The sequence below is a fragment of the Trematomus bernacchii genome, unplaced genomic scaffold (assembly GCF_902827165.1).
Source record: "Trematomus bernacchii unplaced genomic scaffold, fTreBer1.1, whole genome shotgun sequence".
NCBI lineage: Eukaryota > Metazoa > Chordata > Actinopteri > Perciformes > Nototheniidae > Trematomus > Trematomus bernacchii.
Window position 1 is genome coordinate 504,448 of NW_022987905.1, and position 288,358 is coordinate 792,805.

At 40.7% G+C, this 288,358-nt stretch overlaps 12 protein-coding genes and 2 pseudogenes across 16 annotated transcripts; 8 read left to right on the plus strand and 6 right to left on the minus strand.

Moving 5' to 3' along the window:
- Positions 1 to 4,141: 4,141 nt before the first annotated feature.
- mmp13b (matrix metallopeptidase 13b) lies at positions 4,142 to 7,780 on the minus strand. The gene is made up of 11 exons (XM_034114838.1): positions 7,684 to 7,780; positions 7,419 to 7,529; positions 6,854 to 6,981; positions 6,616 to 6,764; positions 6,388 to 6,513; positions 6,151 to 6,306; positions 5,915 to 6,035; positions 5,145 to 5,278; positions 4,910 to 5,069; positions 4,686 to 4,789; positions 4,142 to 4,571 (listed from the first exon to the last, which is right to left on the minus strand). The coding sequence occupies exons 1-11, from the start codon at positions 7,771 to 7,773 to the stop codon at positions 4,471 to 4,473; spliced, it is 1,380 nt and encodes a 459-aa protein (XP_033970729.1). The 5' UTR covers positions 7,774 to 7,780; the 3' UTR covers positions 4,142 to 4,470.
- Positions 7,781 to 14,029: 6,249 nt separating this feature from the next.
- Positions 14,030 to 19,954, plus strand: mmp20b (matrix metallopeptidase 20b (enamelysin)). Its single transcript, XM_034114762.1, has 11 exons — positions 14,030 to 14,066; positions 14,167 to 14,309; positions 14,950 to 15,188; positions 15,792 to 15,940; positions 16,212 to 16,337; positions 16,423 to 16,581; positions 16,682 to 16,853; positions 17,030 to 17,163; positions 17,258 to 17,414; positions 19,145 to 19,248; positions 19,769 to 19,954. The coding sequence occupies exons 1-11, from the start codon at positions 14,030 to 14,032 to the stop codon at positions 19,867 to 19,869; spliced, it is 1,521 nt and encodes a 506-aa protein (XP_033970653.1). The 3' UTR covers positions 19,870 to 19,954.
- A 513-nt stretch (positions 19,955 to 20,467) lies between these two features.
- Positions 20,468 to 29,973, plus strand: LOC117470169. The gene is made up of 21 exons (XM_034114763.1): positions 20,468 to 20,587; positions 21,146 to 21,393; positions 21,537 to 21,685; positions 21,841 to 21,966; positions 22,641 to 22,802; positions 22,882 to 22,993; positions 23,075 to 23,222; positions 23,438 to 23,595; positions 23,853 to 23,956; positions 24,459 to 24,517; positions 26,257 to 26,397; positions 26,603 to 26,719; positions 26,879 to 27,006; positions 27,117 to 27,265; positions 27,378 to 27,503; positions 27,690 to 27,851; positions 28,266 to 28,461; positions 28,553 to 28,683; positions 28,786 to 28,951; positions 29,101 to 29,204; positions 29,543 to 29,973. Exons 1-21 carry the CDS (start codon positions 20,468 to 20,470, stop codon positions 29,644 to 29,646), a joined length of 2,910 nt encoding a protein of 969 aa, XP_033970654.1. The 3' UTR covers positions 29,647 to 29,973.
- On the plus strand, positions 23,397 to 24,847 carry LOC117470135 (matrix metalloproteinase-18-like). Its single transcript, XM_034114703.1, has 3 exons — positions 23,397 to 23,595; positions 23,853 to 23,956; positions 24,459 to 24,847. The coding sequence occupies exons 1-3, from the start codon at positions 23,471 to 23,473 to the stop codon at positions 24,557 to 24,559; spliced, it is 330 nt and encodes a 109-aa protein (XP_033970594.1). The 5' UTR covers positions 23,397 to 23,470; the 3' UTR covers positions 24,560 to 24,847.
- Positions 29,974 to 34,454: 4,481 nt separating the features above from the next.
- Positions 34,455 to 42,137, plus strand: tbrg1 (transforming growth factor beta regulator 1). Of its 4 annotated transcripts, none has more exons than XM_034114731.1 (15): positions 34,455 to 34,698; positions 35,307 to 35,439; positions 36,153 to 36,210; positions 36,322 to 36,404; positions 36,544 to 36,580; positions 36,945 to 37,007; positions 37,674 to 37,910; positions 38,104 to 38,174; positions 38,881 to 39,113; positions 39,215 to 39,351; positions 39,527 to 39,673; positions 40,169 to 40,266; positions 40,352 to 40,462; positions 40,888 to 41,033; positions 41,569 to 42,137. In XM_034114731.1, exons 2-15 carry the CDS (start codon positions 35,321 to 35,323, stop codon positions 41,661 to 41,663), a joined length of 1,635 nt encoding a protein of 544 aa, XP_033970622.1. In that variant the 5' UTR covers positions 34,455 to 34,698; positions 35,307 to 35,320; the 3' UTR covers positions 41,664 to 42,137. The 4 variants fall into 4 exon arrangements, with proteins under 4 accessions (XP_033970622.1, XP_033970624.1, XP_033970625.1 ...); XM_034114733.1 differs by having other exon boundaries at positions 35,307 to 35,404; XM_034114734.1 differs by having other exon boundaries at positions 34,681 to 34,698; positions 35,307 to 35,459.
- A 103-nt stretch (positions 42,138 to 42,240) lies between these two features.
- LOC117470153 (sialate O-acetylesterase-like) lies at positions 42,241 to 51,331 on the minus strand. The gene is made up of 10 exons (XM_034114737.1): positions 51,123 to 51,331; positions 50,772 to 50,933; positions 47,616 to 47,770; positions 47,281 to 47,419; positions 46,838 to 47,006; positions 46,594 to 46,676; positions 46,385 to 46,518; positions 45,475 to 45,629; positions 44,331 to 44,517; positions 42,241 to 43,107 (listed from the first exon to the last, which is right to left on the minus strand). Exons 1-10 carry the CDS (start codon positions 51,178 to 51,180, stop codon positions 42,868 to 42,870), a joined length of 1,482 nt encoding a protein of 493 aa, XP_033970628.1. The 5' UTR covers positions 51,181 to 51,331; the 3' UTR covers positions 42,241 to 42,867.
- A 2,591-nt stretch (positions 51,332 to 53,922) lies between these two features.
- On the minus strand, positions 53,923 to 58,899 carry LOC117470159 (annotated as a pseudogene).
- An 11,946-nt stretch (positions 58,900 to 70,845) lies between these two features.
- Positions 70,846 to 81,808, plus strand: LOC117470154 (sialate O-acetylesterase-like). Its single transcript, XM_034114738.1, has 10 exons — positions 70,846 to 71,035; positions 71,236 to 71,397; positions 74,945 to 75,099; positions 75,296 to 75,434; positions 75,699 to 75,867; positions 76,029 to 76,111; positions 76,191 to 76,324; positions 78,812 to 78,966; positions 79,547 to 79,733; positions 80,822 to 81,808. Exons 1-10 carry the CDS (start codon positions 70,978 to 70,980, stop codon positions 81,059 to 81,061), a joined length of 1,482 nt encoding a protein of 493 aa, XP_033970629.1. The 5' UTR covers positions 70,846 to 70,977; the 3' UTR covers positions 81,062 to 81,808.
- Positions 81,809 to 82,976: 1,168 nt separating this feature from the next.
- LOC117470156 lies at positions 82,977 to 86,774 on the plus strand (annotated as a pseudogene).
- A 509-nt stretch (positions 86,775 to 87,283) lies between these two features.
- Positions 87,284 to 97,869, plus strand: LOC117470170 (sialate O-acetylesterase-like). Its single transcript, XM_034114765.1, has 4 exons — positions 87,284 to 87,318; positions 88,670 to 88,856; positions 94,939 to 95,057; positions 97,418 to 97,869. The coding sequence occupies exons 1-4, from the start codon at positions 87,284 to 87,286 to the stop codon at positions 97,479 to 97,481; spliced, it is 405 nt and encodes a 134-aa protein (XP_033970656.1). The 3' UTR covers positions 97,482 to 97,869.
- A 300-nt stretch (positions 97,870 to 98,169) lies between these two features.
- On the plus strand, positions 98,170 to 133,678 carry LOC117470158 (coiled-coil domain-containing protein 106-like). Of its 2 annotated transcripts, XM_034114740.1 has the most exons (3): positions 98,170 to 98,687; positions 100,840 to 101,001; positions 133,269 to 133,678. In XM_034114740.1, the coding sequence occupies exons 1-3, from the start codon at positions 98,630 to 98,632 to the stop codon at positions 133,583 to 133,585; spliced, it is 537 nt and encodes a 178-aa protein (XP_033970631.1). In that variant the 5' UTR covers positions 98,170 to 98,629; the 3' UTR covers positions 133,586 to 133,678. The 2 variants fall into 2 exon arrangements, with proteins under 2 accessions (XP_033970631.1, XP_033970632.1); XM_034114741.1 differs by lacking the exons at positions 98,170 to 98,687; positions 100,840 to 101,001 and adding an exon at positions 130,246 to 130,553.
- Positions 133,679 to 143,564: 9,886 nt separating this feature from the next.
- Positions 143,565 to 159,281, minus strand: LOC117470152 (sialate O-acetylesterase-like). Its single transcript, XM_034114736.1, has 10 exons — positions 159,093 to 159,281; positions 158,742 to 158,903; positions 150,786 to 150,949; positions 150,471 to 150,609; positions 147,870 to 148,038; positions 147,141 to 147,238; positions 146,922 to 147,055; positions 145,596 to 145,750; positions 144,486 to 144,672; positions 143,565 to 144,339 (listed from the first exon to the last, which is right to left on the minus strand). Exons 1-10 carry the CDS (start codon positions 159,148 to 159,150, stop codon positions 144,082 to 144,084), a joined length of 1,524 nt encoding a protein of 507 aa, XP_033970627.1. The 5' UTR covers positions 159,151 to 159,281; the 3' UTR covers positions 143,565 to 144,081.
- Positions 159,282 to 161,305: 2,024 nt separating this feature from the next.
- LOC117470155 (sialate O-acetylesterase-like) lies at positions 161,306 to 185,894 on the minus strand. Its single transcript, XM_034114739.1, has 10 exons — positions 185,600 to 185,894; positions 185,244 to 185,405; positions 182,927 to 183,081; positions 182,591 to 182,729; positions 182,148 to 182,316; positions 181,904 to 181,986; positions 181,695 to 181,828; positions 163,515 to 163,669; positions 161,935 to 162,121; positions 161,306 to 161,776 (listed from the first exon to the last, which is right to left on the minus strand). The coding sequence occupies exons 1-10, from the start codon at positions 185,655 to 185,657 to the stop codon at positions 161,537 to 161,539; spliced, it is 1,482 nt and encodes a 493-aa protein (XP_033970630.1). The 5' UTR covers positions 185,658 to 185,894; the 3' UTR covers positions 161,306 to 161,536.
- Positions 185,895 to 188,278: 2,384 nt separating this feature from the next.
- LOC117470160 (sialate O-acetylesterase-like) lies at positions 188,279 to 202,513 on the minus strand. Its single transcript, XM_034114743.1, is given in 8 exon segments — positions 188,279 to 188,987; positions 189,128 to 189,314; positions 190,220 to 190,374; positions 192,266 to 192,399; positions 192,485 to 192,582; positions 194,721 to 194,889; positions 201,893 to 202,031; positions 202,224 to 202,513. Coding segments are annotated over 8 exon segments (1,335 nt in total). The 5' UTR covers positions 202,419 to 202,513; the 3' UTR covers positions 188,279 to 188,729.
- Positions 202,514 to 288,358: the final 85,845 nt, after the last annotated feature.

The window sequence follows — 288,358 nt, forward strand, 5'->3', positions numbered from 1 at the left end:
ATTAAACTGTGAATCCTCCTCAGCCAGACTAATACAAATGTTTCTTTATTTCTATTTAAACATCTAAATCTTTATTTAACATCTTGAATATCAGAGACAGTGTGACTCATACACAGTAACTCTGGAACAAGTTGCAAATAAAGGGTGGAGCATTGTTTTCCTTACACACAGCTCTATTATTGTCCTCTATTATTATTATGTATCTACGGCCTGTGACATGACGCATGTGAGAGAAAAGGAAACCTAACATGGATCATGTAAAAATAAATGGGTATGGTAACACAATGTTGTTTGGTAAAATTATTATTAGTTAGTTAGCAGCAAAAACATATTTTCGTATTATAAAATATTATTTTTCTTAAGGATTGTAGTTCAATTAAAAACATATACATTGGCTTTGAATGAACCAACAATGATTAATAAAAAAAAGGTTTTTTGAAACTTCATGAATATTTAACCATATCATCTATTTTCCTAACTGAATATATTGTTTATGTTATACTGCCTGAAAAGAGATATTATTTAGACAAGTGCAAAAACCTAGTCAAAAAATAAAACGTTTTCAAAAAGAAAGTACTGGTCACTTCAACAACACATATGTCTCTGACCCAGGGTCATATCTGGTCACATTCATAATCAAGGGTCAAGACGGAGCACAGCGTGACTTTCCACATCTATCGTTCTATAGGAGGAAGGAAACACAGACTGCGCCCTTTCAGCGAAGCTTTGGCTGTTTTGCAAAAAAAACGCTCATATTTTTATATTCTATTCAGGGAAAAAGGAAGAATAACAACTAGCAGACGAGACAAGAAAGCCAACCGAACACAGAAGGCAACGTAAAACACACAGATACACCCAGAAGGATAAGATTAGCTGCCGTCACACTAAACATACCAGACAAGCCACTTTCACCAGAAATATTCAAATGATGTTGAACAACAGCATTCTATAATCACTCTCACATAGGTATTGTAAAAATGTATACAAGCAGGTCAGTTTTGTTAATTAACTTGTTATAAGAAAGAGAGTTTCTTGCTTAGCGGCATTTCATACATTTAATTGCAATGCCTGCTCACACAAGAGTTACACAAGTCTTGTTTCACTTTTCTCCAGAGGTGGAAGAAGTACTCCGATCGTGTACTTAAGTAAAAGTAAGAGAATGTAGGAATACTCTGTAACAAGTAAAAGTCCTCCTGCATTCAAAAGGTTACTCAAGTAAAAGTACAGAAGTATTAGCATCAAAATATACTTGAAGTACCACAAGTAAAAGTACTCATTATGCAGATTGGTCCATTTCACAATAATATATATGATATGTTTTGATTATACTTATTGATGTATTAATGTGTTAATGAAAGCTGGTAAAGGTGCAGCTAGTTAATTACTTTGTAGGGTTGCTTGTGACTTTACTGCAATGTAACTGAAGGTATTAAATACATGTATGTAGTGAAAGTACACCATTTACCTCTGAATTTAAGTGGAGTAGAAGTACAAAGTAGCAACACATTTACATACTCAAGTAAAGTACAAGTCCCTCAAACTTGTACAGTACTTGAGTAAATGTACTTAGTTACTTTACACCACTGCTTTTCTCATATTGCTGCTCTCGGAGGGAGTTTCCCAGAGGAAAACAGATATCTCCTGACACCGCTGCCCGTCATTCTCCTCCATCTGGTTCCCATCAGGAGCCACTGGCCAGGACTGCGTGAACGTTTTCTCAAAGGATACCACCTTTTTTTTTAAATCCATTTTCAATTTTTCTCTTAACTTGTTTTAACAGTGTCTATCCCTGCTCTACATTTTGTATCACTCTACGCTATATTATGCTTGAACAGAGGCAACATTGAAGTGAAAAATGGGGCGGAACAAAAAGTGGATGAGTTTGTAGTTCATTTTTCAGGAAGCCGCACCCATCTTATCTTTCCGGCAGGGTCTTTCTCTTCCCCTCACAGGGCAGAAGATGCTGTGTCATGCTGACCTGGCTGTACTTTTAACATCATTAAACTAAGCATTACTTCACCATCTAACTTGTAACTAATGGAGAGACATTAAAATTCATGGTTTATGATCTTTCATTTGGCTCCAGTTCAGATCATCAACGCTGCATTTTAAACAAGTTGAAAGATATGGTAATGGCTTTTATCTGGGGCAAGGAAAAAGGTGCCGGACTACAAATGGAGATGAAAAGAAAAGAAGACTGACATGACCTCTAAATCCACATGGGGCTAAAACAACATCTTGATTTTTCTCAGTTGCACTGCTGTTTTAAAAGCCAAAAGTTAAGTCAATACTCAAAGTTGCACAATTTCTGCAAACTGCCAAGGAGCGAGGGCAGTAGTAAATATTAGAAACAAGAGACTGTCTTGTTCACTTTCCCAGAGGAGTGAAAACACGTCCAAGTATAGGAGACAAAGTGATCCTCTCACTGAAATAAACATAAATTAGAGAAAGCTTTAAATGGCACATCTGCTGTATTTTACTGTGAGTGTCTCTTCTTTTCATGCAAAACTGGATCTTCTTTCTCCCAGGCCACAAACATGCATCTCAAAACATCATAGATATAGTCAAAGTTGCAGTAAAAGGGAGGTTTTTAGCCCATTTTCAGCACAAGCCTGGAGACAGTTGAGCCTCTGACAGCCTGTTTTGTTTGACAAACACAATGTGCACTCTTGTTTAAATGTTTCCTTTGTCATGACTCCACTCTTTATTTTCTTTCCCTCCCACTGCAAAATAACAATCATATTCAAAGCACATGAGCTCTTGCTAAGCTGAAGGGGAAGTAACGTTTTCTGACACACGTAAATTAGAATCTTATATTGATTGAAAAATCCAAAAGAGGTATTACTGACAGATCTTGGACTCTCAAAGCCGACATGGTTAATGAACACACAGGATTTGTGAAGTGGTGACGCAGCCAACACCACACAATTCCTTTGAAATTAGCAAAGGTGACTGCTTCACTGCACTGTAATTATATTCACATGATTGCGTCTGTGGATTACGCTGCTTGGCTCAAACTTAACTGTTTACTCAATTTTAGCTACACTGACCTTTAAAAATTGAATTGCAAACTTTCTGTTTCTATAATTGACTTAATGCTGGAGGATGTAGATACTGTGGGTAATGGGCCTTTAGAATTACAACTAGTGCTTAGTCTGTTTGAAGGTATGTTCAGATGGCAACATTTGTTCCACTAATGATATCTTTAATTGGTCCAAACTCAGGAATGGACTAAGATACCTGACACCACAGCAGTGGAATATTGTCATGACTTTGCAAAACCCTCTTTTGTAACAGGAATTTTCTAGATCTTTCTTGACTTTTCCAAGAAATGTCAGGACATTGGTCATGTCAGAAATGTCAGGCACCTAAACTGTTGTCAGGAGCGCTCTCTAGTGGAAAGTAAGAGAACTACATGCACAGGATCCAGAGTGTCTGTCCAGAATGGCATTGTACCATTGGGTACGTATATGTGGTATTAAATCAATGATTTCAGCACAGCTTTATATTGCAATCTTCATTAAGAAGTTTGTTGAATTTGGATACAAAAATAATGTAATGATCATACGTCAAAATCTCAATGTGCTCAGTACTCTGGTATTCTGATACAACGCTCGACTACATTTTAAGGTAATTAAATGCCAATATATAACCAATACCCCCCTAAAAGAAGTGCTCCAGGAAGTCTTACCTTGTATTGGTTATCATTATCTATTTTGTAACTATGTAAGATAAATATTTAAAATGTTGAACAATCAATTCAATAATGAGGTTTGAGGCCCTACGCACTGGTTCTGCTTATAGGCAGGGGTGGTTCTGCCTGAAAATATAAGTGTAAAATATGTACACTTCACTTGTCCTGATCAAATACCACACTGATCACTTCAGTTTATTTACATTTTTTCAGAGACATTCATATCGATGTCAATTGTCTAAACTCATCTTTGGCATTAGCAATATGTTGAGGATTCTGAAAGTTGAGGATAATACTTTAAAATGAAATGTCACTAGGTGGGACAACATTACTTTTCTGCTTTTATTGTTATCCAAACAATTTACAAAAAATACAAAAACAAATACAGAACACATTTAGGTATTTTCCAAGTTCTTTCTTGAAATATAATATTTGTAAAACATTTTCAAATAATGAGCTTAAAAAAAAGCTGTTACTGACAAGAAACTTAACCTGCTAAGGATCATGCTGTCTATAGTAAAACTTGAAATACAAATATAGACATTGAAAATAAATAGCAATAATCTAAGGAAACATATTTCTGAGGAATTGTACAGCATTATGGGTCTGACAAATAATACTGTATGACCTACAGGTGTCCAGCACTAATAAAAATAAACTTTTCTTTCTTTACTTTAACTGTTAAAGGACATCCCGCATCCCACATTTTTTTTTTTAGTTGCATATTTTCTTTGCAGGGAAAATGATTTTGTGAGTCACATCTCTTCAACTCTCAATTAACAGTTGAGAAAAGAATTGGTCCTCATGATGCGCATGACCTTCCTGTGGGTGTAGCTGTACTCGTACTGCAGGTTTCCATGGTAGAAATACAGGTATCCTGCAAGACAACACAATGGAATACAAATACAAATTAAGGAAAGCAGTATAAAGGTAGAGTTTAGTTTGTATGCTTTATTATACTGAAAATGTGATATTTGAAGCTTCATAATACCATATTGAATAGCAGCTGCGTCGACCTCGTCACCCATCCCAGGGAAATCTTGCTCAATGGATCGTGGGTAGCCGCTGTCCATGGTGCCTGCTGCTTCATCATAGCTGTGAATGACGAATACAAGCAAAAAATATTCATTTGAAATAATGAAATACAGAATTAAATGTGGTTCGATTGACATAATAATGAATATAATCGACACAGTTATAGTCATCACCGCTTACCTCCAATAATGCTCATCAGTGAAGAGCAAAGTTTTCCCAGTGTTTGTGATGTGAACAGCCGCGTCTATTTTCCTTATGTCCTTGGGAAGACCAAGCTTGTGTATGTACTTTGGGTAACCATCCACAAGGGTATATCCATTCAAAGCCCACATTCGGATCCCTGTTGAAACAAAGATATTTAGTACTTACCTAATATGTAATGTATAATAGCATTAAACAAGTATGCAAAACCCACCACTAAATATGATAACTATATCCTTCTCTGGGTTCTCGTATGCTGCGTCCACCTTGTTGGGGATGGACGGCCATGTGGACTTTATCAGTGTCTGCTCAGGCTCCGGCATCTGAGGGTGGAGACGCCAGTAGAATCTGCAACAGTGCAGCAAATAGCAAATTGAAGTTATCTACAATTTGCAAATCTCGATATAGAGAAATTAATTGAATCACAGAATATTCAAATATTTTCTCACACACACTCTAGTGGCCATATAGGTTATGAGTCTAGTTCTCAAACACCCTCTAGTGGTCATATAGGTTATAAGTCTAGTTCTCAAACACCCTCTAGTGGCTATATAGGTTATGAGTCTAGTTCTCAAACACCCTCTAGTGGTCATATAGGTTATGAGTCTAGTTCTCACACACATTACATCATTGCATTACATGAGTCTAGTTCTCAAACACCCTCTAGTGGTCATATAGGTTATAAGTCTAGTTCTCAAACACCCTCTAGTGGCTATATAGGTTATGAGTATAGTTCTCAAACACCCTCTAGTGGTCATATAGGTTATGAGTCTAGTTCTCAAACACCCTCTAGTGGTCATATAGGTTATGAGTATAGTTCTCAAACACCCTCTAGTGGTCATATAGGTTAAAGGTCTAGTTCTCACACACATTACATCATTGCATTACATGAGTCTAGTTCTCACACACTCTAGTGGTCGGATAGGTAATGGGTCTAGGCCTATAGTTTACGTATCTTTGTATTCTTTGTGTGTCTTACTGTACCTGTCTTTGAAGATTATGGTTTCTCCTCTGAGCTCTGTTACAGCATCAAAACTTAACATGGGGTCACATTTGTTTGGTGCGTCAGGCTTTGGCTTCACTTTCCTTTGGTTTGGGTTTGGGCCTGTGTTTGAAAATCTTGCATTAATATACATACTATTTGCATTACATTTTAAGACAATGGAAACCATTATGGTTTAACTTTAACTGCATTAAAGTTAGCTAGAGTTTTATCCCACCGTAGAGAGCTTGAATGCCTTCAATGTCATCCTCAGACAGTGGGAAGCCTTCAGAGTAGGAGTAGTTGGGGTACATCAGGGCGCCTGGATCTGTGGAGTGGGACATCCCGAGGGCGTGTCCCAACTCATGGGCCGCCACTATAAACAGGTTGTATGCTGCAGAACAAATATGTTCAGTATGTTAATCACGAAGACACAGTTGGTGACTAGTGTTCATAATTGTTGTATAATTCCTACCTGATGAATCTTTGGTCCAATTTTCATCCTCATCAAAGTGAGTGTCTCCGCCCATGCCTTGGCCCGGTGGGAATGCATGAGCAAGCAATCCATTGGGCCCATCGAAAGGATAATAGTCTCCATGCTCTACAGAATAAAGCATAGACATTTTCAAGATATGTTAGGGAGAATGCACACTTTTATAATATTTGAGTATGAGTATGTATTCAAATTATATGTTATATTCACCTAATGACCCGAAACTGATCATAATGTCAGCGATGCCCTCGCGCAGCTTCTTGAAGGTCAGCGGGGTGACATCAGACCAAACGTTCAGCGCATTGCGGATGGCTCTGTCTACATCAGCCTTCGGCAGATCTGGTGTGTAATTCAATATCCTGTAACATCAGGGGATAGACCACAAGGGAGCTTAGTGAATAACTCTGGGAAAACATTTTCTGTATAGTTGTTGTCCTTTATAACATACCTGAATGTGACATTGTTAGTTGGCCATTTGGGGTTTCGAGGGAAGTGGTTGTACTCCCCAATGTCGGGTACGCCACATCTGGGCTGATTCATCAGCTCCAAAGTGTTGTCGTCCAGATTCCCTGTCACCTTCAAAGGCAAAAGAGGTGGAAAAAAATGTGTTAGATAAGTACATGTGCTGCCAAAGTACAGATAATTTGACACCTTAAAAATGTTTAAGGTACATTTAAATTCTACACAAAGCATATGACCATTAAACACTCATAGTTACTAGCAATGTAAACACATGATGTTATGCAATACACGTTAATATATACAGTATTTTAAAAGTATCTTAAATTGGCTCAACATTGACAAACTACAAAATTACAAACAAAGTGATTTGTATTTGCTACTGATATAAAAACAGAATAATATTACACAACATCATTTTTAAGACACCTTAATTCGACTTTTACTCAAGTAAAGGACCTGAGTACGTTTTCCATCACTGCCAAAATGTTGCTATTACTACTAATGTTGCTAAAACCACATATAATCTTTAACACACATCTAGATCTGGTTACCTCGAGTTGGAAGAATCTCTGCATCTCCTTGATCTTGTTCTGAAAGGTACCTGAAGACTTCTGTCTACCCCGGAGACCAGCTGGAAGGCCATAGAATCGACGGAGGTAGTTCTGTTTGTTTAAAGAGAACAGAAGCTGAATGACATTTATAATGGATAGATGTGGATTACTCCAATCTAACACTGTGAAGTCTTGAGAGAAAAATATCCACTTGAAGCCAGGCTACCAGACTAAAAACATTAGAATTAGAGGGCTCAGGTCTTACCTCTGCTAAAAGCAAGTTGTCATTGTCCTCAGATGGCAGAGGCAGAGCAAAGGAGTGTGCGACCAGCGCCAGCAGCAGCAGAGCTATCATTGTTGTTGTCTCTGTGTTGTCCAAAGTAGTCAATGGGTCCAAGAAACTCTGACAGGCATTTATAGGACTTTGGTCCACTGTTTTTCAAAGGGTCCCAGTGATTCATGAAAAAGCACCTAGCCACTTCCTCCTTTTTTAAGAATGTGCATGTACATGTAAAACTGCAGTCACTGTGGTTTGAGTGTACTCCTTTGAACCAGCCTGAAATGTTTTGATTAAGCATTTCCTATTTCTCAAATTACCATGACTTATGGAGTTTGCCAATAGATTTACTGACAATGTCTATGAGGCAACATTTTACACTTTGAAGTTTTTATTTGTAAGAGAAAAACTAAACAAAGCAACCCACACATGTCAATCTATATTTAGAAAGGATGCCACCTTAGTAAGGATGTGACGTCATTAGTTATTATCTGCAAAGCTTCTTCAGGCGAAAAATAAATAAATAACCTATGACTATTTTTTATATATATCTGTTGTAATTTATTGTCTTTTATTGTGATTGTAGTAATGTGTTTTTATTACATGTACAGCACTTTGGCTCGACCAAAAATCGCTTTTAAATGTGCTTTATAAATAAAACTTGATTTGATTTGATTTGATGACCAACAAATTGGGCATATGGGGAATTCTTGAATGCACCTGCTGGTCTCATGATAGTCATTCTGTGTCTCGTTATTTTAGGTGAAGACTTTTTAGGATATGTGACTAACAAACTTGTTAAAATAAAGAAAAATATTACGATCAAAGTATGACCTTTATAATATATTTAATATATTGTTTCAATTTATTTATTTAATATTATTATCATTATTATTATTATTATTATTATTATTATTATTATTATTATTATTATGAGGGCCTTCGGAATAAGGTGATCTCTCTCAATGAATGTTCTGCATGAGTTTTGTCTGGTAATCATTTGATCCAGCTTTAGGTTTTTCCACTGTTGCTCGTTACCGTTATATGTGACTCATATGTTACGCAGAGCAGAACTAACAAATCCAATATGGGAATGATCATAGTTCTCTCAGTTATGGCGAAGTCTGCAAGAGGTTTGATGTACAGCACAGAAACCTACGACAAAATAATAAAATACTTAATCTTTCACTTAGTCCAATTTGAATATCTCAATAACTATCAGATAGATCGCCATTCATTTTTTTTACAGACAGTCATTGTGCCCAATACTTTTTGATAATCAACTGGTTTTACCTTTTTACATTTACTGATATATCGCAAAAACTATTATATGTATTTCCATGGAAATTAGTACAGGTTAATGGAGCCTGCAGGATGAATCCAAATGAGTTTGGTGATCCCTTAGCTTTCCATTGTAGCCCCATCATCAGGGAAGAACTTAAATTAGGTAAATAACAATTTTTATGACCAAATACCGCAGCAGTGATGACGTTCAAAATGATATTGAGCTTTAAAATACCTTAAAGACTATTGTTCCAGACAGGTTTGCAGGTCTCTGGCAGGTAAATACATGCTACCTTTACTGTGTCTCCTCCATCAGTGTCTGTCTCAGACAACAAGGTATATAATTATTTGCTCCTACCACAATAATGAAATGCCTTAACTTGTACAAAGACGAAAAAGGGTGATAAAAAACAATTGTTTACACTTTTCTGATCATTCACATAATGACATTGCCTATGCGAGTAATTTAAAATGTAGATACAAAAGCACTCTTTTTTTGTTGTCACAAAAGGATTTTACTCTTTGTCTTTCACAATGCTAGTCACCACTGACATGCTTCCAGAACATGTCTTATAATTGCAATGTTTAGGTAGGTATGAAACTTATGGTCAAAACTTAAGGTAGAGATCAAGCTGCTGCGCTGCCAGCAAAAACCAAAGCATTGTATCATCTGCATATCATTAGTGATATCATGTGTAATGTCTAACAAGCGTTTTGTCTAAACATTTCAGCATACTGTTCAGACAAGTATTTTTGGAATAACATCATTGCTTAGACGGTGGTTAACAGAGTGCTCCTGACTCACACCAGGGGAAGTAAGCAGCGAGGGGGATTTTTGTTGTTATTTTAATATGCCACAGACAAACACAAACACACATAAATATGGAAAAATAGACTTTAGTGATCCGTGTTTGGGCCTACTGGTGGTTGAATGATTGTAGTGCGAGGTGTTAAGTTTCACACCTTTAAACCACAAATGACTGAGTTGACCACTAAATTACATTTGTGAATAAGAGCATTATGTCAGGTTATGTTTTTTTTTTAATATGAATAAGAGATGCTCTTACTTCAGTCTCAAAGGAACAATATACAGCAATGCTACCAGACAAATAAGGCTGTAATGCTCATTACACATTGCAGAAACCTAAATGTCTGATGTTGGATAAAAAATTGAATTTCCTGGCAGGGCAAAACATTTTAAATACTGCGTCTTAGTGACGCCATAGGTAATGCCATGGTATTTATCCTCTCTCTAACAAGTGTTTTTGAACATTGAACATTTCCAGGTTCCGCTTGTAAATCCTAGCCTCACGTTATCAGGCGTAGCTCAACATCTATATCAGATAAAATATAATAGAGTATATCACAAGATCCTACTTGGTGGTTAGTTCCTTCGTTCTCTTCTGAGCATTTAATTGCTTCTTATTAGGATAGATCAGCACTTTGTTAACATCCAATCACCATTCCAGGAATTAATTTGATGGGCCTGCTTTTACGACCAAGCAGAAATGTCCCGCATCATGTCGGTAAACTGTTTTTCTATTTGGTGGTCATTGTATTTTGGCAAGGAAGATGCAGTTGCAGATGCAGATGAGTTGTCCAGGGATGACAGGAATTCTGTTGAAATCAACCACTTCCCTGCTGGTTCAGAGGAACGCTGCATGCACTCCAGAGCACAGCTTGATAAACAAGGATGACTTGCATCTTTACTTGGAACAGATTAATTTCCCTTTCACATAAGATGCTGGTTTTTAGTTTTGACTGAGCCCTTACAACTTAATGAAATAAACTAACAAAATAACTATTAATGTGCAAATCTATGTACATGTCTGTAACGCTTCAAACATGCTTCACCATTAAAGCCCTACAAATTAGGTACTTTTAACATATGCAAATGTAGTTCTTTTTTTTTAATTTACTTTTAAGAGTGACACTTTGTGATTGGGCTTTTAATGCCACCCTTTTCCATGGCAAAAAAGTATGCTAAATAAAACACTTAACTGTTTTGTGGTCAAAGAGTTAGGAAATCGTTTTTTTACACTTTTTTTCTTTTGTAACCGTTATATGCGTTTTTCTCTTGAATGTGTGTGTAATGTTGTTTAAAATGCTCTGCTTTAACTGAGAATTTAAACTTGAAGACTCTAAATGACTCAATATTTCGCATGAAGAGGCAGGATAAGAATATACCTTCATTGAAACCACCCTTAAATACAGTTTGACATCAACACACCTACATGTATTATACAGACATGGTCATTTGAGCCTATCAACACATAACCCAGCCATGCTATCTTCATAGCTGGCAAAGGTTTGGAACATGTATTGCAATTGTTATTGTACTAAAGTGTATATATGCAATATAACACAAAAAATGACATGGGTGTTTGGTGAGGAGCAAAGCAGCTTACAGTAAAGAGAGCCTTTAGATTGCACAGATGCTACTACTGAAACTGAAATTGAACCTAAGCATATTGTAAATGACCACATAAAATGCCATAAAGACCTTGAAATAACATGCTGAGTTGCTTCATTTGCAAAGCATCCGCAAAGATACAAAAGAGTCACTGTGGTCTAAATTCACTCAGTAACATGAGGAGACTGCATGTGCCAAATAGATACCACAGGAGGGCAGCAAAGATGTTTAAGAGAGGGAGCCCAGAAAACTCTCATCTCTATGATCCCCTGCATGTCTCTCATCATGCCCCACAACACAACCTCATGCTGATGTGCAACATTGAAATAAATAGAGCACAAATAACTTTGATATCAGGATTCTTTTCACAAAAACAAGTTTCAGCATTTTTTTAATGCTGTCTTATGTATGCTGTTACTGTTTTGGACTGTTTTGCACTGATGTTAAGAAGAACATTTGTTTTTCCTTGCAACAAATTGTGCAACTTAGGAAGTCTTACATGCCCATTCATTGTTTGAGTTTAATCTTATACATTCATTTTATTTGCATAATAACATCCAAGTTTAAATGAGTACCGACTACAAAGAATTAGTTTGGATGTGTAAGACTAGGGAGGTTGCCCTTTCCCCATCCTGAAGCACATGTGTAATTGGCTATATAAATAACGTTTAAATGTAATAACTTATATGGCATACATTTATACCAAAGTCAGATTTTTATAATATGCTGAACAGTGTCCTTAAAAGGGGCCCTGCTGCTTATTTATCAGGTTTCATATTTGTATTCTGTGTCTCACTTCACATGTTGCCATGCTTTAATGTTAAAAATGTCTCATACTGCCTGTGCTGCAGCACCTCTTTTCACCCTCTGTCTGAAACCAGAGCCCAGTCTGCTCTGATTTGTTAGTTGACTGGCTTTGTTGTGATTGGCCAACCGCTTAGAGATGTCCTGCTCCTTAGCCTATCATGTACAATGTGTTGGAGCGCTAGCCAATAGTAGCGTGAGTGTTACGTAGTGATGTCACTATGTTACGGATGTAAACAAAGGAGTCCAATTAAGTAATTTCTTAGGCAGGTGTGTGGGAGAGAAACTCCCACCCTAAGGGAAAACCCCAAAAAGCATAATAGGGCCCCTTTAAAGATGACAACACTTGTTTTAGTTATTTTAATACATTGTTAGATTGTCTATTTTTCAGTTGCCATGCCACAATTAACCGCTATAGGTGAATCAATACATTACTGATGTTCATTTCTGGTAATATTGTTTAAATATATGCATTTATTGTTCATAAATAAACACATTTGTCAGGTATTAAAAGCTCCACTTTAGTTGCTTTTGTACTACATTGAGTGTATTGTAGCACTGCATGAAGTAGTTTTATCATTACAGAAAAATATGCTCTCCAGGACAAATATTACCCATATTTCTCAGGTAGTAGTCCTGGTGTGTAACAGCTTTGTTACTTTGTCAAAGTTCAAAGTTCAAAGGTTGTATTGTCATATGCACAAAGCTACAGTGTAGAAATGGCAATGACATTCTTCTGACCTGAGCTTCTCCAACAATGCAACATATATAATTAAATATAAAATTACAAAATACAAAATAAAAAGTAGTGCAAAAAGTCTATATATACACATGTTAATAGAATATGGGATATGGGATATGTACAAGTCAGTGTCAAATGTATGTTTAAGGCAAAACAGAAATGTTCCTACGGGTTTAATTACCCCAGTGGTCTCGCAGCTTGTAACCTTGCAGTTCCATTGTGTCTCAGCAATCAATCCTGCCTTAAACAACTTCATTACCTCGTATGTACTCTGACCATAAAACCAAAGCGACAGAAATTCTTCAAGTCTTTCTATGAAAAAACACTCTGGAAAAACTTGTTCTGCCGAGGAATGCTGTTGGTTCCATAAAGCTCCCCAATGACCAATCAACTGTAATTGTAGCCTGAATGTACCGCAGCTCCACCCTTGCCAGTCTGTGCGGCCTGGCTGGCGGCCATTTTCTTTTTCGAAATGCCTTAAATCCACCCCTGCAATTTCAGCTCCCCTCTCAGCGAACTCTCTCATTGAAAGGCCTTACATGCATTTGCTGCTAAAACGGGACAATAATGGGCTTTGATGGGGTTATTTCGGTAGCCCTTGCAGATTGCGTGGGACTGAGCTGTGCCACCCAGCTGATTGTGTTGAGTCAGTCTGGAGGGAGTTTAGTTGAGGTTCCCCTACGGTAGCTCTGCTGAGGAAATAATTTACTTAATATCCGAGCCGCTTGTTTTTTTATGGTGGAAATATCAACATGTTTGTGTCGAACATACTCAATGTTACAGCACATATTGCAGAAAGAGGGATTTTCTTGCCTCATGTTTTAGTTTCACCGCTTGTTTGGGTTTATGTGTGAGTCAGCACATTGCACTCGAAAACTCCTGTTGTAAATGTTGCGTTATTATCATCACTTTTATGATTCTCAGAACAATGTCAATCTTTAATTGGGTTTAATTTGAAACCACATACTGAATACCTTATCTGTTCAGATCATTATTGGCGCAAACATGTCACATGACCAAAATTGTTCACGTCATTTCTTTCTTTTCTCATTTTGCTGTCCTTGGCTGCCTGAAAACCCCTCCCTAATTCCATGGTACTGTATGAGGCTTCCCTTGGATTTGTAAGCGGTATGAGTCACAATGACCATTTAAAAGGCTTCTCATTAACCAGAACTTCCATCTCCATGTGTTTAAACTGGACCACATACAATTCACGTATAGGTTTAAGTCTGTGAACTGCATGTCATGTTGCTTTCTTGTTTTGTCTTGGTCCTACTCATGCCCGGTTCTTGTTTTACGGCACCCACATTTATGTCGAGGCAAGAGAGCTCTCCTTCTGCAGAACCACAGGTTGACTTGAAGCTGGCCACAGTAAGTGCATCATTGCATGAGTTGCATTACAGATGTTTGAGAATGGACTGCATGTGACTTGATCTCTTTTACAATGGCAATTTAAAGGCATTTCTATTGAAGGAAGAAAATTGCAACAATTCGTAGTCGTCTGTGTGTGGGGTGCTGAGATAGTGGTTGTATTTATTTCATTTTTGTGTGGGTGGGGGGCGGAGGTAAGTAACTGCCTTTCCCTCTGAGTTCTTCGCACTGTTAAATTGCATGTTTTAGCACATTGTTTCAGCATTTTTCTTTTCTCCCTCCCTAATTATCTCTGTAGAGGGAATCGTACGGAAAAACCATCGGCATGTGATTCAATTTCCAATATTGCTTGCAAACAAGTTATTCAGTTTATTATGGCAGAGGATATACATTTTTATGAGACAGATGAAATAAACTATGTTGCTGTAAATCTGATCACCGAAGGGTGCAGATTTAAACGTGTATGTAAAAATTATAAACGAACCTAATGTCAATTGGATGGATGCAAAGTATGACAATAAGGTTTAATCCTCTGTTATGCATGCTGCAAGTAAATAACCAACCAAGGGAATACAAACATATACCTTGGCATTCATTTAGATGTGCAGGATATGTGATTTCAAATGTTCTGATACTGTAGGAATACCTCGAGCACTACTACAATCTGCAAGAAGAGCCTATGGGGCGCACAAAGCGGAGCCGGCCCTTCTTCACCTCCAAGGTGAAAGACATGCAGATATTCTTTGGGCTAAATGCAACAGGCGTGCTGGACTCAGACACCCTAGAGATAATGAGGAGCCCTCGATGTGGGGTTCCAGATGTGGAGGAGTACAGCCACCTCCAGGGAACACGATGGAACAAGAACATCCTCACCTACAGGTATCTGTGCAGATTTGAATGATTGTTAACAATCAAGATGCTATCAACCCATTTACTTGTGCAGTTGAATTCCAGTCTGAAATATATCTCTGTTAATGAAATATGAAGGCATGTTTGACCTGGACTGAACTGGCCAAATATATAACAGTCTGGAGTGCAAATCCTGCCAATACGTGAGAAACATTTAGAGGCAACAGGCAATAAAAACCTTTGGCAGAAATAGGGAATCACAGCTGTCACAAATGTTTGTGGTTTAAAGATTGTATGGTTTGGGATTTCTTCTACTGAGAGTTATTATGGGCTTGTTACAATGCCAAGGTCACCAGACATACTTGCACTTATAGACACTGTCTGGAAAATGCCTGTTCATTTTTTGAGACACGCCTGTTGGAATATAAACACAATAGATGCATATTGAAAAAGAAACAAAAAAAGGATATATAGCACGTAAAGATTTTTTGAAACTTTTGTGGCTCAAAAAAGTATTAAAAGTTGTTGTAAGGTTGTGATATCATCTGATTTGTTAGATTGATTTACGTATGGAGACACTCATCCTTGTTCGTTATGTTCATAGAAAAATGAGATGACTTGTTGCTGTTGCAGAATTGGCAGGTACACCAGAGATTTGCATCGCAACACTGTGGACTCTCTGGTTGAGTCAGCTTTCAGCGTTTGGGCCAGAGCCAGCAGTCTGACGTTTGTCAGGTCGCACACCCGCAACGCTGACATCATGGTGGAGTTTGTGACCTATGGTGAGTTTGCTTTCTGCTTCACACAGTGCATTTAACAACTTGAGTCACAGAATGACATTGGGCAGTTTTCAGTGTGTAAAAGACAATCGCATGGATTTGAACAAGTCTGTGCTTCTGTAGTTTAACTTCTAACCAAGACAGCGTCATCCGACACCTGTCTGCTGAACTCTAGACTCATTTAGACGATGTAAACAGAGGCCTGTAATTTTCTTTTCTCATTGTGTTCTCTGTGGGTTTCTATTTCATGTCTGGCCTTGAACATCTCATGAAGAACATGGTGATTTCTATCCATTTGACGGACCAAGAGGCACACTGGCTCATGCTTTCGGGCCAGGGCCTGGCGTTGGAGGGGACACACACTTTGATGATGCTGAGTATTGGACAGCAGGAGAGACAGGTATTGAGCTCAATCACACTGGTACCCCTCTATGATACTTAAAGATTGAAATAAGTTAATAGCCTTTTTTGTTGTGTTGTTGCAGGTATTAATCTGTTGGTGGTAGCAGCTCATGAATTTGGCCATGCTTTGGGCCTGAAGCACTCCAGAAATCCTGAATCATTGATGTACCCGACCTACAGATCCTCCAGTTCAGCCAACCTGTTATCCATAGAGGATGTAGTAAATATCAACGCACTTTACAGTAAACAATTTATATGTCTGTAAAACAAATCATACTTGAGGTACAGTCAGGTTGTGAAGCCAGAGCATTTTTTAATCAAGTGGAATCTGATATGTGTTAGGTCCAGTCAGAGGGAACCCAAATTACTTTTCGAGGTTGGGTTGGAGTTCTCAGAATAACCCCTGGCTGTCGGGGTCGCTGCTCCCTCAACTCATGCAGAACAAATGTGCTTCAGACACGACATTTGACGCGGTGTCCACTGTTGGGGATGCCACCTTCTTTTTTAGAGATAGGTACTGTATGTTGATTGTTCTCTCTCATCTTGTATTTACAAGTATCTACAGTATATTTCCTCTTCATTAAAAGCATAAATGTCCGTCTCTGAATCTCATAGTGTTTATTTACAACCAACTAGATACTGAATTGTGTCTTCTTTTTTGTGATGTTTTCAAAAATGTTTTCCCTCAAGATACCTCTGGATCAAACACATTGAGCAAGATGACATCAAAGAAGGTCTCATCACCAACTTTATGCCAAAGATTGAAACCAGCATCGATGCAGCCTTCTGGGTGCCTCGCAGATCCGCTGCTTACCTTATTCATGGTAACCAACTTGAATAATTCAGTGCGTAGAGCTAAACAATTTAACCTTTCATTCATCCAAATAAAACATCTTTGTCTTTCTTTGTTTGGAACAGAGTCCATGTTCTGGACAGTGAAAGGCTCTCTTGTGAGGGGAAAGCCTCGGGCACTAAGCCACTTTGGGTTTCCAGCCTGGGTCCAGGACGTTGACGCAGCAGTCCACATACCGAAAACTGGACGCACCCTTTTCTTTATGCAGGATATTTATTGGAGGTAAGGCAACCAAAGAGTTTGGGTAAACTATCCTTATCTCATGTTCTGTTGTTGTGTTTCCTGTTTTATTTTAAAGGTCAACCAAGAGGACATGGTTGCTCCACTTTTTTACAAACACATGGTCATCATGAGTTTACCAGTGCTTGTGACTCAAGTTGGAACCAATGATAGTGTTTTGTTCACTTGAAGGACCATTTCTACCACTACTTTAATTTGCATGCAATTAAGAACATTTTACTTAGCAAACAGTAAAATCTCTGCACTGCAGGTATGGGAATGCTCACGTTTTGCACTGTCGGATATATTATTTATTTCCCATCATAAGGTACGGTGGCCCGGAAGTGCAAGACACCACAGCATTTCACAAAACACCACAGCATTTCAGAAAACACAACAGCATTTCAGAAAACACCACAGCATTTCACAAAACGCCGCAACATTTCACAAAACACAACAGCATTTCACAAAACGCCGCAGCATTTCACAAAACGCCGCAGCATTTCACAAAACGCCGCAGCATTTCAGAAAACACAACAGCATTTCAGAAAACACAACAGCATTTCAGAAAACACCACAGCATTTCACAAAACGCCGCAACATTTCACAAAACACAACAGCATTTCACAAAACGCCGCAGCATTTCACAAAACGCCGCAGCATTTCACAAAACGCCGCAGCATTTCACAAAACGCCGCAGCATTTCACAAAACGCCGCAGCATTTCAGAAAACACAACAGCATTTCAGAAAACACAACAGCATTTCAGAAAACACCACAGCATTTCACAAAACGCCGCAACATTTCACAAAACACAACAGCATTTCACAAAACGCCGCAGCATTTCACAAAACGCCGCAGCATTTCAGAAAACACAACAGCATTTCAGAAAACACAACAGCATTTCAGAAAACACCACATTATTTCACATTGGACGGAAAGGGTATTCCTTTAGGGAGAACACTTCTTGTTTGTGATTGGACAGAGCCAGCCAGAGAAGCACTGCTGTGATTGGTTGTTTTTGCTGCCAGTCAAGAAATGACGCTTCGTGATTGGTCAGCACCCGACAGCGCAACATGTCCCAACACATCAACCGTTAGCTGTTAGCACACACTCAGAGCTCACAGCTCCTCATATCTGTTCAGAAACTGGACAAAAGTTAAACATGTACAAACCACAGACTGTCTATGACGTAGACAGTCTGTGGTTTGTACTTGTTTAACTTTTTTTTGTGAAATGCTGTTGTGTTTTGTGAAATGCTGTTGTGTTTTGTGAAATGCTGTTGTGTTTTCTGAAATGCTGCGGCGTTTTGTGAAATGCTGTGGTGTTTTCTGAAATGCTGTGTTGTTTTGTGAAATGCTGTGGTGTCTTGCACTTCCGGGCCACCGTAATAAGGAGAGGAAATCATCTTATATCATACATTGGCTAAAACAACATAACAACATGCATGTAGGGAGGCTGTGGCTCACTGGGTTGGTGGGCAAGACACTTCACCCCAAATTGCTCCTATGGGGATTGCCCACAGTATTTAGTTTATGTAAGTTGCTTTGGATAAAAGTGTCTAACGAGTGACACAGACTCAGATCTGACTTTAAGATTTAGTTTGCCTCACACAGAGAACTAACGGCTCATTTTAGAGTCATGAACAAATGTTTTTTCTCAGCTTTGAAAGAGGAATATATGATCATGAGTCATGACTTCTGACGAACGTTGTTTATATCGTGTCTTTTTCAGTTACAATGAAAACCGAAGGGTTATGGATTTTGGTTACCCAAAGTACATCAGCGAGGACTTTCCTGGAGTCAACACAACAATAAACGCAGCTGTCTACAAAGAGGGTGAGCCATTATACATATTACTCATTGTATCATATGATGGAAATGTTACTTGTTTGTCAATTTGAATGAATTCAAATCTAAAAATAACAGGTCATGTAACAGTATATGACCACGAGGCAAACTGGGTGATGTTCTGATTGGAAAGTGGAGTAAACTTGTCTAGAGTTAGTGTATTTCTGTCTGTAGCCTGATGGGACTTTTGCATGGTGTAATGTTTTTGGCAGCGCAGGGATGCTAATTAACATGCAACATCAGCTGAGTGTAGTTAAGCTTTTACAGAGCATGTGGTTCCCCTCTGTGATTTAAACTGTATCATTTAACCACTTTACCACTTACGGCTTTCATTTCATCTACTATCATTTCAACTGTGAGCAAAAGTGGATATTTAAGTTCAGAAAGGTGCTCATCATCATTATTATCGACAACAAACAGCAACAACATTCCAGAAAATGCAAAATGATATAGGACAAATATGTGAATTACTAAGCAAGCATCCTAAAAAAACTTTTCCTCATCTCAGGTTTTGTCTACTTCTTTGACGGACCACAAGTCTACAAATACGACTACACCCAGAAACAAGTTGTCGGAGTTGAGAAAGCAAATTCCTGGCTTGGATGTTGAAATACTTTGAAACCATGAACACGCTTTACCTTAATTACCTGAAAAGACCTTGAGTAAATGAAAAATAGAGAATAAAAAAAACCCACTGTTTTTGGTCGTATTTTTTCAAAATAAAAGAAATAAAAACCAAACCTCATATAACCTGTGTGTGGTTTGTATGTATCCCACAGTAAAATGCCTCCAGCATCAGAATTTATGGTTTGTTTCTTTAAATCCTTTTTTATCAGATCTGCACATCACTGTGGTGGAGACTGATATTATAAGTGTAAATTAGGTATGCCTCACTAACGCCTGCAGGTTTTGACTTGACTGAAAAGAAGCTACAGAATTCACAAATAACATGTTCGGCTTCTGGTTTATATACGACAAAACACACTGTGCTCACACGTATTTCCCCATTATAGACAGAAAGCCTAGACACATTATGGAGACATTTCATTGGGAGGTTTTAACCACAAAACCTCCAGAAAATTGGGGCAGGTAGACCCAGCTGTATAACTAGCAGGATTGTGCGCTTTTGTGCCATGTGATTGCCCAACAACCCCAAGAATACACCCATATAAAAAAGTAAAGCCTTGTAGAAACGTGCATTTAAAACATGGACTTGTTCTGGATGTGGATACCTGTTTTGGGCTCTCTGATTTTTGCGGAAATCTTGTGGAGTCTACCCATCGATCGGGATCAGTGGCCGAGGCCTCAGGATGTGGAGCTGGCTGAGGTTTGTGGCAGACGACTGAGATTATACTCAACACATATCACCATTTCTGCCCCAATGAAATTGTATTTCCTAATTAAATGAAATGATGACATGTGAACATTGTTGTGCAGAATTGCTTAGGTTGAACTATTCAAACTGAAGCACTGTTTTGATACAATGCTGTATTTAAATGTGTTTAGTGTCCATTTGATTTGCCTGCTTCCATTAAAAAGCGGTTGCTTCAACTTTCTTACTGTTGATATTTTAATCTGGATCAAATAGTTTTCACATTATAAATGCTTGTTAGGGAACTGTAAATGTTGTTTAAAAAAGGCAAACTACTTTCATGACACAAGTCACTGAAACTAATTAGTTAACTGTCAATGCATGTTGAATCACTTCCTGGTTTTGTGCCTCTAAAGAAAAGGGCAACCTTTAAACTCACATCAAAAAGACATTGTTAATCGAACACAGTACCATACCAGAGAGAAAACTGCAGCGCAAACGTAATTTACAGATATATTTAATATATCTCGTCTGAGACCTAAGCCTCCAGATCTGAACTTTTTTCAACAACAGGGCTACCTCAGGCGGTTTTACAGCCTGAACCCCAGAGGCAGAGTTTCAAGAAGGAGTATCAGGTCCACGTATGCCATGGAGGAGAAGATCAGAGAAATGCAAAACTTTTTTGGTTTGAGAGAGACGGGTGGTCTGAATCCTCACACCCTGAATGTGATGAAGAAGCCCCGGTGTGGTGTTCCAGATGTGGAAAACTTCAGCTTTTACCCTAGAAAGTCTAAATGGAAGAATCACACCATCACATACATGTGAGATGTTTGTTTTTTTACTGGAATATTATACAATACACATTTTATTGTTGATTTGTTTTCAGATTACATTTTGCCAAGTAGTGACTATAAGCAGCTGCGGATTTAGTTTCATGTTTGTGCGTCTGTCTGTGGAACTGCAGGATATCCAAATACACTCCGGACATGAAGAGAGAGGATGTGGAAAAGTCCTTTCGCTCAGCGCTAAAGTTATGGAGTGATGCAGCACCGCTGAAGTTCATCAAAGTCAACTATGGCAAAGCTGATATAGTCTTCAGCTTCGCACGCAAAAGTAAAACTGAAAACCACTTCTGAAGAATACTTATGTTTATTACAACTGAGTTTAAATGATTGTAAATTAAAATACCGCAAAAGAAAGAGAGGAAAAAAGCACATTAGATTGAAGTCATGTTTAATTTGTGTGACAAAGTGTCTTTTCTGTTGCAGCTCATGGAGATTTCTTTCCCTTTGATGGACCCCGGGGTGTGCTGGCTCATGCATTTCAGCCAGGAGAGGGGATAGGAGGGGACGTGCACTTTGATGAGGACGAAACTTGGACGGCGGGGAGGCAAGGTTTGTCAATATGTAACGCAAAATATGTTTAGCTTCTCGTTGAGGATAATCAAAATTCTTTAAAAAGAAAATAAGAACAGAAGTATACTCAAGTACTGTATTTAAGTTCACAAGACAGGTACTTGATTATAGTATTTCCTTGTTATTCTATGTAAACTACAATTTTGGTTACTTTTTTTATAAAGATTGCATACAATAGCTTAAACATAAGGTTGGGTGTATATTTTTATTGCATCGTCTATTACTACAATTATAAATTAATCCATACATAAAAGTTATCCAATATATCATATGACACAACTATAGGGGCCATTTCCATCGTGATGATTACTTTTGGTGCTTTGAGTTCATTTTCCTAACAATACTTTTACTAACTGTAAGTACAATTATGACTGCAGGATATTTCCTTTTTTTAATTTTAGTATTTCTACTTTTCCATTCAATTCTAAACCACAGTTGGAAGCAAACAGCTGTTGTGCTGATTTTGTTGAAACTGTAAACACCTTACACTAAGGGTAACAGTAGGTGTTGCATGTGCCTTTGACAGTGAAAAACTACTGGGACGTAGCCAAACATGCAACATTCTTGAATGTTTCAAACCCGCGTAAAGCAATTTTCTGTGTGGATTTGCCAGCCAGATGAACTAACAGGACCTTTCTGTCCCTGGGTTTCAGGTTACAGCCTGTTTGCAGTTGCAGCTCATGAGCTCGGCCACTCGCTGGGTTTGACTCACTCAAAAGACCCCTCTGCTATCATGTACCCCAACTACAGAATTCACAGCAGTACGCAGTATTCTCTGTCCAAAGACGATGAGCTTGGGATCCAAGCGCTGTACGGTGAGGAGCAAATAAAATTGCGGAGTGATAATTTGCACAAAATACCATATTTAATGGATTATTTCTAAATGTTTCTTAGGAAAACCAAAAGGAAAAGTGGAAACAGAACCAGCCCCTGAAAAATGTGGCCCCAACTTTTCTTATGATGCAGCAGTTATGATTGGAAAAGAGATTGTTTTCTTTAAGGACAGGTACAAAATATACAATATATGTTCTATTATTTGCTTTACATGTTTAAACATCAATTAAGTCTGCTTATTGTTTCAACTTAGGTACATGTGGATGAGAACAACGCAGACAACTTATTGGAATCGCCTGAGAGAAAGCCACAGCAGCACATATTTACCCAGCATCAGTTCTCACGTGGATGCCGCTTATGACATCCCTGCCAAAGGCGTGGCGTACATATTCACTGGTACGGTAATGGACAGTCTGCAAATAATCACTTAGGCCTTGTCAGCATGACATGGCTATATTTCCAGAGGGGGGAAACACAGTTCGCTCAAATTACAACCTTGTGCAACTTAAGTGTTGCAGTTCATGCAAGAGGCTCATTGAGTTTGGCAGCGCTTTGTGGTATGTTGCTGTTTTTCATAGTGTCCTAAAAATGCAGTGACACGGCTGTGTTTTTCCAGGTCATAAGTATTGGGGTGGTTCGACAGCTTAAGATGAAAAGTCACGCCCGCTCCATCCATGAGTACGGCTTCTCCTCCAGAGTCAAGCAGGTTGACGCTGCCGTGCATATCAGCGAATATGGGAAAACTGTCTTCTTCATTGGAGAGTTTTATTACAGGTAATCCATTTTTTCTAATGGAAATTTGCTTCCTATTGCAAAATTATGTATCTATCCCCCTAGGACTGTACATATATTGCCAAATCAAAGGCAGTATATCCGTTTGTATTACTATTATTAACATACCAGCCAATTGATCAGATGGAAGTTTACATTAAAGCTTCCCTAACCCTAACCCTATCCGCTTAAATTGCATTCAGCTGTCACATGATTGATGATGAAGCAACAGTCAATGCATCTGTTTGATCAAACTTCAGGTATGATGAGCTCAAGAGAAGGATGGACCCCGGCTTCCCCCGACTGATCCAAAAAGACTGGCCTGGAATTCCTAAAAGGGTCGACGCTGCCTTTAAGTTAGATGGTAAACAAAAAGGAAACATGGGCAAGGTTTATGGTCATGAACTTTGTATAATGTGGACCTGAGCAACAAATAGAACACGGCTGAAATAGAACTTGTAATTTCTTGTTTACACCGTGTCTAGGTGGTGGGTGGGGTTCACCGCACTGGACACACTTTTTTACTGAAAGTACCATTCACCCCAGTTACAGAACAATACATTTCTCAACTAGAAAATCCTGTGTTCACCCCTGTTTTATTTTCTTATTACTCTTCATCCATCCTTTTTATTCCATTCCATTGCAATGTAAAACGTTTTTTATTTTTTTTAATATTTTTTCTAGTTCTCTATATGTGTTTTAATTGTTGTTTTACTTTGATGTATGCACCATGACACCTAGTCAAATTCCTCGTAAGTGTAAACCTACTTGGTAAAATGATTCTGATTAACTTTGTTAACGTTTAATTGAATTTATTTTGAAACATGAGAAAATAACACACTTCTTTTACAATGTTTTGTTCACAGGTAACATCTTCCTCTTCAGTGGGGCAAAATCCTACCAGTACGACTTCAGACAGACACGAGTGATGAATACAATTTCAGCAAACTCTTGGCTAGGATGTTAATACATTGGTAAATTACTAATAATTCATACTTTATATAGTTGAGAATGCTTATTAAAGTTAATAAAGCGATAAATAAGTATCTTGTATCATGTATTTGACTGAATTGTTTATTTTGTGGTGCATGTCTTTACCTGTGACATTTATATATATTATGTGCAAGGATGGACAGTGCTGATAACTTAAAATGTGAATATGAAATGCAAAGTGTATACTTTTATTAATGGATTATTGTCTTCAGATGAACATTCAAAATGTACCTTCAATACTGAACAACACTTAAAAACCTCATAACTACATGTTGTTAGTGTGAACGTGACTTTGTTGTAAATCTGAGTATATGGACAGGATGTGTATCTTATTAACTGAACTCATTCAAATATATATTTTTCAAAAATATCATATGCTTTGGCAAAACATAGTAATTTCATCGTTGCTCTTTCAGGCAAGTGTGAAAAAGCCAAGTCAGAAAAACTTGACACTTAAAAGATTTGCATTAGAATCTTAACTTTTCATATTTTGGAAAAAAGTTATATTATTAACAAAACCCGGTCGTGTTTCATCGTTTTGTATTATAAAATGTTTCTAAATGCATTAAAGGGTTTCAGCTGGTGGTGGTGAAGTTAATTGTTACTGCTACTATTTGGTAGTTGATTATGCTTTACAACAATAGGCTATCATTTGGTTGGTCATTATTGGTTTTGAAAAATATATTTTGCAAAAAAAAAACATGAAAACAATTACAGCTCTGAAAAAAAAGAATCAACTTCAGTTTTGAAGGTTAAGTATAGCTTAAGTTGCCTTGCACAGACTTCAGCAACAGATAAGGTGGACAGAAACATCATTTGCACCGACCTCTCTGCTTATGTCTGTTTGACTAAAAAATGCACACTTTCTTACCAACAAAGAGAGAAAATGACTGGAAAAGTAAAGGACAGGTGCTTAACCTAAGTACTGTACTCTTGATAATACAATGTGAGGTACTTGAGTATTTACATGTTATGGTATTAGCTTCCCCAAAATGCGGTCAGAGGTAGTTCCAGCCTCCATTAGTGGACTTTAGTCGAACATCACGCTCATGTTTACTCAGCAAACTGGACTGTGGTCCCTTAACATCACAGGTTTTCTAAAAGTACATACAAATACGGTAAACAACAAAATGTTTCACCCAAATGCATTTTTTTGTGTGTTATGGCGACAATTTTACATTTCAATGTATTCTTTGGATAAATAAGCGGCAGTTTAAATGTGTATATTCCTGCTAATTTTTGGCAGAATTTAAAATGAATAACTGGACAAATCAGTGTAATCTAACTGAGACCCTCAAATGTAAGTTAGGGTTTGATTGTGGCCAATAAACAAATGAATTTTCACTGTAATTTATTCAATACTCTTGTTTACTGCACTGTGCGCATGTAACAAATTAATCGAACGTAAGCTAAATCATATAAGGTGTGAAGAAACGGTGTCAGAGGAAAATGAAAGCATTTAATTAAAAGTAATACAATTGATAACAGAAGCATAAAAATATTTAAACCGCTTCAGTTAAATTGATCATATCATCTCCTCCCACTGTGTTATCACTGTGTACTCCCTCCCTCCTCTGGCAGAGGGGCTTGTCTTTCTAGTGGAATACACAAAGGGACACTTTGTACCCTAATTCAGCATACATCAGAAAACTACGAACCTCCGACTGAGAGTGGATGGAGAGAAGAAAACATTTCAACAATATGTCTGTAGTTGACTTTTTTTGGATAGTGCTACTGGGTTGTTTTGCCTTGTGTCATGCAGCACCTACAATTGCGCCAACAGTTTCACCAGTGGAGGAAAACCTGGCAGAGGTAATTTCGTAATAGTATCCTGCGTTAACAATCAGAACTAGGAACTGGCTGAAATAACCAGGGGATAACAGGGGAGCACTTTGCATTCAAATAAACTGTAGTGGTTGCATGTTGCATGTATTTACATTCAAATAGGCTCTGACATTTAAATGAAATGAAATATGAATGACTTGCAATAAAATCCTCTTCCTTCTCCTGGTATCAGGATTACATTTCTCGGTTCTACGCTGACGTTGGGATGACAAACTCCACACTACGAAGAGCTGTTAAGAGCAATTTCAGTCAGGATCTACAGGTCATGCAGGCTTTCTTTGGCCTGGAGGTAATTACAATGAATGAAAGCTATGACTTCCTGTAATCCAAAAAAATATTACTGCTCAAAATTGGCTAATGGTTTAATTTAGAAATCATATGGCAAATCATCACTCTGTATGAGATAATATATTTGTGTTTACTATTTCACACCACCATCCGTCTTTAGGTGACTGGAGTCATGAATAATGAGACTATGACTGTAATGAAGGAGCCCAGGTGTGGTGTGTCGGATATCAGCCGATATGGACACTTTAGTGGGAGACCCAAGTGGGAGAAGAGGCTGATTACATACAGGTAACTGGAAGTTATTTCGGAGGAGCTGCATGCTATTATTGTCAATACTTTTGTGAATGAATAGTTTTTGTGGTGGTTGACTATAATAATAAAGATTATGATTTGAACAGGATCACTCAATACACTCCAGAACTGACCCAGAGTCATGTGGATTCAACCATCGCTCAGGCCTTCCAGCTGTACAGCGATGTCATCCCACTCAACTTTAAGCAGGTCTACAGCGGTAATGCGGATATCATGATCCTTTTCAAGGGTGGATGTGAGTCTGAATTGAACAAGACATTCTTAAAACCTCAAGCTGATCAGTATGTGAATCCTTTTATTTAGACTCACTAACACTTGATTAAATTATCTTCATTGTCCTATTTCAGATCACGGGGACTTTTACCCTTTTGACGGGGCGGGTGGAGTCTTGGCTCATGCTAACTCTCCTGGACGGGGTCAGGGAGGGGACACACACTTTGATGATGATGAAACCTGGACTCTTAGCTCAAGAGGTAAATACAATACATGTTATTAAAGCTGAAGCTGAAAACAGTTTGGGGCTTGAGGATATCACCTTGCCAAACTGAATTTCTGGATTTATACTTACTTATAGAAGAGACATGATAAAATAAGTAAATCTACTGTATAGAAAATCGTCAAAATCTGATATGTCTGACATTGTATTTTTCTGTGTTTAGGTGTGAATCTTCTGCTGGTGGCAGCCCATGAGTTTGGCCATGCACTTGGCCTGGATCACTCCAGGAACAGAAGGGCACTTATGTACCCCACCTATCGATATGTCAACACTAATGGGTACAGGCTGCCCGATGATGACAGGCGTGGGGTTCAAGCCCTATATGGTGAGCAAGGAAACAACATTATTGTCAGATTAAAATAAGATGAGAACATCTTTATAGCCTCTATTTAAAGATCAGTATTGCAAAACAAAAGCCAAGATGGATTTTTTTACTTGGGTTTTATCTGAGCTACATGACAGAATGCTCTTTTTAACCAGTAACCAATGGACCTATTAATGAATGGCTTGTGGTTTTGTTTGCAATTTTTCTAATTCCCGTTTCCATGAAATGAGGTTCAACGGCATGGGAATTAAACTGAATCCATTTTATATTCATTGTGGTTTGTATGCTTGACAAGCAGGCTGAACATGAGCCCAAGCCTACATGTTCCTAAAAGTGCTTTTCACTCTTATTTTTTGAAAGTTGATTGCTTTAAGAGAACCCTAACCCTAACCCTAACCCTAATCCATCCCTCAGGCAGTCGTACACCAGTGCCAACAACAGCACCGAAACCTAAACCGCCTCCTGGTCCGGACCCTGGACCAGAGCCAGAGGAACCAACAGAGGATCCAGAAGACCCTCTCCCCAACCCCAGAGATGAGCAGTGCAGCCGAGAGCTGGTGTTTGACGCTGCTACCTCTATCAGGGGAGACCTCTTCTTCTTTAAAAATGGGTACATTTTTTACGATTTTATGATAATCCTTTTTATGTGGGAGTTACATTAATACATTTCTATTAACATTTCAATTTACAATCCTTGCTAGATACTATTGGAGGAAGAGTTCAACTCTCAGTGGAATCCGTTTAACGAAAGTGAGTACAAAATGGTCACAAATCAACTCTGTCGATGCTGCATTTGAAGTCCCAAACAAGGATGTGGTGTGTCTTTTTGAAGGTAATTCAAAGATTGTTAGGCCTGCATGTTAAATATACTCAATACTGTTCATTTAAGCTGTCTATGAAACGACATGAATAACCTACAACTGTTTCTCTACAGGTCGTCAATACTGGTGCATTAGGTCTTATGCAAAGACAATCATTTCAGGGTATCCAAAGCCTCTTACAAACCTTGGCCTGCCCTCTTCAGTCAGTAAGGTCGATGCAGCTGTCTATGTGCCAACTACTGGAAAAACACTCATATTTGTGAAAAACCTGTATTGGAGGTGAGTGTTGGTCATGACCAAATCCAAATGGTCTTTAGTAGCTGAGTACTGTATATAAATGACTATAAACACAGATAAGTGAGATATGTATTGCGTATGGGTACACACCTACACAGTTTTTGTTAAAGTCCCCCTGTTCTCCCTTGCAGTTATGATGAGAGAAGAAACCAAATGGACTTTGGATACCCACGATCAATAATTCTGGATTTCCCTGGCATAGGCTCTAAAGTTGATGCAGCCTTTGAGAATTATGGTGAGAAATTATATTCACTCAACCAATCACAATCTGTATTAATTTGACTGATTTGTTTGACTGTTTCACTTATTTACTTGTTGAGTGTGAGGAGAAGACTGTTATCACTCCACATTGTCCAGGGTTACTATTGGACTTACAGTTATTATAATATTGAAAAACATAGGAAGACATATGAAAACCCATTCACCATTACAGTTTGATAAAGTGACAGTAATTAGTATAACACAGACAATTTACACATTTTTGTTTACAGCTTTTATTGTTGGCCCAAACAAATTAGTTACCACTGCCTTAAGTGCAACACTTCCATATAAACTACATCTTCCTTTCCACAGGATATCTATATTTCTCAGATGGCCCCCGGCAGAGTGAATACAACCTGCCCTACAAGACAGTGATACGTGTACTGCTCAACTACGGCTGGCTCAACTGTTACTGAGAACTCACAGACAACAGATCAATGTCTAAGATGTGCTTGCTGCCAGCATATTATGAACAAATAAATGACCTGAATAACAATATTTTACATTTTTATGAAGTGGGGAATCAATTTTGCAGAAATGTAACTATTGCTTGGCTGATGCAAAGAGAAATGATCTTACTGAGTGGATATTAATAAGGAATGTAATGACGGGGAATTGTTAGACATGTTTATTTATTTCACTGATGCGTAATTGTGCCATTGTGGGTGTAAAATATGTGGTTTAAAGTTGTTCTATGAACACATCCCATGGTTAAAATAAACAATTGTACCCTCAAGTCATAACAGGGCTACACTGAGTATTCATTTTGGAATACACCAACCTTGGTTAAACAGAAACAGAATTAAGAAACATTGAACGCCATTACTTGTTTCATGTTGTGAAATACTCCAGTATTTTTGCCTGGATGCTGTCATTTCACAATGAGGACTGCAGGGCATGTTAAGTGCAACTTTGGCCACATGAGAGGAAGTCCAATATAGGAAAAGAGCTGAGTCACCACTGGTTTCATGAACACAGACACATTAAATATGTTATAGTTTAGTGTTAGGATCCCGGTTGAGGACAAAACGCAAACCAGTAGATGTTAAGGTGAATAAGATGCAATCAGCAATAATAGCAGAACTTAAAAGAGGTGGTTTACCTAAATTATGGCAAAATACATTTGTTCTATTACCTCATTGTCTGAAGATATTATTTTTAGGTTTGTTTTCTAGGGTTTCGAAATCTTTTCTGCTTTCAGCCCAAAACAATAAATAGCGTCTGTGTCATTTCACATAAATAAAAATAAGCAATATCTCTTTCCAGTCCAAGACCATTTTTAGGATTATGTTAGCACCACATAGTAAATAGCATTGAGCTACATGGTATGCTACTGTATGTGTATCAACCTCAGATTAGAGCTATCTCACAACCTCAGCAAATAATCCAGCACTATCTACGGCAAGGGGTATGTGGGAAAATGCTTCTTTATAATTTAGGTTAACTATTACTGTGAATCTTTGGTGATCGTAAGAAAAGACTGATATAAAGTAAATCAGATTCGGATTCAGATTGCTTCCAAACATGTCAGAATAACAGAAAAGCAATAACTCTACTGTAAATTATGATTTTAGATGTTGATTTCTCAGTAAACAGATGATGAACTCAGTTTATTCCTCATTTTCCACAGTATACCATGCAGTTATGTGCAGATAAAACAACCACACAAACATGTAAGTATGTACATCCTGTAAGTCATTAGGCAATGATAAGAGGAGATATTATTTAGAGACACTGAAGGTGCCAGAAAAAAGAAAAACAGAAAATGAAAATAAAGAGAGCTCCTTTTCAGGACATTTTCATATTCATATCTTATATAAACTGTCCATGCTTTTAATGTGGCACTTTGAATCAAACTGGAGGCTTTTGCTTCCTGTAATGATGTGATTGATTCATTATTTGCCATTGTAATTGTTTTATTTTACTATAGCTGAAAGCTGGATGTGAGGGTGGGACAGGGTGAGCGAGCTATCAATATGTATTTGTATGCTATGATATGTAACATTGGTATTATTATTTGTATTTGTGCCTATAGGACCGCCTTGCAAATAGGATACCTTGGGTTATATCCTTTTAATACATTTAAATATCTAAAATTCAAAATCTGTGAGTTGATATGTGTCTTAATTTCATCCTGCATGATGAGCCCCTTGATTCAGATAGTTCTTGCGGTAAGAGGTACGGTAGACTCCTTTAGATCACTCCAACAGCTGAATAGAAAGCTGGTCCAGTTCAAGACAGTGCTGTTAAACATGAGGTCAATAGCCTTTACACACTTCTTCTCTCTGGCTTTCTAGTTAGAGCGGAGCACGACTCCTGACTTTTCCGTGTGTTTTATTTTTATTTTGTTTTTAAGATATATCTGTTGTAATTTATTGTCGTTTATTGTGATTTGTAGTAATGTGTTTTTATTACATGTACAGCACTTTGGCTCGACCAAAAATCGCTTTTAAATGTGCTATATAAATAAAACCTGATTTGATTTGATTTGATTTGATTTGATTTGATTTACCAGGCAGGGGTGTCCAAACTACGGCCCGGGGGCCAAATGTGGCCCGCGGACCATGTTGAATCGGCCCTCAGCAAATTGAAAAAGTATAATGGAATATGGCCCACAAATTAAACTTGTGCTTGTCTTATATTGTACTTCTTAAATGTAAAAATATATTACACAGTAGTATTCATGTGTTATTTAAAGTTGGAAACATATCTTAGTTGATAAGAAAAAGCCCAATGACTTATTTACATAACAAGCTTGAAATAAACCCTTCCTATTTCTCCTTATTATAATCAATCTGAGGCTTCTGTTTTAAGGGATGAGCTGCCAACACTCACAAGCATCCTACATTTGATTCATTTTGCTAACTTATAACTGAACTTATGAAGCAATAGTGGAGCCTTGCAGCAGCGGCGAAACTGTGGCGCGCTTACACTGTAGGTGCGCCGCGTTTGTTGTTGCGGGTGCTAGTGGAGCCTCGCAGATGCGGGTGCTGCAGCCCCCTCAGCATCCCCCCCTTCCCGCATCCATTCGCGATGTCTCGCTGTCTCGCAGACCCCACGCAGCAAGCAGGAAATGAACCCAGCTCACACTGTCCGCTCCTCGCAGCAGCGAGCCGCGCAACGTCCCGCCAACACGGCACCCAGACCCCACGCAGCATTCTCATCTGTTTGTCATTACTGGTGTCATTTTCTGGTTGCTAACACCATTGTAACACATAATCACTGATGTTCCGCTGTAACGGTGGTAGACCATAGTGGTAGACTCATCAGAACAGAGTGGGCGAGCTGACCAATCAGAGCACAGTGGGCTCACAGGGGGGGGGCAGGAGCTCCAACAAGCCGTTTAGGACAGAGAGTGAATAGAGTGGCGAAGTCCCTCCCCTTCCGGTTGAGCCCCATGGGACCTTATTTCGGAAAAGTTATGCATTGAAGTCAATGGAGAGAGAAAGATTATCTTTCGATCCCGTTTGAATTGTGCCACGAATTACACATATGATGTTTGTCAATTTAAAAGATAATTTTGCAAGTCAAAAAAAATAAAATGTGTCGTAAAACTGTGAAGTAACACATTTTTTTGTGTGAACCGCTCAATGAACTACATCTCTGGTCTCACAGAACAACACACGTCACCAAGATGGCCGTCACTACTGTCAACAAACCGATTGGCTACCCTCACACTATCACCACAATGAAACACGTCCTGAAGAATGTCATGCAAAGCTGCCTGGCTGCCTTCCTTTGATTCTCTCTGAACTGCCCGGTCGTTTTAATGTTTAATGTCAACCATTTGTGCAGATAGCATGAAGTAGAGAAGATCGCTAGCGTTAGCGTTAGCATTTCTCCCCCGGGCTTAAATTGTGTGTTATAGAATGATCACACCGGTGACAGTACTATTCAAAGGGTTCACGAAATATGACTACTACTCTTACTGTTTAACATTTTGGGTTACTTAATGTTACTTCATGTTAAGGCTAATAAAAATGACAAGGCTGTAATGCTAACTAACGTGCTAGCTACTAGCTAGGTAGCTAACTTGATCTACACACTCCTCTTTCATCAGACGGGAAGCGAAAGAACAAGCAAGACCCATTGCTGGTATAATAACAACCTGGTACTAAGCACACAGGCATCTTGTGAAAGTTATCTTATCTTAGCCAGCGCCATATAGATAGATTCTATCTATATGGCGCTGATCGTATATATACGGTATTATACGTGTATCGTAGTGTCTCAATTGTGACATCACTTACGCGACTCTGGGATTTGTAGTCTTTCTAGTTTCGTATTTTTCAAAGTCTTATATTTCAACAGTTTTAAGACAAACTGTGACTTTTTTGACATGGAAATGATTTTTTAAGATTGACAAACATCATATGTGTAATTCATGGCACAATTCAAACGGGATCGAAAGATAAGTTTTCTCTCCCCATTGACTTCAATGCATAATTTTTCCGAAATAAGGTCCCATACCCCGGAAGTAAGTGGGAGGGACTTCGCCACTCTATACACATATACAGAGATGCTGTATGAGAAACCAATGTGAGTTTGGAAAATTGCACAATATAAATCTATTCTAGTAGACCTCAACAATGGAATTATGATCAGTAGAAATGGCCATGACATGGGACCTTTAAGTGTTGTGGTCCACGTTTTTCCTTAAGCTTCTAAAAAACATCAGTAGTATGAATTAACATTACCTATCCAGCTGAAAACAGGCTACTTCTGAGGACACTTGTCCATCATCAGTGATAACCATTTAGGAAAGTCCAAACCAATGTTTATACTTGTTTTCTGTCTACGAATGTCCCTTTTGCTTCCACTAGGATTCATGTACCCTCCTTGTTTTTCTATTGCAAAAAAAAGGTATGATATGAATATTAGATGTGTTATTGTTGACTAATGCTCATCAGTAAAAATACGTTGATAGATCCGATTAATTTCCCCATAACATCTTTCTAAATAAAGTAATATTTGTACTTCCTTCTTTAGTGCTAGGATATTTCTCCCCTCAATGCACTGGCCCTTTAATGAACTTATACATTTCAGTTATTTAAAAAATATTTATCAGAACATTATTTTAGGTAATTTTTCAATGCCAAGAAAAACATGGAGCAAATGAAAGAAAAAACGATATTTGTTTAAATTATTTTGTTATCCAAATTTAAACCGGATGTCCGGTTGAGAAAATGTTTCCCAGAATAATGTCCGGCAGCCACAGATTTATGTTCCTCTCACGTTGATAACGGCGTTTTAAAACCATACTTCAGATATTTTCATCTGTTTACATTTCCATAGGGTATTGCATTTCTACGGAAGCTGCTGCTAAGTGATAATGCTAGTATTTAGACAATATGGTTGTAAACAATACGATGAGGGCGCCTGAAGGTTCCGGTTGACACCCGGACACAAACAAACGTGAGCACAAACTGAAAGGAGTGGGTTTGCGGATTTGCTGCAGATTCACTGAGGTGTGTATTTAATTCTAAATAACCGCTTCTGTTGTAGTAACGTTATTAGCATCTATGAGCATCTATTAGCATGTCTTAGCTACACTATTTGCAGATGTGTGCGTGTATTCCCTTGTCGCTAATGTTATTCTGCCTGGCTTCATAGATGGGAGAAGTACTCAGATCTTGTACTTAAGTAAACGTAGAAGTACCAGAGTGTAGGAATACTCTGTTACAAGTAGCCTACAATTACACCAATATTAGCATCAAAATATACTTAAAGTACCAAAAGTACTAGTCCTAGATTTATTTACCTAACTAAAGGATAGCTTGTGATGTTATCCAGGTATAACTAAAGTCCTTTGTATGTGTTTTTTGTGTTTCACATTATTAATCAAAATCTGCAAAGCAACTAAAGGTATTAAATAAATGTAGTGGAGTTAAAGTACACAATTTACCTCTGAATTGTAGTGGAGTAGAAATAAGAAGTAGCAAAACATTCAGTAAATTACAGGTTTCTGAAAAGTGTGCTTAAGTACAGTACTTGAGTAAGTGCACCAAGTTCCTTCCCACCTCTGGCGAGTTTCCTGCAGACAGATGATATTTTGTTCATGTTTTTGTCTTCACAGTGTCCCCGTCTCCTATGGATTCACTCAACACGTTTGAATCTGAGATGGAGGCTGATGGGCAGGGGAGCTACTCTCTGTTTCCTGCGCTGGACAGCATTGCAAGTCTATCTGGGGCCGCTGAAACTCTGGAGAGGTTGTAGAAGAGAGAAAAGTGTATAATAACTGCTTTTGGATCCAGAACATACACCGTGAAATATATGATAAGATAATAAGATATAATAATCATTTAATATTGCATAGTGGTATTGCTACAGTATAGAATAGCATCCCTGGTGCTCGCACTAAATCAGAAATGGGAGTTCAGAAACAGGTTTTAATGCCAAGGAGGTTAACACATACGAGGAATTTGCCTTGTTGTATACATAAGCACAGTCAAAGAAGATTTTTTTTAAAGGACCATCAAATAAAACAATGATAAACTAAAACTATTATAACATAGAAATATAGCAATATTTACGTGCATTATAGATGAAATATAGATATGCCCGTACAAATAAAATAGAATAAAAGAAAAATATGTGCAGTTTTGATATGACAAGTGGAATACAAGAGGTATAATGAAATTATTATACAAATCAGAGGGGATTCCATTATTTAAAAGTGTTTTTAGATTCTTGACCTATATAATTTGAGTTGATTTATTTTCCTTTTTTAACATCATTTAATATAAAATAATCTATATCACACATGTTAAGTTCGAAATATATACATAGTAGTTCAGTAATGCGGTTTTATTGATATCCTGATATAATCATATTTCACATGTAATGATTTCCAAGTAGAAATAAATAATAATTACAAAATACAATATTGCACTGGATGATAATAAACCATGTCTGATTGCAGCGAACCGCCCAGTGACATTGCAGAGAAGCCAAACCTCACATGGCTCGACGCTGCACAGGTATTTACTATTTACTCAGTTTGGTGTTACTAAAACAATTTACCACAATCAACTGTTTTGAGATTATTTCTTGGTAAATGTTTTTGTTGGCTTCTCCTGTCTGTGATGTAGATTGTATTGGAAGAAGCGGGACGTCCTATGCACATAAAGGAGATAAAACAGAGAATCATCGACAGGGGACTCGTTCAATCCAAGTAATCCTCGCTATTTTTACAAAATGTTTGCCTAATTTGCTCATATGTTCATCCACATCGTGAATCATACATTTTTTGAGTAGACCATAACACTTGATACAATTAGACTCTGCTTAGCTTGTTGTTTTCTTCTCTGCAGCGCAAAGTCCAGTCTGGAGGCAGTCATGTACCGCGAGGTAAGAATGGTGTTTAAGAGGCAGTCTGACAGCAACCTCTGCTGTTGAGTGTGATGACATGCACCTCCATTTAACATTTGTGTCAGTTCAGTCGATACAGTACATGTGTCATCTGTTATTTCTGCCACTATCTTTTCTTTCTCCATGTTTTGCCATCTTGCTTCTTTAGGCTTATTTCACGACTTTCAAAAGAGACCGACATTTCTGAGCTGCAGTCGAAACAAACAATGCTCTGTGTTCAAATACAGAAGCCTTAAACCTGCTGTATCTAATAGTGGTGAAATTCATCTAAAAGGGCTTTTGGGAACAAAAATGTGGCTATTATAGCCCCGTGCATTGGCCTGAGTCTCACTATATGTTTCAGACACAAAAAGGCAGCAGGAGATTCAAGAGGATTGAGAACAGAAACGGAGTCTTTGCACTGCTGGTGAGTTAAATCGGACACTATCGCCAAATTCACACGAAACCCAAACAATAATTGGATCCTGAAATTGCATTAAATCTTTTATGCCAGACTATCGGTCGTGAGTAAATACTGACTGTCCACACCAGATCTGGGTCCAAAACTGTAGTTCGATTATATAGATTAACTGTATTAACTAACTTGGTAGTTGCGAATATTTAATGCTATCTGGCACTGATAAGCTGGTGTAATGTGCTAGGATATCTGCTATTTATTAGCTTACTTTAATAACATGCTTGTAAAGGACATAAGGGCTGACTTTAATTACTCTGCACTACTAATAAGCCTTCAATATTTGTTTAACTGCTATAGTAATAATACTTTCACCATAGAGGCTGAAGGTGAGCAGGGTTAAATGTTGATCAGCAGCAGGATCTGTGAGCCATATTAGAGATTAATTCAAAGTCAAACAATTTTATATTATCTTTTTCAGTTTTGAAGATGCACATTTTGGTTTAAGTTACTTTCACTGTTTGTCATACAGCAGTTTAAATGTAAGCTCCATCAGTGTTATTTTATCGTTTACATGTCAGTCTGTATTTTCATCCATCATCCTTAAGGCCACACAAGCATCAGCCTCAGGTTCACCTTGTGCACATGAACACATCTGGGTCCTGTGTTTCCCCACAGACGGACGAGGAGAGGCAGCAGGCTCTGCAGGCCTACACTGCACAGTCTTTCCTCGGCTCTCCGCAGCACAACACCCTCTCCAGTTCTGGATCAGGGGCCTCGGCACACGCCTTCCCATCCCCCACCAGTTCCCCAGAGCACAGGACCAATATGAAGAGGGGTCCACGGAAAAAACTAAATGAAAAGTACCGACTCAAGTACCTCAGACTACGTAAAGCAGCCCGCGCCATGATATTTGTGAGTGAACTGTGGACCCATGGAAAGCTATGAGTGTTTTTTGTGTTGTCTTTAACAGCATGCTTAAGGCTTTTGGTATGATATTGTAAACATTGTTAGAACCTTTCAATCGTTAATAGTCTGCAGTTTCATTTTTTTTATTTAGGTTATTCTCAGGATCAGTTTCATTGCTGTAATACAGTTTTTTCCACAGGAGAATGCAGCTCTCTGTGACGAAGTCGCCCATTTAGAAGAGAAGTTCCTAAGAGCTAAGGAGGAGCGGAGGTGAGCGGATATGTTTCAGCTATGCTTATGTTTTCCATGACGTTTAAAAATGTGTGTCTTCACAGGGTGTCCGCGGGGTCTTAAAAAGTTGATAAATCAATTTAGCGAAAATGAAGGCTATTAAAAAGTATTAAACGGCATTTTCAAGGTATTACATTTTGTAGCTTGTTTTCAAGAAGTATATAAATTGTCCAAAGAGGTTGTATTCTACAGTCTGCCTGAATGTAATCATTGCGTAGGTGTGTAGTGTGATTCTGTGTAGTTTATTTATGGCATCCCGTTGGATTTGACGTCATCTGAACAGGACATTGCGCGCTCACTGCTTGATAGCGCGCAAAGGTCCGTTTACGCCGGTTGTTAAACAACATCGTTATGGGGAAATGCAAGTTTGCGTCCAAATGGTTGGAAGATCAGGAGGAAGGACAATCAATACTGTATATAGTCAATGTGAGGTAAAGTGTGTCGCCAATGTAACCGGTTAAAACTCTAAGTATGCGATGAGGTCTTAAAATGTATGGAAAGGGTCTTAAAAGGTATTGCATTTGACTTCAGGATTCCTGCATATACCCTGCTTCAGCGAGGACTGTTTTTTCTTCTAATATTGAACACGATGAATGTGCTGTTGTGATTGTTAGAAGTAGGACTTGAAGTTAAGTGTCATCTTTTCATCTCTTTTAACAAAAAACGTATGAATTTTCATTTCAAGGTTCTTACTGAAGTCATTGCTGCAGTACCAGTCTTTGACAGAAGGAGATATGCTACCAACACCTAGCTCTAGTGCTCATCCACCTGTTCCTCCTGCAGCTTCAACCTCAGGGGCTTCAGGCCTGTCTGGGGGGCATAGCCTGGCCTCAGTGGTGTCAACAGGGGAAGAGGGATCTCTTAAAAAACCCAAGAAGGAAAGGAAAGAGCGAGGCAAGGAAAATGGAAAAGAGGAATGTGAGTGCTATGCATATTGAGAATAGATATCATTGAAATGGTCCACATTTATCTTTCAGACAGTTAGCCCATTATGTCATACGATCTATTTTTTTCTTCAGTTCCAAAGAAGATGACTAAGAAGAGAAAGCTAGCAGACGGGTCTCGCAAACTGGTGCAGCCCATCCATCTGGACTCATCTGGGCGTCCTGTCTTTCCCATCGTATTGGGAGGATTAACAGTCTACAGCCTGGGAGAGGTCAGTTTCTGGCTTCACTCACATGCAAGCTTTATTTTTATCCTACCATTTTCTTTTTAAATACCTACTTTTTTTTGTTTTAAATTAAGTAGATGTTACATTTTCAAGTAACCCTCTCAACAGCCTCTTTAATTCGACACTACTCACCAAATAGAAACATTTGACTGATTTCCAGATCATCACAGACAGAATGCTTTTCCATGATGAGTGTGCCATTTACCCGGTGGGCTTCTGCAGCACTCGAGTCTTTGCCAGCATGAAAAACCCCGACCAGCAGTGCCTCTACACCTGCCAAATCAAGGATAGTGGAGCAGGTCCACAGGTACACACTTTTTATTGAAGTCAGGTTTGCCAAGTGCAAATAACCATCTTTTTGACCCTCATTCACAAATGTAATGGTATTTAAAGGGGCCCTACTATGCTCATTTACAGGTTCATATTTGCATGTTGTGCCTCTACTGTGACATGTTTCCAGTCTGCTCTGAAAGATTGGCTGGCCGGCTCTGTTGTGATTGGTCACCTGCTTAGAGATGTCCCGCCTCTTAGCCTGTCATGTACAATGTGTTGGAGCGCTAGCCAATATAACCTGAGTGTTAGGGTTACAGATGCACAAAAACCTAAAGAACACACTACAAGAAAGGGAAAACCCCAAAAAGCATAAAGGAAAATGAATAGTCATTATTTAAGAATTGAATTATTTAGATCCAAGTCTCCACAAGAAAATTGCCACTTACTACGTTGTTGAGTTTCATTCAGTTTGAAATGGTATGAATACATTTGTTTACTGACACATGCAATCTGATATTGTCCTCCATAGTTTGAGATTGTGCCTGAAGAAGATCCTCAGAATGCCATCGTGGCCACCTCGGCCCTCACATGCCACTCCAATTTACTGAAGGTCATCGCGTCGGTCAGGTACCAACATTTACCACAAAGACTTGGATTTATTGGCATAACTTTTTTAATGAAATCATACTCTGTCAACGTGTCCTTTTCTTAGTTCCAAGTCTGTGGTGCCCATCATGCCCTCAGGAGCTGATTTCTTCGGCTTCTCACACCCAACCATCCAGAATCTCATCCAGAGTTGTCCTGGAGCACGCAAATGTAGCAAGTAAATATGAAACACACCATGCAGAACATGCAGAATGTCATTTAAGAATATGAATGACAGTTGTTTCATCACAACATTGTAGGCTTCAGCTGTAAAGCAGTAGGCTTGTTGACCTTAGTTTTTCATCACTATAACAAAGACCTACTGTAGTAAGTGTAGAAGAAGTAAGTTTAAAGAAGTGTTCACAAACAAAGACATACATTAAATATATTTCACATCCTATATTGATGATTTTTCTAGGTGACATGTAAACCTTGATATTACATGTTTTTTTTCCTAAGGATACATTAACAAGTGGTAAGTAAAATGTTCAGGTCGTATACATATACATTAATATATTTTACACAAGTATGTACAAAATACCTACTAAAAGTCTAAATGTCACCAAAAATATGTTTTTTTCTTTTTTAATCTTCTTTATTTAGCTACCGATGGATACGTTTTGAGGTGTGCCGCCCCGGTGATGGCCAGGTTCCTCACAGCCTCTCGGAGGACGATGCCTCCGTCAACTTCGAGGCCTACCAGAGACACCAGGGCTTTGAAGAGAGCATCAAGACTGAGCACATAACAGGTTTCTTAAATATCAGTTTGGCAATGTTTTTAGCTTGACTGTAGTTAAGAGGACCTTATGCTTTGTCATTTCTGTGTTACATTCATAAGGCTCTTGATTATTGCGTGTGCTGTACAATCAGTACAGCTTACTCTGGTTCCTATCTGTCCTTAAAACATCCTGAATATGAACCAGGTTTAACAGCTGGGTCAGTGGCTAGGAAGTCACACATAAGAATCCCTTGGTGGGAAAACAAATACAAGTCTTATTTATTGACAGCTGCTGTCAAAATGTATGAGCAATCAATTCTATGGTTATACTTTGTGTGTGAGTAACCCTCCTTTCCCCACCTAGCGCCCTTCTGATGTAAATAGCATAATAATAATAAAAAAGTATACCTTTACAGAAGTTACAGCAAGGTTTTAAATAGAAGTATGCCAAATGACGAATATTTCAAAGTACTTTTCTAATACCCTTGTATTTGTTTAATGCTTGATGATGATCCCTCTGCATTGATTGTGATGCTTGTACTTTTTATCCTTTTGTCTTTCCTCAGGACAGGCACCGCAGTCCCCTAGCTCCTCTCACCAGCACCACCTGACCTCCCCCACCATCAACATGAAGCCCTCTACCTCCTATTTCAGCTCCTGATCCTGGAGGGCAAGGTCATACATGGACGCAATCCTTGGAAAAAGTAGTTTTTATTTACAAAGCTAATATTGTTTTTTCCTCCCTTTTCCTTTATGGTTCAAACATGTAGGAAAGCGAGGCATTCAGGAACTCAAGCCTTTCTTATCTATTGTTTTTCATCTTCGAGCTAGTCCCAGATAGCTGGGAACTTTACTGGGGATGTGTGCTAGCATAGTTGATGCTTATTTACTAAGTGTGTCATGTCATTTTTTCAATAATTTCCAGAATGAACATTTAAGACAAGTTGTGTGCTTAAAGTGCTAATAGCCACATTAACCCACCATAGCTGTTATGACAATTTCATTTTTGTTTGTAAAGTCGTAGTCAAAATAAACCTCTTTTTTTTTTATTGGGAAATCTGCTGAATAAAAAAAGTATACAAGGTTTGGTAAATGGCACACTGTTGCATAAATATATAACTGTTGGTACCCTAAATGAAGTTGCAATTACACTTTTGTCTCCAGTTCAACAACAGTAGATTTTTACTACTGTAATATAAAAACAATGGCTTTGAATGCAACACACACACACAAACTTAGTTGTTTATTTAACATTTATTTGTTCAAACATAGTTATAACGACTGATTTGTGTTGTACACTTCAGAGTTTTGTTCAAATAAAACCTTTGTCATGTTTTTCTACATACATCCAGCAATTTATTTTTGTACTTAACATTCAGTATTTAAATTTGAGACGGACTGATTAAAAAACATCTTTAAAATAAAATAAAAGTAAACATATTTCCCAGCAGGCTGACAGGTACAACTGCCAAGCTTTCCAACCAAGACGTGATATAGCAGCAATAATCTTGTTGCATTATTCTCCATTATTCTCTTTTGATGAGATGACGCATTATAGTCAGAATAATCTAGTAAGACTAATCAATTAACTTATTGAATACCAAAAGTAATTGTCTAGTCATAAACCTTTAAAAAAAAAACTCCTTCCCTCTAAAATAATCCTTGATATCTGTAAAAAAAAAACAAGAATATAAGACAAGTTGAGCTTTTCTCAGTAACAATCCACTATCGTGTCAGCTCCTTACTTTCACAGTCTCAATCATCCTGTTTAAAGTCATTCATTTGCCTAATTCCACTTCATTGAGAGATCAGCTTATGTTGACTTGAACAAAGGCAGACTGTTCATTATTTGATCTTCTTACAGTTCATTGATTACTTTGGCTGGTAAAAGGAGGAGCAGGTAAAATCTTACTGGCGCTGTAGATTGGACAGGCTTTAAAGTCACAGGGCCAGTCTCTCCATGCATACCGCAGAGCAGCTACTTGTTCAGTGGGAGAACACAAGCTGGTAGATAACTGGACAGTGGTCGGACCCCACTGCATGATGGGAGCTGGAACCCAATGAGCCTTAGGATCCCATGGAGACTCACTCTCTGAGCAGCAGATCTTAATAGAAGAGAATTGTATTTATTTAGCAAGAAATTATCGGAGCAAACATAGGTTGCGGTCGAATAATCCAAAAATCAGCTCCTAACGTCTAACCCTATCGTCTATTCCTTGACCTCGGAGTGAAACGTCATGGGGTTAAGGGATAGTGGATAGGAGAATTCAAAGGATTTAGGAGAAGAGACTGCGGTACTTTAGAGAATCCGACTGCACTTTCACTATCCGACGTGTTTATGATGCGCCAGCGGACGTCATAAATGTGCGTCTGCTGCTGTGGGGAAACTATGGAAACTACAGTTTTCTATACAGCGGACTACAACATGGATGTATAATAAGAACGAGGGACTACTGTAAACTCATCTAGAGACTCTGCACCGTGCTCTGATGCTGTTGTTTTATGCTTTATGAACGGGGACAACAGAGAAACATATTCTTCATGACCAAAGTTGGAATTGAAATAAAAAAGGAAAGTGAAACTTATGCTCGTCACCCTCTCCCTCCGGTCCACATTAATACAAATGATCCCAATACGTATGATTGTATGAAAAGATCTTATAATAAATACAAATGTAGGCTATTTATTATAAACGTTAGTCCTTAACATCTATCACTGTGTATATCACCATTCAAACATCTTTTAAAAGTTGAACAAACCCCACACAGCTCAGTAAAGACTGTGAAATGTTGACTTTATTTGATAATTTCAGTAAAAACTAACGGTCATATTTCTCTTTTTGATTATAATACTGATGAACGTTCAAAACAAAGCACTTTGGCAACTTACCACATACGTTTTAAAATGCTTAATAAGCACCGTAACTTTCATGATATATTTTCACGGTCATAATCGGTTGTTTTCGTGAACGGCCGACTGTTGTGTGACGGCAAATGCTGCGGCTGCAAGGCATTGTGGGGCAGCATGTTCTCCTCTCCTTTCGGTGAGGGAGGTCCAGTGATTCCTAAGCTAAAGGAGTTTATAAAGGAAGTTTGAAACCTCCTTTCCTATCATCTAGAGAATTCGAACGGCACTTATCATGGCTGCCACTGAGGGACTTCCGGGTCATTTCACTCCGTTAGGAAGGTTCCTAAGCTAAATGGACTATTCGACTTCAGCCATAAACTCTGTCTTATGGTAAAGTTATTCTTTTTGTTAGCATATTTAATAAAGCCAGCAGGTAAATATGGGAAAGATGTCATACTGAATGTGCCGCTGCCAGCCTTACCTCAAAGATGTTTTTAGACGGAGTGACAGAGACTTTCTGGTCGTAGGTAATCTCGAGATACTTTGGAGTGGACAGGATTTGGCTGGGGAAAGGTCCACGAAAGGCCACGTCCTGCTCACCATACGCCACTGCCCTTGCTCCCAATGACAGTCTGAAGGCCACGTCCTGCTTGTCTCGAGGATGGATCCTGAAATAAAACAAAATCACACAAGATTCAGGTCAAGACATAAAAACAGCAGATAGCTGTTTCTGTGTTTGTAATTTAGTACAAACACAGTACTACTTCAGTACATAAGAAAGTCTGTTGTTGTGAGAGTTATGCCTAGGATTCACTTTGTGGCAGCAAATCGTTTTTTGGATTTGTTTCTAGGTATCTTAAAATTGTCCTAATGACTCGCTGGAAGGCAGATCAGAAACATATGGAAATGAGTGATTTGAGCTCCATTCTCCAGTTCAAACAATTGCAACATCAGCATTTTTTTATTTTAGCATTTAAAGGTGGGGTAGGTAAGTTTGAGAAACCGGCTCGAGATCGCTAGAATTAGAAAATACACAACCGGAGAAAATCTGACACTTCCTTACAGAGCCCCTCCTCCAACACACACAAACGCGCACATGACCAATGAGGGCACGAGATAAGTTTGTGCACAGATGGAAGGCTGACAGGCAGGTAGGCCATCCAGTTATTTTAGCCGGGCCGGCTAAAATGATTGGTCGTACTTTTTACAGTATTACGGCTTCCACAGATGACATTTTTTTTATGGATTTTTTGTCAAAGCACTTAAGATATTCATTGCTATATTAAGAGCATTCCATGGAATATAACAAAAAGTGTATCTCGAGCCGGTTTCTCAAACTTACCTACCCCACCTTTAAGTCTGATCTGATACGGTAGATTAAAAAAAACACTGACCTTCGGTACCACTTCTCTCAAAACAAGAGTTGGGTTACATTGAATTGTGACATGTAAGAATTGACCAAATCTACTGAAAGAGTTGTTGTTTATGTGTTTCCATTAGCTAATCACCTATCAACATTATATGCCAATCACACAAAGGTATCACCAAATACACCAAAGCAAGGTAATTGTCCCTGGTGTTGTACAGGGTCATATGCTATGAGTTCATGTTAATACAATCCTTACGAGCCAAAGGGAGATTTTTCATCTGGCAAATCCATAGCCACAGCCATGAAAGTTTTCTGCATTCGGGCATTTGGGACAAAGCCGGTATCTGCTGTCTGGTGCCAGCGGATATTCGGATAGGCGTCACTTTTGGAATTTTTTTCCCAGGTACTCAGCTGGAAGTGCAAATAAATCATGGATTAGTGTTACCCCTGAAACTATAAAACGCCAGGTTTTTTATTTTATTTATCAAAAACAAAGGCAAATAAACAATGTTTCCCTCAGTATTCATTCAGCAGTAAAGTACTCCTGCGAGTCCATGAACATGACAAGTGCCTGTGGTTACTTCACTTTTATGGGCGCCGCTACTCAAATGTCACAGTATCATAATATCCATTGAAAACAAATGCCGGTGCCGGACACAAACACACAAGCATACATACATCGGATAGGCGTCACTAGTTGAGTTTTTTTTTTAAGGTAGACAGCTGCAAGTACAAATAAATTATAGTTTGGATGTACAAAATAAAACAATTATAAAAATAAATCCTGACAGAGAGCTGAGAATGAGGCTTGATTTTCAAAATAGAAGCCCAAAGAAGCAACGAAACAGCTAATGCTTTGAATACTCACTTAGCATTTCACATTAGTGTTCTGTGACCAAGTTAAACCACAGTCATAATTTAGTTTGAACTCAATTCTGTCATTCTCCGTTTTGGAAAAGGCAATAAAGTAAAAGGCTAACAAACTTTAAAAGTGACATATTTTATGTTTAAATAAGTGCAGGGCTATGGATTTATGTACATTTTTCAGTGGTTCCTGTGGATTTTGAGAAATGAATAATACATATTTGGGGAAAAAAAAACATCTAAGGGACAATTTGCTGTGGTGTGATTTTGCTATTAAAACTAAAATCATTAATGGTACATACCTGGACAAATCCAAAAGGGAAATCGAGGGCCGTCTGCCCTCCTGAGCCCTGATGAAACGCCATCCTCCAGTCATCAATCATAGCAGGGAAGGAACAGTTGTACTTCTCTTGATGATAAATGGTGTTAGCCTCACCTAAAAACAACACAAGGCGTATACAGTACATGCAGGACATACATGAAAATCAGAAACCTTTGCAGCCCGTCCTACCTTGGTACCAGATGGCTCCTTTGATGGTCATGTTCAGCAGTGGGTGGATCATTGCATTCCACAACACTGAATTTACTTTGGGACTGAAAGAATTTAAGGTGCAATAAAGAGTCAACCTTGTAGTTAGTTAATATACAACATTAAAGCACTACTTAATGTGTGTTTGGAAATCGATCGGTATGACAAAACATAATATGATGATATAATACTGTATCTATATCTTTATTGAATCCCTGAAACGTACCCGTCATCAGGCTGCTGTAGTAGTCCACAGTGCTTTAGTGCTCTTGGAGAGCACCAGGGTTCGATAGGTGTGCCCCCCCAACAGGACTCCACCAGTCCTATGGGGTACTGCAGCTTATCATACAAATCACGCCCAAAGAGCCAGCACACTGCAGAGAAACCGGACAGATCTGGAAAAAATCATGCCTGTTAAGTAGTCAATCAGCAGAATGCAAAAAGGTGATAAAACGCACATAAACAAATACCAACATGGTTGATTACATCGCTGTGCTGCAACCAAACAAAACACTAGCTTGGACTCATGAACATGTGACTGAGTATGCATGTTTCTATTTCAAAGCATTTAAGACAGGTTCAGTTGCAGTTAAGTAACCCACCTGAACCTTTAATCTGCAAACACAGATTTAAACCATTTTATGAATAAAATAAATATCTTAAACCCACGTAATGGCGGCACAGACCAGGGAATTTGGACGTCAATCAAATCAGTTTGCTCAGTTTTGCTCTGGGCCAGGGATGCCATAAAAGTCCTCACATGAGGATAATGTGCTGCATTCTTCAGCTCCTTTGATGCATTGAAGACCTATTGGAGAATAAATACAAAATGAATAAATATATACATATCAAACAGAATGTCCCATACATCTGGAATGCTTCATGGCACCAATCTATTTGTGCAACGTTTTTTGTGTAGTTTAGGCTTTTCTGACTTGTACTGCATATTTTTGAGAGATGGTCAGATCAGAAAAACACACAGGTGTTCACCTGGTTCGGCCTACCTTAGATACTTCAAACAACATGTTGCTCTGTCCTCCACACAGCCAAATGTCTCCAAACAGCACGTCTGTCAGAACAGCTGTGATGTTCTGCACGGCTGCTGTCACATTGTAGGGACCTCCAGCTTCAACAGGGTCTAGAGTGACCCGCCAGGTACCTGTAAAGACAGTCAGTGACAATTAGGGCTCTTCTAATTTCCCAATGTTGTGCACGCTGGGCTCCTCATTCCTCTGGCCTTTCATTCTTTGTCGTTTTTACCAAGCATTCATTGAGAGCCTTATTTGTTTTTCTTTTATCTGCTGGTTCCATAGCCTTACACTGAAAGACAGGAACAGCCTGAACAGCATTGTTAAAACCTGCTCTAAGATCATCGGCGTGAAACAGAGAGACTTAAATTCCTTCTGTAACCAACAGATTCTGCAGAAAGCAGAGAGCATTCTGAACTCTCCAGGTCATGTACTTTCACATGAATTTCGTCTGTTGCCATCAGGGCGAAGATATGCTCTACCTGCTCTAAAGACTAATCGCTTTTCAAAATCATTCATCCCTTCTGCACTCAAACTTTTAAATTCTTGAAAGGCTTTTAACTTGATTATTTATTTATTTATTTATTTATTATTGTGATGCTCTGAACTATTTATAGTGTACATTGGAATGATCCACATCTGTGCTCCCGGGTGTGTCTGTGTGTTTTCTTCCTGTATGTTCCTGCCTGTGTACATGACATAAGCTGCTGCTCATAACCAATTGCGGGATTAATAAAGTTGTTGATTGATTGATTGACCCGGAAATCTATCTCAGCAATCCATCTTGGATGAACCTCAATTTGTAAAATGCATCTCAAGGAGAGGGGAGTGAGGAGCTATGAGCGAGGATACACCAGTGAATCATCTAAAACCATGGACTCTATGTAAATCAACTGCATTTATAAAGTGCTTTTCCAGTCAGCATTAACACTCACTTATACTGAGGAAGAGGCTAAGATACAAGGTGCCACCTGCTCAGGTGGCACTTGCATTTCCATTGCAGCGCGTAGCTCGCTTTAAGCGTGCCGTGTCGTGCCGTCCCCTTTTTTGGTTGTGCTTCCACTAGGCCTCGTTCCGGCGCGGCACGGCGCGGGGCCACTTTTTCCCCTCTTTTCTGGCCCTAGAAAATTGTGGTTCTATCGGGGCCAACAAACAGGGCTGAGTCGGGCTGAGTATGCTAAACTAGAGAGAGGAGCGCTGGCAAGAGGGCTAGAACTACAACAAGATGGACATATTTGACCGTGATTTAATTGTAATACACGTTTCAAAATGATGCCGAAGTAACAACATACTGATACCGGTTAGTAAAAACCATGAATTAATGCTTTGTCAAGTCTGCAGACAGACGGCAGGCGAAAAACCTTTTAAAATTCGTGTTTTTCTAGATGGAGATTGGCTAAGCTAACGCAGTATATGCCCCGACCGTCCACACTCACAACAACGGCCTATACAGACATAAATACAGCAGCGACTGTATTCACCATGACACAGGCAGTCTGTGGTGTGTACTTGTTTAACTTTTGTCGAGTTTCTGAACATATATAAGGAGCTGTGAGCTCTGAGTGCTCACAGCTAACGGCTGTGTTGTGTTTCTGGATTTCTCATTGAAGATGACGTCACGGCTCCGCCTACACTGCGTTACTATAGTAACTACCCCAGTTCCTAAACTGTAATGGAAGCGCAGCATGAAGTGAGTCGGCCCTGTTAAGGCCCAACGCGGCCAAGCCGTACCGAGCCGTACCGAGTGTGGCCGAGGCCGACCGTGTAGTGGAAATGCGCCATAACAATCACACACTGTTGGAGGACCCAATCAGGAGCAAAGTCCCACGGACACTTTGACATGTTGCCTAGAGAAGCTGGGGATCAAACCACATTATTTAAGATGACCAAATGCACATTCAAACTTTCTGAGCTTCAACGTTTGTTTAGCGCCTCACAAGGCTCTGTTATCGTTAAATGAAGGCCAAAGGTTACATCCAAGTCAAATGTTACAATCGAGACACATGATTTTAAAAGTGCAAATAGCAGAGAGAGAGAAGAGAGAGAGAGAGAGAGAGAGAGAGAGAGAGAGAGAGAGAGAGAGAGAGAGAGAGAGAGAGAGAGAGAGAGAGAGAGAGAGAGAGATAGAGGGAGATAGAGGGAGAGAGAGAGAGAGAGAGAGGGAGGGGGAACTGAAAGCTGTAAAAACTGGTTCTCCTGTCATGCTTCCCTCAGCTGACTTTGCTTTTTTTAGTACAGGTTAATGCTGACCAAACGATACTAACCACAGTCGTGAATATTGATTGATTGATTGAAAAGTTTATTAACAGCTTGTATATTGGGTACAGTACAGTACAGCTCAAAACATACAATTGTTAAGGGGATGCAGACCAGAGAAAGACTTTCGTCCTGTTTACATCAGGGTCCCCCTTTTCCAATCCATCATATCATTTAAGACATATAAGACATATTTGACATACAGATGGCTTATTTACAGTAGCGTGGTGTGGGGAAAAATTTAGGGGAAGCCCATTTGTTTGGGTTGGTTGGGGGGGGGGGGGGGGGGTGGTCAATAACATAACCAGATGAGTGATTACAGCGCCCGGTATCATTTTACACACATTTGAGAGAGATAGGGGGAGAAAGAGAGGGAGGGGGAACTGAAAGCTGTAAAAACTGGTTCTCCTGTCATGCTTCCCTCAGCTGACTTTGCTTTGGCCCCTTCAACACTACCCTTGATCACATTCATCTATCTACTCACCATATTGATAGTTTCAATTAACCTTAGTCTAATATGTGTATTATTGTTTGTACAGTAAGTAAATCCCTTACATGGACTCCCTCCTTGTCATGTAACCTGAGCCAGTTTTTGACAGAGACCAAATTATTATATGAAAGCTGTTACCTTTCGACTCTTATTATATTAGAGCAACATCCCCTCCTTTAAACACCTGTTATTATTACAACTACTTCAAAACTTCTAACTTCTATCTATATCAGGTCACAACCTAACTGTCTGAAAAGTGGTTACAGCTCTGAGCATGCAGTCTCTTTCACATCACTCCCCAACAGGATCAATCAGTTCAATCTGTTTGGTACCCTTTGGTTGTCAGCATAAAAACATCAGATCGGAAATAAAATGCTTTTACTCACCGTTTGTCACTGTGGCCTGTGAGATTTTCTGTTGGTGTTGTCCTAACAAGGTGAATTTCACCTGTGCCCCCTCGGATCCATAGCCCCAAACTACAGCTCTCTCTGGAGACTTCTGCAGCACCATGTGGTCTTGATAGTAGGAGGCGAAGCGCAGGACCCCATCTACACACATACACATTAATATGCGATTGTAGAAACATTAAAATAACAATACATAAAGAAGGGATTTTGGAGATAGTGTAAGTAAGTGCAAATATGCCTTTTTGTTTCTGTTTTAAAATAATAACGCAGTAACATTTTGACACGGCAAGAAGTTGTAATACAGGTTAATGCTGACCAAACGATACTCACCACAGTCGTGAATAGAAGCTGCAACCAGTATAAAAACACCACAAAGTCTTATCGCCATGACAAGTTGATTTCCAGGTTAACCAAAAGCTGCAAAGTCACGCAGACTGAGCTTACGTGATGAAGTATATCAAACAGTAAACTAACTCGTGACTTATCCAAACGAGTTTAGCGAGTTTTTTCAGTATGTCTGTTACATTCGTAAACAATATAGTGTTGCGCACTGCGGACCTTCAAAATAAAAGCACACAAGCTCAAAAGTGCCAACCTTTTAATCAATTTTAAAAGTCTGTCTCACAACATCACAAACAAGCCTATGAGTGATTCTACAATTTAGGGTACATTCCATGTCCATTGATGTCCATTGATGATAATTATAATTATTCTAAGTATTTTCTTCAAAAATATCATATTTTGCCTATTATTGGAAAGCATGTTATAATATCACACAAACATTATGTGCATCCTATGCTTTATTTAGCTTGAAATGTGTCATGATGTTCTTAAATTGTCAATTTTTTGCTCTGTCCGTTTTTCAGTTGAGGGTGTCTTGGTTTCAAAATAATGAATAAAAACCATTAAAGTAAATAAAAAAAAGTATTCATTTATTTCAAAAGTCTAAATACTAAAGAATAATAACATCTTTTTAATTGATTTCCTCCTTTAAATAATTTAAATATCTTAATATATGAATGTCCGCAAAAGTTCTGTCAACTATGTTACTAAGAGAACTCCCCTCTTTAACTCAAAAATGGTTTGTCCCAATACCATGTCACCAGCATCACATGATGCCATGTTCCTCTTTGGCAGACATTTTGAACACACTGTGGTGATTGTCCTCTAATTTTTTACAATATTTTATGTATAATAGCACATGGTCAATTAATATACTCATTGACAATCAACAATGTTACGTACATTGTTATGGTTTACAATTGTTTAATGATTTTAATTCAATTACATGTTCAAATGTGATGTTAACCTGTTCAAGAAAATGACATGTGGTCATCCAGGCAAGGCCTACCATTGAAATGATGGGTCAAAATAGGGAAATTGTCAACTAAGTTACCTGTCAACTGAGTTACCCAGTACTGTAATAACTGTAGTAACTTAGTTGACAGGTAACCTAGTTGACAATTTGTAGGACATGTAGACGTCATTACACATCATTATCAATGGAATTTTGCACTTCTGCCTTGAAATTAACATAGTGCTGATGGTTAATAATCTGTCCAGTCAACTATTTTATTTGCGTCAAATGTTTGACTTTCATTGTCAACTATGTTGCACCTCATTTTTTCAAATTTAAAATATCTAAAATAGTGCTTCTGATATCCTTTATAGTATAATGTATATCTACACAGGTTGGAGTTTTACATGACATCTCTTAAAACTATCAAAATGACCTGTATGGTAGTTTTATAATACAAAATATCCCTAAACTTAATGACAGTGCTGAACATATCACATGAAAAAACAAAACTTTAATACAATTATTTTTTAAACTTTAAAAAATCTTTGGATATATGGTAGAATAGACTCAAGAGCCTTTCAAATGTGATTTTACTTGAAGTGCAGGACTTAATCAAATGATTGTAATGACATCAAGTTTGTCCGTAACATAGTTGACAAACTGAGTAGTGAAAACATCCTTTCCCTTAAAATAAAATAAAATAAAAAAATGTTTAAGCTTTGCAACTAGTGGATATGTTACACTGAAGAATATACTAACTTGAACCACTGATTGTTCTATTGAGAAAGAACACTTTCTTTGTACTGTTTTCTTGATGTGAAACGCACCCTAAATTATAGAATCACTCCTATATTGACTGTTTGCAGTTGTTGTGTAGCCTGCCATATTTATAAAAGCAGCCGTTGGTCTGATTTAGGTTGCAGTGAGATAAGTAACCTTCATCCCTCTTCGCGTCGGGCTCCCAGACATTAAACGGCAAAACATATTCAGTTGCCAGTTACTTTGGCATTAGGGCAGGGATATCTAGATACTTTCCAAGGTTTGACATCATGCATTGTGCTACTATTTTTAAAGTACAAATTGTATTTGTTTAATGCTTAATGATGATCCCTCTGCATTGATTGTGATGCTTGTACTTTTTATCCTTTTGTCTTTCCTCAGGACAGGCACCGCAGCCCCCTAGCTCCTCTCACCAGCACCACCTGACCTCCCCCACATCAACATGAAGCCCTCTACCTCCTATTTCAGCTCCTGATCCTGGAGGGCAAGGTCATACATGGACGCAATCCTTGGAAAAAGTAGTTTTTATTTACAAAGCTAATATTGTTTTTTCCTCCCTTTTCCTTTATGGTTCAAACATGTAGGAAACTGAGGCATTCAGGAACTCAAGCCTTTCTTATCTATTGTTTTTCATCTTCGAGCTAGTCCCAGACAGCTGGGAACTTTACTGGGGATGTGTGCTAGCATAGTTGATGCTTATTTACTAAGTGTGTCATGTCATTTTTTCAATAATTTCCAGAATTAACATTTAAGACAAGTTGTGTGCTTAAAGTGCTAATAGCCACATTAACCCACCATAGCTGTTATGACAATTTCATTTTTGTTTGTAAAGTCGTAGTCAAAATAAACCTCTTTTTTTTTTTATTGGGAAATCTGCTGAATAAAAAAAGTATACAAGGTTTGGTAAATGGCACACTGTTGCATAAATATATAACTGTTGGTACCCTAAATGAAGTTGCAATTACACTTTTGTCTCCAGTTCAACAACAGTAGATTTTTACTACTGTAATATGAAAACAATGGCTTTGAATGCAACACACACACACAAACTTAGTTGTTTATTTAACATTTATTTGTTCAAACATAGTTATAACGACTGATTTGTGTTGTACACTTCAGAGTTTTGTTCAAATAAAACCTTTGTCATGTTTTTCTACATACATCCAGCAATTAATTTTTTTACTTAACATTCAGTATTTAAATTTGAGACGGACTGATTAAAAAACATCTTTAAAATAAAAGTAAACATATTTCCCAGCAGGCTGACAGGTACAACTGCCAAGCTTTCCAACCAAGACGTGATATAACAGCAATAATCTTGTTGCATTATTCTCCATTATTCTCTTTTGATGAGATTACGCATTATAGTCACTCCCCCTCTAAGACTAATCAATTAACTTATTGAATACCAAAAGTAATTGTCTAGTCATAAACCATTAAAAAAAACCCTCCTTCCCTCTAAAATAATCCTTGATATCTGTAAAAAAAAATAAGAATATAAGACAAGTTGAGCTTTTCTCAGTAACAATCCACTATCGTGTCAGCTCCTTACTTTCACAGTCTCAATCATCCTGTTTAAAGTCATTCATTTGCCTAATTCCACTTCATTGAGAGATCAGCTTATGTTGACTTGAACAAAGGCAGACTGTTCATTATTTGATCTTCTTACAGTTCATTGATTACTTTGGCTGGTAAAAGGAGGAGCAGGTAAAATCTTACTGGCGCTGTAGATTGGACAGGCTTTAAAGTCACAGGGCCAGTCTCTCCATGCATACCGCAGAGCAGCTATTTGTTCAGTGGGAGAACACAAGCTGGTAGATAACTGGACAGTGGTCGGACCCCACTGCATGATGGGAGCTGGAACCCAATGAGCCTTAGGATCCCATGGAGACTCACTCTCTGAGCAGCAGATCTTAATAGAAGAGAATTGTATTTATTTAGCAAGAAATTATCGGAGCAAACATAGGTTGCGGTCGGATAATCCAAAAATCAGCTCCTAACGTCTAACCCTATCGTCTATTCCTTGACCTCTGAGTGAAACGTCATGGGGTTAAGGGATAGTGGATAGGAGAATTCAAAAGGATTTAGGAGAAGAGACTGCGGTACTTTAGAGAATCCGACTGCACTTTCACTATCCGACGTGTTTATGATGCGCCAGCGGACGTCATAAATGTGTGTCTGCTGCTGTGGGGAAACTATGGAAACTACAGTTTTTTATACAGTGGACTACAACATGGATGTATAATAAGAACGAGGGACTACTCATCTAGAGACTCTGCACCGTGCTCTGATGCTGTTGTTTTATGCTTTATGAACGTGGACAACAGAGAAACATATTCTTCATGACCAAAGTTGGAATTGAAATAAAAAAGGAAAGTGAAACTTATGCTCGTCACCCTCTCCCTCCGGTCCACATTAATACAAATGATCCCAATACGTATGATTGTATGAAAAGATCTTATAATAAATACAAATGTAGGCTATTTATTATAAACGTTAGTCCTTAACATCTATCACTGTGTATATACACAGTGATAGATGTTCACCATTCAAACATCTTTTAAAAGTTGAACAAACCCCACACAGCTCAGTAAAGACTGAAATGTTGACTTTATTTGATAATTTCAGTAAAAACTAACGTTCATATTTCTCTTTTTGATTATAATACTGATGAACGTTCAAAACAAAGCACTTTGGCAAGTTACCACATACGTTTTAAAATGCTTAATAAGCACCGTAACTTTCATGATATAATTTCTCGGTCATAATCGGTTGTTTCCGTGAACGGCCGACTGTTGTGTGACGGCAAATGCTGCGGCTGCAAGGCATTGTGGGGCAGCATGTTCTCCTCTCCTTTCGGTGAGGGAGGTCCAGTGGTTCCTAAGCTAAAGGAGGTTATAAAGGAAGTTTGAAACCTCCTTTCCTTTCATTTAGATAATTCGAACGGCACTTATCATGGCTGCCACTGAGGGACTTCCGGGTCATTTCACTCCGTTAGGAAGGTTCCTAAGCTAAATGGACTATTCGACTTCAGCCATAAACTCTGTCTTATGGTAAAGCTATTGTTTTTGTTAGCATATTTAATAAAGCCAGCAGGTAAATATGGGAAAGATGTCATACTGAATGTGCCGCTGCCAGCCTTACCTCAAAGATGTTTTTAGACGGAGTGACAGAGACTTTCTGGTCGTAGGTAATCTCGAGATACTTTGGAGTGGACAGGATTTGGCTGGGGAAAGGTCCACGAAAGGCCACGTCCTGCTCACCATACGCCACTGCCCTTGCTCCCAATGACAGTCTGAAGGCCACGTCCTGCTTGTCTCTGGGATGGACCCTGAAATAAAACAAAATCACACAAGATTCAGGTCAAGACATAAAAACAGCAGATAGCTGTTTCTGTGTTTGTAATTTAGTATAAACACAGTACTACTTCAGTACATAAGAAAGTCTGTTGTTGTGAGAGTTATGCCTAGGATTCACTTTGTGGAGGCAAATCGTTTTTTGGATTTGTTTCTAGGTATCTTAAAATTGTCCTAATGACTCGCTGGAAGGCAGATCAGAAACATATGGAAATGAGTGATTTGAGCTCCATTCTCCAGTTCAAACAATTGCAACATCAGCATTTTTTTATTTTAGCATTTAAAGGTGGGGTAGGTAAGTTTGAGAAACCGGCTCGAGATCGCTAGAATTAGAAAATACACAACCGGAGAAAATCTGACACTTCCTTACAGAGCCCCTCCTCCAACACACACGAACGCGCACATGACCAATGAGGGCACGAGATAAGTTTGTGCACAGATGGAAGGCTGACAGGCAGGTAGGCCATCCAGTTATTTTAGCCGGGCCGGCTAAAATGATTGGTCGTACTTTTTACAGTATTACGGCTTCCACAGATGACATTTCTTTATGGATTTTTTGTCAAAGCACTTAAGATATTCATTGCTATATTAAGAGCATTCCATGGAATATAACAAAAAGTGTATCTCGAGCCGGTTTCTCAAACTTACCTACCCCACCTTTAAGTCTGATCTGATACGGTAGATTAAAAAAAACATTGACCTTCGGTACCACTTCTCTCAAAACAAGAGTTGGGTTACATTGAATTGTGACATGTAAGAATTGACCAAATCTACTGAAAGAGTTGTTGTTTATGTGTTTCCATTAGCTAATCACCTATCAACATTATATGCCAATCACACAAAGGTATCACCAAATACTTACACCAAATACACCAAAGCAAGGTAATTGTCCCTGGTGTTGTACAGGGTCATATGCTATAAGTTCATGTTAATACAATCCTTACGAGCCATAGGGAGATTTTTCATCTGGCAAATCCATAGCCACAGCCATGAAAGTTTTCTGCATCCGGGGATTTGGGACAAAGCCGGTATCTGCTGTCTGGTGCCAGCGGATATTCGGATAGGCGTCACTTTTGGATTTTTTTTCCCAGGTACTCAGCTGGAAGTGCAAATAAATCATGGATTAGTGTTACCCCTGAAACTATAAAACGCCAGGTTTTTAATTTAATTTAACAAAAACAAAGGCAAATAAACAATGTTTCCCTCAGTATTCATTCAGCAGTAAAGTACTCCTGCGAGTCCATGAACATGACAAGTGCCTGTGGTTACTTCACTTTTATGGGCGCCGCTACTCAAATGTCACAGTATCATAATATCCATTGAAACGCCATCCTCCAGTCATCAATCATAGCAGGGAAGTAACAGTTGTACTTCTCTTGATGATAAATGGTGTTAGCCTCACCTAAAAACAACACAAGGCGTATACAGTACATGCAGGACATACATGAAAATCAGAAACCTTTGCAGCCCGTCCTACCTTGGTACCAGATGGCTCCTTTGATGGTCATGTTCAGCAGTGGGTGGATCATTGCATTCCACAACACTGAATTTACTTTGGGACTGAAAGAATTTAAGGTGCAATAAAGAGTCAACCTTGTAGTTAGTTAATATACAACATTAAAGCACTACTTAATGTGTGTTTGGAAATCGATCGGTATGACAAAACATAATATGATGATATAATACTGTATCTTTATTGAATCCCTGAAACTTACCCGTCACCAGGCTGCTGTAGTAGTCCACAGTGCTTTAGTGCTCTTGGAGAGCACCAGAGTTCGATAGGTGTGCCCCCCCCAACAGGACTCCACCAGTCCTATGGGGTACTGCAGCTTATCATACAAATCACGCCCAAAGAGCCAGCACACTGCAGAGAAACCGGACAGATCTGGAAAAAATCATGCCTGTTAAGTAGTCAATCAGCAGAATGCAAAAAGGTGATAAAACGCACATAAACAAATACCAACATGGTTGATTACATCGCTGTGCTGCAACCAAACAAAACACTAGCTTGGACTCATGAACATGTGACTGAGTATGCATGTTTCTATTTCAAAGCATTTAAGACAGGTTCAGTTGCAGTTAAGTAACCCACCTGAACCTTTAATCTGCAAACACAGATTTAAACCATTTTATGAATAAAATAAATATCTTAAACCCACGTAATGGCGGCACAGACCAGGGAATTTGGACGTCAATCAAATCAGTTTGCTCAGTTTTGCTCTGGGCCAGGGATGCCATAAAAGTCCTCACATGAGGATAATGTGCTGCATTCTTCAGCTCCTTTGATGCATTGAAGACCTATTGGAGAATAAATACAAAATGAATAAATATATACATATCAAACAGAATGTCCCATACATCTGGAATGCTTCATGGCACCAATCTATTTGTGCAACGTTTTTTGTGTAGTTTAGGCTTTTCTGACTTGTACTGCATATTTTTGAGAGATGGTCAGATCAGAAAAACACACAGGTGTTCACCTGGTTCGGCCTACCTTAGATACTTCAAACAACATGTTGCTCTGTCCTCCACACAGCCAAATGTCTCCAAACAGCACGTCTGTCAGAACAGCTGTGATGTTCTGCACGGCTGCTGTCACATTGTAGGGACCTCCAGCTTCAACAGGGTCTAGAGTGACCCGCCAGGTACCTGTAAAGACAGTCAGTGACAATTAGGGCTCTTCTAATTTCCCAATGTTGTGCACGCTGGGCTCCTCATTCCTCTGGCCTTTCATTCTTTGTCGTTTTTACCAAGCATTCATTGAGAGCCTTATTTGTTTTTCTTTTATCTGCTGGTTCCATAGCCTTACACTGAAAGACAGGAACAGCCTGAACAGCATTGTTAAAACCTGCTCTAAGATCATCGGCGTGAAACAGAGAGACTTAAATTCCTTCTGTAACCAACAGATTCTGCAGAAAGCAGAGAGCATTCTGAACTCTCCAGGTCATGTACTTTCACATGAATTTCGTCTGTTGCCATCAGGGCGAAGATATGCTCTACCTGCTCTAAAGACTAATCGCTTTTCAAAATCATTCATCCCTTCTGCACTCAAACTTTTAAATTCTTGAAAGGCTTTTAACTTGATTATTTATTTATTTATTATTGTGATGCCATAGCATCACAATAATAGCATTTTCACTATAAATAGTTCATAAACTATTTATAGTGTAAATTGGAATGATCCACATCTGTGCTCCCGGGTGTATCTGTGTGTTTTCTTCCTGTATGTTCCTGCCTGTGTACATGACATAAGCTGCTGCTCATAACCAATTGCCCCTTGCGGGATTAATAAAGTTGTTGATTGATTGATTGACCCGGAAATCTAACTCAGCAATCCATCTTGGATGAACCTCAATTTGTAAAATGCATCTCAAGGAGAGGGGAGTGAGGAGCTATGAGCGAGGATACACCAGTGAATCATCTAAAACCATGGACTCTACAAATGTAAATCAACTGCATTTATAAAGTGCTTTTCCAGTCAGCATTAACACTCACTTATACTGAGGAAGAGGCTAAGAAACAAGGTGCCACCTGCTCAGGGAGACTAACAATCACACACTGTTGGAGGACCCAATCAGGAGCAAAGTCCCACGGACACTTTGACATGTTGCCTAGAGAAGCTGGGGATCAAACCACATTATTTAAGATGACCAAATGCACATTCAAACTTTCTGAGCTTCAACGTTTGTTTAGCGCCTCACAAGGCACTGTTATCGTTAAATGAAGGCCAAAGGTTACATCCAAGTCAAATGTTACAATCGAGACACATGATTTTAAAAGTGCAAATAGCAGAGAGAGAGAGAGAGAGAGAGAGAGAGAGAGAGAGAGAGAGAGAGAGAGAGAGAGAGAGAGAGAGAGAGAGAGAGGAGAGAGAGAGAGAGAGAGAGAGAGATGAGAGAGAGAGAGAGAGAGATAGAGATAGGGGGAGAGAGAGAGAGAGGGAGGGGGAACTGAAAGCTGTAAAAACTGGTTCTCCTGTCATGCTTCCCTCAGCTGACTTTGCTTTTTTTAGTACAGGTTAATGCTGACAAAACGATACTAACCACAGTCGTGAATATTGATTGATTGATTGAAAAGTTTATTAACAGCTTGTATATTGGGTACAGTACAGTACAGCTCAAAACATACAATTGTTAAGGGGATGCAGACCAGAGAAAGACTTTCGTCTTGTTTACATCAGGGTCCCCCTTTTCCAATTCATACATATAAGACATATTTGACATACAGATGGCTTATTTACAGTAGCGTGGCGTGGGGAAAAATTTAGGGGAAGCCCATTTTTTTGGCTTGGTTGGGGGGGGGGGGGGGGGGGGGGGGGGTGGTCAATATCGTAACTAGATGAGTGATTACAGCGCCCGGTATCATTTTACACACATTTGTATCACACAGATGCAGGACTTGCACACGCCTGTTATCTAACCGACAGGTCCGCACGCACTCTCCAGCCGAAACTCTCGTTTTATTAATTTAAGCATTTTCTTATTAATTTATGCAGACACACCCCCCCCCAAATGCAATACCAGCCGCTCAATGCGCAGTGCAGATTCGGTAATGAATAAAAAAGAAGCATTCATTCACAAAGTAAATCAGGAGACCTTTAAAGTTTTATGTACACATCAAAGTATCAGTAGGCGTGTATGAAACACATGAATTCAAAAACAATTATGTACAGAAACATTTGCATGCGATAGTCCACCTTCTCTTCCCTTCCCTTTCTAACACACGGCAAGTGCAGCAACAGTCCTCGTCTCTGTAATTAGCTCAGTCCGTAGTCCAAAAGTAACTAAAAAATATAAACAATCTCATCTATTCAGGTGAAATCGCCAGCCGCCTCTGAAGGGAAGCCAGAGGTAGCTGGCTTCCCTTGGCATGGCCCTGACCAATCACAGGTTGGCAGGGGCATCACATGGGCCTCATCTGATTGGTCAATCCCTCAATTTTTTTCACCAAGGGAAGCCCGATCCGACTGGCCTCCTCTCGCAACAGTGAATGCAATCTACTGTTTCACCATAACATCTAGAGGGGCGCTGTTTGTTTCACTCTTTGTAAAATACTCAATGAGAGTGGGGGAGAGACGGGCCGGTGTTACCGAACAAATTGTGGGCCGAACAACTGGTGATATTCTATTATTTTAGACAGATGTATCGGGGCGTGTACCTTGAGGACCCGTGTTGACTCACCGGGAAAGAACCATCTCGATCGCTTCGCCTGTCGTTCAAATTCATGTTTTGGTATATCTTACTGAATAGGAACACTTTGATGCACGTTCAGTACGCGTATGTGAGGTTGTGGGTGAGAGGCTGATATCGTGAAGCTCACAGTGAGGACTAGAAAATGACAAAGTAGGTGACTGTGGGGATGCCTGTGCAAAACATTGCGAACTTTAATAAATCATGTTAACAATATATTTTTGTCAGAGTTTCAGTTGTACATCGTTCTTAATGTGATGTATAGTAGCTTTGATAGCTGTACATACCTTCAGACCGCCTCTATGTGAAACACACGTTGTTTACTCACAGCCCGAAAGCAGACTGGAGATGACTGTCATCTGTGGCAAGCTGTGATCCGCTCCGAATAAATGGTGATACAACTTCTCCAGCCATTCTCAAGCGATCAATGTTTTTATTAAATACCTATGCCTGTATCCCTCTCATCACAACACAACTCTACACTGTGCAGAAAAAAATCAATATTGTTTTAACATATAACATACATCAAATAACATGTGTTATTTCATGTATGTTATATGTTAAAACAATATTCCATGGCTAAACCACAGAAAAGTAAGTCCAGAATGAATCCATACATACGGTACAATAGTTATTTTATATGTTATATATATATAAAAGTATATATATATATCAATAAACATACCCATACTTATTAATATATACATATTTATTTGTGGTTTACACTAACAAAATATAAAACCCTGAATTTTGTGTGTGTGTGTGCACAGACATGTTTCACTTCTTACATGTGAGCAGAAAGCAAGCTGCAATCAATTTAATTGGCAATCTAGTGTGGATCAAACCTGGCTTACACTGTACAAGTGCCAACAGGTGTACAACTCTGCACAGGTTTAACAACTAAATTATAATGACCTGGATTGTCTAGGCTATATAAACCAGTGGATTTGTGAAAACTTTGTGGGGTTGTGAGTAGAGAGAGGATAGAGACAGAGAGAGATTAGAGACAGAGAGACAGAGAGACAGAGACATTAGAGACAGTGAGACAGCGAGACAGCGAGACATTAGAGACAGCGAGAGAAAACAGTTAGTTAGAAATTAGATAGGAAAAGACCAGAACGTGCGTGAGTGAGTACTGAATGTGATAGTGTTGGTCCTTGTGAGTGAAATAGTATTGTGTGTTTAAGTGAGTGATTGTTGTTTGCCTGTGTGTGTGTTTGAGGGAGAGCTTAGTACTAGGGCTACATAGGAGTGAGTGGATCCAACAAAAATGGAGCCAAGACTCGTGAAAGAGGTGATGGATTTCAAACTCCTGAACGTTTTTCCTGAAGGTTTATCAAGCCATCAGAGGTTTGTGATCAAGAGAAGAGCTGAGACCTTCAGGATTAAAGGTAAGAGTGTGTGGACTTCCGAATATCGTGTGCTATGATAACACTGTCAATGAATATATAACTATAACATTTCAATACCAGATGGAGAACTGCATTATATATGCAGAAGAAAAAAGGACATGGCTGAGCACCTCGCCAAAGTGGTGTTATCCTCAGAAGAAGCTGACAAGCTCTTTATAGAGTTTCACTGCAGCCAACTGGGAGGACATTTTGCTGTGGAGAAAACACACGGTGCCATCATGAAACGGTTTTATTGGCCTGGCATGGTGGAAGACATCCGCAAGTGGGTGAGTTATAAAATAATGAGGTCAATTACACATTATGGTACAAAAGTGGAGCACAGAAAAGTGTATGGTGTGTTGTTTTGTCTTTTCCAGATTGCTGAGTGTCCCCAGTGCCAATCAAAGAGGGCAAGGATCAAGGAAAAGAGGGAGTACACTCCTATTGAGGTACAAGGAAACAATTCCAGCCAGTTTGAGCTTTGGAACATGTGAACTGTGGTTTACTGAAATGCACATTTTCTTTTTTTCTTCTCAGGTAACAGAGCCTCTGGAGCTCATTGGGATGGACCTAGTGGGTAAACTGACACTAACAGATGGTGGCAATCAATACATTTGTGTCATGGTTGATTATTTCACCAAATGGGCAGAGGCATACCCACTTAAAAGCAAAACAACAGATGAGGTGACCAATTGTATTCTTGATTTCTTTTACAAATTTGGTGCACCTAAAAGACTGCTAACAGATCAAGGCGGGGAGTTCTGTAATAAGGTATACCCTTGAAGCATCATGACTCCCTATTATGTAACATGTCTGTGCTAAGTTTTTAGTGTGAATGCAAAATTCATAAAAAATCACCAACACATTTCGCAGTTTACAGCATTCACAGGCATTTTCAGCAGGACATGCATTTTATTGTTTCACTTTTGTTTCAATGTTTCCTTCAAGGTGAACTATAACCTTTGTGAGAGGCTGGAAATCGACAGAAGCCTGTGTTCCCCATATCACCCACAGACAAATGGGCTTGTGGAAAAATTAAATGGAACAATACAGAGGTATGTTAATTAATATAAATAACATTATATTTCCTACATTAACAGTAATCACTAATTATACCTAAATAAAACAGCAAGAGTAAATAAATGGGTTGCTTTATCATATATTCGAAACCATTTTGTCTTCTACCTTCTTGTACTTCTTGTACTTTACCTGAATTTAGGTCCCTGAACAAACTGGTGGCGGGTGAGCCCAAGCGGTGGGACCAATTCCTGCAGTCCACCATGTTCAGTCTGAGAACCAAAACTCAGCTGACTACAAAGTTCAGTCCATATTTTCTCATGTTTGGGAGGGAGGCGAGGTACCCATCAGAGGTGCCCAAGGAGTACAAAGTAAGATCCGGTTATTCTCATCCTGTAGCATGATTTTTATTTCAAACATGTATGTTCTCTACATTCTAACTGTTTTCTGTGGCAGATAACAGAAGAGAAAGTCAATAGGATGGTGGAAAGGGAAGAGGTCTCGGAGGGACTCCAAAAACAGGAGGTCGTTTACACGCTTGTCAAGACAAATATAAAAAAAAGCCAAGAGAGGGTCCGCAAGAGGAAACTGGAGACAGGGCAAGCGGACAACTTCCAAGTGGGGGACTTGGTTTTAAAAAAAAACAAAAGGTTGGAGCAAAGAAAAGGTGGAAAACTAGACGTGGACATGCAGGGACCTTACCGGGTTGTGGACATTGAGGGGAAAGTTGCAGAACTAGTTTCAGAAAAGGGAAAGAATAAAATGAAAGTCAACATTGACCACCTCACACACTATGTCCAGCCAGAGGAGAGGATCCCTGCTAAATTGAAAAAATTGTTGGATCCTTCTCCTCTGGCTGGTCCACCCACCTCCACCTCCACCTCCACACCCACACCCACCTCCACACCCACACCCTCGACATCCTCCCAAACCCTGGCTCCATCAAGTCAGGCAGAAGGAGCATCTTCTGAGGTGGAGACTTGTAAGTAAACTGACACAAAGTACACCTCAAAGTATGCATTTCCTTAATAACTAACATGCGTTATCTTTTTTTTTTTTACAGTAATCCGAGACATATGGGCAGGGAGGAGGAAGGAGACGCTGTGGGCCAAGTATGGCCCATACAAGGTTTACAGCGAGAACCTCATGGTCTTGGCCCCAGGACAGCAGTTGGAGGGAGAGGTAAGCCTACTTTATAAGACAAAAGTACATATGCAAACTGATAATTCTTTATCAGATGGGATAAAAGCATCTGTTGTATTTATAGATTGTCAATGCCTATTTGTCATGGGTGGGTACAAAAGCTGGGGCTTTGATTTTGGACTCCTACCTCATGACTTCCCTCTGGCAGGGAACACATAAAGGCGGTTTAAGAAAGGTGAGTAGAGTAGGACTAGAAATAAGTGTATATATGTATGTACTTATGTACTTAAGTGTGTACAAATATTTTTCAGTTGGACCTGACAAAACACCATGTGGCAGCTGGAGCCGTCTGTTCCGGGGCACACTGGCTACTCATTGTAAGTAATCTAAAAATGTTAATGGGTCAAGATATTTCTTTTTATTCAACACTTGACACTTTGTTTAATTTGTTGCACTTCCATAGATCATGTATCTGAGGGAAAACAGGTCCCTGTTCTTGGACCCATTTGGGGCAACCAAAGAACAAATAAGCCGCTGCAAAGACCTGACACGGTAAATCAAATATCAGCTGTAATGTCTTTACTAGATATATTCATGCATTCAGGATGTGGGATTATATTAAGGGAGCAACACAAAGCCACATAAATAATGTTCCTGATTACTGCTGTTTAACTTGAAAAACATAAGATTGTCCTGTGTGAACATTCAGCTGTTCTTGACTTAGAAAGGATTGTATGTCCAAAACATTATCTGTGTTCCCTGTGTAGATCGCTGGTCCGCAAGTCAAACCCAGCTGTTGGGAGATGGGCATGCGACAGCATGGATCACCCAAAACAGCAGGACGCAACTTCATGCGGTGTATTCATTTGCAAGGTAACATTTATGAATGTGTATATATAACCATCTGTCATTAAACAATAATACGAAGATACTTATCTCAGACTTTGTTAGTTTGCAGAGCAAATACTATTGGACCAGAAGGTCCAGTACCTGTTGACCAGGCGGGTGTGGCCTCAATGAGGTTCGACATGGCAATGTCCCTGGTGAACAATTCCGGTATACAGGACTAAACCAGAGAAACCGAAATATCCTGTATTTTTTGGCATTTCACTACATTTATGCTGGTATTGTTTTTTTACAGATGACCTATCCCAGCTGTGTCGGGCCTGTGGGGAACTTAGTTCAGGGTTGACCAAGGGTGACCAATGGGTAAGACGTTGTATTAATTTCCTGACCAACATTTGGCTGGAAGAATGGGATACACCCTGGATAGGTTACCTCAACATCACCGGGTGAACACTATAACAGATATTGAACATTTTTACTTTAATTCACCAAACTTGCATGTCTTTGCACTATGGGAGAACACTGGTGCAGTGGAAGGAACTTGTGAGCACGGAATCTACACAGAAAGGACCACAGATAAGATCCCAACCTATACATTGCTTGTTTAGTTAAATGTTTGGTTAGTTGATTGTAAAGCGTACTCTGGATGAGTGATGTTAACCTAAAAAGTGTTTGTCCATATTCTAACATGTATTATTTCTGTTTCTTTTCAGATTGAGTGCACCGGCTGTACCAAATGGTACCACACAACATGTGTTGGGCAGCCCTCTATCGCACTGGACTATTACTGCAAAGCCTGCACTTTATAAACACACACACACACACAAACACACACACACAAACACACATACGCACAAACACACAAATTCCTTGTTTATGTTCACATGTGGTCCAGGCTGTTGTCATCGCACACTTAAAGCTAAAGTATTACGTTTTCAAAGGCAACTTTCATATATATTTAAAGAAATGTACATACACACCTGTACACCCACTGTTATATATCATTTGGAATGGAATCTAACATACTGACATGGCAAATGGTGGAATGAGCTCCCCATTGAAATCAGGACAGCAGAAAACCTACACATCTTCCGGTGCAGACTGAAAACTCATCTCTTTCGACTCCACTTCGAGCAATAGAATTACTAACAAAGCACTTATATACTAACAAAGGACTGGCTTATCTAAAGCCAGTTGAGTAGCACTTCAAATGGTTTGGCTCTATGAAACCTGATGTTCTTATATGATTCTGTTTTTTTCAAGTTTGTATCTTCCTGGTGGAATGCACTTATTGTAAGTCGCTTTGGATAAAAGCGTCAGCTAAATGCAATGTCATGTAATGACAATAACTGTTTGAATGTTGAAAACACTTTTCCAATAAAGTTGTTTCTGAAATATAACTTTCACTGTTGTTTTTCCTTCTATAACAGTAATGTAGGTTAAAATGTATGTAAACTAAACTGACATTTGGGAACCAAAAGTGAATGTTGCAACCTAGGCAGTTAAGCATTTGATATCATTGGGTGTTAATGCTGCAAGAGTGGGAAGGTAGACATAATTGCTTACACGTATAGGCTAGAAGTGATAGAACAACTGTATTCTATGGATTGAATTTGTTATTTTCACAGCAATAACATGTGAAGTCTGCAAACATCTTCGATGGAAAACAAAAGGCTTTCGACACTGTCAATCACCCCATTCTGATTGACAAGCTAAAAGCAATTGGTTTTGATAAACTATCGGTGAGCTGGATGCAATCCTACCTGGAGGGGAGAGAACAGATGGTGGAGGTAAACGGTACTCTGTCCCCCCCCCTCCCAGTGAGCTGTGGTGTTCCACAAGGAAGCATATTAGGTCCGTTACTGTTCCTAATTTATGCAAATGACATGTCATCAGCATGTGACTGCAACTTGTTCCTGTTCGCGGACGACTCAGCCCTGCTGGTCTCTGACAGGAGCAGATTGCAGGTTGAAAAAACCCTCAGCTCCGAGCTCGGCAGAATCTGCACCTGGCTCGCCGATAATAAATTATCATTACACCTGGGTAAAACAGAGTCCATTCTCTTCGGTTCGAAACATAATCTCAGCAAATCCGACGACTTCTCAGTTGCAGTGGGTGACATTATTGTCACAAGTAAGAAGGAAATTACATACCTAGGATCTATTCTTGAGGCAAACCTCTCCTGTGACAAAATGGCATCCAATGTAATAAAAAAAGTCAATCAAAGAACTAGATTCCTATACCGGATCTCCTCTCTGGTAAACAAAAACACCCTGAAAACTCTGGCAGGAGCACTCATTCAAGGGTACTATGACTATGCTTGCACGTCATGGTACCATAGCACCTCCAAGGCGCTAAAAATAAAACTTCAAACATCGCAAAATAAACTGGTCAGACTACTGCTTGACCTTTCATCTAGAACCCACCTCACCTCTGCCCACTTTGACAACCTAGGATGGCTTAGAGTAGACGACAGAGTACAGCTACTTGCAATGGGCCTGGTCTACAAGATCCACTACACCTCTATGGTACCCATGTACATGTCAAAATTCTTCCCAAAGGTCAAGGAATACCATGATCATAACACCAGAGGGAGCTCCACAAATCATGTAAAACCCAGATTTGGCACAAAAAAAGGGGAATACACGTTTCGCAATTATGCCACATCAAGGTGGAACGCTCTTCCCACAACTGTAAAGGAAAGTAAAACTATACTTACCTTCAAAACCTCTCTTAAAGAGCACCTTCGGGGGAAAGCATTGCAAAACTGGCCCCGGTAATGGTACAAATCTCAACCTGTCGTACAATGGACAGCTTCCCCCCCCCATCTATGTATATACTCGCATTTTAGACTCTGTTACTAACTGTATATCTGTAGACTTGGTATGTCTTAAATGTCCGGTTAGGATGTATTAGAACGAAATCTAAAATGAAAATTGTAAATAAGCCATCTGTATGTAAAAAACCACCTGTATGTAAATTGTAAATAAGCCATCTGTATGTCAAATATGTCTTATATGTCTTAAATGATATGATGAATTGGAAATGGGGGACCCTGATGTAAACAAGACGAAAGTCTTTCTCTGGTCTGCATCCCCTTAACAATTGTATGTTTTGAGCTGTACTGTACTGTACCCAATATACAAGCTGTTAATAAACTTTTCAATCAATCAATCAATGGTAGGCTACTGTTTCACAAACAACCCAGTGCATAGTTGTTAGTTTGATGTTGCTATATTTTCAAATTCACAATTTACATTCAATTGTAATACACATCTCTGATGCACAGTGTAGAGTTGTGTTGTGATGAGAGGGATACAGGCATAGGTATTTAATAAAAACATTGATCGCTTGAGAATGGCTGGAGAAGTTGTATCACCATTTATTCGGAGCGGATCACAGCTTGCCACAGATGACAGTCATCTCCAGTCTGCTTTCGGGCTGTGAGTAAACAACGTGTGTTTCACATAGAGGCGGTCTGAAGGTATGTACAGCTATCAAAGCTACTATACATCACATTAAGAACGATGTACAACTGAAACTCTGACAAAAATATATTGTTAACATGATTTATTAAAGTTCGCAATGTTTTGCACAGGCATCCCCACAGTCACCTACTTTGTCATTTTCTAGTCCTCACTGTGAGCTTCACGATATCAGCCTCTCACCCACAACCTCACATACGCGTACTGAACGTGCATCAAAGTGTTCCTATTCAGTAAGATATACCAAAACATGAATTTGAACGACAGGCGAAGCGATCGAGATGGTTCTTTCCCGGTGAGTCAACACGGGTCCTCAAGGTACACGCCCCGATACATCTGTCTAAAATAATAGAATATCACCAGTTGTTCGGCCCACAATTTGTTCGGTAACACCGGCAGCAACACACAGCAAAGGAGAATTATCGAAACAAAACAAAGTGTTTTTATTTATTTATTTAAATTATAACTACAATCCGAAAAAACAAGGGAAGCCTGGCTTCCCTTGGCCTCCGGGAGAAAACGCCACTGCTTATTTACAATTTACATACAGGTGGTTTTTTACATACAGATGGCTTATTTACAATTTTCATTTTAGATTTCATTCTAATACATCCTAACCGGACATTTAAGACATACCAAGTCTACAGATATACAGTTAGTAACAGAGTCTAAAATGCGAGTATATACATAGATGGGTTGAGATTTGTACCATTACCGGGGCCAGTTTTGCAATGCTCTCCCCCGAAGGTGCTCTTTAAGAGAGGTTTTGAAGGTAAGTAAATAGAAGCTGCAACCAGTATAAAAACACTACAAAGTCTTATCGCCATGACAACAAGATGATTTCCAGGTTAACCAAAAGCTGCAAAGTCACGCAGATTGAGTTTACGTGATGAAGTATCAAACGGTAAACTAACTCGTGATTTATCCAAACGAGTTGTTTTCAGTATGCCTGTTACATCCGTAAAAATATAGTCTAGCGCACTGCGGACCTTCAAAATAAAAGCACACAAGCTCAAAAGTGCCAACATTTTAATCCTCTTTAAAAATATTGAAGGGAATTTTAAAACTGTGTCACTCACAACAATACGAACAAGCCTATGCCTAATAATCCAATTGTAAACATCTCAACTCGTCAAGATGACTGTCACAAACATTGACACAAAAAAAGCAACAAAAACTTCTTCACTATGATTGTAAAATCCAATTTAAATTATTTGGGTAATGAAGCTCTTTTGGCACTTTTTTACTGATTCCTTTATTTAGTGTTGTGTTGGCCACTAGAAGGCAGCATGCATCATCTTTGGCGATTACATGTAATTATCTCACTGCAACCTAAATCAGACCAACGGCTGCTTTTACAAATATAGCAGGCTACACAACAACTGCAGACAGTCATTAGGCATAGGCTTGTTCGTATTGTTGTGACACAGATTTCAAATTCCCTTCAATATTTTTAAAGAGGATTAAAATGTTGGCACTTTTGAGCTTGTGTGCTTTTATTTTGAAGTTCCACAGTGCGCTACACTATATTGTTTACGGATGTAACAGGCATACGGAAACAACTCGCTAAACTCGTTTGGATAAATCACGAGTTAGTTTACCGTTTGATACTTCATCACGTAAACTCAATCTGCGTGACTTTGCAGCTATTGGTTAACCTGGAAATCATCTTGTTGTCATGGCGATAATACTTTGTAGTGTTTTTATACTGGTTGCAGCTTCTATTCACAACTGTGGTTAGTATCGTTTGGTCAGCATTAACCTGTCGGCTACTACAACTTCTGGCCGTGTCAAAATGTTACTGCGTTATTATTTTCAAACAGAAACAAAAAGGCATAGGCCTATTTGCACTTACTTACACTATCTCCAAAATCCCTTCTTTATGTATTGTTATTTTAATTATTCTGCACTCGCATATTGATGTATATGTGTGTAGATGGGGTCCTGCGCTTCGCCTCCTACTATCAAGACCACATGGTGCTGCAGAAGTCTCCAGAGAGAGCTGTAGTTTGGGGCTATGGATCCGAGGGGGCACAGGTGAAATTCACCTTGTCAGGACAACACCAACAGAAAATCTCACAGGCTACAGTGACAAACGGTTAGTAAAAGCATTTTATTTCCTATCTGATGTTTTTATGCTGACAACCAAAGGCTACCAAACAGGCTTAACTGATTGATCCTGTTGGGATGTGAAAGAGACTGCATGCTCAGAGCTGTAACCACTATTCAGACAGTTAGGTTGTGACCTGATATAGTAGAAGTTTTGAAGTAGTTGAAATAATAACAGACCTGTGTTTAAAGGAGGGGATGTTGCTTTAATATAATAAGTCAAAAGTCAAAGTAAACTTTAATGTCTATCTTACTCAGTTTGTGTTTACAGACGTTTCCAACAATCTCGAATATAAAATTATACAATATACAGATATGTATAAAAATATGTATAAAATATGTATATCCTATATACACAATCAACAGACACATTTACACATATGCACACATTAAGATAAAAAACACAACAATCAATATATACAAAATAATACAAAATAACAGTCACTTCAATAACAATATCGTTGGTGCAAAATTGTCCATAGAATGTGCATTTATTGCAGAGTGTCCATAGCAGCGTAATAAAAAGTGTCTTGTGCTGGATTTGAGTGTCTGAGTGTGTGTGGGGAGTTATAGTCCAGTGGGGGCAGGGGAGAGAGTGGAGGGAGGGGAGATAGTTCAGCCTCCTGACAGCCTGGTGTAAAAAAACTGTTCTTTAGTCTGGTTGTGCTCGACCTCAGGCTGCAGAACCTCCTCCCTGAAGGCAGGAGGGTGAAGTGTCAGTTGGAGGGATGGGTGGGGTCACCCACAATGCTGAGTCCTCTGCGGGTGAGGCGGGTGTTGTAGAGGTCCAGGAGTGATGGGAGTGAGGCACCGATGACCCTCTCAGCAGTGTTCACGACGCACTGCAGGGTCTTGCGGTTCGATGCTGTGCAGCTTCCGAACTACACCGTGATGCAGCTGCTAAGGATGCTCTCGATGGCGCCTCGGTAGAAGGAGAGCATGATTGGGGGGGGGGGGGGGGAAACTCCTGTTCTCTTCAGTTTGCGGACGAAGTAGAGAAGCTGCTGGGCTTTCTTGGTGATTGACGTGGTGTTGTTACTCCAGGAGAGGTCCTTGTTGATGTGCACCCCCAATCATTTGGTACAGCTCACCTGCTCCACAGCAGCACCACCAATCAATGGTGGTCAATGGTTGGGGGTGTTTGGTGTAGGTTCTCCTGAAGACGACAACAATCTCCTTTGCTTTCTCCACATTGAGAAAGAGATTGTTGTCTATGCACCACGTGGCCAGCTGGTTCACCTCTCTCGTCTCTCCTGTAGTGGGTTTCGTCGTTGTTGCTGATGAAACCCACGGTTGTGTCATCCGCAAACTTGATGAAGTGGTTGAAGCTGTGGGTGGGTGTGCACTGCAGTCGTGGGTCAGCAGGGTGAAGAGCAGGGGGCTGAGCACACATCCTTGGGGGAACCCCGTACTCAGTGTGATGGTGCCTGATGTGTTGTTGCCGACCCATACAGATTGGGGTCTGGCAGTGAGGAAGTCCAGCAGCCATTTGCAGAGAAAGGGGCTGAGGCCCAGGTTTATTAGCTTGCAAACCAGCTTCTGGGAGATGATAGTGTTGAACACTGAGCTAAAGTCTATGAACAGCATCCTAACATAAGAGTTTTTAGTGTCCAGGTGGGTGAGGGCTGGGTGGAGATCAGAGGAGATTGCATCCTCAGTGGACCGCTTTGCTCGCTATGCAAACTGAAACGGGTCCAGTGAGGGGGGAGGGTGGATTTGATTTGCTTCATGACTAGCCGCTCAAAGCACTTCATGATGGTGGAAGTCAGCGCTACTGGGCAGTAGTCATTGAAGCAGGAAGGTGATGACGTCTTCGGCACAGGTATGATGGTGGTTACCTTGAAGCACGAGGGAACAACAGCCTTGCTCAGGGAGATGTTGAAGATGTCTGTGAGGAAATCTGTGAGCTCAGCGGCGCAGTCCTTTAGCACACGACCAGGAATGTTGTCAGCGCGTTAATCCTTAACGCTCCTCACACTTCCTGGGGACAGACAGATAGCCTGGTCGTTGGGTGGAGGCGTTGTTTTCTGCGCAGGTATGCTGTTCTGTGCTTCAAAGCTTGCGAAGAAGCCATTGAGGTTGTTCAGCAGAGAGGTGTCACTGTCACAGGTCTGTGGTGGTTAATAAGAGTCAAAAGGTAACAGCTTTCATATAATAATTTGGTCTCTGTCAAAAACTGGCTCAGGTTACATGACAAGGAGGGAGTCCATGTAAGGGATTTACTTACAATACAATAATACACATATTAGACTAAGGTTAATTGAAACTATCAATATGGTGAGTAGATAGATGAATGTGATCAAGGGTAGTGTTGAAGGGGCCAAAGCAAAGTCAGCTGAGGGAAGCATGACAGGAGAACCAGTTTTTACAGCTTTCAGTTCCCCCTCCCTCTCTCTCTCCCCCTATCTCTCTCTCTCTCTCTCTCTCTCTCTCTGCTATTTGCACTTTTAAAATCATGTGTCTCGATTGTAACATTTGACTTGGATGTAACCCTTGGCCTTCATTTAACGATAACAGAGCCTTGTGAGGCGCTAAACAAACGTTAAAGCTCAGAAAGTTTGAATGTGCATTTGGTCATCTTAAATAATGTGGTTTGATCCCCAGCTTCTCTAGGCAACATGTCAAAGTGTCCGTGGGACTTTGCTCCTGATTGGGTCCTCCAACAGTGTGTGATTGTTAGTCTCCCTGAGCAGGTGGCACCTTGTATCTTAGCCTCTTCCTCAGTATAAGTGAGTGTTAATGCTGACTGGAAAAGCACTTTATAAATGCAGTTGATTTACATAGAGTCCATGGTTTTAGATGATTCACTGGTGTATCCTCGCTCATAGCTCCTCACTCCCCTCTCCTTGAGATGCATTTTACAAATTGAGGTTCATCCAAGATGGATTGCTGAGATAGATTTCCGGGTCAATCAATCAATCAATCAACAACTTTATTAATCCCGCAAGGGGCAATTGGTTATGAGCAGCAGCTTATGTTATGTACACAGGCAGGAACATACAGGAAGAAAACACACAGACACACCCGGGAGCACAGATGTGGATCATTCCAATTTACACTATAAATAGTTCATAGCATCACAATAATAAATAAATAAATAATCAAGTTAAAAGCCTTTCAAGAATTTAAAAGTTTGAGTGCAGAAGGGATGAATGATTTTGAAAAGCGATTAGTCTTTAGAGCAGGTAGAGCATATCTTCGCCCTGATGGCAACAGACGAAATTCATGTGAAAGTACATGACCTGGAGAGTTCAGAATGCTCTCTGCTTTCTGCAGAATCTGTTGGTTACAGAAGGAAATTATGTCTCTCTGTTTCACGCCGATGATCTTAGAGCAGGTTTTAACAATGCTGTTCAGGCTGTTCCTGTCTTTCAGTGTAAGGCTATGGAACCAGCAGATAAAAGAAAAACAAATAAGGCTCTCAATGAATGCTTGGTAAAAATGACAAAGAATGAAAGGCCAGAGGAATGAGGAGCCCAGCGTGCACAACATTGGGAAATTAGAAGAGCCCTTAGTGTCACTGACTGTCTTTACAGGTACCTGGCGGGTCACTCTAGACCCTGTTGAAGCTGGAGGTCCCTACAATGTGACGGCAGCCGTGCAGAACATCACAGCTGTTCTGACAGACGTGCTGTTTGGAGACATTTGGCTGTGTGGAGGACAGAGCAACATGTTGTTTGAAGTATTTAAGGTAGGCCGAACCAGGTGAACACCTGTGTGTTTTTCTGAGCTGACCATCTCTCAAAAATGTGCAGTACAAGTCAGAAAAGCCTAAACTACACAAAAAATGTTGCACAAATATATTGGTGCCATGAAGCATTCCAGATGTATGGGACATTCTGTTTGATATGTATATATTTATTCATTTTGTATTTATTCTCCAATAGGTCTTCAATGCATCAAAAGAGCTGAAGCGTGCAGCATATTATCCTCATGTGAGGACTTTTATGGCAACCCTGGCCCAGAACAAAACTGAGCAAACTGATTTGATTGACGTCCAAATTCCCTGGTCTGTGCCGCCATTATGTGGGTTTAAGATATTTATTTTATTCATAAAATGGTTTAAATCTGTGTTTGCAGATTAAAGGTTTAGGTGGGTTACTTAACTGCAACTGAACCTGTCTTAAATGCTTTGAAATAGAAACATGCATACTCAGTCACATGTTCATGAGTCCAAGCTAGTGTTTTGTTTGATTGCAGCACAGCGATGTAATCAACCATGTTGGTATTTGTTTATGTGTGTTTTATCACTCTGCTGATTGACTACTTAACAGGCAAGATTTTTTCCAGATCTGTCCGGTTTCTCTGCAGTGTGCTGGCTCTTTGGGCGTGATTTGTATGATAAGCTGCAGTACCCCATAGGACTGGTGGAGTCCTGTTGGGGGGGCACACCTATCGAACCCTGGTGTTCTCCAAGAGCACTACAGCACTGTGGACTACTACAGCAGCCTTTTGCCGGGTAAGTTTCAGGGTTTCAATAAAGATATAGATACAGTATTATATCATCATATTATGTTTTGTCATACCGATCGATTTCCAAACACACATTAAGTAGTGCTTTAATGTTGTATATTAACTAACTACAAGGTTGACTCTTTATTGCACCTTAAATTCTTTCAGTCCCAAAGTAAATTCAGTGTTGTGGAATGCAATGATCCACCCACTGCTGAACATGACCATCAAAGGAGCCATCTGGTACCAAGGTAGGACGGGCTGCAAAGGTTTCTGATTTTCATGTATGTCCTGCATGTACTGTATACGCCTTGTGTTGGTTGCTCTTAGGTGAGGCTAACACCATTTATCATCAAGAGAAGTACAACTGTTCCTTCCCTGCTATGATTGATGACTGGAGGATGGCGTTTCATCAGGGCTCAGGAGGGCAGACTGCTCTCGATTTCCCTTTTGGATTTGTCCAGGTATGTAACATTAATGATTTTAGTTTTAATAGCAAAATCACACTACAGCAAATTGTCCCTTAGATGCTTTTTTTCCCCCAAATATGTATTGTTCATTTCTCAAAATCCACAGGAACCACTGAAAAATGTACATAAATCCATAGCCCTGCACTTATTTAAACATAAAATAAGTCACTTTCTAAGTTTGTTAGCCTTTTACTTTATTGCCTTTTCCAAAACGGAGAATGACAGAATTGAGTTCAAACTAAATTAAAGCTGCAAGCAGCGTTGAGCGGGTCTTCGACGCTCCGCAGGCTGTCCGCACGTCGAGGTGTGTTTGTAGGTGTCTCGAGGACTCGGCCGTTGGCAAACGTGGGAAGTTTCAGGCCGATCGGACAACGTACATACATACGTACGAGTTGTAGCAGTATCATAAACATTGTGTTTGATGGCGAGTGATCTGTCGCCATGGCAACGGCATTTGATGACACCACATAATACGCCTAGATGTGTTGAGGGCTGCATCGTTATCAAACCTGTGAAGTTTTGGGCCGTTTAGAGCATGTTAACTGGAGTTATGAGAAAACCGTGTTTCACGGCGACCATTTTGTTACCATAGCAACGACATTTGACGGAATCTCAAAACTGACACATATGTGTCGAGGGCTTGACTGTTAGAACACATGTGAAATGTGAACACTTTTTTACCATTTACACAGGACTTATAGAAATATCGTGCTTAACCGCGAGGGATGCGTTGCCATGGTAACAGCTTTTGAGGAAAACTCACTATTGTCATATTGAGGTGTTGAGGGCCGGACCATTAACTGTCATCTGAAGTCTGGTGTAGTTTGGACCATTTTCCATTACTTAAGACAACATTGTGTTTTATGGCGAAGGATGCGTTGCCATGGCAACAGCTTTTGAGGAAAACTCACTATTGTCATATTGAGGTGTTGAGGGCCGGACCATTAACTGTCATCTGAAGTCTGGTGTAGTTTGGACCATTTTCCATTGACTTAAGACAATATTGTGTTTTATGGCGAGGGATGCGTTGCCATGGCAACGGCATATGATGACATCCCATAATTGGCGTAGAGTTGTTGAGGGCCGGACTAGTAGCCATCATATGAAGTGTGGTGCAGTTTGGACCATCTTTCATTGACTTAAGACAACATTGTGTTTTATGGCGAGGGATGCGTTGCCATGGAAACGGCATACGGTGAGATCTCAGATTTCACGTAGAGCTGTTGAGGCATGGACCGGTGATATAAAAGTGAAGATTGGGGGACGATGGGACCGTGTCCATTGGAGTTACAGCGACACCGTGTTTTATGGCGAGGGATTCGTTGCCATGGTAACGCCATATTAAGTAACATCAAATTTGACGTAGAGCTGTTCAGGGCCGCAGTGTTAACCATCATGTGAAGTTTGGTGGCGTTCTGAGTATGTCAGTTGGCGTTATGACATCATCGTGTTCCATGGCGAGGGATGGCCTAGCATCGAGCGAACACAAACTTTGGCGCCAAATCACGGCTACGCCGCGCGAAAGAAAAAAACTTCCGTGATAACTTTGAATTGCCGAGACGCTACCCGACGAATTTCGAGTCGTACGGATAAAGTCCCTGGGAGAAGATAGATTTCGTGCGGAGGACGAAAAACGCGATAAATCGCGTTTTCAAAATGGCCGGCTTCCTGTACGTTATTTTATACCCCTCCAAGAGGCTTTTTGGTTTGTGTCCGCACCCTAGATATGCGTAGCGAGTTTCGTTCGTTTACGTGAAAGTTAAAGTGGGGGGAGTTTACGTTAAAAATGGAAGTGGGCGTGGCCTACGCAATTTTTGATGCAAAGTTCCGGAACCAATTACACATCTCAAGTTGCACCACTTCTGACGCGCATGCAAAATTTGGTGAGTTTTCACATATGTTGCGGGGGTCAAAGGTTTATCGGTCGCTGCGCGACCGATTTCAATAGGGTCTTCGCCGACCTAGGTCTGAGACCCTAATTATGACTGTGGTTTAACTTGGTCACAGAACACTAATGTGAAATGCTAAGTATTGAAAGCATTAGCTGTTTCGTTGCTTCTTTGGGCTTCTATTTTGAAAATCAAGCCTCATTCTCAGCTCTCTATCAGGATTTATTTTTATAATTGTTTTATTTTGTACATCCAAACTATAATTTATTTGTACTTGCAGCTGTCTACCTTAAAAAAAAAACTCAACTAGTGACGCCTATCCGATGTATGTATGCTTGTGTGTTTGTGTCCGGCACCGGCATTTGTTTTCAATGGATATTATGATACTGTGACATTTGAGTAGCGGCGCCCATAAAAGTGAAGTAACCACAGGCACTTGTCATGTTCATGGACTCGCAGGAGTACTTTACTGCTGAATGAATACTGAGGGAAACATTGTTTATTTGCCTTTGTTTTTGTTAAATAAAATAAAAAACCTGGCGTTTTATAGTTTCAGGGGTAACACTAATCCATGATTTATTTGCACTTCCAGCTGAGTACCTGGGAAAAAAATTCCAAAAGTGACGCCTATCCGAATATCCGCTGGCACCAGACAGCAGATACCGGCTTTGTCCCAAATGCCCGAATGCAGAAAACTTTCATGGCTGTGGCTATGGATTTGCCAGATGAAAAATCTCCCTTTGGCTCGTAAGGATTGTATTAACATGAACTCATAGCATATGACCCTGTACAACACCAGGGACAATTACCTTGCTTTTTACAAGTATTTGGTGATACCTTTGTGTGATTGGCATATAATGTTGATAGGTGATTAGCTAATGGAAACACATAAACAACAACTCTTTCAGTAGATTTGGTCAATTCTTACATGTCACAATTCAATGTAACCCAACTCTTGTTTTGAGAGAAGTGGTACCGAAGGTCAGTGTTTTTTTTAATCTACGATATCAGATCAGACTTAAATGCTAAAATAAAAAAATGCTGATGTTGCAATTGTTTGAACTGGAGAATGGAGCTCAAATCACTCATTTCCATATGTTTCTGATCTGCCTTCCAGCGAGTCATTAGGACAATTTTAAGATACCTAGAAACAAATCCAAAAAACGATTTGCTGCCACAAAGTGAATCCTAGGCATAACTCTCACAACAACAGACTTTCTTATGTACTGAAGTAGTACTGTGTTTGTACTAAATTACAAACACAGAAACAGCTATCTGCTGTTTTTATGTCTTGACCTGAATCTTGTGTGATTTTGTTTTATTTCAGGATCCATCCCAGAGACAAGCAGGACGTGGCCTTCAGACTGTCATTGGGAGCAAGGGCAGTGGCGTATGGTGAGCAGGACGTGGCCTTTCGTGGACCTTTCCCCAGCCAAATCCTGTCCACTCCAAAGTATCTCGAGATTACCTACGACCAGAAAGTCTCTGTCACTCCGTCTGAAAACATATTTGAGGTAAGGCTGGCAGCGGCACATTCAGTATGACATCTTTCCCATATTTACCTGCTGGCTTTATTAAATATGCTAACAAAAAGAATAACTTTACCATAAGACAGAGTTTATGGCTGAAGTCGAATAGTCCATTTAGCTTAGGAACCTTCCTAACGGAGTGAAATGACCCGGAAGTCCCTCAGTGGCAGCCATGATAAGTGCCGTTCGAATTCTCTAGATGATAGGAAAGGAGGTTTCAAACTTCCTTTATAACCTCCTTTAGCTTAGGAACCACTGGACCTCCCTCACCGAAAGGAGAGGAGAACATGCTGCCCCACAATGCCTTGCAGCCGCAGCATTTGCCGTCACACAACAGTCGGCAGTTCACGGAAACAACCGATTATGACCGTGAAAATTATATCATGAAAGTTAACATTTTACAGTCTGAGCTGTGTGGGGTTTGTTCAACTTTTAAAAGATGTTTGAATGGTGATATACACAGTGATAGATGTTAAGGACTAACGTTTATAATAAATAGCCTACATTTGTATTTATTATAAGATCTTTTCATACAATCATACGTATTGTGATCATTTGTATTAATGTGGACCGGAGGGAGAGGGTGACGAGCATAAGTTTCACTTTCCTTTTTTATTTCAATTCCAACTTTGGTCATGAAGAATATGTTTCTCTGTTGTCCACGTTCATAAAGCATAAAACAACAGCATCAGAGCACGGTGCAGAGTCTCTAGATGAGTAGTCCCTCGTTCTTATTATACATCCATGTTGTAGTCCGCTGTATAGAAAACTGTAGTTTCCATAGTTTCCCCACAGCAGCAGCAGCAGACGCACATTTATGACGTCCGCTGGCGCATCATAAACACGTCGGATAGTGAAAGTGCAGTCGAATTCTCTAAAGTACCGCAGTCTCTTCTCCTAAATCCTTTTGAATTCTCCTATCCACTATCCCTTAACCCCATGACGTTTCACTCAGAGGTCAAGGAATAGACGATAGGGTTAGACGTTAGGAGCTGATTTTTGGATTATCCGACCGCAACCTATGTTTGCTCCGATAATTTCTTGCTAAATAAATACAATTCTCTTCTATTAAGATCTGCTGCTCAGAAAGTGAGTCTCCATGGGATCCTAAGGCTCATTGGGTTCCAGCTCCCATCATGGAGTGGGGTCCGACCACTGTCCAGTTATCTACCAGCTTGTGTTCTCCCACTGAACAAGTATCTGCTCTGCGGTATGCATGGAGAGACTGGCCCTGTGACTTTAAAGCCTGTCCAATCTACAGCGCCAGTAAGATTTTACCTGCTCCTCCTTTTACCAGCCAAAGTAATCAATGAACTGTAAGAAGATCAAATAATGAACAGTCTGCCTTTGTTCAAGTCAACATAAGCTGATCTCTCAATGAAGTGGAATTAGGCAAATGAATGACTTTAAACAGGATGATTGAGACTGTGAAAGTAAGAAGCTGAAAACAATATGACACGATAGTGGATTGTTACTGAGAAAAGCTCAACTTGTCTTATATTCTTAGTTTTTTTTACAGATATCAAGGATTATTTTAGAGGGAAGGAGGTTTTTTTTAATGGTTTATGACTAGACAATTACTTTTAGTATTCAATAAGTTAATTGATTAGTCTTAGAGGGGGAGTGACCGATCCAACACATTACTAAGTGAAAAATACTGTCTTCAATTGATGGCATCTGGATTCAAAGCTCATCCTCATTTATTGTACAAGTGTGGTCAGTTTTTCTGAAAGAGTCCAAACTATAATGCGTCATCTCATCAAAAGAGAATAATGGAGAATAATGCAACAAGATTATTGCTGTTATATCACGTCTTGGTTGGAAAGCTTGGCAGTTGTACCTGTCAGCCTGCTGGGAAATATGTTTACTTTATTTTAAAGATGTTTTTGAATCAGTCCGTCTCAAATTTAAATACTGAATGTTAAGTACAAAAATAAATTGCTGGATGTATGTAGAAAAACATGACAAAGGTTTTATTTGAACAAAACTCTGAAGTGTACAACACAAATCAGTCGTTATGACTAAATGTTTGAACAAATAAATGTTAAATAAACAACTAAGTTTGTGTGTGTGTGTGTTGCATTCAAAGCCATTGTTTGTTTTTTTTAGGATGACTTTCAACATCTGTCCAGGGACTACAGATGAAAAATAGCCTGTTGGCTAACTCTGGCGCATTTACAGAAATGTCAATCAATGTGCACTGTCCCTGTCAAATAAATAAATAAATTAAATTATAAATTAAATTAAATATGACAGTAAAACAGAGACGGTAGAAAAAAAATCTACTGTTGTTGAACTGGAGACAAAAGTGTAATTGCAACTTCATTTAGGGTACCAACAGTTATATATTTATGCAACAGTGTGCCATTTACCAAACCTTGTATACTTTTTTTATTCAGCAGATTTCCCAATAAAAAAAAAGAGGTTTATTTTGACTACGACTTTACAAACAAAAATGAAATTGTCATAACAGCTATGGTGGGTTAATGTGGCTATTAGCACTTTAAGCACACAACTTGTCTTAAATGTTCATTCTGGAAATTATTGAAAAAATGACATGACACACTTAGTAAATAAGCATCAACTATGCTAGCACACATCCCCAGTAAAGTTCCCAGCTGTCTGGGACTAGCTCGAAGATGAAAAACAATAGATAACAAAGGCTTGAGTTCCTGAATGCCTCGGTTTCCTACATGTTTGAACCATAAAGGAAAAGGGAGGAAAAAACAATATTAGCTTTGTAAATAAAAACTACTTTTTCCAAGGATTGCGTCCATGTATGACCTTGCCCTCCAGGATCAGGAGTTGAAATAGGAGGTAGAGGGCTTCATGTTGATGGTGGGGGAGGTCAGGTGGTGCTGGTGAGAGGAGCTAGGGGGCTGCGGTGCCTGTCCTGAGGAAAGACAAAAGGATAAAAAGTACAAGCATCACAATCAATGCAGAGGGATCATCATTAAGCATTAAACAAATACAATTTGTACTTTAAAAGTAGTAGCACAATACATGATGTCAAACCTTGGAAAGTATCTAGATATCCCTGCCCTAATGCCAAAGTAACTGGCAACTGAATATGTTTTGCCGTTTAATGTCTGGGAGCCCGACGCGAAGAGGGATCACCTTGAAGGTTACTTATCTCACTGCAACCTAAATCAGACCAACGGCTGCTTTTATAAATATAGCAGGCTACACAACAACTGCAGATAGTCATTATAGGCTTGTTTGTATTGTTGTGAGACAGACTTTTAAAATGGATTAAAAGGTTGGCACTTTTGAGCTTGTGTGCTTTTATTTTGAAGGGCCGCAGTGCGCTACACTATATTGTTTACGAATGTAACAGACATACTGAAAAGACTCGCTAAACTCGTTTGGATAAGTCACGAGTTAGTTTACTGTTTGATATACTTCATCACGTAAGCTCAGTCTGCGTGACTTTGCAGCTTTTGGTTAACCTGGATATCATCTTGTCATGGCGATAAGACTTTGTGGTGTTTTTATACTGGTTGCAGCTTCTATTCACGACTGTGGTGAGTATCGTTTGATCAGCATTAACCTGTACTACAACTTCTTGCCGTGTCAAAATGTTACTGCGTTATTATTTTCAAACAGAAACAAAAAGGCATATTTGCACTTACTTACACTATCTCCAAAATCCCTTCTTTATGTATTGTTATTTTAATGTTTCTACAATCGCATATTAATGTGTATGTGTGTAGATGGGGTCCTGCGCTTCGCTTCCTACTATAAAGACCACATGGTGCTGCAGAAGTCTCCAGAGAGAGCTGTAGTTTGGGGCACAGGTGAAATTCACCTTGTCAGGACAACACCAACAGAAAATCTCGCAGGCCACAGTGACAAACGGTGAGTAAAAGCATTTTATTTCCGATCTGATGTTTTTATGCTGACAACCAAAGGCTATACCAAACAGGCTTAACTGAATGATCCTGTTGGGGAGTGATATGAAAGAGACTGCATGCTCAGAGCTGTAACCACTATTCAGACAGTTAGGTTGTGACCTGATATAGATAGAAGTTAGAAGTTTTGAAGTAGTTGAAATAGTAACAGGTGTTTAAAGGAGGGGATGTTGCTCTAATATAATAAGAGTTGAAAGGTAACATCTTTCATATAATAATTTGGTCTCTGTCAAAAACTGGCTCAGGTTACATGACAAGGAGGGAGTCCATGTAAGGGATTTACTTACTGTACAAACAATAATACACATATTAGACTAAGGTTAATTGAAACTATCAATATGGTGAGTAGATAGATGAATGTGATCAAGGGTAGTGTTGAAGGGGCCAAAGCAAAGTCAGCTGAGGGAAGCATGACAGGAGAACCAGTTTTTACAGCTTTCAGTTCCCCCTCCCTCTCTCTCCCTCTCTCTCTCTCTCTCTCTCTCTCTCTCTCTCTCTCTCTCTCTCTCTCTCTCTCTCTCTCTCTCTCTCTCTCTCTCTCTCTCTCTCTCTCTCTCGGCTATTTGCACTTTTAAAATCATGTATCTCGATTGTGAAATTTGACTTGGATGTAACCCTTGGCCTTCATTTAACGATAACAGTGCCTTGTGAGGCGCTAAACAAACGTTGAGGCTCAGACAGTTTGAACGTGCATTTGGTCATCTTAAATAATGTGGTTTGATCCCCAGCTTCTCTAGGCAACATGTCAAAGTGTCCGTGGGACTTTGCTCCTGATTGGCTCCACCAACAGTGTGTGATTGTTAGTCTCCCTGAGCAGGTGGCACCTTGTATCTTAGCCTCTTCCTCAGTATAACGCAGCGTCCACACCGCGGCGTGCGTTGAAGCTTGCCGGTGGGCGTGTCTGAAACTCGACCAACAACTAATCACATGAATCTCCCGCCCCGGACACACAAGCACGCGGTTTGATTGGCTAGAGCTTGTACTGGCATATGATTTGATTGGCTGACGCTTCCGTTGAAGCTTCAAAAGTTGAACATTGCTCAACTTTTGAATCGAACAACGCAAGCAAAGCGAAGCGACGGAACCACAATGCAGTTCGGCAAAGCATGACTTCACCCCATTCAAAGTGAATGGGCAGAAGCGTTGAAGCTTAGACGCACGACGCCGTGTGGACGGGCCGTAAATGAGTGTTAATGCTGACTGGAAAAGCACTTTATAAATGCAGTTGATTTACCATTTACATTTTTAGAGTCCATGGTTTTAGATGATTCACTGGTGTATCCTCGCTCATAGCTCCTCACTCCCCTCTCCTTGAGATGCATTTTACAAATTGAGGTTCATCCATGATGGATTGCTGAGATAGATTTCCGGGTCAAGTGCCAGAGGAATGAGGAGCCCAGCGTACACAACATTGGGAAATTAGAAGAGCCCTAAGTGTCACTGACTGTCTTTACAGGTACCTGGCGGGTCACTCTAGACCCTGTTGAAGCTGGAGGGTCCCTACAATGTGACAGCAGCCGTGCAGAACATCACAGCTGTTCTGACAGACGTGCTGTTTGGAGACGTTTGGCTGTGTGGAGGGCAGAGCAACATGTTGTTGAAATTATCTCAGGTAGGCTGAACCAGGTGAACACCTGTGTGTCTTTCTGATCTGACCATCTCTCAAAAATGTGCAGTACAAGTCAGAAAAAACTAAACTACAACAAAAAAGGTTGCACAAATAGATAAGGGCCATGAAGCATTCCAGATATATGGGACTTTCTGATTGATATGTATATATTTATTCATTTTGTATTTATTCTCCAATAGATCTTCAATGCATCAAAGGAGCTCAAGAATGCAGCACATTATCCTCATGTGAGGACTTTTATGGCATCCCTGGCCCAGAGCAAAACTGAGCAAACTGATTTGATTCACATCCAAATTCCCTGGTCTGTGCCGCCATTATGTGGGTTTAAGATATTTATTTTATTCATAAAATGGTTTAAATCTGTGTTTGCAGATTAAAGGTTCAGGTGGGTTACTTAACTGCAACTGAACCTGTCTTAAATGCTTTGAAATAGAAACATGCATACTTAGTCACATGTTCATGAGTCCAAGCTAGTGTTTTGTTTGGTTGCAGCACAGTGATGTAATCAACCATGTTGGTATTTGTTTATGTGTGTTTTACCAGCTTTTTGCATTCTGCTGATTGACTACTTAACAGAAAGGATTTTTTCCAGATCTGTCAGGATTCTCTGCAGTGTGCTGGCTCTTTGGGCGTGATTTGTATGATAAGCTGCAGTACCCCATAGGACTGGTGGAGTCCTGTTATGGGGGCACAACTATCAAAGCCTGGTCCTCTCCAAGAGCACTAAAGCACTGTGGACTACTACAGCAGCCTGATGACGGGTACGTTTCAGGGATTCAATAAAGATATAGATACAGTATTATATCATCATATTATGTTTTGTCATACCGATCGATTTTCAAACACACATTAAGTAGTGCTTTAATGTTGTATATTAACTAACTACACGGTTGACTCTTTATTGCACCTTAAATTCTTTCAGTCCCAAAGTAAATTCAGTGTTGTGGAATGCAATGATCCACCCACTGCTGAACATGACCATCAAAGGAGCCATCTGGTACCAAGGTAGGACGGGCTGCAAAGGTTTCTGATTTTCATGTATGTCCTGCATGTACTGTATACACCTTGTGTTGCTCTTAGGTGAGGATAACACCATTTATCATCAAGAGAAGTACAACTGTTACTTCCCTGCTATGATTGATGACTGGAGGATGGCGTTTCATCAGGGCTCAGGAGGGCAGACGGCCCTCGATTTCCCTTTTGGATTTGTCCAGGTATGTACCATTAATGATTTTAGTTTTAATAGCAAAATCACACCACAGCAAATTGTCCCTTATACCCCTTTCACACCAACAGGGTTCCAGGACTGGTTCGGAGCTGGAGCTTGAAAAGCACCGGTTTTTCCTGTTCACACCGCAGCGGAGCCGCCTCTAAGCTCCGGAATCCAGTTTGTTTGGAGCACAAAAAAGTTCTCCGTCTAGAAAGCAAGCACCGCATACGTCACGCTTATGTCGGAGGGGTGTGAGATTAACCTGAGCTAACAGTTAAAGGCGAGTACGGCAAATAAAAGTTGTAACAAGCAGTAGTGCTGAGCAAAGTGACTAGAACGCAACCACACACTTGTAAAAAAAAAACACACTTTATAAAGTCAGGCAACACTAACCAGGCTTCTTGTGATTCTGTTTATTTGTGCCTTACTTTGACCATCCGTTCGCTGTTATTGATCATTGTGGAGAGCAGGCAGACGTTTTGTTTTGTATTATAGCAGCTATCGGATGGAATCAATACATGGGCTGCACAGGTTATCATGTCCGACTATCACAAGTAGAATCATAATGAAAAATACGCCGGTAAAATGTGCCTGTAGAAAACGGCTTATGCCACAATAGGATTAACAAGTAGTCAAGTTATAGTCAGTTTACCAGCAGCAGCTGATCAGCCGACCTCAAAGCCCTTGAGGGGGTGTACACCTTTAGGAGGTCGGAGATGTACTGAGGGGCCAGCCCATTAAGCGATTTAAAAACAAACAATAAAATCTTAAAATGAATTCTAAAATGGACAGGAAGCCAGTGGAGGGAAGCCAGAATTGGTGTGATGTGCTCATGCTTGCGTGTTCCTGTAAGCAGCCGAGCCGCAGCATTTTGTACCAGCTGCAGGCGTGCCAGCGAGGTCTTGTTTAGGCCGGCATAAAGTGCATTACAGTAATCTAGACGCGTAGAAACAAAGGCATGAATTACACGCTCAAAGTCTAAAAAGGATAAAACCGGTTTAATTTTGGACAGGAGCCTCAAGTGATAAAAACTGGACTGAACCACAGAGTTTATCTGTTTATCTCATTTAAAAGCACTGTCGATTTTGACGCCCAGATTAGTGACCATGGGTTTTGCATATGGTTTTACAAGTATTTGGTGATACCTTTGTGTGATTGTCATATAATGTTTATTGGTGATTAGCTAATGGAAACACATAAACAACAACTCTTTCAGTAGATTTGGTCAATTGTTACATGTCTGAATTCATTGTAACTCTTGTTTTGAGAGAAGTGGTACCGTTTTTTTTAATCTACCATATCAAGATTAGACTTAATGCTAAAATAAAAAAAATGCTGATGTTGCAATTGTTTGAACTGGAGAATGGAGCTCAAATCACTCATTTCCATATGTTTCTGATCTGCCTTCCAGCGAGTCATTGGGACAATTTTAAGATACCTAGAAACGTATTCAAAAAACGATTTGCTGCCACAAAGTGAATTTGAGGCATAACTCTCAGAACAACAGACTTTCTTATGTACTGAAGTAGTACTGTGTTTGTACTAAATTACAAACACAGAAACTACAAATAGAACTCCTGGCATCATATCACCCCGGTCCTCAAAGAACTCCACTGGCTCCCCGTTTCACACCGCATCCAATGCAAACTCCTGGTCCTCACCTCCAAAGCCCTCCACCACCTGGCCCCCCCGTACCTCACTGACCTCCTCATCCTCTACCAACCACCCCGGTCCCTCAGATCCAACTCAGCCGGTTTGCTTTCCATCCCCAAGGCCAAACTCCGGAGCTTTGGGGACAGAGCCTACTCTGTGGCGGCCCCGAAGCTCTTGAACTCCCTCCCCCAAGACCTCCGTGAGTCTGAGTCCCTCACCCTGTTCCAGTCCCGCCTCAAAACCCATCTCTTCAACTCTGTATATCCATAAGCCCCCCCCCCCCCCCCCCTCTCAACCAACTTCCTCCTGACTGCTTTTCTGTTTTGTTTTTTTGTTTTTGTTTTGTTTTTGTTTTATTGCCTGTCCTTGTTTGTCTACCCTTCCCCAAATGTAAAGCGTCTTTGGGTTAGAGAAAAGCGCTATAAAAATACAATTTATTATTAATTTATTATTAGAAACAGCTATCTGCTGTTTTTATGTCTTGAACTGAATCTAGTGTGATTTTGTTTTGTTTCAGGGTCCATCCTCGAGACAAGCAGGACGTGGCCTTCAGACTGTCATTGGGAGCAAGGGCAGTGGCGTATGGTGAGCAGGACGTGGCCTTTCGTGGACCTTTCCCCAGCCAAATCCTGTCCACTCCAAAGTATCTCGAGATTACCTACGACCAGAAAGTCTCTGTCACTCCGTCTGAAAACATCTTTGAGGTAAGGCACATTCAGTATGACATATTTTCCCATATTTACCTGCTGGCTTTATTAACCTGTTAAGCCCGAGAGACCCCGGTACCGGGGCACTGCCGCAACATCTTGCAGGAAACAGTGTCTGAGGGCATGTTCATTTAATAAAACTATGAATGTTTTATATCCATGTAACGGGAAGAAACTCATCTAACTGATCATTTTTTTTTTTTTTTTAAAAGAAAACCCACAATGCTAACACTGAGCCTCTGAATTAGCAACGAGCGAAAAATGCTAACACCTTACTGCACCGATAATCACTCACAAAACCTTATTATTTATCTTTTCACCACATCCAACACATAGATTCACATCGTGAGGTGACACAGAATCTATTGACACCGACATTACCACTGAATTATACGTATTTGCGATGTTATAAGCAAAAACGGACATCAAAACAGGTGACGCTAGGTAGCTAAAAATGCTAACATTTTTACCTTGGCTCTGTAGTCTCTCCAAAGTGTTCTTCAATGGCATTACAACGATAAAAAGGCTGCTGAAGTTAATCCATAGGTTAATCTAATGTGTCTGTGTCCCTTTGAAATGATTTCTGATAATCCATAAGCATTAAAACTGCTTTTCCGTTTCCAGATGTCAAAGCTAGGTTCACTCTGATTGAAAATTACATGCACGAAGCCCTCACCTTTTCTCTTCACAACGTGTGTGTGTGGGGGACTCCCATTGGCTCGGTCAGAAAGAGGTGTCAACCATCAAAATCGAGAAAGGGGGGCCAGAGATATGGAAAATCCACCCAAATGACCCCAGAAGTGGTTTCTTTTTGCTAAATCTCTCTAAAAAGGTCAAATGTCACTTGTTTTGCATCAATCTTGATACAGGGTACTTATTATATGTTGTACTTTGGATTCCTAAAGCTTTTAGTCTACTAACTCATCATCCAAGGGTGGTTTTCACTATAAGTAAAAAATAATTTTTGGACGGACACTATAATTTACAGTTTTTTACTATGTAAAATCTGAATTTTCTTTAAAATAAAAAACATCTATATTGATTCTGACTTTTCTACATCCAACTCACAGGTTTATCATTACTTTGAGAAAAAAGATTATTAATTTAACCCTTTTAGAAGGGAAGATATGGAATATTACAGTTATTATTAACTTTGTCTGTACAAAGTAGCCTGTCCAGGAAATATGCCCAAATCAACAAAAACTGCGAGCCGGCAGGCAAGACGCTCCGCTTCTGAAATGCTTCTGAAACGCGCCTGGTAGGGTATGACGCCGGAGGAGGCCGGACCAAAACCGCGGCGCAGCCGTAACGCGGCGCAGACGGACCTGGTGGAATCTAGGGGTAAGGCTCATTGGGTTCTAGCTCCCATCATGGAGTGGGGTCCGACCACTGTCCAGTTATCTACCAGCTTGTGTTCTCCCACTGAACAAGTAGCTGCTCTGCGGTATGCATGGAGAAACTGGCCCTGTGACTTTAAAGCCTGTCCAATCTACAGCGCCAGTAAGATTTTACCTGCTCCTCCTTTTACCAGCCAAAGTAATCAATGAACAAGAAGACCAAATAATGAACAGTCTGCCTTTGTTCAAGTCAACATAAGCTGATCTCTCAATGAAGTGGAATTAGGCAAATGAATGACTTTAAACAGGATGATTGAGACTGTGAAAGTAAGGAGCTGAAAACAATATGACACGATAGTGGATTGTGGACTTGTCTTATATTCTTAGTTTTTTTTACAGATATCAAGGATTATTTTAGAGGGAAGGAGGTTTTTTTTTTAATGGTTTATGACTAGACAATTACTTTTGGTATTCAATAAGTTAATTGATTAGTCTTAGAGGGGGAGTGACCGATCCAACACATTACTAATGTGCACAATGTAGTGACTGCTTTTTCGTCTTTTGTTTTCTTTGTTATGTTCTCTGTATTTTATATGTTTGTGTTATGTGTTATGTGTAACGTTGCTGCCTTCTTGGCCAGGTCAGCATTGAAAATGAGATTTTATCTCAATGTTTTTATCTGGTTAAATAAAGGTTAAAAAAAAAAAAAAAAAAAGAAAAACTAAGTGAAAAATACTGTCTTCAATTTATGGCATCTGGATTCAAAGCTCATCCTCATTTATTGTACAAGTGTGGTCAGTTTTTCTGAAAGAGTCCAAACTATAATGCGTCATCTCATCAAAAGAGAATAATGGAGAATAATGCAACAAAATTATTGCTGTTATATCTGGTCTTGGTTGGAAAGCTTGGCAGTTGTACCTGTCAGCCTGGTGGGAAATATGTTTACTTTTATTTTAAAGATGTTTTTGAATCAGTCCGTCTCAAATTGAAATACTGAATGTTAAGTACAAAAATAAATTGCTGGATGTATGTAGAAAAACATGACAAAGGTTTTATTTGAACAAAACTCTGAAGTGTCCAACACAAATCAGTCGTTATGACTAAATGTTTGAACAAATAAATGTCAAATAAACAACTAAGTTTGTATTGTAGTGTTGTATTCAAAGCCATTGACATTGATATGACAGTAAAACAGAGACAGTAGAAAAAAAATCTACTGTTGTTGAACTGGAAACAAAATTGTAATTGCAACTTCATTTAGGGTACCACTACCAACAGTTATATATTTATGCAACAGTGTGCCATTTACCAAATCTTGTATTCTTTTTTTATTCAGCAGATTTCCCAATAAGTAAAAAAAAGAGGTTTATTTTGAATGTAACTTTACAAACAAAAATAAAATTGTCATAACAGCTATGGTGGGTTAATTTGGCTATTAGCACTTTAAGCACACAACTTACTTGTCTTAAAAGTTCATTCTGGAAATTATTGAGAAAATGACATGCCACACTTAGTAAATAAGCATATAAATAGATGGGAATGGACGCTCACATTGCTCTTTGGGTCCGTAATACAATAAAGGGGACATCAAATAGGAATATAATTATCTTTTAAATAACGTTAACTAAAGGGAACAATCTATTTGACACAGCTGAAGCTCTGGCCTTCCTTAAAAACGTTTTATAGAATAAAAGCTCACTGCGGGACGTTGTAGAAATGCGTGTGTGCACCACGACAAAGGAGCCTCATTCACTTTACATTGGGGTTGTTTGCGTGGTGCAGACACGTAAATGTAGCAAAGTTTGTGACTCCACCACGCACTGCGGTGTTAAGGAGTCGTGGTGGAGTCACGCATTCTGGTGAGACCAGGTTGGCCTCATTAGGACTGGCTCACTTTATGCTGCGCTTCCATTAAGGTTTAGGAACTGGGGTAGTATCTATAGTAAATTAGTGTAGGCGGAGCCGTGACGTCATCTTCAATGAGAACCCCAGAAAAACAACACAGCCGTTAGCTGTTAGCACTCAAGCTCACAGCTCCTCATATCTGTTCAGAAACTAGACAAAAGTTAAACAAGTACAAACCACAGACTGTCTGTGTCATGGCGAATACAGTCGCTGGTTTATTTATGTCTGTGTAGGCCGTTGTTGTGAGTGTGGACGGTCGGAGCATATATTGCGTTAGCTTAGCCAATCTCCATTTAGAAAACACGCATTTTAAAAGGTGTTTCACCTGCCGTCTGTCTGCAGACTTGTCAAAGCATTAATTCATGGTTTTTACTAACCGGTATCAGTGTGTTGTTACTTCGGCATCATTTTGAAACGTGTATTACAATTAAAATCACGGTCAAATATGTTCATTTTGTTGTAGTTGTAGCCCCCTTGCCAGCGATTCTCTCTATAGTTTAGCAAACTCAGCCCGACTCAGCCCTGTTTGTTGGCCCCGATAGAACCACGATTTTGTCGGGCCAGAAAAGAGGTGAAAAAGTACCCCCGGGCCGGAACTAGGCATAGTGGATACGCAACCAAAAACGGCCCGGCACGACACGGTGGACATGGTGGAAATGCGCCAATAGACTACTCGCTCCAGGGCTTTAGATAAAAAAGGTAGTTGGGAGATGGGCCTAAAATCTGCGAGAATGGAGGGGTAGAGAATTTTATTTTTAAGTAGTGGCTGGACCACGGCATGTTTGAAGGCAGTTGGGACACATCCTGAGCTAAGAGAGGTGTTTATAAGCAGGGGTGCACATAACTGGTACGCAGGTACGCATGCGCGGCAACAATCTGAAATGCGTACCGTCACTTGTGTCACAAAGCGCATTTGCGTACCGACGTACTTGTGAAGCTTTTCCAGAAGGCGGTTAGATCACCGTCTCCGGTGTGCTGTGCACAGACAGGGCTGCCTGTTTAACGTCGGTCTGTACAGCAGCCCTGAGCTAAAACAGCTGATCACACGTTCACACGCTCCGCGGTCCACGAAGCTCTGTACTCCACCCCCCCCCCCCCCCCCCCGTTGACAATCGCCAGAAGTTGGAGTACCAAACACTGACTCCAGTCCCGCCTCAAAACTACAGTACCTCACTGAGAAAGTTGTGTGCACCCCTGTTTATAAGTAATGAAATACTTGCTCCAACTGATTCGAAAACATCTCTGAGAAGGCGAGAGGGAATGCTGTCTGAGGTGCAGTTTGTCGGCCGCAGGTGCTTGACTACATCCGAGAGAGAAGAGAGGGATATAGGCTCAAAGTGATCGAGGACAGCAGGGCACAGAAAAGGAGCAGGATCTGGGGTAGCACTAGTGTGAGCTAGCCTAAGTGCAGATACTTTTCCAATAAAAAAATTAAGAAAGTTATCACAGACAGTAGTCGATGGCACAATAGAAGAAACATCACAGGGATTAATAATAGAGTTGAGGACATTAAAAAGAACCTGAGGTTTATGGCTGTTTTTGGAGATTAACAGAGAAATGTGCTCTGTTTTGGCTGCTTTGACTGCCGTCTGGTAGTCAGAAAGGCAAGCACAAAGGATTTCTAGGGAGACATGGAGTTTATCCTTTTTCCATTTTCTCTCTGCACGCCTGCAGGTGCGTCTGAGAGCACGAGTACAGTCATTGAGCCACAGCTCTGAGAACTTTGGTGCGTCTAAGCGTAAAAGGAGCAACAGAATCCAATATTCGGGTACATGTCGAGTCAAACATGGAGATCAGCTCATCAGCACTAAAAGCACAGTTCACCTCTAATGTACAGATCAGGGAAGCATTAAAAACATCAGAAAACTGTAAATCAGAAGTCAGACTTGGAGACCGCTGACAGCTTTACAGTTACTGGAACAGAAATGCAGAGGTTACATACAACAAAGAGGTGGTTGTGCAACATTTGTGCAATGTGCTTTTTCCCTGCAATTTGCACATTGCATAAATGTTGCACATTGCACAAATGTTGCACAACCACCTCTTTGTTGTATGTAACCTCTGCATTTCTGATCAGTCTCTGCCTTTCAGAGCAAATTAATTAGTTTTAAAGTGATCAAAACTGCATTGTTTCACCGAAACAAGAAGTGGACACACTACCCCACTCGAACACACACACACACACACACACACACACACACACACACACACACGTTCTTAATTGCTGTTACAATAAAATACTTTCAATCCAAATCCTTATGACTCATGTGGCTTGATTCTAAGTGAACAGGTCAATTTGACCCTGAACAGAAGAGGTGTCTCGTCTCTATTTATCAACATCTACCAATTGGAAAAAAAGTTGGAACATTTTAAAAGTAATTTAAAAAATGTTATGTTATGCAAAACTAATGTATTTTATATCAAGGTTTTTCCAATGTAAAAAAGAAAATAGAAAAATGTGTTTGAATGTATATGTTTTGTGAAAAACGAGTGACTTCTAATGGAACCATGATCTGTGAGAGGTGAATAACACAATTGCACTAAATATTGATTTCATTGATAGTAATAAAAGGTACAAATATGTACAAAAAAAATCTGGATTTGGGGCTTCTGACCATTTTTGGATAATTAAACATGCACTGGGTCAAATTGACCTACGAATATTATTGCTGTTACAAAAACGAATATAACAGGAGGGTTAAATGCATTTGTGGATGGTGTTTTACATTTACAAATCACATATTTACACACAAATTATTTTTATGTTCACACAAATAATTATGAGACATATCTATGCCCATAGTAAGTTAACTTAACGTTATCTTTTTCTATTTCAGTTGTATTGGATAGTAGAGATCTACTGGAACCTAACACCAGAGAGAGAGAGGGAGGAGATGATATGCAGCAAAAGGCCCAGCCGGATGGTTGCTGCTCCGTGTGGAACGTGTTCTATCAGGTAAAGCACTTTGGTACCCAGTTATTTATGGTCTTGAGTTTGAATTTAGAGACTGAAAAAACAGGCTCAGGTTAAAGCTTGACATGATTTGGTCTTTGAAAATGTTTGTCCTCCTGTGTTGTCTTATTTCCTTATCTTTCTTTCAGGTGTAACATCTACCAATGGTTGTACATGACATGACCTTCTCCACCTCTTCGCTGTCCTACTAGTCAACCCTTCTGATCAGAGCCTTTCCTAAAAAGTTGTTTTACAGTTCAGTGTACGTTAATTTAGCACCATGGTGGAAATGCGCCAATCGCCAGAAGTTGGAGTACCAAACACTGACTCCAGGTACTCATCTGAGTACCTCACTGAGAAAGTTGTGTGCACCCCTGTTTATAAGTAATGAAATACTTGCTCCAACTGATTCAAAACATCTCTGAGAAGGCGAGAGGGAATGCTGTCTGAGGTGCAGTTTGTCGGCCGCAGGTGCTTGACTACATCCGAGAGAGAAGAGAGGGATATAGGCTCAAAGTGGTCGAGGACAGCAGGGCACAGAAAAGGAGCAGGATCTGGGGTAGCATTAGTGAGGGCTAGCCTAAGTGCAGATACTTTTCCAATAAAAAAATTAAGAAAGTTATCACAGACAGTAGTCGATGGCACAATAGAAGAAACATCACAGGGATTAATAATAGAGTTGAGGACATTAAAAAGAACCTGAGGTTTATGGCTGTTTTTGGAGATTAACAGATAAATGTGCTCTGTTTTGGCTGCTTTGACTGCCGTCTGGTAGTCAGAAAGGCAAGCACAAAGGATTTCTAGGGAGACATGGAGTTTATCCTTTTTCCATTTTCTCTCTGCACGCCTGCAGGTGCGTCTGAGAGCACGAGTACAGTCATTGAGCCACAGCTCTGAGAACTTTGCTGCGTCTAAGCGTAAAAGGAGCAACAGAATCCAATATTAGGGTACATGTCGAGTCAAACATGGAGATCAGCTCATCAGCACTAAAAGCACAGTTCACCTCTAATGTACAGATCAGGGAAGCATTAAAAACATCAGAAAACTGTAAATCAGAAGTCAGACTTGGAGACCGCTGACAGCTTTACAGTTACTGGAACAGAAATGCAGAGGTTACATACAACAAAGAGGTGGTTGTGCAACATTTGTGCAATGTGCTTTTTCCCTGCAACAATGCACATTGCATAAATGTTGCACATTGCACAAATGTTGCACAACCACCTCTTTGTTGTATGTAACCTCTGCATTTCTGATCAGTCTCTGCCTTTCAGAGCAAATTAATTAGTTTTAAAGTGATCAAAACTGCATTGTTTCACCGAAACAAGAAGGGGACACACTACCCCACTCGAACACACACACACACACACACACACACACACACACACACACACACACACACACACACACACACACACACACACACACACACACACACCACACACACACACACACACACACACACAACACGATCTTAATTGCTGTTACAATAAAATACTTTCAATCCAAATCCTTATGACTCATGTGGCTTGATTCTAAGTGAACAGGTCAATTTGACCCTGAACAGAAGAGGTGTCTCGTCTCTATTTATCAACATCTACCAATTGGAAAAAAAGTTGGAACATTTTAAAAGTAATTTAAAAAATGTTATGTTATGCAAAACTAATGTATTTTATATCAAGGTTTTTCCAATGTAAAAAAGAAAATAGAAAAATGTGTTTGAATGTATATGTTTTGTGAAAAACGAGTGACTTATTCTAATGGAACCATGATCTGTGAGAGGTGAATAACACAATTGCACTAAATATTGATTTCATTGATAGTAATAAAAGGTACAAACTATGTACCAAAAAAAATCTGGATTTTGGGGCTTCTGACCATTTTTGGATAATTAAACATGCACTGGGTCAAATTGACCTACGAATATTATTGCTGTTACAAAAAACGAATATAACAGGAGGGTTAAATGCATTTGTGGATGGTGTTTTACATTTACAAATCACATATTTACACACAAATTATTTTTATGTTCACACAAATAATTATGAGACATATCTATGCCCATAGTAAGTTAACTTAACGTTATCTTTTTCTATTTCAGTTGTATTGGATAGTAGAGATCTACTGGAACCTAACACCAGAGAGAGAGAGGGAGGAGATGATATGCAGCAAAAGGCCCAGCCGGATGGTTGCTGCTCCGTGTGGAACGTGTTCTATCAGGTAAAGCACTTTGGTACCCAGTTATTTATGGTCTTGAGTTTGAATTTAGAGACTGAAAAAACAGGCTCAGGTTAAAGCTTGACATGATTTGGTCTTTGAAAATGTTTGTCCTCCTGTGTTGTCTTATTTCCTTATCTTTCTTTCAGGTGTAACATCTACCAATGGTTGTACATGACAGAGACATTCTCCACCTCTTCGCTGTCCTACTAGTCAACCCTTCTGATCAGAGCCTTTCCTAAAAAGTTGTTTTACAGTTCAGTGTACGTTAATTTAGCAACTTAATGCTTTACTGCTGTTGAATAAACCCTATATTGCTAGTGATTTTATTAAAACTATGATTTGCTATCTTTTTGATTCCAATTACAATAATCTTTTTGTTATAATTGTAAAACACATCTTAACATCCATCAGCAATCAATAAAACAAATCATCCAACACAAAATAGATGAAATCTGGACCTATTTCTTTTTATACAACAGCATGTATTGGGACTGCTCAGTCTAGCTTTTGTAGTTGGCCTCTCAGAATGTTTAGCATTTCTTTGTCTCTTAACATTCCTATAATCATTTGTTTTTTTATTGTTGGTATTGTTTTGTTCTTTATTTTTGAGAGAATCACTTTGCAATTGTGTAGGTGCTATATAAATAGTTATACTAATATTATTGTTGTTACCATCATTACTATTATTAACAATGTTTTTTTCTCTTCAGGCCGTGATATATGCTCATTATATCACAGCTAAGGGGGTTGTCGATATAATGAGCATATACCACGGCCTGTCGTGAGCTATTGCTTAATTATTACATTTTAAATACTGTTATGAACACTATACAATGTCTTTATTTTGGTAGATACCAGAATACATGACACAATGAATCTTTGTTATATATTTATGTTCTCTAGTTTAAATAATCATACCAGTGTTTAAACAATGTAGCCTATGCTGTTCACCTGGAATCCTGGTAAGCTTCCAGCATGGTATATTTAATACTATTATTAAACATAAGCTGGTGATAGATGGATGCTGGTGACCAGCCCAGCATACCAGCATACTATGCTGGTCTTTGCTGTTTTTTTTAGCTGGCCAGGATGGCTGGTTTAGCTGGTTTAGCTGGTTTAGCTGGTGAGCTAAAGTGTCCAAAACCCCCTCTAAACCAGCCAGGCTGATCAACTTAGCTAAGTTAGTCAAAGCTGTTTTTTTCAGCAGGGACGCTGTGACGTAATAACTCTTTTTTTTTTCGAGGGAAGGGGTCTAGGTATAAAAGTCACTGCTCGCCACTGCGTTTGAGACTTCATCACGTAAGCTCAGTCTGCGTGACTTTGCAGCTTTTGGTTAACCTGGAAATCATCTTGTTGTCATGGCGATAACACTTTGTGGTGTTTTTATACTGGTTGCAGCTTCTATTCACGCCTGTGGTGAGTATTGTTTGGTCGGCAACCTGTAGGCCTACTTAGGCCTGTCGCGATAATCGATAAATTGACTTATCGTACGATAAATAAAAATGGACTCGATAACTTTTCTGAGCTCGATAAATTGCCTTTTACATAAGGATGTGACCAGCCTTTTAGCCAGGCGTGCTGTGAGGGGGGGGGGCTGACACACAGCCGGGTCAGGAGTCAGACACTCCGCGTGCACGTGCAGCAGTGTAGCATCCAAATTAATATCATAGTGACAAGCGGGAGACAACGTGTGACTTACTCTGGGGGAATTTAAAGTGAAATGGAATTGGTTACAAAACCTAACTACACATCTCCGGTGTGGCAGTATTTTGGATTCAAGCCAAATGAACGAGGCCAACCTACGGATTTGAACAGGGACGTGCACAGACAGACAGGCTATTGCTCTAAACTGGAAAAAGGGCCTCCCCCCGATAAAAAACACAAGACCTTTTGAAAATCGTAACTTGTTTTTAATGTAAAAGAAACCAAACGATTATTACATCAACTAAATTGAACAGTAATTCACATCTCATAACAAAATAAGCTAAGGCGACTACTTGCATTCGGTAACTTGATTTAAAAAATGAAAACCAGGGGCATTTTTTTTTTGCGGTCCATATCTCATCAAAAATATCTAATGTTAGTAACTATTAAAGACACAATGGGGACAATTCTGTTCTAATGTAGTTTGACCATTGTAACTGCTGTGCAGACATACATACTGATAAAATAGGGCCTCTAACTAATTACCTTAAATAAACTCACTAATTAATGAAACCAGTTCAATACGCATTATTCTTATTCTTATCATTCTTTATGAGCGCAGTAACGGTAAGGTATCTAATTACTTATTTATTTAGTATTCCATAACTTAATAACAGAGATGGTCAAACTAAAGTGGTAGAGATGGCAGAAATCCTACAATGAAGCGGGACAGTGAACTGTTCACCCGTGAAAGGGCGATCAAGAAAAGAGAGCGAGCGGCCCGTTGTGGGAGTTTAGTTTACAGATGAAAAGACACAGAAAGACAGAAGCACAATAACAACAAGTAGGCTATATTTAGGTGTTTTTTTGTAAATAACCGACGGTATCAAGAGGAAGTAAAGTCCCCTGGTTTGTCCCTTATACCCTAACTGCCATGATTCGACCACAACAGAAAAAATAAAAACAGGTCAGCCAAAAAGGCCAAACGGGCCGTTGCCCTGGCAACATTAGCCCCTACCTGTGCACGTCCCTGGATTTGAATGAGCCGGTGTGTCGCATTTGTTTAAAAAAGGTAGCGACAAAAGCAGGCAATACCACAAATATTAAACTACACCTAAAACATAACCATGTCCACCCCATTCCGTTTTTCCAGCTGGGAGCAAACCTTTATATACAGTCTATGGAGCAAATACGGCAGCTGGAGATGGAGATCCACCTTCCCGACAGTTTACAATCAAAGATGCATTTGCCCGACAATGCAAACATGTTGGTGTTCCTTGCTCGAAAACTTTGAAAAACAGATTTGAATATGGCCTGTTGAGGCATCTGGGTCTCTGTATGGACAGTGGACTGTACACTTGACTGTTTTAAGGAGGGTTTTTTTTGCTTGTGAGACAATGTGTGCTCATATTTATTTATTTATATATATGTATATAGATAGATAGATAGAGAGAGCTCTGTTTTCCAGCATGAGTCTATTTAATGTATTGTTTTGGTTGTGTGTGATTTAATTAATTTATTATAATTTAATTAATTTGTTTTATTTATTATATATAATTTATATATTTGAATATTATTTCACATTTCATTTGCAATGTTGAATGTTCAATACAAAGTTCTGTTTGAAAGGATGTACTTTGAATTATTATTATATATTATCATTATGTCAGTGGTCTAAAATGGTCTTACAACAGTGCCGACATCATTATCGTTTATCGCAATAATTTCCAGGAAAATGTATCGTCCAACAAAATTAATTATCGTGACAGGCCTACTTCTTGCCGTGTCGAAATGTTACTGCGTTATTATTTTCAAACAGAAACAAAAAGGCATATTTGCATACTTACACTATCTCCAAAATCCCTTCTTTATGTATTGTTGTTTTAATTATTCTGCACTCGCATATTAATGTTTATGTGTGTAGATGGGGTCCTGCGCTTCGCCTCCTACTATCAAGACCACATGGTGCTGCAGAAGTCTCCAGAGAGAGCTGTAATTTGGGGCTATGGACCTGAGGGGGCACAAGTGAAATTCACCTTGTCAGGACAACACCAACAGAAAATCTCACAGGCCACAGTGACAAACGGTGAGTAAAACCATTTTATTTCCGATCTGATGTTTTTATGCTGACAACCAAAGGGTACCAAACAGATTGAACTGATTGATCCTGTTGGGGAGTGATGTGAAAGAGACTGCATGCTCAGAGCTGTAACCACTATTCAGACAGTTAGGTAACTTGTGACCTGCTGGCTGATATAGTAGAAGTTGTTGAAATAGTAACAGGTGTTTAAAGGAGGGGATGTTGCTCTAATATAATAAGAGTCGAAAGGTAACATCTTTCACATAATAATTTGGTCTCTGTCTCAGGTTACATGACAAGGAGGGAGTCAAGGGTAAAGTAAGGGTTCTATTTCGTCCCTACTGACCGCCAGAGGCGGTGCTTTAGCACTGGATATGTCCATCGCACGCATGCGCAGTTCGAGTACCTAATAACAACAAAGTCACCTGTGACCCACGTGACGACGGCTACATAGGCCGGCGTCATTAGTGGATCGGCTCCTTTTCATCTTCTCGCTTCGCGAGAGTACCGCGGCTACATTCTTGTAGCCTACAGCGTTCAGGTTTGAACATTTGATCTGAGGGATTTCTCTGCATACAGCTGGCCGCGTGCTTCGCGACTGACAGTCGGAGCTACGGGTTGTTAACGCGTCCTCCAGGAGCTGTGGCCGGCTGTGCGCTGTGCAGCCTCGACGGACAGGTTTGTGTCAACTTGTTGCTGGTGATGGTTGTGTCCCCGCACCCTCTCCCAGCTAAGTTGTCCTGATTGCTGTATTATTTATTGTTTGGCTTAGACTTTCTGGTGACGACAGTGTTCCCGCTTCCTCTCCCATAAAGTTGCCCTTATTATGCTCTTTTGAAATTCTGCTTGTGGCGGTGTGCCCGAGCTATCATTAGCATTTGAGTTTCCAGCTTTAGCTGCGTCTCTCATTCAATTTAGTATGGAAAGCCCAGGGTGCCATATTTTGCCCGTTTTTTGTTTAGATGCAGAGAGTAAGGTAAGTACTGGCCCTAGTTACAGTAGCATAGTTACTACTGTAACTACGGTTCTATGCCGTGTAAGCACTGGCCATGGTTACTACTGTAACTACGGCTCTGTGCTGTTCTCTTCTTCAGAAGCTAGTTATCTGGTCTTAAACATTTCTGTTATTTGACTTGATCTCGCTTGATTGTTAGCAGCAGCCGCTTGGCTAACGTCTTGCGTGTACTGTTAAGCTTCATTATTTAACTCAGCTGGTGAAGGCAGTGCTCTCGCTAACGTATTGTTTTGATTGTTAGCAGCAGCCGCTTGGCTAACATCTTGCATGTTTTGTTAAAGCTTCTTTATTTAAACTCAGCTGGTGAAGGCAGTGCTCTCGCTCCCGCTCCCTGTAACGTATTGCTCTGATTGTTAGCAGCGGCCGCTTGGCTAACATCTGGCGTGTTCTGTTGAGCTTCATTGTTTAACTCGTCCAGTGAAGGCAGTGTTTTTCGCCCCCGCTCCTGGTAGACGTGCTGCTTGATTCTTAGCAGCAGCCGCCTGGCTAAACTGCCCCGTTAAGCTTCTTTATTTAATCCAGCTAGGTGAAGGCAGTGCTCTCGCTCCCGCTCCCTCTGCTAGTAACGTGGGTGTAGGTCATTCACATCCCTCTCTGTGTTCGGCGAGTAGGAGCATTGCTCTACTCTTTCCGTTCAGCAGGTAGCTGGGGAAGGCTGTTTTCTCGCACCCGCTCCCGGCTACACTGCATCTGGCTACCTACAGACTGGCTCATTCATGTAGCGCCTGTATGGCTTCTCTTGAGCCCGAGGACGGCCATGACCGCTGCCCCCCTCTGCTTTGGCCTCGAGCATTTGAGGGAGGGTCTCACGCAAAGCGCCTGCATGAGCTGTAGATTCATGCCTCGGGCGCTCAGAGTGGCTAGAGTCGCAGAGGTGGTACCTCTCCTCGTCACAACTTCCTCCAGCTCAGTCTGGCCGTTCCCGGCGACTTGATGGAGTGATGGCTATGGGTTCACCCCCCAGGTAGAGGGCTAGAAACAGGCTGTCCTCTAAGGTGGGTCGGTTAGCTGCCGTCATGGAGCAGACGAAGTCGCTCCTGTTGGCCCTTCAGCCAGGGGCCAGTGTGGGGGCTACTAGCTTGCCGCCTGGCCCTCCTTCGGTTGCCACACCTCTGCTTGAGGATGCCATGTCGCTAGCGGCTCCGGCTAAACCTCTTCTATGAAGGGGGGGGACAAGGCCCCGCTCACCCCCGAGGAGGCTTCCCACTCCTCTGCTCAGAGCTCTCTGCAGGGCACGGAGGACGCCTCCATGGCGGCCATTATTCGTGCGGCCCTGGTATGCTTGCAGCTTCAGGTTCCGCAGGCCGACTCGGCTCAGGCTAGCGCCTTCTTCAGGCATAACCCTGCCCCTTTTCACTCCCACTGTTCCTCCTTCAGAGGAGTACCTGAGGGAGCTCCATGCATGCTGGAGAGACACCAGGGCCCTCTCCCACTCTGCTGCCATGCAGGATCCGGCGAGTGTGGGGCTGGGTCGCTTGCCATCCATTGAGCCTGCCATCGCCTCCCCGATTCTGGCTCCTGATGCCAGGTGCCCTCGGCCTCAGTGCAGCGTCACAAACGAGCTGCTCTGTAGGGCCTACGACACAGCGGCACTGGAACTCCCTCTCCCATCTGATACTGGCTGTCTCTACCTCTCTGCAGCAGGCTCCGGCTGAGCCTTCTTTGCTGGGCCTCAGTGATGCATCACTGTAAGCCTTTGCCCTAATGTCTAGGGAATTGGGACGAGTTATGTCCTTATTGGTGCAGACTCGTCGCCAGGTTTGGCCTGCTCAGTCACCACTGTCGGAGACATGTCCTCCGTAGTGTGCCAGTCGAGCCAGGGTAGCTGTTTGGGGCAGCTACCCTGTAGGCACTGGAGCGTGCTGCCCAAGCTAGGCAGACCAGGCAGCAGCTCTCGGGTCTTTATAGGCCTGTGCCCACTCCCAGCCGGCCCAGGGGCCCCTCTAGCAGCCGCTCTCAGCCACCAGCTTACAGTGGTGGTCTGCACAGGTCCCAGCGGCCCACTCATCCACCTCCCGGGGGCTTTCGTGCTGCCGGCCTTCTCATGCCTCAGAGCCTTACCGGCGCCCCCCAGGGGGCTCCGGAGGACGGTGGGGTAGGTCCCGAGACTCTCGGGGCCGGTCGGCAGCTGCTTTCCCAGCAGCAGCTCAGTTACTGGGCTGTCTGTACTGTGAACCGGTCAATGTCATTGGGGCCCCCCAAAATATTAATAAAAAAAATATCCTTTTTTTTTTGTGCATGGGCCCCTGGCCGGCTCTGGGCGTTGCACCGTCAATAGTTACGACAGCCGTGCCCATGCAGCCGTGCCCATGCAAAAAACATTAAAAAAAATAATATTTGTTTTAATTTATTCATTTTTGGGGCCCGAATGGCATTGATCGGTTCACGCAATCTTCAAAGTAACCAAGCAACCTAAATTAATTTGTAATTTGTCTGTCCAATGACCTTGCTCCCTTTCATGTCATGTGATACCTTGCGTGACGAGCGAACCGTTTAATCAACCTGAACTGTACTGTAGCTAGCAGCAGCAAGTTCGACAGTATTATAAAAAATGTAATAGCTTGCATTTATAATGTACAGCAAACCAAAGCACAGGAGCGGCGCTCAAAAGAGAAAGGACAAGAGAGAACAAGGAGATGTAACAGCTAAACTGACGAAAACAGTTTATTTTTGTCATACATCGTCCTCGAAATCGAGCGCTAACGTTAGCAATGTTGACGTGCAGCGTCAGCCGGAGCCAGAGGCTAACGATAGCTCACCTGCCTCACCACCATCATTGCCATCTAGCTCCACAAGTGAAGCTGTATCCGTGGCTGTGCAACCTTCTTCTTCAGCCAGCCAGGAGGAGAGGCTAGATTTGGCTGTGCCCGCCGGTGGTCCAACAGTTCCCCCAAGGGCCCCAACCGATAGGGGACTCTATGGCGCTATTGAGACCCCCGACGCCAAGATCAAAAGCTATATTATAGCAACCGGTCCATGTAGGCCTACCGGCCCATTCCCCAGAGATAAACATCAAGGCAACAGGTGTAATCCTCTTCTTAGTTCGCTGTGCCGTTGTCAGGCTGTGGTGGTTTGACGCGAGGGCAGGCTGTTGTTGATAGCCTACATGTGGCGCTTCTGAGTGGTTGTGTATGTCCGTCATTGGCGGTGCTGAAGCTCCCCCTAGGATAGCCATAACACCCCCCAAGCACCCCCAAGAAATGTATGTGTCTTTTTTAATTTTTACGTGTGAAATTCATAATTTGAAAAATGATTGATTCGAAAATAATATGCCACAGTACAGAACAAGTTATTTTGGGTCTCTGTGTTTCATCCAAGCTCGGCTCTGTGTGTGTGTGTGGGGCGCGCATTTAGTGTGATTAAGCGAACGAGAGAGAGAGCACACCGGTGCCAGGGACTGTGTTGTTAGCATCTGTTTAGCTAGCTGCACTAACGGATATAAGGAGCTGTTTCTACAACAAGGTGAAGGGAATGTCCTCTCCTGTCAGACTGAGGGACTCAGGTGAGCTAAAGGACTCTGAGTGTTTAGATAGTTAACTTTGGTCTAAGTTATCTCAGTGGGTCTCAAACGGTTTGGTCCAGATTTATGTAAACAATTATTTCCGAGGCACACCTTCATATGATCATTATAGTTATAAAACAATAAGAGAATAAATGAAAAACAGTTATGAAATACTATATGACAGTAAAACAAGAAAACAGTTTGAAAGGGGAGTGATTTGTAAAATATATAAAGTAAATCTGTTTACAGTTCTGTTTCATATGGGTGTTGACTATTGAGAGATAGATCTCTTAATTTTGCTTTCAAAGTGCACCAGATTGATCCATTTAACTTCAATAGAGGATATTAGGTCCAACCCCCACTTATAAAAATAGCACTTTACCCCTGCTTACACCTATATGCCGTGAGCTGATTATCGAGCCTTCATTGTAACAAGTGTGTATAGATACTGTGTATGTGTGTGTGGGGAGTGTTGCAGTTGAACATTCCACTGTAGCGCCCGGAAATGTGTCATTATTACAGGGGCAGACGCACAGATCGTTTGATGCTTAACACTGGGGAAATAAAGAGGCCAACTGTTTTCAAAGATATAAGAGGACAGATGAATGGAAAATGAATATATGATTATATACATATCTGTCCAAGTTATCAGAGCTTATCTCACCCTCATTGTCATTCCACAAATCCCCACATACAACAGGTGCCCTAAATAAATACCATAAACACACCCATGTGACAATTACCAGAAATATTTGATTGATTTATTGATAAATGTATTTCGAACAAGTAAAATAAATAATTAAAAAACAAAAAAAAATTCAGTGCATAGTCATGTAAGAGAAAACAAAACAAAGTGACATTTACAACAACAGTATTAGCAACATAAACAGTCCCACATCTAGTGTTCGAAAAGGAGTGAGAAGAAGTATAACTTATTTAATCTCACCCCCTTGTCCCTAAATTATTTGATCAATTACCAATGTGTGTGGTGTTAACAAATAATGATAATAATAATAAAACAGTAACACAGGGTAACTTAGCATTGTGACTCCTACACTCAGAATTGATAGAATTGGAGGGATGAAACCCTCTTTAATGGTCACACATGCAGAGCACGCAACACACACAGTGAAATGTGTCCTCTGTTGATGGATGAGACCCGAGCCAGCATGAAGTTGAGCTGATCACCGTTTATTCACTGACTGACTGACAACAGATATACAACGAATCAGTATTACATTAGATATCCACTCACGTGGAACATTCACAAAAAAGGGAAGAGGAAACGTGAGGGACACAAAATTAAGGGGGAAGTCCCCACAAAAATAATCGCCTATACAGTGACTAAATTCTGGAGGTTCCGCCCACTGATTCTAGACCTAGTCAGGTATTGAACGTTTAATAAATAAAGAACACAGAATTATTAAATACAAAACACAGAATTTGTGTGATTATACTAAATGATTTATAAATAAATATTTAACACTAAACACCACTGCATATTGTAAACTCTTACACCAGTACCAGGAGTCTAGTACTAGGAGCAGTGGGCAGATATTGCACAGCGCCCGGGGACCAATGGGGAGTGGGGTGTTGTCCGGTGCCTTGCTCAAGGGCACCACATCAGGGCCCAGGAGGTGAACTGGTACCTCTCCAAGTAGCAGTCCACACTCCATATTATAGGTCAGTTCAGGGACTTGAACCGGCGACCCTACAGCTCCCAGTCCAAGCCTCTACTGACTGAGCCACTGCCGGACACTTCGAAAGTTTTGACGTTTCTTCCGGCTGGAAATTAGAAGAGCCCTAAGTGTCACTGACTATCTTTACAGGTATCTGGCGAGTTAATATAAGAGACAAAGTGTCACAGCTTTCATTTCATAATTTGGTCTCAAAAACTGGCTCAGGTTACATGACAATGAGGGAGTCCATGCTTAATATAAAATAAATATTGACAATTAACAATGCGGTGGGGAGATTGATCGATGTGCGTGACTGTGGTGCTGAAGGTGACTGTCTTTACAGGTACCTGGCGGGTCACTCTAGACTCTGTTGAAGCTGGAGGTCCCTACAATGTGACAGCAGCCGTGCAGAACATCACAGCTGTTCTGACAGACGTGCTGTTTGGAGACGTTTGGCTGTGTGGAGGGCAGAGCAACATGTTGTTTGAAGTATCTGGAGTATATAAAGTTAGTTAACTATTTATTTGAGATTCTGTGTGTGTGTGTGTGTGTTACATTAACTATTTCATTTTTTCTCCAAAAGATTTTCAATGCATCAGAGGAGCTGAAGCGTGCAGCACATTATCCTCATGTGAGGACTTTTATGGCATCCCAGAAAAAGAGTGAAACTGAGCAAACTGATTCGATTGACGTCCAAATGCCCTGGTCTGTGCAGCTGTGGGTTGAATTATTGTTTTATTTGTTTTATTATAAAATGGTTTAAATCTGTGTTTGACACGAAGGGCTCACAGGAACTCAGATGCACGATTCAGTTGACTTCAAAATATATTTTATTTATAAAAATACTTTTAAAGCTACAAACAAAAGATCACTAGGTTCTACTAGGATTCTCACAAGATCTCTAGGTTATACTAGGTTGCTCAACAGATCACTATTGTTTACAGACATGGACTCGACGTGGAGACAAGACAAACTGACACAAGACAAAGGGAGAGAAGGGCTATATATATATATATACACACACATTAGGTAATGGGGCACAGGTGGAAACAATCAGGAGCAGGAAACAACAATCAGGCTGACAGGTGACACACAAGGGCGGGAAGGGCAGATGTAACAGCCTAGTGAGGCCTGTTAACATCAAAATTATATTAAAAGATTTAGATTCCCGGGTTACTTTAAAACACTCCTTTGATAAATACTTAAATAGCGTAAGGTTAAAATAACGTTCAATGAATGTAAACCAGTTACTTAGACAATATAATTCAGGCAGGGGTTTATACAATACTGAAAGTCCTGTCCGCTTAGAACCGAACTCCACTCCAGTTTCCCTTTTAGCCGGCAGAAGGTGTATCTCAATGTTCAAGTTCCGTCCAGGAAATCCAGTGCCAGGATTTACACTTTGCCGGCCCGCCGCACTCTGTCCGTCAGCCTCTGGTCGCGGAGCCCTCGGTAAACAAACAAAAGGAGACTCAGGGTACAGCAATGTAACTTTCGTGACGTAAACCCACAAGCCCAAAGGCAGGAGAAATAGCCACTTCCCTTAATTTGGAGTTTGTTTGAGCGTCGAATCCCGATGGTTAGAGGAGGGTCTGGTCCAGCCGACAAGAAGAGGAACTGCAGGGGTCCGTTCTTGGCGAGGAGCAGGAAGGATCCGGTCAGGTCCGATCTGCGGCGAGGTGAGGAGGAGCAGAAAGGATCCGGTCCGGTCCGATCTGCGGCGAGGTGAGGAGGAGCAGGAGGGATCCGATCCGGTCCGATCTGCGGCGAGGTGAGGCAGCAACTGTCAAGAGAAGAATAGCTGTCGTCTAGCAGGTAGTCGGCTTATTTATGGGGGAGTGGATTTGGCAACTGGCGAATGAGATCGCTGATTTTCATTGGGTGCCGGTGTGTCAATCGGCAGTGTCTGTGTCTTTGTTGTGACAGTATGTTGAGGAGGTTAAACGAGCATGCAAATAAAAAGGAGGTTAAACGAGCATGCAAATAAAAAGAGTTCATCGCTATATAGCGCACAACATTAAAATCACAACACTATATGTAACATGCAACAATTATATAAAGGGTTTAACCATCCGTCCCACTGTCTAACATAATGACTTTATTCACTTTGTGACACAGACACCTGAAACGAGAGGGTGGAGTCAAGATTATGAACACAAGACAATAAACTAGAAGGATTTTAACGTCCCTGAAGCCTGAGACCGTTGTTTGTCAAAGTCTGTAATTAATGATTTGTCCACAATGAAGCTGCCTGGGATCCAACATCTCTCCTCTAGTCCATACCCTACCCAGTCGACTAGGAACTGTCTACCTCTAGCCCGCCTTCTTTTAGACAGTATTTTTTCCATTGTATAGACTTGACCTCCGTCGATGATCCGGGGAGGTGGAGGCGGGAACCAGTCTGCTCTCTTTGACCGGTTTCAGCTTGCTGACGTGAAACGCGGGGTGGACCTTGAGGGACTTTAGGAGACATAGGCGGACAGCAACAGGATTAATCACCTTTGATATGGGAAAAGGACCAACGAACCGGGGAGCCAGCTTCCTGGAGGTGACATGAAGAGGAAGATCCTTGGTGGACAACCACACTCGTTGTCCGGCCTTGTACTTGGGAGGCGGACGTCGTTTTCGGTCGGCCATTACCTCCATGCGTGTTGCATTCCTCTGCAGGATATGGGTCCAGCCGACACCTGTTTCGTCAGGGTCCTGCCAACTCCATGTCCTGTCTCGTTGGGGGTCCCGCCGACTACTGTTCTGCCGGGGGTCCAGTCAACCCCATGTCCTGTCTCGTTGGGGGTCCCGCCGACTACTGTTCTGCCGGGGGTCCTGCCAACCCCATGTTCTGTTTCGTCGGGGGTCCTGCCAACTCCATGTCCTGTTCCGTTGGGGGTCCAGCCGACAAATGTTTCGCTGGGGGTCCTGCCAACACCATGTCCTGACTCGTTGGGGGTCCCGCCGACTACTGTTCTGCCGGGGGTCCTGCCAACCCCTTGTCTTGTCCCTTTGGGCGTCCCGCCGACTACTGTTCTGCCGGGGGTCCTGCCAACTCCATGTTCTGTTCCGTTGGGGGTCCTGCCAACTCTGTGTCCTGACCCGTTGGGGGTCCCGCCGACACCTGTTCCATCGGAGGTCCAGCCAGCTCCGAATCCTGTGCAGTCAGAGGTCCCGCTGCCACCAGATCCTGACGCGCTGGGAGTCCCGCCTACACCATGTCCAGTTCTGTTGGGGGTCCCGCCCACACCTGTTCCGCCGACACCGTGTCCTGTTCCGCCGGCGGTCCCATCGACACCAGCCCTTGTTCCGTCTGGGGTCCAATGCTTTTTGATTCGATTTCTAGCGAGAAGTGTATATTGTACTCTTAGAATCCACGTCCAGTCGATGTGTAGGATCTATAGTTTGATAGATATTACGAAGATGATTTGAGGTCTCGCCAGGATAACGTGTATATGCGGCAGCTTCCATGTAAAGTTAGCATCAACCCTCACGGGGTGAAAACTGTTTTTCCGGATAAAACCGGATGTATTCCCCTCACTGTCAAAGGATTACACAGTGATATCTGCATTACTCATCCACTAAAAAACATCAGTTTATCCTTGTTAATTACACAATATTGATTGGTTTAAATTGTGTGCAATGCTTTTGTGTTTTTAACCTTCGATTCGGAGAAACAAATAGTTTTTCCGAGTTTAGACGCTACAGTTTCCGAAGACACTACACTACCCAGAATCCCCAGCTATCGTTTGGGACTACAACATCCGCCTTGCTTTACAAACCCCGTGATTAGTCCTCAAGCCCTGTGATTGGATGTTGGAGTGGCAGTGCGACAAGGTTACGCCGAGCGTCAAACAGCTCTTTGAAATGGAATGGAACCACGGCAGACTTCGACAAAACTGGAATTGGACGGGTCCAGCCCAGGTGCAAGTGTTTTAACACGTGATAATGGCGACTTACAGGGGGATAAAGTTGTACATGCGGTAATGGCGGCTGACAGAGGCATAAAGTTATACACAGCTCACCGCAATAGCACGAGACTGGACATATATGGCGATCGTACATACCAAATATAATTATATCAACAGTCACAGCGGACAAAAAGTGAAACTACTGAACATTTAACAGGCAGTCACACTTACGGCAAACAAGTACTGTAAACAATATATATACTACGCCGATTATTGTCTGTAAACTGTTATTTACATACAAAATGCAAACATATAGATTGCATAAACACCATATCCCAACGTGCATTACGGCTAAACAATCCAATCACCGAGCTGAGGATCTTTCCTACGTCTGTTTCCGGTATTGTTCCTGTAAAAATATTCCCATGCAAAAACAAAACGCTAAATAAAAAGATAAAACACTGGCATGTAATTTACGTTAGAATAAATAGAATGGTTTTGAATAATAGATGAGAGTAAAATCTACGTCACTTTACAGCCCCGCCCACTTTTGGGGAAACCAACGCTGTAATTTGAACGGCGATCAAGTTAAATGACTATTATTATTATTATAGGCAAGACAATAAATGGCAAAGATATGTAGAAAATAACCGTATTTAAGATACGTTCATAACAAACGTAACGTGGGAGGAAATTCTAATTAAACGTAATTGAGAATGCAGTTTAGTTCTGTGGGAAAGTAATTTTTAGGAGACAGGGTTGACAGGCTGACGCTCCCGTTGATTGAAATCGCTCCTGTGGGTCGTATTATGGGTCGGAACAATCGGCCTATTTGGTCGTATTAGTTGGAGGACTTGTTGCACTAAACACAATTCACAAAACCACACACCCAAAGTGCAAAACACCTCATTTCTCCTGCTAAGTGAAGAACTGCACACAAAACTATATAAACACTTACCAAATGCAAACTTTTGCACCAAATATAACACACTTCATTCATAATACTAGATGTTTTGACCACCCAACTACACACTGCTGAGCATAATCTAAAGCACTTTTATCTTTTATGGGCTATGCTCTGTACATAGAGGTTTCTTCACAGAAAGATGGCTTGATTATACAGAAATACAGTAAATGAAGAAATACAAATGAGTATACAAAATAAATCATATTTTATTCAAAAATAACATTGTGCAACATGCATCTCAGCACATAGTTACTATGCTTCGGATCTCTCTAAGTGTGTGTGATGCATTGTTTGCCAAAACCAAGTTTGTAACTGCTGCTTCCTGTGCCTAATTAGGCGCGTTCACACCAAGTACTTTGCCGTATTTAGTGCCGGCACTCAGTGCCCCGGCACTTATTACCCCAGGGCATTTAGTACAGATCGCGTTCACACCGGAGTACTTTTCCCTCAGGGAAGATTACGCAAATGAGCCGCTGACGTCACTTCGTCTTCTTCTGCTTTGGGTTTACTGGCAGGCCGCAAACAACTTCACGGCGTATACTGCCACCCGGAGTCCCCGGCCGGAAGTCCCCGGAGTTGGGGACTGGCTTCAGTAGAAGCCTTCCGAGTAAATCACCAGAACGCCGACACCTCCTCATCTCCACCGCTCCCATGTTTTCTTTTGTGTTGCCATAAGTTAGTCTCTCTGCGTTTGTGCACTGGGCGAATGCTAATGCTAATAATGCTAATGCAAGGATAATAAAATGGCGGCTCTACAAAACATTTCAGAGTTGTACGGGGCGTGGTTTGCAATTCGCCCAGCCAATCAGAACTGGGGCACTTTTTCCCCCCAGGAAAGTACCATCTCTCAGCAGCAAGCCCCCAGGAAGTGCGCCGGACTCAGATGAAAATATTCGTGGTGGCCAAACGGCGGTACTACACTTCCTTTTGGTTGCCAGGCCCGGAAACACTTTTTCCCATTGACTTACATGGGGAAAGAGTGGTCTGTAAATCGTTGGATAATTTTTTTTAAACTAAATAAACTACCCAGTATGAACACTTGTATAGCCCTTATTAAAAACATTCTTTCCTCAAGTTGTAAAAATGTGCTAATAACGTTATTCTGTGAGTTATTTCCCTCTGCATTATGAACGCGCATCTAACCCACGGGACCGTGCCGCCCGGCACGTTCATGTTACGTGTTCAGCACTACATGCGTTTATCTTTACCCATGGATGCACAATAAGAACGGACCCATATCGCCTTACTGCCAGCCCACGGAGCTGTAATAATGGATATATTGCACATGTTTGCTGTAATTCATCATTTGTAAAATATTATACTACATGGGCTGTATGATTAAATCTTGTACCGTAAATGTTGTATTAAATAAAGTTAATATTACCGACGTAGATTAACGTCCCTGTAGCTCCTTATTGCACTAAGAAGCTTATTGCACTGTATACATATATATATATATATACATATATATATACATATATACATATACATATGTATATATATACATATATAAACATATATATATGTATATGTATATATATGTATATGTATATATATGTATGTATATGTATATATATATATACATACATATACATATATATACGGTGCAATAATTCTTTCATGCTAAATGAAGCTCTGTTGCTTGGATATCACTAGATCCTGTGACAGCGTAATATAAAAGTACATAATGATTGATGTGTAAATTAGCATAATTACTAGCTAACCGCTAGCTGCTAACTGCCGCCTCGTTAATATCAAATCTATCATAATAACAATCCATGACCATGCTGTCATGAATGTGCGGTGCTGTTACGTATACGCAAATTGACGTGCTTGATGTGAACGAGCATTTTGGGGGGCATGGTTAAAGTTGCGCATGCGCTATGAGCGCACATACGGGTGCTTCTCAGGCATGCCGGGTAATCTGTGACGTTTCGCTCTCTCAAAAGTTGGGCCATTTTATCATCATGCGCGAATGAGCAACTCTCATAGGAATGAATGAGGCCCCGCCTCCCACGCTGTATCCAGTTCTTATTATACATCCATGCTCAGCAGGCACTAAAAATGGGGGTAAAAGTTCCCGAGATTAAGTGCTCTTTTTGTTGTGAACGCGACATAAGGGGTACTAATGGAACTAAACGCGAAAAGTACGGTGAAAAGTACCCCGGTGTGAACGCGGCTATTGAAAATCCTTAGCTTTCCACCTGCACCTCTTTTTTTCTCAGTCCTTCAGATAAACAACACAGATATAGTGGTTGGTCAGTGTCTGTGTTGCATAAAAGTAAGTTTATGACAGTAAATTGTGCCGGATTTTTGTACAGTTATAGTATGCAACATGCCAACAATTCAATTACAGTAATGAAGTAAATACGTTTCACACAACAGATATAAGCACTGATATATCATGAATTATGCTGAGCTAAAAAAACTGGTAACTAACCTGTTTTCAAGACTAAGTGTCCGGATTACAGAGGCAACAGTAAATCGGCTTAGATTAGGGTGAACCCTCTCTCCAGCCTCTCTCATCGTCAAACCATGGTTGATAACATTTAATTTCATTAGAGAGTACTCTTCCTCCTCCTCTCACTCTCAGCCCAGCTCTTCCTCTTCCTCTTCCTCTTCCTCTTGCTCATGCTTCCATGTTGGCTTCCATTGTTGCTGTAAGAAAGTACTCACCTGTGGTATTTTTATAGTGCTAACACCCTGATTGATGAGCCAACAATTATGCTATCAGGTGTTTGGTCAGGTGGAACGTGTTTCTTGATTATTGGTCCATGTGTGAGGCATTTTGAATATCAGTGTTATGTATGTGCTAACACGTGACTTTATGTCAGATTCCAGTATCTTACGTGGAGAAACGTGTGCAGTGGTTTGCAAAAAGTGCCATGTTGATTTGCAAATTGTGTGAAAAGCTACAGTACGTGTTAAGAGTTTTGGAGATTTGAGCCGATGTTTTGAGTGTCAGTTAAAATAATTGTGCTTTATGTATAATTTTAGTGTGTTAGCAATCGAGAAAAACTGTAACATACAATTGTATTTCCAGATCTGGCAGGATTCTCTGCAGTGTGCTGGCTCTTTGGGCGTAATTTGTTTGAGGAGCTGCAGTACCCCATAGGACTGGTGGAGACCAGTTGGGGAGGCACACCTATCGAAGCCTGGTCCTCTGCAAGACCTAGCTAGTTGAACAGCTGTATTTGCCATATTCAAGCCTAAACTCTCAACCTAACCTGGTCCGGGGCAGCGTAAGTTGCCATGGTTATTTAGCTAGGTTAAAAGACAGCCACCTCCGTAGTACGGAAAACCGGCTCGACATACATCACTAACCCTCTAATCTGGCTTCATATTATACCTCTCAAGGCAAACAATTTCTAAGGCAGGAAAAAATACAAAGACAGGAAATAAAACAAGACAAGCTACGGTGGCCCTGAAGTGCACACAAAACACTACAGCATTTCACAAAACACAACAGCATTTCACAAAACACCACAGCATTTCAGAAAACACAACAGCATTTCAGAAAACACAACAGCATTTCACAAAACACCACAGCATTTCAGAAAACACAACAGCATTTCAGAAAACACAACAGCATTTCAGAAAACACTACAGCATTTCAGCATTTACATGGAGATACGTGTAATCTCCAGCGCGTCTTGTTTGAATGACAGGAGTAAACACAGCTGACAGCCGGGGTGAAACTCGAGCGATTAGAGCGATGCGAAAAAAATTGTTTTTAAGGGGCTTATCTCCATGTAAATACTATGGTAGACTACCCAATATTTGCATCGCTCTAATCGCTCGAGTTTCACCGCAGCTGTCAGCTGTGTTTACTCCTGTCATTCAAACAAGACGCGCTGGAGAAGGGGCGGGGCGTATCTCCATGTAAATCCTATGGGAGATACCAACTACAACAAAATGAACATATTTTATTGTGATTTAATTGTAATACACGTTTCAAAATGATGCCGAAGTAACTACATACTGATACTGGTTAGGAAAAACCATTAATTAATGCTTTGACAAGTGTGCAGACAAGACGGCAGGCGAAAAGCTTTTAAAATGCGTGTTTTCTGAATGGAATCGGATCGATCAGGCTAAACTAACCTGTAGCTGCTCCGTCCATACTCACAACAACGTCATACAGACATAAATAAAGCAGCGACTGTATTCACCATGACATAGACAGTCTGTGGTTTGTACATGTTTAACTTTTGTCCAGTTTCTGAACAGATATGAGGAGCTGTGAGCTCTGAGTGTGTGCTAACATCTAACGGCTGATGTGTTGGGACATGTTGCGGTGCTGACCAATCACGAAGCGTAATTTCTTGACTGGCAGCAAAAACAACCAATCACAGCAGTGCTTCTCTGGCTGGCTCTGTCCAATCACAAACAAGAAGTATTCTCCCTAAAGGAATACCCTTTCTGTCCAATGTGAAATAATGTGGTGTTTTCTGAAATGCTGTGGCGTTTTCTGAAAGGATGTGGCGTTTTCTTAAATGCTGTAGTGTTTTCTGAAATGCTGTGGTGTTTTCTGAAATGCTGTGGTGTTTTCTGAAATGCTGTAGTGTTTTCTTAAATGCTGTAGTGTTTTCTGAAATGCTGTGGTGTTTTCTGAAATGCTGTGGTGTTTTCTGAAATGCTGTGGTGTTTTCTGAAATGCTGCGGCGTTTTGTGAAATGCTGCGGCGTTTTCTGAAATGCTGTAGTGTTTTGTGAAATGCTGTGGCGTTTTCTGAAATGCTGTAGTGTTTTGTGAAATGCTGTAGTGTTTTCTGAAATGCTGTAGTGTTTTCTGAAATGCTGTAGTGTTTTGTGAAATGCTGTAGTGTTTTCTGAAATGCTGCGGCGTTTTGTGAAATGCTGCGGCGTTTTCTGAAAGGATGTGGCGTTTTCTTAAATGCTGTAGTGTTTTCTGAAATGCTGTGGTGTTTTCTGAAATGCTGTAGTGTTTTCTTAAATGCTGTAGTGTTTTCTGAAATGCTGTGGTGTTTTCTGAAATGCTGTAGTGTTTTCTGAAATGCTGTAGCGTTTTCTGAAATGCTGCGGCGTTTTGTGAAATGCTGCGGCGTTTTGTGAAATGCTGCGGCGTTTTCTGAAATGCTGTAGTGTTTTGTGAAATGCTGTAGTGTTTTGTGAAATGCTGTAGTGTTTTCTGAAATGCTGTAGTGTTTTCTGAAATGCTGTAGTGTTTTGTGAAATGCTGTAGTGTTTTCTGAAATGCTGTAGTGTTTTGTGAAATGCTGTGGCGTTTTCTGAAATGCTGTAGTGTTTTGTGAAATGCTGTAGTGTTTTCTGAAATGCTGCGGTGTTTTGTGAAATGCTGTGGTGTTTTCTGAAATGCTGTAGTGTTTTGTGAAATGCTGTGGCGTTTTCTGAAATGCTGTAGTGTTTTGTGAAATGCTGTAGTGTTTTCTGAAATGCTGTAGTGTTTTGTGAAATGCTGTGGCGTTTTCTGAAATGCTGTAGTGTTTTGTGAAATGCTGTAGTGTTTTCTGAAATGCTGCGGTGTTTTGTGAAATGCTGTGGTGTTTTCTGAAATGCTGTGGCGTTTTCTGAAATGCTGTGGCGTTTTCTGAAATGCTGTGGCGTTTTCTGAAATGCTGTCGTGTTTTCTGAAATGCTGTGGCGTTTTGTGAAATGCTGTGGTGTTTTGTGAAATGCTGTGGTGTTTTGTGAAATGCTGTGGTGTCTTGCACTTCAGGGCCACCGTAACAAGCAAAAAGAGAAAATACTTTTGAAAATAAACAAGAAACATTAAACTCAAAAACTAACATCATTGCATTTTCTCATTTGAACATTTTACACAATCTTCTAATGCAAGTGGGTAACACTTTACAATAAGGTACACAAAATGTGCTTAGTTACTGCTTAGTTACTGAGGAACTACTAGATAGTTAATGGTTAGTTAATGAGTAGTTCCTCAGTGACTGCGATTGAGGAACTGATGGTTAGTTAGTTACTGGTAAACAGACTGGGGGGTACTGCATTAATGAATCATTCGTTAATGGTTAGTTAATGAGGAGTTCCTGAGTTAACTAATGGTTAGTTACTGGTAAACAGACTGGGGGTACTGTATTAATGAATCATTCGTTAATGGTTACTTAATGAGGAGTTCCTGAGTTAACTAATGGTTAGTTACTGGTAAACAGACTGGGGGTACTGTATTAATGAATCATTCGTTAATGGTTACTTAATGAGGAGTTCCTGGGAGACTTTGATTGAAGCAATGGTCCGCTGCAGCAGGGCACTTTTAAACCTGCCATCTTCGGCTGGCTTGGGTCCCACACTGGATCAACTGGTGGAGGTGGATCCGACTCACGTTTTACTGCTTAAGTCATCATTATTTACCTTACCATTTCTTAGGCCGTTTGGGTACGGTAAACTCAAGGAACGCAAACAAAAACAGTAGTTACCCATTACCTCATGATTACCTTACCGTTACTAAAACAGTAGTTACCCATTAACTAATGCTTACCTTACCATTCCTTAAGCAGTATGTGTCCCCTCAAGTAAAGTAATGCATCAAAAACAATAGTTACCCATTACCTAATGTTTACTTTACCATTCCTTAAGCAGTATGTGTCCCCTCAAGTAAAGTAATGCATCAAAAACAGTAGTTACCCATTACCTAATGCTTACTTTACCATTCCGTAAGCAGTATGTGTCCCCTCAAGTAAAGTAATGCATCAAACACAGTAGTTACCCATTACCTAATGTTTACTTTACCATTCCTTAAGCAGTATGTGTCCCCTCAAGTAAAGTAATGCATCGAAAACAGTAGTTACCCTTTACCTAATGCTTACTTCACCATTCCTTAAACAGTAGTTACCCATTAACTAATGATTACCTCACCATTATTTAAGCAGTTTAACAAACAAACAAACCCTGTGCACTCAAGTTTACATTTTTATTTAAACAACAATCCAAAGGACACTAATAACAAAAACGAGGTTGCTTTCAGAACTTGTGAAAGTGGCGTATGTCATACAGCAATCTGCCTAAGGGACCATATTTGTGTTTATTTGCCAGCCAATGTGTCCACTCGATCAAAGCAAGATGACTCTTCAGAGTCTTCACTGTGCGGTTTCCTCGCAGTCTCCAGACCTGTGACTTGTAAGTTGACCAAGCCCGCTCAATGTTTTGGGTGTGGGCTCCTGTGTCTGGGTTCACAAATGAACGGCTATGGTTCACAGAGAAATGGACAAAGCCACTTTCTGCGATTGCAGTGATGTATGCCCTCCACATGTCCGTTATCACCGTGGTCCCTTGGCGAACGTATTTTGTGACCAGAGGAATTAAGTGGCGCCTTGATCTTTGTTTCACCAGCCTCAGGATAGGTCTTCTCCTTGTTCCTCTGATGCCCAGCATACCAAAGACCCATTTTCTCCTCCTCCACGTAGGACCGAATCTTCCCCTACCATACTGTAATAAAGCAGTGAAAAAGGACAACACAATTATATAAAAATAAACATCAGGAATTTCAATTGATAAACAAAGTCAAATGTGTTTGTTATTTGCGTTCTTTTACAATTTAAAAATATTCACTTCCTTTCTCAAAAAAGAAGAGAAAAATATTAAAATGTAGTGGTACAAACAGAAAAGGCTGTTTAATTTTATTAAGTTAAAGTTTGCTTATGTTGCTGCAAGAAACATGAAAAGGTGAGATAGATATTGGAATTAGATGATATATAAATAGATTATGCACTTTTAAAATGTTAGTAATAAAAAGTAAGAATAAGGATTTATTTCCTTATTGATTAATGATCTGATTGGATGAGATACTTCTTAGCTTCTAAATTCTTTTTTTCTGTTATTTGACTGTGTATACACTGTGGAGCTGGCTCTCTCTAATGTATACTCTGTCTTGGAAGCCTAAGCACGCCAGTCATAAGGGTGTGAATGACACAATTATAAAATTACATTACTTTGCTCAGTCATTTGTTAATCTCTGACCTTAAAAGATATGTTGTTATTTCACCTTGAGGTTTTAGTTTTAGTGAGGCCAAAGGCTAAGGCTCTGTAGTTTATACACACCTTCCTTTTGTGGTAGAAGTTGCTTTCGTCCAGCATAACAAATTCGTTTGGTCCTCCAAGTCTCTGCTTTCCTCTCCTTTCTCTCCTCTTGATTGCACTCTTGCAGACCTTCCTCAACTTCTGGCTCATTTTTGACAGTGTGCGACTGCTTCCTGCCACGCCATCCTGCAGCATGTCAATTTGCCTTAGCTGCAGTCCCTGGGAAAATCTGTTAAAGATCAATATAAAATTACTAAATATGAACAAAAACATATGAAGACGAACGCATTCAGCACCAGTGGCTAATGTATTAATTATAAAACGGACAAGTAAAATCAAGCAATCTGATTGGTTCTTAGCCGTGGTATACTGAGCGTATACCACGGGTAGAATTGTAAGTTACTTTTCACAACAACTCAGTATCCCTCCGCGTCTGAGATAAACAGTATACAGTTGGGCTGAAAAGCAAACTGCCTGCAGTTTGCTTTTCAAACTGGAACAAGAAAGCAGCGGAGAAGTAACGGAGCAGAAACCCTCCTTTTTACGCAACGGTTCAGACATAGACATCAAACGGCAAAAACATATTCAGTGTGCAGTTCCTTTGGCATTAGGGCAGGGATATTTAGATACTTTCCAAGGTTTGACATAATGAATTGTGCTACTTTTAAAGCGAGCAACGATGTTTTCAAATCTGTAATCAAAAAGGTCCGCAAAAACATTTAAGATTAACTTCGACCTCCGGGGGGGGGGGGGGGGGTGTCTTACTATGGAGGAGTGGATTGAGGAGAGCCTATCTCCAGAACAAAAAGCACCTAAACGACGACATGTAGAGCGACGTGAAGAGCAGGTCGACCAACTGGAAAAGTATCACCATTCAAAAGCTTTCTGATGCGGGTCTTGAAACAAAGCAGAGAAATTATGACCGTTAGTGGCCACAGGTGCGAAAGCTCTCTCCAGAGCTACTGGAAGCCGAATCTCGGGGACCGGAGAAAGTGGAGCAATATTCTCGCCACGCCAAGCAACAGCCTAGAACAACCTCAGCCTATACAAGTAACCACGTAAGCCATGCTACTGATGCTGGACAGTTTTTCAGTGGGTGCACAATAAACGGCAACATACACATTAATGTAAATAAATAGCCAAATAATGGATCAACGCTCTCTGTCTAATATGTTCGCTAGCTGTTGTTAGTGTTGTTGCATAGCAACCACCTCGCACTATGTTTTGTGCAGAAGGCAACGGACGGACTATTTTATTTTGAACATCATTATTTAATAATAACAACTATTTAAATTAGAGTGTGTATTTTTCATTCATATTGCCACACTTGGTAACCGTTTTATAAAAGCAATAGCTCACTTCAGGCCGTGATATATGCTCATTATATCACAGCTAAGGGGGTTGTCGACCCTCCGCTTCACGTCGGGCCGAACCACGCCCCTTAGCTGTGATATAATGAGCATATACCACGGCCTGTCGTGAGCTATTGCTTAATTATATAATTCACATTAGACATTTGTTATTACTCAAAATGAAATGTTGCTAATTAATTTGATCTATCAAGTTTCCCTATATCAGAGCATCTACGCATGTATTTTTAAGCTATTAGAATAATCACACATTGAAACATTCTGAACCAATTTTTTTGTTGAGGAACATTTTGAATGCAGGAATTTTACTGTAAGGCAAGGCAAGGCAAGGCAAGTTTATTTATATAGCACCTTTCAACACAAGGTAATTCAAAGTGCTTTACAAAAATGGAAGACATTTTAAAAATGGCATTTAAAATCAGTCATTAAAAAGGAAAGATAATAAAATAAACATTAAAAGAAAAAATACATGGATAAAAGTTAAAAGTTACAGTGCAGTTTAAGATGTGAATAGTTCAATTAAAAGCAGCGGCAAAAAGAAAAGTCTTCAGCCTGGATTTAAAAGTAGTAAGAGTTGCAGCGGACCTGCAGGTTTCTGGGAGTTTGTTCCAGATATTCGGAGCATAATAACTGAATGCTGCTTTACCATGTTTAGTTCTGACTCTGGGGACAGAAAGTTGACCAGTCCCTGAAGACCTGAGGGTTCTGGATGGTTCATAATTTAGCAGTAGGTCAGACATGTATTTTGGGCCTAAACCATTCAAAGCTTTATAAACCAGCAACAATATTTTGAAATCTATTCTTTGACACACAGGAAGCCAGTGTAAAGACTTCAGAACAGGAGTGATGTGATCCACTTTCTTAGTGTTAGTGAGGACTCGAGCAGCGCCGTTCTGAATTAGCTGCAGCTTTCTAATAGATTTTTTAGTGAGGCCTGTAAAGACACCATTGCAGTAGTCGAGTCTACTGAAGATAAAAGCATGGACAAGTTTTTCCAAATCCTGCTGTGACATTAGTCCTTTAATCCTAGATATGTTCTTTAGGTGATAGTAGGCTGATTTAGTAACTGTTTTAATGTGACTGTTGAAACTCAGGTCAGAGTCCATGACTACACCTAGATTTCTGGCTTTATCTGTTGTGTTGAACATTGCAGACTGAAGCTCAGCGCTAACTTTTATACGTTCTGCCTTGGCTCCAAAAACCATTACCTCAGTTTTATCTTTGTTTAATTGGAGAAAGTTCTGACACATCCAGTCATTGATTTGTTCAATGCACTTACTCAGTGTTTGAATTGGAGCATAATCTCCTGGTGAAATTGTTACGTAAATTTGTGTGTCATCCGCATAGCTATGGTAACTTATTTTGTTGTTTTTCATTATCTGAGCCAGTGGTAGCATGTAGATGTTAAAGAGAAGAGGCCCCAAGATGGAGCCTTGAGGTACCCCACATGTCATATTTGTCAACTCAGATGTGTATTTACCTATATAAATAAAGTTTTTTCTGTCCTTTAAGTAGGACTCAAACCAATTTAGAACTGTTGCCGAAAGTCCCACCCAGTTTTCTAGTCGGTCTAGTAATATGTTGTGGTCAACAGTGTCAAATGCAGCACTGAGATCTAATAATACTAACACTGAAGTTCTGCCACTGTCTGTGTTTAAGTGGATGTCATTGAAGACCTTTACAAGAGCAGTCTCAGTGCTGTGGTTTGGACGAAATCCTGACTGGAACACATCCAAACAGTTATTTAAATGCAAGAAGTTACTCAACTGTTGAAATACTACTTTTTCAATGATTTTACCTAGAAATGGCAGGTTTGATATTGGCCTGTAATTGTTCATTACTGAGGCATCTAGATTATTCTTTTTTAAGAGCGGTTTAATGACTGCAGTTTTCAGGGCCTCTGGAAAAATACCTGAGTGAAGAGATGTGTTTACTATATGAAGTAGATCTGAGGCCATGCAAGGAAAAACATCTTTGAAAAATCCTGTTGGAATAATATCAAGGCAGCAGGAGGAGGATTTCAGAAGTTGAATAATGTCCTCTAAGTTTTTACCATTAATCTGATGGAATTGTGTCATGGTGTTTGAATTGATATTAGGTGGACATAGGGACAAAACATTTGCTGTACCTGATGTAGAGGCACTGACTGCTTGTCTAATTTTCTGAATTTTGTCAGTGAAGAAGGAGGCAAAATCATTGCACGCCCTGGTGGATAGAAATTCAGAGGCTACTGACACTGGGGGGTTAGTTAGTCTGTCGACGGTAGCAAACAAGGCACGTGCGTTGTTTTTGTTTTTGGTAATGATGTCAGAGAAGAAAGACTGTCGTGCGTTTTTCAATTCCAAATATAAAGGCCAAGTCTCTCTTTATAGATTTCAAAGTGAACCTGGAGATTTGTTTTTCGCCACCTACGTTCAGCTTTTCGACACTCTCTTTTTTCTGTTCTCACGGTCATGGCCTTTCTCCATGGAGATATTTTCTTGCTAATCACTTCCTTTACCTTAGTTGGAGCAATGGTATCTATAACATTTTTAATTTTTGAATTAAAATGATCTACTAGCTCATTTACTGAGATGTTAGCAGGGGCAAGTGTGGATGAGAAATTATGAGTAAACATTTCCCTAGTATTTTCAGTTAAATATCGCTTTGTGGTTACCTCTTTCTGAACATTTTTGTGAACAGAAATAGAGCTCTCAAAGAAAACACAGGAATGATCAGAGAGTGCAACATCAGTCACCACAACCAGAGTATTGTAACAGAGTATTCGTACACTCTGGTACTTCTACTTTTACTCTAGTACAAGATCTGAGTACTTCTACTCAAGTGCAATATCTGAGTACTTCTGTTTTACTCAAGTACAATATCTGAGTAGGCTACTTCTACTTTTACTCAAGTACAACATCTGAGTACTTCTACTTTTACTAAAGTACAATATCTGAGTACTTCTACTTTTACTCTAGTACAATATCTGAGTACTTCTACTTTTAATCAAGTACAAGATCTATACTTATACCACCTCTGTTTATAGCCTATGAAAAAAAACTATTAGAAAACGAAGGCTAAAGCTAATGTTAACAGATAGTGACAATAGCCGCGTTCACACCAAGTACTTTCCTGTACTTAGTTCCGGCACTCAGAGCCCCGGCGCTTTTTACCCCAGGGCACTTAGTACAGATCGCGTTCACACCGGAGTACTTTTCCCTCAGGGAAGATTACGCAAATGAGCCGCTGACGTCACTTCTTCTTCTTCTGCTTTGGCTTTACTGGCAGGCCACAAACCACTTCACGGCGAGTACAGTAGGTGGCGGTATGCACCTTAAAGTTGTTTGCAATCCGCTGCAAAACAAGAGAAGAAGAAGAAGAAAAACTTCCCGCGTATACTGCGACGCCCATCCACTCGCTCTACATTAGGCATCTGTTGTTTACCTTCCGACCTCAGACATGATGGAGATGGAGTCGACTGAAGTTGTGCTGCTGTGTCTGTTTTTTTGTGCTTATACAGCTTTGTAACTGAGTTAATGCAGCCTGAGCAACTTGCGTACAATAACAAAACAAGCCGAGCACGAGTGGTGGTGGAGAACGCTTTTGGCAGACTGAAGGGCAGGTGGCGGTGCTTGATGAAAAGAAACGACTGCAAGATGGACAAGATCAAAATCCAGGTGGCAGCATGTTGCATATTACATAACCTTTGTGAAAGTAATGATGAGTACAGGGACGAATGGACTGCCTTACCGGCGACCCAGCTTTATGAGGCATCTGAACAGCGTGTAAATTGTACATTGTAAACATTTTGACAATAAAGCTGATCTTTTGTACAGTGCTTTTGTTTCTCTCTTTTATTTTCCAGTCAAGACAGGCAACATTACAATAGTGTACAGCAGGGCTATTCAATTAGTTTGGAATGGGGGCCGGTTGATGAAAATGATCCAAAGCAAGGGGCCGGGAAAAAGATGGCTTGAAATACGAGCAATCATATTAAGAGCTTCAGATACAGCATAGTGGAGTGCATATATTGTGTTTAATTAAATCAAACAACATAGCCCCAAGGCCTTTCTAGATCTAAATGGCAAGTTCAGAACTCAGTAGGCCTACATGTGAAGCTAATTTAACCATCAACATTATTTAATTTGATTTCATTCATCATCTAATCATTCACGCAGAGATGCAATAAATGACAGGAGTTGTCACTACAGTAGCTAGTAGGTGGGTTCGAAACCTGAGCCCGCAGAAGTTTTCAGGCAATGTCTTCCCCTCTATCTCTCAATGTAACACCCTCTCTGGAATAAAAGGCACTCTGGCCAGAAAAGAATCCTTTAAAAAAAAATCTTTAAAAAAAAAAGTAGATTGAGTATAATGTTAAAAACTAAAGGGCCAGCAAATATCACCCCGGGGCCGGATTTGGCCCGCGGGCCGCCAATTGCAAAGCCCTAGTGTACAGTGTGGCAATGTAATAACAATAAACTGTGCCAGGTGTGTTGTATGCACAGTAAATAGGCTCAGCAGCAAACCCACCTTTTATTATTTATTATATATCTTCCTGAGACCCACTGCATCCGTCTGCCATAAACACTATGGAAACCTACATGTTAGTTTCGGCCCATAGTGGACTCCATTTTCTGTTGTGTAAAATGGGGGGGGGAATTAAAAGTTTGCAAATCCCCATGTCCTCCTCAGAGGACAATCATAAAAACATTTAGTTTTAGGTCAAATAATATTTAAAATGATATAAATTATCATATTTGTGTATGTGCCCCTGCCATTCCTCCACAAGGTTGCAACATTGATGATAAATGACAAATAAAGCTTTGCCAGTTTATAACCGATGAAACATGATGGTATCAGAATAATAACTTACATGTGATGTATAGGATGCTACACAGGTCACTAAAGATAAAGTGTCAGGAGAAATAAGCAAGATACAGGATCTGTTTAACAGTAAATAGAAGTTCACATTTTTTATGTAAATAAAATAGAAGTTGTACATGTAAATTAACATTATCAATATAAAATAAAGTGTCAGTTGTATCAAGACTATATAATAACAGTAATAACAATAATATAAAATGAACTGGTGAGCATCTTGTCCTCCGTTTCCTGGGCCTTGGTGAACAGCACCATCTGATCCCCGTGCATCGACTCTTTCACCACGGCACGCCGGTCCTCCAACGCCTGGACGGTGTCAAAGAAATTTGCATCCCGTGTCCGCTTTCCTAAGAGGGGAAAATAAGCAAGATACAAGATCTGTTTAGTCGCCATGTAGTTTTACAACATACTAGGAATGTTTTTTTTGTATTTTCACAAATAGAATTAAGGTTTCACAAATCTGAAACTGTGTTCTAAAGAATCTTTTGACTCTCTGGGATAATCCAGTCCAGATTTGATGAGTCTAGGTATAGTGGTTTTAGATCAGGACCTGGTCTAATGTGGTCTACATGTAAAAAAAGCACTGAAATCTCCCTTTTTTGTATTTTCACAAATAGAATTAAGGTTTCACAAATCTGAAACTGTGTTATAAAGAATATTTAGCCTCTCTGGGATAATCCAGTCCAAATAAATCGGCTATGCAGCGATTTAAGAGGTTCAAACACGGAGGATTGTTCCTTTTTGAAGAGTGCTTCATGTATGCTTGAACTTTGTTTAATGTTGTTGAGGCAAGTTTTCTTACCGGAAGTCATGTGACCTCTAGCCCGGATGTTTACAATGTTTGTGATAGAGTAAAAAGGCGCGAACATTTGTAAATGCCGGTCTAGGCGAATACGTTTTCACGCTGTTTCATAATTGTACCAAGAAGGAAATAAACATGATTGTGAACATCAGTTCGATGCGTAACGTTCTTTCAAGACAAAGTTACAGTGTGTGTACCTTTGCGTTTGGTTGCTGGTAAGGGGGACGACCGAGCGCTGTGATCTAGAATGCAAAGCTCGCTTGTTTCCAATCCCGAGAGTTGTCCATCCTCGCCTGAAACAGACGATTAGTGCCATGAGTTAGTGAAGCAAATTACAGAAACACTGCACAGTTATTCACAAGTCAAAACGTTTTCATAGCGGCCGAGAACATCTAGCTAGCTAGATGTAGCTAGCTCGGGGCCGGTGTTAGCCTATTCAGCCTAGCATGGCTAGCTTGATCTACTGAGCAAATAAAAGTACATCTGAGACCATTATTGTGCAGATTAAAACCCCAGTGCATGTAGTTGATTTTACCTTCGTCGTGGTCGTCATCGTTGGCCACTGAATCCGCCGTTTGTAGTCCTGCCTGAGTTTCTTTATTTTTAGCCGGTGTGCCGTGGGGCTGTGCACGATTCCCAGGTCGAGTGAAAGCTACTGAACTGGTTTCAGTAGCATTCCCTGGGTCGCGTCCTCGACGTAGATCTCCAGAAGCGCCGACACCTCCTCATCATTTCTTGATGCTTGCCATAACTGCTTTCAAAAACAAACTACTCTCCGTTGGTGCGCTGAGTTTTTGTAGCGAGGAAAAACAATGGCGGCTCTACACAACATTTTCACAGTTGTACGGGGCGTGGTTTGCAATTCGCCCAGCCAATCAGCACTGGGGCACTTTTTACCCACAGGAAAGTACGATCTCTCAGCGGGAACTAAAAATGGGGGTAAAAGTTCCCGAGATTAAGTACGATTTTTGGTGTGAACTAAACGCGAAAAGTACGGTGAAAAGTACTCCGGTGTGAACGCGGCTAATGTATGCTAGTTAGCTAGCTCAACGATTCCTTAAATAATATTGCGACAGAAACATTTTTCTGTTCACATCACGCTCTGCCGCTCCAACAGGGAGCTCTGCTCTGAACACCCGAACGGTAAGGCGATATGGGTCCGTTCTTATTGTGCATCCATGGGTAAAGGTAAAACCTTTATATATACAGTCTATGGGTAAAACGCATGTAGTACTGAACACGTAACATGAACGTGTCGGGCGCTGTAGTACATATGCCGGGACTGTAAGTGGCGCTGTAACTTCCGCCACAAAATACACCAAAAGCAGCGAAGAAGACTCCGGAGCAGCCCCGCAGCAATGTTGCCATGGCTACCCTTCTGTTTATGCCCCGCGGTGGATTTAGCAACATGTAGTAGTTAATGTAATTCTCCATGTCCACTTGTTGCTGATGGTTGTGGCAGAGGAGCTGTAGATTTTGCACTAATCTGTAACATCTGTAGCATGGTCAGTAGCAGTAGCACTAGCAGTAGCTACTGACAGGAGGAAGTGTGTGTGGCGATTGCTGGTATTCCGTGGGATATAGTACTTTCCTCAGCATGTAAATATATGGATAAATGCAACGGGGAAGTTAACTGAAAGAAACTGAATCTGTGGATATTGCATCGACCGACCAAGAAGCACGTCTCCGTGGAGAGGACGCGCTCAGAAAGAGAGATATTCTCTACAAACACCGGGTGAGATCGCTCCTCTGGGACGGGCGCAGGAGCAATGAACAATAATGGCCTGGATTAGGCAGTAAAGACCATTTTGGTGTATCGCAGAGCGGACTGTTTAATTTTGTTTGTGTTGTTTGGCTGGAAAATTGTCAATATAATGGATCAATGCATGAAATCTGACTCTGTTTATTTTGTTTAAGGAGTATATTGGGCGTTAACAATTCTGGTTTGCCTTTTATAATATTATTTCATTCAAGAACCCCTTGTGCGTTTAATTAACACAGCTATTTTTGATAGTTGATCGTTACAGATGGCTACTGGCCATGCTACAGCAGTGAGCAGGAGAGGTGGGGCTATCATTATTTTTTCAGGAAATATTCGTATAGAGGCGATTACACGGACTCGTTTGACCCCCCATAGAGTTTCGTTTGCAAATCTATCCACCTTGGGACCCGTTATCGTTTGTGGGGTCCATTTCTATCGGCCTCGTGTAAATAATAAGGCTATACGCACGCGAAACTATGCAGATACAAGCCGCTTTGTCCTCGTGTAAACGACGCCTAAGTTCATCAGAACTAAAAGAGCTCTCATGAACTAAAGTTCTCATGAACTACTGTGGGAAAAGTACTTGGTGTGAACGCCCCTATTGTGCCCCGCCACACCTCCAAGCAGCCTGCGCTGTGAATTGCCAAATAACTAGCGCTTCGTCAGCTAGCTCAATGCTAACATATAATGGATAACGGAATTGACGCGCTAACTGAAATTAGCATTTAGATATCGGCAATGTTAAACAACAGTCAACATGCTTAAAATAAACGTAATACTTACAGGCATTCATTTGCTGTGCTCTGAGGAAATGACTGATATTATTGATGAATTAATATTACCTGTAAATGTATTTCATCCAGCTGAACAAGGATAATTTGCTCCTCTCAAACAGGGACAAACACCTCACTGACTTCTTCGTCGTTTTCCCTCTGTGTTTTTTACGTCGGCACTTCCTACAAAAGACAAATCGTAAATTCCTAGTCCTCTTTTCCTGATAAAGAACTTATCTTTGTAACATTACATATCAGTAAACAGAGGAAGTCATCGTTAAAACCTGTGCTAAAAATGTAAGACTTACCACTGCAGTCCGTCGACGTTTGAGTGTTTCTCCAGTTTCCTCCTCTTTTTGCAGAGTTTGCATTTCATTTTTCCTTGAAGCAATTCCATTTTCATTAAAAGTCTGTTTGGTGTGCAGTGTCATGATAACCTAAAACCATAGACTACTGCGGCGTTACTACTGCGTTACTGCGGTCCGTCCACAAACCCTAACACCCAGCGTAGTTCAAGATGTGCTGCCGCTGCCGGGCCAGACCGGAAGTTGAAGCACAGCGAACTCCGCCGCGGAGAGCACTAGCGCCCGAGCACCCTGATCCTCATTTCTTGTTCACACGATTCAAACCAATAGTTTTGATGTTTTGAATCAGGTATTTCATCTTCCTTGTTAAATTGACAAAGCACAGCTTCTGTATCTTCACTGATATACAATTAAAATATTAAAACCGTAATAAAGTGTTAATGCGCTGCAAATCGGGATCCGGCTGGAGCACTACGCAAGACACGCCCCTTCATAGCATTCACGTGCTACGATTGGCCATGAGCCTGTCACGTGCATCTCGGCTGAAAATGGACATGAGGAGAAGCAAACGAAAGAAGATGGGGTCCCGCAAGCGTTTGTTGTCAGAATGTAAGTATGAATTGAAATTTCTTTTTTATTTGAAAAATTAGTAACACTGCTTCGCGAAATCATCTCAATTGACACATGTATTACACTTTTTGTTCTGTGCTATCTGATTTGAGGTTGCTAGCTAAACCACGAGGACCCACCGTGACACAGTTGTTACATAATAATAATAATAATAATAATAATAATAATAATAATAATAATAATAATAATAATAATAATAATAATAATAATAATAATAATAATAATAATAATAATAATAATAATAATAATAATAATAATACATTACATTTATAAAGCCCCTTCCTGGAGCTCAAAGCGCTTACATGACATTTAAATGTTCTGTAAAGTTCCTTATACAGCTTTAGACTTGTTTTTATCTCATAAAGTCCTTAAGTGACACACCCTGAACAGTCTGGTGGGTCATGTGCCGGGCTAACACATGTGACAGAACTAGCTACATTTCAGAGGCTTGTTTTTGGTTGCTAAAGGTACAAATCAAGCCATTTAAGAATTAAAATGCTTACATAACATGTCCTTTGTTACATTTAACCTGTTAACATTTCTTGATCAAATTGATATGAAACAAATTAGATAAAAATCGCTGTGACACTGATGTCACATCGGGACATTAACCTTAAACTTTCACAGTAAATCTGGAGTAACAAATATGTCACAATTAGAAATATGATTATGATCTGCTCAGTTAATTTAGCTGATCCAATTATATTTAGTTAATATATTCTTTATTCTTCAATTCAAAGAATGTTCAAACAAATTTAAATCAAAAAATCCTCCTCATTCATTAAGTTATAAATAAGAGTTACTTTACCATTAAAGTTCAATGTGACATTGTCAGAAATGTGGTCTATTTAGTCTAAATTATGTTCCCCTTAATTTCCCCAAAAGTAGAATGGGTCTGGGTTCTTATGGGTTAAATTAGTTAAATTGTTAAATAAGTAAATGACATTAGGGCGCTAGAAACGAGAGTATTTTATTTTAACACAGCATTGTTTTTTGCGTTCAAAATTAAAACAGGCTAACCTTTTAACGCTGATTTGGGTGACTTGTGTAATTCGTGGAGAACCGAAGAGTTTTCGTTTTGGGGGCGTGGGGGGTCCGACTCACAGACTGACGGACAACGGAACGCCGCTCCAGCACTTCAAATATTGCAGTACCCATAAGGATGCCTAAATACATGCCGCAGTTTTTGCGTGGCTGTGTCTTTAGTTGTAAGCCCATTGGCGATCTGTTGTTATTAGCATCTGGTTAGCTAGCTAGCTATAAAGAGCTGTTTCTACAACCAGGTGGAAGAGAGCTCTCTCCTGACAGACTGAGAGGCTCAAATAACCTCAGCTCAGTGAGGTTAAGGCACACCTTGATATGATCATTATAGTTATATAAAAAAAAGAGACTAAATTAAAAACAGGTATAAAATACTTTGACAGTAACAAAAACGTTTTTTAAATAACAAGAATACAGTTTAAAAGGGGAGTGATTTGTAAAATATCCATAAAGAAAAAGAGAAATCTGCTTACAGGTCTGTTTCATATGGGTGTTGGGAGATGTGTCCATAGATCTCTTAATTTTGCTCTCAAAGTGCACCAGATTGATGCATTTAACTTCAACATTTAAAAACAAATTTGCACACATCTTGTGTCCATATCTTTCTGTTTTGGTGGTCATGCCACAACCGTGTATGCATGCATGTGCGAGTCATGGTAAAATATCTGGATTAAGAGGTTGCTTTTTCTTTGCACAGCATGAAAGAAAGGCGAAATGAATGGGCTGTGATTTTAGTATTTTTAAGCAGAAATTGAGTTCAATCATTTGTACGGCCCTTGGAGAAAGTTGTAAAAATTGAAATGGCCCTTGAGAGAAAAAAGTTCCCCACCCCTGATCTAAATAATAATAAAAACCCTTGATTTGTAACTTAACATCTCTGTCTCCTATTGATCAGAGGATATTATAAAGAATAGCCAGTTAATTGAAGCATTATAGCGCAGGCCTTTGTCAGATGGTATATCACGCTGTTTTTTCTGTTTCGAATAGTTCTCTCTTTTTTCACCATACGTGTGTTTGCATCCCTGAATATAAGTAGGCCTATAATGTTAAACAGAACATGCTGTGATGTCGCTCTGTTCAGAGTGACACCAGTGTTTCCAAACAACTCCATCTCTGTTGGTCTCTGCACGCTTACATTAACCTGCAGTGTCAGATTTTTAAAAAAAAACAGGGAGAGCAGCTTCTCCAAACTGTTCCATTTAAAGGCTGCTGAGACATGAGGATGCCAGGCTAAAACTTGGCAATATTGATGCCTTATAAATTAGAAACGGAGCAATCTCGATATAGCGTTAAATCCACATTGTGGATCGTCTTATCAGTTATCTCTATTAAACATGATTGGATAAAAGTAGAGCTGATTGCCCAAACCTAACTTCTGTATATAAAGGTACACACACCAAACACAATAACTAACATTTAAACATTACTTTGAGCAAAGCTACACGACTAGTAATACCTTTACACTACACCAATTCATTACACAATTTTGTATGTAAGGATTACACTACCACTATATAACACTAGTACAAGAATATTATCAATACTAATAAACCCATATCCAAACTGATTTCTGCACTACAGACATCATTAGGATAGGCAACAACAAAGTACTGTTGTTAAATAGTTAAATATTTGTCTTTTTTTCTGTTTCAGTCCTGACCCCAGAAGACGCCATAACCCGCTACAAGCGTGTTCTTGAGGCGGTAAACAAGGGCAACAATAAAACGGCGGCTTACAGAGCGGTAGGAGTGGACCGCAAAACCATTGCCGACACTGCAGGAATTGCAGAACTGCATGCTGTGAACCCGGGCATCTTCCAAGATATCCGGGGAACACTGAAGAAGGGGGAAACCCTTCTCCGTTTCTCGGAGATGTGCAAGTCTGCCATAAAGGACCACAATTTAGAGGGGAAGGTCCAGGACTTAAAGACAAATGGAGGACTATTATCCATTAATCCAAAGGGGAAGTGAGGAAGGAATGGATGATTTTTTGCTTTGCACTTGTTTTTAGTTTTTTTTTATAAAAAGTGGTTTTTATTTTCATTTTTTTTATTTTTATGTTCATCCTTGTTTGAATAAAAATGTAAAACTTCAGTGGCTGTAGATCTGTCATTGTCATCAACAGTGTTTGTTTGTTTGTTTGTTTGTTTGTTTGTTTGTTTGTTAAACTGCTTAACTAATGGTAAGATAATGGTGAGGTAATCATTAGTTAATGGGTAACTACTGTTTTAGTAACGGTAAGGTAATCATTAGGTAATGGGTAACTACTGTTTTTGATGCATTACTTTACTTGAGGGGACACACACTGCTTAAGGAATGGTAAGGTAAGCATTAGTTAATGGGTAACTACTGTTTTAGTAACGGTAAGGTAATCATGAGGTAATGGGTAACTACTGTTTTTGTTTGCGTTCCTTGAGTTTACCGTACCCAAACGGCCTAAGTAATGGTAAGGTAAATAATGATGACTTAAGCAGTAAAACGTGAGTCGGATCCACCTCCACCAGTTGATCCAGTGTGGGACCCAAGCCAGCCGAAGATGGCAGGTTTAAAAGTGCCCTGCTGCAGCGGACCATTGCTTCAATCAAAGTCTCCCAGGAACTCCTCATTAAGTAACCATTAACGAATGATTCATTAATACAGTACCCCCCAGTCTGTTTACCAGTAACTAACCATTAGTTAACTCAGGAACTCCTCATTAAGTAACCATTAACGAATGATTCATTAATACAGTACCCCCAGTCTGTTTACCAGTAACTAACTAACCATCCATCACAGTCACTGAGGAACTACTCATTAAGTAACCATTAACTATCTAGTAGTTCCTCAGTAACTAAGCAGTAACTAAGCACATTTTGTGTACCTTATTGTAAAGTGTTACCAACGTCTCTCAGACGCTCTTCCGTTTACGTGTTTAATAAAGAAAAACAATTGGACGGTAGATACAAGGATTATTCTGACCAAGGTACGTTTTAACCGTTTGTTTTTTAGTTTTAATTGAAACTAATAATAAAACAGAAACGGGTCGTTATTTTGTTTTTCAATTTTGCCCCAAAACCAAAAAACGGAAATTCAGCTCGTTTTTCCGTTTTTCTGTTCTTACTGTTAAAACAAGTATACCACTCAATGTTTCGTTTCCATAGGTGGGTGGGTCTCCAGTGCCTCCTTGCTTCTGATTGGCTAGTTTGCCCTATGCTTGCGCTGTACTCTTCAAAATAAAGGTTCTAACTCTTTGCCTTTACACAGTGCAAAACTGACAAGCTTCTGCTATCTTTGATGAGCGATAACATTATTTTTGGCCATGATACGACTGATGAAGTTGGAATCAGTTGTACAACTATCCCAAATACTATGAAATACTTTTACTGTGTACTTCTTGATACTCTCCTGTCAAAGTCCCCTCCATGGTACAACAATGCCTGTCTTGCTGCTATATGTGACGAGCAATACAAATACTTTTAAGTTCGAAGACTGATCATTTTGGACTCAGTAGTTAGACTACTAGCGCAAAGACTATAAAATACTTTTATTTTGTACTTTCAGAGAAATCCTCTGTCAAATTGTCCACCCTGAATACCCCATGCAGATGCTCCTGTTGTCTGTCAAACACAAGCAGAAACATTACTTTCCAAAAATGGAAAGTTATCTTGGTCCCGCTCCCCACGTGAAAAACAGAGTAAGTTTAGTGCTGCTAATGTAATGAAAATGGCTAGTAGTGTTTTATTTAAATGGATATTTAGATAGTCAACTAAGAAACATAAAGTACTTGAAATGTACATTTTGGTAACAATTTTGAATATGATCATTTTCTTGAGCTTTAACTCCTGGGGTCAAAATGACCACCAAGGATAGAGGGTGTAAAGCAAATGTGAAGATAAAGGAGGGTTAAGAATACATTATATAGCAGTTTTTTGTTTTACAATATCCTAAAGTCTATTTTTAACACACTATTGAGTTGGCTTTTTCATTACATTTAAAATATAAATTGTACCTAAAATAATACGGAGTGAGCAGGGTATACATATTCACACCATATGCAATCATAGGATATTTTTAGTTCGAAAGATATTTGTCCAAATTGACTACAAAATAGTACAAATGCAAAACATAAAAAAAAAAAATGTTTGGTGAGTGAAGTCCAAAGCCGTATTATAGATTATTTGATTGTGTCATTACAAGGTGAGAGAAAAATAAATCCACATTGTCCTATTCAACTTGTATTTTTCAATTTGTTAGTACATTTTTCTCAGAAAAACCTTTTCTAAATTAAAGTAAATTATTTAATAAGGTTGAATAGTTGAAATTGAACGTAAACTATGTCAAACACCACTCCTGAAATTGACTTTGGTTGAAGTTTATTATAATATTGATATTATATAAAGATCTATATATAACATTGATTAAAGGTGGGGTAGGTAAGTTTGAGAAACCGGCTCGAGATCGCTAGAATTTGAAAATACACAACCGGAAAAAATCTGCCACTTCCTTACTAGGGATGGGTATCGTTAAGGTTTTAACGGTACTACTACTTTTATCGATACCGCTTATCGGTCCGGTCTTTTAACGGTACTCTTATCGGTTCTTTTGGAGAGAAAAATGAGGTAAACGAACTATATGTTGTATGTCAGGGACTACGAATGGAAATTAGCTCAAAGCTAAAATCCGGCATATTTACACTTGAAGCATTATTTGTCTAAAGTGTTCATTAATGTGCATTGTCCCTATTCAAATAAACGATTAAATGACAAATGAAAATAAACAAATTGTGAACAAAACTAACATTGCTTTTTATTTAAATTAAATACATAATATTTCACATCAAAAGAAACAACAACGTTTTAACAAATGGTATTAAATAATGTGATGACAGAACTGTGAACAGAATGGCTGAAACTTTAACAAACTAAATAACTCAGTTACCTCTAATCATCAACCCATGTTTTTGTATCATTGAGTTAGCTCCGTGTGTTGCTGCTAGCATACATAACACCTGACGTGGAAACGTTACTCGTGGATGGGGCAACAGAGCTACTAGAAAGACAGTCAAACCCGGTGCATTCCTCCGTCTGAATGTGGAGCACTTTTGCTAAATGTTTAGACCAATTTCTCGTGTTACCGCCCTGACATGCTAAACTCTTATTGCACTTTAGGCAACGAGCGAGACGGGTAAAGTTGAACCACACCTCGGAACGCGTTCTCTCCGCCATCTCCTCCGTGTGTGTGTGTTGCTGCATGTAGCAGCTGTGTGTGTGTAAACTGCCCCGCCCCCTCGCACACAGACGGGGGAGAGAGATCTCTCGTCTGGATTGGAGAGATCGAAAATACTAAAAATGACGCATTTTGCAGTCTTTTTGCGTGTTAGAAACGGAGTTGGCGACACTAAAACTGCAATATAATGTTTGTGTAGCAATAATACACATGACATATTTTTTAGATGTCTCCAGTACCGATAAAAAGACCGATAACGTCGGAGATTAACGGTACCACGGTCTTTAATAATTCAGCCCCGGGGCCCGTTTAATACCGGGGCTCGGTACCCATCCCTATTCCTTACAGAGCCCCTCCTCCAACACACACGAACGCGCACATGACCAATGAGGGCACGAGATAAGTTTGTGCACAGATGGAAGGCTGACAGGCAGGTAGGCCATCCAGTTATTTTAGCCGGGCCGGCTAAAATAATTGGTCGTGCTTTTTACAGTATTACGGCTTCCACAGATGACATTTTTTTATGGATTTTTTGTCAAAGCACTTAAGATATTCATTGCTATCGGGATGTTAAGAGCATTCCATGGAATATAACAAAAAGTGTATCTCGAGCCGGTTTCTCAAACTTACCTACCCCACCTTTAAGCCTTACGAGTCCCTTTTAAAATATATATATATATTTTGCATAATGTTCTGGGCTGACAGTGCCTTATTTTCTATTTGAAAACACATGGCAATTTTATTAATACAGCAGATGAAAAGATTTGCAATTTTCATGGGTGTCATTGGCTCTCTAGATAAAGGCAGTATCTGTTTGCTAACCTCAGATATTGAATTATTTAAATAAGTGACCTTTGAATACATATTGCAAACATAGCCTTAAAAAGGTGCAGGAAAAGGACTTAAAGGGGACCTATCATGCAAAATGCACTTTTGTACATCTTTTATACATGAATATGTGTCCCCGGTGTTCCAGGGAACTCACCAAGTGTCAGAAAACACAACCCTCTCTATTTTCCTCCATACCCAAATCTCTAAAAAAGGGGCTGCAACGGATCTGATAAAAACTGATCCAGATTTGAACACTGTCCTGACGTCAGGAGGAGACAGCCACGGCCATTGCCGTTCGAAAGCGCTGGAGATGCTGTAGTACATATGCCAGGCCAGTAGATGGTGCTGTTCTCACTGAATCTGCTCTGCAAGGGCAGATTCAGTTAAATGAACAGCTAACAGCTACTGTAACAGCTAAATGAGGCATGGCTAAAATGCATGATCTGTTTGGTATTTTGAAAAGAAAAAAGTATAAATATGCCTTATATAGGTATGGTCCTACACTATATTATTCAAATATAGCATGATAGGTCCACTTTAAAGACTGGACTTTTTAATTCAGTCAAGAGAAGAGAAAAGAGAAGAAAGGAAAGAAAATTGTTATAAGGGGTGATGTAACATTAATGACAGACATAATATGGCTAGGGAGGCTGTGGCTGATCGTGCGTTGATCTTCGGATGAGGGGGGACTGGTTCAATCCCCACTGCAGTCAACATGTCGTTGTGTCCCTGGGCTTCACCCCAAATAGCTCCTGTGAGGATTGTCCACAGTATTGAGTGTATGTAAGTCGCTTTAAGGTAAAAGCAACTAACAAGTGACATGGAGAGGTCAGTGGCACTCAGACTCTACAGGGGTCATTTTTTGATCATGGGGCATCACCCTTGTACAGCATCAGGACAATATCTCTATGGAGTCAGACACTGAAAGTGTGCTGGAGGCTGATTCGTTGACTGGGACAGATGGAAAGATGAGGCTGATGAGACTGAAGAATCTGCGAGGAACGAACTAGGGGCAGAGAAATAATCATATTTTAACCCTTTAATTGCCAGACCAAGAAGAAATCTATGGACAAATTATTTATTTGCATTTTTTTATCAAATAGGACAAATAACCACAAACCATTTTTACTGACCACACAGTTTTGTTTTTATGAGCCTCTACCAACTGGTCGAGCTGGCCTTGGCAAAAGTGCATTTTCAACAATCATCATATAGTACAGTATTTGTATGCATCAAACTCAAATAAAACACAAACTCAAATAAATGTTTTTCTTTTATGGAAGATGAGCAATATATACAACCAGATATATTCATAAAAAATAATAAATTATAATTGTAAAACAAAAAAGAAATGGAAAAAAGTAATGGAAAGTGTTTTTCATTATAAAACGTTTGGCCAAACAACAAACAACTGGCCTAACAGCAAATGTCTATATCCTGTGTTGGCCTAACTTGCTCATGTGTGTGCAACTTTGGGCTGCATTTCATGCATGAAAGGTGCTATATAAATTATTATTGCTCTTTCACTCTGAGACTCATAAGGTAGTACTAGATTTAGTAATATTACCATGAATCTAGCCATTTATTTACCATATTTTATTGGAAAACACCTCTGAAACTCTGAAAAAGTCGTATTGCTAGTTTACAATATGAAGGCCAATTCGACCGGTTGGTTGAGCATATTTAAAAAAAATAATTACACCCTTGTTACAAAAATGTTTTGTGCATCAAGTTATATAATTCTGTTCAGTAAGTGCTCTGACACTAAAATATGTCAAAAATGATATGGTTACCTTACAAAAGTTGACCAAAGAGTGATTTCTTCAGGAGTGATTTTTAGCATGCCAACTTCTTCAGTGGAAGCTAGCTGAAGGGCATTCTGTTCGAACCACAGTGACATCTAGAGGTTGTTTTGTGCATAACATGTCAACCAAACGATAGAGCTGGCTGAATCAGATGGAGTTACACTTTTTTATTTATTTTTCAACAAGATATCAAAACACAAAATGTGCTCTACCAAATGGTGGCGCTGGCTGTTAAAGGTTAAGACAGCATCATCATAAGAGGCCAACAAGAGTGACAGGGTGTGTCACTTTGCTGAAGGATTGACCAGCTATGCAGGATATTCTCTGAAGATTTCCCAAGGGGTAAAAGCTGCTGCTGGAGTGCTGACTGGAAGTAGTGCTGATATCATGTCTACCATATCCTCTTAAAATAGTCTGTCCAACAATATAAGTCGAATGACACATTTTTATTTAAGATGCATTCTTGTACTAAGGAGGGGAATTTGAAAAAGAATACCTGAAAAAGTACTTGGTGTAGTTAAATTAGTATACTGAGTCAAACAGTATCACTCTCATTAAGAATTTATGGCAAACATTTTATCTCTCATCAAAGATAGCAGAAAACATGCATTATTGTACTCAACAGGGGAGTTTGACAGAGTACACAGTAAAAGTACTCTAAATAGTATTTATCAATCCTCAACCTCCAAGCTATTTTAATATAGATTTGAAGAAAAAAACCTTGATGCTGACTTGATCACGCAAACGGGAAATACAGCCGCATCAATTCAGCAGTGTCAGTAACATCAAACAGAGAGATACTCATACTTTATAAGATAGGGATTCATGGCTGACAGTGCAAGACAGACAGCCAGATAGACAGATCGCGAGACAGACAGACAGACAGACAGACAGACCAACAGACCGACAGACGCGCACACACATACGCACCCACGGACAGACTGTCTTCTGTATGTTTTGCATGTAGCCATATATTCAATGTATATTCGTGCAAACACGCACTGTACTGTCTAGGCCAGGGGTGTCAAACTCAAATACACAGTGGGCCAACATTTTAAAATCGGTACTAGTCGAGGGCCGGACTGGTTCAATGTTTATTGCAAAACGTATTGAAATAACTTATTGCACATATTAAACCTGCACTAACAAAGCTTAAATTATTGCCTATAAAAACAACATTAAACATTAAATAATTAGTTGCATTCATTTCTTATGGCTCTATATGCAGATTTTCCGGAGTCATTTCTTACGATTACATTTTTCCACAGGCCAACAACAGCTTCAAAAAAACAATTTCCCTCGAAGAAAAAACCAAACATGCCCTGTTGTCGCAAGAAAAAAAGGGCAGAAGGAAACATCCATTGAAACCCAGTTTGCTGCTCTGTGATGCTAGTTCAAGCCAGATACTTGGCATCTCATCTTGGGTGCAAGTTCATCAATGTTTGGGGTCAGGCTCTGAGCTGAGGAAATCCTCAGGATTGGGTGAAGGTGTGCGTGCCATATACCGGCGGGCCAGATCTAATAGTAATTAAAAATTATCCTGCGGGCCGAAATTAAATCCACCACGGGCCTGATTTGGCCCCCGGGCCTTGAGTTTGACACGTGTGGTCTAGGCAAAGAGTATTAACCTTTATTTTGAAGAGTACAGCGCAAGCATATGGCAAACTAGCCAATCAGAAGCAAGGAGGCACTGGAGACCCACCCACCTATGGAAACGAAACATTGAGTGGTATACTTGTTTTAACAGTAATGGCGCATTTCCACTACAGCGCGGAGCACGGTTTAAGAGGGCTGTGACGTCAGCGGCCCGTTTTTGGTTGCGTTTCCACTTGGCCTAGTACCGGCCGGCGGGTCCTAATTCACAGTTTTTCTGGCCTCATAAAATCGTGGGTCTAGGGCCAGAGACAACGAGGCTGAGTCGGGCTGAGTATGCTAAACTAGAGAGAGAATCGCTGGCAAGGGGGCTACAACTACAACAAGATGGACATATTTGACCGTGATTTAATTGTAATACACGTTTCAAAATGATGCCGAAGTAACAACATACTGATACCGGTTAGTAAAAACCATGAATTAATGCTTTGACAAGTCTGCAGACAGACGGCAGGCGAAAAACCTTTTAAAATGCGTGTTTTCTAAATGGGGATTGGCTAAGCTAACGCAGTATATGCTCCGACCGTCCACACTCACAACAACGGCCTATACAGACATAAATAAAGCAGCGACTGTATTCGCCATGACACAGGCAGTCTGTGGTTTGTACTTGTTTAACTTTTGTCTAGTTTCTGAACATATATGAGGAGCTGTGAGCTCTGAGTGCTAACAGCTAACGGCTGTGTTGTTTTTCTGGGGTTCTCATTGAAGATGACGTCACGGCTCCGCCTACACTGCGTTACTATAGATACTACCCCAGTTCCTAAACTGTAATGGAAATGCGCCATAAAGTGAGCCAGTCCTAACGAGGCCTAGCCATACCGAGCGAGGCCGAGCGAGGCTGTGTAGTGGAAATGCGCCATTAGAAACAGAAAAACGAAAAAAACGAGCTGAATTTCCGTTTTTTCGTTTTGGGGCAAAATTGAAAAACAAAAAAACGACCCGTTTCTGCTTTTTTTTTTGTTTCAATTATAGAACTAAAAAACAAACGGTTAAAACGTACCTTGGTCCAATACGAACAAGCCTATGCCTAATGACTGCCTGCAGTTGTTGTGTAGCCTGCTATATTTGTAAAAGCAGCCGTTGGTCTGATTTAGGTTGCAGTGAGATAATTACATGTGGCCAACACAACACTAAATAAAGGAATCAGTAAAAAATGCCGAAAGAGCTTCATTACCCAAATAATTTAAATTGGATTTTACAATCATAGTGAAGAAGTTTTAGGTGTATCCCGAATGGATGTTGCTTTTTTTGTGTCAATGTTTGTATGTTTTTGGAATATTATAAAACTCATATAATATAGATTATTTGTCTCATCTTTATACAGCATACCACAACAGCATTGTGAACACATGTGAAATGTTACATGAAGAATCTCCCAAACAATGACATTTTATACATGGGTCATGTAGTTACAATGATTATTAGAGTCAACCCATTTTCCAAAATGTTTCCCAAATGCAAGATATTACAATTGTATTTTTTGGTAACGTGTAAACCATGACAATGAGTCAAGTTTTGCCTCTTGACAACTTATGCTGCGTTCACACCGGACGCGATGCGAATATTCGCTTCGCTCTAATCGCTCCTATCGCATCGCTCTAAACGCTCGAGTTTCACCGCGGCTGCCAGCTGTGTTTACTCGCATCATTCAAACAAGACGCGCTGGCTCGGGAGCTACAACTACAACAACATGAACATATTTTACCGTGATTAAATTGTAATACACGTTTATAAATTATGCCGAAGTAACAACATACTGATACCGGTTAGTAAAAACCATGAATTAATGCTTGACAAGTCTGCAGACAAGACGGCAGGCGAAAAATCTTTTAAAATGCTTGTTTTCTGAATGAAGATCGGGTCGACCAGGCTAAGCTAACGTTGTATATGCTCATTCCACACTCATAACAACGACCTACAGACATAAATAAACCAGCGACTGTATTCGCCATGACACAGACAGTCTGTGGTTTGTACTTGTTTAACTTTTGTCCAGTTTCTGAACAGATATGAGGAGCTGTGAGCTCTGTGTGCTAACTGCTAACAGCTAACGGCTGATGTTGTGTGGTTGAACGTCAGTGACGGCAGGCTGAGATCCTCACCGCTGATTGGCTTCCGCGAGAACGCGTCACGTGAATTTGAAGCTCGAGTTGAAAAAATTGAAGGCACCGTTCAATCGCCTCAATCGCGTGATTCGCGCCGCGTCCACCGCTTCATGCTCGCCGTCGGAGCGAATTTGCGTCTGTCCGCGTCTCTGCATTGACTTTACATGTAATCGCGCCGCCCCCAAACATCGCATCGCGTCCGCTGTGAACGGAGCATTACCATTGTATCCTATGTTTACAGTAAGTTATAGTTCACATTTTGTTTCCATTTGAAACACAGTAGAGTATTTCCATGTGTTTTACTTTGAGACAAAACGCCGGCATTGAATGAAGCACACCCAGACAAAGTAAGTTGTTGATTTGACATTTATTTGTGGAACATTCTTTTGTTCAAATAAAATGTGTCCCACCAGAATGACAGAACTTTAAAACTTTCCAACTAAATCATTGCATAGCATCATTAGTGTAATGGTTTTAATCTCTATTCTGATACGGAGTAAATACTGCCCTCTCTGAGAATAATCAATTCACTCATACCCACCCAAATGAAATATCTAATGTCTTATCAATCCAAACAAGAATCCGAAAAATCTAAAGAAACTGACAATCAAGTACAGCAACTTATTTCCTCTAAATGCTTTCACTGCCTTTATATATGTAGACAACAGACAATTATTAGCTACTTCCTACCCATATTTATTGTCTAGTGTTACATCAATCCAAACAAGGAAAACAATCAAAACAAAATGACCATTAAGTACAAATGAAAACATCTTTCTTTCATTCCCTTTAAATAGGTGAAAACAACATTAGCTGAGTTTGACTTAGTTACAATCACCTGGTACATTTTGTTGACAGCTCCTCCTTACATTCCATCATCCTTTGGCTGGAGGTTGGTGGAAATAAAAGGCGGAGCAGGTAAAATCTTACTGGCGCTGTAGATTGGACAGGCTTTAAAGTCACAGGGCCAGTCTCTCCATGCATACCGCAGAGCAGCTACTTGTTCAGTGGGAGAACACAAGCTGGTAGATAACTGGACAGTGGTCGGACCCCACTGCATGATGGGAGCTAGAACCCAATGAGCCTGAAGATCCCATGGAGACTCACTCTCTGAGCAGCAGATCTTAAAAAGTAAACATTTATTTATTTAGCAATTATCGGACCAAACATCAGCCTTATATAATGAGCTATTATTTGTTAGCATATTAAATAAAGCCAGCAGTGAATATCGGACATAACCTACACAGACTGTGCCGCTGCCAGCCTTACCTCAAAGATGTTTTCAGACGGAGTGACAGAGACTTCTTGGTCGTAGGTAACCTCGAGATACTTTGGAGTGGACAGGATTTGGCTTGGGAAAGGTCCACGAAAGGCCACGTCCTGCTCACCATACGCCACTGCCCTTGCTCCCAATGACAGTCTGAAGGCTACGTCCTGCTTGTCTCGGGGATGGATCCTAAAACAAAACAATAATAATTTCCTCAAAAATAGCCTTTTTACAAAACATCATGCGAAACCGTTATGAACACGTGTGACCTTATTCCTCATATTATTTAAATTGCCAAACGTATTATTATTATTATTATTTTGAATTATATCTAAAAGGTCAAACCCGATGATGTTTAAAAATAGCATTGAACTTTTTCACCTCTTTTCTTTAGAGATACATTTAAATGTAATTCTTGTCAATATATTCCTGAGGGAGATGCACAGGCCTTGATGAATAAAAGGGATTATTACATGGTTTAGTTGAACACTCGATTCTGATTGGTCAATTCAGAACACGTGACATGTTGTTAATCCAGTAGTACAGACCGCTGTCAAGGATTTATTGACCGTTGTTAAGGACGCTCACATTTGCCGAAAGAAGTCCGGTCGATTTAACTGTATACAGTTTGCATGTTTGCATGCAGTTTGCATGCAGTTTGCTTTTCAAACTGTTTGTTTGTCTTTAGTTTTCCGTTGTCTACCGTCTAAGAGAGACATGGAGGATTTTAATATTAATTTTTATATATTTGGAGAGCACAGTAGGGTTCTATGAATTCATGCTCTGAATTCATGCTGATCAAGGGTTCTCTGATTCATGCTGATCAAGTTCCCTCCGCTTCGCGTCAGGCTCCCGATCAGCCTGTCGGGTGTTCTTTTACCCATAATGACCGCCTCGCTGCACATTATCCCTTACATGTTTTACATATTGTAAAGCTTATGAGTGCAAAAAAACAGCTACATGAAAGAGTTGTTGTTTATGTGTTTCCATTAGCAAATCAACAATCTATGCAAATCATACAAAGGTATCTCCAAATACTTGTAAAGCAAAATAATGCTCCCTGGTGTTGTACAGGTTCATATTCTACAAGTTCATGTTAAGACATTTCTTACGGGTAATAGGGAGATGTTTCATCTGGTAAATCCATAGCCACAGCCATGAAAGTGTTCTGCATCCGGGAATTTGGGACAAAGCCGGTATCTGCTGTCTGGTGCCAGCGGATATTCGGATAGGCGTCACTTTTGGAATTCTTTTTCCAGGTACTCAGCTGGAAGTGCAAATAAATCATGGATTAGTGTTCCCCCTGAAACTATAAAACGCCAGGTTTTTTATTTTATTTAACAAAAACAAAGGCAAATAAACAATGTTTCCCTCAGTATTCATTCAGCAGTAAAGTACTCCTGCGAGTCCATGAACATGACAAGTGTCTGTGGTTACTTCACTTTTATGGGCGCCGCTACTCAAATGTCACAGTATCATAATATCCATTGAAAAAAAATGCCGGTGCCGGACACACACGTCATACACACAAAGTGGAGCTGAGCAGAAACAGACACCCATAATGCGCCATTGTGACCGGACACCTCCTCCTTAGAGCAAATAATTGGGCAGTTTGATGTTTGTAGAAGTGTATGTGGTTAAAGTGGTGGCAGCCTGCAGTCTCTCTTTAGCTGATCTAATGAAGGTAAACGTAGGTATGGCGGTGCATAAAAGGCACTGGGCGCTGGTGCTGTACTTCTCGGAGGCTGCTGTGTTATTAGTCCCGCTAGCTCCTGATGCTGCAGCGAGTTCATTGAGTGAATGAGGTTTTCTTTCTATAAAACTGCTGTGGGCAGCAGGCACTGTGAGAGTCACTGACATGAATTCGTAGATCAAGGCAGACTGGTTTACAGACTCTCCTAATTTGCCGATCCGATGCTTAAACAAATAGCTGCACACCCCCAGCCGAAATGTCCTTAAAATGAAGTCAAGAGTTCGAAATAAAATTCCAATAATGTACAGTATGTACTGCTGTCATTTCCAAACATAACATTCTGCAATTAAATGGCGGTCTCCTGTGTGCTATTTCCTTTTCACTGGAAACTTTCTCATGGTAACGAGAAAGTAAGTCTTGCTTACGAGAAACTTTCCTGTTATCCCGACTTTTTTTAATTTAATTTTTGTTTCAGGTCTCTTTAGGGGCTCCGTAGTTTTTTTCTATTTGGGGGGAGGAATGAATACAAAATTAAACCAACTTTAACACATTTCGTTTTTTCATGTTTAAATAAGTGCTGGGCAGTGGATATTATTTATGTAAATGTTATAATTTGTGTGTGGATTTTGAAAACTGATTGATAAATATTTTTGAAAGAATTATATTTTTTAAGTGATAAAGTAAAGACCAAAATATAGTGTGGTGTAATTGTGCTTTTTAAACTAAACTACTGAAACTAACATACCTGGACAAATCCAAAAGGGAAATCGGGAGCTGTCTGCCCGCCTGAGCCCTGATGAAATGCCATCCTCCAGTCATCAATCATAGCAGGGAAGGAACAGCTGTACTTCTTTTGATGATAGATATAATTTGACTCCCCTTAGAGACGCAACACGAAAACAACACTTTTAGATGCGTAACGTGTTGGTTATACTGAACACCTGATACATGCAGCCCGTCCTACCTTGGTACCAGATGGCTCCTTTGATGGTCATGTTGAGCAGCGGGTGGATCATTGCATTCCACAAGACTGAATTATCTTTAGGTGTGAGATAACGTTTTCTAAAAGTAACAACAATTCGGTTGAGAGCAGGAGAAAATGTATTACACTTGCATTAGAAGATTGTGTAAAATGTTCAAATGAGAAAATGAAATGATCTTTTTGAGTTGAATGTTTCTTGTTTATCTTCAAATGTATTTTCTCTTTGTGCTTGTCTGGTTTTATTTCCTGTCTTTATATTTTTTCCTGCCTTAGAAATTGTTTGCCTTGAGAGGTATAATACGAAGCCAGATTAGAGGGTTAGTGATGTATGTCGACCCTATTTTCCGTACTACGAAGGTGGCTGTCTTTTAACCTAGCTAAATAACCATGGAAACTTACGCTGCCCCGGACCAGGTTAGGTTCAGAGTTTAGGCTTGAATATGGCAAATACAGCTGTTCAACTAGCTGTTTTGGAAAACTGTAACATTTACCCATAAGGTTTAAGTTTTATGTAATCAGAATAGTGGGATCCGCATTTAAATATATACAAGTCTATCACCCAATATCATAGCAATACGTTGGAAGGGCACTAGCAAGAGGGCATATATCTTTGCAAAGGAAATAAAACATTGACTGGGTTAATCTATGCGTGTAAACATTGAATTAAATATCAATGTGATTTGAGAATCGATACAGTAAATGATTCTGTACCTGCTTTTTGACTCATGTAGCAGTCCACACTGCTGTAGTGCTCTTGCAGAGGACCAGGCTTCGATAGGTGTGGTCGCCCAACAGGACTCCACCAGTCCTATGGGGTACTGCAGCTTATCATACAAATTACGCCCAAAGAGCCAGCACACTGCAGAGAATCCTGCCAGATCTGGAAAATACAATTGTATGTTAATCATTGAGCAAAAAAACAAAACACTTCTGGGGTCATTTGGGTGGATTTTCCATATTTCTGGCCCCCCTTGGTCGATTTTGGTGATTGACATCTCTTTTTAACCGTCAGAGACAATGGAATCGAGTGAGAGTGACGCGTAGAAAAACCGGAAGCTGCGCTAACCTCTGGTGGCTACCATTAGCAGCTCATTTTTATTCTCCGATTTTTGCCTAAAAATGGAATTATGGATTATCAATAATTGTTCAAAGTGACAGACACATTGGATTTACCCAGTGGTTCTCAAACTTTTTCTGTCAGGCCGCCCCTATGGAGAAAAAAAAAAGTCAGGCCCCCCCAACATAAGTCAGGCTCAGTGGCGGCGCCAGAGATTTATGTTGGGGGTGCTGTGGGGTAGCTTGACGTTTCATAGAGGGTGCTCAAACATTTAGGGTTTCCCATTAATGTACCGGTCGCTACAGTGGAATTTTCTACTGCAACAATCCCCACGCATATACACAATATACCCGCGACTGTTACAATGAAGGCTCGATAATCAGCTCATGGCATATAGGTGTAAGCAGGGGTAAAGTGCTATTTTTATAGGTGGTGGTGTGTGGACCTCACATAGGAGGGTCCGGGGGCAAGCTCCCCCGGGAAGATTAATTTTTAAATATTGAAGTTAAATGCATCAATCTGGTGCACTTTGAGAGCAAAATGAAGAGATCTATGGATACCTCTCTCAACACCCATATGAAACAGAACTGTAAACAGATTTACTTTTTCTTTATGGATATTTTACAAATCACCCTTTTAAACTTTATTCTTTTTTTACTGTCATATAGTATTTCATACCTGTTTTTCATTTATTCTCTTATTTCTTTATAACTATAATGATCATATAAACGTGTGCCTCGGAAATAATTGTTTACATTAATGGTGACCAAAACGTTTGAGACCCACTGAGATAACACTGAGAGTCCTTTAGCTCACTGAGTCTCTCAGTCTGACAGGAGAGGACTCTCCTCCACTTTGTTGTTGAAAAAACTCCTTATATCCGTTAGCGTTGCTCGCTAGCACCAGAAGCTAACAACAACGATCTCCGGTACCGTTGCGCTCTCTCTCTCTCTCGCTCGCGCACGCACACAAAATGGCTCGTTCCACACACACACAGAGCCAAGCTTTAATGAAACACAGAAACACAGACGTAATAGTACCGTACTGTATCATATTATTTTCGAATCAATAATTTTTCAAATTATGATTTTTTATTTTCTTTATCTTTTTTTTATTTTTTTTAATAAACATTTTTCCTCCTGGTCTCTCGCGCCCCCCCCTGTCATGCCTCTGACACTTTGCCCCCCACTTTGGGAACCACTGGATTAACCTATGGATTAACCTTCAGCCGCGTTTTTTCTCGTTTTAATGCCATTGAACACGACTTTTGATCAGAAAACGACACAGGTAAGACATATTGCCGTGTTCGCTACCTAGCGCCACGTGTTTTGATGTCTTTTTTTGTTGCGAGTTCTTATCATGGAGTGATGATATAGACACCTGTCGATTCTGTGTCTTCTCACGATGCTAATCGAGGGGTTGGATGTGCAGTTACGATAAGTAATAAGGGTGTTATGAGTGAGTTTCTGTGCAGTCGCCGTTAGCATTCTTTCGCTCATGGCTAATTCAGAGGGTCAGCGTTAGCTTTGTGTTTTTTTTTGCAAAGTACAAATAAAATGATCAGTTAGCTGAGTTTCTTCCCGTTACATGGATATAAAACATTCATAGTTTATTAAATATTAAGAAGCCCTCAGACGCTGTTTCCTGCAGATGACGCGTTTTTCCGCCCAGGGGCGGGTCGATGGGGTTCAACAGGTTTTAACCTAACAATTCACTAGTTGGATAAATGTGTATGTGTATACATGTTTCTATTACAAAGCATTTAAATCAGGCTCAGTTCCAGATAAAGGTGGAGTAGGTAAGTTTGAGAAACCGGCTCGAGATACACTTTTTGTTATATTCCATGGAATGCTCTTAACATCCCGATAGCAATGAATATCTTAAGTGCTTTGACAAAAAATCCATTAAAAAATGTCATCTGTGGAAGCCGTAGTACTGTAAAAAGCACGACCAATCATTTTAGCCGGCCCGGCTAAAATAACTGGATGGCCTACCTGCCTGTCAGCCTTCCATCTGTGCACAAACTTATCTCGTGCCCTCATTGGTCATGTGCGCGTTCGTGTGTGTTGGAGGAGGGGCTCTGTAAGGAAGTGGCAGATTTTTTCCGGTTGTGTATTTTCAAATTCTAGCGCACTCGAGCTGGTTTCTCCAAAATTTCCTACCCCACCTTTAAGTAAACCACCTAAACAATTAAGATGCACACACACATTTAAACCATTTTATAATAAAACAAATAAAACACTAATTCAACCCACTTGCTGGCTGCACAGACCAGGGAATTTGGATGTCAATCAAATCAGTTTGCTCAGTTTCACTCTTTTTCTGGGATGCCATAAAAGTCCTCACATGAGGATAATGTGCTGCACGCTTCAGCTCCTCTGATGCATTGAAAATCTTTTGGAGAATAAATTAAATAGTTAATGTAACACACACACACACACACACACACACACACACACACACACACACACACACACACACACACACACACACACACACACACACACACACACACACACACACACACACACACACACACACACACAATCTCAAATAAATAGTTAACTAACTTTAAATACTCCAGATACTTCAAACAACATGTTGCTCTGCCCTCCGCACAGCCAAACGTCTCCAAACAGCACGTCTGTCAGAACAGCTGTGATGTTCTGCACGGCTGCTGTCACATTGTAGGGACCTCCAGCTTCAACAGGGTCTAGAGTGACCCGCCAGGTACCTGTAAAGACAGTCACCTTCAGCACCACAGTCACACACATCCATCAATCTCCCCACCGCATTGTTAATTGTCAATATTTATTTTATATTAAGCATGGACTCCCTCATTGTCATGTAACCTGAGCCAGTTTTTGAGACCAAATTATGAAATGAAAGCTGTGACACTTTGTCTCTTATTATATCAACTCGCCAGATACCTGTAAAGATAGTCAGTGACACTTAGGGCTCTTCTAATTTCCAGCCGGAAGAAACGTCAAAACTTTCGAAGTGTCTGGCAGTGGCTCAGTCAGTAGGGGCTTGGACTGCGAGCCTACGTGCGTGGTTGGTCCCGGAAGGAGAGAAGTGAATTGTTTGTTTGTGTGTGAATCTCGTTTGTTTCGTCCAACGTATAGTTTGTTTTTTTGTTCGTAGTTCCCCCCCCCCAAACAGCCTTGCTGTCTGGGGGTTTCCCCCGACCTGTGTGTTTTTCGTTTTGATGGATATACTGGCAACGAAAACTGGAATGGCTTTATCGACTGCGTCACGGATCACGGACATTGACACATTACAGCGGAGTGTGGAGAGGGATGGAAAAACTGTGAATGAACAAGGAAAGGACAATGACAACGAGAATACGAGCGGACAAAAAGGAAAAACAGGAGTAGGGGAACAAAAAGAGGTGAGAGAGGAGCTGGAGAGGGTGGTGGAAGAGGAGAAATATAAAAAAGAGCTTACTGTGGTGGTGGCGGTGGAAAGCGGAAAAGCAGTGGTATCTGTAATGGATCTGCTAAAAGGAGTTAAAAAAGAATGTGGAGTGGTGATGGGGTGCAGGGTGAAAGGAGATGGCCTATATGAAGTGACAATGGCTGATGAAAAAGGAAAAAATAAAATAATGGATGGGATAAGGATAAACGGAGCCATGGTGCGGGGCAGAGACTGTATGATAAAAGAACTTACAGTATCATTCCTTAACATACCGGCTTACATTTTGGATACCACAATTAAAGGCAGATTGGCAATGTGGGGGGTTCTGCCTGTCTCGGCAATCAAGAGAAGAGTGTGGCCAGGCACAGAGGTTGCAGATGGGACGAGGTTCCTGCGGGTGAAGTTCAACAAGGAAGTAACGTCACTCCCGTACTCAACCAGATTTGATACTCTCGAGGGTCCGGAGTACTTCAGGGTGATCCACGATAAACAAGTACCGGTCTGCAGGTTGTGCATAAGGCCAGGGCATTTATATAAAGAATGCCCTGAGTTCAGATGCTATAAATGTACACTATGCCCGGGACTGTGTGGCTCGGGAAGAGGGGGCGAGTGGAGCCAGGGGGAGAGGAAGTGCCCAGGCGGAAAAAACAGCTGAGAATGAAATTGAGGAAGAGGAGGGTGGAAGTCAGGAAGAGAGTGAAGAAGAGGGCAGAAGTGATGAGGCTGGGAGCAGGATAAACAAAGAAGCTGTGGCTGCTGTTGCGGCTATATTTGTTGCTGCTGCTGCAAAGAGAGCCGCTGATACGGCTGCCGCTGACGATGGAGGAGACGGAGGGAGGAAGAAGGGGAAAGCAGACGACGGAGGTGCGTGTAGTAGTGGAGCCAATGCTGCTGCTGTTCCAGCTGCTGATGTTCCTGCTGCTATGGATGCTGGACAGGCTGCGAGGAGTGGTGAGGGTTTGGCGGATACTGAGGCGGATGCTGATGTGGATGTTGATCCGGGTGCGGATGCTGATGCGGATGCTGATGCGGATGTGGAAGCTAAACCTGATGCTGGAGGAGGAGCTGTCGGTGGGAGGAGAGGAGGAGAGGGAGCAGGAGATGGAGGAGGTGATGGTGGAGACGGGGGACAGACTGCTGAGGAAATGCAGGTCATAGAATGAATGAATACAATTACAACTTTCATAACACTGGTAATGGTGACAATTTCCTCCTTCAATGGGAATGGGCTGAGGTCCAAGGACCGGAGAGAACAGGCCTTAATGATATGTGACTCAGACATTATATGCTTGCAGGAGACACATTGGGATGAGAGGTGTGTGGAGGATGTAAGGAAAGAGTGGATGGGAGAAATGTATGTAAATAATGGGAGTGTGGGTGATAGAGGGGTGGCAATATTAATTAAAGCAGGGGTGGTAATGAATATAAGGAAAGTTGAGGATGATGGTGTTGGGAGAATGGTTGGGATAATGTTCGAGTGTATGGGGGAAACTTTTAGATTAGTTAACGTATATGCACCGAATGAGGTAAGGAGGAGGAGGGAGTTTTTTGAAGGGTTGGAGGGTAAATGTGGGGGGAAATGTATGATTGTTGGTGACTTTAATGTGTGGTGTTCGAAACTGGATGTGTCTGTTAATATGGGTTTTAATAGTGATTCATCACGTGGTGCTCTCAAAACAATAATGGGGACAAATGGGCTGCTGGATGTGTGGAGGGAAAGGAACAGTAGGGAGCGGGTTTTTTCTAGGAATCAAGTGGTGGGAGGGATATTAAAACAGAGTAGAATAGATTTAGTGTGGAGTAATTTAGGGGAGAAAATTGGCAGAATTGGGTATAGGAATACTGCCATGAGTGATCATAACATCTTGAGTTTCTGCATTGGAACAGTGATGAAAGGAAGAGGAGGAGTGTGGTGCCTAAATGCCTGTCTGCTGAATGATGATGGATATAAAGTTAAAGTGAGAGAATGTATGGAAAAAAGGGGAGGTTTGAATGGTGAGGATGTGGGGGTGTGTTGGGAGGGATTTAAAAATGAAATTAAAGGGATAAGTATAGGATTTTGTAAAAATAGGAATAAAATAGAAAGAGAGAAAGAGAAAAAGGTTAGGGAAGAGTTACATTTAGAGGCTCAAAGGGTAGATATAGAAATAGGGAGAGATCTGGATGAGTATAGTCGTTTGAAGGATGAGCTGGGGGAGATAGAGAAGAGAACATGTAGAGGTGCTATAGTTAGAAGTAGGACTAGGTATGCGGTTGAAGGAGAGAAAAGTACAGGGTTCTTTTTGGCTTTAGAGAAAGAATAATATAGAGCAGGTTGAAGGAAAAGGAGGAGAAATAATATCAGATTTTGTAGGGATTGCCGAGAGAGTTGAGGAATTTTATAGGGAGTTATTTGAGGCTGAAGAGATTGATAGGGAGAGCTTAGAACAGGTGATAGATAGTATGGAAGCTAGGTTGAGTGATGAAGGTAGGGAAATGTGTGAGGGGGAGATAGGACTAGGGGAGATATAGTTAGCTATAGCAGGGTTAGGTAGGAATAAGAGTCCAGGGATAGATGGTCTGACATCCGAGTTCTATATAGAGTTTAGGGAGGGGCTGGCGCCAATACTCCTTAAACTGTACAGGAGCCTGGAGGAGAGGGATGAATTGCCGGCCGGTATATCTACAGGGATTATTAGTATATTGTTTAAGAAAGGAAATAGGAATAAATTAGAAAACTATAGACCACTTAGTATGTTAAATACGGATTATAAAGTGCTAGCACGGGTGTTAGCGAATAGAATTAAGAGGGTTATAAAATCAGTAGTGGGAAACACACAGGCGTATAGTATTCCAGGGAGAGATATTTGTGACACTATTAGTAGTATTAGGGACACAATTAGTCACATGAAGGAGGGTATAGGTGGGATAGTAGTTAGTTTAGATTTAAATAAAGCTTTTGATAGGGTTAGTCATGGATTTTTGTATAGAGTGTTAGAGAAGGCAGGATTTGGGAAAAGATTAATAGGGTGGGTAAGGAGGATTTATAGTAGTGCAGTCAGTTGCGTTAAAATTAATGGGGTGGTAACCAATGTGTTTAAGTTAGGGAGGTCGGTCCGGCAAGGATGCCCTCTCTCAGCAATGCTGTACGCGCTGTCAGCCGAGCCCCTCGCGACTCTGCTGCGGCAAAACAGGTTTATCAAAGGAGTGGAGGTGCCAGGAGGGGGGGTTAGTTTAGTTTATCAGTATGCAGACGACACCACCATTACAGTTAAAGATAGGGAAAGTGTTAGGGAAGTGTTGAAGACAGTCAGTTTGTATGGTAGGGCATCAGGAGCTAGGGTGAATTTAGATAAATCAGAGATTATGTACATAGGACAGGTGAGGGATAGGATTTGTGATATAGGGTTGAAGGAAAATAAGGATTATTTTAGGGTGTTGGGGATCAATTTGGGGATTAAAGATGTGGAGGGTAGGGACAGACAGTATGTAGAGTTAATTAATGGAATAGTGAAGACGTTGAGGTTTTGGAAGATGAGGGGGCTTAAGTTGAGGGGGAAGATAGCTGTAGTGAATGGGTTAATCATGAGTAGGGCACTTTATATAATGACGGTTTTAGATGTGCCGGATAGTGTAGTGAATGAAATAGATAAGATAGTTAGTGAGTTCATATGGGATGGGAGGGGGGTAAGGATAGCTAGAGAAGTGTTAGAAAATGAGTGTAGGGATGGAGGTTTACAGCTGATAAACTTAAGAAGGAAAATTAAAGCAATTAGGATTAAAATGATGGTTCGCTATTTGGGAAATAAGGAAGATCAGTTATGGAAAATATTCTTAAAGGAACAAATAAATAAATGTGGAGGATGTGGTGATAGTGCTATTTTTATGGTGCTAAGAAAGGGGATGTTGAAAGGTTTGAATGCTTATCAAATGGAAGTAATGAGTGCATGGGGTGAGTTTTTGAAGTATGTTAGGTATGAGTGTGTGAATGTGCAGCAGGTGTGGGAGCAGCCGATCTTCCTTAACCCAAGGATCACTCATGAGAAGTGTTCCCTATTCAATCTGCCGATGTGGAGAGCGGGGATGAGGAGGGTTAAGGATTTAGTTTTAGAGTATGTACCAGGCTTTATGAAGGCACAGGTGATAGTGGATGAGGTTAGGGAAATAGATGAAGTGATGTATCCAGGGACAGCTGAACGAATGATGGAAGAAATCAAAGATGGAATGCCGAGTGAATGGTTAACAATGATTGAGAGTGAGATCGTTATAGGAAAGGAGAGTGTGGTTGATTTATATGTGGGGAAAGAGGATGTCAATGTTAAAATAGAAGATGTTAAAACAAAAAATATGTATAAATGGTTAAAAGGGGATGTTATTAGGAGACCTGCATCAGAGAGAGTATGGACGAGTGTTGTGAAAGGTCTGACTGGTAGAAGAATGTGGGAGAATGTGAAAATTAAATGGAACAGTATTGAATGTGAACATTTTGATTTTTTGTTGAGACATAATAGGGTGTTTAACAATCTGATAATTAGTCATTTTGAGGAAACTGTTGAGAGAGAGTGTGATGTTTGTAGAGACCAGGTTGAAACATGTTTGCATGAGTTTGTTGAATGTAGAGAGCTTGGTGTTTTTTTTGGAAGGATGAAAGAGTTAATTGGTAGATGTTGGAATGAATGGTATGTGAGAGAAATGGATTGGAAGGAGCTGTGGCTGTTTGGTGTGATTGAGAAGAAGGATGAATGCAATGTGAATCTATTAAACTATGTTCTGAGCCACGCCAGGCGTGCGGTCCAGATAAGGAGGAACATTGCCCATTTCGAGGGTAAAATGTCTGACGTGTGGCACATAATGAAGAGGACAACAAAAAGGGACATAAACCTTGTTCTCATACATGTGAAAAAGGACATATTTTGTGAGGATTTTGTAAATGGCAGCAAATTAATTGAGATGGATGAGGAGGGAGCTTTGTGCTTCAACTTTGAAAAGTGACATAAGACACACTACTTTTCAGTTAAATAATGACAGTATATGTCATTTTTTGTATGCGTTTCATACAAATTATGAAGCTATATGACATATTAAATGTGTGTCTTTGTTATATGCAGTAAGTACTTTATGTAATAGTGATGAACTGTTAAATGTCTATTTTTGATAATAAAAGATAAAAAATAAAAATAAAAAAAAGTAAGAGGCTTGGACTGGGAGCCGTAGGGTCGCCGGTTCAAGTCCCTGAACTGACCTATAATATGGAGTGTGGAATGCTACTTGGAGAGGTACCAGTTCACATCCTGGGCCCTGATGTGGTGCCCTTGAGCAAGGCACCGGACAACACCCCACTCCCCATTGGTCCCCGGGCGCTGTGCAATATATGCCCACTGCTCCTAGTACTAGACTCCTGGTACTGGTGTAAGAGTTTACAATATGCAGTGGTGTTTAGTGTTAAATATTTCTTTATAAATCATTTAGTATAATCACACAAATTCTGTGTTTTGTATTTAATAATTCTGTGTTCTTTATTTATTAAACGTTCAATACCTGACTAGGTCTAGAATCAGTGAGCGGAACCTCCAGAATTTAGTCACTGTATAGGCGATTATTTTTGTGGGGACTTCCCCCTTAATTTTGTGTCCCTCACGTTTCCTCTTCCCTTTTTTGTGAATGTTCCACGTGAGTCACTGTAAGGGATATCTAATGTAATACTGATTCGTTGTATATCTGTTGTCAGTCAGTGAATAAACGGTGATCAGCTCAACTTCATGCTGGCTCGTGTCTCATCCATCAACAGAGGACACATTTCACTGTGTGTGTTGCGTGCTCTGCATGTGTGACCATTAAAGAGGGTTTCATCCCTCCAATTCTATCAATTCTGAGTGTAGGAGTCACAATGCTAAGTTACCCTGTGTTACTGTTTTATTATTATTATCATTATTTGTTAACACCACACACATTGGTAATTGATCAAATAATTTAGGGACAAGGGGGTGAGATTAAATAAGTTATACTTCTTCTCACTCCTTTTCGAACACTAGATGTGGGACTGTTTATGGTGCTAATGCTGTTGTTGTTGTTGTAAATGTCAGTTTGTTTTGTTTTCTCTTACATGACTATGCACTGAAAAATTGTTTGTTTTTTAATTATTTATTTTACTTGTTCGAAATACATTTATCAATCAATCAATCAAATATTTCTGGTAATTGTCACATGGGTGTGTTTATGGTATTTATTTAGGGCACCTGTTGTATGTGGGGATTTGTAGAATGACAATGAGGGTGAGATAAGATCTGATAACTTGGACAGATATGTATATAATCATATATTCATTTTCCATTCATCTGTTCTCTTATATCTTTGAAAACAGTTGGCCTCTTTTTTTCCCCAGTGTTAAGCATCAAACGATCTGTGCGTCTGCCCCTGTAATAATGACACATTTCCGGGCGCTACAGTGGAATGTTCAACTGCAACACTCCCCACACACACATACACAGTATCTATACACACTTGTTACAATGAAGGCTCGATAATCAGCTCACGGCATATAGGTGTAAGCAGGGGTAAAGTGCTATTTTTATAAGTGGGGGTTGGACCTAATATCCTCTATTGAAGTTAAATGGATCAATCTGGTGCACTTTGAAAGCAAAATTAAGAGATCTATCTCTCAACAGTCAACACCCATATGAAACAGAACTGTAAACAGATTTACTTTATATATTTTACAAATCACTCCCCTTTTAAACTGTTTTCTTGTTTTACTGTCATATAGTATTTCATAACTGTTTTTCATTTATTCTCTTATTGTTTTATAACTATAATGATCATATGAAGGTGTGCCTCGGAAATAATTGTTTACATAAATCTGGACCAAACCGTTTGAGACCCACTGAGATAACTTAGACCAAAGTTAACTATCTAAACACTCAGAGTCCTTTAGCTCACCTGAGTCCCTCAGTCTGACAGGAGAGGACATTCCCTTCACCTTGTTGTAGAAACAGCTCCTGATATGGTTACAGCTCTGAGCATGCAGTCTCTTTCACATCACTCCCCAACAGGATCAATCAGTTCAACCTGTTTGGTAGCCTTTGGTTGTCAGCATAAAAACATCAGATAGGAAATAAAATGCTTTTACTCACCGTTTGTCACTGTGGCCTGCGAGATTTTCTGTTGGTGTTGTCCTGACAAGGTGAATTTCACCTGTGCCCCCTCGGATCCATAGCCCCAAACTACAGCTCTCTCTGGAGACTTCTGCAGCACCATGTGGTCTTTATAGTAGGAAGCGAAGCGCAGGACCCCATCTACACACATACACATTAATATGCGAGTGTAGAAACATTAAAATAACAATACATAAAGAAGGGATTTTGGAGATAGTGTAAGTAAGTGCAAATATGCCTTTTTGTTTCTGTTTTAAAATAATAACGCAGTAACATTTTGACACGGCAAGAAGTTGTAGTACAGGTTAATGCTGACCAAACGATACTCACCACATTCGTGAATAGAAGCTGCAACCAGTATAAAAACACCACAAAGTCTTATCGCCATGACAACAAGATGATTTCCAGGTTAACCAAAAGCTGCAAAGTCACGCAGACTGAGCTTACGTGATGAAGTATCAAACAGTAAACTAACTCGTGACTTATCCAAACGAGTTTAGCGAGTTTTTTCAGTATGTCACATTCGTAAACAATAGTGTAGCACACTGCGGTCCTTCAAAATAAAAGCACACAAGCTCAAAAGTGCCAACCTTTTAATCCATTTTAAAAGTCTGTCTCACAACATCACAAACAAGCCTATAATGACTGTTTGCAGTTGTTGTGTAGCCTGCTATATTTATAAAAGCAGCCGTTGGTCTGATTTAGGTTGCAGTAAGATAAGTAACCTTCAAGGTGATCCCTCTTCGCGTCGGGCTCCCAGACATTAAACGGCAAAACATATTCAGTTGCCAGTTACTTTGGCATTAGGGCAGGGATATCTAGATACTTTCCAAGGTTTGACATCATGCATTGTGCTACTATTTTTAAAGTACAAATTGTATTTGTTTAATGCTTGATGATGATCCCTCTGCATTGATTGTGATGCTTGTACTTTTTATCCTTTTGTCTTTCCTCAGGACAGGCACCGCAGTCCCCTAGCTCCTCTCACCAGCACCACCTGACCTCCCCCACATCAACATGAAGCCCTCTACCTCCTATTTCAGCTCCTGATCCTGGAGGGCAAGGTCATACATGGACGCAATCCTTGGAAAAAGTAGTTTTTATTTACAAAGCTAATATTGTTTTTTCCTCCCTTTTCCTTTATGGTTCAAACATGTAGGAAAGCGAGGCATTCAGGAACTCAAGCCTTTCTTATCTATTGTTTTTCATCTTCGAGCTAGTCCCAGACAGCTGGGAACTTTACTGGGGATGTGTGCTAGCATAGTTGATGCTTATTTACTAAGTGTGTCATGTCATTTTTTCAATAATCTCCAGAATGAACATTTAAGACAAGTTGTGTGCTTAAAGTGCTAATAGCCACATTAACCCACCATAGCTGTTATGACAATTTCATTTTTGTTTGTAAAGTCGTAGTCAAAATAAACCTCTTTTTTTTATTTATTGGGAAATCTGCTGAATAAAAAAAGTATACAAGGTTTGGTAAATGGCACACTGTTGCATAAATATTAGGGCTGTCAGTCGATTAAAATATTTAATCGCGATTAATCGCATGATTGTCCATAGTTAATCGCGATTAATCGCAAATTAATCGCACATTTTTTATCTGTTCTAAATGTACCTTAGAGGGATATTTTTCACGTTTTTAATACTCTTATCAACATATGAGTGGACAAATATGCTTTATATGTTTGTTTATTATCATTGAACAATGACAAATATTCTCATGAATATTAAACACAACAACCTGAACATTACAAATATTCGCTTCAATTCAACCTGGAACCTCTCATACAATAATACTGTGTGTGTGTGTGTGTGTGTGTGTGTGTGTGTGTGTGTGTGTGTGTGTGTGTGTGTGTGTGAGAATGTTGAGACACTGTGATGGATCGTTGGAGCTAGCAAGGCATATATGCTCCAACGGGAGCTGCCTGGATGCTGCAATCATGTTCCTATCCGTGCTGAGTGTGCTGACTTTTCGTACAATGTCCCACTGTCTGGCTACCTGCATAAAGTCAAGTGCTCGGCGCAGTTGTCGGCGAAATGTCATTGAAACAGCTCCTTATATCCGTTAGCGCAGCTAGCTAGCACCAGATGCTAACAACAACAACACGTAAGGTGTGCCTCGCTCGCGCGAGTCGCGCCACACACACACACACCCTCCCCGTCCTCCCGATGGCCAGTCCGGTCCTGCCAGTGAGCGTGGAAGTGTGGTCTGCCACAAGCGGGCGGCAGGAGCTGGGCTGTCAGCATCAGCTTGTAGATGGTATTTTAAACTCGATGCGCTCTGAAACTACGGGGCGGCCGAGGACAAAAAATACACATGCGTTAATCGCGTTAAAATAATTAGTGGCGTTAATTTTTTTTTGCGTTAACGCGTTATTAACGCGTTAACTTGACAGCCCTAATAAATATATAACTGTTGGTACCCTAAATGAAGTTGCAATTACACTTTTGTCTCCAGTTCAACAACAGTAGATTTTTGTTCTACTGTCTCTGTTTTACTGTAATATAAAAACAATGGCTTTGAATGCAACACACACACACAAACTTAGTTTTTTATTTTACATTTATTTGTTCAAACATTTAGTCATAACGACTGATTTGTGTTGTACACTTCAGAGTTTTGTTCAAATAAAACCTTTGTCATGTTTTTCTACATACATCCAGCAATTTATTTTTGTACTTAACATTCATTATTTAAATTTGAGACGGACTGATTAAAAAACATCTTTAAAATGAAAGTAAACATATTTCCCAGCAGGTCTTCTTACAGTTCATTGATTACTTTGGCTGGTAAAAGGAGGAGCAGGTAAAATCTTACTGGCGCTGTAGATTGGACAGGCTTTAAAGTCACAGGGCCAGTTTCTCCATGCATACCGCAGAGCAGCTACTTGTTCAGTGGGAGAACACAAGCTGGTAGATAACCGGACAGTGGTCGGACCCCACTCCATGATGGGAGCTAGAACCCAATGAGCCTTAGGATCCCATGGAGACTCACTCTCTGAGCAGCAGATCTTAATAGGAGAGAATTGTATTTATTTAGCAAGAAACTATCGGAGCAAACATAAACTCTGTCTTATGGTAAAGCTATTATTTTTGTTTGCATATTTAATAAAGCCAGCAGGTAAATATGGGAAAGATGTCATACTGAATGTGCCGCTGCCAGCCTTACCTCAAAGATGTTTTCAGACGGAGTGACAGAGACTTTCTGGTCGTAGGTAATCTCGAGATACTTTGGAGTGGACAGGATTTGGCTGGGGAAAGGTCCACGAAAGGCCACGTCCTGCTCACCATACGCCACTGCCCTTGCTCCCAATGACAGTCTGAAGGCCACGTCCTGCTTGTCTCGGGGATGGACCCTGAAACAAAACAAAATCACACTAGATTCAGGTCAAGACATAAAAACAGCAGATAGCTGTTTCTGTGTTTGTAATTTAGTACAAACACAGTACTACTTCAGTACATAAGAAAGTCTGTTGTTCTGAGAGTTATGCCTAGGATTCACTTTGTGGCAGCAAATCGTTTTTTTAATAAGTTTCTAGGTATCTTAAAATTGTCCTAATGACTCGCTGGAAGGCAGATCAGAAACATATGGAAATTAGTGATTTGAGCTCCATTCTCCAGTTCAAACAATTGCAACATCAGCATTTTTTTATTTTAGCATTTAAGTCTAATCTTGATATGGTACCACTTCTCTCAAAACAAGAGTTACAATGAATTCTGACATGTAACAATTGACCAAATCTACTGAAAGAGTTGTTGTTTATGTGTTTCCATGAGCTAATCACCAATAAACATTATATGCCAATCACACAAAGGTATCACCAAATACTTGTAAAACCATATGCAAAACCCATGGTCACTAATCTGGGCGTCAAAATTGACAGTGCTTTTAAATGAGATAAACAGATAAACTCTGTGGTTCAGTCCAGTTTTTATCACTTGAGGCTCCTGTCCAAAATTAAACCGGTTTTATCCTTTTTAGACTTTGAGCGTGTAATTCATGCCTTTGTTTCTACGCGTCTAGATTACTGTAATGCACTTTATGCCGGCCTAAACAAGACCTCGCTGGCACGCCTGCAGCTGGTACAAAATGCTGCGGCTCGGCTGCTTACAGGAACACGCAAGCATGAGCACATCACACCAATTCTGGCTTCCCTCCACTGGCTTCCTGTCCATTTTAGAGTTCATTTTAAGATTTTATTGTTTGTTTTTAAATCGCTTAGTGGGCTGGCCCCTCAGTACATCTCCGACCTCCTAAAGGTGTACACCCCTCAAGGGCTTTGAGGTCGGCTGATCAGCTGCTGCTGGTAGTCCCTAAAACCAAAAAAGAGACCAGGGGAGACCAAGCCTTCTCAGCGGTAGCCCCCAGGCTCTGGAACGACCTGCCCCCTCATGTCAAATTGTCGCCCACCCTCCAAACTTTTAAGTCCCGCCTAAAGACCCACCTCTTTTCCCTCACTTTCGAGTCAGTCTGAGCTGTTTTAACGATTTTTATGCTTTTATTGTCTGTCCATAGATTTTAGTTACCTTGTATTAATTATTATGTGTGCCTTTTATCTATTATTGTAATATTATATTTTATTATAATGTTATGTTTGTTGTGAAGCACTTTGGTAAACCCTCTGTTTTTATTATGTGCTATACAAATAAAGTGGATTGGATTGGATTGGATAAAAGCAAGGTAATTGTCCCTGGTGTTGTACAGGTTCATACATGTATGCTATGAGTTCACGTTAATACAATCCTTACGGGCCATAGGGAGATTTTTCATCTGGCAAATCCATAGCCACAGCCATGAAAGTTTTCTGCATCCGGGGATTTGGGACAAAGCCGGTATCTGCTGTCTGGTGCCAGCGGATATTTGGAAAGGCGTCACTAGTTGAGTTTTTTTTGGAGGTAGACAGCTGCAAGTACAAATAAATTATAGTTTGGATGTACAAAATAAAACAATTATAAAAATAAATCCTGATAGAGAGCTGAGAATGAGGCTTGATTTTCCAAATAGAAGCCCAAAGAAGCAACAAAACAGCTAATGCTTTAGATACTTAGCATTTCACTTTAGTTTTCTGTGACCAAGTTAAACCACAGTCACAATTTAGTTTGAACTCAATTCTGTCATTCTCCGTTTTGGAAAAGGCAATAAATTAAAAGGCTAACAAACTTTAAAAGTGACTTATTTTATGTTTAAATAAGTGCAGGGCTGTGGATTGATGTACATTTTCGATGGTTCTTGTGGATTTTGAAAAATGACTAATAAATATTTGGGGGGAAAAAAAGCATCTAATACCCCTTTCACACCAAGGCTTTTCCCGTTCTAGCTCCGTGCTAGAGCTTTTCTGGTTCAGAACCGGTTCTTCGGTTCAGCTCCCGCTCTGTTCACACCGCTCAGAGCCCGACTGGTGCTGCCGCTGCTGCGTCATGACGTCACTGTTTACGTCGCTGATTTTCTCCCCAACGGCGCTAACTACAACAACAATGGGGGTCTGCGTCGGGTCGATGATCGTGTTGCTTTTAATCATATGAAGCCAGATTAAATTAAATAACGACTTCTCCAACCTTATACTTTTCTCCGGAGTGCCTTGGTTCATTGTTTATTAATGTGTTACAGCGGCATTTACCGACTGCTGCAGTGCTGGCTGCTCTTCCACAGGAGTTTATTCTCCCGTTAACTCACAGCAGCGGCCGCTGTAAAGTATTCACTGTCCGACTGTCACACAAGCAGCTGATACATATCCCCAATTCCCCATAAGTGAATGTGTGTCAGTCTGAATTGACACTGTTTGGCATCACAACGCTGTTATGAAAGTTTCTTTGGTAGCCTATAAAATGGGTGATGTTAGCATAGCAACCGAAGCTAAACTTACTATAACTTGACTACTTGTTGCCATCCTATTGTGGCATAAGCCGTTTTCTACAGGCACATTTTACCGGCGTATTTTTCATCATGATTCTACTTGTGATAGTCGGACATGACAACCTGTGCAGCCCATGTATTGATTCCATCCATGTATTGATTCCAACAGCTACCTGCCTAAGACCTGCCAAAGACCAGTATCTGGGAATGTTAAGCCCTCCCACTATTTTCCACGAGGGCGTTGCCAGATTTTCAATTTCAGGATTTAACCAGGAGATGGCGCTTCATTCACAAAAACAGGAAGACAACTTTCATGGACTTTCAGTTTTGTTTAGAAGAGCATTTGAACACATCAATATTTTAGATCAAATAAAGTATATCTAATCTTGTAATTCAATAATATATAGTCTTTATATATTAAATAACTATGGCCAAACTAAGACTTAGTTTTTCAAAAGAGAAAATGCAGATATTATATAAAAAACTAAAGTTAAAATCTTGTTTTTAATGCCCCAAGAGCAATAAAAACACTTGGTAAAAAAATCCTGAGTGGGGCTTTCATAAATTGCATTTAGCTGACGCTTTTATCCAAAGCGACTTACTATTTAATAAATGATAAATGATTATTCATAACAAATATGAGTGATGTGTGATTATTATTTATGCTATATACTGATATAGGGCTAAGTAAGCAATCAATCCTGCAAATTAACCCTTAGTTGTTCAATATATGTATTCAGACAATGTGAGTAGAAATACAGAAATTCTGCTCCCACCTAAGGCCAACGTTGCAATATTTCAACATTTCCCTAAAAACTTACCAAAACGTAAACATTTTTAAAACTCTTTCATTTCTGCTCTAGACAGCCATTTGTAGCATATGGGAGAATGGTGATGTGAACTCAACACGTAGTCACTCAGAGGGGGGTATTAATTATTTTCAAATGCGCATAGGCAATGCTATCCATTTACATGTACTGTAGGCTCTTTCAGTCAAGAATTTGAATTTGAATGGGATGTGGAGACGCTCTGCCAACACTGACCCAATCTTCTGCTCCTTACAACCCACTCACTGCCTGTGTTTTAACATTCGTACATTTCTGAATGAGGCCTAACATTCCGAGGTTATTCTGTATTTTCTGAGTTCTTGGTCATTTTCCACGGGGGCGTTGGGAGATGGCACATCTCTTTTTACAGTACTACGGCTTCCAGCTAACCTGACGTGATTCAAGATGGCGCCTGTGTCGGCTCGCCGCTCCCTCAGCTCTCTACCTTTAGCTATCCTGTTTTTGTTTTATGTTTCTCTGCTCTGCTCGTTTATGATCGCCAAGCTCTCCTCCACCTCAGACCCTCACGGGAGTTGATATTGCTGCCCAAACCTACATCTGGCAACCATAAATCGTCCCCCCCCCCCTCTCCTGTCGAATATTCCCACCTACCTGCGCCGGTTGCCCTGCATCCTGCCTCGCCGAAAGCGCTTTAGACGACGGGGAAAGCGTGGTGGTGCACTGGTCCATCTTAAGGCATACCTGACGGCTTCTTCAGCTCCCCCCGTGCCACCGGCCATGGTGGGGGCATAGCATCAGTGTTTAGAGCTAGCCTCCAATGCCGATTGCTTCACCCTGTAACTACCTATGCTAGCTTTGAGTTGCAGCTTTTTGAACTGAACCCGGCCTCGCCTATACTCTGCGCAGTCTTGTATCGTCCGCCAAAGTGCAATAAGGATTTCATATATGACTTTTCTGACTTTCTGTCCGGGATCATGGTGAAATATGATGTGTTTTGATCTCCGGAGACTTCAATGTCCATGTGTGTTGCGAGTCCAAACCTCTGGTTAGGGACTTTTTAAATCTCCTTGATTCCTTTGGTCTCATTCAGTCCGTGGCTGGCACAACACACGAAAAAGGACACACTTTGGAGTTAGTATTATCGTTTGGACTGTCTGTATCTGTGGATGAAATATGTGCAGCATCTCAGACCATTTACCGGTTCTGTTTACAACCTCCATCCCTTCCGCAGGAGTCGAATCACGTGCCCCTGCGCGTCGTCTGCGTTCGATTAACCCCTTGACTGCCTCACAGTTCTCTGATGTTTTTAATGCTTCTCCGATCTGTAAATTAGATGTGAACTGTGCTTTTAATGCTGATGAGCTTATCTCCATGTTTGACTCGACATGCACACTAATACTGGATTCTGTTGCTCCTTTTACGCTTACCCAAAGTTCTATCAGAGCCGTGGCTCAATGACTGTACTCGTGCTCTCAGACGCGCTTGCAGACGTGCAGAGAGAAAATGGAAAAAGGATAAACTCCATGTCTCCCTAGAAATCCTTCGTGCTTGCCTTTCTGACTACCAGACGGCAGTCAAAGCAGCCAAAACAGAGCACATTTCTCTGTTAATCTCCAAAAACAGCCATAAACCTCAGGTTCTTTTTAATGTCCTCAACTCTATCATTAATCCCTGTGATGTTTCTTCTATTGTCCCATCGACTACTCTCTGTGATAAGTTTCTTACATTTTTTATTGAAAAAGTATCTGCTCTTAGGCTAGCCCACACTAGTGCTACCCCAGATCCTGCTCCTTTTCTGTGCCCTGCTGTCCTCGACCACTTTGAGCCTGTATCCCTCTCTTCTCTCTCGGATGTAGTCAAGCACCTGCGGCCGACAAACTGCACCTCAGACAGCATTCCCTCTCGCCTTCTCAGAGATGTTTTTGATTCAGTTGGAGCAAGTATTTTATTACTTTTAAACACCTCTCTTAGCTCAGGATGTGTCCCAGCTGCCTTCAAACATGCCGTGGTTAAGCCACTACTTAAAAAGAAAAATCTCGACCCCTCCATTCTCGCAAATTTTAGGCCCATCTCCCAGCTACCTTTTTTATCAAAAGCCCTGGAGCGAGTAGTCTACGCCCAGCTGCAGTCTTTTTTAACCATGCATGGAATCCATGAAAAGTTTCAGTCTGGCTTCAAACCCATGCACAGCACTGAAACAGCCCTTTTAAGAGTTTTTAATGATCTGCTCCTAGCCGCCGACTCAGGTAGCTCCGCTCCGCTCTGGGGGAAGCTCGCGAGTGTGTGTATGTGTGTGTGTGTGTGTGTTTGTGTATTTTTGCGTTTGTGTATATTGTGTTTGTTTCCCGGGGAAAACACTCACGAGAAACACCGGCTGTTGTTATGCTTGCTGTGACGTTAAATGCCTCCGTTCTCCGCTTGTAAATATGCCGTTACAAGCTTCATAGTAGTATTTATCATCTAAATTTGCCGAAACAAGTTTAATATTCTGAAAGCCAAGACTTTGTTTAATTGAAATCAGATGAAAACAAACTGTAACAGACCCTGCCGTGTTATCTATGATTACTATATGCCTTACATTCATAATTTCAGCCGGAGGGAGGGGGAGCTGCGCTACGGAAGAGCAGATTGCGAGCGAGAGGTGCCTGTCATCTTCCCTTCACAAGCTTCACAAATGTATTTATCGTGTGATTTTGGAAATAAAAGTTTCATATTCTGAAAGCCAAGACTTTGTTTATTTAAAATCAAACAAAACACCCGAACCCCGAAAAAATAGTTTTTTATGCAAATCCACATTTATTTTTAAATGAGCCGTTGCGACTTCCGACTGATTTCGATATCATGTTTTAAATTGAAGTTGTCTGAATTCCTCACCACCAGCTGCTCTTGCAGTAACAGGTAATGTACTTTTCTTACTGTCCTAATGTGCACAATGTTGTTATATCAATCTTGGACCTAGTCATAGTAACTAGGTATGTTATTGAATTACAGTTTCCATAGAATCGTCTCTTTGCTAATTATTACGTTAAGTGAGCTGACGCCAAGCTCAGAGGAAATGCAAAGAGGCTACATTTAGATATAATACAGTTAAGTGTTAGTTAATGTAAGAAATGTATGTGCGCTCATGTGCAGACGTATATATAGTTTGTTAATTGGATAATTCATATCCTTTAGTAATGAAGATTACATTTTGTGAGGAAACCACCAATAATTCCTTTAAGTGTTCCAAAAATATATTCATTAACTGTAATCAGATTACTTCAAATATAGCGCGGATTGAATACAGTTACTTGATGTTTTGTATTCTGTTACAACTCAACCATGCTTGTAACACACAACTTAGATAAACAATTTGAAAATGAATAGAATAAGCAAGTAGATAAAAGATGAATCTGTAGTGGTTAAGGAGGGTTTCCTTGTTTTGCTCATTGACTTAGAACTGAAGTAAAGAAGAATAGTGTTTTATGAAAACTGTCATTCCTCATGTTTTTAAAGATAAATCATCAGTTTTGATGGACTTTGATGTTGAAATGGATCATGGTGGAGAATGAAGACCTTTTTGGTTTCGAATTTAAGAAGATTTTAAAGCTTATGTGTATGTTCTTTTCCTGACTAGAATTTAAAAGCAGGACCTCAACTAGACAAAAGAGATTTTACAATGTAGTTTTACTACTTTTGATGAAGTAAAGAATCTGGGTAAACTACCACCATTAGTTTGTTTTAACATTCACATGTTTCAGCATTCCTGACCATATGGACACTCAGCCATTGTATAACCCGTTGGGGGAGAGAGTTTTTCTCTAGTAGCTGATTGGCTGTGATTACAGCAGCACTGGATAGTTGTGCGCCACCTTTGGGTTGGACTCTGAATCAGTGTTTGCTGCTGTGATTACAGCAGCACTGGATAGTTGTGCGCCACCTTTGGGTTGGACTCTGAATCAGTGTGTTGGTGAAATGTTGCTCACTACAGAAACAGAAGAAGTGTGCAAAGAACGCATCTCTGAGGAGGTTTTGACATTTTGCTTGTGATGGACATGAACCCTTGTTGTCAAGGCAGCAGTGGTGTGAAGAGGAACTGCACGTTTTTGGGGATTTCTACTGTCCAGAGGACAACGTGTGTCTGCTGATTGTACCATATTGATCCAAGAGTTTCCATTCCTCCAGATGCCAGAGAGAGTTTCCTTGAGCCCACTGACCAAGGCCGTTTCTAGCTTTTTGGGGACCCTGCCACTGACTACAGCTGCAGAGGACAACGAATCACTGACTGTTCTCATTATGACAAGATCTTGAGACAGGCTTGTCTCAGACTGTTCAGGCCCTGAAGAAATTATGCAATGATTTTACAGCATAACTGTGCAAGAGTTTTCCAGAGGGTGGTGTAGAACATTATGCTTAGTGTTTAAGAAAAGAGGCTGCTTGTTTAACGATGGTCTGGAATACTGAAAAGATTAATACTATTAATATCTTTATTTTAGCATACAAGAAATCTGATTATTATATCACACAGAATCATCTTGAAATATAAACTAGCTATGGGTAAAACGTGTGGTTGTTATACCATTGTTATAATGAACTGAAAGTAAATAGGGAAATAGTGTCTGGTTAAAGATGAACTGATTTGATATCCTAGAGAGGGTTAGTTATAGTGTGAATAACTTTACAAAGTATTTACTAATGTATTTTGAAGTACAAATAACAAAAACACGAGTCCAGTTTTGTTTTTTAGAATTCAATTGTCTATTATAAAAAAAACCTGTTCACCTCAGGTCTAGCTTTAGACTTTGATAGTAAAGGAGTATTTAGGTTTATTTTTTATATATCTGACATTTTTAAATATGTTGGCTATTCACTAGATAGAGATTTATTGAGGACATTTCTGAAGATTGAATATTTGTTCCATTTCTAATATTCCTATTTAAAACGTAATTTTAGAGTAACGAAGGGTGATGCTGAACTTGGAAAAATGTGTTAGTGGTTTGCATGTCGTAAACAAAGAGGCTTTGGTTTGTTCAATCACCAGTTAAATGTGATACAGTAATAATGATCTACTTCAGTACCTGGTACTGTAAAATGGTTTGGTATGATTGATTTGGCTTACACTTTGTTTAACATCCTGATGTAACATTATGAGGTATGTTCACTTCTAAGGGTAAACAAATTAATAAAAAGGACTATTATTATTAGGGTCTGAGACCTAGGTCGGCGAAGACCCTATTGAAATCGGTCGCGCAGCGACCGATAAACCTTTGACCCCCGCAACACATGTGAAAACTCACCAAATGTTGCACGCGCGTCAGAAGTGGTGCAACTTGCGATATGTAATTGGTTCCGGAACTTTGTGTAAAAAATTGCGTAGGCCACGCCCACTTCCGTTTTTAACGTAAACTCCCCCCACTTTAACTTTCACGTAAACGAACGAAACTCGCTACGCATATCTAGGGTGCGGAGACGAACAAAAAAGCCTCTTGGAGGGGTAAAAAAATAACGTACAGGAAGTCGGCCATTTTGAATTTGGCGTCGGAAAAATGCGATTTATCGCGTTTCTCGTCCTCCGCGCAAAATCTATCTTCTCCCAGGGACTTTATCCGTACGACTCGAAATTCGTCGGGGAGCATCTCCAGACATGGGCAATTCAAAGTTATCACGGAAGTTTTTTTCTTTCGCACGGTGCAGCCGTGATTTGGCGCCAAAGTTCGCGTTCGCTCGATGCTAGGCCCATCAAACGCCATGGAACACGATGATGTCATAACTCAAACTGACATGCTCACAACGCCACCAAACTTCACATGATGGTTAACACTGCGGCCCTGAACAGCTCTACGTCAAATTTTATGTTACTTAATATGGCGTTACCATGGCAACGAATCCCTCGCCATAAAACACGGTGTCGCTGTAACTCCAAGGGACACGGTCCCATCGTCCACCAATCTTCACTTTTATATCACCGGTCCATGCCTCAACAGCTCTACGTGAAATCTGAGATCTCACCGTATGCCGTTTCCATGGCAACGCATCTTTCGCCGTAAAACACAATGTTGTCTTAAGTCAATGGAAAATGGTCCAAACTGCACCAGACTTCAGATGACAGTTAATGGTCCGGCCCTCAACAGCTCTACGCCGATTATGGGATGTCATCATATGCCGTTGCCATGGCGACAGATCCCTCGCCATAAAACACAATGTTGTCTTAAGTCAATGGAAAATGATCCAAACTGCACCAGACTTCAGATGATGGCTAATGATCCAGCCCTCAACAGCTCTACGCCAATTATGGGATGTCATAATATGCTGTTTCCATGGCAACGCATCCCTCGCCGTAAAACACAATGTTGTCTTAAGTCAATGGAAAATGGTCCAAACTGCACCAGACTTCAGATGACAGTTAATGGTCCACCCCTTAACACCTCAATATGACAAAAGTGAGTTTTCCTCAAAAGCTGTTGCCATGGCAACGTATCCCTCGCCATTAAAATACAATGTTGTCTTAAGTCAATGGAAAATAATCCAAACTGTACCAGACTTCAGATGATGGCTAATGGTCTGGCCCTCAACAGCTCTACGCCAATTATGGGATGTCATCATATGCCGTATCCATGGCAACGCATCCCTCGCCAAAAAACACAATGTTGTCTTAAGTCAATGGAAAAGGTTCCAAACTGCACCAGACTTCAGATGACAGTTAATGGTCCGGCCCTCAACAGCTCTACGCCAATTATGGGATGTCACCATATGCCGTTGCCATGGCAACGCATCCCTCACCAAAAAAACACAATGTTGTCTTAACTCAATGGAAAAGGTTCCAAACTGCACCAGACTTCAGATGACAGTTAATGGTCCGGCCCTCAACAGCTCTACGCCAATTATGGGATGTCACCATATGCCGTTGCCATGGCAACGCATCCCTCACCAAAAAACACAATGTTGTCTTAACTCAATGGAAAAGGTTCCAAACTGCACCAGACTTCAGATGACAGTTAATGGTCCGGCCCTCAACAGCTCGAGACACCTACACACACACCTCGACGTGCGGACAACAGCCTGCGGAGCGTCGAAGACCCGCTCAACGCTGCTTGCAGCTTTAATTATTATTATTATTATTATTAATTAATTTGAAATAATTAATTAAAAAGGCCGATGACTGCAGGTTCACTTAGGGATGCCTTGCAAGAACATTTGTCAGGCTTTGTGTTTCCTAGGGGCAGCACATTAATAAAGTGTATTGACAATTTGTTTGTTTAACATCTGAAGAAAATTGTGCTGCGAACACGGGGAAAACTTTGTTGCATTGTTTGACATCAACACAATGTTGTCACTAGTAAAAACTCCAGCTGGTAGAATATCAAAGTGCACTACTATAGGACATGAGATCTCGAGACTGACTTAGACTTTGCAAAGACTGAATGAATGTGAATTGATTTGTCAATTCCTGACTGTTACAGTAACACTGACCCACCGACAAAGTGATTTTATTTTGGGATGCACGCAATGCTTTTGGCAATGGATTTCTGACTATGCAATATTAGTTGAACCATTGTGAGACATGACGCATGAACTTTGTCTGACTATGCATGATCCCTGCATGACTTGATGACTATGTAACTCGATTTTTAACATTGATGATTCTTTTTGACAGGAGAAAGTTTTCCTGATGATGAGTCATAGGACTTTGAAATAACAATGTATGTGAAGATGGGTACTCTGAAGTATCTTACTTGGGGAAACATGGTCTCTATGGTTTTGAGGACAATATTTCCAGGAGGGGTATAATGGGTTTATTGTTCTTGTTCACGTGAATTTTTTAACCCTCACATGATCCAGAGGGCAAATGAAACAACTTTTTGCCTAAACAACTTTTTTCCTACATGGTCAAGTTTCGATTGGGTTTTCCTAAAGATAGGTATGATTAAATGTATTGTTCGAAGTTGAGATCTGATTGGCTTCAGCACCGTGGCTGAACAATTTTGCAGAATATGTTTGTTGTGTGCTTGGGAAATTGTGGGTAAGTAAAAACACAACACAAACAACATTTCATGGTTTCAAGAAGTTTAAAAATTATAGGTAAGACTCTAAGGCCTAGTGGTTGACTGTAGGCTGTTAACCCAGAATGCAAGTGCTATTTTCTACCCAGGTCAAAGCTGTTTTTCCCTTGCAATCTTGAGGAGAGAAGATGAATCATTCTGAGGCAGATGTTTAAGGAGCTGCGTCTGGAGGCAAACTGGAGTGTCAATGAAGGCAGCTGGATGACTACCTTCAGTTCCAGCTATTCTTCCACTGCTATTGTCTTATGGGTTTGGGTCAACACGAAGAACAAAACCCAAGATGTCTGAGATGATTTACAGCCAAATATATTAGTAATCTCAAACTCCAGAGAAGAAGATCTACCGTTAAACTGTTCTTTTAAAGAAGTCTCAGTTTTCTGACTACAGTTCCGTCCAATTCAAATGGTAATGATGTTGCTTCAGATGTCATCAAGGGATTTTGCTATGAGATGGGACATCACAGCATGAAGGCTAAGATAGATATTCCATCTAAAGGCTACGCATGGAGATCGGAACGTGCCCACCCTGAAGAAGTGTTCACTGGACAATATAACAGAAGCAGAACGAGTGGACGCCAGTTACATCTTGCTATAAGTGTTTTGGAGGATTTTTTATTATGTATGTATGTAAGTTTGTTAAACTTGAATGGGACAAATTGATTTTTTCCTCTTAAGCATACTGAGGTTTTTAATGATTTTCCATTTAAGTAGAGTAGGTTAGCGCAAATTGTCTTTTCTTCCACTTTTTGTGTTATAATCAAAAAGGTGTTTTTTTGGCTATTTGTAGCCAAAAAGAGAAAAAGAGAAAAGAGAGGTAACCCTGTGACTTCTGCCTTGAGTAAAATGATTATTCATTGATAAATATTTTTCAGAAAGTCATTTTGGACTTTCCAGGGCGGATCTCAAAAGGAGTATTTATTGGATGATCTGGAAACTTAAATTAATAAAAGGAGGGAATGTTATATCAATCTTGGACCTAGTCATAGTAACTAGGTATGTTATTGAATTACAGTTTCCATAGAATCGTCTCTTTGCTAATTATTACGTTAAGTGAGCTGACGCCAAGCTCAGAGGAAATGCAAAGAGGCTACATTTAGATATAATACAGTTAAGTGTTAGTTAATGTAAGAAATGTATGTGCGCTCATGTGCAGACGTATATATAGTTTGTTAATTGGATAATTCATATCCTGCAAGACTCCGAAATAAGTCATGAGATGATGACCTTTCGACATCTGGAACATGTCCAAGTTTAGGAGAACTGACAATGTGTGTGCGTTAAACATGTTTAGAAGAAGAAGAAGAATAGGGAGGGATGAAACCCTCTTTAATGGTCACACATGCAGAGCACACAGCACACACAGTGAAATTTGGCCTCTGCTTTTAACCCATCCTAGTACAAGGAGTCTAGTACTAGGAGCAGTGGGCAGCTATTGTACAGCGCCCGGGGAGCAATGGGAGTGGGGGGGGAAGGGGGGTGTCCGGTGCCTTGCTCAAGGGCACCACGGCAGGGCAGGAGGTGAACTGGGACCTCTCCAAGTAGAAGTCCACACTCCATATTTAGGTCTGGTCGGGGACTTGAACCAGCGACCCTACGGCTCCCAGTCCAAGCCCCTACTGACTGAGCCACTGCCGGACAGTTTAGGGAACATGTTCGTGTGTCATTTAGGAAACCTATATTTGCCCTGTGTTTTCTTGTGTTCGTGGGAGCATTTCTGCGATTGGTTGCTGTTGAAGCAAGGTAATGTTTCCCCATTGTTGTTTGGTGGTGCGCAACTAAATAATAATGATTAATCTCAACTATTTCTGTGTTTGTGTTTCATTGATTCCTCTCTGTTTCATTCTTTCCTGTTGTGAGTACTGGATCGCCACAACAATGTAGTGACTGCTTTTTCGTCTTTTGTTTTCTTAGTTATGTTCTCTGTATTTTATATGTTTGTGTTATGTGTTATGTGTAACGTTGCTGCCTTCTTGGCCAGGTCAGCATTGAAAATGAGATTTTATCTCAAAGTTTTTATCTGGTTAAATAAAGGTTAAATAAAAAATAAAAAGATACTGCAGATACAGATGGAGCAGCTTATTTCAGACTCCAGTTTACATACATTTCCCGCCTAAGGATAATATTCCCACAGTGCAGCATAATGTACCGTATCACACTGTATTACAAATTCAAAGTAAATGACTGTGGGTAATACAGCAATTTACTGCCTAGATTACAGATTTTGTTTACAGTGTATGTTGCATGTTTTAAATGTATTGTATTTACTTGTTTAAAATGAAATGTGTTTTAGATTGACTTTTAAGATCTAACTAACTACAGATGAAAAATAGCCTCTTGGCTAACTCTAAGAAGAAAGGGTAGACATATCTGTACTCTTAGTGCCAAGTAGCTAAGCTATTCATTCGCATAAATGTTAAGTGATCTAACTAAGTTCTATTCATATTCTTGACGGGAAGTGCAGTGTAAATGGGGGGCCTATATGCATTTGAAAAGCAATATAAATCACACAGTTAGTATACAATAGGCTTTAAAAGCACCATTGATAACCATTGCCTTCTCCAAATCAAACCAAGGTATCTTGGGTCAGTCTTGTCTTCCAAAAAGTTTGTGACAAGATGTGAAGTCAACAGGTATTCACTCATGCCCCTTTCACACCGGCGCTTTTCCAGCTCCGGCTCGGAGCTGGAGCTGGAAAAGCGCCGTTTTTTCCTGTTCACAGCGCAGCGGCACCGCGTCATAGCTCCGGAATGCGGTTCACTTCCAGCTCCAAAAAATGGTTGGCCTAGAGGCAAGAGCTTCGGAGCTATGACGCGGCGTCGCTTACGTCTCTCTTACGTCGAGGCGTGCAGGAAACTTTGACCATCCGTTCGCTGTTATTGATCATTGTGGAGAGCAGGCAGACGTTTTGTTTGTTATTATAGCAGCTATCGGATGGAATCAATACATGGGCTGCACAGGTTGTCATGTCCGACTATCACAAGTAGAATCATAATGAAAAATACGCCGGTAAAATGTGCCTGTCGAAAACGGCTTAGCAAGTAGTCAGTTTAGCTTCGGTTGCTATGCTAACATCACCCATGTTATACCAGAGAAACTTTCATAACAGCGTTGTGATGCCAAACAGCGTCAATTCAGACTGACACACATTCACTTAAGGGGAACTGGGGATATGTATCAGCTGCTTGTGTGACAGTCAGACTGTGAATACTTTAGAGCCGTGTGAGCTAACCCAGAGCTAACGGGAGAATAAACTCCCGTGGAAGAGCAGCCAGCACTGCAGCGGTCGGTAAATGCCGCTGAAACACATTAATAAACAATGAACCACGGCACTCTGGAGAAAAGTATAAGGTTGGAGAAGTCGTTATTTAATTTAATCTGGCTTCGTATGATTAAAAGCAACACGATCATCGACCCGACGCAGTCCCCCCCCCCCGTTGTTGTTGTGAGCTCCGTTGGGGAGAAAATCAGCGATGTAAACGGTGACGTCATGACGCAGCAGCGGCAGCTGGGCGGTGTGAACAGAGCGGGAGCTGAAAAGGGAAACCGGAGCTGAACCAGAAAAGCTCTAGCTAGGAGCTAGAAAGGGAAAAGCGCTGGTGTGAAAGCCGCATCAGAGGGGGTAGGTACTAAATGCCAGCCATTTACATGTAGGCAAACAAAGTCAAAAATCAACATACAGTAGGGGGGTGGGGGATGGTGAACGGTATGGTCAATGTTTGTAAACACAATCCCCAGGATGTGTCCTAATCGAACCAAAATAGAAAATGCAGATATTACACTCAGACATCTGAAAAGTCTATGTTAAAAAGCCTCAGTCACCTTAATTAATGTAATAAAAACATCTCAGGTCAGTAACACTGAAAGCTAAATGTGCAATACCATGTTCAGCTATGTTACTATTTATAATGTTATTGTTGTTACAACAGAAGATGTTTTTCTTTATATTGAAGTTAAATGCATCAATCTGGTGCACTTTGAGGTCAAAATTAAGAGATTTATGGATACCGCTGGAAAAAGCTGCAGTACATATGCCGGAGCCTGTACGTAGCGCTGTAACTTCCTCCACAAAAGCAGCCTTCTGTTTATTCAACGTGGTGGGGGCCGAGGGAACCGGGCAGAGTTTTTCGCCGGTCAACGTGTGTGAAAGTTTAAATCTTCCTTATTGAGCTTTAAAACAAATGAATAACAACTATATATAATAATAAAATAAACACCGGCTGTTGTTATGCCTGCTGTAACGTTAAATTACTCCGTTCTCCGCTTGTAATTATGCCGTTACAAGCTTCATAGTTGTATTTATCATCTAAATTTGCCGAAACAAGTTTAATATTCTGAAAGCCAAGACTTTGTTTATTTGAAATCAGATGAAAACAAACTGTAACGGACCCTGCCGTGTTATCTATGATTACTATATGCCTTACTGTACATTCATAATTTCAGCCGGAGGGAGGGGGGCGGCGCTGCGGAAGAGCAGATTGCGAGTGAGAGGTGCCTGTCATCTTCCCTTTACAAGCTTCACAAATGTATTTATCGTGTGATTTTGGAAATAAAAGTTTCATATTCTTTGTTTATTTAAAATCAAACAAAACACCCGAACCCCGAAAAAATAGTTTTTTACGCAAATCCACGTTTATTTTTAAATGAGCCGTTGCGACTTCCGACTGATTTCGATAGAGCGGGTCACATATATTATTACTGACTTAAATGAAGGTACAGTTGATCGTAAAGTGTTTTCACATACGTGGGTAGCTATGACGTCAGAAGGAGTTACCGTAAATGAGAACTGCCGTAAAAGTGTTTCTAGGATTTCTAAACGAACTATTACAGCTGTTATAAAGCATTAAATAAAAAGTCATGAAAGAGATAAGGAGGAGAAAAGGTTTAAGGAAGTAAGCAATGAATACAAAATGTCGAAATCCTCTGTTTCACGCAATGTCGAACATTGAAGACAGAGGACGGCGGTCCCCCAATCTACACAGCGGGAGAAAGAAGAGCATTTAAAGCAGATCGGAGGAGACATCACGATCTTCCCACATTAGGGCAATTCACCTATACTTAACCCCAAATAAAAGAACCCAATAAAAACAGTTGTTAAATAATAGTGAAGTCACGTTGTAATAACAATAACTCATCTCTCGGTTTGAGTGTTCTTTTTCTGCTTTGCCAAAAGCCACTGTGTCAAGCAGAGGTGGGACCAAGTCATTGTTTTGCAAGTCCGAGTCAAGTCTCAAGTCTTTGCGCTCAAGTCCGAGTCAAGTCTCAAGTCTTTGCGCTCAAGTCCAAGTCAAGTCTCAAGTCAGGATGGGCAAGTTCAAGTCAAGTCCAAGTCCTAAACTTTGACAAAACGAGTCTTAAACAAGTCCTTATGTGCTTTTCAACAAATGTAATGACATCGATCAACAGAATAATACTTAATAATCAAACTGCTCTTTATTAGTCACATTAATAATTTAATAATCCATTTTCTCTCTGCTGGTAAAGTAACATGTTTTTTTCTATTTTAAGAGGGATCAGTAAGGTTAGGCTACCGTGACTAGAGATGTCCCGATCCGATCACGTGATCGGGGATCGGAGCCGATCACGTGATTTTCAAAAGATCGGAATCAGGAGAAAAGAATCGGGGATCGGATTTCTTTTTTTTTTTTTTAATAATTTTTTTAAATTATTTGATTTAATGTTACAAAACAAAAATGACGATGTTCACATCTTAAAGTCATCCTGAGGCCTTAGTTTTGGTTTAAAATTACACAACATCATGTATGTGTTGCTTCTTTTGGGCTTGTTTTCATAGACCTGGTTGCTTATTTCTCTCAAATCTGGCAACAGAGTGGGCAAGGCGCAGTGTCTAATAGTAGCAGTAAGCTAACAAGAGGCTACGTTCAGCTGGTGCCTCGGGAGTCGGGACAGAGAAAATGTCAGGAGTTTGGAAGTATTATAAAATTGAAAGTGAAGGCAGTGTAACAGCCAGATGCAATGTTTGCAAGGCGGAGGTTCCGCGTGGTGGAAAGAACAGAGCTACGTTCAACACAACCAATCTAATACAAACACCAACAACAACACGACGAGTACACAGCGGCCACTCAGGTAACGGCACTGAAACAACCGACACTTTCAGAGACTTTTAAAAGGAAAGAGAAACTGCCCCAGAACAGTGAAAAGGCCAAAAAAATAACAGCCAAGATAGCTGAATTCATCGCGTTGGATGACCAGCCGTTATCTGTTACCTTTTTTTTTCGTCTCTATGGGGGAAAAGAACACCTGAATCTAGATCCCTCTGCAGGTGGTACTTTAACTATATTTTGATGATAATACTTTTCTACTTTTACTTGTAACATTTTGAATGCAGGACTTTTTATTGTAACCGAGTATTCCTACACTCTGGTACTCAAGTACAAGATCTGAACTTCTCCCACCTCTGACAATAAATCCTGAGTGGTTACCAAAAAAACTTTCTCCAATATCATTGAAAATGCAGCCAGATGCTGCTTCTTTTTTCGGTTTTCGCTCATTTCTTGAGTTTTTCCGACGCGCTTGCATTTAAATCCGGCTCCCCGTCTCCCCGTCGCTCTGTGTATCTGGCCTGTACCACTACACTTGCTGTCTTTGGAGCGTCTGCCCCCCACCCTTCTTTCACATAATGGTATGATCCTAGTGTGTCCTCGCATATGATTGGCCGCATGGTGGCTCAGCAAAATAAAGTCCCGCCCCTGCCTGCATGGATTCTCAGCAAGAGTTGGAGCGGCTGAAGATTCTGCTCTCCCCGATGCGAGTCTGCTCTTCTGAACGGCAGCTCGCGATCGGCGTGTTGGAGACCTCTGAATTAAATTATCAAGTCACCTCAAGTCAGAAGGCTCAAGTCCAAGTCAAGTCCCGAGTCATTAGTGTTCAAGTCCAAGTCGAGTCGCAAGTGTTTTGTGATTTTGTCAAGTCCAAGTCATCAAATTGGTGACTCGAGTCTGAATCGAGTCCAAGTCATGTGACTCGAGTCCACACCTCTGGTGTCAAGTGTCTAGTGACTATTTCTCTTAGCGGATGCATGTCAATTTAAATCAATACGATACAACTATTTTTTAAATCAATAAAAATAAAAGCATTTCAATTAAGATTGGGAGTCATGTCGTTACTTTGTTGAGAATGTGGCCATGTAATAAGCGGGATAATTTGCAGCGACTTGGTCATTGTGGGGAAAAATAACACCCAGGGATCCTGATCGTTTTAATGAAGTTGAATACAGAATATTCATATTTGTCAGTGATTTCATGTCAATTCGGCGAACATAAACATAAATGATCGTGGTGAAGATGATGATTAAATTAGGATTAAAAATCGAGAGCCGGCTGCATTTCCTCTCGTTCGTTTTTTTCGACTAAACAACATTATTTTGTTAAATAACAACATGGTGATGTTTTGTAAATGATTACATGTCTTATTTAGCACAGACTATGATCCTATCCGTGACATATGGATCTTAACAAAGATCCGTTATACAGTAGTACCAGACATACTGTACATCCAGCTTACTGTATCGAAGTTGATTTCACATGAGCTCCAGTGTGGAACCCCACTGCACCCCCTGGTGGATCAATGATCCATTGCAGCTGGCTTCACAATAATTACATTTGTTTATCACGGGGGCGGTATCAAGTCAGACTGGGGGCAGGCTCTTCATCACAGACCTTTCACGAGCCGTTCACGGACCGTGCACGGGCCAACCACGACCCTCGCGTTTCAAACTGTCCTAAATAAGACGCTACATCTGTATAATACAAAACAAAACGTCTGCCTGCTCTCCACAATGATCAATAACAGCGAACGGATGGTCAAAGTAAGGCACAAATAAACAGAATCACAAGAAGCCTGGTTAGTGTTGCCTGACTTTATAAAGTGTGTTTTTTTTTTACAAGTGTGTGGTTGCGTTCTAGTCACTTTGCTCAGCACTACTGCTTGTTACAACTTTTATTTGCCGTACTCGCCTTTAACTGTTAGCTCAGGTTAATCTCACACCCCTCCGACATAAGCGTGACGTATGCGGTGCTTGCTTTCTAGACGGAGAACTTTTTGGTGCTCCAAACGAACTGGATTCCGGAGCTTAGAGGCGGCTCCGCTGCGGTGTGAACAGGAAAAAACTGTGCTTTTCAAGCTCCAGCTCCGAACCAGTCCTGGAACCGCGTTGGTGTGAAAGGGGTATAAGGGACAATTTGCTGTGGTGTGATTTTGCTATTAAAACTAAAATCATTAATGGTACATACCTGGACAAATCCAAAAGGGAAATCGAGGGCCGTCTGCCCTCCTGAGCCCTGATGAAACGCCATCCTCCAGTCATCAATCATAGCAGGGAAGGAACAGTTGTACTTCTCTTGATGATAAATGGTGTTATCCTCACCTAAGAGCAACACAAGGAGTATACAGTACATGCAGGACATACATGAAAATCAGAAACCTTTGCAGCCCGTCCTACCTTGGTACCAGATGGCTCCTTTGATGGTCATGTTCAGCAGTGGGTGGATCATTGCATTCCACAACACTGAATTTACTTTGGGACTGAAATAATTGAAGGTGCAATAAAGAGTCAACCTTGTAGTTAGTTAATATACAACATTAAAGCACTACTTAATGTGTGTTTGGAAATCGATCGGTATGACAAAACATAATATGATGATATAATACTGTATCTATATCTTTATTGAATCCCTGAAACGTACCCATCATCAGGCTGCTGTAGTAGTCCACAGTGCTGTAGTGCTCTTGGAGAGGACCAGGCTTCGATAGGTGTGCCCCCCCAACAGGACTCCACCAGTCCTATGGGGTACTGCAGCTTATCATACAAATCACGCCCAAAGAGCCAGCACACTGCAGAGAATCCGGACAGATCTGGAAAAAATCATGCCTGTTAAGTAGTCAATCAGCAGAATGCAAAAAGGTGATAAAACGCACATAAACAAATACCAACATGGTTGATTACATCGCTGTGCTGCAACCAAACAAAACACTAGCTTGGACTCATGAACATGTGACTGAGTATGCATGTTTCTATTTCAAAGCATTTAAGACGGGTTCAGTTGCAGTTAAGTAACCCACCTGAACCTTTAATCTGCAAACACAGATTTAAACCATTTTATGAATAAAATAAATATCTTAAACCCACATAATGGCGGCACAGACCAGGGAATTTGGACGTGAATCCAATCAGTTTGCTCAGTTTTGCTCTGGGCCAGGGATGCCATAAAAGTCCTCACATGAGGATAATGTGCTGCATTCTTCAGCTCCTTTGATGCATTGAAGATCTATTGGAGAATAAATACAAAATGAATAAATATATACATATCAAACAGAATGTCCCATACATCTGGAATGCTTCATGGCCCTTATCTATTTGTGCAACCTTTTTTGTTGTAGTTTAGTTTTTTCTGACTTGTACTGCACATTTTTGAGAGATGGTCAGATCAGAAAGACACACAGGTGTTCACCTGGTTCGGCCTACCTGAGATAATTTCAACAACATGTTGCTCTGCCCTCCACACAGCCAAACGTCTCCAAACAGCACGTCTGTCAGAACAGCTGTGATGTTCTGCACGGCTGCTGTCACATTGTAGGGACCTCCAGCTTCAACAGGGTCTAGAGTGACCCGCCAGGTACCTGTAAAGACAGTCAGTGACACTTAGGGCTTTTCTAATGTCCCAATGTTGTGCATGCTGGGCTCCTCATTCCTCTGGCACTTGACCCGGAAATCTATCTCAGCAATCCATCTTGGATGAACCTCAATTTGTAAAATGCATCTCAAGGAGAGGGGAGTGAGGAGCTATGAGCGAGGATACACCAGTGAATCATCTAAAACCATGGACTCTAAAAATGTAAATCAACTGCATTTATAAAGTGCTTTTCCAGTCAGCATTAACACTCACTTATACTGAGGAAGAGGCTAAGATACAAGGTGCCACCTGCTCAGGGAGACTAACAATCACACACTGTTGGTGGACCCAATCAGGAGCAAAGTCCCACGGACACTTTGACATAGGGCTGTGCGATTATGGCAAAAATCATAATCACAATTATTTTGGTCAATAATTGATATCACGATTATTAAATACGATTATTCATTGACTTTGAAAACATCCATTTATTGAACTTTGAAATACAAATAATAATTTGAACAGTATCTTTTTAACTGTTTTCCCATAACGTATAATTAAACTGAAAAACCAATACAAAAATAAATGATACATTTATATCTACATTTAAATAAATAATATAAAAATAATAAATACCAATAAACAAGATCAACAAATATTTTGGAGAGCACTTCAACAAGCTACTAAACATGTATAAATATGATAAATACAAATAAATGTGATCAAATATGTTGCAGTGCAGTCACAACCTAGCAACGCAAAATAATCGTTTTTTTCGATTATGTTGTTTTCGTAATTGTGGCAGGCCAAAATCGTAATTGCGATTAAAATACGATTAATTGCACAGCCCTACTTTGACATGTTGCCTAGAGAAGCTGGGGATCAAACCACATTATTTAAAGTGGACCTATCATGCTATATTTGAATAATATAGTGTAGGACCATACCTATGTAAGGCATATTTATACTTTTTTTTTTTCAAAATACCAAACAGATCATGTATTTTAGCCATGCCTCATTTTGCTCAATTTGACATTTTTTAGCTCTGTTTTTGCAAGGGCAGATTCAGTGAGAACAGCACCATCTACAGGCCTGGCATATGTACTACAGCGAACGGCAATGGCCGTGGATGTCTCCTCCTGATTGGTGGAGTTGGCCCAATAGCCATAGCGCCACTGTCCTGACGTCAGGACAGTGTTCAAATCTGGATCAGTTTTTATCAGATCCGTTGCAGCCCCTTTTTTAGAGATTTGGGTATGGAGGAAAATAGAGAGGGTTGTGTTTTCTGACACTTGGTGAGTTCCCTGGAACACCGGGGACACATATTCATGTATAAAAGACGTACAAAAGTGCATTTTGCATGAAAGGTCCCCTTTAAGATGACCAAATGCACATTCAAACTTTCTGAGCTTCAACGTTTGTTTAGCGCCTCACAAGGCACTGTTATCGTTTAATGAAGACCAAGGGTTACATCCAAGTCAAAGGTTACAATCGAGACATCATTTTAAAAGTGCAAATAGCCGAGAGAGAGAGAGAGAGAGAGAGAGAGAGAGAGAGAGAGAGAGAGAGAGAGAGAGAGAGAGAGGGGGGGGAGAGAGAGAGATGAGTGATGGGTAGGCAGATAGAGAGTGAGAGAGACTATATAGATATGATATCCTAGATCTCTATCGATAGCTCTTTCTTTTTACACTGAAATCTTTCCAAACTGGTTCTCCTGTCATGCTTCCCTCAGCTGACTTTGCTTTGGCCCCTTCAACACTACCCTTGTCTGATCACATTCATCTATCTACTCACCATATTGATAGTTTCAATTAACCTTAGTCTAATACTTTTATTATTGTAAGTAAATCCCTTACATGGACTCCCTCCTTGTCATGTAACCTCAGCCAGTTTTTGACAGAGACCAAATTATTATATGAAAGATGTTACCTTTCGACTCTTATTATATTAGAGCAACATCCCCTCCTTTAAACACCTGTTATTATTTCAACTACTTCAAAACTTCTACTATATCAGGTCACAACCTAACTGTCTGAAAAGTGGTTACAGCTCTGAGCATGCAGTCTCTTTCACATCACTCCCCAACAGGATCAATCAGTTCAACCTGTTTGGTAGCCTTTGGTTGTCAGCATAAAAACATCAGATCGGAAATAAAATGCTTTTACTCACCGTTTGTCACTGTGGCCTGCGAGATTTTCTGTTGGTGTTGTCCTGACAAGGTGAATTTCACCTGTGCCCCCTCGGATCCATAGCCCCAAACTACAGCTCTCTCTGGAGACTTCTGCAGCACCATGTGGTCTTTATAGTAGGAAGCGAAGCGCAGGACCCCATCTACACACATACACATTAATATGCGAGTGTAGAAACATTAAAATAACAATACATAAAGAAGGGATTTTGGAGATAGTGTAAGTAAGTGCAAATATGCCTTTTTGTTTCTGTTTTAAAATAATAACGCAGTAACATTTTGACACGGCAAGAAGTTGTAGTAGGCTACAGGTTAATGCTGACCAAACGATACTCACCACAGTCGTGAATAGAAGCTGCAACCAGTATAAAAACACCACAAAGTCTTATCGCCATGACAAGATGATATCCAGGTTAACCAAAAGCTGCAAAGTCACGCAGACTGAGTTTACGTGATGAAGTATCAAACAGTAAACTAACTCGTGACTTATCCAAACGAGTTTAGCGAGTCTTTTCAGTATGTCTGTTACATTCGTAAACAATATAGTGTAGCGCACTGCGGCCCTTCAAAATAAAAGCACACAAGCTCAAAAGTGCCAACCTTTTAATCCATTTTAAAAGTCTGTCTCACAACATCACAAACAAGCCTATAATCAGGGGTGCACATAACTGGTACGCAGGTACGCATGCGCGGCAACAATCTGAAATGCGTAACGTCACTTGTGTCACAACGCGCCTTTGCGTACCTGATAGGTCATCAAAACAAAAACACATATTTCGTCTATACGTGTTTCTTGTCAACACTCAGTGGAGTAAATTATTAGACATGTCCAAAAAAAACAAAGACATTAAGCAGCCACTTTGCCGTTTCGCTCCCTGCAAAAATCTTCGGACTTTCTATGACTGATTGAACTGGGTGCTGGCTGTGCCGCGCAGGACATAACCGACGGACCTGTGAAGCTTCACAGGAGAAAGAGGCTTAGATCACTGGACGACAGAGTTGGTCGCCGTGTGCACAGACGGGGCTGCTGTTAACGTCAGTGTGTAGGCCTACAACAGAATTGTACCAAAACTACATCAACTGGCTGCAGTGGGAGACTCCCCTGTGCACATTCTGTGCCCCGCGCACACACTGGAGAACTGCGCAAAATCAGCTGATCACAACGGTCACGCTCTGTGGTCAAGCTGCTGCAGTTAAAACACACAGCTGCCTGCAAACTTACTCAGGCTGTTAATGGAAGAGTTTGAAATCAGACAGGGTTAGGTGGATGAAGTGTTACTCAAGTAAAATTAGAAAAGTATTATCATCAACACCTAGTTAAAGTAGCGACAGTAAAAGTAGTCATTTTGCAGATTGGTCCATTTCATAATAATGTATATGATATGTTTTATAATTATTGATCATTAAAGTGTTTAAAAATGAGTTTGAATGACTTTGTATACTGCAGGGTAGCTTGTGAATTTACTCCAGGTGGAACTAAAGTCTGATTTAAGACTTGATTATATTTCACATCATTCATCCAGATCTGTGAAGTAACTAAAATGTATTAACTACATGTAGTGGAGGAAAAGTACATGATTTACCTCTGAACTGTAGTGGAGTAGAAGTACAAAGTAGCATAAAGTGTACCTAAGTACAGTACTTGAATAAATGTACTTTGTTACTTCCCTCCTCTGAAATCAGATATGACTACAAGTCATGTGATAATTTCTTAATATTTGATCCTTCAACTTGGCCTCAGGAAATGCAAGGACTTCACAGTTTTGGCAACAAGTTTTGGAGAAAGCAAATCGGAGGCTTAAAAAGAGACAGGGAGGTGCATCTTCATCATCTAGCATGCAAGAAGTGTAAATAGAGGATAGTGAAGGAGACACTGAGGAGGACAGTGAGGAAGACTGCACTTATTAAAACCACGCTTCATGTGGGGTGAGTACCAAACGCTGTCTCCTGGTACTCATCTGAGTAACTCACTAAAAAAGTTATGTGCACCCCTGCCTATAATGACTGTTTGCAGTTGTTGTGTAGCCTGCTATATTTATAAAAGCAGCCGTTGGTCTGATTTAGGTTGCAGTGAGATAAGTAACCTTCAAGGTGATCCCTCCGCTTCGCGTCGGGCTCCCAGACATTAAACGGCAAAACATATTCAGTTGCCAGTTACTTTGGCATTATGGCAGGGATATCTACAGTACTATGGAGGGGACTCTGACAGAGGATTACTCACAAAGTACTCGGTAAAAGTACTTCATTTTATTTCTGGTAGCAGTCAAATTAGTACCGAGTCCAACAGTGTCAGTTTTATTAAGAACTTATGATAACAAATATTTGTATCGATCATCAAATATAGCAGGACAAAAAATGAAGAGCAGCTGAATTGAAAAAAGAGAGACGGCTGAGGTGACTGCAGTGCAGAATCGCTGTATAGTTTAAATCTCCTAACAATGTTGTCCATTTTAGACAAAGGCTTATTATATTTACAGCCCTTAATAACATTCATTTTCTGGGCTCAATATGTGTCTTGACCGTTTTCGTTGTGATCGCTAAATTCCCCTTGTTTATAATAATCACCGTTCCTTCAGCAGGATGTGAAGTGTGATTTTAGCAAACGAGTGCTTTTGTTTTGAAATCACTTCCGTGAGTTTCGCCCAAGGACCATTTTGACCATTTAGTAAGGTATAAAGCAAAAAGCAAAAACGCCTCTCAGACGCTCTTCCGTTTACTTGTTTAATAAAGAAAAACAATTGGACGGTAGATACACGGATTATGTAGTTACAATGATTATTAGAGTCAACCCATTTTCCAACATTTTTCCCTAATGCAAGATATTACTATTGTATTTCTTGGTAACGTGTAAACCATGACAATGAGTCAAGTGTTGCCTCTTGACAACTTACCTTATCCTATGTTTACAGTAAGTTATAGTTCACATTTTGTTTCCATTTGAAACACAATAGAGTATTTCCATGTGTTTTACTTTGAGACAAAACGCCGGCATTGAATGAAGCACACCCAGACAAAGTAAGTTGTTGATTTGACATTTATTAGTGGAACATTCTTTTGTTAAAATAAAATAAAATGTGACAGAATTTCCAAACTTTCCAACTAAATCATTGCATAGCATCATTAGTGTAATGGTTTTAATCTCTATTCTGATACGGAGTAAATACTGCCCTCTCTGAGAATAATCAATTTACTCATACCCACCCAAATGAAATATCTAATTGTATTATCAATCCAAACTAGAATCCAAACAATCAACAGAAACTGACAATGAAGTACAGCAACTTATTTCCTCTAAATGCTTTCACTGCCTTTAGTGTTACATCAATCCAAACAAGGAAAACACTAAAACAAAATGACCAAATGAAATGAAAACATCTTTCTTTCATTCCCTTTAAATAGGTGAAAACAACATTAGCTGAGTTTGACTTAGTTACAATCACCTGGTACATTTTGTTGACAGCTCCTCCTTACTTTCCATCATCCTTTGGCTGGAGGTTGGTGGAAATAAAAGGAGGAGCAGGTAAAATCTAACTGGCGCTGTAGATTGGACAGGCTTTAAAGTCACAGGGCCAGTCTCTCCATGCATACCGCAGAGCAGCTACTTGTTCAGTGGGAGAACACAAGCTGGTAGATAACTGGACAGTGGTCGGACCCCACTGCATGATGGGAGCTGGAACCCAATGAGCCTGAGGATCCCATGGAGACTCACTCTCTGAGCAACAGATCTTAAAAAGTGAACATTTATTTATTTAGCAATTATCGGACCAAACATCAGCCTTATATAATGAGCTATTATTTGTTAGCATATTAAATAAAGCCAGCAGTGAATATCGGACATAACAGACTGTGCCGCTGCCAGCCTTACCTCAAAGATGTTTTCAGACGGAGTGACAGAGACTTCTTGGTCGTAGGTAACCTCGAGATACTTTGGAGTGGACAGGATTTGGTTTGGGAAAGGTCCACGAAAGGCCACGTCCTGCTCACCATACGCCACTGCCCTTGCTCCCAATGACAGTCTGAAGGCTACGTCCTGCTTGTCTCGGGGATGGATCCTAAAACAAAAAAAATAACATCATGGGTGAAACCGCTATGAACACGTGTGACCTTATTCCTCATATTCAAACTCTTTAAATTGCCAAACGTATATTATTATTATTATTATTATTATTATTATTTTGAATTATATCTAAAAGGTCAAACCCGATGATGTTTAAAAATAGCATTGAACTTTTTCACCTCTTTTCTTTAGAGATACATTTAAATGTAATTCTTGTCAATATCTTCCTGAGGGAGATGCACAGGCCTTGATGAATAAAAGGGATTATTACATGGTTTAGTTGAACACTCGATTCTGATTGGTCAATTCAGAACACGTGACATGTTGTTAATCCAGTAGTACAGACCGCTGTCAAGGATTTATTGACCGTTGTTAAGGACGCTCACATCTGGCGAAAGAAGTCCGGTCGATTTAACTGTATACAGTTTGCATGTTTGCATGCAGTTTGCTTTTCAAACTGTTTGTTTGTCTTTAGTTTTCCGTTGGCTACCGTCTAAGAGAGACATGGAGGATTTTAATATTCATTTTTATATATTTGGAGAGCACAGTAGGGTTCTATGAATTCATGCTCTGAATTCATGCTGATCAAGGGTTCTCTGATTCATGCTGATCAAGTTCCCTCTGCTTCGCGTCAGGCTCCCGATCAGCCTGTCGGGTGTTCTTTTACCCATAATGACCGCCTCGCTGCACATTATCCCTTACATGTTTTACATATTGTAAAGCTTATCAGTGCAAAAAAACAGCTACATGAAAGAGTTGTTGTTTATGTGTTTCCATTAGCAAATCAACAATCTATGCAAATCATACAAAGGTATCTCCAAATACTTGTATAAGCAAAATAATGCTCCCTTGTGTTGTACAGGTTCATATTCTACAAGTTCATGTTAAGACATTTGTTACGGGTAATAGGGAGATCTTTCATCTGGTAAATCCATAGCCACAGCCATAAAAGTGTTCTGCATCCGGGGATTTGGGACAAAGCCGGTATCTGCTGTCTGGTGCCAGCGGATATTCGGAAAGGCGTCACTTTTGGATTTTTTGTTCCAGGTACTCAGCTGGAAGTGCAAATAAATCATGGATTAGTGTTACCCCTGAAACTATAAAACGCCAGGTTTTTTATTTTATTTAACAAAAACAAAGGCAAATAAACAATGTTTCCCTCAGTATTCATTCAGCAGTAAAGTACTCCTGCGAGTCCATGAACATGACAAGTGTCTGTGGTTACTTCACTTTTATGGGCGCCGCTACTCAAATGTCACAGTATCATAATATCCATTGAAAAAAAATGCCGGACACACGTCATACACACAAAGTGGAGCTGAGCAGAAACAGACACCCATAATGCGCCATTGTTACCGGACACCTCCTCCTTAGAGCAAATAATTGGGCAGTTTGATGTTTGTAGAGGTGTATGTGGTTAAAGTGGTGGCAGCCTGCAGTCTCTCTTTAGCTGATCTAATGAAGGTAAACGTAGGTATGGCGGTGCATAAAAGGCACTGGGCGCTGGTGCTGTACTTCTCGGAGGCTGCTGTGTTATTAGTCCCGCTAGCTCCTGTGTTATTAGTCCCGCTAGCTCCTGATGCTGCAGCGAGTTCATTAAGTGAATGAGGTTTTCTTTCTATAAAACTGCTGTGGGCAGCAGGCACTGAGAGTCACTGACATGAATTCATAGATCAAGGCAGACTGGTTTACAGACTCTCCTAATTTGCCGATCCGATGCTTAAACAAATAGCTGTACACCCCCAGCCGAAATGTCCTTAAAATGAAGTCAGAGTTCGGAATAAAATTCCAATAATGTACAGTATGTACTGCTGTCATTTCCAAACATAACATTTTGCAATTAAATGGCGATCTCCTGTGTGCTACTTCCTTTTCACCGGAAACGTTCTCATGGTAACGAGAAAGTAAGGCCCCGGCCACACGAGGACGATAACGGTCGTATCTGCTACAGTTCACTATCAGATAAACGAGGCCGACATGGAAACGCAGAAAACGATAACTATAACGATAACGGGTCCCAAGGTGGGTAGATCTGCAAACGAAACGCTCTGGGGGGGGCAAACAGCTCTGTGTTTATGCCTCTACGATCATTTCCTGATAACGTTGAAGCAATAGCCCCGCCTCTGCCCACCTCTCCTGCTCAGAGATCAGCTGCTGGGCTGTCAGAAGAGGGGGAGGAAAAGAGAGGCTCCGTTTTTTATTCTTATATTATTATATAGAGTCGTTATCAATTTGTTTAAAGCTCAATAAATAACAAAGAAGACCTTTGACCGGCACTTTTCAAATTTTGTCCGGAAGATTTAAACTTTAACGGACATGTTGACCGGCGAAAAAAAATCTAACTGAAACTCTGCCGCACGGTCCCCTCGTCCCTTGGAAGAGGCGAAGAGGTGGGTGTTTTTCATCTGCTGGTGGACTACCGGAGAGATTTACAGCAGGAGCAAACGCTTGCCTCGGGGAGGGAGAAAAAAAGCCAGAGCGTCCACAGCGGAGAATAAACAGAAGGGCAACAATGGCAACCAAGCGCGGGAAGTCTTCTTCGCTGCTTTTGTGGCAGGAGTACAGCGCCACTTACAGGCCTGGCATATGTACTACAGCGTCTCCAGCGCTTTCGAGCGGTCTCGTGTGAACAGACACGTTTCTGGTGCCTGTTGCGTGTGGATGGAAGACTTTTTTGATAATGATTGCGGTTATCTCCATAGTTTTTTTCTATTTGGGGGAAGGAATGAATACAAAATTAAACCAACTTTAACACATTTCGTTTTTCATTAAATAAGTGCTGGGCAGTGGATATTATGTATGTAAATGTTATAATTTGTGTGTGGATTTTGAAAACTGATTGATAAATATTTTGAAAGAATTATATTTTTTAAGTGATAAAGTAAAGACTAAAATATAGTGTGGTGTAATTGTGCTTTTTAAACTAAACTACTCAAACTAACATACCTGGACAAATCCAAAAGGGAAATCGGGAGCTGTCTGCCCGCCTGAGCCCTGATGAAACGCCATCCTCCAGTCATCAATCATAGCAGGGAAGGAACAGTTGTACTTCTTTTGATGATAGTTATAATTTGCCTCCCCTTAGAGACGCAACACGAACACAAAACTTTTAGATGCGTAACATATTGGTTATACTGAACTCCTGATACATGCAGCCCGTCCTACCTTGGTACCAGATGGCTCCTTTGATGGTCATGTTGAGCAGTGGGTGGATCATTGCATTCCACAAGACTGAATTCTCTTGAGGATTGCGATAATGTTTTCTAAAAGTAATAACAATTTGGTTGAGAGCAGGAGAAAAATGTATTACACTTGCATTAGAAGATTGTGTAAAATGTTCAAATGAGAAAATGCAATGATGTTAGTTTTTGAGTTTAATGTTTCTTGTTTATTTTCAAGTATTTTCTCTTTTTGCTTGTTACGGTGGCCCTGAAGTGCAAGACACCACAGCATTTCACAAAACACTACAGCATTTCAGAAAACGCCACAGCATTTCAGAAAACACTACAGCATTTCACAAAACACCACAGCATTTCACAAAACGCCGCAGCATTTCACAAAACGCCGCAGCATTTCACAAAACGCCACAGCATTTCAGAAAACACTACAGCATTTCAGAAAACGCCACAGCATTTCAGAAAACACTACAGCATTTCACAAAACGCCGCAGCATTTCACAAAACGCCACAGCATTTCACAAAACACTACAGCATTTCAGAAAAAACGCCACAGCATTTCACAAAACACTACAGCATTTCACAAAACGCTGCAGCATTTCACAAAACACTACAGCATTTCAGAAAACACCACAGCATTTCAGAAAACACTACAGCATTTAAGAAAACGCCACATCCTTTCAGAAAACGCCACATTATTTCACATTGGACGGAAAGGGTATTCCTTTAGGGAGAACACTTCTTGTTTGTGATTGGACAGAGCCAGCCAGAGAAGCACTGCTGTGATTGGTTGTTTTTGCTGCCAGTCAAGAAATGACGCTTCGTGATTGGTCAGCACCGCAACATGTCCCAACACATCAGCCGTTAGATGTTAGCACACACTCAGAGCTCACAGCTCCTCATATCTGTTCAGAAACTGGACAAAAGTTAAACATGTACAAACCACAGACTGTCTATGTCATGGTGAATACAGTCGCTGCTTTATTTATGTCTGTATGACGTTGTTGTGAGTATGGACGGAGCAGCTACAGGTTAGTTTAGCCTGATCGATCCGATTCCATTCAGAAAACATGCATTTTAAAAGCTTTTCGCCTGCCGTCTAGTCTGCACACTTGTCAAAGCATTAATTCATGGTTTTTACTAACCGGTATCAGTATGTAGTTACTTCAGGCATCATTTTGAAACGTGTATTACAATTAAATCACGATAAAATATGTTCATTTTGTTGTAGTTGGTATATCCCATAGGATTTACATGGAGATACGCCCCGCCCCTTCTCCAGCGCGTCTTGTTTGAATGACAGGAGTAAACACAGCTGACAGCCGCGGTGAAACTCGAGCGATTAGAGCGATGCAAATATTGGGTAGTCTACCATAGTATTTACATGGAGATAAGCCCCTTAAAAACAATTTTGTTCGCATCGCTCTAATCGCTCGAGTTTCACTCCGGCTGTCAGCTGTGTTTACTCCTGTCATTCAAACAACACGCGCTGGAGAGGGGACGGGGCGTATCTCCATGTAAATGCTGAAATGCTGCAGTGTTTTCTGAAATGCTGTGGCGTTTTCTGAAATGCTGTTGTGTTTTCTGAAATGCTGTGGTGTTTTGTGAAATGCTGTTGTGTTTTCTGAAATGCTGTTGTGTTTTCTGAAATGTTGTGGTGTTTTGTGAAATGCTGTTGTGTTTTGTGAAATGCTGTTGTGTTTTGTGAAATGCTGTAGTGTTTTGTGTGCACTTCAGGGCCACCGTAGCTTGTCTTGTTTTATTTCCTGTCTTTGTATTTTTTCCTGCCTTAGAAATTGTTTGCCTAGAGAGATATAATACGAAGCCAGATTAGAGGGTTAGTGATGTATGTCGAGCCGGTTTTCCGTACTACGGAGGTGGCTGTCTTTTAACCTAGCTAAATAACCATGGCAACTTACGCTGCCCCGGACCAGGTTAGGTTGAGAGTTTAGGCTTGAATATGGCAAACACAGCTGTCCAAGTAGCTGTTTTGGAAAACCGTAACATTTACCCATAAGTTTTTATGTAATCAGAATAGTGGGATCCGCATTTAAATATATAAAAGTATATGACCCAATATCATAGCACTACGTTGGAAGGGCACTAGCACAAGGGCATATATCTTTGCAAAGGAAATAAAACATTGACTGGGTTAATATATGCGTGTAAACATTTAATTAAATATCAATGTGATTTGAGAATCAATACAGTAAATTATTCTGTACCTGCTCTTTGACTCATGTAGTAGTCCACACTGCTGCAGTGCTCTTGCAGAGGACCAGGCTTCGATAGGTGTGCCTCCCCAACTGGTCTCCACCAGTCCTATGGGGTACTGCAGCTTCTCAAACAAATTACGCCCAAAGAGCCAGCACACTGCAGAGAATCCTGCCAGATCTGGAAATACAATTGTATGTTACAGTTTTTCTCGATTGCTAACACACTAAAATTATACATAAAGCACAATTATTTTAACTGACACTCAAAGAGCAAAACATCGGCTCAAATCTCCAAAACTCTTAACACGTAGCTTTTCACACAATTTGCAAAACAACATGGCACTTTTTGCAAACCACTGCACACGTTTCTCCACGTAAGACACTGGAATCTGACATAAAGTCACGTGTTAGCACATACATAATACTGATATTCAAAATGCCTCACACATGGACCAATAATCAAGAAACACGTTCCACCTGACCAAACACCTGATAGCATAATTGTTGGCTCATCAATCAGGGTGTTAGCACTATAAAAATACCACAGGTGAGTATTTTCTTACAGCAACAATGGAAGCCAACATGGAAGCATGAGCAAGAGGAAGAGGAAGAGGAAGAGCTGGGCTGAGAGTGAGAGGAGGAGGAAGAGTACTCTCTAATGAAATGAAATGTTATCAACCATGGTTTGACGATGAGAGAGGCTGGAGAGAGGGTTCAGCCTAATCTAAGCCGATTTACTGTTGCCTCTGTAATCTGGACACTTAGAGTTGAAAACAGGTTACCAGTTTTTAGCTCAGCATAATTCATGATATATCAGTGCTTATATCTGTTGTGTAAAACGTATTTACTTCATTACTGTAATTGAATTGTTGGCATGTTGCATACTATAACTGTACAAAAATCCTGCACAATTTACTGTGATAAACTTACTTTTATGCAACACAGACACTGACCAACCACTATATCTGTGTTGTTTATCTGAAGGACTGAGAAAAAAAGAGGTGCAGGTGGAAAGCTAAGGATTTTCAATAGCCGCGTTCACACCGGAGTACTTTTCACCGTACTTTTCGCGTTTAGTTCCGTTAGTACCCCTTATGTCGCGTTCACACCCAAAAAGAGCACTTAATCTCGGGAACTTTTACCCCCATTTTTAGTGCCTGCTGCTGGGAGTCCCAGCAGCTTCTACTGAAGCCAGTCCCCAACTCCGGGGACTTCCGGCCAGGGACTCCGGGTGGCAGTATACGCCGTGAAGTTGTTTGCGGCCTGCCAGTAAACCCAAAGCAGAAGAAGACGAAGTGACGTCAGCGGCTCATTTGCGTAATCTTCCCTCAGGGAAAAGTACTCCGGTGTGAACGCGATCTGTACTAAATGCCCTGGGGTAATAAGTGCCGGGGCACTGAGTGCCGGCACTAAATACGGCAAAGTACTTGGTGTGAACGCGCCTAATTAGGCACAGGAAGCAGCAGTTACAAACTTGGTTTTGGCAAACAATGCATCACACACTTATGGCGCGTCTCCACTACAGCGCGGAGCACGGTTTAAGAGGGCTGTGACGTCAGCGGCCCGTTTTTGGTTGCGTTTCCACTTGGCCTAGTACCGTCCGGCGGGTCCTAATTCACAGTTTTTCTGGCCTCATAAAATCGTGGTTCTAGGGCCAGAGACAACGAGGCTGAGTCGGGCTGAGTATGCTAAACTAGAGAGAGAATCGCTGGCAAGGGGGCTACAACTACAACAAGATGGACATATTTGACCGTGATTTAATTGTAATACACGTTTCAAAATGATGCCGAAGTAACAACATACTGATACCGGTTAGTAAAAACCATGAATTAATGCTTTGACAAGTCTGCAGACAGACGGCAGGCGAAAAACCTTTTAAAATGCGTGTTTTCTAAATGGAGATTGGCTAAGCTAACGCAGTATATGCTCCGACCGTCCACACTCACAACAACGGCCTATACAGACATAAATAAACCAGCGACTGTATTCGCCATGACACAGACAGTCTGTGGTTTGTACTTGTTTAACTTTTGTCTAGTTTCTGAACAGATATGAGGAGCTGTGAGCTGTGAGTGCTAACAGCTAACGGCTGTGTTGTTTTTCTGGGGTTCTCATTGAAGATGACGTCACGGCTCCTCCTACACTGCGTTACTATAGATACTACCCCAGTTCCTAAACTGTAATGGAAATGCGCCATAAAGTGAGCCAGTCCTAATGAGGCCTAGCCATACCGAGCGAGGCCGAGCGAGGCCGTGTAGTGGAAATGCGCCATTAGAGAGATCCGAAGCATAGTAACTATGTGCTGAGATGCATGTTGCACAATGTTATTTTTGAATAAAATATGATTTCTTTCATAACTCATTTGTATTTCTTCATTTACTGTATTTCTGTATAATCAAGCCATCTTTCTCTGCAGAAACCTCTATGTACAGAGCATAGCCCATAAAAGCATTTCACAAAACACTACAGCATTTCAGAAAACACCACAGCATTTCAGAAAACACTACAGCATTTAAGAAAACGCCACATCCTTTCAGAAAACGCCACATTATTTCACATTGGACGGAAAGGGTATTCCTTTAGGGAGAACACTTCTTGTTTGTGATTGGACAGAGCCAGCCAGAGAAGCACTGCTGTGATTGGTTGTTTTTGCTGCCAGTCATAAAAGATGAAAGTGCTTTAGATTATGCTCAGCAGTGTGTAGTTGGGTGGTCAAAACATCTAGTATTATGAATGAAGTGTGTTATATTTGGTGCAAAAGTTTGCATTTGGTAAGTGTTTATATAGTTTTGAGTGCAGTTCTTCACTTAGCAGGAGAAATGAGGTGTTTTGCACTTTGGGTGTGTGGTTTTGTGAATTGTGTTTAGTGCAACAAGTCCTCCAACTAATACGACCAAATAGGCCGATTGTTCCGACCCATAATACGACCCACAGGAGCGTTTTCAATCAACGGGAGCGTCAGCCTGTCAACCCTGTCTCCTAAAAATTACGTTCCCACAGAACTAAACTGCATTCTCAATTACGTTTAATTAGAATTTTCTGCCACGTTACGTTTGTTATGAACGTATCTTAAATACGGTTATTTTCTACATATCTTTGCCATTTATTGTCTTGCTTATAATAATGATAATAGTAATTTAACAAATATCATTTTAGAGCACACATTTGAAATCGACAATCGGGCTCGATATATGGTTAAATTAAAATCAGTAGGCGAGGCTGTAATTTCGCCAGCTGTTACTCTCATGAGCGAGGCAGAAAATAATAGTTGTATCATGCCAAAAACCTGCTGTGTCGTTTATTGTACCTCAAACATTAAAACAAATCCAGAGTTACGTTTTTTTTTTAAGGACAGTAAAAGAAGAGTTCTGTGGCTTCAGGCTTGATCGCCGTTCAAATTACAGCGTTGGTTTCCCCAAAAGTGGGCGGGGCTGTAAAGTGACGTAGATTTTACTCTCATCTATTATTCAAAACCATTCTATTTATTCTAACGGAAATTACATGCCAGTGTTTTATCTTTTTATTTAGCGTTTTGTTTTTGCATGTTTAACTGGGAATATTATTACAGGAACAATAACGGAAACAGACGTAGGAAAGATCCTCTGCTCGGTGATTGGATTGTTTAGCCGCAATGCACGTTGGGATATGGTGTTTATGCAATCTATATGTTTGCATTTTGTATGTAAATAACAGTTTACAGACAATAATCGGCGTAGTATATATATTGTTTACAGTACTTGTTTGCCGTAAGTGTGACTGCCTGTTAAATGTTCAGTAGTTTCACTTTCTGTCCGCTGTGACTGTTGATATAATTATATTTGGTATGTACGATCGCCATATATGTCCAGTCTCGTGCTATTGCGGTGAGCTGTGTATAACTTTATGCCTCTGTCAGCCGCCATTACCGCATGTACAACTTTATCCCCCTGTAAGCCGCCATTATCACGTGTTAAAACACTTGCACCTGGGCTGGACCCGTCCAATTCCAGTTTTGTCATAGTCTGCCGTGGTTCCATTCCATTTCAAAGAGCTGTTTGACGCTCGGCGTAACCTTGTCGCACTGCCACTCCAACATCCAATCACAGGGCTTGAGGACTAATCACGGGGTTTGTAAAGCAAGGCAGATGTTGTAGTCCCAAACGATAGCTGGGGATTCTGGGTAGTGTAGTGTCTTCGGAAACTGTAGTGTCTAAACTCAGAAAAAACTATTTGTTTCTCCGAATCGAAGGTTAAAAACACAAAAGCATTGCACACAATTTAAACCAATCAATATTGTGTAATTAACAAGGATAAACTGATGTTTTTTAGTGGATGAGTAATGCAGATATCACTGTTTAATCATTTGACAGTGAGGGGAATACATCCGGTTTTATCCGGAAAAACAGTTTTCACCCCGTGAGGGTTGATGCTAACTTTACATGGAAGCTGCCGCATATACACGTTATCCTGGCGAGACCTCAAATCATCTTCGTAATATCTATCAAACTATAGATCCTACACATCGACTGGACGTGGATTCTAAGAGTACAATATACACTTCTCGCTAGAAATCGAATCAAAAAGCATTGGACCCCAGACGGAACAAGGGCTGGTGTCGATGGGACCGCCGGCGGAACATGACACGGTGTCGGCGGAACAGGTGTCGGCGGGACCCCCAACAGAACTGGACATGGTGTAGGCGGGACTCCCGGTGGGTCAGGATCTGGTGGCAGCGGGACCTCTGACTGCACAGGATTCAGAGCTGGCTGGACCTCCGACGGAACAGGTGTCGGCGGGACCCCCAACGGGTCAGGATACAGAGTTGGCAGGACCCCCAACGGAACAGAACATGGAGTTGGCAGGACCCCCGGCAGAACAGTAGTCGGCGGGACCCTCAAAGGGACAAGACAAGGGGTTGGCAGGACCCCCGGCAGAACAATAGTCGGCGGGACCCCCAACGAGTCAGGACATGGTGTTGGCAGGACCCCCAGCGAAACAGTTGTCGGCTGGACCCGCAACGGAACAGGACATGGGGTTGGCAGGACCCCCGGCAGAACAGTAGTCGGCCGGACCCCCAACGAGACAGGACATGGGGTTGACTGGACCCCCGGCAGAACAGTAGTCGGCGGGACCCCCAACGAGACAGGACATGGAGTTGGCAGGACCCCCGACGAAACAGGTGTCGGCTGGACCCATATCCTGCAGAGGAATGCAACACGCATGAAGGTAATGGCCGACCGAAACGACGTCCGTCTCCCAAGTACAAGGCTGGACAACGAGTGTGGTTGTCCACCAAGGATCTTCCTCTTCATGTCGCCTCCAGGAAGCTGGCTCCGCGGTTCGTTGGTCCTTTTCCCATATCAAAGGTGATTAATCCTGTTGCTGTCCGCCTATGTCTCCTAAAGTCCCTCAAGGTCCACCCCGCGTTTCACGTCAGCAAGCTGAAACCGGTCAAAGAGAGCAGACTGGTTCCCGCCTCCACACCCCCTCCACCTCCCCGGATCATCGACGGAGGTCAAGTCTATACAATGGAAAAAATACTGTCTAAAAGAAGGAGGGCTAGAGGTAGACAGTTCCTGGTCGACTGGTTAGGGTATGGACTAGAGGAGAGATGTTGGATCCCAGGCAGCTTCATTGTGGACAAATCATTAATTACAGACTTTGACAAACAACGGTCTCAGGCTTCAGGGACGTTAGAATCCTTCTAGTTTATTGTCTTGTGTTCATAATCTTGACTCTACCCTCTCGTTTCAGGTGTCTGTGTCACAAAGTGAATAAAGTCATTATGTTAGACAGTGGGACGGATGGTTAAACCCTTTATATAATTGTTGCATGTTACATATAGTGTTGTGATTTTAATGTTGTGCGCTATATAGCGATGAACTCTTTTTATTTGCATGCTCGTTTAACCTCCTTTTTATTTGCATGCTCGTTTAACCTCCGCAACAAACTGTCACAACAAAGACACAGACACTGCCGATTGACACACCGGCACCCAATGAAAATCAGCGATCTCATTCGCCAGTTGCCAAATCCACTCCCCCATAAATAAGCTAAATAACTACCTGCTAGACAACAGCTATTCTTCTCTTGACAGTTGCTGCCTCACCTCGCCGCAGATCGGACGGAATGGATTCCTCCTGCTCCTCCTCACCTCGCCGCAGATCGGACCGGATCGGATCCCTCCTGCTCCTCCTCACCTCGCCGCAGATCGGACCGGACCTGATCCTTTCTGCTCCTCCTCACCTCACCGCAGATCGGACCGGACCGGATCCTTCCTGCTCCTCGCCAAGAATGGACCCCTGCAGTTCCTCTTCCTGTCGGCTGGACCAGACCCTCCTCTAACCATCGGGATTCGACGCTCAAACAAACTCCAAATTAAGGGAAGTGGCTATTTCTCCTGCCTTTGGGCTTGTGGGTTTACGTCACGAAAGTTACATTGCTGTACCCTGAGTCTCCTTTTGTTTGTTTACCGAGGGCTCCGCGACCAGAGGCTGACTGACAGAGTGCGGCGGGCCGGCAAAGTGTAAATCCTGGCACTGGATTTCCTGGACGGGACTTGAACATTGAGATACACCTTCTGCCGGCTAAAAGGGAAACTGGAGTGGAGTTCGGTTCTAAGCGGACAGGACTTTCAGTATTGTATAAACCCCTGAATTATATTGTCTAAGTAACTGGTTTACATTCATTGAACGTTATTTTAACCTTACGCTATTTAAGTATTTATCAAAGGAGTGTTTTAAAGTAACCCGGGAATCTAAATCTTTTAATATAATTTTGATGTTAACAGGCCTCACTAGGCTGTTACAGCTGCACTTCCCGCCCTTGTGTGTCACCTGTCAGCCTGATTGTTGTTTCCTGCTCCTGATTGTTTCCACCTGTGCCCCATTACCTAATGTGTGTGTGTGTGTATATATAGCCCTTCTCTCCCTTTGTCTTGTGTCAGTTTGTCTTGTCTCCCTGTCGAGTCCATGTCTGTAAACAATAGTGATCTGTTGAGCAACCTAGTATAACCTAGAGATCTTGTGAGAATCCTAGTAGAACCTAGTGATCTTTTGTTTGTAGCTTTAAAAGTATTTTTATAAATAAAAGATATTTTGAAGTCAACTGAATCGTGCATCTGAGTTCCTGTGAGCCCTTCGTGTCAAACACAGATTTAAACCATTTTATAATAAAACAAATAAAACAATAATTCAACCCACTTGCTGGCTGCACAGACCAGGGCATTTGGACGTCAATCAAATCAGTTTGCTCAGTTTCACTCTTTTTCTGGGATGCCATAAAAGTCCTCACATGAGGATAATGTGCTGCACGCTTCAGCTCCTCTGATGCATTGAAAATCTTTTGGAGAAAAAATGAAATAGTTAATGTAACACACACACACACAATCTCAAATAAATAGTTAACTAACTTTATATACTCCAGATACTTCAAACTTTTTTTTGTAGTTTAGTTTTTTCTGACTTGTACTGCACATTTTTGAGAGATAGTCAGATCAGAGAGACACACAGGTGTTCACCTGGTTCGGCCTACCTGAGATAATTTCAAGAACATGTTGCTCTGCCCTCCACACAGCCAAACATTTCCAAACAGCACGTCTGTCAGAACAGCTGTGATGTTCTGCACAGCTGCTGTCACATTGTAGGGACCTCCAGCTTCAACAGGGTCTAGAGTGACCCGCCAGGTACCTGTAAAGACAGTCACCTTCAGCACCACAGTCACACACATCCATCAATCTCCCCACCGCATTGTTAATTGTCAATATTTATTTTATATTAAGCATGGACTCCCTCATTGTCATGTAACCTGAGCCAGTTTTTGAGACCAAATCATGAAATTAAATCTGTGACACTTTGTCTCTTATATTAACTCACCAGATACCTGTAAAGACAGTCAGTGACACTTAGGGCACTTCTAATTTCCAGACGGAAGAAACGTCAAAACTTTCTAAGTGTCCGGCAGTGGCTCAGTCAGTAGGGCCTTGGACTGGGAGCCGGTTCAAGTCTCTGAACTGACCTATAATATGGAGTGTGGACTAGCACTTGGAGAGGTCCCAGTTCACCTCCTGGGCCCTGCCGTGGTGCCCTTGAGCAAGGCACCGGACAACTCCCCATTTGTCCCCGGGCTCTTTGCAATATCTGCCCACTGCTCCTAGTAGACTCCTGGTACTAGTGTAACAGTTATAAATATGCAGTGGTATTTAGCATTAAATATTTCTTTCTAAACCATTTAGTATAATCACACAAATTCTGTGTTTTGTATTTAATAATTCTGTGTTCTTTATTAAACGTTCCATACCTGACTAGGTCTAGAATCAGTGGGCGGAATCTCCAGAATTTAGTCACTGTACTCAGGCGATTATTTTTGTGTGGACTTCCCCCTTCATATTGTGTCCCTCACGTTTCCTCTTCCCTTTTTTGTGTATGTTCTACGTGAGAGGAGTCACTGTGAGGGATATCTCCGCCTGTCCTCCTCCGAAAAACAACCAAATAGGTCGATTGTTCAGCAGCTTATTACGACCTATAGTCACGTTTTAAAGTTTAGCACCTCTAGTGGTCGTGTAAGAAACAACAATTTGCGGCATATGCTCCCGTTGATTGCAAACGCTCCGGAGGGTCGTATATTCACAAATAACCCTCTCTGGAAAATCCTAAATTGCAAGATAGTTTGGCCATTAAAATGCTTTTTGATTTGATTTCTAGCGAGAAGTGTATATTGTACTTTTAGAAGGGTTAGGGTTATGAATGAATGAATCCACGGCAGACTATCCAAAACTGGACTCGAACGGGTCCAGCCCAGCCCCCCCCCCCCCCAGAACTACACATGTTTGCTATTAGGCTTGATTGAGACAAGCGAGACCTGCGCAGACCTGCGCAATTGCGATCAACGTCTTGCTAGTGCGTTGCATGATGGTTAGTCATTTTGTCCGACTTGCTCAGGAGGCTCGCCTACATGAGACGTTGAAATCTCGCGGGACAAAGACGCCCGCAGACTTGACAGCGAGGCGCGGCGAGGCGGCGCAGTTTCTCTCCACGGGCTGCGGAAGCGAAATGCTTGATGGGAAACGACTCGCTGGTATCTCGAGCTGAGCGCTCATTGGTGGTTTTTACCCCGTACTGGTGATGAAACTCTCCATTGGCTCGGCAAAAGTGTGTTGTTGTTTTGTGTCAGTTTTACGTCGCCACTTCCATTCACATTTTTCATCATTGTTCCACAATGTTTATCATCATTAAATTAAAATCTTGTAGTGCCGAGAGAAGGGAGTCGGAGGCGGTGCAATGAAGGTACAAATCTGGCTTTATTGAGCAGCAGAAATGCACATGCTGTCGGGTCGCAGCCCGAGAAGAGAAGAGAAAGCGAAAGGGACACACACACAGTAGGTACCCCGGAGGTACCGTCAACATATATGTCCGTGCGGAAACAATACCCCCAATCTGTAGTTCCTGGATTGAATTATGTAACCCCGTTAATTAGTGATCACTACACAAGCCCCCCCAGAATTCAACCATGGACACAATCCTCGCGTCCGGGAGGAAGCACCACAGGGGCCGAGGAGGGCGGGGCCGCCGGCGAGGGCCGGGCCATGGAACGGGCCGTCGGAAGGGGGCCGCAGGAGAGGGTAGGGGCCCCAACGAGGGCGAGGGCATCCCCACCGGAGGGTGGGCGACGTCCGAAACCGCCGAGGCGAGGGAAGAGGCGAGACGGGGTCCAGAAGCGCGCCACCCACGGGCCGAAGCAGGCATGGGTGACGTCCGAAGCCGCCGTCGAGGTGGCGAAAAAGCGAGAGGGTCCACACGAGGCCGACCAGACACGGTCGAACCTCCTCTCAGGCACCAGAAAAAAACTCAAAGAGTCGTCCTGTCCACGAAGAAAAACAGGTGGGCGAAATAGCGAGAGGATCCACACGAGGCCGACCAGACATGATCGAACCCCCTCTCCGGCACCACAAAAAAAACAGTCGGATGTGGCTAGCTGTCGTTAGCCGCTGGTAGCTGCTAGCCGTCAGCTGCCGTGGCTAGTGAAGTAAAAAGATATGATTCTAAACTGTATTGAAGTGAACATGTATTGTTTGAACTGTTTTAAGTAATCCCATATATAATGTCTTCTCACTTACAACTCACTGACCCAGAGATCCTGTTACACACACACACAGCTCCTTTTCACCAGAGCGCACACACATGTTCTTTTCAAGGTTCTTTCTGGGTATCAGTATGTTCTTTCTTGGCTCATTATATCTGTATACAATGTTTAATTGTCTGAGAGTAACAGTTTATGTGAAAGATGCCATGGGAAAATAAGGGAGTGAATACCGGTGCAGAGATAAGATTGACTTTGACCTTGTGGAACTTTAGAATCTCACGTTCTGGTCAGAACTCTGATTCGCTGTATTGAACCCGGCCAGAGGTGGATCCAACCAGTAAGGACACCTGGGGGAGTGAGCAGCTCACACAGCTCCTCCCCACGGACTCTCTGATTCGCTTCGGAGTAAAATGGGAAGGAAGAGTCGACACTTCTCCGCCCCAAAACATGGATATAAATTCTGTTGTTTTTGTATGTAAAAATACTTCTTGTTTGATGAGTTGGCTGGTCCCGATACTTGTATCCGCATCGCATCACAAACCTGAAGTCCGGAGTACTCTGTAAAACTAGTATACGTGTTTTGTTTCCTACCAGTAAACTCAGATAATTGTTATAACTTTTGATTCCGGTGTTTTCAATTCCTTTCTTTATTAAATAGAGATCAGCCTCATCCAACGAACGGTGCGCAGCAGAGGGGGGGCTCTCAGCCACCCTAATAGGTGTTCTGCTCCAACACTAGCTGTCGTTAGCCGTTGGTAGCGGCCAGCTGTGAGCAGTCGTGGCTAGCCGTTCTCGACGGCCGGTAGCCGCTGTCGTCGTCGTCGGGGGCATCGTCGTGTATCGGCCCCTCGGAAGGCTCGCTGTCCCCCAGTGCCGAAAAGCCGTGGAAATGGCGAGTGTCGTCCGCGGCCATTCCGGAGGGCGCACCGAGCCACAGTCTGCGCACACGTGGCAGCCACGGACGTCTCCAAAAATCTCCAGCATTTCGAGAAAAACAGTATGTTTTTTGCCGTGTTCGATTCAGTCTCGGAACCTTCGCAAGACTTATGTCAGGGTCACCAATGTAGTGCCGAGAGAAGGGAGTCGGAGCCGGTGCAATGAAGGTACAAATCTGGCTTTATTGAGCAGCAGAAATGCACATGCTGTCGGGTCGCAGCCCGAGAAGAGAAGAGAAAGCGAAAGGGACACACACAGGGTGTTTCTCAATCGCGAGTACGCTTGCTTGGTAGCACATGTCTGCCGAGCATCTTGCTTCAGAAGCGAGTCAAGAATACTTCCTGGCATTCGGAAAACGAAGTGTGGAACACGCTAGCAAGTGTGCAGGTGTGCGTCATATGAGAGGCCCCGCCTTACATCTTCCGCCACAGATTTGGGGAAATTGGTCCGTGCGCAAAGCATTGTGGGGATTTTAAGACCGCGAAGTCTACTCATGTGCAGACTCGATATTTCTCCAAACGGAGTACGCCGGGCTCGGTAGATTTCCAAGTATACTGGAGATTGGAACAGTACTTCGGCAGCACTCGATGACGTAGTATGCTTGAAATAGTGGCTCTGAAGCAGCTTTACTCGCGATTGAGAAACACCCACACAGTAGGTACCCCGGAGGTACCGTCAACATATATGCCCGTGCGGAAACAATACCCCCAACCTGTAGTTCCTGGATTGAATTATGTAACCCCGTTAATTAGTGATCACTACAATCTATATATTTTATACTATACTTGCACTGCTTACCGTTGTCATACTTTATATATCTTAGCATATTCATACAACACACTGTTCATACTAGGCTAGGCTACTGTGCATATCTACTGTATTCATACCCCTCACTGTTTTTTCATCATTCAATTCATTCTATATTTTATTCTGTAGATTGTGTACATTACTTTTCACTTTACTGCTTTATGCACTCCTGGTTAGAAGCTAAACTGCATTTCGTTGTCTCAGTACCTGTAATCTGTGCAATAACAATAAAGTTGAATCTAATCTCGAGCAGGAACAAATGTATTTACTTAGTACATATCTGACATTAACGATTAAACACATTTGTGCATTCTTTATAAATGCAAACCGAGTCAAGCCGACTCCGGAGGTGGCGGTATGCACCTTAAAGTTGTTTGCAATCCGCCAAAAAAACGAGAGAAGAAGAAGAAGAGGAAGAAGCCGACTCCGAGCTGTCCGACTTCAGGCGAGCTTTTTGAGACCTCCCCCGGCTGCGATCGGCTATTCTCGTCTACTTTCGAGGCGAGCCGCAGCTCGTCTCAAACAAGCCTAATGTGTTTCGCAACATCTTCTATGGCACGTCTCTACTGGGAATTGTAGTTTTAAAAGATGTTTTCGTATTTCCCATAATTAGAAGTTGCCAGTATTAAACTGTGTACATCCCTGGAGGTTTAGGGGATACGAAACACATTGGTGTTATCAAATTTAAAACATATAATTAATAAATGGGTGAAAATCGCTTGTGTCCATAATGGGCAGCATTAATATATACCCACATGACAGCTAAGGTCAGAAGAGCTTTATTTAATAGCTGGTCTTATGTCTGTGACCCCTCCTGTTGTTAATTGATAAGCCTGAAACATGCGCTTGTCAAGGTTCAGAGGCAAATTTTGCAAATATGGCAGTAGCCATCGATCATCTTAAGATAAGATAAGATAATATATACTTTATTGATCCCAAGTTGGGAAATGTTTTTGTTACAGCAGCATGTACAACATGCAATTTATTGTTACTTTGTAATTCTACTCCACTACAATTCAGAGGTTAACCTGATATCTTTACTCCACTACATTTATTTTAGTTACTTTGCAGATTCTGATTGATGAACATATATACAACCCTTAAAGCAGACTTTAGTTACACCTGAGTAAAATTCAGGGAAGGTGATTGTCAAGTGCCAAAATGAACTATGCAATATATTAGACGTTAAGTACTTTGTCAGACTTAATATTTATCTGTTGATACCCCCAACGTTTTTTTCTTATTCAAAAGGAGACCTTAACTTAAAGTATTCTTTAATGTTTAAATAAAGCCTTATTAGTTTGTCTGTTTTGCACATCCTCCTATCTTTGGACGTCCTCCACGTCCTCCACTAGCTAACCCTATAATTTCCTATAATTCATTTTGTTATCCACACATATATTGTTTTGATATTTGTAACACCAAACATGACCCAGTGGTCTAGTTAAGAAAACATAATAATATCAAACATAATATTACTATTAAAGGTAGGGTAGGTAAGAATGGAGAAACCAGCTCGAGTGTGCTAGAATTTGAAAGTACACAACCGGAAAAAATCTGCCTCTTCCTTCAGACTTCCGGTAACACTGTTACGACTGGGGCACACACAAAAATGATAGGACCCAAATGCACGACTCCAGACAAAAGATGATTCCAAAAAAAGGATTTACTTGTGGTGTTTTACAAGGCAATACAAAAACTCTCAAATGACTTCTCAAACGCTAACCTAAATACACTGTAGCACAGAACACAACTGGCTGACAGGCAACACAAGAGTCGAAACGATCTGGCACTTGGAACAGAGAAAACACGGAATAAATACACACACAAGGGACTGTTGGACTTTTTTCCTGGAAGAGGGTGTGGGCCAATCAGCCACAGCGCTCACTTTAGCAAGATCCATCATTATCTGGTCAGGACCCAGGATGAAACCCAGAAATGAAGTGGAACTGACGTGGAACTCACATTTTTCAGCCTTTACATAAAGTTGATTGTCCAACAACTTTCTTAATACTTGGCGAACATGCGGAACGTGTGAATCCTCATCACGGGAAAAAATCTAAATATCATCAAGATAGACAAAAACAAAATGATTCAAAAACTCCCTCAACACATAATTTATGAGAGCCTGAAAAACTGCAGGTGCGTTTGTTAGACCAAAAGGCATTACCAAATATTCATAATGTCCGCTTGGAGTGTTAAAACCAGTCTTCCACTCGTCCCCCTCCCGTATCCTTACCAAGTGGTAAGCGTTACGCAGCTCTAGTTTTGAAAAAACTCTAGCACCTTTTAAAAGTTCAAACGCTGAGGCCATAAGCGGGAGGGGGTACCTGTTTTTGATGGTTATGTCGTTTAGGGGGCTGTAGTCGATGCAGGGTCTCAGGGATCCATATTTCTTCTCGACGAAGAAAAAAACAGCTCCGGCGGGAGATGACGAGGGACGGATGAGGCCCGTTTTGAGAAAGCCGTCTATGTACTCCCTCATAGACTCTCTCTCTGGAGCAGAGAGAGAGTACAGTCTTCCCTTGGGCAAGGGGGACCCAGGCAGGAGATCGATGGCGCAGTCATAGGTGCGATGAGGAGGAAGGGATGTCGCTTTAGTCTTATTGAACACCTCCTTGAGATCTCGGTAGCAGCTGGGCACGTTCGAAAGGTCGGGGAAGTCTGAGTCTCGGTTACTTTCATCTTCCATGTCAGTGTCTATAATGGGCTCTCTAACAGTTTCAGCAGTTTTACTCCTGAAACACGAATGAGAACAGTCACTTCCCCACCCCAAAACTTTACCAGTCCGCCAATCAATGTGAGGGTTATGTCTACACAACCAGGGGTAGCCCAGAATTACTGCATGCTGTGCAGAATCAAACAGATGAAAAGTCATATGCTCTGTGTGTTCATGATCAATAGTTACTTTAAGAGGCATGGTTCTATGAGTCACTTTGCACATGAGAGTACCGTCAAGAGCGCTAGCCTCAAGTGTCTGAGTCAAAGGCACGGAGGCAATTTTCAAACGTTTAGCTAACCCCCTGTCCATTAAATTAGCGTCAGCCCCTGAATCTACAAGTACTTTCAAACATATGCTGTGCTCATTATTACTAACCTCTACTTGGGTCATGGAACGTGAAGGAAAATCTGCGGTTGTCAGTCGGCTCACCAGCACCCTCCGTCTTACTGGTGAGCCCCGTCTTTTAACGGGCAGGCTCCCAGGAAATGTCCCTGCTTCCCACAGTAGAAACATAAACAGTCCTGGAGACGCCGCTGCTTTTCCTCGGGAGACAGCCTAGCCCTTCCGAGCTGCATGGGTTCCTCTTCTGTGGTCCACGAAGCAGGTTTCACGGTAGAGGAGGGATAGTGGGTACGAAATCCGGGTCGTCGTGGAGATCGTGCAAGAGGTGAGCTTCCTCGTTTAGCTAGCGGAGGTGACGCTTTCCTGGCTTTCTCCCTCCGTCGCACTTGCAGCCGAGTGTCGGTGCGTATAGCCAAGGCGATCATACTGTCCAAATCCGGCGGAAGATCAAGAGGAGCAAGAAGATCCCGCACACAGTCACTGAGTCCGCTGAGAAACATATCATATAGTGCGTCTTCATTCCATCCACTGTCCGTGGCCAAAGTGCGAAAATCAATGGTGTAATCAGACACACTCTGATTCTGCTGGGAGATCTGTGTCAGGGCTCTGGCAGCTTCTCTCCCCGGTGTGGTTCAGTCAAAGATTTTTTTTATAGTCTCAGTGAACAGTTGTAAGGATTTACACACCGGAGAGTTCCGTGCCCACTCCGCCGTAGCCTAGGCTTCCGCTCTTCCCGTGAGGTGGGACACAATGAACGCCACCTTGGCTGGATCGCTGGGGAAAGCAGCAGGCTGGCAGGTAAAATGCAGGTCACACTGAGTTAGGAGAGGACTGCAATTACCAGACTCGCCTGAAAACTTCCCAGGAGGAGCAAGACGAATCATGGAAGTTGCCACGGGAAAATCAGCTGTAGTCTCTGGGGCTGGGGCAGCCACGTCGGAAGGAGCGGCTGGCACACTATCCAAACGAGTGAGTATATTATGGATCTGTTCAGCCAGATGATTGATCTGCATCGTAACCGCACCACGAAACTCACTCGGGCTGTCAGTCAGGGCCTTCACTCCCTGGTTTATGCCCGTCTTGTCCTCCTCCTGCTGCCGCAGGCGTTGAGCCTGAGAGCAGAGCGCTGCTCTCAGGGTTTGAAAGTCGGCTGAGTCCATTTGTTGGCCAGATCGTAATGTTACGACTGGGGCACACACAAAAATGATAGGACCCAAATGCACGACTCCAGACAAAAGATGATTCCAAAAAAAGGATTTACTTGTGGTGTTTTACAAGGTAATACAAAAACTCTCAAATGACTTCTCAAAAGCTAACCTAAATACACTGTAGCACAGAACACAACTGGCTGACAGGCAACACAAGAGTCGAAACGATCTGGCACTTGGCACTGAGAAAACACGGAATAAATACACACACAAGGGACTCTACAGGTGCAAACAATAAGGGCGGGGCAGGTAATCAGGTCAATTAACACACCGACAAGGTAGGAGTCGAACTACCTGAAGAGAGAAGAGATTCACAAAGTAAAACAGGAAATGACAGACAACAAAAAAGGGTTAGCAGACGCGGACTTGACAATATAAACTAAACAGAGAAATAATACTAACAAATCTGACGAGACACAACAAACACTTATATTAAGGTACACAAATAAACCATCAACTAGTTGTTAATTAACATGCATATTAGCAGTATATTGGCTCTTTATTAGTCATTATAAAACACTTATTAATGCCTTATTCTACATGACCATATTCTACAAGTAATAAGCCATTAGTTGAGAGTTTTTCGTCAATAACCCTCTAATTAGTGCTTATTTATTACAAGTAAGGAAGTTGTTGTTCATGAGTTTTGGTCTTAATATGCTCTGCTCAATATGGGCCTAATAAGGCAGTAGTACCACAAGAATAGTAATTCTCCCATAATAACACTTAACCTGTTCCACCCTGAGCCTGTTTTTCAGGTCTCAGGCTCGAAAATGACATTCCCAGAACAAATGACCATATCTTCTCTTCTAAAAGGGTTAAATTAATAATCTTTTTTCTCAAAGTAATGATAAACCTGTGAGTTGGATGTAGAAAAGTCAGAATCAATATAGATGTTTTTTATTTTAAAGATTGAACATAGTAAATAACTGTAAATTATAGTGTCCGTCCAAAAATTATTTTTTACTTATAGTGAAAACTACCCTTGGTTGATGGGTTAGTAGACTAACAGCTTTAGGAATCCAAAGTACAACATATAATAAGTACGCTGTATCAAGATCGATGCAAAACAAGTGATATTTGACCTTTATATAGAGATTTAGCACAAAAAAAAACACTTCTGGGGTCATTTGGGTGGATTTTCCATATCTCTGGCCCCCCTTGGTCGATTTTGATTAATGAAATCTCTTTATAACCGCTAGAGCCAATGGAATCGAGGGGAAGTTCAACACACACCAACACATTAACAAATAAGGAGTGAGAGTGACGCATGGCCAAAACCGGAAGCTGCACTCTGTTGGCTACCATTAGCAGCTAACTTTTTTGCTCCGATTTTTACATAAAAATTTAATTATGGATTATAAATAATTTTTTCAAAGCCACAGATACATTATTAACCTATGGATCAACCGATTCAGCCGCGTTTTTTCTCGTTTTAATGCCATTGAACACGTCTTTTGATCAGATTGACAGCTACGGTGAGACGATCTCCCGTAAAAGCTCCGTAAAGGTACGTGTTGTGATGTCTGTGTTTGCTTCCCCTGTCGCGAGTTCGGATCGCTCAGTGATGATACTATACCCAGGGGTGCACACAACTTTCTCAGTGAGGTACTCAGATGAGTACCTGGAGTCAGTACCAGTTATGTGCACCCCTGACTATACCTATATAATCTGTGGAGTCTCAGCTTTAATCGGATATATTGTATGTGCAGCTACGATAAGTAATAAGGGTATCTTTATCTTGAGTTCTGTGCTAAAGTGCGTTAGCATTTTTTCGCTTAGTGCTAATTCAGTTGCTTGGTATTACCATTGTGTTTTGTTTTGGTAAAAATGGTTCATATCTTCAGTTAGCTGAGATTCTTCCCGTTAATCTGGTGCTACACATTAATAGTTTCATAAATGTTAAGAAGCCCTGAGACAGTCTCGAAAAAAAAGGGTGGGGGGGGTCCACTGGGGGGACCGTCGTCCTTAAGAGGTTAACAAATATGATCTATTCTTATGTAACAAGACATGAAACTATAAGTATTAATTGTGTCTAAATATGGTAAGGTAAGGTAAGGTACGTTTATTTATATAGCACATTTGAGACGCAGAGGCCATTCAAAGTTCTTTCCATGATCATTAAGACATAATAGTAAGACAACAGAGAGGAACACAATAAATAAACATAATGGAATAACAGATTCATAAAAACAATGCATTAATGAGATACAAAATAGTCTAAAAACGACATTTTAAATACGGTAAGTGCTAAAACAAGTTAAAAGGCTTCTGGGTAAGCAGCTCTAAAAAGTAGTGTTTTTAGCCTCGACTTAAAAGAACTCAGCGTTGGTGAAGACCTCAGCTTTTCTGTTTTTGTGGGGAGCATGAAAACTAAAAGCAGCTTCGGCGTGTTTGGTTCTGAGCCGGGGAACAATCAGTAAGCCCGCCCCCGATGATCTCAGAGCTCTGGGGGGCTCGTAACAGGGCAGCATGTCAGACATATATTGGGGTCCCAAACCATTTAATGCTTTATAAGTTAACAATATAATTTTAAAATCGATTCTGTAAGCTACTGGTAGCCAGTGCAGAGATCTGAGTACTGGGGTGATGTGTTCTACTCTTTTTGTTTTGGTCAGGACTCTGGCAGCGGCGTTCTGGATTAGTTGTAGTTTTTTAACCGATTTTTTACAGAGACCTGTAAATACACTATTACAGTAATCAAGCCTGCTAAAAACAAATGCGTGAACTGGTTTTTCAAGGTCTTGTTGAGACATCAAATCAGGTTTTATTTATAAAGCACATTTTAAAACGATTTTTGGTCGAGCCAAAGTGCTGAACATGCAAATAATAAATAACACATTACTACAATCGCAAAAACAGAAGACAATAAATTACAACAGCAAATATAAAAATCAAACAGAGGGAAATGTCAGGAGTCGTGCTCCGCTCTGACTAGAAGGCCAGGGAGAAGAAGTGTGTCTTTAATGTTGATTAAAAAACCCCTAGGGTCTGGGCCGACCTCACATGGAGGGGCAGAGTGTTCCAGAGCCTAGGGCCAGCTGCTGCGAAGGCTCGGTGCCCTCGGGTTTTGAGCCTGGTCTTGGGCACTACCAGCAGCAGCTGGTCAGCCGACCTTAATGCTCTGGCTGGGGTGTAGCGATGGAGGAGTTCTGAAATATAGGCCGGAGCCAGCCCATTTAGTGCTCTAAAAACAAATAAAAGGATTTTAAAATCAATTCTGAACCGAATTGGAAGCCAGTGCAGTGAGGCCAGAATTGGGGTAATGTGGTCACGCTTTTTGTGGCCAGTAAGAAGACGTGCAGCTGCGTTCTGCACTAGCTGCAGGCGTCTAATTGACGCCTGGTCCATACCCACGTAAAGAGCGTTGCAGTAATCCAACCTTATGGTTACAAAGGCGTTGATAACCCTTTCCAGGTCTTTAAAAGATAAAAACGACTTGGTCTTGGCCAATAGTCGTATTTTAAAAAAGCAGGTTTTGACTACGCTGCTGACCTGCTTATCAAATGTAAAAGTGCTATTGAAGGTCACTCCAAGGTTCATGACAGATGGGAGGTTGTTTTATTTTTTTTTAAATGAATGTTCTAAGTCTGGCTATGTTTTTCAGGTGATAGTATGCTGATTTAGTAATTGTGTTGATATGGGATTTGAAATTGAGGTCGGGGTCCAGAACTAATTCTAGATTTCTCACCTTTTCCGATGTATTTAGCAGTAGGTCTTCTAAAAATTAGGTATTTATATCTAAGAACATGTTCCCTATTTTAAAGTGAAGTCTTGTTCATAATCAATACGCTAGTAGTTTGACTCTAATTGACCTGAACAGGTTCCCTATTCTAAGGTTGCCTCCTCTTCACACTTTGTAAATACATTATAGCACACAACTACTGAAATGAACCTCAACAGTACATGAACAAAGTAGGCACACGTTGAAATATCTGTTTTATTAATGAACCACTAAAGAGAGGTTCAGACACATACGAAAACATGTCAAGTTTCTCCAAGGCTGAGAACACATATGCAGCTTGTACTTTTTTAATAAAAACAGATTTTTAACAGATTGTATGTATTTGTGATCATACTGTGTGACCTGCTTGTATGTACAAACACAATAGGTGTACTCTTCTCTCTATGTGTTGTACTGTCTCAGTGTGAACATAGATTAAACAGCCAGCCAAACAATTTTGAGAGCCAGGGAATGAGCAGCCATGCTCCTTTATTGACTTATTTGCAGTCCACTGACATTCAAACGGAGTGAAACTATAAAAAAAGAAGTTACAAGGCACTTAATGATCTCATACATGCAAGTGTAACATACACAGATTAACACATGGGACCGCTAAGTGTAAACAAGGTAAATATAGCTAATGCTAGCTGTGCAATAAGCATGTATACAGGCTAGTATGGCTAACGCTAGCATGTATGCTAACGCTACCGTGTATGCTAACGCTAGCGCGAATGCTAACGCAAATGCTAGCGCGAATGCTAACTCATTTTCTCATTGAGTTTAAACATCTCCAAATGTCATCAGATAAATACAATACATGTTACTAATCCTTACAGTGTAAGTGTAAGGCTTACTCGTACACTTACAGTCATTGCTTTCTGACGGACTTGACCCTTTTACTCTTCAGGTTGCATAGGGGAAATTAGTAGCAGTCTACTGCCATGCTATTCAGTTAACTTTCTCCTACTTCCTGTACCCGGTTTCCTGTCTAACCTTCAGTACACATTTTACAAAAATATAAATGTGCAAATATGAAACATACAGGTCAATATCACCTTGCTATTGGTAGCTGAACTGTCAATACCCCAAAACATATTCTTAAAACTAGAACCGCCAACGGGTACATTTTACCCGCAGCTGTTTTTTGATTGTATGTAACTTTTTTTCAATAAAATATTAAAGTCTCCCAGTCCGTGACTTTTCCTGAAAGTGTGTTATGTAGCACCCTCTGTTGTTAAAAATTGTCAATATGAAGTCAGATTGAAAAAATCGCCCAAAAAATTGCCATTTATACCTATATCCGCCAGCGGGTAATATTTACCTCATAGAAAATGCAGCGTAAACATGACGTGTTGCGATAGCAACGCCTTTTGTCTACTGCGGTTCCTTATAGATAGAGAGATAGATTGAGAGAGAGAGAGATAGATAGATGGATATTGATAGATAGATAGAGAGAGAGAGAGGAGAGAGAGAGAGAGAGAGAGAGAGAGAGAGAGAGAGAGAGAGAGAGAGAGAGAGAGAGAGAGAGAGAGAGAGAGAGAGAGAGAGAGAGAGAGATAGACAGATAGATAGTTATAGATAGTGTAACATCTTGGCGAATACAAGATCTTGGATGACTGAGCTCACGTTGAGGACGTAATGCATGTGTGCAGGTTACGTGCCAGCTGAATAAAGATGGACACTCGGAATGAGAGAAGTAGTCCGCGTCTGTTTATGTAGACAATTATATGTCCATAGAACAGAACATTACAGATAGATCGATAGATAGTTATAGATAGATAGAGAGATTTGTACCTAAACAAAACACAAGTCTAACACCAAGTGTTTAAATCAGCACTGGTAGCAATATTTTATACTTCATTTCAAAATACTGCTGCTGGTTTATAAAGCATTGAATGGTTTGGGCCCAAAATACATTTCTGACCTCCTGCTAAATTATGAACCATCCAGAACTCTCAGGTCTTCAGGGACTGGTCAGCTTTCTGTCCTCAGAGTCAGAACTAAACATGGTAAAGCAGCGTTCATTTATTATGCTCCGAATATCTGGAACAAACTCCCAGAAACCTGCAGGTCCACTGCAACTCTTACTACTTTTAAATCCAGGCTGAAGACTTTTCTTTTTGCTGCTGCTTTTAATTGATATATTCATATCTTAAACTGCACTGTAACTTTGATTATCTTTGCTTTTTATCTTTGCTTTTAAATTAGTGTTTTTAAATGTCATTTTATATCATTGCTTTTAAATGAGTGTTTCTAGATATCATTTTATAATATGTTTCTTAATGCTCTTAATGTCTTTCATTTTTGTGAAGCACTTTGAATTGCCTGGTGTTGAAAGGTGCTATATAAATAAACTTGCCTTGCCTTACGGCCCGTCCACACAGCGGCGTGCGTTGAAAGCTTCACCATTCACTTGAATGGGGTGACGTCACTTTTCGCCGAACTGCATTGTGGGAAGCGAAGCGGAGCTTTGCTGGTGTGGCACGCTGCAAAAGTTGAGAAATGTTCAACTTTTGAAGCTTCTGAAGCTTCGGTGGAAGCGTCAGCAAATCAAATCCCGTTTATACAAATCTGCCAGTACAAGCGCTAGCCAATCAAACCGCGTGTATGCTGGGAGAGACACACCGCAGGTCATTTCCTCATATTCCCAAAAAATTGAGCAAGCTTCAACGCACGCCGCTGTGTGGACGGGCCGTTACTTTCAGCTGATATTATCTCCTTTATGCAAAGCAACATTTGCATGTGGGTTTTGGCAAAACTTTTTTGCTCGTCACAGCCCCTATCACTCACACCTGTACCGGTGAGGTCACTTAAATACCCTGTGCCCAAAATACCCAAAAGGAAAACAAAAACATATAAATGGGTACAACAAAAATGGTTGAGAAAACTAGACTTGCCTTGTGTGGAAAGGGGCTAAATAAAAGTGCCTTGCCTTACCTGACAGAAACTTATGGGCTCAGAACAGTCTCATAATACACACATGCACACAGAAGGATTCACACTTGTATTTCATGATCCGCAAAAGGATTCACACTTGTATTTCCGGATCCACACTTGTGTTTGTCAATGCACACACAAATGTGTTCCGTTTCATATACATGTAAATAAAATGCAAATACAGAAAAAAGTTTTACATATGTATTTTTGATCCTCACATATTTGTTTTCCTTTTAAAACCTCTGCACCTACAAACACAAACCGCTTTCTGTGCATGGATCGCTGTGCATTCGTGTGTGGGTTTTTTGAGACTCCCCTGACGGTCACCCGATTCGTACTTGTCATTTTTTCTATCTATAGCCAATCAGATGTCTCCTCAATTCTAAGCCAATCACATGAGCGCGCCCCCACGAGGGTAGATTTCTTGCGTTCATGACGTAGCGCTTCATGTACGCATTTTGCGCTGTCCGGAGCTGACAGGTCCATGGAGCCTGCCTGCAGGCGCTAATCTCAGGACACCTCCACTCTCAGTACATTGCCACTTTCCGAGCAGGAAATGCACGCAAATACAAGCCTTTATATTATTAAGGTACAGTGCCACTTTCCGAACCATTAATGAATGCTTGTGTACATAAAAACGGCAGGCAAAACCGTTTTAAATGTATGTTTCCTGTATGGCGAATACAGCTGCTTTATTTAAGTCTGTATGAAGTTGTTGTGAGTGTGGAGGGAGCAGCTACAGGTTAGCTTGTAGCCTAATCGATCAGTGCACTACGAAGCCAGTGCTAGACAGTGAACTGTCAACGGGGGGAGCCCCGCCGGTCATTATCGGCCGATATTCATTCTTAATAGTTTGATCGGTGCTCTCTATAAAGGCCGATCAGGAGAGCTGGATCTGATCGATATGGACATAAACGCGAGTGAAGTTTTAGCGAGCTGCATGAGAAACTGACCAGCTGTCAGGAGAGAGGGAGGGAGAGAGGAAAATAGATGATCCTTACTCCCGTGTTATTAGCCATATCCGGTCATAGTCCGGTAATTACCTGCTAACGGAAACTCTGCTACACAATTCTTCTTCTTATTATTATTATTATTGAAACATGACCGGTAAGTTTCAAATTTGTCCGGTAAAATAAATTCTGTCGGCGGAAACCCTGCTCCGGACAGCGCAAAATGCGTACATGAAGCGCTACGTCATGAACGCAAGAAATCTACCCTCGTGGGGGCGCGCTCATGTGATTGGCTTAGAATTGAGGAGACATCTGATTGGCTATAGATAGAAAAAATTACAAGTACGAATCGGGTGACCGTCAGGGGAGTCTCAAAAAACCCACACACGAATGCACAGCGATCCATGCACAGAAAGCGGTTTGTGTTTGTAGGTGCAGCGGTTTTAAATGGAAAACAAATATGTGAGGATCAAAAATACATATGTAAAACTTTTTCTGTGTTTGGATGTATATGAAACGGAACACATATTTGTGTGTGCATTGACAAACACAAGTGTGAATCCGGAAATACAAGTGTGAATCCTTTTGCGGATCATGAAATACAAGTGTAAATCCTTCTGTGTGCATGTGTGTATTATGAGACTGTTCTGAGCCCATAGAAACTGGCTTTACTCACCGTTTGTCACAGTGGCTTGTGAGATTTTCTGTTGGTTTTGTCCTATATTTCCTATTGGATGTTCTCACACCCTCCCAATCTGACAGTTGGGAGTGAACTCAATATTCAGGTATTTTCACAGCTGAAAGATACATCTATTGGGCTAGATTTGTCTCAATACTATTTATGTGAACAGAACAATTATCAGACTCACAAAAACATTTTGCAAATGTAAAATAGATCTGCAAATACGCAAAAATAATTCCACAAATAAAAAAATTATTAGTGAAAGTCTCTCTAACCTTTATGACTTTCCATCAGGCATTTTTTAATCCATTTTCTATTTGTGGATCAAAAATGTGTTTGTGGATGGTCTTTTTACACAAAGAGAGTTTTGAGACAAACTTTCTGCCGGTAAAAAGGAAAATCTCCAGCAACAATAGTCTGTAGCCTGGCACTGTAAATCCTGTGTCTACAGTTGTTGCTGACAAATAAAGAAAATAGTTCGTACAAAAAAAGTGTGGTGTGCAACAAAAATCGCAAAAATACACACTCTTTACTTAAAGGGGACCAATCATGCAAAATGCACTTTTGTACGTCTTTTATACATGAATATGTTTCCCCGGTGTGTCAGGGAACTCACAAAGTGTCAGAAAACAAAACCCTCTCTCTTTTCCTCCATACCCAAATCTCTAAAAATGGGGGTACAAGGGAGCTGATCCAGATGTGAGTCCGATATGACTTAATATCGGAAATGCGGATCCACGGCACTATCAGAAATGTTGCTACCAGAAACAATGCCAGACTGTTTTGGAGGTAATATGGTCTTTGTTTACATTAGCAAGCATCGCTAACACTCAGAGGTAGCTGCTGCAGTTTCTCTTTTCTTCTCTGTTCCAGGATGTCGGCATGTGACCACTACTACTAGTTTACCTATTTAGTGTTAGTTTCTTTTGAATTGGCTAGTAAGCCCTCGTTATCTTTTGTTTCGTCAGATTCGTATTTTTCTACATCTGAAATAAGAATAGAACACATTTGTTACTTTAATCTTGTCATGGTTATGGGTTTATGTTGCTATTTTTCACTTTTATTTTGAAAAGTGTTCACCCCCCCATGTTATGTCTGTTACTTCCTGTCTTGTCTAGTTTTACGTCCTGTCTTTAGTTTCCCTCCTGTGCCTGATTGTCTTATTGTGCCCACCTGCTGCCCCTGTGTTTCACATCCCCTCCCCAGCTGTGTCTTGTCTTGAGATTACCCTTGTGTGGTTTTAGTCCTGTCTTCCCTTGAGCTTGTTGTGTGATCGTCGTCGATGTTACCTGCCTGTTCATGATTTTGTTCCTGTTCCTTGTGCCCCTGGTTAGTGATTGTTCATTTTTCTTTGTTTTGTATCAGCTTTTGAATAAAGCACACTTTTAGTTTGAACTTTGGTATCCGCCTTCCCTATCTCTGTACTGCGCTTGGGTCCTACTTACCTCAACACTGACAGTTCTGGAGCCTATTTTACAATGCTTTTGCAATACTGTACGTCATTATGGTGATGCTAATACAGCTATTTGAATTCAGAATTCAAGTATGCCATCAATTGTCTGATGTTTCGTGCCGTGGTGTGTTTGTGTGTGTGTCCCTCCCTCTCTACTGTTGATTGTCTCCCTCCAGGTGCAGCCTCTCCCTCAGGCTTATCGGGGCCTGCACAAAAGAGAAATGCTGCTGACTGATTCTATAATTTAGGGTGCATTTCACATCAACAAAACAGTACAAAGAAAGTGTTCTTTCTCAATAGAACAATCAGTGGTTCAAGTTAGTATATTCCTCAGTGTAACATATCCACTAGTTGCAAAGCTTAAACATTTTTATTTATTTTTTTATTTTAAGGGAAAGGATGTTTTCACTACTCAGTTTGTCAACTATGTTACGGACAAACTTGATGTCATTACAATCATTTGATTAAGTCCTGCACTTCAAGTAAAATCAAATGTGAAAGGCTCTTGAGTCTATTCTACCATATATCCAAAGATTTTTTAAAGTTTAAAAAATAATTGTATTAAAGTTTTGTTTTTTCATGTGATATGTTCAGCACTGTCATTAAGTTTAGGGATATTTTGTATTATAAAACTACCATACAGGTCATTTTGATAGTTTTAAGAGATGTCATGTAAAACTCCAACCTGTGTAGATATACATTATACTATAAAGGATATCAGAAGCACTATTTTAGATATTTTAAATTTGAAAAAATGAGGTGCAACATAGTTGACAATGAAAGTCAAACATTTGACGCAAATAACATAGTTGACTGGACACATTATTAACCATCAGCACTATGTTAATTTCAAGGCAGAAGTGCAAAATTCCATTGATAATGATGTGTAATGACGTCTACATGTCATACAAATTGTCAACTAGGTTACCTGTCAACTAAGTTACTACAGTTATTACAGTACTGGGTAACTCAGTTGACAGGTAACCTAGTTGACAATTTCCCTATTTTGACCCATCATTTCAATGGTAGGCCTTGCCTGGATGACCACATGTCATTTTCTTGAACAGGTTAACATCACATTTGAACATATAATTGAATTAAAATCATTAAACAATTGTAAACCATAACAATGTACGTAACATTGTTGATTGTCAATGAGTATATTAATTGACCATGTGCTATTATACATAAAATATTGTAAAAATGTAGAGGACAATCACCACAGTGTGTTCAAAATGTCTGCCAAAGAGGAACATGGCATCATGTGATGCTGGTGACATGGTATTGGGACAAACAATTTTTGAGTTAAAGGGGGAAGTTCTGTTAGTAACATAGTTGACAGAACTTTTGCGGACATTCATATATTAAGATATTTAAATTATTTAAAGGGGGAAATCAATTAAAAATATGTTATTATTCTTTAGTATTTAGACTTTTGAAATAAATGAATCATTTTTTAAATTTACTTTAATGGTTTTTATTCATTATTTTGAATCCAAGACACCCTCAACTGAAAAACGGACATAGCAAAAACTGACAATTTAAGAACATCATGACACATTTCAAGCTAAATAAAGCATAGGATGCACATAATGTTTGTGTGATATTATAACATGCTTTCCAATAATAGGCAAAATATGATATTTTTGAAGAAAATAGTTAGAATAATTATAATTATCATCAATGGACATCAATGGACATGGAATGTACCCTAAATTGTAGAATCACTCTGCTGCGGTTTCGCTTTTCTTCATTATTATTAGTTTTGTATCAGCTTTTGAATAAAGCGCGCTTTTAGTTTGAACTTTGGTACCCGCCTTCCCTAGCTCTGTACTGCCCTTGGGTCCTACTTACCTCAACACTGACAGTTCTGGAGCCTATTTTACAATGCTTTTGCAATACTGTATGTCATTATGGTCATGCTAATACAGCTATTTGAATTCAGAATTCAAGTATGCCATCAATTGTCTGATGTTTCGTGCCGTGGTGTGTTTGTGTGTGTGTCTACTGTTGATTGTCTCCCTCCAGGTGCAGCCTCTCCCTCAGACTTATTGGGGCCTGCACAATAGAGAAAAGCTGCTGCGGTTTCTCTTTTCTTCATTTTTCTTTGTTTTATTAACAGGTTGTGTGGGGGAAACTTCTGTGTAGCAATGCATTGGGAGTCACCGACTCAGGAAGGAGACACGGTGAGAGTTGGAGCTTTTGATGTCAAACACTGATGGATTTATTCAGAGTATCGGCCGGAGGATTCACATCACAAGTCAAAGAGTCAGAGGTTCTGACTTCACGGTAGAGTTGCCATGTCAATTCTGAAGAGCCTCTCTCTATGCTAGACCTTTTAACTGGTTCACAGAGAGTAATCAACATCTCTGAAGGAGTAGACTAAATAGCTGGGAACACTGAACCACCTGCGTCCGACACTCATGGCCTCAAAGATTTCACATCTTAGAGTCCACAAACACCGATAAAGAAGTGCCTCAGCGTTCTCACAACAAGTACCATTCGTGCCAGACAAGTTGACCGGTCACAAACTGGTGACAACAACACATATGGCACCAAGGCCTTTCCTTAAAGGAGATAACAGACGTCAGAGTAGATCATAAAACGTCACAGAGCAAAAGGTTAGATATCTAGAAGAGTTATTCCTTAACAGTTCCTCTCTTTTTATCATTTTTGATAAACTTAAAACATTAGTCTAAGAATAATTTTGGTCAATACTTAAATCAATAGGCGTCTTCAGATTTGAGTGTGGTCTCACCTTACATTCAATTACATCACAAAGTAGAATAAGATTGAAACATTCAATCACAATGATTGATACAGCCAATCATAATAGGAAAAACTATCTCTCATCAGTGTTTGGAGCATCTTTTGTCAATAAGCACAATAATGAACACACATAAAACACAGATACATAATAGCAAAATATTTGTTTTAAACTAATATCTTTTATCATTTAAACCATTAGTTAATGTCATTTATCAAACTATAAAATCAAAACCAGCTTGCAGCTTAAAGATTTGCTTTAAGGCAATCACTAGTCAAAAGCATTTAAAACTTAGGATCATAAGAGATCCAGCTAAGGCATAAAATTCACAGTGGTGATTTGATCAATCTGTAATCTGCAAAGTTGCAGTGTCCTCAATTTTAGGATTATTTTACGTTTACTTCATTACGCTTTAGCCAAGAGTAAGGCACTTAGTCTTCGTAAAATCAATACATTCATTTTAGTCAAGTACATTGTTCAAAATCTGAAAAGGAAAAGTTAGGCAAATATTCAAAGACTTTTGTAAAAATCTAGAAAGGAAAGATTAAACATTCTTAAAACTTGAATTCATACATTTGTAAATGCTACAACTGATCTGTACCAAATTAAGTCTATCAATTATTCTTATTAGCCATACTTACCTGAACATCTACTTATGGTACTTGGAAAGGGTTCTTCTGTGTTTATCTAATGTTGAATATAGAATATCAATTTCTTTAAATTATACTTCTCTAATTTGAGGATCAAATATGCTACATAATTGTTATATGAATTATTATAAATATTTGTTTTGGGCCAAAACTGAAATTAATCCAGTACTTGAAACGTCATTTTATGTCTGACCTGTGCATGGGTAATACATTAAAGAGTAGTGTTGTTAAGCCTGATTGCTGGATGATTAAGGATATTAACATTATCTGTTATAATATTAGAAATATCTTATTATTCAATACCTTATAATCTGAAAATATTTATTTATTAATTTTGTTTAATGTGAAAGTGTAATCTGATCTGACTAAATATATTTATCACCACTATTTAACACATGTCTGGTCATTGGAAATATAAAGACCAATCATTAATTGTACATCTTTAAACATCTGGTCATTCAATTCAAAGTTCATCTTTGTACGAGAGCTTGGAGAACATGTCCGTCAGTCTTCCTGACTCGTTCTCCTCCTCCCTTTATGACACCGAGTGTCTGGTGTGTAAAGGCATCCTGATACTGTAGATTAGCACTGAGGTGCTGATTGGCTCAAACTCTTCTTCATCAGAGCGCCATATTTCAACCCCTCAATTGCTCTGCTTTTGTGTGGCTCATTCAGTGAGCACTGTCGTTAATCCCCCCCAGTGAAACGGAGGCTCATCTGCCGGTATTCCTTCTGCTATCTGCTTGAGAGCAGTGCAACTGCGTATTCCTATAGTGATGCATCCAGGTGTCCCCCCCGTGATGGGAGAGGTTAGGAAGACATCAAACTCCTCCAAGAAACATGGAACCTTGTATTATAGAAACCTCTGAAACCCTCGCTCGTCCTGCAGGGTTGTCTGCTAGAGCCTACCGAGCAGAAAGGTGAAGAGAAGAACCCCCTCTTATCAGAAAGGTGAAGAGAAGCATCCCATCTCGAACGACCTCGTGCTTCCTTGCACGTGGCTGGGGGTGCTCTCTGCACCCGGAGAGTGTGACCCTCTCTCTCTGACCCTTGGCCTTGAGAGCTGTCCTAGTTATTGGGTTAACACTTGATAGGGATGGTTTTCTGAGTGAAGACAACTCAAAGTAATGGATTAGCACATTATCATTTAATTACAAAAATAGGCCCCTCAGAATTATTTGGGAGCCTTCCTGACACATGCACATTATCCTTTTGAAGGTTTGTGTTAGTCATTTAACATGCAAGAATCATATACTCATCAGTCCATAGCAGAGAAATGTTAAGTTAAAGGTGAGCTTGTCCCTGTGGATATAACCCCTTCTCAATGATTCTAAATGTATATTAATTCACCATTTACCTTTTGATAAAATATTAGTTTATCAGAAATATTTTGTCTCTTCCATAAAACATAGGTTTGAGAAATAAATTACCCAATATAAAATAAATTACTCAATATAATTGACTCTTCCCTCCCTTTTCTTACATATGTTACATATGAAATAATAACTTAGGAGTCTATTTAAGCATGGTATAGTTTATAATCTATTAATCGAGAAGACTCAGTATCACCTGTGTGCAGCTTACAAAAAACCATTGTGAGAAACATATATTATGCAGGAAATTGATACATTTGTTGAAAAACAAAGCATATCTGATTTGGGAGGAAAAGTTTCATCCCTTTAACATCTGAGTTATTACTGAAGGCATAGCATGAATGATATTGGGTGTCTGAGGGTGTCATTACTGAGAAATGTCAAACAAAATCAAAACCTTACATTTGAAAACAGGTTTGCATTCCTCCACTTAAGGTGACGTTATCATTGGAAACAATAAAAGCTAATTGTTTTGATGTAGAATCTATAAATTGAATCGTTAGAGCAGAACAGAATGGTTGTATTGTAGCCTGAGTTTCGTGCAGCCTTTAGTTTTACTAGGTGGAAACATTGTCTATATAATGTGAATACATGTAGAACTAGACATTAAGCGGCCCCTGACATTAGGCCTATTTGAAACAATAGTAGGGGCTTTTACCAGCTCGCCAACTTACAGGCATCCTCTGCATAGCAGTATGAATAGCCTTCAAAACAACCCACTCTGCGGTAACGAGAGTCATGTATCTGAACCAAATGCCCTAAGTGAAGCCGTTAGTCTCATCTGACTGACCCAAGGGTTGGTGCTGGTGTGACAGGGAGGCTTCCAAGTGTTTATAGCAGATGTCATGCTTTCAGTTCATGGCTCAGTGGGGGGGAGCAGACCCATGTGAGACATTATCAACGGCTGTAATGTTCAGTTTGAGGAGTGTCATTCTCTCTGGGAGCAGGAAATGGTGTCCATTCAGACCAGACCTTTAATGTCATGTAGAGCAGCCATAGCATCTCTGTGACTGCACTCAGCCGGACTTTAGCAGGGCAGAACTGGGTGACTTTTAGTGAAGCCGTCCAAGGCCATAGACAAAATGGAACCACGTACTAACAAAAGGGACACAAGGTCATCAATGTCTCTCTTTACCTTTGGCCTAATTGTAAAACAAATTAGTGGAAGAAATGTGGAACACTAATCCATCATCATGTGAAATTTAGAGTTAATTTAAATAATGACTTATGGGTTGAAGTCAAATTAACATTAGAACTAAAGTCAGTCAAAATTGGACGTGCACGGATCAGAATCTAATCAATACACCATTTCCCCAGCTCTGTAATGAAAAGGATATCAAGATTAGGTACATTACAGGAGTGTTAAAACATCCAAACATGCACACTTATCTTATTCTAGTAGAGATTAGAGGACAGGTATAATGTTGTGAACAAAATGATCAAGTCAAGTTATTTTATTTATTTTATCTTATGTACCACATTTAATTTAATAATTAATCTTAAATGACTAATAACTTTTTTGACATGGAGGAATGCGAGGGCACTTTCCAGGTGACTCTACCCGATTATGAGACACTATTTTGGGGCGTATTTTTTACATTTTCCTGGTTCTCAAAATAGTTTTAAGTTCGACATTTTGAGCCATGGAGGAATGCGAGGGCACTTTCCAGGTGACTCTACCCGATTATGAGGCACTATTTTGGGGCGTATTTTTTACATTTTCCTGGTTCTCAAAATAGTTTAAGTTCGACATTTTGAGCCATGGAGGAATGCGAGGGCACTTTCCAGGTGACTCTACCCGATTTTGAGGCACTATTTTGGGGTATAATTTTTACATTTTGACCCCTTTGCCCGGTTATCACCAAAGTTGAGTTGGGTGATTTCGACCATGGAGGAATGTCAGGGGAGTCCGCGGGGGACTCCTGCGGGGTCATGAGGCACTGTTTTGGGGTATAATTTTTACATTTTGACCCCTTTCCCCGGTTATCACCAAAGTTGAGTTGGGTGATTTCGACCATGGAGGAATGTCAGGGGAGTCCGCGGGGGACTCCTGCGGGGTCATGAGGCACTGTTTTGGGGTATAATTTTTACATTTTGACCCCTTTCCCCGGTTATCACCAAAGTTGAGTTGGGTGATTTCGACCATGGAGGAATGTCAGGGGAGTTCGCGGGGGACTCCTGCGGGGTCATGAGGCACTGTTTTGGGGTACAATTTTTCCATTTTGACCCCTTTTCCCCGGTTATCACCAAAGTTAAGTGTGATGATTGCTGAGTCATGATGCACTTTTTTGGGGTACTTTTTCCTCATTATCAACACGGACTAGAGATGTCTCGGAGATGGCTCGGACCCCACACCCTGGTTCTATGTAACCCTGGAGGAATGTCACATGAGTCGACAGGGGACTGCTGCTGGCTAATGAAGGACTATTTTGGGGTACATTTCCCCCATTATCAACACGGACTAGAGATGTCTCGGAGATGGCTCGGACCCCACACCCTGGTTCTATGTAACCCTGGAGGAATGTCACATGAGTCGACAGGGGACTGCTGCTGGCTAATGAAGCACTATTTCCGGGTACTTTTTTTTCATTTTCACCCAAATTTCCCTGGATGAAATATTTTTTAGTTTTTTTAGTTTTTAGCCCAGTTTTGGCCACAGCGTTGCCTGGAGGATAGGACCGAGATATGACAGACTCTCTGGCCGCCTCACAAGTCACTATTGTCGGACACTTTCTTTGCTTTACCCCAGTTCTATCACTCTTTCCTCCTTTGACCATACAACCCGTTTCCTGCTGGGGTGGTGCCTGGTTCCGGGGTACCCCAAACCCTCTCATGGTCGGGGCACCATGTATTGATGCTGATACAGCATTCCAACTACTTGTTATGCTACGTACAAAATTCTTTATTATTCCGCCGGGTTATTTTGCACCTCTTTTTCTCCCACATTCCACATCACAGAAACTCCGTTCAAACATCAACACGTTCAGCTCGGTCGGGAATCAATGGCTATTACTTTTCTTATTCATAACTTTCATAATTCCAGAGATACATCCCATAATTCATCATATTATTTACATGGAAGTCAATGGAGAAACTCTTCAGACTTGAACAATCTTCATGCAACTTCAACTGCTAACTGCTCCTTCATACTTTCACTCAGAAACCTCATTCCAACTTTAAAATGTTACAAATCTTTCTGACATTATTCGTATAACACAACTTTTAAATCTGATTCGTACTTTTAGAGATATTAAACATTGTTCAGACCTTGGTAAAGAGGCCTTCTTCAGATTTTAGAGTGCGTGATGTCACAGCTAGAGTGGAGGACAGATTTAATTTTGCCTTCATATTTTCTTTTAAACCTGCCATAATTCCCAAACCCTACATTCCTGAGACATAATTTTTCATGAGAAACGTAGGAAAACATCTCGTAGCTTGAAAAATAAAAAAGATTAAGCAAAATAATTAAACAAAATGCCTCTTGAGGGCATGAAGTGACAAAAACTTTCAACATGTCTCCATTAAACCCCATTGTAAGTTCAGCCTCATCTTTCCCCACCACAGCAGCCGCACACCTTTAGTTAATCTGCCAAAAAGGCCCCATTATTAACCAGAAAGTACACAAAAAGTACACTTCAGATGCTCAAGTTCCTTGACATGCTTCACATTTGAAATGATCTGTTACGGTTCTTCAACAAAACGTTCACATGTAAGAGGTTTATCTCTCATTCAGAACAATGAAAATGCTCTCCTCTCACTGATTACTGCACATCACCATGGAAACCTTTGATCTCTGGACAAGTCGTTAGCTCAAATATAAACGCCTGTGTCATGGAACACGATGATGTCATAACTCCAACTGACATGCTCAGAGCAGCAGACTTCAGATAATGGTTAATGGTCCTGCCCTCAACAGCTCTACGTCAATTATGGGTTGTCATCATATGCCGTTTCCATGGAAACGCATCCCTCGCCACAAAACACGATGTCGCTGTAACTCCAATGGACACGGTCCGATCGTCCCACAATCTTCACCTGTATATCACCTCTCCATGCCTCAACAGCTCTACGTCAAATCTGACATCTCACCATATGCCGTTTCCATGGAAACGCATCCCTCGCCATAAAACACGATGTTGTTGTAACGCCTATGAAAAGGGTCAAAACAGCACCACACTTCAGATAATGGTTAACGGTCCAGCCCTCAACATCTCTAAGTCAATTATGGGGCCATAAAAGATGATGAAAATGTTCAAAAAGTGCTTTAACTTCACATGTGTGCTAACAGTCCAGCCGTAAAGACATCTACGGGACAGTTTTAAGATTTTTTCAAATGCCGTTGCCATGGCAACACAATGCTCGCCATGAAACACGGTTTTCTCATAACTTCAGTGAAAATGCTCCAAACGGCCCAAAACTTCACAGGTTTGGTAACGATGCAGCCATCAACGCATCTAAGCGTATTATGGGATGTCATCAAATGCCGTTGGCATGGCGACAGATCATTCGCCATCAAGTTAGTTCAAAAGTTTGCAGTTCAAATATTCTGCTGCTTTTCCAAGCCTTTTTACTTTATTTTCTTCTCTCATCACACATTCAAGCTCCCAGTGTTCATGTCTCATTTCAATCTAAATTCTTCACTTTCTTCTTACATTACATTTCAGCATAGCAGTTTAGCGTCAGCTTTTCAGCATAAAGCATTCCCACTAGCAATTTCTTCAGGAATTGCATTCTCTAGTTTACTTATGTTCCAGTACATGCAGACCAAGACAGCATCAGACTGATGTGACAGTGCATCTCCGTATGACTAATGCTTCAATATTACTTCTCCACTTCAGAGTCCAAGCCAGTGCTGAAATTAAATTGCAGAAATTGGGTTTGAAAATTGCCATCCTTCCTCTAGTGATCCGTGGAATGGGCTCTGGTCCGTTCCATCACATTTTACAGCTAATTTCATGTGGTGAAATGAGAGATGCAATGAAAATATGTTTGTGGTTTCATGCATGAACCAAGATTTATGATTGCTGTCTAGGTCTCTCATAGGTCTCTTAAAACATCAGCTCCCATTCAGCAGGTGATAAATCCCTCAAATTAGTGCTTCCCTTTAAGTCACTCGGCAGCTATAGGTGCATGAGAGGAGTCTGAACATCATCTCCTGCAGCCTACATTGCATCCCGCTTTTACACTTTCACACTTGGAGCCATCAAAATCAGTTTACACGTGAGACTGCCTTGCCCAATTTATACCAAAACAAGCTGCTGAAGAATAGATGTTTAGCGTACTGTACATTCACACCAATCCTATCAGTAAATAGGCAGGAATTGAAGGATTTCAGGTTCCATAAACTTTTTAAATGAAGGAAATATAGTTGTTCTCAATTTGCACAAAATTGTTTTTTTCTTTATCGAAGAGAATTAGGTCATGTTAAAATGTTGTACGTAATGGAGGTTTGGTTAACTAAGGATATTAGCATAATGACTGGAAACAATGGTAAACAGCTAGCTTGGCTCACTTATCACCATATGTTATCTTTGTATTTTTAATCCAGACATACTTTATAGGGGTAAATGCATGCAATGTTTGCTGTTACTTTGAGAAAACCAAAAGCAAGCCTTCTAGACTTTTTGACAGTAGGGGAGAGTGGGGTAAGATGATTCCCACTGGCTCATATTACCCCACTCTCCCCTACTGACAGTTGAAAACAGATATCACACATATTCCAAAACTGCAATGTATTGTTTCAAAAAATGAAATGGCTCGTACAAATGTCACATAATTGATATATTGCGTCTCAAATATCCCAGTCACATCCAGCCTCACATGTTGTTCAAACTCTCACCCTCCCAGGTGGAGGTTTTGCAGCATCACAGGAAATGATTATTCAAACTGGTCATTATGTAAGTTGACGGGTATGTTTCTCACAAAGTGTTGAGTGTTGGTTTCGTATAAGCTGCTTTCTTACACTCAATAAAGCTTTATTAGAGACAGCTGGAGGTAGATGGAGAAGAACAGGTTTTGTCTCGTGAAATATGACAGTCTTGTTATGCTCAAGTTTAATGATCACTTTACACCCTCCCATTGCGTCCCCGACAGCCCCACCCCTGATTGTTCGCACCTGTATTTGTTCGCACCTGTATCAGTTACTTCATGTTTAAGGCTGGTGCCCCACGGGAACGCAAATGGCAAAACGCATAGGATTAAAGCAATCGCAATCGCAAAAAAGCTTCCGTCCACACGCAATATACACCGGATAGTGTCTGTTCACACAAGACAGCTCCGTTTAGCTCCAACCACTGGAAAAAGCTGCAGTACATATGCCGAGCCTGTATGTGGCGCTGTAACTTCCTCCAGAAAAAGCAGCGAAGAAGCACGGTCAATGTGTGTAAAAGTTTAAATCTTCCGGACAAAATTATAAAAGTGTATATCAAAGGTCTTCTTTGTTATTTATTAAGCTTTAAAACAAATGAATAACGACTCTATATAATGATATATAATAATAAAATACACGGAGCCTGTCCTCTCTTTTTCCTCTCTTCTGACAGCGTCAATGTCTGTCTCATGCAGCAGCTGATCCAGTAATGAGTGACCCGGCCGACAGTAACAAATAAACATATTTATAACTAGTTTAGGTAGTTTGAGAGGTAGGCTAATTACAATAGCTAAGGGTGATGATCTGACTTGAAGTGTGTGTTTTGCTCCTCCCGCAGCGGGAGGAGCTGCGTGTCTCCGTCCAGTCAGATTAGACTTCACTCGCGTTTATGTCCATATCGAGATAAAGATAAATAATCTGAATTCAGTGTGCAGTGTACTTTTGCGGGGGTGAGCAGCAGAGGTGGGGGGAGGCAGGGCTATTGCGTCATCATTATCACAAAATGATCGTATAGAGGCGATCACACAGAGCCGTATGACCCCCCAGAGCGCTCCGTTCCCAGATCTATCCACCTTTGGACCCGTTATCTTTTGCGGGGTCCGTTTCTATCGTTTAGTTACGGCCTTGTGTGGCAAAAAGGGCTATACGCAAGAGAAATATGCGGATACAACCCATTTTCGTCCTCGTGGGGCACCAGCCTAAGTAATACATTCTCCCCTTGTCGTGCCAGTTCGTCTTGTCCTGTCCTCGTGTCTGTAATGTGCATACCAGCAATTGTTTTTGTGCATCAAGCCTCTTCCTTGTTCCTGAGTTTTTGTCTTAACTAACTTTTGCTTCTCATACTGAGACATTTTTGTTGATACAGTAGATAATGTTTTTATTGTAATTTCTCACCTCATTAAGAGTGTTGCTATTTGTTGGTATTCTTATCAATCAATCAATGTTTATTTATATAGCCCAATATCACAAATGTGACATTTGTCTCAGTGGACTTCACAGTTTGTACAGAATATCAGTATGACAATACGACACCCTCTGTTCTTAGACCCTCACATTGTACAAGGAAAAACTTCCAAAGAAACCCCACAGTTTAAATGGAAAATGGGAGAAACGTCAGGGAGAGCAATAGAGGAGGGATCCCTCTCCCAGGACGGACAGACGTGCAATAGATGCCGTGTGTAAATCGAAGAGATAATACATTTACAACATAGGTAGACCAAATCTTTGGAAATGCATGTGTCTATAATAAGAAGATGAATCCATGAGGATGTCAACAATCCTGTGGGAGCCATCAGGGAAGTAGTATGATGAGAGTCAGGCAGGACCACAGTGACAGGTTCAGCCACGACTCGAAGTCCAGGGCTCAGATCCAGGACTCAGGATTGTTGCCACTTAACATGGCCTGGCCTGTTAAGTGGCCTGCCTCACACAGGGTGACTGGCTCTCTACATGATTTGGCCTGCCGACATGGCCACTGTCATACAGATCATAAATCAAAGCCCTTGATTGGTCTCTGTGTGTCATTCAAGCTCGGGATAACCTCAGCTCAGGTGAGGTAAAGGACTCTCTGAGTGTTTAGATAGTTAACTTAGTCTAAGTTCTCAGTGGGTCTCTAACGGTTTGGTCACCATTTATGTAAACACATATTTCCATTTGAGGGGGTAGTGATTAGTAAAATATGCATGAATAAAAAAATAAAAAGTTAACTAGGTGAAAAAAGGTAACTTTTAAAACTTGTTGAGAGCTAAAACTAGTCTTTGCTGCTGCCTCAAAGAGGAGCAGGGGTGGAGATGGGGAGAGGAGGGAGACAGGAGAGGCTGATTCAGGAGCACAGACACACTCACAACTATAAATGAACCAAAAATAAATAAATAAACAAGTTTCAGTGTTTTTCATATTGGATATGGTATGTTATTGGCAGTGGCGTTTTTATATGTACAAAAGTGGTGGGGCACAAAAAACTTAGATGTCTATATATAAGCTTCTGCAGTGACGTGCAGTGAGGTTCATGGCTGGTGAGGCACTGGTACTGACTCTTCAGGTTTACAAATATTATATTTTGACCTAAACCAAAATATAATATTATTTTCAAAAGCTTTTTTTGTCTGATGCTTCGATTAATTTTAAACAGACAGTTCAACAAAAGGATACCCAACAAATTTAATTTTATCATTTAAATATTGAATTGTTCTCTCTTAGTAAGATCCCATTTTCCCAAAATTGCGGTCTTACCTTGACTTGAAGATGAAGTCCATTTGCCTATCCTTCTGGACAAAAATGTCTATAACTTTTTTGTAAAAGTCCTCCTTATCTTCTTGTAGTTTCAAAAGTCTATCATAAATCTAATCGTTACATTTATGATAAAAAAAATTATAAAAGTATGGTAGACATGTGGATGTTATCCGGCTGAACAAAACGTGCATTTATCTAACAGGTACGTTTCCCACAGATCTTATTTCGAGCTATTTTCTAAAATCCTATGGAGAAACCTCATTGCTTTTTTGCAGCTTACTTCCTGGTTTTAGGACGCGTCACTGCAGCTCTCTCGTCTCCTCTTCACACACCACACTTTTCGCGGCACACGTACTTACAGCCAATCAGCTCTGAATGATGTGAGATGACGTATGGTGGGGATGGCAGCTCTGTGCCCCTATGGTCTTTTTTTTTTTGCCACACACATTACATTGAAAAATACTCTGAGCATGCGCAGTGTAGTTTTTACAGTCACCGTTCACTTTGACAGTGAGAGGGTGGGGCATGATCAGGTTTTGTCCCACATGGCTCAAAACGGCACTGTAGACACTAATTAGAAGAACACAGACTAAAACAGCAATGTACAGACGAATCAGATGATTAAACATGACCTTAACATATATTTTATATTTTTTTTTATTTCTTTTTTTGCATCTCTTTGCATTTTTTGTAATCATTATGTGTAATACTTTCTGCTGACACTAGGTGGGGCTGTGGACCTTAGGATAGGTTGAGGGAAAGGGGTAGCAAGTAAGCAGTAAGGAACAGAGGTGGAGAGGCATAACGTGTCTATGTAAATGCACTCCCTTAGGATAGGGTGAGGGAAAAGAGTAAGAACTAAGATGTATAGGTGAAGAGGCACAACTTGTCTACGTCAATGCACTCTTATTAGATTCTCTTATCAATAAGCTTCATCAAAAAGGAAGGTCTTAAGCGTACTCTTAAAAACGGATAGGCTGTCTGCCGTCTGAACACAAACTGGAAGCTGATTCCACAAAAGTGGAGCTTGATAAGAAAAGGCTCTGGCTCCCATTGTACTTTTAGAGACTCTAGGAACAACCAACAACCCTGCATTCTTGGAACGCAATGCCCTAGTAGGACAGTAGGGTATAATGAGTTATTTAAAGGGGACCTATCATGCAAAATGCACTTTTGTACGTCTTTTATACATGAATATGTGTCCCCGGTGTTCCAGGGAACTCACCAAGTGTCAGAAAACACAACCCTCTCTATTTTCCTCCATACCCAAATCTCTAAAAAAGGGGCTGCAACGGATCTGATAAAAACTGATCCAGATTTGAACACTGTCCTGACGTCAGGACGGTGGCGCTACGGCTATTGGGCCAACTCTCCACCTATCAGGGGAATGTGGGGTTGGGCCAGAGCCGGCCATTGCCGCTCGAAAGCGCTGGAGACGCTGTAGTACATATGCCAGGCCTGTAAGTGGCGCTGTAGTCTGCCACAAAAGCAGCTTGTGACTTCCCGCCCATAGTTACCATGGTTACCCTTCTGTTTATTCTCCGCTGTGGCTTTTTGCTCAATGCAATCGCTCCCCGTCGAGGCAAGCACTGTAATTCTCTCCGGTTAGTCCACCAGCAGATGACAAACACCCACCTCTCCGCCTCTTCCAAGGAACGAGGGGACCGTGCGGCAGAGTTTCAGTTTCAGTTACTTTCGCCGGTCAAGATGTCCGTTAAAGTTGAAATCTTCCGGACAAAATTAGAAAAGAGCCGGTCAAAGGTCTTCTTTGTTATTTATTGAGCTTTAAAACAAATGAATAACGACTCTATATAATAAAACACGGAGGACGGAGATCTCTTTTTCTCCCCCTCTTCTGACAGCCCAGCAGCTGATCAGAGCACGGCTCACCTCTCCTGCAGGGGGGCGTGGTCAGCAGAATCAGACCCGTAGACAGCAAACAGCACATAGTGTCACGCTCACAGATACAGATCAGAACCCAATAGCACGACACAGATACCGGCAGTGTTTCAGAAATGTTCCGTTTATTCAGGTCAGGGACAGGCGGGGTCAGAACCAGGAAATCCAGCAGAAAGGCAAACAATCCGAGAAGGGGCAGGCAGAACAGGGCTCAGAACCAGGCGATCCGTCAGAGAGGCAAACTAATCCGAGCAGGGAGCAGGCAGAGAACTCGAGGTCCGAATACAGGCAGGTAGGAGTCAAAACCGGGCAGGACAGGAATATAGGCTAGCGAATAGCAACCACTGGAGAGCTTGGCAGAACTGACAAGACAATCTGGCAAAGGGCAGGTGAGAGTGAGGTGATATAAATACTGTGGAGTAATGAGGGAATGAGTAACAGGTGAGGAGAAGGGCTGGGGAGACCAGGTGAGGGAAGTGAGCTGATTGCAAGAGCCTGGATGAAGGCGGGATCTGAAATGACAGGAGAGTTAAAGGTGTGCCAAACCAAAACAACAACAATATAAGTGTCTAACTTGTGACAGAACCCCCCCCTCTATGGACGGCTCCTGACGTCCCACGTGGTTGATCGGGATGAGCCTGGTGAAAGTCAGTAATGAGGGATGGGTCAAAGATACTGTGAGCGGGCACCCATGAACGCTCTTCAGGACCATAACCCTCCCAGTGTACCAGGTACTGCAAACCTCTTCCACGTCGCCGGGATTTGATGAGGCGACGGACAGTGTAAACAATCTCCCCGTCAATAATCCGGGGTGGTGGTGGGGGTCTAGAGGGGGGCTGAAGAGGGCTCACATTAACTGGTTTGATCTTGGACACATGGAAGGTAGGATGAATCCTCATAGAAGGGGGCAGACGCAGGCGGACAGCTGCAGGATTGATGACTCTTGATATGGGAAATGGGCCTACAAAACGGGGAGACAACGTCTTCGACTCAACTCTGAGAGGAAGATCCCGTGTGGAGAGCCAGACACGTTGCCCAGGGGAGTAATGTGGAGCTGGCTTGCAACGACGATTGGCGGACCGTTGATAACGGTCAGAAGAGCGCAGTAGCGCAGAGCGGGCCTTTAACCACATGCGTTGACACCGGTTTACAAACGCCTGGGCAGATGGGACGCTGGCCTCACGTTCCTGTGCAGAAAAAAGGGGTGGGTGATATCCACGGGAGCATTGGAATCGGGAAAGACCAGTAGCAGAACTAGGGAGGGTGTTGTGGGCATACTCAACCCATATAAGCTGCTTCGCCCAGGCGGAGGGAGTGGCTGAGACAAGACAGCGTAAGGCAGTCTCCATCTCCTGGTTCATTCGCTCTGCTTGACCATTGGATTGGGGATGGAATCCGGACGAGAGACTGACACTGGCACCCAGTAATCTGCAAAACTCGGTCCAAAAACGAGAAGTAAATTGTGGACCACGATCAGACACCACGTCACAGGGAAGACCATGCAGCCTGAACACATGTTTTAGCATGATTTCAGCCGTTTCCTTGGCAGTAGGTAACTTGATTAATGGAATAAGCAGAGCAGACTTGGAAAACCGATCTATTACTGTGAGTATGACTGTGTTACCGTCTGAGGGTGGTAGACCAGTGACGAAATCCAAAGAGATGTGGGACCAGGGACGATGAGGGATAGGCAAGGGATGAAGAAGACCGGAGGGAGCTTGGCGTGAGGTCTTATTTTGGGAGCAGACTAGGCAAGCAGCAATGAATTCCTTGGTATCCTCCTCCCTCTTAGGTGCCTTACAAACAATGGACGTCCGCTCTCGGGAGCGTCGGAGTGGTGCGGTCACCCTAAGTGACAGACCTAAAGTATCCGGGATTCAGGCACCTTCCCTGGCTTGTACATTTTTGGTGATGCGCCCTGGAGATATCAGACTATTTTAAACAACTTTTCCCCGCCTTTCAAACACTTATTCCGGGGTTTTAGTCAGTCATTTTGCACGATATCATGTAACATTGACGCTCTCCTGAAAATGCACATATTCTGTGCATTTTCAGGAGAGCGTCAATGTTAAATGATTTCGTGCAAAATGACTGACTAAAACTCTCTTCCAGACATTTAAAAATACTTTCCCCGACCATTTAAACATTATTTCTGGCTTGTAAAGTGCAGTTATGCGCCCTGGAGGTATTATACTATTTCAAACAACTTTTCCCCGCCTTTCAAACACTTATTCCTGGGTACAAGTGTTATCTTTCCCCCCCTGGGTGTGTGTGAGACAAGTGAACTGAGTCAGCCTGCCAACAAGCAGCAGTGTGCTGTCATTTGAAACATGTACTCCCACTTTTCAACACACTTTTACCCACGTTTTGAGCACTTTCTCCTGGGTCAATGTGTCCTCTTTCCCCCCCTGGGTGTGTGTGAGACAAGTGAACTGAGCCAGCCTGCTAACAACCACCAGTCTGCTGTCATTTGAAACATGTTCCCCGACCTTTTAACACACTTTTTACCCATGTTATGCGCCCTGGAGGTATCAGCCTATTTTAAACAACTTTTCCCCGCCTTTCAAACACTTATTCCGGGGTTTTAGTCAGTCATTTTGCAGGATATCATTTAACATTGACGCTCTCCTGCAAATGCACATATTCTGTGCATTTTCAGGAGAGCTTCAATGTTAAATGATATCCTGCAAAATGACTGGCTAAAACTCTCTTCCAGACATTTAAAAATACTTTCCCCGACCATTTAAACATTATTTCTGGCTTGTAAAGTGCAGTTATGCGCCCTGGAGGTATTATACTATTTCAAACAACTTTTCCCCGCCTTTCAAACACTTATTCCTTGGTACAAGTGTTATCTTTCCCCCCCTGGGTGTGTGTGAGACAAGTGAACTGAGTCAGCCTGCCAACAAGCAGCACCGTGCTGTCATTTGAAACATGTTACCCCACTGTTTAACACACCTTTACCCACGTTTTGAGCACCTACTGCTGGGTCAATGTGTCCTCCAACGCCCCCCCCTGGGTGTGTGTGAGACAAGTGAACTGAGTCAGCCTGCTAACAAGCAGCAGTGTGCTGTCATTTGAAACATGTTACCCCACTTTTTGACACACCTTTACCCACGTTTTGATCACTTACTGCTGGGTCAATGTGTCCTCTTTCGCCCCCCTGAGTCAGCCTGCCAACAAGCAGCAGTGTGCTGTCATTTGAAACATGTTACCCCACTGTTTAACACACCTTTACCCACGTTTTGAGCACCTACTGCTGGGTCAATGTGTCCTCTTTCGCCCCCCCTGGGTGTGTGTGAGACAAGTGAACTGAGTCAGCCTGCCAACAAGCAGCACCATGCTGTCATTTGAAACATGTTACCCCACTGTTTAACACACCTTTACCCACATTTTGAGCACTCTTTCCTGGGTTGAAAAGACATGTGCTGTAGCCTGGTTCTCTCCCAGTACTGGATACTAGTTAAAGCCACTATCACCACCACATTTAAACCAGATGAACTGGTAGTTATCCGGGGTGCTGCAGAGTCATTTTCAGGCTCCTCTCCACAATTGTCCCCCTAAAATGATTTTAAATCATTATTTTTGCATTTAAATGCATTTATTCTATCATTTATATGGTTCCCCAACACAATGCACATAGTCTGGAGCTCACTGGGGTCCTGCATATAATTTAATCAGGCGTTTTAACACTTTTTCCCATGAAAATGATTTTTAATCACTATCATGGGGCTATGAAAATAAAATTCCGGGTAATGCAGAGCACAAGTGCACCTTTTACTATTTAAATGTATTTGTATTATATATATTTGGGCTAGAAAGGTGACCTCTCTGGGTGATTTAGTCAGTTTATGGAGCTTAGCCCAAATATCCTGGATGATCCAGGCCGAATTTGGGTGCTCATAGGCGGCCTGCCAGGCGCCCCCACCCGTGGAAAGCAAATAAAAGTGAAGAAAACGCTTAATTATATCTTAAAATAATCAAAAATGAAGTTTTGAAAAATTGTCAAAAAATGTATAAGTGCTAACAGGAGAAGTGGCCAGGTGTTTGGCGCTTCGGGCCGATTTTTCCCCTTCTCCATGGAAGACCACCAAAATCGCTGTCGAATCAGGGCTAGAGACCGTCTCACTCCTGAATGACAAGCCAGACGAGAATTATGACCCCACTGGAGAACCTGGGTACGGAGGGTAGCAGGAACAAACAGAAGGTTATCAGGACAAGCACTTGGGGCTGGATGTTCGGCATGGGAGCGCTTGACCTTATCCTCCACCTCCCAGGTCACCAGACCAATGACACATGTGGGAGCAATGATATTCTCAGGATGAGATGGAGAGCTCTCTGGCTGGAACTGGCGAGACAGGGCATCAGGTTTGATGTTCTTAGAACCAGGTCTGTATGAAAGAGAGAAATCAAAGCGCGTGAAAATGAGAGCCCACCCGGCTTGACGAGAGTTCAGCCGCTTTGCTGAACGGATGTACTCTAAATTGTTGTGGTCAGTCCAGACCACAAAAGGCTGCTCTGTTCCCTCCAACCAGTGTCTCCATTCTTCCAGGGCAAGCTTCACCGCCAACAGTTCTCGATTTCCAATGTCATAATTTCTTTCTGCTGGGGACAGCTTCCGAGAGAAGAAGGCACACGGGTGAACTTTCTGATCCTCGGCCGACCGTTGAGAAAGAACTGCCCCAACTCCAGTGTCCGACGCATCCACCTCTACAATAAACTGCCGAGTAGGATCTGGAAAAATCTAAATAGGAGCAGAGGTGAAGCGTGATTTTAACTCACCAAAAGCCCCTTCTGCTACGGAGGACCACCGGAAGGGAATGTTCTGAGAGGTGAGGGCTGTGAGGGGGGCTGCCACCAAACTGTAGTTTCGAATGAACCTCCGGTAGAAGTTTGCAAAACCCAGAAAGCGTTGGAGCTCCTTGCGCGTGGAAGGGCGTGGCCAGTCAGTCACCGCCTTGGTCTTGTCAGGATCCATCTTGATGTTTCCGGTGGTGACCACAAATCCCAGGAAAGGGACCTCTGTGGTGTGGAACACACACTTCTCTGCCTTGACGAACAGGTGGTTCTCCAGAAGCCTCTGGAGGACTAGGCGAACATGGACCACATGTTCCTGTTTTGACTTGGAAAAAATCAAAATGTCATCCAGGTACACGAAAACACAGACATTGAGTAGATCCCGCAGAACATCATTCACCAACCCCTGGAAGACTGCAGGAGCATTGGTGAGTCCAAAAGGCATGACTAAATACTCATAATGTCCACTGGGAGTATTAAATCCCGTCTTCCACTCGTCCCCCTCTCTGATTCTCACTAAATGGTACGCGTTACGTAAATCCAGCTTAGTAAAAATAGTAGCGCCTTGTAACAGTTCAAAAGCAGAGGAAACAAGTGGAAGGGGATACCTGTTCTTGACAGTGATGTTATTGAGTCCTCTGTAGTCAATGCATGGACGCAGAGTTTTATCCTTCTTACCCACGAAGAAAAACCCTGCACCAGGCCGGATAAGTCCTGCATCCAGAGAGTCATTGATATATTTCTCCATTGACTTAGTTTCAGGAGCCGATAGGGAAAAAAGTCGACCTCTAGGAGGAGACATACCAGGTAACAGGTCAATAGGACAGTCATAAGCACGATGAGGCGGGAGTGAGGTGGCCCGAACCTTGTTAAAGGCCTCTTTAAGGTCCCAGTAATCCTTGGGAACACCGGAAATGTCTTGACACTCAGAGGTAATCGGCTGACTGGAATCAATAGAGGAACTAGATTTTAAGCAGACAGCATGACAATGAGCACTGACACTCTCTAATTGTCCCTGAAGCCCAATCTATATGAGGATTATGCCTCCTTAACCATGGAAACCCCAAAATAACAGGCTGATGTGGTGCATGGATAAGGTGAAAAGAGAGTGTTTCGCTGTGATTACCTGACATGCTCATTTGAACAAGAGTTGAACGGTGTGTGACTCTGCAGAGAAGACGGCCATCTAGAGCAGTAGCATTGATGGGCTTTTCCAAAACTTCCCGACCAAGTCCCATCTGGAAGGCCAGTGTTATGTCCAAAAGGCTGGCATCAGCACCAGAGTCAATAAGAACTGCCACAGTGTGTGTTGAGAACACGGCGTGCAAAATATACGGGTCGTGCTGCAGCTAGATTTTCCTGTCCTCTGTTAGAAGGTGTCGGCGACAGACGTGTGAGGAAGAACGGCTTTCCACAGGCTGTTCCAATTTAAGTACTTTATTAATTGTCCAGGGTAGTGAATGGTACATGCAATGGTAATTGGATGGGTGTGGTATCTGTAATATAAAGATAAACAGGTATGAATAAACATGTATCATAAAGGGATAATGACCAGTGACATTGTTCCACAGTAAATTAGGTGGATAAAGAAATGGCACAATTAGCTGGCCTATGCTGCCCTCTATTGGCCAAAGGCCGCAACAGAATGGCGATTGGAATGACACGTTATTACATAAAGTAATTAACTATTATAAACAATCACGCATGAACAACATACAGGAATGCACACAATGAAGTCTCTATAATGACTACAATATAAAGAACACTGCATACATTGGCCTCTGCATCAACTTGGCGTAACATTGTTCATTATGCAGTGTGAGGGAGCGTGCCTGGTGCGGCCGCACCTCGTGCTGTCCCATAGTCAGCATGGCAAAGTTAGCGGCTATTGCTAACTGCCTTCTATTACAGAGTACGCTCTGTATTATGAACATTAACCCACAAATAACAGAACTAGGCAAGAATATATGCACTTACATTTTCATGCACGCACACGCATGTGCACACGCATGTCCACAACACACAAAGTTAACAACACTCTCAATTGTCCGATGCTACTATTGTCCGTGCAGTCCTGTTACGTCAACAAGTGCACGTTAGTACTGCAACATGGTTGAAACCATTCGGGCCTATGTTAGGGGGTGCAAGGAATAGTCCAAGTAATGGGGGAGTTTTATACAGTGTGCATTTTCCCAAAGCAGCTCAACTGAGCATGGATTAGGGGTCGAGAGGGCATTTCTAAATTCATAATTCGGCTCACCAGCGCCCTCTGGATGACTGGTGAGCCCTGCCTTTTACAGGACAAGAGGAGGCAAAATGACCATCCTGGCCACAGTACAAACAGCTGTTTTCCCGCAGGCGGCGCTGTCGTTCTGCCTCCGAGAGCCGGGTCCGCCCCAGCTGCATTGGTTCAGGAGAGTTAGAAAATCCTCCTCTCACCTGTTCAGGAACATGCGCAGACGGAAGAGGCGGAGCTTGAGGAGCGGCGGAGAAAACCCTCTCTTTCCTCAGCTCCCGAAGACGGCTGTCAATGCGAATGGAGAGAGCCACCAGCTCATCTAAGTCAGCAGGAAGATCCCGAGCTGCCAGCTCGTCTTTAATGCGATCCGACAGACCGTTGTAGAAGGCATCGAGGAGTGAAGAAGCATTCCAGTTACTCTCGGCGGCTATGGTACGAAACTCGATGGAATAATCTGACACGGATCTGCCTCCTTGCGCCAGGTTAAACAGTCCCCGAGCTATCTCTCTTCCGGGCGTAGCGTGATCAAAGACTTTCCGCAGGTCATCGGTGAATAAGCTTACAGATGAGCAGGCAAGGGATTGTCTCTCCCATTCGGCGGTACCCCAGTCTTTAGCTTTGCCCGTGAGAAGAGAGACAATATACGCCACACGAGACCTTTCTGTTGGGAAGGCGGAAGGCTGGAGCTCGAAGGCGAGGGAACATTGGACCAGGAATGGTCTGCACGAACCTGGGGCTCCGGAGTAGCGTTCCGGAGGAGGCAAGCGTGCATCCGACACCGGAGGAGTCTGGACTCGAGTAGCGGAAGCTGGAGTTAGATCCGAACTTAGGACCGTAGGAGGACGGTTCAGAAGATGATCACGGAGATTCTCAAAGGTCCGTTCGTGACGAGCTGCCATCGCCTGCATAGCTTCAGCCATGAAGGTAAGCTGCTGCTCGTGGCGTTGTAACATGACATCTTGCGTTGGCGGTTTTGTCGTTGAGTCGGCTGGGTTCATGTTGGCCAGATTGTACTGTCACGCTCACAGATACAGATCAGAACCCAATAGCATGACACAGATACAGGCAGTGTTTCAGAAATGTTCCGTTTATTCAGGTCAGGGACAGGCAGGGTCAGAACCAGGAAATCCAGCAGAAAGGCAAACAATCCGAGAAGGGGCAGGCAGAACAGGGCTCAGAACCAGGCGATCCGTCAGAGAGGCAAACTAATCCGAGCAGGGAGCAGGCAGAGAACTCGAGGTCCGAATACAGGCAGGTAGGAGTCAAAACCGGGCAGGACAGGAATATAGGCTAGCGAATAGCAACCACTGGAGAGCTTGGCAGAACTGACAAGACAATCTGGCAAAGGGCAGGTGAGAGTGAGGTGATATAAATACTGTGGAGTAATGAGGGAATGAGTAACAGGTGAGGAGAAGGGCTGGGGAGACCAGGTGAGGGAAGTGAGCTGATTGCAAGAGCCTGGAGGAAGGCGGGATCTGAAATGACAGGAGAGTTAAAGGTGTGCCAAACCAAAACAACAACAATATAAGTGTCTAACTTGTGACACATAGAGCGAAATGAGGCATGGCTAAAATGCATGATCTGTTTGGTATTTTGAATACAGAAACGTATAAATATACCTTATATGGGTATGGCCCTACAATATATCATTTAAATATAGCATGATAGGTCCACTTTAAGGTAAGATGGCGCCTGCCCATTAAGGGCTTTGTAGGCGAGAAGAAGAATTTTAAATTCTATAGGGAGCCAGTGTAAGGCAGCCAAAACAGGAGTAATGTGGTCCCTTTTCCAAACTCTGGTTAGTACACTATGGGATTAGTTTTGTATCATAAAGACAAAGCAACACTTTCTCAGAATAAAGCAAAACTATGAGTTTAAAAGGAAAAAAAACTGAGTCAAGCAAAATAAAATAAATTTCAAAAATAAAACTTTAAGTTGCAAACAAATCATTTGTGTAATCATGTAAACTATAAGTATTTTTTCTTTGTTTTAACATAGGTTTTTGTTTGCAGTTCTTCTTTCTCAATTATCAGACTTTTGCTCTCGCTGCAGTACTCTCTTCTGCGCTCCTTCACTTTTTGTTTGAGATTCTGACACAAACCTCCCAGGTGGGCGGGACTTTCAGGGGTGCGTCCCCATTGGCTACTCAGTTTTTGAGTGACAGCCCAGTCCTCCAGCGATTGTACAGTGCAGGCAGCTGTGGTGCGGTTGATGAGCATGGATAGAACACCTCCAGAAGAACCAGCATTTCAATTATTATAATACTACAAGTGAAAATATATGTAAGTATTGATCATTTGTGTTGTTTGTGCCGTACTATACGGTCTGTTTCTTTATTGTGTTAAGTGAGAAGTAAAGCTGTGCTATGAAAGTTAGCTTTTGCTACCTTTAAGGCCCTGACACACCAAGCAGTCACCAGAGAACTCGCTGACGCCGACTGTTGAGTCGCCGTGTTCTCCTGCGTCTTGGCCATGTGTCGCACTGGAACACACTGCAAAGACTTCAGCCGAGCACGTACGAACTGCGCATGTGTGACCCACACAAAGTGTAATCACAATTGTATGTTTATATTTAATATGATTTTATATGACCTGTTTAGCAATGGACAGCAGGGGGCAGTAGATGGCAGGGTATCACTGCCGCAAAGGGGTTGGTTATTATTTACGCGTCTGCCGTAAAATGTCTGACGTGATGACGGAGCTGTCGTTAGCTTGCCATTCTGGCAAGACCCGCCAAACGAGCAGCAAAAGGCATTCTCTGCTCATAATTTCTCCTGTTCTACAGGTCAGTAATGTGTACAGATTGTCACAAATGTTATAAATCGCAATGTCTTAAGTTTGAAGTGATGTTTAGATGTTGTTTATTATGTTTAATGCCGCGTAGAAGACCACCTTGTGGTGGCTGTGTGTGTATGTGTAATGGCGGTCGCTATTTAGATGTAAGACCACCTCGTGGTGGCTGTGTGTATGTATAATGGCGGTCGCTATTTAGATGTAGTAGACTCACGCTCCCTGATGAAAGTGAATGCAAGTTAATTGTTTATAGCTCCTGTGCACTTTATTAGCTACCTATTTTCAGTGTTTATATTCCAAATGACAATGTGTGTTCTGTATTATCTATAGCCTATGTGTACTATGGTCAGTCGTTCTTTAATTATTGTAAATGCTTGTTAGATGCTAATGCTAGCACATTTTAGACTAATGCTAATAGTTATCCTGAAAAGGTACTTAACAGTACATTCTTATTTTTAGTCATGAAGTTAATGACACTTGGTTATAGACAAATGTGTTTATTTTGAATACTTCAAGCATGTTAAAAGTATATTTTGAAGACATGAACATATAAACATGTGTTTATATTGAGAGTAGGAAAAGGGCAAGAACAATTGTGTTTTGTTTTGTGCCAATTGTGAATAAATTCTGGCAAGACCCGCCAAACGAGCAGCAAAAGGCATTCTCTGCTCATAATTTCTCCTGTTCTACAGGAATATAATCTGTCATTGCGCCCTGCATAGCGGGGTCTGCTACAGATTCTTGGGGGCTCGTCCGGGATTAGCATCGTTTGAGACGACCATATGCTGATCCAGAGATATTGGACCTAAAGGACCGGATTGACGACGTGTTGCCGGAGTGAAGGTGCTTCCAGTTAGCGACTCAAGAGGTAGAGAGACCAGGTTAAAGGGGATCTACGCCTAGGAGTGCAGAACTGTTTGCCACAGTTGCCCACAACACACAGGATGGCTGACAACGAGAGGAAGAGACTAAGCTGGTCCATCAAGAAAAGACTTCATCAGTTAACAGCAGATGAAGCGTATGAAGTTGCCACACACCTTGATCCAGTGGAAGGACTTGACTCATCAGAGCTAAACAGGGACGACGAGGAGGGCTGTGTTGAGTATATTGCTGCAAATATGAACAGTATGACTCTACTAAACCTAGAAGATGAGGGAATGTCAATGTTGTTGTGTCTACAAGATACTGTTGATTTGATTATTGCAAACCGTAGCAGGGATACAGTGTGTTCCAAAGAGGGTGAAATTGATACTTCTGTTAAGTCACCTCTGATGTTATCTGCTACTGTTAACGCTAACCAACCACTTGAGCCATTAGACAATCCAACTGAGACTGGCATTCATGACACGGACATACAGAAACTGTTAAGGGGCTTAGAGGAGGTGCAAAACAAACTTCAACACGGTGTCACCACACCTAGTTCAGATACACCGCAACCTCACTCTAGCCAACCCAGTAAGCAGCATATACCTAACTCACCACATACATCTACAGAAGGACTCTCTAATACCACCCGAGAGAGCATGATTTCCCTTAAAGATCTTTCACTTCTGCATAGAAGGGAGTTTAAGATTCATGGAGGGCAGATAACTGACACTTCATCAGACATTAGCTTTAACAGCTTATGTAAACAGATTGAGGAAGGCTGCAGAGAGCAACACACTGACGACGAGATGTTTAGAGGGGTGTTACGCATAATAAAGGGTGGAAACTTTAAAGACATGCTGACAAACAAGGAAGATCTTACAGTCACGGAGCTGAAGAGTTTCCTGCAGTCCCACCTTGGCGAGAAGAGCAGCACAGAGCTCTTCCAGGAATTGATGTGTGCTAGACAGCATGAAAATGAAGCTCCACAGCAATTCCTATACCGCATGATAGGACTGAAACAAAAAATAATGTTCACCTCCAGGCAGGCAAATGCACTTATCAAGTATGATGCGTCTACACTGCAGGGTGTGTTTTTGAATGCAGTCTATCAAGGCATGGGAGAGAGACATGAGGATGTCAGACGGGAGCTGAAACCACTGCTTGCTGACCCCACTGTGTCTGATGAAGCTCTGTTAAGGCAGGTTATCAAGACTACAATGGAAGAAAGTGAAAGAAAGCGCAGACTGGGACGCAGTTCCAACCGCAAGTTGACTCAAGCACACAGCATACTCGCTGAACCTGAAGAAATACTCAGCAGTGTGGGAGAGACTCAAATCAAAAGTAAGGATAATGTCATCCAGAGATTGAGTGCTCAGGTTGAGGCTTTAACACAGGCAATGGAAACACTGAAACAGCTATCAACAACGACCCAGGTGCCTGAGGGGCTACATCAAACCACCCACCAGTGTTGCTCTGACAAAACCAGACCAGAGAAGAAGACCAGGAGACCGTATGGGTGCCCACAATGCATAGCTCAGGCTCAACCAAACTGTAGCCACTGCTTTTTCTGTGGGGAGGAGGGTCATCGTGCTATAGGCTGCTTGAAAAGACAGAAGCAGGCGGGAAACGGGCGCCGGTCAGGGCAACGGGACGACCACTGACCGACCCAAAGGACAAGTCCCACCCCCAGGAGGTTACAGCAGCAAGACAAAGCACTGGTCATACACCTATCAACACGCAGAAAAATAACGAACAACACCCAATCAAAAAGATAGCTCCGCTAATTGGCCGAAAGTCGCTATTGAGATGTAGCATGAACGGTTACGCCATAACCGCGCTTTTAGACTCTGGGGCCAATGTGAGCATAATAGACAGTGCTTGGAAAGACAGATACTTATCTGGACAAGATATTAGACCCCTCAGTGAACTCATGGAGGATGATCTCTACGTGACGGCTGTCACAGGAGATGCAGTACCTTATGAAGGATGGATTGAAGTGGTAGTAAACCTGCAGGGAAACGATGATCCAGACTTATCTATTCGAGTGCCTTTCCTAGTGAGTCGAATAAAAATAGACAGACCGATAGTTGGTTTTAATGTGATCCAGGAACTCTTTAGGAGTCATGAAAGTAGACCCAAAATGATATCTATCCTTGTCAACTTGCTTACTGGTGCTTTGGAGACTGACAGTGCTATGGCAGAAGCTATGGTGAGTTTCATAAAGACTGAGCAAAAACAGGAACAACAGAGTGCTGCAGTAAAGATAGGCAGGAAAGAAGTCACTATTTATCCTGGCCAGGTAGCTTATATTAAGTGCAGGGTACCAGTAGATATTAGTGAATCCGACTCACTTGTGCTTTTCGAACCCAATCTAGAAGCTACACCACTGGCACAGCTGAGTGTTGGAGAAGGACTAATGGCGATCCAACAGACAGAGAGACCTTTCGTAAAGGTGCCTGTGTCAAACCATTCCAGAAGTGCTGTGACTCTGCCCAGCTGTACTGTTCTAGGCAACATCGAAACCATTGATAGAGTGATAGAGACAGACAACCCAAGCAGCAAGAACAATCAAGCCCAGGCAAATATAGCCAGTTCTTCCACATCACCACACTCTAACAGTGACAAACCCACTTCTGCACTGTGGCACCCACCTGTGGATGTCAGCCACCTGAGCGATGAGCAACAGATGAAGGTGGAACAGATGTTACACGAGGAATTGGCAGCCTTTGCTAAAGATGATGGGGACATAGGTTGCATTCCCAGCCTGCAAATGTCCATCAACTTAAAGGACAACATCCCAGTTCAGCGCACATACAGTGCAGTGCCCAAGCCCCTTTATAAAGAGGTTAAAGAGTACATCCAAGACCTGCTTGTAAAAGGGTGGATAGTTAAGTCCAAATCTCCGTACTCAGCTCCTGTAGTCTGCGTCAGGAAAAAGGATGGGTCCCTAAGGTTATGCATCGATTATAGAATGTTAAACCAGAAAACAGTACCAGACCGTCACCCATTGCCTCGTATCCAGGAACTCATCGACAGCCTAAAAGGCCAAAGCTGGTTCAGCATTTTAGACCAAGGCAAGGCCTACCACCAGGGCTACATTGCTGAAGGATCCAGACACATGACGGCGTTCATCACCCCCTGGGGGCTGTATGAGTGGGTGAGGATACCTTTTGGACTCTCCAACGCCCCTGCTGCTTTTCAGCGCAGCATGGAGGAAATGTTGGACTCTCTGCGTGACAACTGCTGTATCCCTTACCTCGATGACATCCTCTGCTACTCCGACTCCTTCACTAGCCATGTTGAGGGAGTACGTCAAGTCCTGAGAGCCTTGCACCACCTTGTGGTGGCTGTGTGTGTATGTGTAATGGCGGTCGCTATTTAGATGTAAGACCACCTCGTGGTGGCTGTGTGTGTATGTATAATGGCGGTCGCTATTTAGATGTAGTAGACTCACGCTCCCTGATGAAAGTGAATGCAAGTTAATTGTTTATAGCTCCTGTGCACTTTATTAGCTACCTATTTTCAGTGTTTATATTCCAAATGACAATGTGTGTTCTGTATTATCTATAGCTTATGTGTACTATGGTCAGTCGTTCTTTAATTATTGTAAATGCTTGTTAGATGCTAATGCTAGCATATTTTAGACTAATGCTAATAGTTATCCTGAAAAGGTACTTAACAGTACATTCTTATTTTTAGTCATGAAGTTAATGACACTTGGTTATAGACAAATGTGTTTATTTTGAATACTTCAAGCATGTTAAAAGTATATTTTGAAGACATGTACATATAAACATGTGTTTATATTGAGAGTAGGAAAAGGGCAAGAACAATTGTGTTTTGTTTTGTGCCAATTGTGAATAAATTCTGGCAAGACCCGCCAAACGAGCAGCAAAAGGCATTCTCTGCTCATAATTTCTCCTGTTCTACAGGAATATAATCTGTCATCGTGCCCTGCATAGCGGGGCCCGCTACACATGCGTGAGTGGCAATAACTCTCCTTACCAGCAGGCGGCGGTAGTGTGTATTCGTCATTCAAAAGAGGCAACAACCGGAAGAGAAGAAGAATAGACTGCATGATCTAAACAAACAACAAATAGCGTGTGCGTTCCATTTTCACTCTCGTCCATCGAAAACATGTTTTGTGCGGTACTGGAGCTATCAGCTCAAGTGTTGCTTGTGGAAGACATTCTCAAGCAACCGTTTCGCTTCTCATGCACTGATTCGCTAGCTGAACAGCCAATCAGAGTGATTTATTTGTCCGACTGCCTGTGGCCGACGCGTCGGCCATGAAAGGCCAAATAAGGCGTGTCACGGCCGACGGTGCGGGACACACCAAATTGAGTTTTGGCGACAGGGCACGCTTCGTCGTCCGACTAACGAAAACGGACGATTTTGGCCTGGTGTGTCAGGGCCTTAACAATGCAAGCTAAGTAGCCTAACAGTTAGCTACATAGCTAGTGAGTGAGCGTTCAGACACCGGCGCACAAACTCAAACGGACTCGTGTGTCTGACTCTACCAACAGGCTTTCATGATTCTGTTTAGATATGCAAGTATAAGCCATGATAGCTTATTTTATTAACACGCTAATATGATATGGAAATCAATGGAGGCTGAGTTAACTTTACCGTCCATGACTGCCCCTGAGCTGTGTTTTATTTGTTAACTTCATATTTTTCATTTCCTAAAACATTTATTTTCCTCTCATATTAACAGTGTGGATCATTGAGACAGCGTGGTGTCCAGAGTCTTATCCCGTTTTCCCACTTCCTCTGAGGGGACAGCACGGAGATGAAGAAAAGACCTGCACCAGCTTCATCCACGCTGGGCGTTGCTCTTATCACTGGCTCAGTGTCATTTAATTTGACCAAATGCCTTTACATATACATTTAATAAATTTTATTATTATCCACCTTTTTGTTTTATGTCCTTTTATTTAAAACATTCTTTGAGACTTCTTCTTCTGGTTCAAATTTCAATAAATGTAATTTGCAGTGGCGACTGGTCATTAGGGGCAGGTGGGGCACAGCCCCACCTAGTGTCAGCAGAAAGTATTACAAATAATGATTACAAAAATGCAAAAAAAAAAAAAAAAAAAAATATAAAATATATTTTAAGATCATGTTTAATCATCTGATTCGTCTGTACATTGCTGTTTTAGTCTGTGTTCTTCTAATTAGTGTGTCTACAGTCACAGTGTGTGCCTATTGAGCTGTTTAGAGCCATGTGGGACAAAACCTGATTATGCCCCTTCCTCTCGCTGTGAAGTGAACGATGACTGTAAAAACTACACTGCGCATGCTCAGAGTATCTTGTAATGTAATGTGTGTGGCAAAAAAATAATGACCAGAGGGGCATGGAGCTACCATCCCCACCATACGTCATCTCAAATCATTCAGAGCTGATTGGCTGTAAGTACGTGTGCCGCGAAAAGTGTGGTGTGTGAAGAGGAGACGAGAGAGCTGCAGTGACGCGTCCTAAAACCAGGAAGTAAGCACAAAAAAGCAATGAGATTTCTCCAGAGGATTTTAGAAAATAGCTCGAAATAAGATCTGTGGGAAACGTACCTGTTAGATAAATGCACGTTTTGATTAGCCGGATAATATCCACATGTCTACCCTACTTTTATAATTTTTTTATCATAAATCTATGGATTAGATTTATGATAGACTTTTGAAACTACAAGAAGATAAGGAGGACTTTTACAAAAAAGTTATAGAAATTTTTGTCCAGAAGGATAGGCAAATGGACTTCATCTTCAAGTCAAGGTAAGACCGCAATTTTATTGAAAATGGGATCTTACTAAGAGAGAACAATTCAATATTTAAATGATAAAATTACATTTTTTGGGTATCCTTTTGTTGAACTGTCTGTTTAAAATTAATCGAAGCATCAGACAAAAAAAGCTTTTGAAAATAATATTATATTTTGGTTTAGGTCAAAATATAATATTTGTAAACCTGAAGAGTCAGTGCCTCACCAGCCATGAACCTCACTGCACGTCACTGCAGAAGCTTATATATAGACATCTAAGTTTTTTGTGCCCCACCACTTTTGTACATATAAAAACGCCACTGGTAATTTGTATAATCACTCTTTTGTCTTTATTCTACATGAAAATGTTAGAGATTCCATTCAAATCTGTTGATTATTCATATCTTCCTCAGGCTAGGAATAGTATGTCGAATTTGTAATGCTAAATGTATATCATTTTCTCACAGGATATAGAATGAGACAACACAGTTTTTATCCATTGTGTATGAATGCTTCAGCTCTTCAGAACAACATAGTAAGATGTGAGCATGTTCCTAATTGTGTTGGTATGCAGCCTAGGTCTGGTCTGTTTAATAAAGCAAATCTGCCACTTTTATATTGTAGAGTTTGTTCAATTAAAGCAGTCTTTAATTGTTTGTCCTAAACATAGCAATATATGCGTTTGAAATGTAATGTCTTTGAAAAAATAATAGTATACAGTTTATATTGTGTATCACCTTTAGCTTGAAAATACATAGATGTGTTTTTTTATCTATAAAATAAATAAATAGACAGACACTTTATCAATCCCAAATTGGGAAATTATTTAACAGCAGCAGTGTGTTCAGGTATTACAATATTTGAAGTTGGAATAAAGTATAAACTACACAACACAAGTATAATGCACAGCAATCCATAAGATAAGTCCGATATGTTCATGAAAACTCCCCAGGAGGCACCGACACTAACGTGGCCGAGTGGACTCCGGAGTTTGCTGCATGAGTTGCACTGTATGATCTGTGGTGTAGTGGGCTGTCACTCAAAAACTAAGTAGCCAATGGGAACACACCCCTGAAAGTCCCGCCCACCTGGGATGTTTGTGTCAAAATCGAAAACAAAAAATGAGGGAGCGCAAACGAGAAGAGCTGCAGCGAGAGCAAAAGTCTGATCATTGAGAAAGAAGAAACAAGAACTGCAAACAAAAAGATATGTTAAAACAAAGAAAAAATACTTATAGTTTACATGATTACACAAATGAAAGAAGGCGGTCCTAGAGATTGTTTTTATGTCGGCGTTAAAGGATAAATCCTGATCAAATATAACACCAAGATTCCTTACAGTCTCACTGGAGGCCAAATGAATGCCATCCATAGTTAGTATATCTTTAGATAGTTTGTTTCGTAGATTCTTTGGGCCGAGTATAATAACTTCAGTTTTGGCCGTGTTTAACATCAAAAAATGTAAGGTCATCCACCTTTTTAAGTCCTTGAGGCAATCTTGAATTGTATTTAGATGATTGGTTTCATCAGGCTTGATGGATAAGTATAATTATCCTACTTTGGCATTATTAATGACCTTTTCTATTTCCGTGGCAAGCCATTAGATCATAAGACAAACCCACACTGATACAAGTGTGGGAGGAACGATCGAGTGCTAGAGCTTGTGAATTTACTCCAGGTGTAACTAAAGTTTTATTTAAGTGTTATATTTCAAATCATTAAACAAAGTAACTAAAGGTGACTGCTTTACTGTCATACCTTTTCATGGCGACACTAAAAAGCAACATTATTTCTAAAATATGCTTAGCTTTCAAAATGACTTTTTTGCATGATGGCACATTTTATGATGCTAAAGTCATTGAATTAAATTGAAATGATGATAAAAAAAGTAAATTGGTTTGTATTATTTGTTTGTTTACTTTGTTAACTTTCTCTGCATGCTGTGTTTCCAGGCAACCAGCAGTCCTTTTTCTATCAGAAGAAAAGAGAGTATCTCTTTTATTTGTAATACCAGCAGGAGACAACAATAACATGAACAGGGCCTGCCAAGATTAAAGTATGTGTCTGGGAGTGTCTCTCAAGGAGGAAACAGACATTAATAAAGCTTATTATTTTCAAGATTATTCACACATCCTGGGGTTTGTTTCAAATTCAGGTTCTACAGTATCTACACATCTGAATGGGAAACTTTCTATTGTTTCACTGTCTGAAAGCAAGGCCATTGTGTCCTGGTGTCTTTCTTTTTCAGTTGTGTTTCCTAAATGCAATAATGGCTGATGCTAGACCTATTCATGTTTATTGGACCACCTTTTCCTCAGCTCCTTATCATTATCAGGCTTCACGAGCTACACACTTGCTGCATTTAATGACTTTAGCCTCTTATATGACTTTTCCAGTCGCAGTTGATTAAAGAACTTTAAATTAAACATTTAGCATTAGCATGATACATCATAGTAAAACCAGATGAAGCTGATGACTTGAAGACTGGTTTCATTTTTATACCCAGGGTCTGTTATGGTATAGATGTTGGATGGATGCTGTGTATGCTTTAGATCAGCAGATGGCACTCTCGTGTCAGTAAAATGGACAGAGCTTTGTGTATTTCGACAGGACGTGACAGAGCTGATGTGCTCGCCTTTCAGTTTATCTTAAACCTTTCAGAGAGGACAACTTCAGTCATCGGGATTATAAGAACTCGGTTTCAAAGATAAGCCACATAAATGTATTTGATGGACAAATGACACATTCATTTTCTTTGACACTTAGACAATATGAATAACAAGGGTTCATTTAATGCAATATTCCAATTGTATTTACTTGGACAAGTTGCCAGGCATTACAGTGTGAAATCACTTTCACATGTCTGTCAGATATTGCTGATAGATCTGAGATATTGATGCATTGTTCCATAAACACCTTTTATCTTTTATTTCCTCTCGGCTTGAACTCTTATATGAAAAGATGTATTAATAATAAAAAATGAACGGCACAAGGAATAAAATGTTCTCAATATAATATGATATATAATGAAGGATGATTGTGAAACATACACAAATAAGGCTTAACATAATTGTTTGATCTAATATTATTTTCTAAAACATAATGATGCACTCTGGGATGTATACTGGGATTTTAGTTTTTTTTTGGCAACTTTGCATGTAAACGCTCACTGTTTATTCTTCTATGATAATGAAACAACAGAGTCATCACACGTCCTGGTTTATGAGAATACTTTGCAAATAAAAGTGATTTTTCTCCACGTTTCCAAGAATATTAAGGATAACACAATCCGCTTTGGCACACTTGAAAATATCACAAAATCATGGCAGCTTCATAGCAGAATAATAAACCGACTCTATCCCACAATGTTCTCTCTGTGTAGCTCTGGTGAGGTTGGGAAGCGGATGCAGCTTATAAGCAGTTATAATGTGTCTATCTGTGCTTGTAGGGGCTTATTGACCTGTCAGGTGATCATAGTTTGCAGCCAACAGTAACAAATACAATTCTGCTACAATTCCCAACATGCCTCTGAATGCCAGCAGAGAACTCAGATCAGCAGGAATAATGGCCTCCAAATCAAACCCTTGATGAATTAGAGGCAATAAAGTCCCAGAATGGCAGAGGTCATGCACTGGATGAAATTAGCTGAGTATTTTCAATTTTACCTTGGACCTAAACTCCCTCTATTAAGAGTTAGGGTCATATATACTTCTGCCCCCGTTACATTTTCCACTTGGTTGAATGCTCAAGAGGCTAGTGCAGCAATTTCCTTCATATTCAATCAAACGAGACTGAGGTGTTAACAGTGGTGCAGAAAAAGAAAACACACTCTGACTGTCTCACCCAGAAACCTCTCAAGATTAATAGTCTGTGAAAATGCAGTTCTTTTATGAGCAAAATGCACTTAAATTCTGGTCAAACTCTGCCAACCTTGCATGCTATCAATAAGACAATGTGCAAAAATACCTCTAGGAATAAATGCTTTCTAAAGTCATTGAAATGTAATATGCAGCTTGGATAGATGCTCATTTTTAAAGCAGCGCAGAGAAAGCCTGTCTCCTTTAATTTACAAAGTGAAAGATTCGCTCCCTGCACTCACAAATTTCTTACTGCATACACATTTCTGGTGAGATGAGATGGGAATGTGATGCAGAGCAAGACAGGAAGTAGGGATGCTAATAGCTTTATCCAAAAGACTGACTTTGAACTGCATCTTCTGTGAAAAGGCATCTTAGCCTTAAAAAACTGTAAGGTTTTTTGATTTAAATGCAGCTCCCAGCAAACTCTGATTTAAACAAACTTGTCGTAGATGAGAGGACACCAACATTTATAAATGAAACACCACATTTGTGGATAAATGGCTGTGAGCTTTGTATCTATTTGGCTGACGAAACGTACAGCTTGTGAGTTGATTGATGATTATTTACTGTTGCCATTCAGCTTAAATACCACACAGGAAAGGTGCTTTGGAGCCTATAATTATTGAAAATAAATAACCTGAGTGTAACTTAAATTCAGAATCCTATCCGTATAGTATGTGTATTCACTCTCTGTCCTACACGCCTTGTTGGAGCTCCTGCCCCCCCCTCCCTATGAGCCTACTGTGCTCTGATTGGTCAGCTCGCCCACTCTTTTCTGATTAGTCAACCACCGCTGGACATCATCATTTATGTGTTACAATGGCGTTTGTTAGCAACCAGAAAATGACACCAGTAATGACAAACAGATGATAATGCTGCGTGGGGTCTGGGTGCCGTGTTGGCGGGACGTTGTGGGGCTCGCTGCTCCGCCCTTTGAGGCTCGAGGAGCGGACAGTGTGAGCTGGTGTCGTTTCCTGGTTGCTGCGTGGGGTCTGCGAGACAGCGAGACACCGCGGAGCTCAGCCTGAGCACACACACACAGGCCGTTTCTCAATGTCGAGTATACCTGCTGCAGAGCCACTATTTCAAGTATACTACGTCATCGAGCGGCACCGAATGCTGGGCATTTAACATGCATTTAAAACAGTCCTTCGGCGCCACTTGATGACGTAGTATACTTGAAATAATGGCTCTGCAGCAGGTTTACTCGACATTGAGAAACGGCCACACTCACAGCCTGAGCTCCGAGTGTGTGTGTGTACGGAGCTCCGCGCAGCACCGCGGCTGAGAAAAGATAAGGCTGAGTGAGTGTGTTACGTCACTATGACCAGGAAGAAAAAAATGGAAAAAGAGAAATCTCCAACGAGGCGTTCTGGGGCAGCATAGACAGGTCTTTTCTGTGTTAGAGTTTTACTCGCTACAGGGTGTACTTTGAGGGTTTGTGACTTTGCAGACCGTTTACATGCAGAAAAAGCTACATACTGTAACATACAAGGGGACGGGTAATAACCGGAAAAGCATGTCATGGGACCTTCAAGGAATTAAAGGATTTTTTTTTTATCCAGAAAACATAATGTGTGTAGAGCTTCTGTCTGCTGTCTTGACTGAATGTGAAATGGCGAAATGTTTAAATCCATCAACTTTAATTCATTGTGGACTTCTGATTGACTTCCCCAGCCTGCCTGTGAAACCCATCTACTGAAGACATACATCTTAAATTCAGGTCAAAAACACAAAGTTACATTTTTGAAAAGGCTTAGTCTCTCCGGAAAGAGCGGCACTGAAAACTTAACTCAAACAGCAGTAAACACCTTATTTATGCAATCTATTTTAGCAGCGGACTAACACTTGTGTAAAATGTAAAATTGATGTTTACTAAATCATTAATCACACAACAATTGGGATCTATGGCACATACTAATTGTATGTATAATTAATTAATGTAGGGTTTGAACTTTTAATATGAAAAACTTAGAATATAACTGCACATCTTAAGCATTTACTTTTCATTTATTTGATTCAAGAGATTTGACAAGTCTCTGTGTGGTTTAAACTTAACACTTACTGACAGCTTGCTTCTAGTTTGCTGCTTGGCTGTCATGTTTGCCATATGTTGTACTGTGGCTGGCAGCAGCGACATTTTATTATTAGCTCAAATACAATCAGAGGCATGAGACTTGCAACTTACTACCAGCACATAAAGGGAACTGTTGGGATCAAATCTTCCTTAGCTCTTTTATGTTTTTCCGCAACTAGGATCATTAAACCACCATGCTATCACTAACAACGTTGTCCTACTGCTACAGTGTGTCTGCTGTGATGATTCTAACAATCAGCATAGTGAGTGAGGTCTGTGTTGTATTACTGTATCATGTTATATTCCTAGCTGCTGGTCCAGTAGCTGTAAAGAAAGCATTGATATATCTGAGTGACACCCACATATTGATATTTGCGATTCTGTACCTTTGCCTCACTGATCAAAAGAATACAAATACAAGGTTTTTTATACTGGCCCAATGCTCACAACACAGTCAACATTATCACATACACCAATTAAATCCACAACAATTGTTATTATTTTTTATAATCTGATTCCTTAAAGGGGCCTTTTTATGCATTTTTTGGGGTTTTCCTTTTCCTGTAGTGTGTTCTATAGGTTTTTTGTTTAATTCCACAACATAGTGACATCACTATGTAACACTCGCGCTTCTATTGGCTAGTGTTCTACTAACACATTGTACGTGGTAGGCAACAGGGCGGGAACACTCTAAGCAGTTAACCAATCACAACAGAGCCGGCCAGCCAACCAATCAGAGCAGACTCTGCTCTGGTTTCAGACAGAGGGTGAAAAGAGGTGATGCAGCACAGGCAATATGAGAAAAATAAAGACCTTTTTAAACATTAAAGCATGGAGACATGTCACAGTAGAAGCACAAAATACAAATATGAATCTGCAAATGAGCAGAACAGGGCCATTTAAGGCAGATGCATATACATTTTGTGTCTCATTTAGTGCAACATGTATCTGAATAATGTTTTTGAAAAATACCATCATTTGAGTACTTGCCATTAATGGAGCCCATTTAAGCTCATTCTGTCACTGGTTGATAAGCAGATCAGAGGAGGGGTGGCTGAGATGTTGAGAGTGGATGCTATCTTTAGATAATTTTCCAGCTTCTCTTAGAAGTGGTAAAATGAAAAGCAGCTACTAACCAAAAGGTTCAAAGCAATTTACAGATTTGGGGCCCATTTAGGAGAGGGCAGTGAAAATGCAAATGAAAAGACAAATTACTGTGGCTGTCTGAGCAGATGAGAGCAGGAGGTGAGAAATCTCTACCTGACAGTTCCCTGACATTCAAGGAAAAGACATGTCTCCACTTAGCTGCCCTTTCACATCTTTCCAAAAAAACAAAACATAATGTATATAATGTTCTCACAGGCACAATGCCGTGCTATTTTCAAAATCGCACCATTGTGGACTTTCAATGGTTTTGAGTTTGATTATATTGAATTGAAATGAATTGTGGAATGCTGTTTTTGTTCACTTATACATGCTTGACATTGACGAGGAGTCTCCTCAATTGAGTGCTTCGCCTGGATAATCACTACTGACAACAGTTTTTCTTGACCTAATGTTTACTTGCTTAATATTTGCTGATCACGCACGCTAAGCTGTCCATCAGACAGTAAATTAAGCGGCACAGTCAATCAAACAACCCCCGTGTCCTTCACTTTACTTCTGTCGTTTGTAGAATATATTTATTTTGGCTTGGTTTGTGGTTTTTTGGTTCTCATTTTCATTGTCCTTAAATATACATACAATTTTCACAGACACAATATCCCAACAACATGTGCTCAAACATTTGTACAGAATACAGTGACAATATAACAATGAAGGGCATAGTTGTTTTAATTTAACGACCCGTCAGGGTTCTCTAATAACCAAATGGAGCAATAACAGACATGCTGATTGGATTTCAGTAAAACACGTAGAGGACATAGGAAGAGCATTTGGTTCATTTTCAGCCATCTGGAGTCACCTTGAAAGGTTTGGATGACAACAGCAACACATATACATAAACAGGCTAGTGTATTCACGTTTGAGGTTTGTTATCAGTGGAAACGTCCAAATTAAATTTAAACCATGATGCAATGTTTGAATAAAATATAGATGATAGTCATTTTGAGACATTTTTCACACATTGCATTACGCTTATCATTTTTGACACGTATAAATTAATGTATACATAATTAACTATTTAGTTTGATACACATGTATTAGGTACAATTTTGAATGCAGGGTTTATAATTGTAGAAGAACATGTCTACAATTTGGTATTGCTACTTCTACTTAAGCATACAATTTGACTACTTTTTCCACTCACTAGCATTGTTTGCATATTTAATTACAACCTAGAAACCCAAACACATGCGTTGTTTGACCTCCATGTTAACAACACAACATTTTATCTACATGTGTGCAGATCTGTGTTGTAATGTCTGAATCAATGGGCTCTTGCACACAGAGCATGACAAGGTAAAGGGTCATCTGAAGCGCTTTCATTAGCATCTTATCTCTAGGTTGTTAGCAGCAATTACGAGCTTCGACAGCGGCTTTTTAAAGGTCATGCACTCTGCAGCAGAATTGATCACACAGTCGTCCATCCGTTTGTTAACCAACTGATGTTTCACACACAATGTTGAGCTTTGTGTTTTGTAATCTCTTGCAGCCATGCAGTCTAATTTTGTATATTTACTCTGAAGGTTATATTTGACATTCTGACAGTTTGATGTATGTATACTTATTACGTTTATTTATAAATTATATTAGTAAGCCAAGAGGATATTTTTCATCTGTATAGTCCCCGGACAGATGTTGCAATGCCACGCTAAAAACAAATAATAATATTCAAAAAAGAACATGTGAATAGGCTCACAATAACGGAAATGCTAATTTAGAAAAACCAGAACATATTACATATCAATCGGACAATAGGAATTATCCTGACACTGTGTATCCTATAGCACTGTGACCACATCATCAAAATGTATAGCATTTCCTTGAGACAAAATGTAAACTGTCAACCACACAGCATGCACATGTTTTGCAACAGGGCTCGTCTTGAATTAAAGAAAGGATTGAAATGTTCCTTTTAGCTGTGAAGCGGCAAGCGTCGGACGGCTGAGGCCTCAGCTGGAGCCTGCTGAAGCCTAAAGAGTCGAGCTCACTTTCCTCCTTTTGCTGTAATAACCAGCTGTTGTTGATTGAACCACAGTGCCTGGAGGAGTGCACAGGCAGATGCTCTGGTGACATGGAGAATGACGAACACCGTCTGCCAGCATCTGTGTCAACACAAATGTATGCACTGACACACTGCTTCTCACACACACAGAGCTTTTATATGGGGCAGTAATTGTCCAGCAGATCAAATGAATGTGGACAATTACTACAGAGGCCCATCACGATAACCTCTTGTCTTCCACATTGAAAGACCCGGGCTGCTGTGCGTCCCTGACTGACACCGTAATGAGTGAGGGATCTGGAGAGGCTTGTTCTGATTGGAAGATGTGTGGAACATCTGCACTTTTTAGTATTTAAATGTTTTTAAACCTGACTGTAGAACCCAACTGGAAATTAGCTGAGTTCTAATGTTGATGATGAAATCTTGCATCGGTGTAAACACTCATAATTTTCTGAATTGAGTTCTGATTAGGTCAGAGTGTTAATATTACATTAAATCATGGCTACAGATGTTTAGAGATTACTTTCCTTTTTCTTTAAAAAAAAAAGAAGCTTATAGGCTGGCTCAGGCTTGCCTTGGACATCATCCTGGGTCTTATATTTTATTGTATATTATTTTATTTTTACGTTTGTTTTTGCATTCACATTACCGTTTTACCAATCGATATTTCTTGTCATATTACTAGGTTTTCTTACACTGTCATTCATGTTGTTTATACTGTATACAAGGGTTATCTGTTTATCTTAAAAGCAGGCTGAAGACTTTACTTTTTAATAAAGCTTATAGTAAGGGAAGGGCTGGCTAAGGCTTACCTTAAATATCCTCCTGAGTGTTTAATTGTATTTTCTTTTGTATTTTATTTGATTGTAAATGTATTTTTTTTACACTGTCATTTATGTTTATAGAACTTCAAACTGTAAAACTACGAGGCAAATGTGTTATGTGATATTGTGTTTTATAAATAACATTTGGTTTTAATTATCTGCTAGGACAAAAGAAACTGAGGACAGACACTGTGACCCTTTTGCATTTATATACAAGGGTTTCTTGGGTATTTTTCTTTTAAGTCCAAAGGAAGGTTCACACTTACAAGCTTTGATCATAAGTGATCCCACAGGTCAGACCATGATCAGATAAAACCTGGAGCTTCACAGCGGGGGGGCTTCTGAGCTGTGCTGCATGGCACATAACAAGTATGTTTCCTTTTGAACCACAGCAGCCGTTATTGGGCAAAAGTTGGGGATTGCTATGAGACTTCTCTTTGATATTGGGGTAATTCTTTAGGACTGTAACATCAAAGATCACTATACAGATACAGCATTGTAATTACTACCCCACATTTAAATTAAACCAGCAGGGTACTTCAAAATTAGACGGACATGCAACACTAACGTAATAGTGTAATAGTGTCTCCAGGGGATTTAGTTCCCACAGCGTAAAAGTGAATAATTGCTGGAGTGTGTATAAACGCTGCATTATATGCTGCTGACGATTAGATTGAGAAAGACTAAACTAAATCCAAGCAATTCATCATTAACATTTGTCAATTTATCAAGTGTTACAAATAAAAGCCCACTTACTCATCATAGAGACATCATGGACATCATATCAATAAAACGGGGACCCTATAGTGGTCATAAACTCCACATGGTACCTTTAAATATATGTGGTGTCAGCCAGAGCATGTACAATATCAATGACTTGTCATTCATTCAACATGGGAAAAATTGGTTTGCTACATACAATTATCTGAATGCTTCTTAGAGCCTCAGCGTTGGATGATGATGATGATGATGATGATGATGATGATGATGATTATAACTGGGATTGACATGCTATGACAAAATGTCTACATTAAAGGGAGTCGGGGTGTTTATTGTTAATTTCACTTAGCAGTATCACTTAGTGGAAATATCCGAGGCAGCTTACAGCTTTAAGTTGTAAATGAAATGGAAATGGCAGACACTGTTCCTGTTAACCCTTATGTTGTGTTCGGGTCTCCCGTGACCCGTTTCAAGTTAAATTATATAATAACTACGCTCTAGTTTTTTTTATCGGAACAAGGCTTCATGATATCCTCCACAACAGCTGTATAAACACTACAAAACTGATTTTGACCTGTCTGAAGGTCTCTAAAAAAAAAAGTGTATAATTTGGTTTTCGGGTCTGGGGAGACCCAGCAGAATTGTTGTGGGTGACTCGGGGTCAAATTTGGCCCAATCAAGATTCATCTTTGACTTTAGACACCCCACCCCCACCCCCTTCATCCACTGTAACAATAATTTTTCGCAACATGCACCTGGTCTCCCATCCCTCTGGCCCCCCTCCCCCCACGGGAACTCCACCTTTCTCAAAGAATATGTACACTAATACTTGAACCTGAACACACCCATGCACGTGTGCAATATGTGGTGTAATGTGTTTTGGGGTCATAGAATAAAATTACAACAGGATTGTATGGTTATGAATGCATTATAAGTTAATTATGATGTAGTTAAAACAATATTGGATGATAGTCATTATTTTTGAGTGTTTTGGACTGAGATAAATCATGGGTCAAAATTGACCCGCGAACACCATGACCGTTAACAGCTTTCGAACACAACACAAGGGTTTAAAGGCAGTAAACAAATGATAGTGTTGATGATTAGACAGTCCGAATGTAACATTTATTAAAATCCTTCTACTGTTTGCTGTAAATAGCTATAAAAGCCTTGCTGAGATAACTATGTTAAACCACATATGTGTGTCTTACTGAGTCACAATTGTAAAAATGTTGTACACTGCTTTTAATGACTGGGTTGAAAGCGGAAAATAAGGTATTTAAAATGAATCGTCCTGAATTCTCCTGAAGACATAGCAACACAATCAAACAAAAAAAGATAAGTCTTCAAAGGCACACATAAATCAATTAACTTATATAAACCAGAGATCAATTTCCTGATTGATAGCACAGTAGAGTTAGCGTCAATATGTTGATTACAGGTAAACAATTAGATAACAAACCACTGATCATTGGACAGTCTGATTTTTAATGTTTAGTTTAATGATTTTAAAGGATTAAATGTCTTCCTTCTGATGTTTGATAATGACAGATCCACCCCATGTATTGTAACACTTACACACATTTAGGGAAGGACACTTTAAAATAAACATCAAATGATTGAATGCTTAAAATCCTAGCAAAGTTAAGTGCAGGACTGTCAAATATATGTTTGCCATGTATTTTGTCACAAAGCTAACCCTGGTCAGGTGAAAGGGGCGTGGCCTGGGGGGCAAGGGAAGAGAAATGTTTGGGGTGGAGAGAAAGGAAATGTTTGTCGGGGCACCATAGACTGTATATATAAATGGACGTAGGGTCCGTGACGTCACCCATAGGATTCTGCAGAGTTGCCGAGAAGCCCTTATGCTGCGTTCACACCGGACGCGATGCGCTGTTTGGGGGCGGCGCGATTACATGTAAAGTCAATGCAGAGACGTGGACAGACGCGAATTCGCTCCGACGGCGCGCATGAAGCGGTGGACGCGGCGCGAATCACACGATTGAGGCGATTGAACGGTGCCGCGTTAAACGCGAGAGTTCAATTTTTTCAACTCGAGCGTCAAATTCACGTGACGCGTTCTCGCGGAAGCCAATCAGCGGTGAGAATCTCAGCCGCCGTCACTGACGTTCAACCACACAACATCAGCCGTTAGCTGTTAGCAGTTAGCACACAGAGCTCACAGCTCCTCATATCTGTTCAGAAACTGGACAAAAGTTAAACAAGTACAAACCAGACTGTCTGTGTCATGGTGAATACAGTCGCTGCTTTATTTATGTCTGTAGGCCGTTGTTATGAGTGTGGAATGAGCATAGACAACGTTAGCTTAGCCTGGTCGACCCGATCTTCATTCAGAAAACAAGCATTTTAAAAGGTTTTTCGCCTGCCGTCTGTCTGCAGACTTGTCAAAGCCTTAATTCATGGTTGTTACTAACCGGTATCAGTATGTTGTTACTTCGGCATCATTTAGAAACGTGTATTACAATTTAATCACGGTAAAATATGTTCATTTGTTGTAGTTGTAGCTCCCGAGCCAGCGCGTCTTGTTTGAATGATGCGAGTAAACACAGCTGGCAGCCGCGGTGAACCTCCAGCGTTTAGAGCGAAGCGATAGGAGCGATTAGAGCGAAGCGAATAGTCGCATCGCGTCCGGTGTGAACGCAGCATTAGTAGGCGGAGTCGGCCACTAACGGCTCGACAGTGGCGTCAGAGTTCCACTCCTGCCTGCTCCAAATAAGGGCAAAGAGGCGGAGCCGAGGCGGGACCTGCTGCCACCGGGCTGGAAGTTCCAGAGCTAGCTGAAGCTACCAAGCTAAGCTAACATGCTCCCCATCTGCACACTGCCGTCGCATTTTACGTTTCTAAGGTAAGCGGACATGAGACTATTCAGCAAAACTATAAATAATAATCTAAGTTGAGTTTTTAGCATAATACTTCAGAATCTTAAAATCCCTTAACGTTTGTATGCAATTGTGCTAAATTAAACACTGGAACATTTTGCCATCACTTAATTATACGTTTAATACATTTAAGTTAAGCTACAGTAAGGTACATGTGATGATAGCTAGTTAGTGCTCTTACCTGTGAGGCCTCCTCCAAACAGCATTATAACCAGACGGTATCATTAAAACTACAAGTACCAGTTCTAGATCCTTGACTTTAGACAAACAATTCAAAAGACAAAATGTATTTAAAGACCAATCTTTATTTGAAGGTGCCTCTTAACCTGAGATATTAGTTATACAGTAATAGTATTGACAATCTAAAAAAACTGAGCAACTCAACAGTCAACTTTATATTTCTTATTGTCTAAAGCATTTATTATTTTCATTTTTCCCCTCTCATATTCAGTGTGGATGGATTGACAGAGCGTGGTGTCCAGAGAGCTGCAGAGACTTCAGAGAGAAACCTCCATGTGATGGACGTCCTGTCTGTTGGTTTGGCCGGAGAGGACTGAGGGTCTTTCCTCTGCGAGGAGGACCAGACCTGATGGAGGAGCCCATGCATAGCTGATACCACCTGATCAGGCCTAGTCTGTCACTTTATTTGACTAAATGTGTTTACTTATACATTTAATAGGTTTACACCTTCTGTCCATATGTGCTTTTTATTTAAAACATGTTTGATTAACTTTTGGTTCACATTTCAATAAATTGAATTTGTATTTGCACTCCTTTTGTCCATTATTCTTACTGAAAATGTTAGATTACAAATTCACATGCGACTGAAGATTGGCCCCATTTATTTGCGTTGCAAACTCTGCGGTACAAGGTACATGTTGTGAAGCTCATGAAGTGAGGCAAATAGAAATAATCAGCTGATGGAGTGTAGATGTGGAAATAGGTGCATTCGATCAGCTGACTAGGGGCTGTAGATATAATTATTTTGTAATTGTAATGTTTTTTTTTATTTCAACAGTGAGCTACTAAGACAATCAGATTATGAATGAACAGTATGAAATTCATCAACATTGAAATGTATTTTATTATCAAAATAATATTTAACTGTTATTAAAACTTGCTCTGTTGTCTCACTGAAAGAATAACTTTTACCACGTTTTTACAGACAATATTGAGAGATAAATAGCAGTTCTCACTATGCGTTAAATATCTTTGCCTTCAATACATTAAATTAGAAAGCTGACAGTCATATTGCTTGTTAACATCTAAATGTAACCCTTTGCATGGAAAAACCCCTCAACTTCACTGATGTGTAGGTGATCTAGTATTTAGTATTGTTTAATGGAATGTATAGCAGTGTATTCAAGTCAATACTTCATTTATTTAAACCAATATCTTTCTTGATTCTTTGTACAGTATGAAAAAAGAGTATTTGTACCTGTGCTGAAGTTCACTGCTGTGCAGTGCTGTCTCTCACTCTCTGGTCCAGCCTGTCTGCATCACCTGGACACTTTAAACAAACAGATATATATGTAAAGAACCATGTGTACAAACAATATAACTTATTATCTTCTGTTGAACATGTTGGATTGTGTATTGTCCGAGTCAGGGTCCTTTTTATTTTTACTGTAACTTTGGAAGTTGTGTTACCAATGCTTACTGTTTATTTGATACCAATTTGGTAATGCAATTAATAAAAACAACAAGGTTTGGGTTCGTTCTTCAGATGACTGTGACGTTAACGTGTAAGCTCAATAATGAACTCCAGCTCAACCAACCATATAGTAATATCTAAGTAATCATCTTGAAATATGACATTAATAATAGTGATATACACACATCTTATTGTGAGGTTGATTTCACATACACTACTTCGACGTTAGCTTGTCTACATACTTGAGCATAGCCAATTTAAATTAACCTTAGCGATGCATACAGTTCCTACCTACATAATAAAATATCTCTCTAAGTTACAAGGATGACCTTATTTTATCAACCTCAAACAGAAGCCTTTTGTTCTACAGTATTATCCCACTTAACGCTTAACACTTGTCTATTTCGTTTTAACCTTTATATATACAGTCTATGGTTTTAAGTTAACTTGGAGGCTAAGATTAGCATCGTTAGCACCGATGTAGCTACCACTCGCTTACACGTTAACCCAAGCCTTAACATTCATTACGTAGCTGATTGAAATCATAAACACATAAATAAAGTACTCGAATTTCACTTACCGCAAAACGGCATTCATGCACCGTCTGTTTTAACCGCAGAGTGAGTCACAATAGTCCGATATATAAGCATGAAGAACAAACAAACACGGCCGGGGTCAAGTTGTGTTCCCTGGATGAACTGAGCAGGCAGAGTCCCTGTAGCTTCACGGAGATGGAGCAGCTAGCAGAGAGACAAGAAGCTAACAGCAGCAGTCACTTGACAGAGCTGTCACTCAATGTGACCACGCCCTAATTTATGCAAAAACTTTAAGACCTAATATAAATAAAAGGGTCATGTTAGAAAACAATTCACTCACAGATTCATAATCATGAAGGTGGAATCTAACTATATACACAATAATATGTATTGCATCCAGGGCTAGAAACGTTTTTTTTCTGCTGTGAAATTGGGCATTTTAACATGGGGGTCTATGGAAATTGCTCCTTTCTGCAGTCATCGCCTATCGGCCAATATATGAACTGCAGTTTGTGGCACTTCCGTATTGGCGTCCCGGCTCTTCCCCAGAGTTTGCCGCTTGGGGGGCACATGGAGGAGTAATGGAGAAGCCATGCAGCCTCCACTTGTACACAAACATTAAGCTCCTTATTCATGTTTTACATCGTCCGCCTTAAATTAATCTCTTGATATGAGAACCATAAGTATTGAAAAAAGGACTCGAAATCAAGGGCAAGGCCGGACTACCATTTCGGGATTCTTCATCCGGTGAGTTTTATTCTTTCAGTGTTTTGTTTCATGCGTTGCATTGCTTTTTGTGATTTGTATTTGTACATTTCGAAGTAGGAAATATTTAACACTTTAGTGCATTTTTGTTGGATTATGCCATATTTATTAGGGAGGAGTTCTTTGGACAAACTTTGTGGACATTACAATTATTTTCTTACAAATCATTTGAAAAAAGGGGTTGTTTTGTTAATTCATTGTGTTTAAGCATATATTTATGCTTTCTTAATGTGAATGTCCTTGTTGTTGTCAGGCTTTAAAGGCAACCTGAATCCTTAAATGTCTTCTTTAAGCAGATTTTAGCATCAGGGTAGTTCTTGAATTATACATGTAAAGAGGCTTGAAACTTGAAGATGATTATTTGAATATAAGCCCCTAATTCCTGTTTTACTGACTGCACAAATATGTGACAATAAACCTTAAAGAGTCTGGAGAGTCAAGCAACCACAACCTATACAGTAAATAAAACAATTGAAAATGTATTAAGGTGTTCAAATATGTTTATCAACCTTAAAATCATCCATTCAGACAATCGATTTAAAGTGTTACCTTGAATTTCATGTGCAGGTTGTTTTTCACATCCACATGCAGTGTGTTTTATTCAAGTCAGACATATTGTGTGTCATTACATATTTGCCTGATTTGGTCCTGGATGTGACCTAGATGTTCCCAACAGGCTGAGTCTGCCTTTTTGCCCTTGGTATAAATCCATTATCATTTCACTCTGGCAGGTTCAGAGTATCAGATGCTGCCATCTAACAGTCTTTAAGCCCTGCCAGGAAACATCCCAAAATTATATTTCCCATTTTGATTTATTCAGTCACTCACAGAAACCACCCTGGCAGTATTTTGACACAGGCGCAATGAGTATTTAAAAAGACTGTCTTTTCTGCATTTAATTCTCTTTTTTTTATCATCATGCATTAGGAAAAATGTGGCTGCAGTCTATTTTGCAATTATTCATTTCTTTATAATTGTGATTTGCATTTATTTCCCACATTTCTCGCGATGTTAAAAATGTATAGTGTTTCTCACAAAGCTTAGTGGAGGAAATTAAGACCATTATCAGATCTAATATCAGAGATTGTGCACAATGTCGGAGCAAAGATGGAATCACTTTACCTTAAAGACGACCTATTATGCAACATCCACTTTTTCATGTCTTTTTATACATAGATATGTGTCCCCTCTGTGAAAAGAGATTAGGAAAGTTTCAGGAAAAAAAGATTCTCTCTCTTTTTGTCATGATCCATTTATATAAAAAAGTGTCTGAAAATGAGCTGATCAGATTTTGGCCACTTTGTTCTTTGGGTTGTGCAACCATTAGCCAATAACCAACCAAGGTAACAACCGTCCACTTTATCACCTGAATCCCCTCCTAGAGCACCATTGGAGTTCAGAGACATGTTTTGTATATATCTGAGACCTATAATATATTGATGAAAAAGAGAATAATAGGGGACCTTTAAGGAAACTCCAGAATGTGCATTTTCTGGGATTAAGATATTCCATCTATTTATACATCTTGTGCAGTCTCTCTGGGAAAAACCTCTGCCAAATCCAGGACAGTTTCACCTAGACGAGCAGTCACAGCATGTGTTAAGCCACTTTACCAGGAGGACAGGGAATATGATGCAGCAGATTCTATTTTCGGCCTCGACACATGAGATCCGATTGCTGGGAGGAAGGAGGAAATGGAGAGCTGGCTGAAGGTAGAACAGCTTGGTTACACACCTGGCTAGTATCCATTGACTAAGTTTAACTGATCAGTGTGCCGTTTAATGAAGACAGATCACATTGTGTCCCCTAATACAACAGTATGATTTAATTCCTGTTTTCCTCACTGGAATGGATAATGCAGCTCATTAACCAAATGTGTTAAAGCTTCACATATTCACAATGAAAAACCATTGTCTATTTCGAAGTATAACCTTGAATTAAAGTAAAGTGTTTTCATTATGGAGCATTTAGGATATTAGGTTGATTTGTTTTTTTTAAATCCACATGTTCATTAAGTCAAAAAACTATATCCGACAGCTATGGGAGGTTGTGTCAGCAATGTGAGGATGTGAATAACCGCAGGAACATTCTCCTGGGAGAAGGAGAGGAGTGGTCAATGGATGACAGAGCAGTCTAAGAATAGGAGACGACAGGACAAGGTGATAAAGGACAGGACAGTGAAAGGAGAGACAGGAGAGGAGGGAAGGAGAGGCCATGAAAGCAGAGGACTCAGACAGGATTGGACAGGACAGAGGTAGAGAACAGGACTGAGTCATCATTATGGTAATGGAGAGTGGTAGTGAGTGCAGGACAGTCGAACCAAGCTGACTCACTCAAATGCACTTTCAGTAAAACACGGAATGTCATAGCGCACCCCAGGGACATGATTATCAGTCCAAGGTTAGAAAATGCATGCAGCACTTTATTTGTCTGTGGTTTCAGGCCATTCCCCTTGTTAGTCCAGAGACCCTGTCCACCTTCACATAATAACACTTCAGTGTTGATTTTTGTATGGCATACTCAACTTTCAGTCATAGCTGATCCCTTGCAAAGCCCAACAGTTGCTGCTACTGCCCTGTTAGCTTACAAAACTGAATGTAAATGATCTTGAAATGTATAGTTCGTTAAACAATATATTATTGTTTTAAGAAAGAGCCAGGCAAATGCAGGCTTTGTGTGTTGCAGATTGTATTACCTGGCTAATAAGGCTAAGGATAGCATCATTAATTGGTTGAAAACATTGTTTTATGTTGAGACGTTTTGATTTTAAAGCCTTGAATATGAAGCATAATTTGTGTGCAGTTATTCGGAGAAGGATTGGATGTTTTCATATCCAATATTTCTTCTGCAAGCTCAGTTGTACCATCGCCACTAATGAGCTGCTAATGATGTGAAACAGAGAGTGGAGTGCCAGATGTCGTAGTCCTTTAACCTGATAACTCATAAGCGTAGTTCATTCTGTGGGTTACTGCATTAAACTGATGATAGGTACAATTACGATGCCATAAGGACTTTTATACTCCACCCTGTCAGTTAAAGTCGCTGATTTCCGCACAGGATTTGTTTTAAGAAATCAATTTGGTATAAGTATGTTGATTTCATGGGAATATTGTTAAAATAGACTCCCAGAGATGACATTTACGCAGCTGTATTGAGAATTCCTTGATCCATGATGTGTCCATACTTCAATTGAATTTAACACCATCCACATTAATTTGATGTTTTCTTCATTTTAATTGCTTTTACAGGTTATTCTGTTTTGGTAAAATCAACTTATGTATTCTCACAGGTAAAAGTAAACCATGGGAGACTGCAAGGTGTAACTCCATCAATGGTGTTGTCAGTCTGTCGGTCTGTTGGTTCACAAGTGTCTGTAACCATTGGATGGATTGCCATGACTTTTGTTTTAAACATTCATGTTCCCCTGAGGATACATTTTAATAACGTTGGTGATTTAAATCCATTCAATAATTTGGGTTAAATACTTGCAAAAATGATGTACTGTACTTTGACTTTAGTGCTTGTTAGAAAATGCTAGGATGCTAATATGCTAAAATTAGAATGTGAACATAACAATAGACCTAATGAACATTGTCATTGTGAGAATGTGAGCATGGGGATGTAAGCATTTATCTTAAAGCCCCACTCTGCCTATAGAGAGCCGAAGTCCCTCCCTTTCCGGGTGACCTCCATGGGACCTTATTTCGGAAAAAGTATGTATTGAAGTCAATGGCGAGAGAAAGATTATCTTTCGATCCCGTTTGAATTGTGCCACGAATTACACATATGATGTTTGTCAATTTAAAAGATAATTTTGCAAGTCAAAAAAATAAAAATGTGTCGTAAAACTGTGAAGTAACACATTTTTTGTGTGAAACCGCTCAATGAACTACATCTCCCGTCTCGCACCACACACCAAGACGGCCGTCACGTTGGCACATTTCACTTCTTTCTTTCAGAATGAGGCAAAAAGTATTAAAAGAGGTGAAAATCACTACAAGTCTGGGCATGTTGAGAGCTGTACATACACAAAAGGGGAGTTAGTCGGTTCCGTAAGAGCCAGCATGCAGGACCGGGATTCTGGGATTTGTAGTCTTTCTAGTTGCGTATTTTTCATAGTCTTATATTTCAACAGTTTTACGACAAACTGTGACTTTTTTGACATGGAAATTATTATTTAAGATTGACAAACATGATATGTGTAATTCATGGCACAATTCAAACGGGATCGAAAGATACGTTTTCTCTCTCCATTGACTTCAATACATACATTTTCCGAAATAAGGTCCCATGGAGGTCCCCGGAAGGGGAGGGACTTCACCTCTCTATAGAGCCAGAGCACCTAGCGAATATGTGTGAAAGTCATTTGTTTAACAAGATGTGTGACAGCAGCTTAAAATCTTGTTTTTGCTGATGTCCAATAGTTTATTTTAAATGCTACTGGGATGTAGAAGTGTAGGCTGCAACAGGGATTGTCACTTCACTTTTTAACATTACTGTTGGACGTGGGTACAGGTTCAACAAGGAACATTTCTGAGCACATCCAATTTTGATACTTGTTTTGTTAAGAGGTGAAACAGACTCGAACACTAAACCAGAGAGGGCAGAGAAACACTGCTTTCAGCCTGGTGTTAAATACAATCCGGTATCACGGCAAGATGTGAACATGTGACGATCTACCATGCTGGGAGACGTGAATATGTCACGGTTTCGTCCCTTCAAACGTGACAGTTACACGGTATTGTTAACATGGCCCAACCAGTGGAGAAATACCCGGAAGTGCCAAGCAAATGGTCTACCGCGCCTATTGGTCGGTTTTTATTGTCAAAATTAGATGTTTTTAATTTATTTTTTAATCGTCACACTCGATTTTGCCGATTTTCTTGTTGCCCTAGCTGGTCGACACCTCTTTTAGCAGAAACAAAGGCTACATTAATGTATTAAATCGATGTTAATCCATGTGTGTGGAGGTGAGGATGTGGAATTAACGGACGTGACGTTATGCGATTGCGTTGCCAGGCAACGCAATTTACAAACTCTTCAACTACAACCCTAATTATATTTAAAAACATTTTCGACGGCCTCACGAAATACTTTAATGTAAATTAAAATGTAAATGTGAAGGAATGTGTGTACTGTGGTGATTGACATTATTCACCCACGGATCTATGGGTTGGGGGTATTGTTCCGCACGGACATTTTAGTTAACCGGACTCCTGTTGATGTGAAATCCGAAAACATTTAACAAAAATAAAATAATGCTTTATTCCGAGTTTGCTTGCTTTTCTCTTTGGAGGTCATCACATAACGGCATTGTAATACACGGTTTGGCTGTATTAAATATTACATATCTGCCGTAGTTCTGTATTTATAGAGCCCTGATGAGAAGACTTCTGGACAAACAGGAAGCACTGCCGCCAAAACTGAAAACATGAAGTGGATCATAAATATATCAGCAATTAAACAACATCTTACATTTATTTTCACACAATACGTCTCCTTGCATTATCAATACTAATTTGGCTGACTTTTATATTTGATCCAATTGGTAGATCGGCTGTATTTACACCATAACGGTGCACAGCTGATAGAAAGGCACATCTAGTGGTTAAAGCACGTTATTGAATTTTATTATTTTATTATTTTTCACAAAAATGAAACCATCAATAGCAGAAACAGAATTAACTGTCATTAGTAAACCACCCAAAAAAAAAGATCATAAATGGTTTTGTTTTATATATATTTTAAGGATAATAATAGCAATGTAACACTGTCTATGACACTTACTGTATAACACTGATTTGAAAAACATACAGAAAAAACTAATTCACTGCCCTTAATAAAGTATTTAAATATACATTTCAGGTGTTTTTGTTTTGTAGATCATTGACATCTGGAGCTCTTTTAATGTCCTTTTTGATTATTGTTACACCAGGTCTTGTCAAAACCTTTATTCCATATTCAATATCCATTACTAAACAAAACAGCAATTCTTCTCCACTACAATTCAGAGGTTAACCTGGTATTTTTACTCCACTACATTTATTTTAGTTACTTTGCAGATTCTGATTAATGATGTGAAATATAAACAACCCTTAAATCAGGCTTTAGTTACACCTGAGTAAAATTCAGGGAAAGGTGATTGTCAAGTGCCAACAATCAGGAGAGATATTTGATAGTTGCTGCTTGAGAAGATTAAACATTTATCTGCAGATCCCTATAAAGTATATTCATTACTCGTTATTCTCTACTAATAGTTAATTAAAGACTGTATATAATGGCTATTTTGCATATCCCTCTCAAGATTTCAAGATTTTCTAAGGATCATTGACATATCATATACACACAACTAATTCAATAACGTGCTTTAACCACTAGGCGGTGCACACAAGGTACACACAGCCATAATAACTTTGTATTATTAGTGTAGGACACTTGTGTATGTATAACATCTGAAGATGTGTAGTTTTATTCATGTTTTCACATAATTGTACAGGATATTGCTATATTATTTCACATGTTTTACTTATAATATCTGATTTGTAAAACATCACAGACAGAAAGGTATATCCGTCATTTAACAGTAAGCTATTGAAATTCTGAATCCATAGATGTGTCTCCCATCACCCAAATCCCCTGACTATTCTCTCAACTCAGTATTTACATTCTTATATTCAAATAAAATCAGTAATATCTTTAAAAACGACAAGTCCTTTTATATCAGCTGTGCACCGTTATGGTGTATGACGTATTTTTTTTCGGATTTCACATCAACAGTAAGTCCGTTTAACTAAAATGTCCGTGCGGAACAATACCCCCAACCCATAGATCCGTGGGTGAATAATGTCAATCACCACATTACACACACCCCTTCACATTTACATTTTAATTTACATTAAAGTATTTTGTGAGGCCTTCTAAAATGTTTTTAAATATAATTAGGGTTGTAGTTGAAGAGTTTGTAAATTGCGTTGCCTGGCAACGCAATCGCACAACGTCACGTCCGTTAATTCCACATCCTCACCTCCACACACATGGATTAACATCGATTTAATACATTAATGTAGCCTTTGTTTCTGCTAAAAGAGGTGTCGACCAGCTAGGGCAACAAGAAAATCGGCGAAATCAAGTGTGACGATTAAAAAATAAATTAAAAACATCTCATTTTGACAATAAAAACCGACCAATAGGCGCGGTAGACCATTTGCTTGGCACTTCCGGGTATTTCTCCACTGGTTGGGCCATGTTAACAATACCGTGTAACTGTCACGTTGAAGGGACGAAACCGTGACATATTCACGTCTCCCAGCATGGTAGATCGTCACATGTTCACGTCTTGCCGTGATACCGGGTTGGTTAAATAACCTTTTAACTGAGACCATATATGTGGGTTATGTCTCCATATTTGAATGCCACCCATTTGATCCCTTCAGTACAGATGGATAAAACAAACACGAGGGATTACTTACAGGTCCGATGTGACCGGGCCATGTTGACGGTCATTACAGCTGTCGGGTCTGGTGGCTGTCGACCTTTTCAGATATAACTTCTATTAAACCCTTCTATGTGAGTCATTTCAGGACATTTAGAGGGATTTAACTCTGCTGGTGCTGTCATTTGCAAACTGAGCCCTCTTCGTCGAGAGCGTTAAGCTGTTGTGAGTGGAGCATCTGCACGTACACAGGCGAGTGGGAATGGGGGCTGCTTACACGTATGTGTTGCAGGAATTTAATGAGGGTCATGTCCCCACCTTATTGTTTCTGACCTGGGGGCTTATCTAGAATATGTGCTTATGCAGAATCACCATGGCGATGTCATCTTGATGCTAACACCAGGAGGAAGGTTGCCTATTAAGGTTTTAATCAGGCGGTTTTCTCTTTACTGCAGTAGAGCACATTTGTTTTAGCCTTGCCTACAATTATCCTGGAAGAAAGGCGAACGCCCGCTTAGCCTTTAAAGCAGATTCTGTTAATGCCACAAAAACAAATTCATCTGTTTGTGAGCAGCTCTGGACAAGCCACTGCAAACCTCTGATAAACCTTTAATGGCCTTTGCGTTGGTGTTTCTGCAATCGCTGGGGAGCACCTACACATGCATCCGCATTAAGGAGCGTTTTATGTGTTTATTTTGTCTGATAACCCTCATGCTGTCGACATAGTTGATGCCTTTCAGACAAAAAACAATCTTTCTGCTTTTTATCTCCCACTGTCACTCCATTCTCTTCCTCTGTTATTTTACCCATGATTACGATAAATACTTCAAGGTTATTAATGACAAGCCATAATAGCAGAGGGAGGAGATTCAAATTATAGGCCAGAAGACGAATAAAGATGCAGAAAAGGACAACAGGCAGAACAGGATTGCCATGCATGGGCTCTTTTTAAAGGGGCCCTATTATGCTTTTTGTGGTTTTCCCTTTCCTGTAGTTTGTTAGGTTGTCGTGCATGTAAATGGTCTGCAAAGGCTGAAACGCCTCCATTGTAGTCCTTTGTTTACTTATTTGACATAGTGACATCACTCGATAGTAACACTTGTGTTTATATTGAGTAGCGCTTCAACACATTGTATATGATGGCTAAGGGGTGGGACATCTCTAAGCGTTTGACCATGCCAAAGCAGAGGCACTAAATACAGATATTAACCTGAAAATTAGCGTGGTAGGCCCTTAAAGGAAGATATCACCAACCTTTCAATATTTTATAATCTAAATTATGCGAAAATATATATTACATATTATTAAAAATAATATTAGATGATATATATTTAGTGTTAGCACATTATGTGTGTCATAATGGTGCTTACCTGTCATTGTTATCTTGTTCTGTATCTGTCTGAGAAAATAATGATTCTAGCGTTGACATGACATGAGCAGTATTTCCTCCACATCTCAACCTGACGCATTTTCTTTTTTCTCTGTGTTACAGTCAAAAATCCAACTGAGACATTTTCAATATCAGCTGTAACATGACACATTTACAGCGACGTGCAGTCAGTGGAGGCAGGGGAGGCAGAGCCTCACCTGTCATACTCCAATGTAACGGAAAAACAATTAAAGAAAAACTAAATAATAATAATAATAAAATGTCTCCACTGATCTTGTGTAAATGTGATTTCTGTATGATTCCAATCGCATTTTATAGTCAAAATCAGCAAATTTGCCGAGCTCCGCTACGGGAGCGATGAGAAGTGAGGCAAGCACGAGCACTGCCTCACGTAAGCCCACAGTAACTTGCTGGAGCGCGGGCACTAATTTAGCGGGGCCACTTATTTTGTGAGCGCGCTCAAGCCATTTACTGTGGGGTGACGCATTCTGAGGGGAGGCACAGATGAGCTCTGCCTCAATTCAGAATGTGTCACCCCACAGAAACTGGCTGGAAAGCGGGCCCTAAGCGCATGCCTGTTACCATCTCACTGTAGGTCACCAATGTGATGTTTGTAGATCCCTTTATTACATTTATCCTCGCCATCCATAGTCTCTAAATAACTTATTTCACGTATATATCATATTTAGGCTCGCTGGTCTTATCATACTGTACAACGGCAATGAAACAATTACATGGGGAGGCAGCCATAACCTCTGCCGCACTGAAGGGGGCGCACGTGAGCCCACAGGTTCTTGTTGCTACTGTTATTCTACCGCAAACAACAAACAAAACTTTTGAAACTACAGGAAGATACGGAGGACTTTTACAAAACAGTAATAGAGATTGTTGTCCAGAAGGATAGCATGGACTTATATTCATCTTCAAGTCAAGGTAAGACCACAACTGTAATTAAAATGGGATCTTACTTAGAAAGAACAATCCAATATTTAGATTTTGGGTATCCTTTTGTTGATCGGTCTGTTTAAAATTAATCATAGCATCAGACTAAAAAAGCTTTTGAAAATAACAGAATATTTCGATTAAGGTCAAAATAGGCTATAATATTTGTAAATCTGACTGAAAGAGTCAGTGCCTCACCAGCCATGAACCTCACCGCACGTCACTGCACATTTATTTTGCCCCGAACTTGATGCAGGCAATTTATTTCTAATCGGTTGATTGCTTGTTTTGTTGTGTTTACTCGCATGGACACAATTTATGCTTTCTGTTATTATCTTGGGATAATAAGACCTTTTCCATTTATAAAAAGCACTCAGCCTAATATGCAAGATGTACTTCCCTGAATTATTTTGTGTTCTATCAGTGGGAGGTGCTCTGGGACAAGACATACATTTTCTTAAGATAAATGGGAAGGAAGCGTAATTGCTACTACAATGAGTTTTCCCTGTTCTACCTAGAAATATGTGTGCTTATTCCTCCAGTTTTTCAAAATGCAATGACACAGATTTTTGTTCAATAGATCGTAATTATGTAGAAATTGCTAAACACTGCATTTAGCAAGCGTGCAATGGTTGTTTTATGGATTAAAGGTCCAGAGTTTTCTATCATCTCTTGAAGGTTGTGCACACCAATCAATTCTATAATCAATGTGAACTTAAGTAAGTGGGTTAAGGTTAGCTTTCTCAGTAAAGTCAACCGATTCCTTAAATGTAATCAGGGCAAGAGGTTAAAGAAACCTGATGTCCTGGCTATCTCTTTAAGAGAAACCCAATTTGATTGCCATGTATCGATATAATCAAGTTTCTAATTGGCTTTATACATGTATGTATGGGAGATACTTTACACTGGGAAATAAAAGATGTAAGATGAGAGATCATAAGACCAATTGTTGTATTCATTTAAAATGTTTCCACCATCTCCTTTCACTCAATGCTAAATAAGTCAGCTTTAACCGCCAACTATTTATACATTCAGTCAAAGTGAGGATCAGTCTGTATCTCTAATAAATGCTTCAACAATGGTTGAGGTACTGGAAATATCTGATGAGTGATTTCCTCCTTGTATTTATGCAAACACCTTCTCCTTTTACCTGCCAATCTGATTGTAGTAGTACCCTCTATTCTTGAGTGCATTCATGTGTGAAGGAACTGTTTAATCATAGTTTTTAGAGATCATTTTGTGTAAGATTGGGATTTTAAATGCAACATCACATCAAAGTCTGGTTTTGGTAAGTGGTAACTTTAAGAACGTCCTCTAAAGATTGTGTCTAAGCAGCTCTTAAAAAAAGCAAACCCATTAAGCATGAAAGAACAGAGAAAGCGGCCATCACCTTCAAGAAAGACAGACGTGACAAGAGGTGATCAATACGAGACAAACGGCGTTGGGGCAGGGCCCTCAGATAACGGTCGTTTTGACAAATGAGCCCGGCTTTGTGAATCAGACATTGAAAACAAATACTCTGCTTTCTGCCTAGGGCACTGCAATTTTGGTGGTAAGTGACATTCCTCTGAATGAGTGAGGACAAAGCAAAATAACAAAAGACAAATGTGTTATTGCATGGAAGAGAGAGCATGGCATGCTCACAGCTAAATGTAGCTCCAGACAGGAGGTGGTAAAGCAGAGGAGAAGTGTTTTTTTGATTTAGTAGCATATCTACTATCTAAAATGAGCCAAGCTGGGCAGAAGTAGTTATTTTTGAAGCAATGTAACGATTATATTTGAATATCTTTCTGACAAAGTATAGGCTAACATCTCAGCATCTTAATTTCTGCCTCAGCCTGGAGATCCTTGAGGCATCCTCCAGCATTTTGATCACCGTCTGCTGCCTCCACCTCTAAAAGCCAAATAAAAAATAAACCAAAACAACTCGTCAGTGGGATGACCCTTCTTTAAATGGCCTAACTTCCTTCCTTAAATCCAATCTCTTCGGGTATTTTGAGGCAATTGATCAGAGATACTTCACAGGGTAGAGAATATAATGTGTGCTGTCAGTCAGGCAGTGTGACACTCAAGGGAGTGCCACAGTCAGGAGATTGACTCAAAACAAAATGCATTACTTGGTGAATAAACACTGTGTTGACAAACAACACATGCTTTCAGGTGGTGGAGACACAGACATAAACCTAATCTCATCATCAACCAGTCCCTTGGCTTGTTCATGATAAAATTAGTACAGGGACATTGAATGTAATGTGTTGATAGGCTGATTTGTCACCTTAATGAGGTTGGACGCAGGAACATGGTGAAACAGCTTTTCTGCCCGCAAGCGCTCATGTTGACACTTTAGTCCTTTTCCTTTTTCTCTGGTGCCTCTCTGCAGATTTCAAAGATGTCTGCAACTGACAGGTGTTGTTATTTAAATCCATATCTATTTTTAAAGAGGTTTAGGGATTCAGTCATGCTATCGGCATATCCTCTTCGTCCTGAGAGAGCTAAACAAGAAACGGATTGGCCTTCTAAAGCAGTAAATGCATAAATCACTTACCAATTTGATTTATATCGGATAAAAGCTATTTAACATGTTTAAGTGATCTAATTGTCTGCCTTTTTAAGCATCTGTGACTGATATCCAGAGGCCCAGCAAACACCTCCTATCTTCCAACAACACCATGTCATGATGGACTTTTAATGGTAGGATAATAGGTTTTATGGAGTAATGAATGTACTGTAATTGTTGCCTAGGGTGGCAAAAAACAGCAGCAAAGTACAGCAAACCATTTCAACTGGTCCCTGATCAGTCACATTCATATTCTGTCATTAAGTACATTAATACAGAAAACAGTACATTTTGTCTAGATACAGAAGGTACATACAGTACATTAAATAAAGCATATAGATAGACCCAATAACAAATAAGTAAACTACAATGAAATGCTTTTAACCTCAAAATAAAATGAAGTTAATTTTCCACACACTGATTTTCCAAATGATGTGTTGAGCTTTTTAATTTTCTCTAAATAAAAAAACGAGTTTGTAATTTCACCCATCATTTCAATCAGGCACACTCAAGATGCTCTGATGAAACTACATTTGTTTTCAGATTTGATGTGTCATGTGAACAGTATCATGAACACTCACACACATGCACACTAACGAAGCAGCAGATCAAGCTGTGAATCAATTTTCAAATGTTTTTTTGCTGTAACAATTCACAATCATGTGCTGATAATCAATTGGAGCTTGTCACCCTTAATTAGTTATAATATGTTTTATTTAATATAACTTATGTCACCATATCCTAAGCTGATTTGGAGTCTTCACAAACATCAGCCTATTTAATACAGAATATATTAACGTAACGTCTGCGATCAGGTTTGCGGGTCCTGTTTAGAGTGCTGCTGGTTTCCATACTGACTCTGTTAATCCATGTAGTGAGACAGATGCTGTGAGAGCTGATTATGTCTCCCCAGTGGCAGCATGGCACAATCAGTTGAGCCTAAAGTGGTTGAAGTGGTCACCTGCTTTGGTTTCAGTAGCCGGATTTGGCTATGGATAATTTCAACAGAGATTAAACCCATTTTGGATTAGCTCTCTGTAATGCACCAACTGATATTTTAAGTACTGCAGACACATTTAGTGAATGTGTTGCATCACTTCAGGTGGAAAGAAAAAACACTTGAATTTATTTTAAGGGACCCATTCTGCTTTTGGGGGTCTCCCTTTCCTGTAGTGTGCTAAAGGCTTAAATCCCTTTTGAGATTCTCCCCCTGCCTGAAACACTTCGTTAGGAGTTATTTGTTTACATCCGTAACATAATGACATCACTGTGTAACAGTCGTGCTTCTATTGGCTTGTGCTCCAACACATTGTATGTGATGAGGGGCGGGAAATCTGTTAGCGGTTAACAGAGCTGGCCAGCTAATCAATCAGAGCAGACAAGGCTCTGGTTTCAGACAGAGGGGGAACAGGGTGGTAAAGCACAGGCAGTATGAGAAAAACAAAGCACTCCAAATATGACCCTGAAAATGAGCAAAATATGTCCTTTTTTCAAAATAAATATGTGCAAGTGAAAAACAAACATCTTAACATCATATGTTACAGTACATACATTTACAATCAGAACATGCAATTCAGGGTGTAAGGTTAGCATTCAGCTCTCTCATGCAATCCATAGTGTAATCGTTTTTTTCACTATTGCAGTAATTGGAACATAATACGTGTACTGTACAGTGAACAAGAGCACTTCACTGGGAGAATAATACATTTATTGCATCACAAGGCTTCAATGTTGTTTTATACATTTGGAAAAGATATACTTCCAGTGTAGGTAAGGAGACTAGAGAGGGTGTGCTCTGAAACACAATTGACATTGTAAGGTCTAATTCAGAGCTTCTGCACGGTGCGGCTGTGCACCCAACTGGTTAATAGGGAAAGCGGTTTTATTTTCTAGCTGGCTGCTTCGTTTTCAAAAAACACATAAATGAAAGCAGTAAGCCTTACCAGGGTAAAGTATTCTGGATACACCACTCTTTTCCAAACTAAATGTATAAATACAGAGGATACAAAACAGTATATAAGGGTTACCAGCAGCAGGCTTTGTGGCTATTCCAAATTCATTCATATTTATTGAATGAATAATTAATCACAGTTACACCGTCCAGTAGTATCCCTTAAATTGAATATATTTCAATATGATATTCTTATGGTTAACTCTAGGGCCGGCCCTGACCAATTTGCTTTTAGCTGGTGCTTCCAATCTTAATAAAGCACAAAGAAGCTGTATATGTTTTCTTTTTAGTTAGTATTATTTTAAATAAACAAAAATACAAAATTGAAACCTAAATACAAAACAAGTAACATAAAATGAATTATAAATATAATACAAATAAGGTGGCAAATGAGAGCAGACACAACGAATTATAATATATTCTAAATATAGTAAAATACAGTATGAATAGCCAATGGAATAATAGTATAATTGATGCTGCAGTGCGGGGCTGTGCTGAGGTGGAGAAGGTAGGTGGCCCAAAATATTTCAGAAGTGCATCTGAAGAGAGAAGAGAAGTATATGTGACCATCAAGACATGCATTATATTTGCTAGACCTAAGACATATTATAGAAATCAGATTACAGGTGCAGCTCACAACATAATTAGAATATCAGGGAATATATTGCCTCCATTCCATGTAAAATTGATGCATTTATCTGTGCAAAAGGAGCCCGACCAAGTATTGAGTACATACAAGAACAAACTTTTCAGAAGGTCGAAATATCTGTATTATAAATCCTGTTTTTATTTCCCTAAATTTAAGGTGGGAGTAACGGTAATTGACGTTAACTCTAAATATAACTATTGATTAGCAAACACAAGACTTGCTATCGTCTAAAAGTAAGCTAGCAAGTTAACACTGTTCCATCAACGGTAACTACACGTCAATGGACTATTGATTAATCATCACATTAACGTTACTGTACCTTTTGTCTTTGTCCGGTTTCTCCTCCTCCCCTTTTATTTTTTTTCTTCCCTGGGCACCAGATAGCTTTGTGCGTTTCGACATGGTGATGGCTAATTGTCGTCAGGTAATTAGCGTCTTTTTTTCCCGACAGTAAAAATAAACATATCTATAACTAGTTTAGGTAGTGAGAGAGGTAATTAAAATAGCTAAGTGTGATTTTCTAACCTGAAGTGTGTGTTTTGCTCCGCTCACCGCTGCAGGTGATCATGCAGAGCTGTGTGTCGACTCGTCAGCAGCAGCTGATCTCTCTCTCCCGTCAGATTAGACTTCACTCGCGTTTATGTCCATATCGATCAGATCTAGCTAGTTCTAGCTAATGATATGACTGCCTGCTTATCAAGACACCTAAACAATAAGCGTCGCTATGCAACCGGGTGAGGCCGCAAAGTATAGCGCAGCATTATGCATTTGTTTACATGCCCACCGGAACCCCGAGGCATTACCAACAGATCAACGCTAGAGATGGGCGAGTCCTGATTCATCCGGATCATTAACCCGGATCCTAGAAATGAGCTGGTCATGACGAGTCTCCCCTCTCCATTAACCCGAGTCCTTGAGTCCCACACTTGGTGTGACGTACAAATTAAAACTATAAATTGCGTCACTCGCTACTCTCTTTATAACATGTAAAATCACATTACAACGTACCCCAAGTCCATCTACCTACCCTTTAGAGAGTCAAAAGCTTCAGGTTCCTTGGGGTCCACATCACTGAGGACCTGACATGGTCTCTTCACACCACCACCATCACTAAGAAAGCTCGACAGCGGCTCTTCTTCCTCCGCAGGCTGAGGAGGTTCAAAATGGATTCCAGGATACTCTGCAACCAGAGATGGAGTACTCGAGTCCTGGACTCGGACTCGAGTCGGACTCGAGTGCCGATTTTCGGGACTCGGGACTCGACTCGGACTCCCGCACTGATTGACGCGACTCGGACTTGGACTCGTGAATTCTCGCGCACGATGACTTGGACTCGGACTCGGACTCGTGAATTATCGCGTACGCTGACTTGGACTCGGACTCGGACTCGTGAATTTTTCCCCCCATGATGACTCGGACTCGACTTGTACATTGACGCTCCGACTTGGACTCGGACTCGAGCAAGTTTTCTATGGAGTCTGATGTCCTCTATCCTGGCGTGTGCACCGGCTGCGAGGCGAGTTCACGTACTGGGCCCCGCTATTCCAGTCTAAAGATGTCTAGAGACACACCCCGCATCGTGCTGTATGCTTTCACACATTCTGCTTCCACATTGGAAAAGAGCAGCGCGAAATGCTCTATGTGGAAACAATATTGAAGAGAAGGCTCCGTAACACATTACTCTAAACATCGAGTTCAGACATATAGGCTGTCTTGAACACTATCATCAGAGTAACGTGATCTAATCAATAAATAAAGATTCAGCCGATAACACGAAAGCATATGGCTACTTAACATGCAGAATGACGTCATTTTGCATGTTAAGTAGCCATGTGCTTTCTGGGGCTAAATCTTTATCAGTAAACCGATTTAACCGGTAAAAGTTCCTTCAAAATAAGAGTCCCGATCTTATTACTATCAAAATAAAAGTGCAAAACGAAAACTTTACCATAGGAAAATATTGGCATACAAATATAATCACTTCTCTAAAAGGTAACTCATTTTAAACATAGTTTATATATAATAATAATAATAATAATATTAATATTAGTAATAAGCTTTATATTTGTATAGCACCTATTACAAGAATTGTAGCCAAACTGGCTTGACAGCAGTTCAATAGACAGATTAGTATAACATGACAGGATAAAAGCAATGTAGAGGAGCAGCTACATTTCAACACATATATCCATGAAGATTAATACATGAAGACTTGTGACTCGGACTTGACTTGGACTCTTCTTAGGTGACTCGGACTTGGACTCGGACTCGAACACAGGTAATGATGACTCGGACTCGGACTTGACTCGGACACTCCTTGGGTGACTCGGACTTGGACTCGGACTCGAACACAGGTAATGATGACTCGGACTCGGACTCGACTCGGACATTCCTTGGGTGACTCGGACTTGGACTCGGACTCGACTACGACTCTCCCTTGGTGACTCGGACTTGGACTCGGACTCGAAGAGTGGTGACTCGAGAGTGACTTGGACTCGTGAATTGGTGACTTGACTACAACACTGTCTGCAACTTCTACAGGTGCACGATAGAGAGTATCCTCACTGGCAGCATGACGGCCTGGTACGGCAGCTGCACCGACCTCGATCGTAAGGCTTTACAGAGGGTGGTGAAAACTGCACAGCACATCACCAGGACGGAGCTGCCATCCATGGAGGACCTTTACTCCCAGCGGCTCAGGAAGAAATCACTACGGATTATCAAAGACCCCCATCACCCCAGCCACAAACTGTTCTTTCTGTTGCCGTCTGGCAGACGTTACCGCAGCATCCTGGCAAGGACAAGAAGATTCGGAGACAGTTTCTTCCCGCGGGCAGTGAGACTGTTAAAAAATTGAACTGTTGAAACAACTTCAAACATTCAACTGCTACTCAGTAGTATGTATCTAATACCTAATATATATATATCATTCCAATAACTTGTATATAGACTCATACTGCACTATTCCACATCATAACTTTATTTCATTTTTATAACTATTATTATTTTTGTATTGCTCTTGCTCTTATTGTTGTTATGTTATGTTATTATGTTGCATTGTTGGAGAAGCCTGTGACATAAGATTTTCAACTGCATAATTACTCTGTAGCTATGTCAGATTGACAATAAAGAACCTTGAACCTTGAACCTTGAACCTTTAGCAAGTATACAGTCACAGGATAGCTGCCAGAAGTGATCGTTTGGCTCAGGGGAGGGGACGCGGATCAGTGAAACTTCCTGCAGACTCGTGGGGACTCAGAGGAGCCGACGGCTCCAACAGCAGACTCGCAGATTCGCAGATTCGCAAATCCTGACTCGCTGCAACACACAGCGGATCAGACTCGTGCGGACTCGGAGCCGTAACCGTATAGCAGCAGATCCAGAGATCCAGCAGACTCGTCGTCATGCACGAGTCCACAGCAGACTCGGATTCGCAAATCCTGACTCACTGTGTGTGCAACACACAGCAGAGCAGACTCGTGCGGACTCGGAGCCGTATATAGCAGCAGATCCAGAGATCCAGCAGACTCGTCCTCATGCACGAGTCAACAGCAGACTCAGATTTGCCAAATCGCAAAATAACCCTTTTTTTTGTGATCAACATTTTTTATTAAAGCAAAATACACTGTGTAGCGGAGGTTAATTATAACGTCAGTTTAATAGATAGATAGATAGATAGTACTTTATTGATCCCAAATTGGAAAATTGTTGTTGTTACAGCAGCATAAAAGGCATTTTACAATAAAACAAAACTACAAAATATACAAGAATAGAAATAAAAATAAAATATAAAATATACATGTCGAAATAGAAAATATACATGCTGATATTATATATATATATATATATATATATATATATACAAATATATATATATATATATTCAAAATATATGGAATAATAATATGCTCGTGAAATGCAACAACTTTTCGGTTTCACCAATAGGATTTCTACGGTCTTGGTCATGCTGACTCATATGACTCAAATGACTCGTATGATCCGGATCTCTTCAATGACTGACTCAGAAGACCCTGAGTCCGTAAAATGATCCGGATTTGCCATCTCTAATCAACGCACAATCAACCCATACAGGACATCTCTTTCTCCACATTAAATGTCATTATTGACTATTCTTGTCTGTCACATACTCTTCTTGTCTGTCACATACTCTTCTTGTCTGTCACATACTATTCTTGTCTTTCACATAAGTGGCGCAACTGATGCGGTATTGTGCTCAGGGGAAATTATTTTGACCGGACATTTTGACCGGAGAGATTTAGATTTGCCGGTCTTCAGCATATTTTACCGGTCAAAGTCCGGTAATTACCTGTTAACGGAAACTCTGGTGCCAGTTCAGAAAATGCCCCTCTGCCCCGGGGCACTTCAACTTAACTGATTAGGGCGGGGGGCGTAGTTTATGAGTGCTGTACGCAATGTAGGCTAGTTCTGTTAAAATAAGATAATAAGATGTACTTTATTGTTTTGTTATCAAATATCGTTAATAGTATTTTTTTTTTTTTTTCTCCCCCCAATTTTTGGCGCCCCCCATTCACCTATACTGCCTATGCCAAGGGCCTGTGTTGTGCCGTAGATTGAAGGCTTGCCGTGGATTGAAACGGTGTTCGCGGGGACGCGCAAGGCTGACGTCATTTCAATTATTGGGCGTT

What these genes read in the sequence shown, in the direction of transcription:
- LOC117470169 (XM_034114763.1), top strand. Translation starts at nt 20,468, where the DNA reads ATGGACTTGTTCTGGATGTGGATACCTGTTTTGGGCTCTCTGATTTTT. An exon ending in ATTGTTTTCTTTAAGGACAG is followed by an intron (nt 22,994 to 23,074) that starts GTACAAAATATA and finishes GTTTCAACTTAG; the next exon opens with GTACATGTGGATGAGAACAA. An exon ending in AGGCTTTCTTTGGCCTGGAG is followed by an intron (nt 26,720 to 26,878) that starts GTAATTACAATG and finishes ATCCGTCTTTAG; the next exon opens with GTGACTGGAGTCATGAATAA.
- LOC117470153 (XM_034114737.1), bottom strand. Translation starts at nt 51,180, where the DNA reads ATGGCGATAAGACTTTGTGGTGTTTTTATACTGGTTGCAGCTTCTATT. An exon ending in ACAGGCCACAGTGACAAACG is followed by an intron (nt 47,771 to 50,771) that starts GTGAGTAAAAGC and finishes CTGTCTTTACAG; the next exon opens with GTACCTGGCGGGTCACTCTA. An exon ending in TGTTGTTTGAAGTATCTAAG is followed by an intron (nt 47,420 to 47,615) that starts GTAGGCCGAACC and finishes ATTCTCCAATAG; the next exon opens with GTCTTCAATGCATCAAAGGA.
- LOC117470154 (XM_034114738.1), top strand. Translation starts at nt 70,978, where the DNA reads ATGGCGATAATACTTTGTAGTGTTTTTATACTGGTTGCAGCTTCTATT. An exon ending in TGTTGTTTGAAGTATTTAAG is followed by an intron (nt 75,100 to 75,295) that starts GTAGGCCGAACC and finishes ATTCTCCAATAG; the next exon opens with GTCTTCAATGCATCAAAAGA. An exon ending in GAAAAATCTCCCTTTGGCTC is followed by an intron (nt 78,967 to 79,546) that starts GTAAGGATTGTA and finishes GTTTTATTTCAG; the next exon opens with GATCCATCCCAGAGACAAGC.
- mmp13b (XM_034114838.1), bottom strand. Translation starts at nt 7,773, where the DNA reads ATGATAGCTCTGCTGCTGCTGGCGCTGGTCGCACACTCCTTTGCTCTG. An exon ending in ACAACTTGCTTTTAGCAGAG is followed by an intron (nt 7,530 to 7,683) that starts GTAAGACCTGAG and finishes TTAAACAAACAG; the next exon opens with AACTACCTCCGTCGATTCTA. An exon ending in ACTGATGAGCATTATTGGAG is followed by an intron (nt 4,790 to 4,909) that starts GTAAGCGGTGAT and finishes CGTCATTCACAG; the next exon opens with CTATGATGAAGCAGCAGGCA.
- LOC117470155 (XM_034114739.1), bottom strand. Translation starts at nt 185,657, where the DNA reads ATGGCGATAAGACTTTGTGGTGTTTTTATACTGGTTGCAGCTTCTATT. An exon ending in CTGGTCTGTGCCGCCATTAT is followed by an intron (nt 182,317 to 182,590) that starts GTGGGTTTAAGA and finishes GATTTTTTCCAG; the next exon opens with ATCTGTCCGGATTCTCTGCA. An exon ending in AGGAGCCATCTGGTACCAAG is followed by an intron (nt 181,829 to 181,903) that starts GTAGGACGGGCT and finishes TGTTGCTCTTAG; the next exon opens with GTGAGGATAACACCATTTAT.
- LOC117470135 (XM_034114703.1), top strand. Translation starts at nt 23,471, where the DNA reads ATGAAAAGTCACGCCCGCTCCATCCATGAGTACGGCTTCTCCTCCAGA. An exon ending in ATTGGAGAGTTTTATTACAG is followed by an intron (nt 23,596 to 23,852) that starts GTAATCCATTTT and finishes ATCAAACTTCAG; the next exon opens with GTATGATGAGCTCAAGAGAA. An exon ending in CGCTGCCTTTAAGTTAGATG is followed by an intron (nt 23,957 to 24,458) that starts GTAAACAAAAAG and finishes TTTTGTTCACAG; the next exon opens with GTAACATCTTCCTCTTCAGT.
- LOC117470158 (XM_034114740.1), top strand. Translation starts at nt 98,630, where the DNA reads ATGGCGATAACACTTTGTGGTGTTTTTATACTGGTTGCAGCTTCTATT. An exon ending in AGCTTCTATTCACGCCTGTG is followed by an intron (nt 98,688 to 100,839) that starts GTGAGTATTGTT and finishes TTATGTGTGTAG; the next exon opens with ATGGGGTCCTGCGCTTCGCC. An exon ending in ACAGGCCACAGTGACAAACG is followed by an intron (nt 101,002 to 133,268) that starts GTGAGTAAAACC and finishes TTTCTGTTTCAG; the next exon opens with TCCTGACCCCAGAAGACGCC.
- tbrg1 (XM_034114731.1), top strand. Translation starts at nt 35,321, where the DNA reads ATGGATTCACTCAACACGTTTGAATCTGAGATGGAGGCTGATGGGCAG. An exon ending in ACGGAGTCTTTGCACTGCTG is followed by an intron (nt 37,008 to 37,673) that starts GTGAGTTAAATC and finishes GTTTCCCCACAG; the next exon opens with ACGGACGAGGAGAGGCAGCA. An exon ending in CAAGACTGAGCACATAACAG is followed by an intron (nt 41,034 to 41,568) that starts GTTTCTTAAATA and finishes GTCTTTCCTCAG; the next exon opens with GACAGGCACCGCAGTCCCCT.
- LOC117470152 (XM_034114736.1), bottom strand. Translation starts at nt 159,150, where the DNA reads ATGGCGATAAGACTTTGTGGTGTTTTTATACTGGTTGCAGCTTCTATT. An exon ending in AGCTTCTATTCACGAATGTG is followed by an intron (nt 158,904 to 159,092) that starts GTGAGTATCGTT and finishes GTATGTGTGTAG; the next exon opens with ATGGGGTCCTGCGCTTCGCT. An exon ending in CGTCTGAAAACATCTTTGAG is followed by an intron (nt 144,340 to 144,485) that starts GTAAGGCTGGCA and finishes TTACTTTTTAAG; the next exon opens with ATCTGCTGCTCAGAGAGTGA.
- LOC117470170 (XM_034114765.1), top strand. Translation starts at nt 87,284, where the DNA reads ATGGACAGGAAGCCAGTGGAGGGAAGCCAGAATTG. An exon ending in GTGGAGGGAAGCCAGAATTG is followed by an intron (nt 87,319 to 88,669) that starts GTGTGATGTGCT and finishes GTTTTGTTTCAG; the next exon opens with GGTCCATCCTCGAGACAAGC. An exon ending in TGTGGAACGTGTTCTATCAG is followed by an intron (nt 95,058 to 97,417) that starts GTAAAGCACTTT and finishes TCTTTCTTTCAG; the next exon opens with GTGTAACATCTACCAATGGT.
- mmp20b (XM_034114762.1), top strand. Translation starts at nt 14,030, where the DNA reads ATGGTACTGTATGAGGCTTCCCTTGGATTTGTAAGCG. An exon ending in AAATATCAACGCACTTTACA is followed by an intron (nt 16,582 to 16,681) that starts GTAAACAATTTA and finishes GATATGTGTTAG; the next exon opens with GTCCAGTCAGAGGGAACCCA. An exon ending in ATGCAGGATATTTATTGGAG is followed by an intron (nt 17,415 to 19,144) that starts GTAAGGCAACCA and finishes TGTCTTTTTCAG; the next exon opens with TTACAATGAAAACCGAAGGG.